Genomic DNA, 288,358 nt, shown 5'->3' with positions numbered 1-288,358 from the left:
AACCGAGATGTACAGGAGACAGAATGAAGTGCGAAAATTCTACCAAAGAGTGAAACATGAAACTGATGGCTTTGGAACTGGCACATCCTCCTGTAGAGACCAGCAAGGTAATCTGGTAACTGATACAGATAGTGTGCTAAGGCTATGGAAATATCATTTTTCCAAACAGTTGGTATCCAATAGTAGCGAAGTCGACGAAGATACCACAGATCCAATCCCAGAAGATGGTATTGAATGTATACCACCCGGCCAAGGTAAAGACAGCAATAAACCGGCTGAAGAATAATAAGGCAGCAGGAGCTTTTGGCCTACCAGCCGAGCTGTTTAAAACCGGCGGCGACACGCTGATAAGGTATATGCATCAGCTAGTTAGCTCCATCTGGCAGGAAGAACGCGTACCCGACGATTGGAACCTGAGTATCCTGTGTCCCGTCCATAAGAAAGGAGATAAGACTTTATGCTCCAACTATAGTTTCAGGCAAGGAGACAGCCTTCATGGGACGATCAGTAAAATAAGTAACCGATACCTTTATGAAGGTCGAAGGAGAATCTGCTAAAGTGGGTCTGGCAGTAAACGGCGAGAAGACCAAGCTGATGGTGTCGAAGCGCAATGCGTCCATTGAGATCGGACCAACTGTTGAAGTTGATTCCTATAATTTTGAGGCAGTAAAAGACTTCGTATACTTCTGCACCGCCGTAAACACAACAAACGAAATCAGTTGTGAAATAAGAAGAATTGTATTGGCCAACAGATGCTACTTTGGCTTAAGTAAGCTCTTTAAAAACAAAGCCACAACTCGTCAAACAAAAATAATGCTTTACAAAACACTGATACTAACCGTGCTGATATATGGTTCCGAAGCCTGGGTACTTGCGCAAGCAGATAAGGCAGTGCTTGGCGTGTTTGAGAGAAAAATTCTTCTAAAGATCTACGGACCGATCTGCGTTGACGGTGAATATCGACGTCGTATGAACCACGAGCTGTATCTGTTATACAATGACATCAATATAGTTAAACTTATCGAGATGCAGCGATTGCGTTGGCTAGGCCATATAATAAGAATGAGCGATGATGAACCCGCTAAAAAGCCGTATAAATTCGAGCCACATGGCGGTGCACGCAGAATAGGCAGGCCAAAGAATAGATGGCACAAACAAGTGGATGAAGAGATGACAAGGCGCGGTATTCCAAAAAGCGAAGCACGAAACAGAGAGAATTGGAGATATTTTCTTAGTTCGGTCTATGGAACAAATGCTCTGTAATGGGCCAGCTAAGTAAGTAAGTAATGTAAATAGAACCACAAGGTGTAGGATCGGTGTAATTTTCCAACAGATCTTCGAACATATCCTAAACTGCACTTAAACAAAAATGTGGAACTTTTGTGGCGGTGGTACCCTAAGGAGAAGACCGATATGGACCATTGTTCAAGTTAAGCTACGTTTGGACAAAAGTTTGGACCAAATCGGTTGATTCGTTCAACAGATATAGCGCGTCCCATTTTAGTGACATTTTTCAACTTTGGGGGAGGTACCGGAAGGTGTGAACCGATAGTGCCCATCTTCGAACTTGATCTAAGTTTGGACAAAGCGATTCGATAGCAGGTCTTAAACTGAACTTTTCCCAAATTTTGTCTGGTAAAAATTTCACGATGTGCAAAGAATGAACAGATCACTCTTTTCAAGAATTATCGTGCACTCATCTATGTCTGGTAAAAATTTCACGATGTACTCCCTTTAAGAATTTTCATGCGCACAATGTTTCCGAAAAATGTTGAACTTTTGTGGGGGAGGTAACTGAAGGAGTGGACCGATATGGCTTATCTTCGAACTTAAACTAAGTTTGGAAAAAATATTACGAAGACCAAATTTTGGATCAAACCTGTTCATTCGTTCGAGAGTTATCGCGCGCTCCTGCCAGCCAGACAGACAGGCGGACATTGCAAAAGCAACTCCAAATTCTTTGAAACGGATTTCGATGAAATACACTTTGCCTCGTTAGTCTATAGACTGAATCAAAACAATCCTACACATGGCCTCAAATTACATTTGTGCGAAAAATATTTGTTTTTAAATTTTGTTGTGGTTGTTGTTGTAGCAACGCAAATATGTTTGTTCGTATATTTTATTCAGTTATCTGATTCTGGTTTCTCTGTGTCCATTTAAGCCTGCTTTATAGGCACGTTGATCTAGAGGTTCTCGCATGTACATCTCTCCAAATCATGAAGACATCTCTTGACGAGCCCAGGTTGGAGGAAGCTTGTCGACAGATCGTGGCAGGTAACACCCATGCATGTTCATGTATGTAAAATCTTCGTCTCCTCATGAAAATGGCGGCAAATAGCTGTGGCTTGAGCGAAACGCGCTATCGAACATTTCGCCAATTTTGTTAATATGTTCAGTGTGTGCCTCATTTCAGCCGTCCAGGTGATGAACTGTGTGCCACTTCATCCTCAGATGAAAGACCTGCACTAAGTCCGCTATATAGACATTTAACCTATCGCGTATGTTATCGACGGTAGGACCCGACGCCGAAATCGTATAATCATCAGTGTCTTCAGGGTTCGTACGACACGGCTCATCACGCTCATTTGCTGCTATTCGCGTCTCCTCTGCTGGGGCAATTGATCTGATTTCGGGCATTCTACCAGCAGGTATGTAACGTGCGGCTGCAGCTGTGATGATGTCTCGGAAAATTCTCTTAGCTACCAGAGAATCTCAGAACCCGGATCTCTTGGTAAATTCTCTGAACCCTTACCAATCAGTTTTTCCATGGCGTTTTCAGACTATGAAATCGGATGGTCTGTTAACAGAAGCGGTCCAAAACAGCTAGGAGCATTCCGGAAAAATTTGCCGAGTTGCAAAAATATACGAACAGAAACACATTGAATGGAATGTTACCGGAATCCTAATCTCACCTCGTTGTACACATCATATTCATATGTATGACTTCTTGGTGTCTATTCGACCCATCTGCGCAGCTAGAAGAGGTGCACATGAACGCTAAGATTGGATGACCTTACAAGAAACCAACAAACACAAAAATTAGTCAAACTTATAAATGTTCCACAAACATCCTATACGGGACAAGGGAGACTTCTCTCATATCAATGAGTGCACCCCAATTCATATTAGCTTAATGATATGGGACCTACAGTTTATCGCCGAGTCCGAACGGCGTGTCCTAAGACACCACTTGTAGAGAAGTTTTACATGGCTGAAATACTCAGGAAATGTCGCCAATATTACTGAGGGGTATTTTGCCGCCGTTGAATTTTTTTGATGTTGCCTGGCCGGGAAATCGATCCCACGACCTTCAGCGTGCAAGGCGGGTGTGCATACCATTGCACCACGGTGGCATCCAAACATACTACCGTGGAATTGCTCGTTATTAGCTACATTACATTTGCGGAATGTGTGTTATTTACATCTTGAAATAAAATTTCCACTGAAATAGGAAATGCTTCTGCATTTCAAATCGATTCACATTAACGGCTCATTTAAAAAGAAATAATTTATGGACTGTAAATAAACAAATGGGTGTAAATTCCGTTCAATAGTTTTCCTTTGCATTTGTTTAAATGAAAATTACAACAATTTGTTTTTCGATAGCTGGAAACAAATTTTAATTTTAAACAAATTAACCCCTGGACAATGTCAGATGCTCTCCAAAAATCCACTTAATATTACAACAATTTTTGTTTGTCACCTTATAGAGACAGGAACTTCCTGTTTATTTCCTACCAATTTGTAATAGATTTTCAAGAAAAATCCCACCACGGATTAATTCTGTATCTACCTGCAGATTTCTTTGGAAATAACCATTGTAATGGGGTGCAATTTAATATCTAAATGTATGTTTTTTTTAATTTCTTTACAGCAACGTCATGTCTCAGATTCTCAGGTGAATAATCGTAAATCTAAAGCTTTAAGAAATGGTAAATTAGTCGACGAGAAATGGTCCGGTGTACAGGTAAGCAAGGCAAATGTTGTTCTACACAACTCACTGTCTGTCAAATCTCCATCTTCGTGTTTACATTAGAAATTAGACATCACATATTTGTACTAGCACAACAATGCACAATTTGTAATTAATTATTATTTGTGTTTGTTTTCCTTCTTTCTATTCTTTCATTAAAGGTTGGTGATGTGATACGCCTGGAAAACAATCAATTTGTGGCAGCCGATATTCTCCTCCTAAGCACGTCGGAACCAAATGGTTTGTGTTTCATTGAAACGGCCGAATTGGATGGTGAAACGAATCTCAAATGTAAACAATGCCTAACGGAAACCAGTGAACTTGGCGATAACCATGACCAACTGTGGAATTTCAATGCCGACATCATTTGTGAGAAGCCCAACAATCTGTTGAATAAATTCGAGGGAACGTTGCTGTGGCGTAATCAACGTTACCCCTTGGACAATGAAAAGATCCTGTTGCGAGGTTGTATTTTACGCAACACCCAGTGGTGTTATGGTGTTGTTGTCTTTGCCGGCAAAGATACGAAATTAATGCAGAATTCGGGCAAAACACAATTCAAGAGTACCGGTGTTGATCGTTTGCTGAATTTTATCATAATTGGGGTAAGTGTGTGCGTGACATTCGATTGACATTTTGACAAACATAAATAAAGGATTATAACAGTTCCCCAGCAAAATTTATTTGAAGTTGTTCCTTGTGAAGTAATGATTGAATAGCTTTTTTTGAAGCAGTCCACGCAGAGTCATGAAAAATGCAGTCCGTTCTTCACATGTTGACAATGTCCGATTTGAATCCATTTCATAAAATTTTCACATTTTAGAAATTTCAAAATTTTGCAAAAAAACTTAAAAAAAACAAAGAACATAATTTGTTTCTTGTTAATTATAATAACAGCAATATGTTTGCATCCATAAAAAGTAATTTGTATACAAAAAATAATAAAAGTGATTTCTGACTACATCTTTGTTTGTAGCCAAAGAAGTAGTTGAATCATATGTTGTTGTGATTTATTCACTACAAAGAACTAATGCAAAATGAGTGCTTAAGAAGTAAATTAGACACTATCCTCACTGCACCATGCCCTTGTAAAAATCATGACTTCTTTCACGTAAAAAGATGTAGTCCGAAATCACTTGCACTCATGATTTAACTACTTCATTGGCTACAAACATTTTGCTGGGTCTGTGTGTAGCAATGATATATCATCAGGGTAATCTAGGGTGTATACTTAATTTTTCTTTCATGAATCTAACGCGTATACGATCTGTCATACCTTCGAGAACAAATTGATAATTAAATACGCAATATACATACATATTTTTTATCGCCAAGTCTTAACAGTGTATCGTACAAAGCAAACCTCACTTCGGGCGGTGTTATAAATTACAGAGATATGCAGCAAAATAGAGCCAACACTAACTGCGAGCAAAGTGTTTTACACACGCTGAAAATAAAATTTACCTATCCGGAGAATCGAACCAGGGAACTTCTATGGACAATGAACCGCTGTGATGTCCAAATTCATAATTATCGTCTATGTTTTGATACATTTCGTCGGTGTCATGCTTAAATGTTCCATACGTCATTTTTGACTTTTTGAGATACAGGTGGTTTCTAGTATGCTCTTTCTGAATTTTTGGTCGGTTTTCCCCTATCTACCCTAGTTTCCTAGATATCCACTCTTCGAAGCGAAAGCTTAAACTTTTTTCAGTTATAAAATTAATATTTTAAAAACTTACAAGTTTGTAAAAACACATTTTAAAAAATAAAAACTCTAATTTTCGATTTAGAAATTTTTAATTTATTGAGGCAAAGATGGATTTTTTTTTGTCATTTTGTTCCATATGGTGTACAATATTTCACATTTGTGTCGTAAGTGCGGATATGGAACAAATCATAAATATTCAATTTTTAAACAAATTCTCTATAACGTTTATGTTCCAATATAATTATTTACTTAACTGGTCCATTACAGAACATTTGTTCAATAGACCGAACTAAGAAAAGATCTTCAATTCTATCTGTTTAGTGCTTCGCTTTCTGGAATACCGCGCCTTGTCATCTCTTCATCCACTTGTTTGCGCCATCTATTCTTTGGCCTGCTAATCCTGCGTTTACCGCCATGTGGCTCAAATTTATACGCCTTTTTAGCGGGTTCACCATCGCTCATTCTTATTATATGGCCTAGCCAACGCAATCGCTGCATCTCGATACGTTTAACTATATTGATGTCGTTGTATAGCAGATACAGCTTGTGGTTCATACGACGTCGATATTCACCGTCAACGCAGATTGGTCCGTAAGTACCCAGGCTTCGGAACCATACATCAGCACGGGTAGTATCAGTGTTTTGTAAAGCGTTATTTTTGTTTGACGAGTTGTGGCTTTGTTTTTAAATTGCTTACTTAAGCCAAAGTAGCATCTGTTGTTGTGTTTACGGCGGTGACGAGGTATACGAAGTCTTTTAGTACCTCAAAAATATAGGAACCAACTTCAACAGTTGGTCCGATCTCAATGGGCGCATTGCGCGTCGACACCATCAACTTGGCGTTCTCGCCGTTTACCGCCAGGCCCACTTTAGCAGATTCTCCTTCGACCTTCATAAAGGTATCGGTTACTTCTTTTACGGATCGTCCCATGATGTCTATATCATCAGCATAAGCAAGTAACATGTGGCTATTGGTGTAGATTGTGCCACTTCTTTTGACGTTTGTCTACATATAAACTTTTCTAGCAGGATGTTGAAAAGACCACACGAAAGGCTTTCTCCTTGTCTGAAACCTCTTTTGGTACAAAACTCTTCGAAAAGGTTGTTTCCTATTTTAACTGAAGATCTTGTGCCAGTTAGAGTCATTTTACAAAGCCGAATGAGCTTTGCGGGGATACCAAATTCAGACATCGCTTGGAATACCTTTGAACGTAGCGGGCTGTCGAAGACTGCTTTATAATCGACAAAAAGGTGGTAAATGTCGATCTGGGTCTTCTCCAGGATTTGCCGCAGGGTAAATATCTGGTCAATGGTGGACTTGCCAGGTCTAAAGCCGCATTGGTATGGTCCGATTATTTCGTTGACCATGGGCTTTAGTCGTTCGCACAATATCCCTGACACTATCTTGTAGGCGATAGGGAGAAGACTTATGCCCCTAAAGTTGAAGCATAAAGTCTTATCTCCTTTCTTATGGACGGGATACGGGATTCTCAGGTTCCAATCGTCGGGTACGTGTTGTTCTTGCCAGATGGAGCTAACTAGCTGATGCATACACCTTATCAGCGTGTCGCCTCCGGTTAGGTCATCAGCTCCTGCTGCCTTATTATTCTTCAGTCGGTTTATTGCTGTCTTTACCTCATCTTGGCCGGGTGGTATACATTCAATACCATCTTCTGGGATTGGATCTGTGGTATCTTCGTCGACTTCGCTGCTATTGGATACCAACAGTTTGGAAAAATGCTCTTTTCATATCCATAGCACACTATCTGTATCAGTTACCAAATTACCTTGCTATTCAATTAATTCTCTTTCTTGCTATTCTCTAGAGGAGGATGTGCCAGTTCCAAAGCCATCAGTTTGATGTTTCACTCTTTAGTAGAATTTTCGGACTTCATTCTGTCTCCTGTACATCTCGATTTGTTCACACTCTCGATTTTCCATCTCTCTTTTTTTCCTGTGGAAAAGACGTTGCTCCTCTCTCCTTTGCTCCCGATACCTCTCTCATGCGCTACGCGTTTTTCTCTTCGGTAGCAGCACGACACTCCTGGTCATACCATGGATTCCTTGATGGAGGTCTCTGGTATCCAAGTACTGATTTTGCGGCTGTTTGCATGGAGTGGGCAATGTTTTGCCATTGTCCTGATATGTTATCGGGACGAGGAGTGCTTTGATTAAGCAGTTGGGCCAGTTGAGTGGAATATGCTGTGGCTATCTGTTGTGATTGCAGCTTACCGATGTCCAACTTCCGTATTGTGTCTGTTTGCACTTTGTTTGCTACGTTTAATCTGGTACGTACCTTTGCCGCAAGGTAGTGGTCCGAGTCTATGTTTGCATCTCGGAACGATCGTACATCCAACATGCTTGATGCATGTCTTCCATCTATCACAACGTCATCCATTTGATTTCTTGTTTTCTGATCTGGAGACAGCATGGTGCCCTTATGAATATCGAGATGCTTAAATCTGGTACTGCTAACCGTCATGTTTTTTGCAGCTGCAAAGTCTATCAGCCTCATACCATTGTCAGATGTTTCACTGTGGAGACTGAATTTCCCGACTGACAAAGATATTGTCCTTTCCAATTTTGGCATTAAAATCGCCTAGTATAATTTTAATGTCATGGACAGGGCAACGGTCACAAGTTTCTTCTAAGCGCTCGTAAAATATATCTTTGGTCTGTTCGTCCTTGTCTTCAGTGGGAGCATGAGCGCGTCACGGTCTGGATTACAACTCGATCTCCCACCCGTTACGCTCCCGTATTTAAAGCCGCTTGCGTATGCATAGACTGTTCTAGCATCACTCATCTGGGAGGTTCTCCAATGTTCAAACGTGATAGAGATACACATACACACATACTCGTATACAAACAGATGAACCCTCCATTTGGAAGTTAAATATATCCTCTCCCAGCAAATGCGTCTCTTAAAAGTGCCTGAAAAAGCGTAAAAAGGCGACTGTTTTCATTTTACAAAAACAATTTAATTGAACCATGCTCATTATCTCATTCTAGCTTATTTTAACCCTTGTGCAGAATCCCTTGCGTACCTTACTTTAGATCAAAAATACGATTGCTTACATGTATTTATTTTGTAAAACGTTGAACATATAAAGGCCATTACTCTATCAAAGTATTATATGGAACGGTGGTGCAATGGATAGCATGTTCGGCTGGCATTCTGCATACCCGGGTTCTAATCCCGGGCCAGGCGACATCAGTTATTCTGTAACTTTTAGCAACTATCGATATTGTTTAAATTTCTTTTGTTTTTGTAACAAAAAAAAAGCAAACAAATGAAATTGTTGTAAAATAAACAATGAGTAAAGTTGTTAAAAAATTACAGAATAGGTCCCCAGATTTTGAAAATAGTAAAATTATTGTTGACATCAATTCCTGAGTAATTCAACTAAGTATGTAAAGTAGTAATAAAATATAAGTAAAAAAGTAGAAATATGAAAAATTGCAATAATAAGAAAACAATAAAAAATAAAAAGAATAAAATTTCTTTTTTTGTCAATGCAAATTTTATCGCTTTTATAACTTCCAGTTGTGACGGAAGCGACAAACCAGTTAGGGCCGCAAAAGTAGTACAGTCATTTTAGTCATTTTTATTTTTTGGGATAAAAATTCGACTGTTGCAGCAGACACCACAATCGCTTTTAAATGGCCTTTCCGTCAAGCAGGCGAAAGAAAATGTTTGAAGGGAATGAACGCAAACAATACGAGGGAGTAGGAGGCGTTACATTGTTGTGGTGTGTGTTCATCTAAATCAAGGCTGCTCAAAGGGCGCCCTTCTGCTGTCGGTGTCAATTTGCTCACTCACACAATTAAAAAAGAGAGCATTTGTTCAAAGACATAAATACAACTAAGACTTGACAAAATGCATGCAACAAAAAATGTATACGAAACTTTGTATAGAAACATTACCTTTAACAGGTTGCAGTTAATTCAAAATCGCAACCAAGGAGGAACATTTCATGTAATGGTATCAGAAACGAAATTTATGAATTCAAGGATCTATTCTAGAATAATTCTATGTCAATTGGATCGGTAAATTCGGTTAAATACGTAAAAATGTATAAAAGAAAAAAATGTTATATCACCATATCGTGATATAACATTATGTTAAATTCAACAAAGACATAAATACAACTAAGACTAGACAAAATGCATGCAACAAAAAAATGTTTACGAAACTTTGTATAGAAACATTACCCTTAACAGGTTGCAGTTAATTCAAAATCGCAACCAAGGAGGAACATTTCATGTAATGGTATCAGAAACGAAATTTATGAATTCAAGGATCTATTCAAGAATAATTCTATGTCAATTGGATCGGTAAATTCGGTTAAATACGTAAAAATGTAAAAAAGAAAAAAATGTTATATCACCATATCGTGATATAACATTATGTTAAATTCAAAAGCCATTCACTTAAGAATGATAGCAAACAAAATGTTTTATCTTGTTGTATTTATGTCTTTGAATTCAAAAGCCATTCACTGAAGAATGATAGCAAAAAAAATGTCTTATCTTGTTGTATTTATGTCTTTGATTTGTTTTTGAAATGAACATTTTCAATACACATTTTTTTCCATTACACAAGACAACCCAACAAACCAACATTACTCGATAAAACACCATATTTGATTTATAAATTCTTGTGTAGCCACTGTAGAATAAACGAAACTTGTTTTTTGAAAATAATGATTGTTTATGCTAATTATTAGCTTATCCGTGTAATTGAAGGATGTATTTATACGAATTATTTTTGTAAATTTTATAAAATCAGACTGAACGGTATATCGGGAAACTATCAAAATGTTTGTGTTTCAAAATCAACACAATAACAAAATATGTTTGTAGTTGTATGAGCAGCCCTAATCTAAATTAACATAATTGAACCAGGGCATTCAGCGTGCAAGGCGGGTGTGTATACTTGCAGCACGGTGTCACCCGAATGTACGAACTTTAATTTATCCAAGTCTATATATTTCTTGTATATCCAATACTTATAAGTTATTATTATTTTTTTCAGATCGTATTATTTCTGTTATCAATCTGTGCATTCTTTACACTGGCTTGTGCTATATGGGAGGGAGTCATTGGTCAATATTTCCAGGTAAAAAAATAGAAACAAACATATTTATTCAATATATTTACTAAAAACTATTAAATTTCTCTTGCAGGCCTATTTGCCATGGGAAAATATTATACCAAAAAATATTGTTCAAGGATCAACAGTTATAGGATTGTTAGTATTTTTCTCTTATGCCATTGTATTAAATACCGTAGTGCCAATATCACTCTACGTTTCAGTAGAGGTAAGTTGTCGCGCACACACACACACTCACTCACTCACTTTACAAGTTAATGAGTTAAATCTAACCTCAAATTTCTTTAGGTTATACGTTTTGTTCAATCATTTCTAATCAATTGGGATGAACAAATGTATTATGAACCAAGTAAAACCCATGCCAAAGCCCGTACCACCACCTTGAATGAAGAATTGGGCCAAATACAATATATATTCTCCGATAAGACAGGCACCCTAACACAAAATATTATGACCTTCAATAAGTGCAGTATTAATGGTCGGACCTATGGTGATGTCATTGATTTGCGTACCGGTGAAGTGATAGAGGTGACAGATGTAAGTATTTGATTTAAGAAACAAATATAAAATCTCTTTTATTATGTAGACTTTTTGGATATGGTTATATTAATATATATATACTCAATATATAACATTTAAATTAATCAACAAATTTAATAACCTTTGTCAATTTTTTGTAATTATTAAAATTTTATAAACAATTTTTAAACAAAATTCCATTGGCCTTGCACTAAAAATCTAAGTTTTTAAAAATCAAAATTAAAAATAATAGTTAAGCATTTTGCCTTAATTTCCCTCACAGTTATACAAAACTTAGTGTAGAATTTCTCAACTCAACTCTGTGGCCACTTTTAGAGAGACCCGTAACAAAAGACAAGCAAGCGAGAAATGTGTTCATACACGAAAACCAAGCAATGAGTGTGTGCCATTATTAATTGATTTTCCAACTTTTTTTGTAATACAAGAAAAAAATCCTTAACCTGGTTTGCAGAGCCTCATAGCTAGGTTTTAATTGTTTACAGGCAGATCTTTTGTTTTTGTTTTACTTTTAACTTTCTTTCTGGTTTTTGTTTTGTATTTAACCAACATCATGACTAGATTAAGGATGTACAAAATTTCTTTTTTATCATTTTTTAATAACTTTAAGTGTGTCAGTCAGTGTGTTCCTAGTTTTAGTATAAGTTTTTTTTTATTTCATTACTTAACAATTTCCTCTAGTTAGTCTTCCCTTATGTAAAATTGTTTCCTAGCAAAATGTATGTTTCTTCTTCTTCCTCCTTGTACTCCATTGTCATGAGGAGTGAGTCTGTAAATGATTTCCGTCATATTCCTTGGTATGTGTGAACACACAAAAGCACTTTTATGGCAATTTTTACACTTATTTTTTTCTTTTTTTTATTATTATTTTAAAAGAATGATGCTCTTCCACCCCACAGACCTTTCTTCAGCGAATCTACTCTATAAGTTTGTTTTCTTTAACCCGGTTAAAGTAAGCGAATTGTAGAGGAAATACGTTAATTAAATGAGGTTAAAAAGTATGATATAATTCTTGACATTCTTCTATTGACACTTGTGTATGCTGTTCTTGTGTACAGGGTGCCACCAAAAGTGATTCCAAAAATTAAACAATGGAAATAGTACAAAAAAATAAATATATATAAAATAATATGTGTGCTCCCCTTGAAAAACTTGTAAAAATTTCAAAATTTATAAAGAATAAAATAATAAAATATCGAAAATAGTACATGCTTGCTGGTTCTAGAACAGCCAGCATTTGCATTAACTCTGAACTAATGGTCTGATTTCGTATAACGAATTAAAAACCAATAAATATATTATTTTATTATTATTAAACAGCGGAAATTACATATTTGTCAAATGTTCTAATAGAAAAATAAAAAATGTTTATATTGATTTTGAACATATTTTGCCATCATTTTACATATTTTATTATATTACACTGTGTAATTTTTTGAGGCATTGAAAAATAACCATATTCTGACACCGCAGCATGATAGAAGACCAAAAATAAGAAGACACGTGTCCCGGCGTTTTTCCCTATCACTTCGAGTTTTGCGGTTATGGGCCCTCAAAGACCTGTGGCCTTGATGTCATTTTACCAGGCTCATATCTTCTAAACCGCTAAGAATTTGGTTTACACGTCGAAGCAAAGTGGTAGCTCTAGTCTTAAAGAATAATAATTGTGAACACATCAAATCAGTTTAACCTCATCTTATAGGTCAAAATCGTCAAGGTCAAATTTCCGTCATAATTTTTTCTCGGATTTTGGTCTTCAGATATCAAACCGATCAAAATTGAATCAAACAAGCAACTACAAAAATTTACGATTTTGACCTAGAAGATGAGGTTAAATTGATTTGATGTATTCACAATTATTATTCTTTAAGACTAGAACTACAACTTTGCTTCGACGGGTAAACCAAAATTCTTAGCGGTTTAGAAGATATGAGCCTGGTAAAATGAGTCCTATTGACATCAAAACATCAAGTCTTTGAGGGCCCATAACCGCAAAATTCGAAGTGATAGGGAAAAACGACGGGACACGTGTCTTCTTATTTTTTGTCTTCTATCACTCTGTGGTGTCAGAATATGGTTAATTTTTTTGATGTCGCACAGTGTTATGCACAAATAAAAAAAATGTATTCAATTTCATAAAAAATATCAGAATTTTTATATATAAATTTTTAAAAATTTATGCTTAAATTTATAAGATTATATAATATTAATAAGGTTATATAATATTTATATAAATAATAATAATCAAAAAATGTATTTCAAAAGCCGGAGACTGGTGGCAAGTCAATTCAATTGGTTTTCAATTTGTTATAAAAAATCCTACCATTACTCCAGAGTAACAAATGAAAGCAAATGAAATACTTCAGCGTGTTCTATTTTCCGAACCCTGTATTGGTCGCATTTGTCATCAATGTTTTTTTTTCTACAAAAACTTGTCACATTCTTAATGATTTTTCATTACCGTGACTCAATTTTTTACACAATGGGCATAGAATTAGATAAGGCACGTCACTGGTACATGCATACAAAAATCTGTTCGATATATTAACATGTGCAGATAAGCTTGTAAATTAATATAAAATACAATCAGATGACTAATATTGGGTTGATGTAATTTGACATTTTTAAATATTATAATGGCAAACTTTCCACGAAATAAAAATTATTTTTTCTCATATGAGTTGTTATTGAAGCCTTCATCCGATAATAGAATGAGGCTTCACTATTTTCCATTGGCAGCAGTTCCAACACCTCGACATATACAAGGCAACATGGATGTTTCCAAATGGAAAAATCAGATCGAGAGATGTGTGAGAGATGTCCCATCGATTCGAGGAGCGAACATCGATCGGACCATTTCCTTGCATCAGCCAAGGTTCGTACTCGTCACAATTTTAAGGCCGAAGTGCGATATAACACAGGTCGAAAGCTGGATGTCGAGACGCTGCAAACATAGCATATAATACAAAACTGCTCCGCCATCGTGATGCAGTGATAAGCACTTCCGCCTTGTACTCAGAAGATTGCGGTTCAACCCCTGACCAAAGCATCAACATTTTCCATCCCATCACATCAGTGCCATGATAAACTTCTCTGCAAGTGGTGATAATTACACGCCGTTCGGACCATATTAGCGAATACTTTTTCGCAGAATATTATGATATGCAAAGTTTGAACCTAAGCAGTATACGATTCGACAGTTGTCGTGCGCACCTACCACTACATATGCTAGCCGTAGAGGTTTTAACAGCTTTCGTGTTATTTTTTAATAAGAGATATAGGCCGGCCCTTAAAAAAATATTACCTTTGTAATCGGGGCCACGAGTACAACCCGTTGCAAAGAAATCATAACGATTTCAAAGGAGGGAGGTACCCGAAGATGTGGGCCGATATAGTTCACATTCGAACCTAAACTATGCCTCTTAGAAATATTTCGATAAGTAAAGTGTAGAACTAATCGGTTACTCCCTTCGAGAGTTATCATGCGCCCCATTTTAACGAAAAATGTTGAAGTTTTTTGGGGGAGGAAGTGGACCGACAAAATATTACCAATTTTTTACCGAATGGGGGGACCAGTTCGTGAGCTATCGTGCGCACTGTCTTGGACACTGACCGTAGTGTCACCTGGGGAGCTACCTTTAACACAATGTACTGAGCTAACATATGCCGCGCGTTCATCCATAAGAACGTTAAAAACTTGTATTTGGGCGTCGGGTTCGTAACCCTGCCCTAGAAAAAGCAGCTTACTATGAACAAATGAAAGAAAAACAAACCCCTCAAAAATTGTTGTGATAGATGGAAGATATTCATCGAGCGTGTTGGATGTACGATCGTTCCGAGGATCAAGCATAGATTCGGACAACTACCATGTTGCTGCAAAGGTACTTACCCGTCTAAAAGTTGCAAAAAAAGGACGAACAGATACAACGCGGACAGATAGCCACAGCATATTCCACTCAACTAGCCCAATTGCTTAATGAAAGCCCTCCTCGTCCCGATAACATATCAACACAATGGCAAAATATTGCCCACTCCATGCAAACAGCCGCAAGATTCATACTTGGATACCAGAGACCACCAAAGAAAAATGCGGCATATAGGGCTATTCTACAATCAGAAGCAACGCGTAGCGCACGAGAGAGGTATGGGAAGAAAAGGAGAGAAGAGAAACGTCCTTTCCGGAGGAAAAAGAGAGAAATGGAAAGGCGAGTGTGGAATTTGAACAAATCGAGATGTACAGGAGACAGAATGAAGTCCGAAAATTCTACCAAATAGTGAAACATCAAACTGATGGCTTTGGAACTGGCACATCCTCCTGTAGAGACCAGCAAGGTAATCTGGTAACTGATACAGATAGTGTGCTCAGTATATGGAAAGAACATTTTTCCAAACTGTTGATATCCGATAGTAGCGAAGACGGCGAAGATACCACAGATCCAATCCCAGAAGATGGTATTGAATGTACACCGCCCAGCCAAGCCAGCAATAAACCGGCTGAAGAATAATAAGCCAGCTGTTCAAAACCGGAGGCGACACTCAAATAAGGTGTATTTATAAGCTAGTTAGTTCCATCTGGCAGGAAGAACGCGTACCCGACTATTGGAACCTGAGCATCCTGTGCCCTATCCACAAGAACGGATATAAGACTGTATGCCCTAACTATAGGGTCCTTCTCCCTATTGTGCCAGGGATATTGTGCGAACGACTAAAGCCTATGGTCAACGAAATAATTGGGCCATACCAATGCGGCTTTAGACCTTTTTTTATTTGCAAGTTCATACGTCAAATAAGGGTCACACAATTCTGAAATACATAATTTTTGGGGAAAAGAATTTTGGGTGTGTAGCCTGTATTAGATCTGTTCATAGATTATAATTTCAATTCACACAGGCCGACAGATACTTTTTTACTTTTTGGTTTATTAAAGTTTTTTTTGCGATGCCGGCCTTCGATCGGGGTTTAAGACGTTCTCCCTTTAGTGACAGTTTTATTAAACATTTTTATACCCTCAGCATTTACGCTAACGAGGGTATATACACATTCATACGGGCAAAATGTACCTTAGAAATCATGGTTTTAGACCCCAAGTATGTTTGGGCGAAATCCGTTTCAGACAATTTGGATTTGATTTAGCCATGTCCGTCCATCTGTCTGGCTGGCTACAGCGCACGATAACTCTCGAACGGATCAACCGATTCGGTCCAAAATTTAGCTTTCGGAATATTTTGTCCAAACTTAGATTAAGTTCGAAGATGGGTTATATCGGTCCACTCCTTCCGGTACCTCCCCCACATAAGTTCGAAAATGTTCGAAAAATTTGTGCGCATCGTGAAATTTCTACCAGACTTAAATAAAGTTCCAATTTGGGCTCAATCGGTCCATTCATTCGGGAAATTCGGAAAAGTTCAGTTTAGGAGCTGCTCTGCAATCGCTGTGATTTTTGCTGTAACAACTTGTATTCACTGCCCCCCATACGACAGTACAAGTTTCATCAGGTGCAAGTCTATACTTCCTGAGAAAATAGCTTAAAAGGTGCAAAAAGCCCCTGTGACACCGTGTACAGTGTTTGGAGCGCAAGATAACTATCGAACGGATTTACCGATTCGGTCCAAAATTTGGCCTTCGTAATATTTTGTTCACGATAACTCGTGAAGGGAGTTCACTTTAAGACTTGCTCTCGAATCACTTTGATTTTTGTTGAAGTAACTTGAATTTGCTGCCTTAATTACGATGGTAAAATTTTGTTTTCAGAGGCAAGTCCATACTTCTTTAGAAAACAGCCCGAAAGGGGTAATAACCCCTATGGCACCATATGTAGTGGCTGGAGAGCACGATAACTCCCGAACCGATCAACCAATTTGGTCCAAACTTTGGTTCTCTAAATATGTTCTCCAAATTTAGTTTAACTTCTAAAATGGCCCATATAGGGTACATCTCCCACAAAAGTTCAACCTTTCCATTTAAGACGTTTCCGATGGTGTGGTCCTGTTTAGAACGATGTTATGTTTTCATTCGATTCGATGTTATGTTTCCATTCTTTCTGGCATATTGGTCCAAAAATTATACGATGACCCACTGAACTCCAGCGCGATAACTATCGAAAATATATGACTCCCTAAATAAGATCCACTTCCATAATGGACTATGTCGGCCCATTCCTTCAAGTACCTCCTCCGCAACACTTTTTAACTTTAGTCCTAATCAATTTTTTTTTTTTTTTTTTTTTTTTTTTGTCGACAAGTTCAAATGTCGAAAAAGAGCCACAAAATTCTGAAAGGACCCCAGACATAGGCTGAGGGTATATCTCTGTCGACTGATACTTTTTTACTTGTTTTATTTAACAAACTCAATGTCCTGTGGGCTTTATGACCAACTTTGTGACGGTCATGATGCCCAAAATTTAATTAATGGATGGTTATAAATCACTGGGTTTGTCAAGTTGCCTGAGCATTGCCATTTAAAGTCCTTATGGTCTCAACGCTCTTGATAATTTCGCGGTTCGGATTACTTCTGCAACATCGTTCATTGTAAATTGTGATACATCCTCGGCGAAGAGGACTCAACCCAACATTGGATGGAAAGTCTAACCAAGATGACCAGTTTTTTTGTATCTATCATCATCTTCAAAGTTATGTTTAAAACTATTTTAAATTCATAGCCCTTAAAACACTCCCCAAACACACACAATTAAATCATGTCAAGAATTATATCATGCTTCTTAGTCAAAGGTGTCATCGGTTCCCTTAGCTTTCACTGCGTAATACTTGAGGCTCCTCGACCATTATTTAGGTTATCAAAACACCAAAACAAAAATTTTTTCCAACAAACAACCAACCTTCCAACCAAAATAAAATTCGTATTCGTTCTTTTCTGTTGCATTGCATTTTTCAAAATAATTGTAGAATGAAACCGAAACAAGTAAAGGTAACAGCAGGAAGAGTGCAATGAAAAAGAGTGGAAACACTGTTAACGGTGAGGATATGTCTTCGTCAAAGCGGTTGCATAAAGTCGATGTGCATTTTGTAAATGCTTCATCGCCCACAACAAACACCACCAAAAATCTACCCGCCACAACCACAGCCAATTTGTCTTCCAAATGGCAAGAAGAACGAGAAGATGAAGATGTTCTTAATAATACACTGTTCAACGGCACCGTCGGTCCTTCTTCCAGTAGTGTCAGTTATGTCCGAAACAACAGAGTAAGCATTGACAGTGACAACAGCACAACGTCACCAACTCGAACTTCACCTCTGACACCGGCAAGCACTCCGATGGAATATGTCCAGCACTCAAATGGTTTACCCACAACACCACCACCAGCTTCACCCACCTCAGTAAACAATACACCGGATTTCTGTACAGTAGATGGCACAACGTTGGACTCCAGGGCGGCACAAACAAATCGCAAACGAACGGCGAGAGTGCGCATTGAGAGTCCGATGAAACGTATTGGGCGCCAAATATCCACGCTGTCCACGACCAGTGAAAAAGTAATGATATTGGGTGATTTAGCCACAAATGAGGGGGTACTTTATAAGGCCCAAGCCACTACTCCCACTACTACTACTACTTCTACAACTCACCCCAATAATCAAGAACAACAACAGCAACAGTTGCACCACAGTAATACCATAGCCACCTTGTTCAGTAACAGTAACAACAGCGACAGTGCAACAACAACAATCACAATCACCTCACCCACAACCATCACCGCTTCCACACCAACAAATGCCTTAGCTCTTACGAACATAAATGTAATTCCGAACAGAAGGAGAACCACCACCCTTGACTGTACCAAGCCCAGCAATACAGCTGTGGCCATAACCACACTTTCACCCACATCACCATTATCTTTGACAGACCGAACAATTAGTGGTTCCGTGGTTACACAGTTACACAAGACTAGTGCAACGACGACCTCCACCAAGACAGATCACAAAAAGAATGGAAAATGTTTTTGTTTTCCAACATTTGGTAAACGGACCGGAGAACAGCCACCGACATCGACACCTTTAATAACGATTAACGATAATTCGACACCATCAAAAAGCTCTCGCAAACCATTGCCACTGTCACCACCATCACCGCCAACTCAGTGTTGTCCACAATTTTGTGCACCTTTTTGTCGTAGTTGTTCCTTTGCCTATGAAAGTGATGAAAACGAATGCGAAGGCGACGATGATGATCTGCCGAATGGACCGGCCTATGATCAGTCACTTAAAGCAAATGCGAACGATTCAATGTTTTTAAAACCACCGCCAATGCAGCTGCAGCAGCCAAGCGGCCATGCTCAGAACACTTCTAACACTTTTGCCACCACAGATCACAAATGGACTAATTACCAACACAGTCCGCACCACCACAACAATCACCATCCGCACCAGCACGTATGCATGTGTTTCTTGTTTTTGTTGTAACAATTTTTGTGTGCACTTTATGTTAAAAGTTTGTGTTTTTTTGTTTTTATTTTTGTGTTGCAAAAATATTTTCAGTTTTGATGTTTTTATTGGCGAAAAAATGCTTCAATATTTAGATTTAAACGATTTTATTTAAATATTTTGTATATCTATGAAGTATAAACAGTATTTTTTGCAATTTGAAATTAATGTTGTCTAATCGGCAACAAAGTGTGTAAACCAACTAGCCCACCCAATTGCCAAGGGGCATGGTAAAACAGTTTTTAGAAAGTAAGGAGCTGTTCTATCCCAGGAGTTAATGTAAAAACAGTGTTGCATTAGCTATGTTCCAAAACTTGCAAGAATCTAGGAAAAAAAAATCAAAATGTTAAAATTAGTAGACTCTTGCTCTTCAAAACTTGAAGAGATATTTAGTCAGAGTAATGTATTACAAAAAAAAAAAAAACACTTCCTAAGGTAATGGTCTAAACGCTCTAAAAACACTGCCGGCTCTAACTAAAATGTCTGACTAGCATGATAACTTACAAATTGAGTATCCGATTTTGTCCACGTTCCAAGAAAGTCTATAGTTCGATATAGACACATTCAAAAGTTTAACATTTTCGGTCAGGCGCAGCTGCTCAAGAATGTTTTGAAAATTTCTTCGAAGGTGATTTTGATTACAACGGTATACTTTTTTGTGGCAAGTCCATGACTCTTTACTTAAGATCCCAAGAGCTCTTAAAAAGTCTACAGTGACCAACGAAAATGACTGGTTGATAGCTTAACTATCGAAAGGGATTCATTCTTTGTCATTTAAATCAAATCAAATTTATTAGCAAAATGCTAGAATTTATTCGGAATGTAGATATCGCGTCTATGTGCCAAACACGACTGAAATCATCTTTAACTAAAATATTTTTTTCCGTTTTACGGAAAGAAGGTAGACCTCTAAATAACATTTGTCCTATTAGCCGAACTAAGAGTAGATTTCCACTCATCTTTTTTTGTTGCCTTTTTTCCCAATTTTGAAAATCAGGTTTTTATTCTCGACTTTTTTTCAATTTGTTTATTCCATATTCTATGGCCTTTTCGTTCCGCGTGTACCCGCAATGCGGCTCGTTTTTTAACGCCTTTTTAATGGGTTCCTTTTCCGATTCTCATGCCGATATTTTGTATAGCCGATACAGCTTGTGGTTCATAATACGTCGATATTCACTGTCAATACTGATAGACCCATAGATCTTTCCAAGGATTTTTCTCTTAAACACACTAAGTACTGTCCTATCTGCTCTGTACTTTGCAGTGTGATGGACATTACCCGTCGATGCCATCAACTATGTTTAATCGCCGTTTACTACCAGACCCATATTAACAGATTCTCGTTGGACTTTTTTTTAAGTATCAGTTACTTCTTCTACAGAACGACCCATGATGTCTATGTGGTCAGTATAAGTATGTTACATAGATGTATATTGTTTCAAATGAAGAGATCACACGAAATTCTGTCCCTTTGTGTAAAACCTTTTTTATACCCTACACCACTATGTGGGGAGGGTATTTATTATATCGCTCATTTACTCAAAGAGTGGCATAACTCAAAAAATGCATTTTCTGAGTTAGTAATTTCTATTTTTTCTACGACTTCTACTTCATCTTGTGTCAAATTTTCATATCGATATCTCAAAAACTCGACGAGTTACAGCTCATTTACTACGCGTTTCGCATAATTCAACACAAAAGTTTTTTAGTTTATGAAGCACTAGAAAACTTCAAATCATGCTTGATCTTGCACAGAAATTTAGCACCGGTATCTGGCTAGCCATTTGCAAAATGTGGTCCAAGTTGTTATTTTAGTTTTTGTGTATTTTTTTTTAAGTGAAGAAGTAAAATTTCAATCACCAACTTAAAACGCGTTTTTCTCGAAACTGGATTTTTCGAAATGTGTCACTATTTGAGTAAATGAGCGATATGTTGGTTTTGGCCAAAAAGTTTGTAACGCATCGAAATAATGGTCGTAGACCCATACTTATATATACCAAAATTAATGTCTCGACAAGCTGAGTCGATCTGGCTGTGTTTTCCGTCCGTCCGTCTGTCCATCTAAACATTGGAATCACGTTACAGGTCGCAATTTCGATCGGATCGTCATGATCCGGAGGTTCCGGAGGAGAAGAAGCCTATTGATGTTGGTGATGGTCGGATAGTATTTAGGAGTCGGAATGGGCAAACAACTTATGTGGATAAATAGACGTCGTTTTTTCCAGAGCGAATATCTCGGCTTCTATATGGGGTATACCAAAAGCAAAACCAGACAATGAAAGTAGAAAATATCACCTTTCTAATGATATCAAATAAAACCCAACTTTTCATTTTTGCGATTTTAATTATAATGGCGAATATCACAGCTTTGGTTGGGGAATTTCCAAAAGCAAAGCCTGACTATGAAAGTAGAAGATCCCATCTTTACAATGATGCAAACTAGGTCGGCGTAGGTGACCAACTGACGGAGATACATCCCATTTTTCCATTTTTTTGGAAATCACGCTACAGGTCGCAATTTTGATCGGATCGTCATCGGGGGTCTCACAGATGAAGAGACATATTGATTTTTGTGATGGTCGGATAATATCTAGGGGTCGTAATTGGCAAAAAAACTTATTTGGATAAAAAGACAACATTTTTTCCAAAGCGAATAACTCAGCTTCTTATGGGGTAAATACCTGAAATGAAAGTAGAAAATATCACCTTTACAACGATGTAACGTAGGTTGTCGTAGGTGGTAAAACAACGAAGATGGTAGAATTGCCAAGTCTAAAGATGTACTATATTAGTACAGCTTAATTATTTTATTAACCATAGGCAATAGGAAGCAGATTTGTGCCGCTATAATTAGAACACACATTCTCATACCCCTTCTTGTGGACCAGACGTCTACAGCTCACGTTCCCATCGTCGGGACGCGTTCCTCCTGTCATATGGTGTTAACTAGCTGATGCATACGCCTTATCACCGTGTCGAATTCCGTCTTGAACTGCTCGGCTGGTTTAACATCAACTCCTGAGGTATTATTTTCCTTTAGCTGGGTTATTGCTGTCTTTACCCCCATCATAGCCGGACGGTATACACTCAATACCATCTCCTGGTATTGGAACTGTGCTACCTACTTTGTATTCGTTAGTATTGCATACCAATTCGGAAAATGACCTTTTCATGACCTGAGCACGCTATCATTGCCTGTTACCAGATTAACTTGCTCGTCTATGCAGGAAGATACCTGTACCAAAGCCATCACTTTGATGTTTGAGATACAATTCTTCCTTCCCCCATCGTAAAGTTTCAACCAGACATAGATGAGGTTCCAATATGGACTCAATCGGTCCACTCCTTGGTAACTCACACGCAGGTCCTAAACTGAAATTTTGTTTGTGAATCGCTTGGTTTTTGTTGTAACAATTTTTATTCACGACCCTCATACGACGGTACAAGTTTCATCTGGGGCAAGTCTGAGAAAATAGCCTGAAAGATGCAAGATAACTCTCGAAAATTTGGCCTTCGAATTTTTTTGTCCAAACTTAGTTTAAGTTCGAAGACAAGCCATATCGGTCCAATCCTTCACAAAAGTTCAAAAATGTTCGGAAAATTTCGCTGCCCCCATTACGACGTTACAAGTTTTGTTCAAGCCCATGTCCATACTTTCTGAGCAAATTTCCCGAAAACTTTAAAAATACTCAATGGCACTTTATGTAGTATCTGGAACGCACCATAACTTTCGAGCGGATCAGCCAATTCGGTACAAAATTTGGCTTTCGTATGGTACCCACGATATCTCTTGAACTGAGTAACCAATTTGGTCCAAAATTTGGATCACCTAATATTGTGTTCAAATTTAGTTTAACTTCAAAAATGTTCCATATCGGTCTTCCCCATATGGTACCTCCCCCACAAAAGTTCAACATTTTTAAGTGCACTTAGGGTATGTTCGAAGATCCTTTGGAAATGTATACCGATGTATTCTATTGAAAAGAAATGACTCCCAAAATAAGAACCACTTGCAAATTGAACTATGTCGATCCATACCTTCCACAACACTTTTGAGCTTTAATCCTAATCCATATTTTTGTCGGCAGGTAAATACGAGGCACACAATTCTGAAACCCAACTAAATACATATTTTTAGGGGGAAAAAGATTTTCAATGCACACCAGTATATCTCTGTCGGCAAAGCCTTATTCTTGAGCTTCTTGAGGATCTAAATAAAATAGGAGAAGAGTTAAAAAGAGTTACTTAAAAAACGTGTTGTTTTAAAATTTAAAATAACTGTTTCAACTTAAAGGACAAAATGAGAAAACTCACAGTGAGTTTTCATTAATTTTCGCTTATAATTATGACTACTACTCCATACAGTACTGAATATCTAGAAATGGTAATCTTAAGGTCTTGTTCGCAGCGTCATAGCCATGGAGGCTTAGAAATACTGGTTATTTAAGATCAACTTAAGGACTTATTCATGTCTTCTGTACATATTATACCCAGAGGTTTATAATAAAAAATAGATTAACAATCTAATAGTGGACCAGCGATTGAGACATGCTTATTTGTTTTAGTTTAATGCTGCCTTAAATTGCTTATGGTAAATAATTGCTTAGTTAAGAAATTGCTTAGTTATAAATTTAATAAATTATATAAATTATTATGTGCATCAAAATGTTGGTACATGGACTTTACACCAAAGTCTCGAGTATATGAACATACATATGTATATATCGCGAGGATTCTAGAAAATCATCAGCTAAATCCAATATGATCAATGCCTAAGAACAACATTCTAGATACTCAGCAAAACAAAATGCTAGTGATACTTTCACTAGCATTCCAAAGAATGGATAAAAATAACATAAAAAATGCGAATGTTCCATTCCAAAGAATTGGTGTAAGTGTGTGTCACATTATAGTTATAAGTGGTGCTTTCACTCATTCTTTGGAATGTGTTTTAATGAAATCATAAAAATTCATTCTAAAAAATATTTTGAAAATGGCATATCAGAAAAGTGTATGTACAAATAGATGCCATTCCAGATCACTTGCACTAATGATTGCCCATTTTGCTGGGTATTGTCTTAGACATTGATTGCGGCTGCAATTTCGACTCTACAGCGGAAATAATATTGCTAATATCAAATGGTTAATGGGTAAATGCATGATTGGTTGTACATGAAATACATACATACATTATTATTGCTGGACTAATGCATTAAATAATACTTTGCTGTAAAAATAACCACACACATACATACATAGAGCTACAACTTATTTGCTAAATCAAGTGTGCCAAAATAAATTCCCTCTTAAGTGCTTCATAATTCAAAATTGTTAATCAACCATTTTCTTTATCCCATCTCCTCTCATGACAAAAACAAATAGGCAATGACACCTGTAGATTTCTCTGCAAATCCCGAATATGAACCTGAATTTCGTTGGTATGATCGAACATTATTGGATGCCGTGCGTTCTGATGAAGAGCATGCCCACAATTTCTTTCGTTTGTTGGCCCTGTGCCATACAGTGATGCCGGAAACAGTTGATGGTCGTCTCGAATATCAGGCACAAAGTCCTGATGAATCTGCCTTGGTATCAGCTGCCAGAAATTTTGGTTTTGTTTTTCGTTCCAGAACACCGAACAGCATTACCATTGAGGTTATGGGACGCAAAGAGGTAAGCCGCAGCTACATCCCAAAACAGTTCATTTGTTAATGTTTCTTCTTCTTTCACTTCACAGGAATATGAGTTGCTACACATTTTGGATTTTAATAATGTACGCAAACGTATGTCGGTCATTTTGAGGCAGGGTGATCGTATTTTCCTATATTGCAAAGGTGCTGATAGTGTGATCTATGATAGACTGAGTTCCAGCCAACATGAGATAAAAGCGCGTACCCAAGATCATTTGAATGTGAGTTTTGCGTGCGGTAACAAGAGTTCCGAGGTTATGACTATGAATTCTTTTGCATTTCTAGAAATTCGCTGGCGAAGGTTTGCGTACGCTTGTCTTGGCTGAACGACCCTTAACAAGTGAATTTTATGAAAGTTGGAGTAAACGCCACATGGAGGCTTCAATTTCAATGGATCATCGTGAAGACAAGCTAAATCTGGTTTATGAAGAAGTCGAAAGTGAATTGGTACTGGTCGGTGTTACCGCCATAGAAGATAAACTGCAAGATGGTGTACCTGAAACAATAGCTAATTTACAAATGGCTGGTATAAAGATTTGGGTATTAACGGGTGATAAGCAAGGTAAGTAAGTCAGTACTCGTTCAATTTCTACTTATTTTAAATGTGTTTTTTTTACATTAGAAACGGCCATTAACATTGGATATTCCTGTCAATTACTTACCGATGATTTAGCCGATGTATTTATTGTTGATGGCAGCACAATGGAGGAGGTGGAGAAGCAATTGAGGCAGTTCAAAGAGTCCATAAGAATAGTAAATCGTTTTAGACCGCCACGTAAGTTTCATTCTCTAATTGTTAATTAAAGTTGAAAATGAAGTTGAATATACACCCACCCCCACTACTTTCTCACCATATTTGATTTATTTTTTTAATTAATTTTATTTCCTCTCCCTTTTCTATTTTTCCAGCCTTTAATTCCACCATCAATCTCAATTTGAATGGTTCACACGATAATCATGATCGCAGTACTGCAGCAGCAGTCAAGATGTCCCAGATCTCACCACCGCCGCCGCCGCCAGCAATATCAGTGGTCACCTTTAGGTGGGATGATGAAGACATTAATAAGCGTAATAAGGGCGAACCGGACAGGTAGAGGGAAAACATATCATCAACTTCTTCCTCCTCTCGTTTCTTTTATCAAATTTAAATTTGATTTAATATTTCAAATCCAATAGTTTCGAATATTTTTAGTTTACACTTTTGATTTATTTTTTCAAACTTTTTTTGGGACAGTTGTTTTCAATTTTATTTGGATTTTTTGTTATTTTGTAAGACACCTACTTTGAAGTAGTTTTTATTGGTTTTGAATTCACTTTTTTTTAGTTTTTGTGTTTTTGGTCATTACTTTCAAAATTTTAAAGTATCTAACAAATTTTATGTTTATTTATTTGTTATGTGTAAGGTAAGGTCACATTAGGTAAATGTTTGCTCCAGCGGCCGGCAGTCTGCGCCTACCGATAGCAAGTGAGCACAAATAATGCAATGAAATTTATGCTCACTTGCTCTCAGTAAACGCACACTGCCGGTGGCTGGAGCAAATATTTGCTTAATGTGACCTTAGCTTTAGTTATTTAGGGCATAGGATGTTATACAGAAGAAACTTCAATGATCCAGGAAATTTGAATATAAACTCAAGGATCACAGGTTTTGGTCGCGTTTCCACCGCTTAGAAATAGGTGAACATAGCTTAGAAATAGCAATGTATATTTGGCTGACATTACAGTTCAAACTACGAATTAGGATTTTTTTGAAAACTGTTATTTGACATTACTTTTAATACAGAACTCAACAAAAATGTTAAAACTCGATTTAAAATATTTGGACTCTTTTGGCTGTCCCTCATATTAAAACAAAGGGCTAATCTTACATGTTTTAAGATCTGCCAGCGTGGGGAATTTCAGTTTACGCAAAGATGATCTACTATACTTGGCCGTTACCACCGACTGTCATATAATTGATTTCTTCACAGCCGGATGCTGTTCCTGAGAAGAACTCATTCTCTAACAAGCTATGATTGTAACTGAAGTTTTGCCTTAGATATCACAGGCGAGTCATAGTCATAGTCTGAGTCATATATCTAAGTCGAAAGCTTGACGTGAGAGTTGGATGGTGTATTAGAGGACTTTGACACCTGCCAGCCTTGGGTCTATTTTCCAGTGGTGAATGCGCATCCAACGATTTTCACCTCTATATAAGAGGAACAAATTACGCAATCGGATTGGAGATGGCAAAGGTGGTATAATTGCCATCGTACAGATCAGCAACCCTATTTTTTGTATAAGAAGAAATTACAATCCTTCGAAATATGAGTCTACTAACGAATTTTAAAGATAGCTTAGGGTGCCACCGTGGTGCAATGGTATGCACACCCGCCTTGCACACATAAGGTCGTGGGTTCGATTCCCCGCCCAGGCAACATCAAAACACTTTTCAACGGTGGCAAATACCCCTCAGTAATGTTGGCGACATTTCCTGAGTATTTCAGCCATGTAAAATTTCTCTACAAAAGTGGTGTCTTAGACACGCCGTTCGAACTCGGCGATAAACTGTAGGTCCCATATCATTGAGCTAATATGAATCGGGGTGCAGTCATTGATATGAGAGAAGTCTCCCTTGTCCCTTATGGGATGTTTGTGGAACAATTATTATATTATTAGGACTGGAAAACAGGACGTGAAAAAAATCCATGAATTTATTTGAAAATTTTATTTAAAATCGAATTTTTATTGGTAATGTATCTGTCGCCAACATTCCTATGATGAATAGGCAAATAAAGAAGAATGAGACACATTCTGGAATAGAACGTTGTCAACTTTGTGAGGGCTAAAGGAAGTTCTACAGCCGCCACTTTTCCTTCATGCAGATTAATCCGCATGACGCGAAATGGTTGCTGTGGATTGACACCTGATAATTTTCCATGACCTTGATTGGAGGTTGGGATTTTGCCTACCGAGGCCATCTACTATGTTAACAATGAAATTCCTAGGATTCCCTGTACTCGCAGCAGATAACCAGTGGAGTCACTTATGGAGGCAGCGCTAACGAACTGCGTATGTTTTGGGGATCCCCATCGCCCGAGAACACAATATTTCGCCCACTCGTCTAGAACCATTTAGAATTCTTCTTTTCGACTTCTCTATCAATGGACTATATTTCCGGCTCTCAGTCTTTTGATAACAAGCAGAAGAGGTCGAGAGTTTGGAGTTCTGACTCGGGTTGGGCCTCTTGACCTTCGAGTGTGCTTGTTCCATTGACTTAACTCTCTTCTCTTCGTTCTTTAGTGGAGAAATTTTGGTTTCGGTTGAAACCACATGCCCAGTTGTGGCCAGTGCAAAGTCATTTTTCCCAGCCTCTCTTTCCTTGGTTGGTCTTGCCTCTAATTCTTCTTGGACTTCAAATCCTTTAACTGCGTTTGCCGTGAAAGAGTCTCCCTTTGAAAAAAGTGTTGAGACCAAAGAGGATGAATATCTCATGGGAGATGAAGTCAAATCAAAATTGCTGCCCATGGAGTATTGGGATTGATCGGGAGGAAAAAAAATCTAGATGATATCTAGATTACTTTTGTACAAGTGAGGTTATCTCGTTTCGAATTTGCTCACCACCCTGAGATTATGGCGATCAATCTGCAGGCCTTCTAAACGCAGTGGATGGTGGGAACATTCCTTAGTCGAAGTTCCTTCCTCAGCTGTGCCCTAATTCAATCGGAATTGGCCGATGGACAATCCTACTAGATTCGCGACTATCCTGGTTTTTTGACGAACTTGTTGCACTATAAACAGACATTCAACACCATCATCAACCGACTTTGTTTGGTCCACTGGTCAGGTTAACCATGGGACAGCCTCCTTAATGTAGTAAGTTCTTGGCAACTACTGGTACCCTACTGCAATCCTGAGAACACCAGTAGATACGTTGTGGCTTAACTCTATAACACTAGGGGATTTCGATTTGATATATCACTACCTAGAGCTCAATTCTGTTTCTATAGAAAATGTAAAATGAAAAATTTTACAAAGGAAAAAACTGTCAAATGAAATTCGGCAATTAGTTTCCTTTCGTTTATGAAGAAGACTAAATACCAAATTTCAGCAATTTCGGGAAATTCGTGAGGTATCGTTCCATGGGACTATATCAAAACTTCGATCTATACCTACAAATTTCTGGCGGAAAGTTTTTAGACTCAAAGAAGAGTAAGTACCAAATTTTCGATATTTCGGTAAAACCTTCAAAATACCGAAAATCAAGAGGTACGCTTCTATGGGGGATATATGTACGAACCCGCGGACCTATACTCATTATTCTCTTCTGGAATATTGTATAACCCGAGGAAGACTAAATAACGAATTTCAGTCTTTCGGTGCGATATTGACGTTACAACCTTCAGAATTACGACAGGTAAGATCGGCGTTAAGTTCGGCCGGGCCGAACTTGTTATACTCTCCACCACTAGTTGTATTGAAGTAAAATGGAACAATTAGTTTCCCTTTGTTTATGAGGAAGACTAAATAACGAATTTCAGATATTTCGGTAAAACAATGTTTCTAATCTTCAAAATACCGAAATTCGGGAGGTACCGTTCTATGAGGGCTATATGAAGGCGTCTACCTGTACGGACAAATTTCTGGTGGAATGTTTAATACCACCAACGAAGACTAAATGCCAAATTTCAGCCATTTCGGTGGAATGTTGAGACCACAAACTTCAAAATACCGAAAATTGGGATGTACTCTTCTATGGGGGCTATATGAAGGCGAGGACCTATACCGACAAATTTAGAGGGGAAGGTTGAACACCCCCAACGAAGACTAAATACCAAATTTTAGCCATTTCTATGGATTATTGTGTTTATAACCTTTAAAATACCGGAAATCGGGAGTTGCCGTTCTGTGGGGGCTATATTAAGGCGTGGACCTGTACTGACAAATTTCCGGGGGAAAGTTATGTACCCCTCACGAAGACAAAATGCCAAATTTCAGCCATTTCGGAGCAATATTGAAGTCATAACCTTCAAAATACCGAAAATCGGAAGGTACCGTCCTATGGGGGCTATATTAAGGCATGGACCTATGTCAACTAATTTTATATTAAATGTTTAATACCCCAAGTGACGACTAAATACCAACTTTCAGCCATTTCGGTGAAATATTGGGGCCACAACCTTCAAAATACTGGAAATCGGAAGGTACCGTCCTATGGGGGCTATATTAAGGCATGGACCTATACCAACAACGTTTATATGGATTGTTTAATACCCCAAGTGAAGACTAAATACCAACTTTCAGCCATTTCGGTGAAATATTAGGGCCACAACCATCAAAATACTGGAAATAGGGACGTACTGTTCTATGGGAGCTATTTGAAAGCGTGGACCTATACCAACAAAATTCTGGGGAAAACTTGTATACCCCCAACGAAGACTAAGTACCAACTTACACCCATTTCGGTGTCATAATTAAGCTAAAACCTTCAAAATACCGACAATCGGGAGGTACCGTTCTATGGGGGCTATATTAAAACGTGGACCGATATAGCCCATTTGCAATACCAAACATCCTAGGAGTAATAGAAACTCTATACCAAATTACAAAGCTCTATCTTAAAAATTGCGAGCTGTATCTTGATTTCAACAGACGGACGGACAGACGGACATGGTTATATCGACTTAGAATTTCACCCTGATCAAGAATATATATGTGTTACAAACGGAATTACAAATTTAATTAAACCTCCATATTATGGTGGAGGGTATAAAAATCGGGAGGTACTGTCCTATGGGGGCTATATCGAAACGTGGATCTATGCCGACGAATATCGGTCAGAAAGGCTTTTGCCTCCAACAAAGACTAAGTACCAAATTTCAGTCATTTCGGTGTGATAATGAAGCTAAAACCTTCAAAATACCGAAAATCGCGTGGAACCTTTCTATGGAGGCTAATTCAAAACTAGACCGATATAGCCCATTTGCAATACCAAACATCCCAGGACTAATAGAAACTCTATACCAAATTACAAAGCTCTATCTTAAAAATTGCGAGCTGTATCTTGACTTCAATAGACGGACGGACGGATAGACGGACATGGTTATATCGACTTAGAATTTCACCCTGATCAAGAATATATATGTGTTACAAACGGAATGACAAATTTAATTATACCCTCCATATTATGGAAAGACTTTTGCCTCCAGCAAAGACTAAATACCAAATTTCAGCCATTTCGGTGTGATAATGAAGCTAAAACCTTCAAAATACCGAAAATAGGTTGGTACCTTTCTATGGGGGCTATATCAAAACGTAGACTAATATAGCCCATTTACAATCCAAACAACCTAGAAGTAATATAAACTTCTATACCGAATTACAAAGCTCTATCTTAAAAATTGCGAACTGTATCTTGATTTCAACAGACAGGTGGACGGACGGACAGACGCGCATGTTTATATCGACTTAGAATTTTACCCTGATCAAGAATATATATACTTTATATATTTACATTAGGCAATATTCCTTGCGGCAATTGTCAATTGTTGGGTGAGAGAGGGTGTTGAGAGGCAACGGGTTATCATATGGCTCACCTTTCTCTCATTTAAACTGACAATTGCTGCAAGGAAAATTTCAAATTCTTATAGAACAAGAATCCAGCCCCTGGATAGCTTTGAAACTGTATATTCAACCTACACAGATGGGTTCGGCTTTGGCAGTCTTTTGTACAGTACAAAAGCAGTGGCCCTGAGTGGTCTCTGTCTGCCAAGAGGCTGTTTATTTTTCAGCTAATTATTATTTTTGGCACTCTTTCCTCATGTCAAAAGATCCGAAAGTAAAGAATATGTTTTTGTATAGATTCAATACTGCCGTATGTGTTTTCTGCAAAAGTAGCATAATCCAACTTATGCCAATTTTCAGAGCTTTTTATTGGTAAAATCCTTTTTAAGAAAAGAGTGGACCATGCCTGAGAATAGGTTTGTTAAAATTTGCGTTTACAAAAATAGTTTAACTACAAACATTATTTAACTTAAGAAAACTTAATTGCAATCTTCGGACAATAAATGCGACCTGTACTTTGTTTGCAAAAATACATGGACAGACGGACAGACAGACGGACATGCGAAAATCGACTCAAAAATTGATTTTATGTATATCCCTAAAAGGAACTATGGGTCTATCTCGTTTCCTTTTGCATGTTACAAACTAATGCACAAAAACCCCTTACCGCAAGGTGGTGTAGGGTATAAATACAAATTACCCTTTGGGTTGTGTTAAAGACGGGGTTCAGATAAAGATGTGTATCGGCCTCATGTTTCATGAATATTCGTTACAGCAACTTTGGGCCTTCATAATATAAAATATTTTTTTTTTTTTTTTGTAATTTCTTTCTTATATAAAATTTTTCACTGAAATTATCTTTAGTTAAAACAAAAAAGCTTGTTTTTTACTTTAGTATACATTGAAACTAGTATTGAACTTAGTAACTTTTCTTATTAAAATTTGAAGTACATACTATTGTTTTTTTGTTGAGATTGTTTTTTTTTTTTAACAAAAATTCAGTTACATACAAAGGATGATTTCCCCCCTCTATTGGTACCTTGTTTCGCCCGTAACGTAATATTTATATAATATTTAAATACCTATATAAGTTTGTGTTGTTCTTGTTGTTGTTGTTAATGATGTCATAAATGTTACAATTTTAAATATCACACTTAAAAACAAAAAATCATATTTAATAATTTTCCAAAACATACATCATTTCCGCTCATTCAAATTGTTAACAGTTTTTATGTTTTCTATGGCATTTTAGTGTACAACTGTAAATATCATATCTAGCTGCTTAAAACAGAACCGTTATATACTAATAGTCTATGTTTGGCTTTCTCTGTAGTCCTATTACATTACATACACACATATCTTTCTATTCTATGATCTCCCCTATCGCTATGTCCATTAGAGCTTTTTTGTAACACATTTTTCCAATTTCAAAAACCAAATTTCCATAAAATTAATAGTTCTGTGTTTTTGTTGTTATTTGAATTAATTTATAAAAATGAAATTTTTAATATGTGTTTCTTTGTTTTAATTTTATTTATCGCCTCTAGTGCTGAAACCAATGAATTATACGATAACTTAGAAAAAGGTGGAAGTGCAGCACGAAATGCCCTAAGGGAGGATGAAGTGGTGGAGGAAAACACGGGCTTTGCCATTGTTATAAATGGCCATTCATTGGTCCATTGTCTATCACCGGAATTGGAATCAAGGTAAATACTCATAATTGTTTTCAAAGCTAAATATTCATGTTCCAATTTTGCTTTTAGATTCCTTGATATTGCCTCCCAATGCAAAGCTGTAATTTGTTGTCGTGTCACACCATTGCAAAAAGCGTTGGTTGTGGAACTAATTAAACGTGCCAAGAATGCAGTTACCTTAGCAATAGGTGATGGTGCCAATGATGTCTCCATGATAAAGGGTAAGCGAATATTGAAATGGAATTAAATTCGTTTATAAATTGTAATCATATTTTCATGTTCTTATTTCAGCCGCCCACATTGGTGTTGGTATATCTGGACAAGAAGGTTTGCAGGCTGTATTGGCCAGTGATTATTCAATTGCCCAGTTTCGTTATTTACAAAGACTGCTATTGGTGCATGGCCGTTGGTCATATTATCGCATGTGCAAATTCTTGCGTTATTTCTTTTATAAAAATTTTGCATTTACCCTTTGCCATTGTTGGTATTCATTTTTTTGTGGATTCAGTGCACAGGTTAGTTACGAAACCTTTTTGAAATCATAGAATTTGAATTCATTAGTTTTTTTCTTATCTTTATAGACTGTTTTCGATCCCATGTTTATATCAGTGTATAATCTGTTTTATACATCATTGCCGGTATTGGCCTTGGGTGTATTCGAACAGGATGTGTCGGATAGACACAGTTTAGAATATCCAAAACTATATACCCCCGGCTTAAGAAGTCAATTGTTTAATACCAAAGAATTTGTGTATAGCGTTTTACATGGTGCCTTTAGTTCTTTAATATTATTTTTAATACCCTATGGTAAGTAAAGGGCAATCAACTTGTGGTTTTCGGAGAAAGAAGAATAAGTCGGCCTACGAAACTTTTTGGTTAGTATCCGGTCCTTAAACGGTCCGGATTTTTGGAAGAACGACTTATTCAGTTTTCTGCGAAAAGCTCAGAAATATTTTTTAACAACAGTAAAGACTACCAAAATTCTGATGCTCTTTTCTAAAACTTTTTTCCATTCCTTTCCAGGTACTTATCACAAAGGCGTTTCGCCAAATGGTTTAATTTTAAGTGATCACATGACTCTGGGAGCGGTTGTAGCCACTATTTTAATTATTGATAATACAGCACAGGTATGATGGTTTATAAAATTCTGCCACATAAACATTTTAATAAACGTATTAATTTTTTGTTGCTGTTTTTCCTTCCAGATAGCCTTATATACATCGTACTGGACAATTGCCAACCACATAACAATATGGGGCAGTTTAATATGGTACTTTGTACTTGATTACTTTTATAATTATGTGATTGGTGGCCCATATGTGGGTTCACTTACCATGGCAATGGGTGATTTAACTTTTTGGGCCACAATGTTTATAACTGTGGTGCTGATCATGATACCAGTATTAGCGTACAAATTCTATTTAATAGACGTACAACCAAGCTTAGCGGATATGGTGAGTAATAAAAAAAAACAATAACAATTAATCTACTAAGGCAAACACAACACTTTTTGCTGAACATACCACGGACACGACCTTCTTTCATACGGGAAAAATGTGCCTCACCGAAATAATGATTTTAGACCCTTAGTATGTTTAGACGAAATCCGTTTCAGACATTTTTGGAGTTGATAAGCCACATCCGTCCGTCTGTCTGGCTGGCTGGAGCGCACGATAACTCTCTAACGGATCAACCGATACGGTCCAAGATTCGGCTTTCATAATATTCTGTCCAAACTTAGTTTAAGTTCGAATATGGGTCATATCGGTCCACTCCTTCGGGTAGGTTAGCTTAGGTTTAGGATGCGTAACTGCCGTGCTGGCAGCCACTCCACTCATCCTGTCTATTGAAGGTGTTTTGTATTGATGTTGATGCTGCTGTTATGTAATGAGGTTTATGATGGGTTGCTTATTTGTAGTTTAGAGATGTTGAGTGACTGTGGATGATGATGATACAGGCTATTGATGATGATGACTTGTGCTGCGTGGGAGGAGATGGTGGGTTAGGTTGGCAATATGGGAAAAGAAGGAAGTCTAAAGTGATAAGAAAAGAGAGAAAGAATAAGAAGATCGATTAATTGTAGAGGAGAAAAACAGGTTGTTTTAAGAAGAGAGAGATTATTATACTGACCCGCCCCAGAGCCACTTTAGACTCTTGCAGTAAACTACCAGGACAGTAGGATCAATAGTGGAGAAGTAAGAGAGGGAGTATATGTCTTTTGACCATCAGTCTAGGACATCTACATAGAAGGTGCTCGATTGTCTCCGTTTCCTCCTCATCCTCACATAACCTACAGTACTCAATGTTGTTATCATCCCACTTACATTTCATAGATCTTATTCTACAGTGGTCAGTTATGACCCCTGTAGCGATTCTGATTTCCGACTTGCAAAGTGAGAGAAGTGACGCAGTTCTACGCCCTGAGATTTCCGGCCAGATTAACTTCGGTACCTTGCAACCAGGTACGTCTTGCCAAATTCTTACGGTTTTCTCTGCATAGAACTGACAGAGTTTACCGAGGAAGTAGCAGAGCGGTGGCTTGATATAGTCCATGAGCTCAGAGGACTGGGAACCTCGCCTTGCTAATTCATCAACAATCTCATTCCCTTCAACATTGCAGTTCCCTGCAACCCAACAAAGGTTGACGCTTACATTACAAGTTTTTAAGATGGACCTACAATTTTGAACGATCCTAGATTTAATAGTATAAGATCCTAGCGCCTTGAAAGCAGCCTGACTATCTACATAGACTGTGACTGCCCTGCCTGCGTAGTCCGTCATTTCTACTACTAATTCTAAGGCCTTCAATACTGCAAAGACTTCCGCCTGAAAAACACTGCAATTTGTATTAAGCTTGAACAAGCGTTTAATCTTTAGCTCTTCGCAGTACACCCCCGCTCCAGTACCTTCATCCATCTTTGAACCATCAGTAAAGATGGAAAGGCTACCGGGTAGTGGTCTGGCATGCTCCCATTCACTTCTATCAGGGATGATTACCTTCGCTGCATCAAAGTCCAGTGAAGGCGAGATATAATCAGTTACACTCCCCCCGTCTATTAGTCCGATCTGACTGCTTGACTGCTGTAAAATACTAGCATGTCCAGACCCTGAAGAGCGCCACAGGTTAAGCTCCTTGAGCCTCAAGGCACTACGGGATGCTTGGTACTGAACAAGAATATCCAGGGGCTGGATGTTCAGTACTGCATTCAGTGCTGCCTGAGGGGTGCTCCTCACTGCTGCTGTAATAAGAATTGAAGCAGATCTTTGCACATTGGCTAACCTAGACAAATTGGGATTGCTGTCCAGGGCCTGCCACCAAACAAGGCATCCATAGGTCAAAATGGGACAGACCACTGTCATAAACAACCAGTGTATCATATGCGGTCTCAAACCCCAACTCTTCCCTATGGAGTGCTTACAGGAGTAGAGTGCAACTAGACCTCTCTTAGTGCGCTCCTCTGTGTTCCTTTTCCATCTGAGACGATGGTCAAGAACCAGTCCCAAGTACTTCGCCTCAGTAGAGAGATTTAGCTGCACTCCATCCAGTGTTGGCGGTACGAACTCGGCGGTATTTTTTTTCTGGTAAAGAGCACCAGATCTGTCTTTGCCGGATTCACACCAAGGCCGTTGATGTGAGCCCAGCGTGAGAGTTTGGCAAGTGCTCCTTGCATTAAATCGAACAATGTAGACAAAAATGTCCCGCTAATCAGGATAACCACATCATCCGCGTAAGCAACTAGCTTAGTTCCTAGTTTGGCGGGTAGTTCCCACCAAAAGTTCGAAAATGTTCGGAAAAATTGTGTGAACGATAACTTTTAAAGGTAGTAAGCGATTTGGTCCATACTTTACACATAGTAATATTTCTATGAAACATAGATCTGGTTAGAATATGGGCTATATATGTCAAATTCTTCGGGTAACTCTCATACAAAATTTCGGAAAAGTGCAGTTTAGGACCTCCTCCCGAATCGTTTTGATTTTTCTTGCAACATGTTGCACTCAAGGCCCCTATTAAGATGGTACAAGTTTTTTGACTCGAAAGTTGTAAAAAACGCCTACTACCAGCAAGTACCACTTTCGAGTTTCACCACCAGCCAAATCCATATTTTTGTCGGCAAGTTCATACACCTAAAATTCTGAAAACCCTCTAAATACATATATTTTTTTGGAAAAAGTATTTCAATTCACAGAATTCAATTCTGTCGGCAAATTCGACAGATACTTTTTACTTGTTTTTTATACCCTCCACCCATGGTAGAACGAACAAGGTAAAGTAAATACTGCAACAAATACAACTCAAAAACAACCACATAGAAAATGCTTTTTCTGAGTTAGCAATTTCTATTTTTTCTACGACTTCTAATTTATCTTGTGTCAAATTTTCATACTGATATCTCTAAAACTCAACAAGTTACAGCTCATTTACTACGAGTTTCGCATAATTCAACACAAAAGTTTTTTGAGTTTATGAAGCACTGAACCACTTCAAATCATGCTTGATCTTGTCCAGAAATTTAGCACTGATATCTGGCTAGCTGTTTGCGAAATATAGTACAAGTAGTTATTTTAGTTTTTGTGCAACAATTTTTTTTAAGTGGAGAAGTCAAATTTCATTAGCCAACTTAAAACGCGTTTTTTCTCGAAAGTGGATTTTTTGAAATGTGTCACTCTTTGAGTAAATGAGCGATATGTTCTTCATCAGGATAAAGTTCTAGGACGATTTAGCCATGTCCGTCTGTTGTAATCACTCTAGCGTTCGCAATAATTGAACTAGAGCGCTATATTTTTGCACCCGAGTGTCTTTTCCCATAGGCAGGTCAAGTTTGAAGATGGGCTATATCGGATCACTTTTTGGTATAGCCCCCATATAACGGCACCTTCCGATTTACGGTATATTGGGAATTTTAGCTACATTTTTTGACCGAACTACTAATTTCACGTTTGGGGTTCCCAGTGGCCACAAAATGTCTTCACTAAAAACCGCCAACAAAGGTCCATGTTTTGGTGTAGCCCCCATATAACGGTACCTCTCGATTTTTGGTATTTTGAGATTTAAGCTAAAATGTTTGATTGAACTACCTGTAATTTGACAATTAAGGTTCCTAGCAATCACGAAACATCTCCACCAAAAACTGTCAACATAGGCTCATGTGTTGGTATAGCCCCATATAACGGTTCCTCCCGATTTTCTGTATTTTGTAGATTTTAACTACATTTTTTGACGAAACTATCTGCAACTGAACATTTGAGGTTCCCAGTGGTCACAAAACATCTCCACCAAAAACCAAATATAACGGTACCTATCGATTTTCGGTATTTTGAAAGTTTTGGCTACAATTTTCGAAAGAACTATTTGTAACTCGACATTTGAGGTTCCCAGTGATCACACAACATCTCCACCAAAAACTGTCAACATAGGTCCATGAGTTTGTATAGCCCCCTTATATAAATTGTAAAAATAGGTCCATGTTTTGTATTGCCCCATAAAACGTTCCCTCCCCAGTTTTCGGTATTTTTGTCCGAACTATCGGTAATTCGAAAAACTGTGTGTTGAAGGCAGTTCCCCTAGGTGACACCATGAGTTCAGTGAAAATACCCCTACTACCATAAACCAAAACTTTAATGACAGTGACACTTTGGACCCATATATTCTAATGTTCCCTATTAACTTCTACTAATATTTTCAGATACGCATGAAGAGACGCCAAGCTAGCCTTAAATCACGTCACACCAGCAGTGTTACAAGAGCCCCATCATCAAGAAGATCAAGGCGATCATTACGTTCGGGTTATGCCTTTGCGCACCAGGTAAGGTTTTTAAGCTAAACCCTCCATTCTAAAATATATATTAACTACTCGTCCACTTGACACTTGCAGGAGGGCTTTGGTCGTCTTATTACTTCGGGTAAAATTATGCGCAAATTACCCCAAGACTTTGCTTTCCCACTGGGTTTGGGTAGTAAAAAGGTGCAAAATGCCGGTGCTGCTGGTGCTGCCCATCCAGATGCCAAGACTAACAACAATAACAGTGTGCGTGATAACAATAAAAATGCTGCAGATGTAGATTTAGTAGATCCATTAACGGCTACAGCATTAAATGATGCCTTAACCAATCAAGACCATAACAATGATGGAATAAGTCCACGTGCTCCTTGCCAAGATTTAGATACGATAAATCTCTAAAAAAAACATAAATCATAAACACAACTGAAAACCCAAAACAACAAACACGGAACTCAAAAGAATTCACAACATATGCCCTAAGCAGATAAACCAAAACAACAAATCTTCAATTATTTTTCATTGTGGAAAAAGAAAACGCCGTAGGAATATTTGAAAACAACAACAACAACTATTTAGACTTAACAAGAATTTTTTAATTTAATTTATTAAAAATTTAATTTAAGACAAAAGAACTATGTAAATTTATATCAACTTTTTTGATATATAACACACGACGAATTAAATACAAAAACAAAACATTTTTCGAAAAATCAAAAATTACATAACAAACACACATTAGCTTTAAATAATACCAGAGATGATCTGCTACTCTACGACTACAACAACTATTTCTAAATATTAGTTTTAAGGATATTCGTTATATAGAATTACGAATTAATTATTCATACTTAGTACGACGTACTATACATTCATACATACCGACCGACATGCCTCCATTTGTATATTGTGACAAACATTACCAAAAACAAAACAAAAACAAACACAAAACCTCTTCTATATATTTATATTCTTTCTAACAGACAAAAACAAAATTAAAAGAAAAAACGTTGTTGGCTATTTAAAGAAAAATTTACTATGAAACTTGAATCCTAAGTCAAAGTTAAGAAGAAAGAAAAAACAAACAAAACACAAACATTAAATTTTGGTTGTTTTACATAAACATAATACATTATACCACACATTTACATATACATATACAAAATCTATATATCTAACAAACATAAAAACACACTGAAAGAAATACATACATACAAACATATATAGAATGTTATTTAGTTCTTTATTAGCAGGTCTCTAAATCAGGATATCAACTTTTATTTAATATGTGACTTATTGCTTATGTACTGTCATAATATTGTGCTACGTTTAGAGTGTAAACTCAGATAACATAATATATTTCAGATACATATCGCACCTGTTCAACAAAATGGTAGTAACACACAATTTTGAAATTTTCACTTTCTAATAACAAACGATAGATAATGGTCAACTCTATCCACTGTAAAAATCTACCATTATTTTGTCTACACTTTCGTCAAAAAAAACCGTTTTGCCCCTCTTCATGTCCTCGGAGTTACTAGTAAAATGGCTACAGTGCACTATATGTTTTTTACATGTATGACATCAGCTGATGTATGTATATGTTAGTATACCCAAACTGACAACACACATATACATAAAAAAATTAATTTACCAATAATGCATTAACAGGTTACTGTTTCTACTGAAAAGTAAGAATCTTTAAGTTGCTACCCTTTTGTTGAAAAGGTGCGATATATTAAATTTGTATTTTCCAAAGTTGAGGTTATGTTTAAAATATTACTTGTGATTTGGAATTTTTAAAAATATGTGTCAGAATGATTAACTATAACCTTCTAGGGATTTTAAAATCCATTTATACCTTGTCGTTGCGTTAGAAATCCTCATAAATTGAAATTCGTGACTACGACTAGGCGTATTATTGACGAGTAATCACGTTAGAGTTCAGTAATAAGAACGAAGTCCCTTGAAATGAGATAAAATTAAAATCAGGCAACACTCTGGATATAAAGTCACGACCATAAGGATTCGTCGTAGAATTTCTCGTTTTTTTGTTTCATAAAAAATGTTTTGATTAAAACAGCTTTCAAGAAAATTAATAACAAATAACACATTACTTTTTAGACATAACCTCACTTCTTGGTGCAATTCTGTGGCACAGTTTTATGATTGTCCAAAAGAAATCAGAAACAACAAAAAACCGTCAAAGTAGTTTAACGCACTTAGGGGTATTTGCTGTGTTTTTTATACATAAATACATATACATACATATAAGTATATAGTTTTTAGTTGTATTTGTTTGTTATCGTTTGTTTTATTTATTCATTATGTTTTAATTTTTTTGGGTCATAATTTACTATTTTAATTTAATTAAACTTAAAGTAATGTAACATTTTTGATATGTGGATATTGACGAATTCAATCTCAGTTAAATATTTTAGCTTAGTTTTAATCATCAGTGGATGGAAATCTAGTGTTCTATTATTTTTTTGGTGTTTATTTATTATTGTTTTTGTATTCTCATATTATTTACCAATTATTATTATATTTGTATTAAAATCTACGTTATACGTGAAAAAATATGTGATTTAAGTTTTAAGTTGAATTATCAATACGACTACAACAACAAAAAGTAATAAAATAATATATTCAAAGTAATTTGATAAATTGTGTTTAATTTTGCTCCAGTGGGAGTTGGAATTTGCCACAACATTCTGGCAGACTCACGTAATCCTAGACTCTGAAGAAATCTGACAACTGACTTCCCGTGATGCAACCTGAGGAGTTGCCTGGGTTAACCATTTCTCCAAAAAGCAATATACTATGAAAAAAAAAACAAAGAAAAGGAAAAACAAACCCTTCTAAAGTTGACGAACTCCCTAAACGTTTTATGGACCATGATCTGCGAATCTGCACCTGGAATGTTCGCACTCCTTATAGTGAAGGTGCAGTTTACGCCTTGACAGACGTACTTGAAAAATACAATACAAAATACGCACTGTTTAGCTGCCATGATATAAAGCAAGAGTTTGGTTACGAATTTGTAGTTAGTCGAAGGTTAAAACATTCAGTGGATGGAAGACTTGCTACAATTATAATTTCAGTTGATATGAATTTGACTCCAGAATATTTGCACCATTGTTGCTATATATCTGAGCGGAAGGCAGTACTCGTTAAGTTCAACTCAATTCAAATCCGAGATTCCCTTATGTATAAATTTGTGAAAAAGGGGGCGAGTTCTTTTAAATGATGTGATTGACGATTGTCTTATAGAGTCCTGTGACGATCACCTTATCAGATCGACATCAAACCTGATTTATACCTGTAGAGGTTTGCTCAGAAAGAAAGTTTTCAAGAGATTTAGGTTGATTAATAGTGATGAGCCTCACTTTGAGGTTGTACTTCCTGATCGACGAAAGACTACTTTTGAGCAGCACGAATTTTTGCAGTATGCTGATCTCACTGTGATGTAAATGCTTTGTAATGCTTTGCAGTCTGGTGCAGTTAATGCCTAGATCAGTATTTTGTTTATTTATTGGTATTCGTAGGTTTCTATTTTAATCTCATATTTCAATATAATTATTTTTTCTACAAAATTTAATTTAACGAATTTCTGTGTTATTGCGCTTATATATAAAATTTCTTATTACTATTTTGTAATTAATTAATCAAATGCATATCAGTTGTACTATTCTCTTCCCCAGCCTCTTCACCCGTGATGTCAATTTGGGACCCACAATTTTTTAAGCATAAATTCTATACCTGCAGTAGAATTTGAGTTTGCGCCCATCAAGACTCAATTGCAAAATTGATGAACTTAAATGCCTTTTAACTGGTATTGGATTAGATATATTTGGCGTCACTGAATCTTGGCTCAGTTCTTCGGTCTTTTCGAAGGCATTGTTGATACCTGGTTAAAAGTTTTTGCGTAGTGACAGTGTTGGTCGAGTTGTTGGCGTTGTGTCTTTATATATTAACTAGCAAATGCCCGCTACTTCGTATGCGGAAAGGAAACGAAATATATATAAACATTATTTAATACGGAAATGGTGAATACTGGAGATTCTGCTGTACTATGACCTATTTTTATTACCAATATTTTTTTTTTATTGTAGTAAAAAATCTGCCGTATCGCATCCCTACACAGCTACCATATTTTTTATTTCGAATTTCCAAAACTACGTATCATATTGCAAATTTCAGATTTGACTCCTGGTTTTACCCCTTCACTAACACAGCATTCCCTTCCAGTACGAATTTCCAAATACTAAACTTTATCTCACCCCTTCTCAACAACAATCACGCATATTCACAATTCAAGGTTCTAGCTTTAGCGGTTTCGCCCAGAACCCGAATAGGTCCGTTAAATTCATATAGCGGTACCTCTCGACTTAGTGTATTTTAAAAGAAGAACAAATGTATATTGTCCAATTTTCTTTAAATTTGGACCTTGAATACTCAGAGGATATAAAAGTTTAATTTAAAAAATCTCCACTTCAATCCACGTTTATTAGAAGAGATATTTTGAAGATTTAGAGTATTTTGGAAATCTTCTGCACATTTTCCAACCGAAATTCGGAATTTGTGGCTTGAAAGGTTAGAAAACTTATTTACAAAAAATTGTACTTAATGTGCACGGGTATGTCAACCGTATATAACGGAAAATTTTTTGAAGGCATTTCAATATAGGATTAATATCAGGGGGTAAATACCTTCTTACTTACTTACTTACTTAGCTGGCCCATTACAGAACATTTGTTCTATAGGCCGAACTAAGAAGAGATCTCCATTCCTCTCTATTTGTTGCTTTGCACTCTGGAATACCGCGCCTTGTCATCTCATCATCCACTTGTTTGCGCCATCTATTCCTTGGCCTGCCAATTCTGCGTGCACCGCCATGTGGCATGTATTCATACGCCTTTTTAGCGGGTTCATCATCGCTCATTCTTATGATATGGCCTAGCCAACGCAATCGCTGCATCTCGATACGTTTAACAATATTGATGTCGTTGTATAGCAGATACAGCTCGTGGTTCATGCGACGTCGATATTCACCGTCAACGCAGATTGGTCCGTAGATCTTTCGAAGAATTTTTCTCTCAAACACACCAAGCACTGCCATGTCTGCTTGCGCAAGTACCCAGGCTTCGGAGCCATACATCAGCACGGGTAGTATCAGTGTTTTGTAGAGCGTTATTTTTGTTTGACGAGATGTGGCTTTGTTTTTAAACTGCTTACTTAATCCAAAGTAGCATCTGTTGGCCAATACAATTCTTCTTTTTATTTCACAACTGATGTCGTTTGTTGTGTTGACAGAGGTGCCGAGGTAGACGAAGTCTTTTACTACCTCAATATTATAGGAACCAACTTCCACAGTCGGTCCGAGCTCAATGGACGCATTGCGCGTCGACACCATCAACTTGGTCTTCTCACCGTTTACCGCCAGACCCACTTTAGCAGATTCTCCTTCGACCTTTATAAAGGTATCAGTTACTTCTTTTACTGATCGACCCATGATGTCTATATCATCAGCATAAGCAAGTAACATGTGACTATTCGTGTAGATTGTGCCACTTCTTTTGACGTTTGCCTCTCGTATAACCTTTTCTAGCAGGATGTTGAAGAGGTCACACGAAAGGCTGTCTCCTTGTCTGAAACCTCTTTTGGTACCAAACTCTTCGGAGAGGTTCTTTCCTATTTTAACTGAGGACCTCGTGTCAGTTAAAGTCATTTTACAAAGCCGGATGAGCTTTGCGGGAATACCAAATTCAGACATGGCTTGGAATACCTTTGAGCGCAGCGGACTGTCGAAGGCTGCTTTATAATCGACAAAAAGGTGGTAGGTGTCGATCTGCATCTCTTGGGTCTTCTCCAGGATTTGCCGCAGGGTAAATATCTGGTCAATGGTGGACTTGCCAGGTCTAAAGCCGCATTGGTATGGTCCAATAATCTCGTTGACCATTGGCTTTAGTCGTTCGCACAATATCCCTGACACGATCTTGTAGGCAATAGGGAGTAGACTTATGCCCCTATAGTTAGAGCATACAGTCTTATCTCCCTTCTTGTGGACGGGGCACAGGATACTCAGGTTCCAATCGTCGGGTACTCGTTCTTCCTGCCAGATGGTGCTAACTAGCTGATGAATACACCTTATCAGCGTGTCGCCTCCGGTTTTGAACAGCTCGGCTGGTAAGCCATCGGCCCCTGCTGCCTTATTATTCTTCAGCCGATTTATTGCTGTCTTTACCTCATCTTGGCTGGGCGGTATACATTCAATACCATCTTCTGGGATTGGCACTGTGGTATCTTCGTCGTCTTCGCTGCTATTGGATACCAACAGATTTGAAAAATGTTCTTTCCATATCCTGAGTACACTATCTGTATCAGTTACCAAATTACCTTGCTGGTCTCTACAGGAGGATGTGCCTGTACCAAAGCCATCAGTTTGATGCTTGACTCTTTGGTAGAATTTTCGGACTTCATTCTGGCTCCTGTACATCTCGATTTTTTCACACTCCCGCTTTTCCATCTCTCTCTTTTTCCTGTGTACTTTGTTTGCTACGTTTAAGCGGGTGCGTACCTTTGCTGCAACAAGGTAGTGGTCCGAATCAATGTTTGCGCCTCGGAACGATCGTACATCCAACACGCTCGATGAATGTCTTCCATCTATCACAACATGATCAATTTGGTTTCTTGTTTTCTGATCTGGAGACAGCCAGGTGCCCTTATGAATATCGAGATGATTAAATCTGGTACTGCTAACTACCATGTTTTTTGCAGCTGCAAAGTCTATCAGTCTCATACCATTGTCAGATGTTTCACTGTGGAGACTGAATTTCCCGACTGTTGGGCCAAAGATATTCTCCTTTCCAATTTTGGCATTAAAATCGCCTAGAATGATTTTAATGTCATGGGCAGGGCAACGGTCATATGTTTCTTCTAAGCGCTCGTAAAATATATCTTTGGTCTGTTCATCCTTTTCTTCAGTGGGAGCATGAGCGCAAATAAAGCTGATGTTGAAGAATTTAGCTTTTATTCGAATTGCAGCAAGTCTTTCATTCACTGGAGTGAAGCTGGATACAAGATGTTTTAGTCTCCGACTAACTACGAATCCACAACCAAACTCATGCTTTACGTCATGGCAGCTATAATACAGTGCGTCACCTTTAGGTGTTGTTGTGACGCCTTTCCCAATCCATCGTATTTCCTGTATGGCAGTAATATCGGTCTTGTACTTTTCAAGTACGTCTGCCAATGCGAAGACTGCACCTTCTCTATAAAGAGTGCGAACATTCCAGGTGCAGATTCGCAGATCATGGTCCTTAAAACGTTTGCGGGGTTCGTCAACTTTAGAGGGGTTTGTTTTTCTTTTCTTTCGTTTTTTTATAGTAGGCTGTTTTTTCTAGGGGAGGGTTACTAACCCGACGCCCAAACCCAAGTTTTTAACGTTCTTATGGGTGAACGCGCGGCACATGTTAGCTCACTACCTTTAACGGGTGTTAAAGGCAGTTCCCCAGGTGACACCACGGGGAGGTCAGTGTCCACTTGGGATGAAAGAGGGACCAAGATAAATCCTGGGCTTTGCCTTGTTAAAACCGGTCAGGACCGTTCCTTGGTATCTTCCATCCCCTACGTCACCCATAAAATACCTTCTAGTTAACGAAATTGTCCCATTGGACCACATTTTCAAATTTACATACCAAAGCGGTCAGAACAAAAAACATTTTTTGAAAAGATACTTCACGTTGACTACTTAATTTCAGTACATTATTTAGAAACTCCTTGGCGTTAACATCAAATCAAGGGAACAATATTCAGTACAATTTTCAAACTCAGAACTTTGTCTCAAATTTTAGAGCGATCTTCATAACAAATATTTTTCCATTTCGTATTTTTTACAAATAGCATATATCCAAATTATATAATCCCATCTTTGTTCCTACACCCAACACCAAATTTAGTACCTTAACTATTTAAAATGGTTTTGGTACCAACATGTTACCCAACTTTTCGTACACATAGGTAAAATTTTCAAAAATTACTTCCTTATATTCAACATATATCCTAACCCCAATTCACTTTTCCAGTTTTACCAATTTTCCTGAAACCTATTGGTAGTTTTTGTATAAATAAGTACGAATTTTCAAAACCTCCTCCCTACCTCCACTCTAAACACCAATTGCTAATTTAATACCGAATTTCAAAATTCCAGTTCTACCCTTTACAAAATCACAAATTGTACAACATTCTATACCATATAGCAAATACCAAAAGGTACCAAATGTTGTACCATTTAGCACTTTTCGTACACGATTTTCCAAAATGTACTTTCATATCTAAACCCAAATTATAGCCAATGTAGTTCCATTTAGCACTTTTCCATAAGTACTAATTTCCAAAACTACCTCAATCCTACACTCCAACAATAATCTGTTCACGCAAATACAAATTATAGCGAATTTCGTACCATTTAGTACTACTTCGTGCATATTAGTACGATTTTCCAAAGCTACCTCCATATCTTAATTCTATATTCCAACAGTAATCTTAATTCCAAATTTCAAGACTCCAGCTCTTAAAATCCCAATCATACTAAACTTACTACCATTTAGGACTTTTCGACCTTTGGTACATCTTTCTTACTCTTCATCAGTGACCCCCATTCCAAATTTCAGGATTCCGGCTCTATTCGTTAACCCATATCCAAATTGTACTATATTTAGTACCATTAGTATTTTTGTATACTTCTAATTCGAATTTCCAAAAACCTTTCTTTTTTACTCTCCATCAGTGAACTTCATTCCAAATTTCAGGATTTCAGCTCTATTCATTCACCCAAAACCAAATTGTACTATATTTACTACCATTTATTACTTTTTCGTAAACTTATAGTTCGAATTCCAAAAACCTTTCATTTTTACTCTTCATCAATGATTCTCATTCCAAATTTCAGGATTCCAGCTCTATCCGTTCACCCAAATCCAAATTGTACTAAATTTAGTACCATTTAGTACTTTTCGTGCACTTATAGTTCGAATTTCTAAAAACCTTTCTTTGTTACTCTCCATCAGTGACCCTCATTACAAATTTCAGGATTCAAGCTCAATCCGTTCACCCAAGTCCAAATTGTATTAAATTTAGTACCATTTAGTACTTTTCGTACCCTTATAGTTCAAATTTAGAAAAACCTTTCATTGTTACTCTTCATCAGTGACCCTCATTCCAAATGTCTGTATTCCAGCTCAATCCGTTCACGCAAATCAAAACTGTACTAAATTTAGTACCATTTAGTACTTTTCGTACCCTTATAGTTCGAATTTCCAAAAACCTTTCATTGTTACTCTTCATCAGTGACCCTCATTCCAAATGTTTGTATTCCAGCTCTATCCGTTCACCCAAATCTAAATTGTACTATATTTTGTACCATTTAGTACTTTTCCTATACTTTTAATTCGAATTTCCAAAAACCTTTCTTTTTTACTCTCCATCAGTGACCTTAATTCCAAATTTCAGGATTCCAACTCTATTCGTTCACCCAAACCCAAATTGTACTAAATTTAGTACCATTTATTACTTTTCGCACACTTATAGTTCGAATTCCAAAAACCTTTCATTCTTACTCTTCATAAATGATTCTCATCCCAAATTTCAGGATTCCAGCTCTATCCGTTTACCCAAATCCAAATTGTACTAAATTTAGTACCATTTAGTAATTTTCGTGCACTTATATTTCGAATTTCTAAATACCTTTCTTTGTTACTCTCCATCAGTTACCCTCATTACAAATTTCAGGATTCAAGCTCAATCCGTTCACTCAAATCCAAATTGTACTAAATATAGTACCATTTAGAACTTTTCGTGCACTTATAGTTCGAATTTCCAAAAACCTTTCTTTGTTACTCTCCAGCAGTGACCCTAATTCCAAATTTCGGGATTCCAGCTCTATCCGTTCACCCAAATCCAAATTGTACTAAATTTAGTACCATTTAGTACTTTTCCTACCCTTATAGTTCGAATTTAGTTAAACCTTTCATTGTTACTCTTCATCATTGACCCTCATTCCAAATGTTTGTATTCCACCAAATCCAAATTGTACTATATTTAGAACCATTTAGTACTTTTCCTATACTTTTAATTCGAACTTCCAAAAACCTTTCTTTTTTACTCTCCATCAGTGACCATAATTCCAAATTTCAGGATTCCAGCTCTATTCGTACACCAAAACCCAAATTGTACTAAATTTAGTACCACTTATTACTTTTCGTACACTTATAGTTGGAATTTAAAAAACCTTTCTTTTTTACTCTCCATCAGTGACCTTAATTCCAAATTTCAGGATTCCAGCTCTATCCGTTCGCACAAATCCAAATTGTACTAAATTTAGTTCCATTTAGTACTTTTCGTACCCTTGTAGTTCGAATTTCCAAAAACGCTTTGGTACATCTTTCGAAATCTCCATCAGTGACCTTCATTCCAAATTTCAGAGTTCTAGCTCTACGCGTTCGCGTAATACAAAGGGTACCATATTTAGTACCTTTTGGTACTTTTCGTACCCTTCCAGTTCGAATTTCGAAAAATCCAGCCTTATCTCACCTCTACACACCAACAGCAACCCACACTAAAAATTTCAAGTTTCTAGCTTCAGCCATTTCGTCTGAGCGTTGATGAATCAGTCAGTCAGTCACTCACCTCACTACTCTTTTATATACATACTAGCAAAATGCCCGCTACTTCGTATGCGGAAAAGTAATAATATACAAATAAACAATATTTAATATGGTAATAGCGCTACTTGTTCACCCAATGCCAATGGTATTACATGTAGAAACCTTTCATACATTTAAAGACGGATTTTAATAAACATTCTGATCCAATTTCAACTGCGATTCTCATAACCAATTTCATTTATCCATTCACTCAATACCTGTGCTTCCTCTCTATCTCCACTCTAAACGCCAACTGCTATACTAATACCGAATTTCACAATTTCAGCTCTACCCCTTTACACAATAACAATTTGAACCAAATCCTGTGCCATTTAGAAATTTTCGTACACTTATTGTAGGTATATCCACAACCACATCCATATCTTAACCCTACACACCAACAGCGGCTATAATACCAAATTTCGGAATTCCATCTCTATTCACAATACCATTTATACTTTTTGTATGAAATCTCGAATTTCAATAACTATCCCCAACAGTAATTCCGAATTCCAGGATTCCACCTCTATCCGTTCACCCAAATCTAAAATGTACCATTTAGTACTTTTCGTAACAATAAGTACGAACTTCCAAAACTATCTCAGTCCTACACTCCAACTGTAATCTAAATCCCAAATTTCAGGATTCCAGCTTTCTCCGTTCATCCAAATCCAAATTATATCATATTTAGTACCATTTAGTACTTTTCGAACACATAGGTAGGAATTTCCAAAACCACCTCAAACCTACACTTCAACAGCAATCTTCATTTCAAATATCAGGATTCCAGCGCTATCCGTTTACCCAACTCCAAATTGTACTATATTTAGTATTTTCGTACCCATAAGTCAGAATTTCTAACAATTCCTCAATCCTACACTCCAACAGTAACCTTAACTCAAAATTTCAGGATTCCAGCTCTATCCGTTCAACCAAATCCAAGTTGTACTAAATTGAGTACAATTTAGTACTTTTCGTACACATAAGTACGAATTTCCAAACTACCTCCATATCTCAATCCTACACTTCAACAGTAATTCTTATTCCAAATTTCAGATTTCCAGCTCTATCCGTTCACCCATATCCAAATTGTACCAAATTTAGTACCATTTAGTACTTTTCGTACACATAAGTACGATTTTCCAAAACGACCCTCATTTCGTCATTCAACAGTAATCTGAATTCCAAATTTCAGGTTTCCAGCTCTATCCGTTCACCCAAATACAAATTGTACTAAATTTAGTACCATTTAGTACTTTTCGTACGAGTGCGTATTCCCCAAACCATTTCCGTTTTTAAACAACACTTTCCAACCTTGTTTTCCATACCAAATTTCAAGATTCTAGCTATACCCGATCAAAATATACAATTGGTACTAAATTTGGTAACTTTTAGTACACTTAGACGTCGGATTTCCAAAAACCCTTTCGTACATCTTTCTAACTTTCCATCAGTGACCCTCATGCAAAATTTCAGAATTCTAGCTTTAGTACCTTTTAGTATTTTTCGTACCCTTCTAGTTCGAATTTCCAAAAACCCGGACTTATCGCACCCCTACACGCCAAAAGCAACACACACTCAAAATTTCAGGTTTCTAGCTTCACCCAAATCCAAGTTGTACTGAATTTAGTACCATTTAGTACTTTTCGTACACTTAAGTACGAGTTTCCAAAACTACCCCCATATCTCAATCCCATACTCCGTCAGTAATCTTAATTCCAAATTTCAGGTTTCCAGCTATTTCCGTTAACCCAAATCCAAGTTGTACTAAATATAGTACCATTTAGTACTTTTCATACACATACATATGTACGAATTTCCAAACCTATCTCAATCCTATACTCCAACAGTAATCTTAATTCCAAATTTCAGGTTTCGAACTCTATCCGTTAACCCAAATCCAAGTTGTACTAAATTTAGTGCCATTTAGTACTTTTCCTTCATATGAGTACGAATTTCCTAAACCATTTCCTTTTATAAACACAACTTCCCAACCTTCATTTGCATACCAAATTCAAAGTTTCTTGCTAAATCCGTTCAAAATATACAACTGGTACTAAATTTTGCAACTTTTAGTACTTTTCGTACACTTAGAGGTCGAATTTCCAAAAAACTATTTGGTACATCTTTCTAGCTCTCCATCAGTTACCCTCATTCCAAATTTCAGAATTCTAGCTCTTCCCGTTTGCCTAATACAAAGGGTACCATATTTAGTACCTTTTAGTACTTTTCGTACCCTTCTAGGTCGAATTTCCAAAAACCCAGCCTTATCTCACCCCTACACACCAACAGCAACCCACAGTCAAAATTTCAGCTTTCTAGCTTCAGCGGTTTCGTCTGGGCGATGATATGCCAGTCAGTCACTCACTCACTCACTCATCACTAAGCTCTTTTATATATATAGATTATTTATTATTTACTAGCAAAATGCCCGCTACTTCGTATGCGGAAAAGTAATAATATACAAATAAACAATATTTAATATGGTAATAGCGCTACTTGTTCACCCAATGCCAATGGTATTACATGTAGAAACCTTTCATACATTTAAAGACGGATTTTAATAAACATTCTGATCCAATTTCAACTGCGATTCTCATAACCAATTTCATTTATCCATTCACTCAATACCTGTGCTTCCTCTCTATCTCCACTCTAAACGCCAACTGCTATACTAATACCGAATTTCACAATTTCAGCTCTACCCCTTTACACAATAACAATTTGAACCAAATCCTGTGCCATTTAGAAATTTTCGTACACTTATTGTAGGTATATCCACAACCACATCCATATCTTAACCCTACACACCAACAGCGGCTATAATACCAAATTTCGGAATTCCATCTCTATTCACAATACCATTTATACTTTTTGTATGAAATCTCGAATTTCAATAACTATCCCCAACAGTAATTCCGAATTCCAGGATTCCACCTCTATCCGTTCACCCAAATCTAAAATGTACCATTTAGTACTTTTCGTAACAATAAGTACGAACTTCCAAAACTATCTCAGTCCTACACTCCAACTGTAATCTAAATCCCAAATTTCAGGATTCCAGCTTTCTCCGTTCATCCAAATCCAAATTATATCATATTTAGTACCATTTAGTACTTTTCGAACACATAGGTAGGAATTTCCAAAACCACCTCAAACCTACACTTCAACAGCAATCTTCATTTCAAATATCAGGATTCCAGCGCTATCCGTTTACCCAACTCCAAATTGTACTATATTTAGTATTTTCGTACCCATAAGTCAGAATTTCTAACAATTCCTCAATCCTACACTCCAACAGTAACCTTAACTCAAAATTTCAGGATTCCAGCTCTATCCGTTCAACCAAATCCAAGTTGTACTAAATTGAGTACAATTTAGTACTTTTCGTACACATAAGTACGAATTTCCAAACTACCTCCATATCTCAATCCTACACTTCAACAGTAATTCTTATTCCAAATTTCAGATTTCCAGCTCTATCCGTTCACCCATATCCAAATTGTACCAAATTTAGTACCATTTAGTACTTTTCGTACACATAAGTACGATTTTCCAAAACGACCCTCATTTCGTCATTCAACAGTAATCTGAATTCCAAATTTCAGGTTTCCAGCTCTATCCGTTCACCCAAATACAAATTGTACTAAATTTAGTACCATTTAGTACTTTTCGTACGAGTGCGTATTCCCCAAACCATTTCCGTTTTTAAACAACACTTTCCAACCTTGTTTTCCATACCAAATTTCAAGATTCTAGCTATACCCGATCAAAATATACAATTGGTACTAAATTTGGTAACTTTTAGTACACTTAGACGTCGGATTTCCAAAAACCCTTTCGTACATCTTTCTAACTTTCCATCAGTGACCCTCATGCAAAATTTCAGAATTCTAGCTTTAGTACCTTTTAGTATTTTTCGTACCCTTCTAGTTCGAATTTCCAAAAACCCGGACTTATCGCACCCCTACACGCCAAAAGCAACACACACTCAAAATTTCAGGTTTCTAGCTTCACCCAAATCCAAGTTGTACTGAATTTAGTACCATTTAGTACTTTTCGTACACTTAAGTACGAGTTTCCAAAACTACCCCCATATCTCAATCCCATACTCCGTCAGTAATCTTAATTCCAAATTTCAGGTTTCCAGCTATTTCCGTTAACCCAAATCCAAGTTGTACTAAATATAGTACCATTTAGTACTTTTCATACACATACATATGTACGAATTTCCAAACCTATCTCAATCCTATACTCCAACAGTAATCTTAATTCCAAATTTCAGGTTTCGAACTCTATCCGTTAACCCAAATCCAAGTTGTACTAAATTTAGTGCCATTTAGTACTTTTCCTTCATATGAGTACGAATTTCCTAAACCATTTCCTTTTATAAACACAACTTCCCAACCTTCATTTGCATACCAAATTCAAAGTTTCTTGCTAAATCCGTTCAAAATATACAACTGGTACTAAATTTTGCAACTTTTAGTACTTTTCGTACACTTAGAGGTCGAATTTCCAAAAAACTATTTGGTACATCTTTCTAGCTCTCCATCAGTTACCCTCATTCCAAATTTCAGAATTCTAGCTCTTCCCGTTTGCCTAATACAAAGGGTACCATATTTAGTACCTTTTAGTACTTTTCGTACCCTTCTAGGTCGAATTTCCAAAAACCCAGCCTTATCTCACCCCTACACACCAACAGCAACCCACAGTCAAAATTTCAGCTTTCTAGCTTCAGCGGTTTCGTCTGGGCGATGATATGCCAGTCAGTCACTCACTCACTCACTCATCACTAAGCTCTTTTATATATATAGATTATTTATTATTTATTATTTATTATTTATTATTTATTATTTATTATTTATTATTTATTATTTATTATTTATTATTTATTATTTATTATTTATTATTTATTATTTATTATTTATTATTTATTATTTATTATTTATTATTTATTATTTATTATTTATTATTTATTATTTATTATTTATTATTTATTATTTATTATTTATTATTTATTATTTATTATTTATTATTTATTATTTATTATTTATTATTTATTATTTATTATTTATTATTTATTATTTATTATTTATTATTTATTATTTATTATTTATTATTTATAACTTATTATTAATTATTACTTCCTTTTATAAACACCACTTCCCAACCTTCATTTACAACCCAAATCCAAGTTGTACTAAATATAGTACTTTTCGTTCACATAATTTACGAATTTCCAAACCTATCTCAATTCTACACTCCAACAGTAATCTTAATTTCAAATTTCAGGTGTCGAACTTTATCCGTTCACCCAAATCCAAGTTGTACTAAATTTAGTACCATTTAGTACTTTTCGTACACATAAGTTCGAATTTCCAAAACTACCCCCATATCTCAATCCTATACTCCGTCAGTAATCTTAATTCCAAATTTCAGGTTTCCAGCTATTTGCGTTAACCCAAATCCAAGCTGTACTAAATATAGTACCATTTAGTACTTTTCGTTCACATAATTTACGAATTTCCAAATCTATCTCAATTCTACACTCCAACAGTAATCTTAATTCCAAATTTCAGGTTTCGAACTTTATCCTTTCACCCAAATCCAAGTTGTACTGAATTTAGTACCATTTAGTACTTTTCGTACACTTAAGTACGAGTTTCCAAAACTACCCCCATATCTCAATCCTATACTCTGTCAGTAATCTTAATTCCAAATTTCAGGTTTCCAGCCATTTCCGTTAACCCAAATCCAAGTTGTACTAAATATAGTACCATTTAGTACATTTCATACACATACATATCTACGAATTTCCAAACCTATCTCAATCCTAAACTCCAACAGTAATCTTAATTCCAAATTTCAGATTTCGAACTCTATCCGTTAACCCAAATCCAAGTTGTACTAAATTTAGTACTATTTAGTACTTTTCGTACACATAAGTACGAATTTCCAAAACCACCCCCATATCTCAATCCTATACTCCGTCAGTAATCTTAGTTCCAAATTTCAGGTTTCCAGCTCTATCCTTTCACCCAAATCCAAATTGTACTAAATTTAGTACCATTTAGTACTTTTCCTTCACATGAGTACGAATTTCCTAAACCATTTCCTTTTATAAACACAACTTCCCAACCTTCATTTGCATACCAAATTCAAAGTTTCTTGCTAAATCCGTTCAAAATATACAACTGGTACTAAATTTTGCAACTTTTAGTACTTTTCGTACACTTAGAGGTCGAATTTCCAAAAACTATTTGGTACATCTTTCTAGCTCTCCATCAGTTACCCTCATTCCAAATTTCAGAATTCTAGCTCTTCCCGTTTGCCTAATACAAAGGGTACCATATTTAGTACCTTTTAGTACTTTTCGTACGCTTCTAGGTCGAATTTCCAAAAACCCAGCCTTATCTCACCCCTACACACCAACAGCAACCCACAGTCAAAATTTCAGCTTTCTAGCTTCAGCGGTTTCGTCTGGGCGATGATATGCCAGTCAGTCACTCACTCACTCACTCATCACTAAGCTCTTTTATATATATAGATTATTTATTATTTATTATTTATTATTTATTATTTATTATTTATTATTTATTATTTATTATTTATTATTTATTATTTATTATTTATTATTTATTATTTATTATTTATTATTTATTATTTATTATTTATTATTTATTATTTATTATTTATTATTTATTATTTATTATTTATTATTTATTATTTATTATTTATTATTTATTATTTATTATTTATTATTTATTATTTATTATTTATTATTTATTATTTATTATTTATTATTTATTATTTATTATTTATTATTTATAACTTATTATTAATTATTACTTCCTTTTATAAACACCACTTCCCAACCTTCATTTACAACCCAAATCCAAGTTGTACTAAATATAGTACTTTTCGTTCACATAATTTACGAATTTCCAAACCTATCTCAATTCTACACTCCAACAGTAATCTTAATTTCAAATTTCAGGTGTCGAACTTTATCCGTTCACCCAAATCCAAGTTGTACTAAATTTAGTACCATTTAGTACTTTTCGTACACATAAGTTCGAATTTCCAAAACTACCCCCATATCTCAATCCTATACTCCGTCAGTAATCTTAATTCCAAATTTCAGGTTTCCAGCTATTTGCGTTAACCCAAATCCAAGCTGTACTAAATATAGTACCATTTAGTACTTTTCGTTCACATAATTTACGAATTTCCAAATCTATCTCAATTCTACACTCCAACAGTAATCTTAATTCCAAATTTCAGGTTTCGAACTTTATCCTTTCACCCAAATCCAAGTTGTACTGAATTTAGTACCATTTAGTACTTTTCGTACACTTAAGTACGAGTTTCCAAAACTACCCCCATATCTCAATCCTATACTCTGTCAGTAATCTTAATTCCAAATTTCAGGTTTCCAGCCATTTCCGTTAACCCAAATCCAAGTTGTACTAAATATAGTACCATTTAGTACATTTCATACACATACATATCTACGAATTTCCAAACCTATCTCAATCCTAAACTCCAACAGTAATCTTAATTCCAAATTTCAGATTTCGAACTCTATCCGTTAACCCAAATCCAAGTTGTACTAAATTTAGTACTATTTAGTACTTTTCGTACACATAAGTACGAATTTCCAAAACCACCCCCATATCTCAATCCTATACTCCGTCAGTAATCTTAGTTCCAAATTTCAGGTTTCCAGCTCTATCCTTTCACCCAAATCCAAATTGTACTAAATTTAGTACCATTTAGTACTTTTCCTTCACATGAGTACGAATTTCCTAAACCATTTCCTTTTATAAACACAACTTCCCAACCTTCATTTGCATACCAAATTCAAAGTTTCTTGCTAAATCCGTTCAAAATATACAACTGGTACTAAATTTTGCAACTTTTAGTACTTTTCGTACACTTAGAGGTCGAATTTCCAAAAACTATTTGGTACATCTTTCTAGCTCTCCATCAGTTACCCTCATTCCAAATTTCAGAATTCTAGCTCTTCCCGTTTGCCTAATACAAAGGGTACCATATTTAGTACCTTTTAGTACTTTTCGTACCCTTCTAGGTCGAATTTCCAAAAACCCAGCCTTATCTCACCCCTACACACCAACAGCAACCCACAGTCAAAATTTCAGCTTTCTAGCTTCAGCGGTTTCGTCTGGGCGATGATATGCCAGTCAGTCACTCACTCACTCACTCATCACTAAGCTCTTTTATATATATAGATTATTTATTATTTATTATTTATTATTTATTATTTATTATTTATTATTTATTATTTATTATTTATTATTTATTATTTATTATTTATTATTTATTATTTATTATTTATTATTTATTATTTATTATTTATTATTTATTATTTATTATTTATTATTTATTATTTATTATTTATTATTTATTATTTATTATTTATTATTTATTATTTATTATTTATTATTTATTATTTATTATTTATTATTTATTATTTATTATTTATTATTTATTATTTATTATTTATTATTTATTATTTATTATTTATTATTTATTATTTATTATTTATTATTTATTATTTATTATTTATAACTTATTATTAATTATTACTTCCTTTTATAAACACCACTTCCCAACCTTCATTTACAACCCAAATCCAAGTTGTACTAAATATAGTACTTTTCGTTCACATAATTTACGAATTTCCAAACCTATCTCAATTCTACACTCCAACAGTAATCTTAATTTCAAATTTCAGGTGTCGAACTTTATCCGTTCACCCAAATCCAAGTTGTACTAAATTTAGTACCATTTAGTACTTTTCGTACACATAAGTTCGAATTTCCAAAACTACCCCCATATCTCAATCCTATACTCCGTCAGTAATCTTAATTCCAAATTTCAGGTTTCCAGCTATTTGCGTTAACCCAAATCCAAGCTGTACTAAATATAGTACCATTTAGTACTTTTCGTTCACATAATTTACGAATTTCCAAATCTATCTCAATTCTACACTCCAACAGTAATCTTAATTCCAAATTTCAGGTTTCGAACTTTATCCTTTCACCCAAATCCAAGTTGTACTGAATTTAGTACCATTTAGTACTTTTCGTACACTTAAGTACGAGTTTCCAAAACTACCCCCATATCTCAATCCTATACTCTGTCAGTAATCTTAATTCCAAATTTCAGGTTTCCAGCCATTTCCGTTAACCCAAATCCAAGTTGTACTAAATATAGTACCATTTAGTACATTTCATACACATACATATCTACGAATTTCCAAACCTATCTCAATCCTAAACTCCAACAGTAATCTTAATTCCAAATTTCAGATTTCGAACTCTATCCGTTAACCCAAATCCAAGTTGTACTAAATTTAGTACTATTTAGTACTTTTCGTACACATAAGTACGAATTTCCAAAACCACCCCCATATCTCAATCCTATACTCCGTCAGTAATCTTAGTTCCAAATTTCAGGTTTCCAGCTCTATCCTTTCACCCAAATCCAAATTGTACTAAATTTAGTACCATTTAGTACTTTTCCTTCACATGAGTACGAATTTCCTAAACCATTTCCTTTTATAAACACAACTTCCCAACCTTCATTTGCATACCAAATTCAAAGTTTCTTGCTAAATCCGTTCAAAATATACAACTGGTACTAAATTTTGCAACTTTTAGTACTTTTCGTACACTTAGAGGTCGAATTTCCAAAAACTATTTGGTACATCTTTCTAGCTCTCCATCAGTTACCCTCATTCCAAATTTCAGAATTCTAGCTCTTCCCGTTTGCCTAATACAAAGGGTACCATATTTAGTACCTTTTAGTACTTTTCGTACGCTTCTAGGTCGAATTTCCAAAAACCCAGCCTTATCTCACCCCTACACACCAACAGCAACCCACAGTCAAAATTTCAGCTTTCTAGCTTCAGCGGTTTCGTCTGGGCGATGATATGCCAGTCAGTCACTCACTCACTCACTCATCACTAAGCTCTTTTATATATATAGATTATTTATTATTTATTATTTATTATTTATTATTTATTATTTATTATTTATTATTTATTATTTATTATTTATTATTTATTATTTATTATTTATTATTTATTATTTATTATTTATTATTTATTATTTATTATTTATTATTTATTATTTATTATTTATTATTTATTATTTATTATTTATTATTTATTATTTATTATTTATTATTTATTATTTATTATTTATTATTTATTATTTATTATTTATTATTTATTATTTATTATTTATTATTTATAACTTATTATTAATTATTACTTCCTTTTATAAACACCACTTCCCAACCTTCATTTACAACCCAAATCCAAGTTGTACTAAATATAGTACTTTTCGTTCACATAATTTACGAATTTCCAAACCTATCTCAATTCTACACTCCAACAGTAATCTTAATTTCAAATTTCAGGTGTCGAACTTTATCCGTTCACCCAAATCCAAGTTGTACTAAATTTAGTACCATTTAGTACTTTTCGTACACATAAGTTCGAATTTCCAAAACTACCCCCATATCTCAATCCTATACTCCGTCAGTAATCTTAATTCCAAATTTCAGGTTTCCAGCTATTTGCGTTAACCCAAATCCAAGCTGTACTAAATATAGTACCATTTAGTACTTTTCGTTCACATAATTTACGAATTTCCAAATCTATCTCAATTCTACACTCCAACAGTAATCTTAATTCCAAATTTCAGGTTTCGAACTTTATCCTTTCACCCAAATCCAAGTTGTACTGAATTTAGTACCATTTAGTACTTTTCGTACACTTAAGTACGAGTTTCCAAAACTACCCCCATATCTCAATCCTATACTCTGTCAGTAATCTTAATTCCAAATTTCAGGTTTCCAGCCATTTCCGTTAACCCAAATCCAAGTTGTACTAAATATAGTACCATTTAGTACATTTCATACACATACATATCTACGAATTTCCAAACCTATCTCAATCCTAAACTCCAACAGTAATCTTAATTCCAAATTTCAGATTTCGAACTCTATCCGTTAACCCAAATCCAAGTTGTACTAAATTTAGTACTATTTAGTACTTTTCGTACACATAAGTACGAATTTCCAAAACCACCCCCATATCTCAATCCTATACTCCGTCAGTAATCTTAGTTCCAAATTTCAGGTTTCCAGCTCTATCCTTTCACCCAAATCCAAATTGTACTAAATTTAGTACCATTTAGTACTTTTCCTTCACATGAGTACGAATTTCCTAAACCATTTCCTTTTATAAACACAACTTCCCAACCTTCATTTGCATACCAAATTCAAAGTTTCTTGCTAAATCCGTTCAAAATATACAACTGGTACTAAATTTTGCAACTTTTAGTACTTTTCGTACACTTAGAGGTCGAATTTCCAAAAACTATTTGGTACATCTTTCTAGCTCTCCATCAGTTACCCTCATTCCAAATTTCAGAATTCTAGCTCTTCCCGTTTGCCTAATACAAAGGGTACCATATTTAGTACCTTTTAGTACTTTTCGTACCCTTCTAGGTCGAATTTCCAAAAACCCAGCCTTATCTCACCCCTACACACCAACAGCAACCCACAGTCAAAATTTCAGCTTTCTAGCTTCAGCGGTTTCGTCTGGGCGATGATATGCCAGTCAGTCACTCACTCACTCACTCATCACTAAGCTCTTTTATATATATAGATATAGATCACAAGATGTCATATAAGGTTGTTTTTATACCCTCAGCCTTTAGGCTAGAAAGGGTATATACACTTTCATACGGGCAAAATGTGCTTCATCGAAATAATGGTTTTAGACCCCAAGTATGTTTGGACGAAATGTGTTTCAGACAATTTGGAGTCGATTTAGCAATGTCCGTCCGTCTGTCTGGCTGGTGCGCACGATAACTCTCGAACGGATGAGTCGATTTGGTCCAAAATTTCGCTATCGTTTTATCCAATCTTAGTTTAAGTTCGAAGGTGGGCTATATCGGTCCACTCCTTCAGGTACCTCCCCCATCAAAGGTTTAACAATTTTCGAAAATTTTCGCACATCGTGAAATGTGTACCAGACTCAGATAAGGTTTCAATATGGACTCAATCGGTCCACTCCTTCGGGTACATCCCACACAAAAATTCGGAAAAGTTCAGTATAGGGCCTGCTCTCGAACCGCTTTGATTTTTGTTGTAGCAACTTAGTGGTTGGAGCGTAAGATAACTCTCAAACGGATCTGCCGTTTCGGTTCAAAATGTGGCCTTCGTAATATTTTGTGCAAAATTAGTTTAAGTTCGAAGATAAGCCATATCGGTCCACTTCTTCAGATACCTCCCCCACAAAAGTTCAAAAATGTTCGGAAAAATTGTGCGCACGATAACTCTTGATGGAAGTGACCGATTTGGTCCATACTTTAGACATATTAATATATCTACCAGATATAGACCAGGTTTTGAATGTGGACTATATTTGTCCACTCCTTCGGGTATCTCCCCCACAAAATTTTGGATAAATTTACTTTAACATGTGCTCTCGGATCACTTTGATTTTTATTGAAGCAAGTTGCATTCGCTGCCTCAATTAAAAGTAAAAGTTTTTTCAAGGGCAAGTCCATACTTCTTGAGAAAAAAGCCCGAAAGTTGTAACAACCCCCTATGGCACGATATGTAGTGACTGGAGAGCCCGAACCGAATACTGCGTTCGTCCACACTTTGGATATCACAATATTTCTTCGAATATTAGATGAAATTCAAAGATGGAAGGAGTGGACCTTCCGATACCTCCCCCACAAAAGTTCGAAAATGTTCGTCGAAACTCAGTTTAAAAAAGCCCTATCTATCAATATCCCCGCAAATGTTTGCGCTTTAATCCTATCCATATTGTTTTGAAAACCCCCCTAAATGTGTAAGTTTTTTTTAAGTATTTCAATCCGCACAGGCTGAGGGTATATCTCTGTCGGCAATGTCGACTGATACTTTTTACTTCTTCGTTCTGAAAATTATATGTGAGTCTTTGTGTGTCGAGTTTCGTACCGGGACATCTGTTCTCCTTGTACCTGTCGTCTACTTACCTTATGGAGATATTAATTCCTTTCACGATGTACATACATGAGCGTATTTTTGACATGTATTCGAATGTTATGGTCCTGGGTGGTTTTAATTGCAATATGTTTAGACTTGCCACCTCCAATTCGTTTAGGAGTCTGTGTGGGTCACTTGGATTGGCTATTGCCCATAGTTTCCTCCCAACGCATTACGATGTCGCTCATGACTCCACATTATAGATAGACTTCTGCCTTGTTAGTCAGTCGTTACAAACTGATTTTTCTTTACAGGGTCAATGTCCATGTATCTCCCATCATGCATTAATTGTTGGTCAAATTGATATCCCTGTTTATTTGAAAGAAAAACATATTGAGTACAGAGACTATAAGAGAGCAGATTGGTTTGGTATTGGTAATTTTTTATGTAATTCTGATTTTAGTCCTTTTTATCTAACTATATCAGTATCACAGAATGGGTACGACTGTCATAGCCACAATCAGGTACGTAAACATTTAAAGCACTTAAATATTCACTCCAATTTGGCGGACGACGTTGCAGTTCATTACAATATAACACAAAGAAGCAATCAAACACAGTGTGTGATAAGCTGGTAGAGTTAGCCGCAAGTACATAGCAATTACAATTAGTTCGTCGTCTTGAAAAAGCTGCGTCAGCTGATGCAGTCTCATGGGTCGTCCGCTCCTTTGGCGGCTTATATAGTGCCTTCTGAGGTGGTGGCAAAAACACAATTAATCCATTAATTAATTAGGTCCTATTGTATGGCATGGAAACGTGGACCTTAAAATCCGTAGATATGAAAAAACTGGAAGCATTTGACATATGTGGACATATCGTCGCATCTTAAAGATATCATGGACACAATTCATATCAAATAATGAGGTTCTAAGAAGATTACATAAAGAAAAAGAACTGCTGAACAGCATAAAGAGACGGAAAACGGCATACTTGGGCCACATTATGAGAAATCCGAAATACAAATTGCTGCAAAGTATTATCCGTGAAAACATTGAAGGAATGCCTAATAGAGGGAGGAAACAACTACTATGGATCAACAACATCCAAGAATGGACCGGCATACGTGATGTCATAAATCTGCTAAGCGAAGCCAGAAACAGAGAGACTTTTGTCGATATTATAAACAATATTTAATAATTTAAGTATGATAATTTAAAACTATTTTAATAATATTCTTATATTTGCATTTTGGTCGCCAACATTCGAAAATCGAATAGGCAAATAAAGAAGAAGAAGAATTAGGCCCCAGGTAAGAAAAAATATACTTAATACCTATCGTCACAATAACAATTTCTTTGTTCCCCGCCAGTTACAATATGTTAACTAAAGCTTATGTATATTTGGTAAATACTTTGCTCATGATACATCGGATCAGCTGAATCCAATTACTCGTGACTACTCCCGTAATGATACATTTGAAATTGGAAGTTGAGGTATGTGGACTCAACGGAGACTCTATTTTTTACACTTGTCATAACCTTGTATAAAAAGCAATACTGTGCATACTGCATTTGCGAATCGAGCGAATACAAATGTGAAACCAAGCACGGCACGCACTAAAGCAGTGAATCAGGGGCTTCAACACGTAAATTTAAGATTTTTCAAAAGTGGAGTTAGCCGATGTGTGTACTGAACCACTCATTTCACAAATTGAAAATCGATTACAAGATATTCGATTATGCTATTTCGTTTGGTTTAAAGTCGACTTACTTTCCCTAAGCGTCCTGCGGCAAGAAAGTGTTTTTTGTGAAGAGTTATAAAAATTAACCTTTTTTAAATGGATGCAAATGTACTGATAGCTATCCATGAAACTACGAAAAGAACTGCCCTTGGAAGCCCTCGCCCTTACACAAAGGAGGAAACCCGCCTTATTCTTCAAAAATCATTATTGTCAAGAAGTGGGTACTGTATGGAGCAGGAGGTCATGGGTTTCAAGACACCAAGTCTGGAAGAAGTGGAGTTGTGGTGCCCAAGGCGGCAGATGGGCTTCGCCGATTCTACAAAAATAAAATTAATTCCGTTTTTTTTTTGCAAATTTGCCAGAAGATCACAGAAAATGCCACTTGATTTTCGATGCCCTTATGTCCTCGGAACGGAGGCTCCGGAAGTATATTCATGGGAAAGTGTAAATGATATGCTGCAAACAATTTATTTGGAAGTTGCGAGCGTAGGCGCACGCGTAGTTTCGTCGGTTTGCGATTGCAATAGTCCCCACATCGCAATACCAAACAACCGTGAAGGTGTGATGGATTATGAAGGAGGAACACATTTCATATATGATATGTACCACCTAATAGTGAAATTGGTGCAAAATTTGTTAGTGGATACTTACAATGTAATAACTCCGACCTCTTGTTTGATTTGGTGAAAGAGAATTGCACAAAGTTAGAACAACTAGAATGGGACTATAGGTACGACAATTTTTGATGTTGAAACGTACCTCCAGATTTTCAATAACAAAGTTTTTAAGCAACTCCATGAGAAACAGACGGGACCGAAACAATGGAAGTTTAAAAGTTACGTTGAAGTTTGTTTCAGTTATGAAGGACATTTTTAAAGTCCTAATGGAGGAAGTTCCATTTGATGAATAACTTGAAGCAATAAGAAAACTAGAAACATTTCTCTCAATTTGTGAATGCACAACGCCGAGCTATATTTTAGAGAATTTCGTTTGCACATTGCATACCATAAAAACAATATTGAATGCACACGGAAGCCTGATAATGAACAGCACACTACCACCAGCGCTTCAGCATCACTAACACCACCACCATCATTAGCACTAGATCATTAGTGGATCAAGTTTTCTCACCCCAGGAAGATGCAAATGTACCGCTCCAGGAAGCTATAGTCCACCAGACAAAAAGAATGCAACTTACACTCAATAATACAAATAGGAAAAGAACCCGAAATCAATATTCGGATGAGTTAATGCAAAATAAATTGACACCGGGTCAGGCTGAAATATATTACGGTCACCCTCGTCGCACGGTGTCTTCCAAAGTTAAGAAAGCCAGGGAAGAAAAGTTTAAAAATATGCCTCCTTCTTCCTCAGTTTTAGCCTATATCCCTGATGATGATGCCTGATTTATACATAATATATCTGGATTTGTTTGCACGATTTATTTTCAATATTTGTTTTATGTTTTTTAGTTTTATGAATTCGAGAAGCTTTGTAAGTTTACATTATTAAATAGGGGTTTGGAAACGTATTGTGATATAACAATTCTATCTTTCATTTCAGCACTTTAACTTAGAGAAATAGTATTTTTAAACTTGTTTGTGCAATTGTATGAAGACTGGCGAGACAATATGCGTGACTATGCGATAACTTTGCAAGTAAAAAGTTTTTGCAAGTTCTTGCAACTACTTGCAAGACTTCTCAATTTTCTTTTACTGAACAAGTTTGTTATCGAACAGCATTTTGTAAAAGTTTGTGCAAATTTGTACAAACTTTTAGGTTGTCGTACAGACCTAATAATTGAGACACAGGTTCTCAATGATGCACTATTTAAAAGTCCTACCAAAAAGAAGCGGGCTAAATCTTTCTCAAAGTCTAAGAGTTGGAAAAAGAGGTAAGGGAAGGGCGATTTAACAATCAGAAACAAAAACTAACAATCTCACATGTATGTATGTATTTTTAGATTTGTTTCCCCATTGAAATTTGCATGAATTTACCAAATCCTTTTCCTCCATTCTAAAAGTTTATTTTCTTTTTTGCATGTGGAAAAATTTGTTTGACTACACCATTTTCACATGTAATTCGAAACATTTCACTTGTAATTTGAGAATTCCAATTGAATTTCGAATTATTTCATTTGTAATTTGAAAATTTCACTTGTAATTCGAATTATTTCATTTGTAATTTGAGAATTCCATTTGACATTCGAATTGTTTCATTTGTAATTTGATTTTTTTCATTTGTAATTCGAATTATTTTATTTTTGGAGTAGTTGAACATCCCTCCCACTCCTTGCTGGAGTAGTTTCAATTCATGCATTTAAATCAAAAGTTTATATGATTTTTTTTTACCCTTTATTATGATGAGTATTTTGTTTTGATTGGAGTAGTTTAACAGCCTTTCCTTATTACTTTTAAGCTACTATATTAAGTCATTCAATTTGTTATTTTAAACTCAAATGTAGTATACAGCCCTAAGGTTGAAAGATTGGGCATTATAAAGTGGAAATAAATTGAAATTGAAAAAAATTGAAATTAAAAAATCGCGCGATTTTTTTTCACAAATATTTTCGACTTTTTATCTCCTTAAATTGTGAAAATTTTTTGAAAATCGCGCGTTTTTTTATTATTTTTGCTTGCGGCGCTTTTCGTTTTTCAAAAAGTATTTGAATATTTTTACAAAAACTTTTTATCTTCTTAAATTGTGAAAATATTCTTACAAAAATCGCGCGATTTTTTCAAAAATATTTTCGCCTGCGCCGCTTTTCGTTTTTCAGAAAGTATTGGAATATTCATACAAAAACTTTTTATTTTCTTTTAGAAATTATTTATTTAATCAAGCTCGAGGTCAATTTCATGTTTTCATTTTTGTTTTATTTTATTCAATATTTCGCAATTTTCATGAATTGCTTCATCAGGAAATCGATCTACAATAAATTAATAAATACAAATTCATAAATATCACAGTAAGCTTAATCATTATTTTCAATGCAAACATACCAATAATAGGCAATAATCACGTAAAAACAATCAAACATATTTACTTAAAACTAGAGTAGCATCACTACCGTCGTCACTTATTGTAAATATTGCACTGAATGTTTATTTGAATATTGCGATCTTTGTATATGCTTAGCTTTGCCAATTAAACCTCTGTAGCAAAGGGCGCTGTTGTCTACGTCACTTTTAAAATTCATCCTTTTTGTTGTTGGCACATTGAGAATGTGGAGCATCTCCATGGTGTACCGTTTGTTGCGAAATATTGAATAAAATAAAACAAAAATGAAAACATGAAATTGACCTCGAGCTTGATTAAATAAATAATTTCTAAAATAAGTATAAAGGTCGAATAAAACCAAAAAAACTTTTTATTTTCTTAAATTGTGAAAATATTTTTGTAAAAAATCGCGCGATTTTTTTCAAAAATATTTTCGCCTGCGGCGCTTTTCGTTTTTCACAAAGTATTTAAATATTTAAAAAAAAACTTTTTATCTTCTTAAATTGTAAAAATATTTTTGTAAAAAATCACACGATTTGTTAAAAATATTTTCGCCAGCGGCGCTTATCTTTTTTCAGGAAGTATTTGCGAATTTTAACAACAACTTTTTATTTTCCTTTAGACATTTTTCGTTTAGGTTTGAAGGCAAATTTTGAATATACAGGCATGTCACAGATTCCGATCGGAATGGTTTCAATTCCGTAATTCCATTTCGATCGTTCTTGTTTAAGCTTCTTCAGATTCCGATCGATTTTGTGAAACTGGCAAACTTCATTATTCAGTTTAAATATGATATTAAATGTAAATTTGTTAATAAAACAACTTTTTTATTATTTCTAAGTGTTTTAAGAGTGTTTTAAAGTATCAAATTAAAAAAATAATAAAAATACAATTCCGTTTGCAATATCAAAAGTGGTTTCATTCCGAAAAATTCTTCGTTTTTCGTTTTCGAAGAAGCTAAATACGGAATTGATTCCACTTTCGATCGGAATTCGTTTCTGTGACATGCCTGATAGTTCGATTTGAGATGGCTAACACTTATTTTGTACTTAATTTTCTTAAAAATTTTAAATCAATTATAAATTATTTTATGAAATGAAAAATGCATATGAGCTTAAAGTTAATTTTTAATTTTTTTTCTTATGCATTTGAAATAAAAATTGTATTTAAATAAAAATAGCTTTAATTTTAAAAACGGACATAACTCCCATTGGGACTTATGTCCGCTAAGGGGGGTAGGACATAGCTCCCAACAAATTTGGGAGTTATGTCCACAAACCAGGGCGGAAATAACTCCCAAAATCGTTTTGGGAGTTATGTCCGTTGGGAGTTATGTAACGGCACCGCTAACATCATCATGACAACGTCGAGAAGACTACCCTCCGTCCAAGTTAAGTCCCTTTACCGAACTGGCATCACTTTCCACAGCATGTTTTTTTTATAATTTGCCTTCGAGCGGTATTTGAGATTCTTACTAAAAGTGGAACCAAAGAATGCGTGAAATTTGTATGAAATTTACACTGTTAACTACTATGCTCTCTTATTATGATCGTTAGGGTCACTTAAAGCGCAATAAATGTCGGATAATTTTACATTGCTGATTCAATGGATGCTCGAGGATTGTACCAGACCTTATTACAAGGTAGTTCCAAGGCTTCTGCATGTAATTTGCCCCTTGGAATGCTGTGAAACCTATAAACTTTATGAGAAAAGTCGGGAATTCGTACATTTTGCGAAGTTCAGGAGCATATAATGTTTACAAGGACAACTTCAAAGCGCTCTAGGATATCAAAATTATCAGTCCCACTGTATTTTCTGGAGTTTTAAAATTTAGAACTGGCATGCCAAGGCCTCGATGGAGCGGTATTCCAAAAAGAGAAGCAACAAATAGATAGAATTGGAGATATTCCCCCTTATTACGGTTGGCGTAGTCGTATGCATTCAAATGTCGTAGGCGTAGTCGTAGTTTGCATTTTTTATATGATGAAAAATTATATAATACGAACATTTTTGTTATTTTACAGTATCATAGATCCATAAAATATCGAAAGAAACACATTCATCATTCCCTGGACGGATTTCTTAAGCTATAAATAAAATTTATTTTTTTGATACGACAAATCGGTATCACGTATGGCGTTGAAATGCGAGGAAAGATTCGTGACCGATTTTGTTAACGACTGCATATAAAAATAAAAACAAATCAATTTCAAAAAAATTTTTTGGCAATGATTAATGAAATATATTGGAAAATAACTAAAATAAAGAAAAATTGTACTTCTTTAATTCATTTTCGTATGACAACTTTCGTGTTTTTATCAGATGACAAACTTCCTATTGAAAATCTGTTGGAGTCCTCGTATAAAGATTCAAGCAATGCAAATTTCTTAGTTCTTGTCCAAAAGATGATTTCGAACGATATTTTTTTTTTTAATTTTGTATGAGGAAAAAATTGTCGTTGTCGTAAATTTTTCGTGATACCATAAATTAGCCCTACGACAACGACTACGCCAATGACTACAAAAACGTCTACGCCGAACAATTATTTTGATTGTAAAAACTGTAGGGTTGGTTTTTCTTCTGGATTAAAAGCTTAAACATGATCTACTAATAATTCTATTAATTTTTTAACCAAAAGAATTCTTTGAAATGTGATATTTTAACTTTTAAGAACGAATATATTCATAATACCAATCAGTCGTTTCGACACGTCAACTTGCAATTCTGGATACGACTACGCCAACCGTAATAAGGCTGAATGTCTTAGTTCGGCTTATGGAACAAATGTTCTGTAATGGGCCAAGAAAGTATTGGTATCCAATACTAGCAATACTAGCTAAACTATTGGGAGTTGAACTAAGTAACCTATTGCAAAAATCTTGTATATAAAGTTCTCAACAATTCTTTAGAACATTCTGAAACTCTAAAATGCTTACTTCATGTTGTTTCAGCGGCATTTTGCATTATATCTTTTACAACACGTATTTCAAACACAGTTCACACCAACAGTTTATTCTCGCATTTCGGATTTCACTACTTTATTGACATTTTTATTAAATCGTCGTTGAAAAATGTACTGAAAACAACGGGATAGTGGCATTTTACAATAATGACATGTTCTGAAGAGTTGTGTATTACATTCCAGGGGTAATTTTCCAAAAGAAAATATTCAGAAAAAATAAACGGTTTTGGAGAACAAATTTGAATCAAAATGTAAATATAAAGCATTAAAAACTTTCGTAGCTAATTTTTATTACTCGTTTAGGATGAAAAGAAGTATTTTTGGTAGCAAATTTCGAACTTTTAAATTTCAGGAGTAGACCCTATTACATTTTGAAAACCAAATTTTCCAAAATAGTAAAAATACAGCTGATTGTCACTTCTACCTTATATAAATTTGCCTTGAAACATATCAATTAATTGATTGAAACAACTCCATTTTTTTATTGTGAAGGGTTTTAATATGTTTATTTGATAAAATGTTATATAAACTTCAAATGGTTTACAGTACCCAATAAGATAAAAGTAAGTCGAAATAATGTTTTATGAATATGTAGTAATTTTTATATTTAAAAGGTGTATGCAGATTTCTTAGAAGAAAATTAAAAATATCAAACTCAATACTTAGAACGAAAAAAAATCAATAAATGATAACTGCTCGTTAATATTTTTATACAAGTATTTATGAAAATAGTTATTGTGTATTACTTTTATATTATTATCTTAGCTTATGTATTTTAATAATCACCCGAGAGAAAAAACGCGAACGCGACCAAATTCCGCGGCGAATTTGGTGTAGGTACATACGAAATCACGACCGTTTGTGTATTAATTTTATATTATTATCTTAGCTTATGTATTTAAATAATCACCCGAGAAAAAAACGCGAACGCGACCAAATTCCACGGCGAATTTGGTTTAGGTACATACGAAATCACGACCGTTTTTGTTACTATGCTATGTTTTTTTATTTTATATACAAACTACGCGACGATTGAGTTGTATTACACGTTATATTTGGACCCGGGGCGGAAGTCCATATGATAGATTGATACCCGACGCGAAACCGAAATTTTAATTTATATCACACGTATAGACAAATCACATAATCCCCATAATATCAGTAGTTATTTGTTAGAACACAAAAATGTTTATAGTAAATCTTCTAGATTTAATTTGCATCTACATGATGTGTTATATATTTTGGTTGTATGTATTTATGTATGTTTTAATTATAAAAATAAGTCTTTTCTTTACCTTTCGTTACAAAAACAAAATAATAAATATGAGAATAACCTTATAGGTATCGATCATATTTATAAATCTGCCTTTACATCATGTATGTATTTCCTATCATGATATTTTCTTTAAAAAAAATGCCGACACATTCGTAAAATGTTACCACCAATACATATAATAAAAAAGAAAATATAAATACATATAGGTATACATACGTTTTAAAAATGAATTTGTGAGAATTACAAAATAAACATAATACTATTTTTTCATGAACATTTTTAAAGGAAGAGAAATGATTTTTATTCTTTAACGCGAACCCTAACAGAAGTTTTGAACACGAGTGGACGACCGAACGGAGATCGAAGTAGTTAATTGACGAACGAACGAACGACGATAAAAACGCGAACGCGAAACCGATAAAACCCGAAACGCAACGATACCTCGCGAAGATGAAAAACATTTGAAATCACCCACATTGGTTTTAAGAGAAAAAGTATATATTGATTGAAAGTGCATGCGTATGCACAAATTAAAAAAAAATAACTCAATTCTTCTTCGCAGAGATAGATTTTTAAGTTCTTTTTAATTACATCAAATTATCTTGTTTATACGGGACACGACGATTTCCCTTTGTTTTATATTATTATTTTATAATCAATACACATCATCCTGTATTATAAGAAAGCAAAGAATGATAAATAATATTGAACTCATAGAAATGTTAAACAGTAAATTTGAAACTTTGAAATTGGATGAAAATAAACTTGTTATTAATTTAAGTACGAACGATGCAAACTTAAAAGGCCTTTTCTTATGTAGGCAAAAATAAAAATTAATAAAATATAGTACTGCATACACACGAAATTCCATTAAACTGTCTACTTTTCCTATTCCTTTCAGACCCATTGGATCGACAATTAATGCTTCCTTTACCATTTTCAATATTTAATTCAATTATAAAACAGTATTTACGTTAATGAAGCCGAAACTCGGTTCTGTTAGAATTGTTCCAGCTTGAAAAGTACACCAATTCGTTAGTCGAACTTAAAAAGTAAAAAGTATGAACACTGGCAGTTTTCTAAAACATGTCCATTGGCAAATCGTTAGTTTACTAGTTTATTTTACTTATTGAGATTCTCTTTAGGAAAAACTTTACTAGTATGATATCGATTAATATTTGGTTAAAGGAAGCACTAATATCCAAAACACTTGTGTTTGTTTCATTTTATGTTGTATGTTGATAGTATTGTGCTCGATATATTAATGCTTACATGAATCTGATGACAGTTTATATTTTGCAATTTAATGTCCTTTCGTTCTGACAGACTTAGGTTATTATTTATCATAACTGATAGTTTATAATATTTTGTTTACGAATCTATCGCTTTATCCCAGTTTTAAACTCAAATAATCGAATGATGAATCAAATAGTATCGACTACTGCAATATACATATTATTCCCTTACGTTTCGCCCCTGCTACTTTATGAACTGCATACCAAGCGATCAATTTCAATTTATATGTTGTACATGGCTACCAAACGCTCCGACAATGTTGGAGGGAATTGGTCTACAAAGCGGCGCCAGTTTTCTTCCCCAACTTGGGTTTTGAAACCATGTAAAATCTTCTGTATCATTTGGTGTAAATCCTGCGGCGGATTTACCCACGAAGCAATGGCGTCACAAAAGAATATGAAATCCGGAACAACACCAGCAGGATTGACGGTAATCATATGACACATACCACGAAATGCTGAATCCTTTTCGTCGTTATCTCTTATATGGCGCAAGGAAGTGCACCACTGTCTTACAAATTCTGGCAAATAAGGAGCGACTTCAACTGGACATACATAACCTAGGCGACCAATAGTTATAGCTGTATTCTCCAATAGGGTTTTGGGCGTGTTTGGTCGGTTGATAATAACTATTAATTCTTTTAGAACCAGATGTATGAATTGCCTTGTTTCTTCGCCGAGTTTCATACAAATTTCTCCAATTGCCCATGTCGCATTGTTACACACCGAGATGTAGTCTGGATTAAGATTTTGACCCAAAATGGGAAAGAATTCCGACATGAATGGGTGAACATGTTGGAAACAGGCTTTTGTCAAATCACCCAGCAATGCAAAAGAAGATTGCCTAACCTCTGGAAGAGCGTCTTGCATACATTGGTACAACAATTGCATAATAGTACTATTAGCAACTAAGGACTCGATATGGCCATCTAATCCTTCAGCAAGGCCAGAAAGTAAGTCTAAAGCGACAATCATGCGTTCTTTGTCTGGCTGATCGATTCCTGGGTTTTGCTTGCAAGCCATGTCTTGGTTGATTGTTTGTTCAATTAATGATATACATCGTCTATACACTGGATCGCAATACGGCAGAAATCCGGATTGTAAAGCAGTAGCAATGCTCGACAAGCATTCCAGCAAGGGAAACAGATCTTTATCGTCGTCTTTCAATAAATTCCACTTATCTATCAGGGGAGGCATCAAAATATCAATGTACTGTGGTTTATTCAAATGATGTCCTACTGAATCGGCCAAAGTGCCAACAGCGTCATAGAGAATTAGCAAATTTTTGTGTTGATATTTTGAGAATGCGAATACCAATGTTTGCAGTATATATTCCAAATAAGGAACTAGCTCGGTGCAAGCTTCCTCCTCAAGTGTCGCGAATGCTGAACAAGCAGCTTCTTGCACGCGCTTATTGGAATCCAGAATACGTTTTAAAAGTTCTTCCATTAATGGCTTTAAATATTGGTGCTGGGGCTGATTAACCACCCAATTAGCATACCGTGACAACGTCCAACAGGTAATGGAACGTACAAGAGCTTTTTTATCTGACAGGCAGCTAATTAAATACGGTATTAATTCGGGTAAATGAGGAATCATGCCTTGCATACAGCCCTCTGCAATAGCCCCTAGCGCTAGTACTCCACTCTCTTTTATAACCCAATCTTGATGAAATAGGGTGTCCTTCAATATTGGAAGAACAATGGGCAGACAATCCTCACGAAATACATTGGCCAAAACATCCAATGCTGCAGCACTGCATTTCCTCAGGTTCCATTCTGACAATGAGCTGTCATCATCCAAGCCGTCATCGAAATCATCATCGTCATCTTCTACACCAGCCCCTGCTTCATTGGATTTAATTGTATGGGTTCTTGATTTATGGAACCTAGGTCTAATGTCTTCTTCACGATCGGGCACCATGTCGTCCTCTTCAACATTTCCCTTGAGCAGAATAATGTCAATTTCGGAATATCGCATTCCCTTTACTAATATTGGTGCCAACTGCGAAAGATAGGGCGTCAACACTTCTTTACATATGCTTTGTTCTGCAAGGGAGAGCCAAAATTCCGAGGCTTCAAGGGCGACACCTTCATCCGAATCTTGCGTTCTCATCAACATGTACTCTATTATCTGAGGCATATGAGGCAATAAACGATCCATTCGTACTTCAAGTAACATGACAAGGCCATGACAAACATTTTTACGCACCTCGTGGTCGTCGTCCGAAGACAAATTGAAAAGGCTTTCAATAAACGTGTCAATATGCAACATGAGAACTTGAGAGCGTATCATAATGAATTGGTTGATGCATGCAATGGCGTGTGATCGTATTTTCGGACTATTGTGACTGAAATATTGTAAGAATTTAGGGATCATTACGTTTAACGGCCTATTTAGAGCTGCAGAATCCAACACTTCTGCGTGGTCTTCGCATATCTTTTGCAGAGCGCTGAACGCACCCTCACAAACATTGTAGTCTTGTGAGTCCAACATGTCACACAATGAAGGTAGAAGTTGAGGCCAATTATGCAAACCTCCATTGCTGGCAATAGTTGTTATCAAAATGCCTACCGTTGCTCTTATCAAAGGCGATGGATCCCCAATTGCCTGCAAACATTCATGTTTGATGTATTCCACTATTTCTGGTCGTAAATTGTTGCCATGAGTTCTAATATTATTCTTCAGTATTAATCCACTCAGGGAGCGTGTAGGTTCATCTTCGGTTTTTAGTTTGGTTAACACGTAAATCAAGTAATTGTTAAAGTCTGGATACTGATTTAATTCTTCCAATTTCATGTGAACTGCCATTTGCGTAGCTGTATTAGGAGATTGTGATTCCTTAAGAATGGTAATGATTTGTTGTAATCCATCATTACTCGGCTCCCACGACATGATGGTAGTTTTCTTGTCTCTTTATTAACGTTTATTAAATACACGCGTAATTCCGCAAGGTGTTTTCACTGCGATATGTTAAAATATCTGAAAGGCTTTATCGAGTTAAAGAATATATGTATGTATTTTTCTTTTTGCAAATTTTTTGGTTATGACTACGACAGCAGACAACGAAGCGAATCGTTTTTTTTCGGCTGCGGCGGCTCAACACTTGTAAGTCCAAGGCGGCGTCGGCGCGGCCAATTTTGTCGGCGGCGGCTGAATTTCGGCGTATTATTTTTCTTTAATAAGAACACAAAAACCAATAAAATAATTTATAAAAAAATATCTACTGCAAATAAATATTAATTTAATATAAAATATGGGTTTTAAAATTTTACGGAACAACTCTAGTTTAGTAAAAACTCTCCGATTTTTTTGAAATTTTTTTCCAGAGGTAGATATTTGCTCTGTTCCTTTACGTGCCTGAGGTTACCATTTCTTACCATTTTTAACCTGTAAAGTGTTCCCTTACTTTTAATAGCATACAATTTATATGATAGCAGTTTACCACTTTTACCATTTTCTGCCACTGTTACCATTTTTAAAAGTAAAGGAACATACCAATTAGCTTCGTTCCAGTACTTTTATAATGATAAAAGTGTCAAAAGAGCATACTGTCGAAAATGAGTTCCACATACACATTTTTCCAAAATGTACGGGAACGGAAAAAAGGCAGAAACGTCAAAAAAACTGGAACAAATGTTAAAGTCGGCGAATCAACCAATCAGAAGCCGATAGACGCTATTCAGCGCCATTTTTGTTCAAAGAGAAGTGAACATTTTGCAACTTTTTTGGTGTACGGGAACACCTTTTGGGGAAAAATGTGCATAATGTGTTAAATGTGTAAAAACTTTTTAGTTCTGGAACGATGCTATTGTTGCGCTGATCATGGGAATGTATAATTTTCTTGGGGGACGGATCCGGTTACCCGGTTATGGTCATACGATTACGTTGCCTTAATAAAAATAATAATAACTAGTTCGAATTATTCGCCCTTTTAAAAGGAAGAAGTGTCAATAGAAATCTGTTGTGAAAAAAGAAGATATGTCCGTTTAAATTTGAAAATGTAAGAAACCCAGATTTTCACTACTTTTACCGTTATAAAAAATAAAACGAAGTGACCCAAACGAACTAAAGGCATTGTCGCTGTCCATGGATCACAACACGATATAATTTTGGATCAGAACGCTTGAATATTTTTCTGGTCAACTTTTGTAGCACAGTGCCATTTATCGACATTTTTCGAAAAGTTTGCACCTTCTCAAGGCCAAACCTGCCTGAAGGAGCGTTCCAATGCTTTTGCGATGTATTATGGAATTCTTAAGTACTGTCTTGGCTACAATTTATATGCCAAAATGTCCAAAAAAACGTGGATAAAAAACTTAAAGTCAAAATCGGGAGGCTCGATTTTCACCGTAGACCTATGGTCTAGTTGACTTTTTTTGCTCAGTTCAATCCCAGGAATAAGAAACGTGAAGGGCCCATTAAGGTTTTCGATTCGATTTTTAGACGATTTGAGCCGATGTAATCGGCGGCGGCTAAACTCCTAAAAAGAGATCAGCGGCGACGCGCCGCCGACTAATAATCGACTCGCTTCCACCCCAGTGACTATGTCACAGAGCTGGCAAAAAATCGATGGCACTATCGATAATATCGATTTTTTTAAATTCAATATCGATAGATAGTTTTGTCCAACGATGTTATCGGATTAAACACCACTAATGCCATGTTCATACCAGTATTTGAATCACGTTGTTCGCTCTCATAACACGAATTAACCCGTTAATGCGACATGGTACACAATTCATAGCAACATGATTCATATTTTCATACTTTTTATTTACTGATTTTAATGAGAGTTTCAGCCAAAAGACAAGTAAAATTAATTGATATGAACTGAAGAAATATTTGTCCTGTGTTCACATGGTAGAATCATTACAAGGTAGGGCATAGCAAACAGCTGATTACAATTTTTTCTATTGGTTTGCTTATTCTTTCAAATCAGTATGCACAAATTGTGTATGTATGTTTATGGTTTTGAAAAATATGACAAAATATTTTATACATATTAAAATTCAGTCGAAATGAAAATTGTTATTACAACATTTTTTATTTGTATTTATTACAACATTGTGATGAAACAAACTTTTGAACGTATACAGAAGCTGACTCTGTAAAGAAAACTTTTAGCCTCCCATTCATTTTACGCGTTTTTAGTTAATGACCAAAAATATCAAATAAACAGTACAACCTGTTGCATATTCAGTTAGTCCCAATTTACATTAGGGGAGTTTACTTGCGGCAATTGTCAGTTTGTAGGTGAGAGAGGGTGCTGAGAGGCAAAGGGTTACCATATGCCTCACCTCTCTCTCCTACAAAATGACAATTGCCGCAAGTAAACTCGCCCAATGTAAATTGGGACTTATGGTAATTCTGACAGAATAAGCAAATACACCCAGGCCTTGTTTTTCACAATTTGTTCGAACCTGACCTACCTTCCAAATTATTGTACCATGCGGTGTTCATATATCTATTTAATACTAAATTATATTATTTTCATTCATGTTTTCTATTTTTTCCCACAATTTTGGTGTTTTCAGTACATTTTTTCAATTTTTCTATTTTTAAATTTAACGAGAGAAAGAGAGAGACCTGCCAAAGTATATTTTTGGTATACAGACTTTCTGGCAGGCATTTGATTTCTGTTTCTAAATTTGTACGCGAGTTTGAAACGATGGACAATACCCAGCTAAAAAAATTGGAAGTTGTGAAAAATGCACTCCGTTCGATACATTTTATAAGCGGTTTCTTTAAAGATCCCTACAAAACAAAAACAGTTGGTTGATACCTACCCGTCGCTGCCGACATAATTTCTTCAAAAGAGAAACAAGTGTGAATATATTTCGAAGAATTTGTTATGAAATTAAAAATACAAACTAAAGTTGCAACCATTTTTGTGGTAATTTACGAGACGGAAATTTTTAATGGAGTGGAGTTGAACAGCAAAAAATTTTGGAAATTGTGCATGTGGAGTTATGATTTCCTTCGATGCAGTCCACATGGAGTTATGAAAAATGCACTCCGATGAATGCAATTTATAAGCAGTTGCTTTAGAGATCGAGGCGGAAATTTTTAATTGGAGTCCTTGTCGAAAGCTGAACTAGTGATGGGAAGCCAACATAAAAAACCTTTAGGATGGTGAAGCAAAATCAGATGCGTTTGGATTAATTAGAGAACGGAAAAAGTAAACTCAAATGTGATTGAATTTAATGAAAACTTTTTTTAATTTGTCTTTTTATATAATAAAGTTCTTTGTATTATTGTTTTACAAATAATGAATGCATTTTATTTATTCTGGGATATTTCGCAATGGCTTTCATTTTTATTGCATCTTTAGACTGACTAAAAATGCAATCCGAAGAGTGCCTTTAAATTCAATCCAAAACACTACATCAAAAGCTGTGATTTGGATCTAAAATTGAGTGCATCCTAGCTGTGTGCTGTGGAAGCAAAATGGAGTGCTTCCTAGCTGCGCGCTCCCTTGTAAAATTCATAAGTGAATTCATAGGAAAAGATGTACTCCAACGGCAAATATACTGCTGGGATGTATTCCACACTTGTACTGTACACTTGTAGTGATTAAACTGCATCCGCAAGGGTGACACCTAGAGAAAACAAACACACTACAATTTTCTGTCATGCGGGGCATACACTATACTGCCAAACTGCACTGCCAAATGAACCCTTGTGTACGTGTGTGATTGAATAGTGTGTGGCATTCCTTCAATCCATATTGCAAAAAATGATGAATTTTCCTCCAGAACTCGATTTTGTGTTGAAGTTTTCCAAATTTTTAATTTCCTCACAAATAATATTTGTTGTTTTCAAAAATTATTTGTTGGTTACTTAGAAAATAAACAAAATTCATCGGATTGAAAGGGGTTCATTTACAAAATCAAAACTATTTTGATTTCAATCCTGCCAAAACTACTCCCAAATACATTAACAAAAACTTCAAAATTTACTAATACTATTACAAATGCTGTCCTGCATGCCCCTAGTGTATGCCCGGCATCAAACATGTTGGTGCCTTAACTTAACTTGACGGCGTATAAAATTTAAGTTCCTCTGTACTCTGTTCGTGTGTTCGTTTACTCAATAATTTGTACAAATTTGTACAAGTTCAGTAACTTCTTGCAATCGACTAAGTTCTTTTGCATTGTACTGTAGAGTAAACGAACAACATCCAGTAACAATTTTTACAAATTTTGAGCAAACGAACACACTGAATAAGGGCATCTATAATCAAGTGGCATTTTCTGTGATCTTCTGGCAAATTTGCAAATAACGGAATTAATTTTATTTTTGTAGAATCGGCGAAGCCCATCTGCCGCATTGGGCACCACGACTCCACTTCTTCCAGACTTGGTGTCTTGAAACCCATGACCTCCTGCTCCATACAGTACCCACTTCTTGACAAAGGTGATTTCTGAAGAATAAGGCGGGTTTCCTCCTCTGTGTAAGGGCGAGGGCTTCCAAGGGCAATTCTTTTCATAGTTTTATGGATAGCTATCAGCACATTTTCATCAATTTAAAAAAAGGTTAATTTTTATAACTCTTCACAAAAAACACTTTCTTGCCGCGGGACGCTTAGGAAAAGTAAGTCGACTTTAAACAAAACGAAATAGCATAATCGAATATCTTGTAATCGATTTTCAATTTGTGAAATGAGTGGTTCAGTACACACATCGGCGAACTCCACTTTTGAAAAATCTTAAATTTACGTGTTGAAGCCCCTGATTCACTGCTTTAGTGCGTGCCGTGCTTGTTTTCACATTTGTATTCGCTCGATTCGCATATGCAGTATGCACAGTATTGCTTTTTATACAAGGTTATGACAAGTGTAAAAAATAGAGTCTCCGTTGATTTCTCCGTTCCAATTTCAAATGTAAACGAACAGCCCAATAAGACACAGTCTTAAACATTTGAAAAAAACACACATCATGGTACAAATACACAGGTAGCCGCATCGGCAATTGTTGGCAACATTAGATGTCAAAATTTGACATAAATTCAATGCAATTGACACATTAGCCCTGTTCCTTTACGTTCAAGAATCTTCAAGTTTTACAACTTTTTACTCGAAAAGCGTTCCTTTACTTCAGACACAATACAATTCATATGGGAGCAGTTTTCAACTTTTACTACTTTTGCCGGTTTTACCATTTTCAGAAGTAAAGGAACAGACCAATTATGTTACAATCAGCTGCCATGATAATGCTACCTGTATTATTGTACCATGACACACATATTGTTTTCATTATTCTCGTGTTGCTGTGTTCTCATTTTTGTGGAATAAAATTAACGGCATAAGACCATGTATACATACATATATACCACAAATAGTCCTTGTGGCCCTGAGTATAATGATATACGTTTTGTCTTGCACAAGTTCATACTTCCCGAGATATGGGCCTCTGAAATTCCGAGTACTTAGAAAAATTTACAATTAACCCTTAACCTGGTAACCCTTTACCTTTCAACACCCTCTCACCGACGAACTGACATTTGCCGCAAGGAAAATTGGATCACCGGGAAAAAAAAAAACCGCGAAAGACGCCGAACTAAGAGGACGTGAAAATTACTCAAAAATCATATTTGTATTCGTTGAATTCTAAGTGAAAACTATATATAAATATGGTTTGGCCCGTGCCTGATGAAATAACATTGGAAGATGGGTTTAAATACCCACTACCAAGAATTAAAAAATATGTCCATTATAGAAAGGAATACGTCGCAATACTCCAGGGATATTCTAAAAATAAGAGCATTCCCGTGATGAAAATCGCTGATGGATTACATACAAAGTTTAATAATCTGGAAACTCATTTCGTAACCAAGCGCAAAATTAAAATTATTTGCAATGATCGTGACACCATAAACAGGATTGTTGCCGATGAAGAATGCCGCAAAAATTACAACATTTTCATACCAGCTGAATTGTGCGAAATCAAAGCAGTAGTGCAAATTCCGTCTGACCCAGAGTTTTCAGAACAATTTTTATTTGAAAATCTGGTCATTAAACACAAGCCCGAATTTGGACCAATCTATGATGACATAACAATAACGGAAATTAAACGTTTCACTAAACCGGACCTTTCCAAGGAAGGTCAGAGAATTGACTCAGAAGCAGTCCTGCTCTCGTTTAGCGGCGACAAGTTGCCGTCTCATGTCTGTTTTAATAAGGTATTCTTCCAAGTAAAACCTTATATTGAAAGAATCCTTCAATGCAAGAAGTGCTGGAAATACGGACACTCCAAAAATGTATGTAGCCGTTCTCGTGACATCTGCCCCCGTTGCGGTGCTGCACATATGGGCACCTGTTCATTGATACCGAAATGTATCAATTGTGGCGGTCAGCATGATGTCAGATCCAACCTTTGCGAAATACGTATAAGTCTCAGGAATAAGGCAAAGAAAGAAGCTGAGGACAAGACACCAAAAATTATGTCGAATGAAATAGTTACTTCTACTGTACCCCATAATATGTTTGACCTGTCACAGGATGACTTTCCTGAGATCGGTGCTAAAAGACCTAAATTGAAACCTAAGCCCAAATATGGCACTAAGAGAAAAATTACAAACTATTCAAATATGTTTATCGATGACTTACTTGATGAATCCCATCCAATAAACACACAACCTACACCTTTAGCTGCTGAGGGAAAGCTGGCAGATACCGTCACTACCTCAGTTCAGACAAATACTAATACTACCTCATCTGATACAATGGAGAACAATGCATCAGACATTGAATTCGACACGAACTCAATATGCAACTCCACAGAAGTCAACACTAATCAGGATAACAATGAATCCATCAAATTAAAATCTAACTATAAATCTACTAAACCCAATCCCAATATATCTAATACTGCTTTACCAGAAACTTCAAACAATCAAAAAGTAAACAAAACATCCATATCCTCCGATAGCGGCATTAACACAACTCTTGATCTTTTTGAAGCCTTTCAAAAAGAAAATATGAAATCCATTAACAATGAAAATACTACAGATTAATTTAAGAAGTATACGTAATAAAAAACCACAGTTGTCTCAATTCCTAAAAGAATCAGGAATAGACATTGCTTGCATATCGGAAACATATTTGGATAACTTGGATGACTTTAATATACCCGGCTATGACATTTTAAGAAAAGATAGGACCACATATGGCGGAGGGGTAGCCATATTAATAAAAAACACAATAAATTTCACAAACTTTGACATCAACATTATTAACCGTAATATAGAAATAATCGCCTGTTGCATAAGCAGCGAAATTGGCCCTGTCATAATAATATCAACATATATTCCACCGAATGTGTCATTCACTACAGCTGATCTTATGAGCATGATCCCGACTATACCACAAAATGCAAAAATCATTATGTGTGGCGATTTTAATTGCCACCACATAATATGGGGTTGCAACAACACAGACCATCGCGGAGAAAATATGCTTCAATTTATTGAAGACAAAGATCTAGTTCTTCTAAATGATGGATCACAAACTTATTTTGGTGGTAGTCGCCCTTCAACTTTGGACTTATCAATATGTAGCCCAACTATTGCACTGATTTCGACTTGGTATACTTTGAATGAAAGCTTTGGCTCTGACCACTGCGCAGTTATCATTGAAGTTGAACTACATCCAAGATGCCGTAAAACCACATATGGTGTACCAAGACATATAGCACAGGACCGCCTAAATGACTTTATAGATGAAACTCTGAACAGTGGTCAATATGAGGAATGTCCCGATAGCGACAAATTTGAATTACTGTCAAACAACTTTTATAACAAGTTCAAGGTTACCGTTGGCAAGAAACAGTATCCAGACAACAGTTGGTGGAATTTACGATGCAAGAAAGTCAAAGCAGCCTTAATCAAAGCACTTGCCCGTTTCAAGAAAGTTCCCAACAGAGTCAATAATGAAAAGTTAAAACAATGCCAAAAGGATTACTTTTATACACTCAGAGAGGAAAAGCGAAAAGGTTGGCAAAAAATGTGTGAAGACATAGACGCCGACATCACTCCAACTGAACTCTGGAACACTGTCAAGAAATTCAGAGGAAGACACAAGAACAAAAATAAAAACATGCCACAAACGTGCGTAGATAAATTCTATGACATATTGTCTGGACCAATTGGACCTATAAACGCACCTCCCACAGTGGACAACATAACAAGAGATCATGACTTCACAATGGACGAGTTTAACGCTGCTATAGAAGCCTCTAAAGACACATCTGCAGGCCTTGATGGTATTCGTCATGGACACATTAAAGAGTTTACTCACGAGGTAAGAGAAAAAGTTTTATTACTATATAACCACATATGGCGTTCTGGAGAAATACCAAACTCGTGGATGAAATACAAAGTATGCCCTATACATAAAAAAGGCAAACCAGCTGATGATCCTTACTCATATCGATCAATTGCCATGATCTCGTGTTGGAGGAAGATATTCGAGAGAATGGTTTTTCGAAGGATCGACCACCAACTAGAATCTTCTGATAAACTTCACAATGCACAATCCGGATTCCGGAAAACCAGATCAACACGAGATAACCTTACCTGTATTTGGTCAGCGGCCCAATTGGCAAAAAGGGAAGGCAAATACCTAATGGCTGCATTTCTAGACATCAAAAGTGCATTCGATAATGTAAACATTGATATTTTAATAGACAAATATAAACAACTAGGTGTAAGTGAGCGTACCTGTTCTATTTTACATCGTCTTTTTCAATATAAAGAACTCATCATCGAAGCAGAAGATTCTACTACTCGTAGGTCCTTTACTGGAACACCACAAGGCTCCGTTTTAAGTCCACTAAGTTTCAACGTCTATATCAACGACATTTTTAAAGATCTAGGAGTGGAAATTTTAGCTTACGCAGATGACTTGGTAATATTTTGTGCAGAATATGATCAAAATATGGCAAAAATAAAAATGCAGAAAGCACTTGATTGTCTAGTAAAAAGACTAGAAGAAATACAGCTTAATCTTTCCCCACAAAAATCGAAAGGAATGATCTTCAATCCATATAGCAGACGTTCTATTCAAATGCACCATGATCTAGTTATCAATGGCGAACGCATTGAATTTGTAAATACATTTAATTTTTTGGGTTTCGTATTGGACTCAAAACTCAGTTTAATACCACACATTGATCACATACACAAGTCGACTTTTCAATTCATGAACATAATCCGAGCCCTTTGTGGCGTATCTTGGGGAGGCAATCCACAACAGCTTATTCGTTTGTACGTTGGAGTAGTTAGACCTAAAATTGAATACATGGGACATTTATTGCTTGATGCTCCGCTCAGCAAAACTCTGAAAATTCAAAGAATCCAGTTCCGCGCTCTTAGAATTGCCCTCGGAGCGATGATTTCCACCCATACACAGTCTTTAGAAGTGGAGGCCAATGTAATGCCCTTACCGGATAGACTAAAACTGCTTGCCAGCAATTACATTAATAACGTGGTTACAGACTGCAGGAACCCGGCCAATAAATTTTTGTCACAATACAATGAAAAGTTCCAGATTAGACCTACACTTTTCCAAATGTACCAAAATAAGAAAACAGACAACAATCTTATGAAACTTCAGCGGCCTATTCAATATGAATTCCCGCTTCAAGCAAACCTACTTGTACCAAACATAACGTTGCTCGATGTCTGCAAAAATAGTGCGACCTCAGTGAATGTACAAGACCTGTATAAAGCTACAATTACCGCAAATTTCTCTGACTACATAAAAGTATTCACCGACGGTTCAAAAACCCCGGACAAAACCAGCTGTGCCTTATGGATGCCATCGTTGGACATCGAAGCATCCTTTTCCCTGAACAAAGCAAGCTCCATATATTCTGCGGAAGCTCATGCCATACACGAGGCACTTTTATTGATAAGAACCTGCGAACCCGGAAAATACATAATCATCACGGATAGCAAATCCGTCCTTACGGCCATCGGCTCCCGAAACAATAAAAACACCCATCCCTCTATTTTCCGAATAAAGAACGAGGTGTACCATATGTCGAGGGAGGCTTTCATTGTACACTTCCTGTGGGTACCAAGCCATTGTGGTATCGATGGGAATGAGTACGTAGACCTTGTAGCAACAAAACATAACCATACATACCCTTGTCCGAAAATATGTTCATCAGATTTAAGGCAAGAAAATAAATCTTCGGCTATTACATCTTGGCAGGAAAAATGGAACACGAGTATATACGGTAGAAGATTTTACACGTTTTCCCCTAAAGTCAACTGCCAACCTTGGTTTCGAAACATCAAAATGCCCCGAAGCGTCGCAACAACCATTACAAGGCTTAGATTTGGTCATAATCAAATGAAACATCATCTCCACAAGATCAATATTACCAGCACTGACAGATGTGATTGTGGTGATGTACAAACTATGGACCACATCACTTTCAATTGCCCGAACGTCAACCTTAGTACCAGACATTTCCTATTACAAAAATTACAACAACTTGGCATACATCAACCGTCAATCGACAATATTCTTAAAACTGACAACATAAAAGCCTACTTTGCCCTATGGAAATATTATAAAGAAGCAGATATTAAAATCTAAACAAAATAACGTGACGAATACACTATTCTCAAGAAAACTCAACAAATCTTCAAAATTCCCATGAAATAAATATATACCCGTGAAAGTGGCAACATAGACTAAGTGTCTCATGTCACTTTAAATTCCACCCCAAACATGGTGGAATTGGCATATGAAAACATATGTCAGAAGAAGAAGAAGAAGAAGAAGCAAGGAAAATTGCCTAATGTAAATATGGACTTGTGCAAGACAAAAGCTCTGTTCCAGAAATAAAAAGTTTTTACAATTTTTACCACTTTTACACATTTTGCGTTCCCGTACACAAAATTTATATGAAAATCGTTTACGACTTTTACAACTTTTACGACTTTTACCACTTTGTAAAGTACGGGAACAGGCCAAAAATGTATATCATTATACCCAAGGCCACAAGGGCTATATGTAGCATATATATCATCAAGTTCCTGGACCGGGCCCTAAACTCATGTTGTTCCACTTAAGAAAAAATTAAATTCTTCAAGAAAATTTTGTTTGCAACTTGTTCCAAAACTCGGTTTCAAACTTTTTAAAAAAACTAGTTTTAAGTGAATTTTAAGGAATATAATTCACGTTTATTGCGTTTAGCAGCATGAAACCTACGTAGAAGCATAGCTTTGATGCTGGTTTGGCAGTAGCTGGACGAAAAACTATGGGTTCGGGTCAATCTGGTACGTAAGAACCCTCTGCCGTGGGATTGTCCACTTTTATTGTTTTGGTGGTCCTTGAAAGATATTGTTTAAAAATCCATGTTTATTGATCCTTGAAAAACAGACTTTACAAAAATGTACGGTTACAAAACACTATTTTTAAACTTTTCTTTTAATATATTATATATGCTCTGTTCCAGAACCTGCAAGAAGCTACTATTTTGTACTACGATAACATTTTTTCCTTTATGTTATCGAAAAAAATAGTAAAAATTAGTAGATTCTTGCAGTACTGGAACAGACCATTTATGTTATAGGAAAAAATAGTAAATATTAGTAGATTCTTGCAGTTCTGGAACAGACCATTACATTTGCGTTGCTTTTCTTTTTACCTTTAGCCTGCCACCAAACATCAATTCCCATGACACCTGACACAATCACTATGCTAAATTTTCCTTCTGTCATAGACTAATAGGCCGTTTACATATAACCGGGTTAACCCAGTGGGTCTGGGTTTCAAATGTCATTTCCATTGTGTATACTTCAAATAAATCCTCAAAAATAAGGTTAACCCTGCAAAAAACTATAATCTAAACGCCGTATAATGCATATACGACGGATTACTCAATTTTGCCGCGGTCAAATCATTCAAACTCAAAAAAGTTCGACGACGATTTTTGTGGGAAAATTACAATATTTTCTTGGATATTTTTATCTGAGAATATTGTTCCCTTCAAAAATTAACCCCATGTATCCTTTTTGCCAGAACAAAGTATTTGTTAACTTGTATTTTTTTGGCTTTTTATATTGAGTTTCTTGGTCACCACACTCAATTCGAACATACTCGGTGCGAGCATTCCGTCGTCTATAAATGCATTACATACATATGCCGGACATACACTATGGGCATGCAGTATTAGTAAATTTTGAAGTTTTTGTCAATGTATTTGGGAGTAGTTTTGGCAGGATTGAAATCAAAATAGTTTTGATTTTGTAAATGAACCCCTTTCAATCCGATGAATTTAGTTTATTTTCCAAGTAACCAACAAATAATTTTTGAAAACAACAAATATTATTTGTGAGGAAATTAAAAAAATTGTAAAACTTCAACCCAAAATCGAGTTTTGGAGGAAAATTCATCATTTTTGGAATATGGATTGAAGGAATGCCACACACTATTCAATCACACACGTACACAAGGGTTCATTTGGCAGTGCAGTTTGGCAGTATAGTGTATGCCCCGCATTAGTCTATGGTCGAACACTTTTTCGGCATTTTCGAGTATAATACATGTACTTAATTGCTGCAGGGTTAGTTTCGAGACATTTTTGCCCATTTTCTGATAGTATATAAAGGGATCGATTATGGATAGCAACTCAACTGCAGTTGCGTTGCCAGAAAAGAAAATCATGCAATTAAAATAAGTAAAAACACGAAAATGTTTGTCAAATTCAATCAATATCAGTGTTTTGAACCGTCAGCTATTAATTTAAGCTTTGTTCCTTTACTTTTTTAATGGTAAGGGTGGTAAAAGAGAAAAGTGTCAAAATTGCTCTCTCATGAACATTTTTACCAGAGAAGTAGAGGAACGTAAAAATGGTAGATCTGGCAGCAATGCCAAAAAGATACATAAAAAATCAATTTTCGTCTTTTATTTCACAGTTTTAATTTAGTTTTGTAAGCGTTCGACTTTTTCTTGTTTTTCGTCCATTTTCTTTTTCATTAGTTGTGTCTTTTTACTTTTTCAGTAATAATTATTCAGCAACTTCTTTTCAGAGAGTAAGAGAGATTTTACTCTTTGATACGAAAATAGAGAAAAAAGTAAAAAGACAGCATTTAGTAAACTTTAGCAAGATAACAGTTGATAACCAAAACAAAAACATGTTGCGGGGCATCATAAATCTTAAATCCCAATCGCCAAGCAAAAAAAAAATTTTGCGTGGGGGGACCTTAGGGGGTAGCTTTTTACGCCTCCGTGGCAGCCACAAAACCACGATTTTCCTCCAGCTCTCAATAGGTAGTAAAGTTGGGAGAACTGGAGGTAACTAAAATGGGCACTCCCGAAGGCAGACCACGGTAATGCCTTTAATGGTCTGCCGTGCCCACAAAAAAACGCAAAAACAACAATACAAGCATCGAAGGGGGTGGCACTTTCTGCGGGGTAACCTGGTTGCTAGCCATGGTTAGCCATGCCGAAATAGCTATATCGTTGGGGTGTCAGATATAGTTATACACCCGTGATGAACAAAGGGTGTGGGCAACTGGATTGTCATGCCATTAATCCGTTGCCCACATGAAACACTAGCCGCTACATGTGAAATTCAGGAAAAAACCATTCTCCACCCATGATTATGGTCGTAATAACCAAAAGGGGTTTTTCCATTCTATGGAGAAGAGTTTGGATGTGTCCTGCATTTCATCATGGGGGGCTTCAACTGGAGAAAAACGCTGAAAAGAAAAAGAAAGATCAATTAATAAAAAAAGAAACAAAATGAAAATCAGAACGATACCGCCAGCTTGTTGTGCGTGTGTTTTTTTTTATTTTTGTTGAGTTTGACATTTCGATCATATGGAAAATCTACACTCTCCAAATATTGGGAAGTGTTCAGACGACCAACTGATTCTGCGTTGCCAATCAACAGTTAGAGGTACGATGTTATCATTAACAGGAGGGTTCTCTAAGGGCAAGTTTCTCTTAAATAAAGTCTAATGTTAAGGTTCAAATGTTGCAAAGGTTTTTTTTTGCAGGCAAACCGAGAAGGGGATGACTGATGGTAGAAAAAAAAGGACAAATCTAGGGTAATTTCAATATGTCGCGACTTGGAAAGAGGCCATTTTCTCTCACGAACCTATAAAAGAGAGTAAAAATGGGAAAAAAGGTTAGTTTTTCAGTGGTGTTGAGCTAGTAAGCGTTTTTATTCCTTGATAAAGTCAACAGTTTTGAACAGTTTAGCAGTGAAGAAAATATTATATATCTAAAGACTGTTTTATTGAGAATAAAGGTAAAGATTCCAAAATACAAGAATACAAAATGTGACATAAAAGTGATTAATGAGTGTTTAACGTAGGTTACGAGTGTGGGATAATCCCTGTTTTAGAGTGGTGAAAGTCTAAGCGAGCCAGTTTATTAAATATACTTCGACAAACTCAGAAGGTATACAAAAATTATTGTTAATAAAGAGTATTTGGCAGTTTATTTAATTAAACCTTTTTGGGTTTGCCAGGTCGAAGCCAGGTTCGTGGACAGATAGCGATATCTTGTAGGCGATAGTGACACTACAACCACACACCCAAATAATCCAGGGAAAAATAAGGTAAGATACTGCATTACCTATATTTGCCAGTACCATCTATGGGCAAAATCCGGAACGACAAATTGAGTCTCCACTCGTCGCATCCAAGCTCAGCACCAAATAATTTATTGGAGACAGCAAATTCCATTTTCTACAGAAAAGTCTCCACACCGTTTATTACCACCACCGTGTTCTGGAATTGCTTCAAAAAGATAAGAAAATTATGTGCACATATACTAATCCAAAAAAGGTCCCAATTGACGGTGAAAATTGATTGATCGAAGAAGAAACTACTTTTAATTACAAAAACCTGGTGACGGAAATATCCGGCCAGATTTAACTATTGATCTTTGTCCATCATGAGAAAAAGCTATTGGACCTAAATTTTAATCAACTATTAATCAATTTATATTTGACTTTATTAGTATATTTAGTTTATTTTAAATTTTTATCCTATTTCTTTATATATTTTTATAGACATATTTATATTTATTTGTTAATTTTGTTTTTTTTAAATTTGTTAATTGTTTCAACTTTTCAAGCTAAATAGGTACGTCAATTTAATGTTTATTTGATCCTTATTTGGACATTATTTCATAATTTGCTATAGAGCAAGCTTTCGTGAATCTGATTGTTAGACCCCCTTAGTAGTCCCTTGATAGAAAAGAGCTCTTTTTTTGCGACATTAGGGTGGGTTAGGTACTCAGAAACATTGTGCTTGTCTGTTGAGTCTTTTGTTTTAAGTAATCCTTTTTGGATATTGATTTTGATTTGGTCCTAAGGACGATTAAAGACATTAAAGTGATCTGTTAACTGGTCTATAGACCGATCGTTTAATTAATTAAATGTTTTGACAAAAAAATAGGCATAAGGACTTAGAAAAAAAAGAGAGATTGATTTATTTTAATAATACATTTTTATTTATTTTAATTTTTTTTATATTACACTTAGAGATTACTTGATCTGCTAAATATAAAATAAAGAAATTTGTTAGCTTTTAGGATAATATTAATTTTACACTATTAAAAAATAAAATATGACTTGATGTTTTGATGATAGAAAATATGAGGTGTTAAAGCATTATTAAGGAGGTGGTGAAGGAAAGGTAAGTGGTGTGGTGAAATGCGGGAATAGGGGTCATCAGGAAAGGGGATTGGAGCTGATGATCATGGTAGGGTGGGCGGCTAAAGGACCCCGATGTTTGGGGTTTTTGGTGTTGTGATGGGATAGGTTAATGTTAGATGTAGTTTGCAGCAGTTATCCCTGTTTATTTTTGATTGTTTACGTTCCTGGGCTTGAGATGTCGGGATGGAACCTGCCCTCAGAGAGTCGGCAGAGTTAGTCGGCGTTTGTCAGGACATCTCCTAGCCGAGACAAAAAGGGACACGTAACAATATGGCGCCCAAACCAAAGAAGCCCTCGCGGTGAAAGATGTTAGGAAGTGTAGGTCATCAAAACACTTAGAAAATATCCCACTAGAAAAGAAAAAATAGAATAACATTACTATTTTGGAAAATGGAGTGACTTAATCAGTGATCGTTGTAACCCTTCTGGACAGGTGCCAGGAAGTGATGTACAAGGATATCTGATGGTGGATGCTCTAAAGGAAAAATTAGTAATGACCAATACACACTGGTGTAAGATGTGACATACCTGTTTTGTCGTAAACAGCCGTATCCGCACAGATTATGTCAGGTAGGAATCGAAGTTTTAGAATCAGCCTGAGGTTTGATAGTGATCCAGTTTAAACATGAGGGTATCCGCTCTGGATACAGTTTAGAGGTCAGTAGTACCCTTATACATGAACTGATATCTGGTGTCGTTTACGGAAATGGCGAAATCAGTGCACTTATCAGACTGTGTAAAACGTATAGCCTTTGTTTGTGTTCTTGAATGATCCATCACAACCCAAGAAGACGGATAGCCAATGTTAAACCGCACACACCATACCTCTCCAGAAAACACCTCCTGGAAAAATATATAGAAGAACAATTAGTACGATTTTTATAGTTATATAGTGATAGAGTTTTGAATTAGTTAAAAGTTGAAAAAAATAATTAAAAGAACGACCTTTTCACCATTCCAAAAGACGTTTTGTTTTTGCAAATACTTGAACAAGGGGATGAGTAGGGAGACCCGGTCCCAATCTAGAAACAGAAAACGAGATAGACCTAGTATATTCGACCTGAATAGGACTATAAATAGTGTCGAAGAGAAAAGAAAAAAGACGGGTGTTCAAGAAAACATGGCCGAAGAGAATAGAGGGGGTGATAATCCGATAATGGACTTCTCTGAAACCATTAATGTAGGAACCCCGGTATCAAATTCCTTGGGTCCGCTATACTTGCAGAATAATCTGCCTCAGATAAGAGTTTTGGAATCTTCAGTTCATAATGTTCAGTCCGAAATGAGGGACATTAAAAAGACACTAGGGGATTTGAGCTCAGCTATGGAGAAGCTCCTGCGATCTACCACAAACCAGGCCCCAAATACCGCCAGTAACCCAGTAGGTCAGTCGACTGTAGTGCAGAATAGGGAAGTACCCGGGACATCGACGACTTCCGGAATAAACGAGACAGCTAGGGGTTCGGATGTGTCGCAAGGTAGACAGGTGATAGTGGAACCGAGGAAAGAGTACACTATGGTACGAATTAACAAGTTAGGTCTAACTTTTGATGGGAGTTCAAGTGGATTAGGGGTTGAAGAATTTATATACCGATTAGAATATTACCAAAATCAGTATAAATTCCCCTGGTCAGAAATCATCAGAGACTTTCCTCTCCTATTATCGGGAAGGGCAGAATCATGGTACTGGCTATTTCTGAAGACCCACGGAGTCCATGACTGGGAGCAATTGAAATTCAGTATCATGAGCCAATACCAGACTTCTAGGTCAAATGTTGAAATCGTCACCGACCTAGCCCAGAGAAAACAGCAGATGAATGAATCGATAGACAGTTTCTTCCATGCTATGGGTCAAATTCGAGCCAAGTTGATACAACCGATCTCAGATTTTGACATGATCAAGATTTTGAAAAAGAACATGAAAGAAAGTATTGGTAGAATTGTTTACCCGATCCCGGTCTCGTCTGTTGAACAGCTTAGGGTTGAATGTAATGAGGCCGATAGGAACTTTTTGAGGAGGGAAAATCGACAGCCGATTCCAAATTCTCGTCCTATCCGACAGGTTAGTGAGATTGTAGAGGATATATATCATAGGTCTGACTATGAACAGGATGTGGGAGAGATGGAAACGGCCTCTGCAATTCAATATAATAGGCAATCAAAACCCCAACTAACCTGTTGGAACTGCAGGAAGTCAGGACATGGTTTCCGCGACTGTGAGGAGGTTGCCAGATCTTTATTTTGTTACCGATGTGGCAATCCGGGAACTACAACTCCCAGATGTAATATTTGTCAGCAGGGAAATGGGAGCAAGGGCGGGGAACGCGAAGGGGGTCCTCGTCCGAACTAGATACCCCTGGAAGTATGTTAAATAAACAAGAAAACGTTAAAGAGTCAAAATATATGAACGAAAAGACCGTAACCGGTAATAAAAATGTAAATTATGCTAGAATTAGACACTATTTACCTGTCCAAGAACGAGAGGCAAATTATGACATAGTAAGACAGAGAATATTTGGAAGTAATGAGGTCCCACTGTCAACTAAAAAAATTCCCAAAGTCAGACAGAAATTCGCAGAAAAGAGAACCATTTTTAAAGGTGTTATTGAGGCCATAGCCAGAGCCAATCGTCAATACGATCCAAGACCTTTTGCGGAAGTGGATTTAGAAGGACATATACTGAAAGGACTGCTTGACTCTGGGGCGTCAGTAAGCTTGTTGGGGAAAGGTTGCAGGGAAATAGTTGAGAATTTGGGAAAAGATATAAAACCAATTTTCTCGAGTGTGAAAACTGCCTCTGGGAAACAACATAGAGTCATTGGAAAGGTCAGAATTAGAATAAAGTATAATGAAAGTGAGAAGGATATCGATTTATATTTATGTCCCGACCTAGAACAGGAGCTATATTTAGGAATCGACTTCTGGAACCTTTATAATATAGCCCCGAATATATTACCGGTCGAGGAAATAAATGTAGAGCAGATTCAAAACGATATGGTAGACGAAGAAAAGTATAAGTTGAACCCCCATGAACTGTCGAAAGAACAAGAGGAACAATTGAATGACGTCATTAAGAATTTTGATACTTTTGAGGAGAAGGGTTTGGGAAAAACAACATTAGAAAAGCACTCCATTAAGCTCGTTGATGGCGCGGAACCAGTTAAAGACCGCCATTACCCAATATCCCCGGCAGTTCAGACAATCGTCTATGAAGAGGTGGACAATATGCTACGATTAAACGTGATAGAAGAAAGTGATAGTCCATGGAGTAACAGGACTACAATAGTGAGAAAACCAGGCAAGAATCGGTTCTGTTTGGATGCCCGAAAATTAAACAAATTAACCGTAAAGGACGCTTACCCGCTCCAAAACATTGACGGCATTATAAGCAGAATCGATGAAACGCATTATATAAGTAGTGTCGATCTCAAGTACGCCTTTTGGCAAATAGAACTTGATGACGAGAGTAAGTCCTACACAGCGTTTACGGTCCCAGGCCGCCCATTATATCAGTTTAGGGTAATGCCTTTTGGGCTTTGCAATGCGGCCCAACGCTTGTGTAGGCTTATGGATAAGGTTATACCGTCACATCTAAAAGAAAATGTATTCATTTACTTAGACGACCTACTGGTCATATCTAGCGACTTTCAAGATCACCTGAGACTCCTAAATGAAGTAGCGGAATGCCTAAAGAGAGCGAATTTGACGATTGGGTTGAAGAAATCTCAATTTTGTTTTAGGGAATTGAGGTATCTGGGTTTCATTATTGGCGGCGGGAAGTTGAAAACCGACCCCGATAAGATAAGGGCAATACGAAATATCAAAATTCCAAGAAATGCCAGAGAAGTACGAAGCTTCTTGGGGACTGCGGGATGGTATAGGCGTTTTATTAAAGACTTTGCCACCATCTCCGCACCTCTAACCGATACGTTGAAGAAGACAAAGAAATTTGAAATCAGTGAGGCAGCAATAAAAGCATTCGAGAATTTAAAAAAAGCATTAACATCTGCTCCAGTGCTTCGCCATGCCAATTTTGCAAAGCATTTTTACATACAATGCGATGCATCCGAATATGGCATAGGAGCAGTGTTATATCAACTAAATGATAAAGGTGAAGAACATCCAATAGCCTTTTATTCGGCGAAATTGAATGCCTGTCAACGCCATTATAGCGTGACAGAAAAGGAATGTTTGGCGGCTGTGATGGCAATCAAGAAATTCCGACCATATGTCGAATTAATGCCATTCACAGTCATTACAGACCACGCCTCACTGAAATGGCTTATGACTTTAAAAGACTTGACTGGAAGGCTAGCTAGGTGGTCTTTACAGTTACAAGCTTTTAATTTTAATATCGAACATAGAAAGGGGGCAGATAACGTTGTTGCCGACATGTTGTCCAGAGCTCCGACTATCGATGTCAATGAAATTACGAAAGACGAACTTTTAGATTTTGAGACCATTGAGTTTGAGAGTGAAGAGTATCTTGAACTAATTAAAAACATTAAAGAGAACCAAGACAAATTACCCGATCTTAAGATAGAAGATGGGTATGTGTATAAGAAGGTACTACCTGATCAGGATGATGAAGAGATTCGATGGAAACTGTGGATTCCATCTAGTATAACGTGTGAATTAATTAAAAAGGCCCATGACACTAACACATCAGCGCATGGCGGTATAGTTAAGACACTTGAACGTGTTCGGAGATTTTTCTATTGGCCACGTATGACCGTTCAAGTTAGGGAATATGTGCGGAACTGCCAATTGTGTAAAGAATCCAAACCCAGTAATCTGCACATGATGCCTAGCATTGGACAAGAGGTTGTAACTGATAGGCCATTCCAAAAATTATATGTAGACTTCCTTGGGAAGTACCCAAGGTCTAAAAAAGGCAATACATATATTTTTATCGTTGTGGATCACTTCACTAAGTTCACATTTTTGAAAGCCATGAGAGAAGCAACCACCGGAAATGTGGTGAAATTTCTCGTGGATGAAATTTTTCATAAATTTGGTGTTCCCGAGGTGATCCACAGCGATAATGGGGCACAGTTTACTTCCCAATCATTCAAGGATCTGATGGAGGCCTATCAAATTACACACCTGAGGACCGCAGTATATTCACCTCAGTCCAATGCCTCAGAGCGCGTCAACCAATCCGTAATAAATGCCATAAGGACATATCTAGATCAAGATCATAGGGATTGGGATATGTATTTATCCGAAATAGAATGCGCTCTGAGAAATTCGATACATGCCTCAACTGGCGTAACCCCTTTTTTTGCGGTATTTGGTTACCACATGTTCTTAAATGGCTCTGATTATAAGTTAGCCAGGAAATTGATGTCTTTTACCGACCATGAACTCAAATCATTGCATAGGTCTGGCAAGCTTGAGCTGGTCAGAGAAAAGATAAAAAACAACCTTCACCATGCATACATAAGAAGTTCCGAAAAATATAACAAAAGGGCTCGAGTAGTCAAGTTTCGTCCGGGACAGGAAGTCTATCGCCGGAATACCATACTATCCGACTTTTCAAAAAACATTAATTCAAAGTTTTGCAAAAAGTTTGTTAAGTGTCGAATAGTACGGCCGGTAGGGCAAAACATGTATGAATTGGAGAATATGCAAGGAAGGTCCATTGGTATTTACCATGTCAAGGATATAAAGTATTAGTGCAATATAGAATTAAATCCTGTGATAGACAAGTGCAATATTAGAATTAGGTAGCGTTAAGTGTATGTCGTGCTTGTCTCATTCATAGATTTACTTCAATAGGTGCAATAAGATACCTCGTCTGTGATAGATACCAATGTGTCTGATACTTTCCCTAAATTATATTCTACTTAGTATTCATACTTCTCCTATACCTAAATTATACAACCTTTTAATTATACACCTATCTTGATTATACCTTTTTAATTATACACCCCAACTCTTAATTATACTCCTACCCAGTATTAACCCTACCACGAATAAACATAAATTATAGAATACCCTTACCCGATGTCATCGTCCATTTTTTTCGATCCTGGAATCAATAGCTTATGTGGCGTTCACGTTTGCCTCAAAATCCCGGTGAAAGATCTGTAAGAACACACCAAGTAATATCTTATACTTAGGACGGTTAAATAATACTTCCCTAAGGTCAAGAATGGAATCCAGAGCCCGGCTTAATCTCAGGGCGTGAGAATTCCCCACGTTGGGCTTTACCGCGGACATCAAAACTTTCATATCCCCGCACACCAGTCCTGACTACATTCCTTTGCCAGCCCTGGAGTTTTGTTGCGGGGCATCATAAATCTTAAATCCCAATCGCCAAGCAAAAAAAAAATTTTGCGTGGGGGGACCTTAGGGGGTAGCTTTTTACGCCTCCGTGGCAGCCACAAAACCACGATTTTCCTCCAGCTCTCAATAGGTAGTAAAGTTGGGAGAACTGGAGGTAACTAAAATGGGCACTCCCGAAGGCAGACCACGGTAATGCCTTTAATGGTCTGCCGTGCCCACAAAAAAACGCAAAAACAACAATACAAGCATCGAAGGGGGTGGCACTTTCTGCGGGTAACCACGAGAATGGTAGTCGTGGTTAGCCATGCCGTGGCACTTACTGGGGGTAACCTGGTTGCTAGCCATGGTTAGCCATGCCGAAATAGCTATATCGTTGGGGTGTCAGATATAGTTATACACCCGTGATGAACAAAGGGTGTGGGCAACTGGATTGTCATGCCATTAATCCGTTGCCCACATGAAACACTAGCCGCTACATGTGAAATTCAGGAAAAAACCATTCTCCACCCATGATTATGGTCGTAATAACCAAAAGGGGTTTTTCCATTCTATGGAGAAGAGTTTGGATGTGTCCTGCATTTCATCATGGGGGGCTTCAACTGGAGAAAAACGCTGAAAAGAAAAAGAAAGATCAATTAATAAAAAAAGAAACAAAATGAAAATCAGAACGATACCGCCAGCTTGTTGTGCGTGTGTTTTTTTTTATTTTTGTTGAGTTTGACATTTCGATCATATGGAAAATCTACACTCTCCAAATATTGGGAAGTGTTCAGACGACCAACTGATTCTGCGTTGCCAATCAACAGTTAGAGGTACGATGTTATCATTAACAGGAGGGTTCTCTAAGGGCAAGTTTCTCTTAAATAAAGTCTAATGTTAAGGTTCAAATGTTGCAAAGGTTTTTTTTTGCAGGCAAACCGAGAAGGGGATGACTGATGGTAGAAAAAAAAGGACAAATCTAGGGTAATTTCAATATGTCGCGACTTGGAAAGAGGCCATTTTCTCTCACGAACCTATAAAAGAGAGTAAAAATGGGAAAAAAGGTTAGTTTTTCAGTGGTGTTGAGCTAGTAAGCGTTTTTATTCCTTGATAAAGTCAACAGTTTTGAACAGTTTAGCAGTGAAGAAAATATTATATATCTAAAGACTGTTTTATTGAGAATAAAGGTAAAGATTCCAAAATACAAGAATACAAAATGTGACATAAAAGTGATTAATGAGTGTTTAACGTAGGTTACGAGTGTGGGATAATCCCTGTTTTAGAGTGGTGAAAGTCTAAGCGAGCCAGTTTATTAAATATACTTCGACAAACTCAGAAGGTATACAAAAATTATTGTTAATAAAGAGTATTTGGCAGTTTATTTAATTAAACCTTTTTGGGTTTGCCAGGTCGAAGCCAGGTTCGTGGACAGATAGCGATATCTTGTAGGCGATAGTGACACTACAACCACACACCCAAATAATCCAGGGAAAAATAAGGTAAGATACTGCATTACCTATATTTGCCAGTACCATCTATGGGCAAAATCCGGAACGACAAATTGAGTCTCCACTCGTCGCATCCAAGCTCAGCACCAAATAATTTATTGGAGACAGCAAATTCCATTTTCTACAGAAAAGTCTCCACACCGTTTATTACCACCACCGTGTTCTGGAATTGCTTCAAAAAGATAAGAAAATTATGTGCACATATACTAATCCAAAAAAGGTCCCAATTGACGGTGAAAATTGATTGATCGAAGAAGAAACTACTTTTAATTACAAAAACCTGGTGACGGAAATATCCGGCCAGATTTAACTATTGATCTTTGTCCATCATGAGAAAAAGCTATTGGACCTAAATTTTAATCAACTATTAATCAATTTATATTTGACTTTATTAGTATATTTAGTTTATTTTAAATTTTTATCCTATTTCTTTATATATTTTTATAGACATATTTATATTTATTTGTTAATTTTGTTTTTTTTAAATTTGTTAATTGTTTCAACTTTTCAAGCTAAATAGGTACGTCAATTTAATGTTTATTTGATCCTTATTTGGACATTATTTCATAATTTGCTATAGAGCAAGCTTTCGTGAATCTGATTGTTAGACCCCCTTAGTAGTCCCTTGATAGAAAAGAGCTCTTTTTTTGCGACATTAGGGTGGGTTAGGTACTCAGAAACATTGTGCTTGTCTGTTGAGTCTTTTGTTTTAAGTAATCCTTTTTGGATATTGATTTTGATTTGGTCCTAAGGACGATTAAAGACATTAAAGTGATCTGTTAACTGGTCTATAGACCGATCGTTTAATTAATTAAATGTTTTGACAAAAAAATAGGCATAAGGACTTAGAAAAAAAAGAGAGATTGATTTATTTTAATAATACATTTTTATTTATTTTAATTTTTTTTATATTACACTTAGAGATTACTTGATCTGCTAAATATAAAATAAAGAAATTTGTTAGCTTTTAGGATAATATTAATTTTACACTATTAAAAAATAAAATATGACTTGATGTTTTGATGATAGAAAATATGAGGTGTTAAAGCATTATTAAGGAGGTGGTGAAGGAAAGGTAAGTGGTGTGGTGAAATGCGGGAATAGGGGTCATCAGGAAAGGGGATTGGAGCTGATGATCATGGTAGGGTGGGCGGCTAAAGGACCCCGATGTTTGGGGTTTTTGGTGTTGTGATGGGATAGGTTAATGTTAGATGTAGTTTGCAGCAGTTATCCCTGTTTATTTTTGATTGTTTACGTTCCTGGGCTTGAGATGTCGGGATGGAACCTGCCCTCAGAGAGTCGGCAGAGTTAGTCGGCGTTTGTCAGGACATCTCCTAGCCGAGACAAAAAGGGACACGTAACAAACATTGGCGGCAATGCATGAAAGAAAAAATAACTCCAAAGCAATGAAAAAGTTCTTCAATTTTAAGCAAAATAAATAAAAAAATAATTAATATATTAATAAAATAATCAATAAATAAACCTGAGTCGTAATATTTATAGTATTTTTCCACAAAAAATAAGATAAACATTGAGCAGCTGACCATTTCCAAATGATTAAAAAACAGCTGATCGAACTTGCTAAAGGTTGCTGGGAAAAATTCTTTCAGCAACTTTTAGCAATTTCTCAGCAAACAACTGTCAAACTTGTTCTCTCACTTCGCTCTCTTTTACTGAACTTTTGTGTAAAAAGACAGCATTTAGTAACATTTCGTAATAATTATTACAAATTATCACGTAAAAAGACACACCTATTGTGAAATAATCGTCAAACAAAAGTCGAAAAATCAGTTCAGCAATTTTTTACCTGCAGAAATTTTGCTGGTAGCCTGTGGTAGAAGAGAAAGCCATTTTCGCTCTCTCTCTACTCTCACTCTCTTAAAAATTGCTTCCAGTTTTGCCACTTTTCGGGGTTAAGGAACGCTTTGCAGGTTAAAAATGGTAACCTTAGGTAAGTAAAGGAACACAGCTTTATGGGTACTTTACACGATATGTATTTTACATATGGGTTGTCAATTTTTATATACAAAATGTATACGCAAAGTGACAACCCATATGTAAAATACATATCGTGTGAAGTACCCATTAGTTGTACAAAATTATAAATTTTAATGCAGAAATAGAAAATTATATTATTAAATTTGCTGTGGGCAGCGCAACTGGAGTTGGGTTGCTATCTATAATCGACCAATTTCAATTTATTGGTGTTTTTTTTTTTCATTTTATTTTCATTTCATTTATTCATCAATTGTAATATAAAAAAGCCAACATGACCAATAACTTATGTACATTACACTGTGCAATATTTTTAAGGCGATCTTGTGCAAACAATTCGAACTGAGGATTTTTTGAAAGTACAGACCCAAACGACAAGAAACTCTAGTTGGGTTTTGTTGTGTCAGATCCAGCTCGGATTTTATGGCCCATCTAAACATGGTTACATATTCAGTTTTTAATAAAAATTCGGAGCTATATCTCCAAAACCAATGCGAATCTTCTTCTGACCTCTGAAGCAAATTTGTAGATAAGGACAAGAATAAAATATTTGGAGAAATAATGAACTCGAAAAAATACAGTTATTGCCTCAAATATCAAAATATATGCAAAAAATTCACAATTTTTATACATTTCGCACCGTATCTCCAAAACCGTTAATTTTTTCTGACGATTTTCCTTTGGAAAAATATTCCCTGGAATGTAATACACAACTTATCAGAGCATTTCATTGTTGTAAAATGCCTCTATGCCGTTGTTTTCAGTAAAATTTTCAACGACGATTTAATAAAAATGTCAATAATGTAGTGACATCCGAAATGCGAGAATAAACTGTTGTTCTGAACTGTGTTTGAAATACGTGTTGTAAAAGATATGATGCAAAATACCGCTGAAATAACATGAAGAATTTCAGAATGTTCTAAAGAATTGTTGAGAACTTTATTTGGAAGAATTTTGCAAAAAGTTACTTGGTTCAACTCCCAATAGTTTAGCCGATACTGACCAGAATTTCAGCAATTATGTAAAATTTTCTATATTTTATAGATTTTGATGTCCTAGATGGAGTTTTTCTTATGTGGTTTTTTCAAAACATAAGTTCTACAAGTTTAGGGCTACAATATTGCTAAAGACAGCAAGGCTAAATTCCTATTCGTTTCTGAGATAAAAGCCTTATAAATGCAAAAAAGTGTAGATTTAGCCCGGTTTAGATGAGGCCATAAAATCCGAACTAGATCTGACAGGACAAAACCCTATTAGGGTTTTTGTAGTCTAAATATGTACTTTCAAAAAATGCATACTAGAAGTTGTTTGCATTTTCAGTGTTGCATAGTGTTATCGTACTACAATATCCAAACATTCAAGAACTTAGAAGTTAAGAATTAAATTAAAAAAAAAAATACATAAATAAAAATTTATACATAAATACTATGCGTACTATAATTAATGACTATCAAAGGAATTCATGGAAATACAAATATATACTCCCTAATCATAGCCATTAACCACTGTACTTCACTTAACAATTGTTAAGAAAAGTGGAGGGGAGATGAGCCAAGGAGGTCCCTACACGAATAAATGCTTTGTTTCACTCAATCACTAGAGTGAACATAGAAGGTTTTTTTGTTGATTGTATACAACGTTATGTTTGAAAAAAAAACGAAACAATCAGTGTTTAATCACCTAGCTGTTCCAAATATGATAGGAAGATACATAATTCAGTCACTTTTCAAACATCTGCACGACCCTTTTCTGATTAAGCATTTTTTAATCTTCACATGATCAAAATGAAAAATAATAGTCACATTTTAAACGCCTCAATGATTTATTTGTGATTGCTACACATTTGTGGTGCAGTCACTTTCGAGTCCCTTTCTGATCATTAGACAGCGGAATCCTATGCAAATGCATATATGGTTAGGATGGTCGTAAAGAAAATCTGATTAGACAGAAACTCCCTTTACCACAAAATAAAACGAATCAGGCCCAGACATGTTTGCATATTTTGACATACATATTTGCATAAAATGAGCATATGCAAAAATATATACAAGGATTTGTGGTCTAAAATTCCTACCGAAATTGGTGAAATGTGGTATTAATCTTCGTTAGGGATATGAAACTTTACAGCTGAAATTTTTCCGCGTGGGTCCACGTCTTCATATAGCCCCCATAGAACGGTACCTCTCGATTTACGATATTTTGAAGGTTGTGTCCTCAACATCACACTTAAATGGCTGACATTTTGTATAAAGTCTTTGTTGGGTGTATAAAACTTTCCACCTGAAATTTGTCAGTATAGGTCCACGTCTTCATATAGCCCCCATAGATCAGTACCTCCTGATTTTCGGTATTTTTAAAGTTGTAGCCTCAATATCCCACCGAAATGACTAAAATTTGGTATTAAGTCTTCCTTGGGGGTATACAACTTTCCATCTGAAATTTGTCGGTATAGGTCCACGTCTTCATATAGATCCCTCCCGATTTTCGGTATTTTGAAGATTGAGGCTGTGGTTTATTTTATTGACTTGTCTGAAAAGAATTTTAAACAGAAAAATTGTGCATACAAACATTTTTGTACCTATTATTGAAATATTTGTTGCATAAAAACTATGTAAAATGCATAAATTTTGCATATGCAAAAATTTATGCATTTTGGATATGTATATACATATGTTTCGATTGCAATTTAATCAGAAGCCAGTCCCAAAATTTGACATGAATCGGACTAAAAATAGGGGTTGCATAAAATTCCGCTGTCTACTGATCATAAAAAAAGGACCTTAAAAAGACTCCGCAATGTGATTTTTGAAAAAAAAACACAATCTTCCAAATGCCAGCTGGGTTTATTCTGAACCAAGTCCGGGTAAATGTCAAAAACAACATTTTTGTAGGATATTTGAATTTTGAAAAATCTGATCTTGTGGTACTTTTACTACGGTTCAAGAAATAAAGGGCGAAAAGGAAGTGAGTTAGAAGAATCAAATATGAGTAGTTGAATTTTACACAATTTTGAATGAATTTTACACAATGTAAATGAATTTATTAATTAGTAACATTTTTATAATGAAATTTACAGTTAGAGTAGTTGTCATTTACATTTTTAGTTATTCATACTATAAATTGTATTTAAATTTTTGTATTATAAATGTAGTTTGTATTCAATTTAACTTTTTTTATCCATATATGGTCTGTTCCAGAAATGCAAGAATCTACTAATTTTTACAATTTTGTCCGATAACATAAAGGAAAAAATGTTATCGTAGTAAAAACTAGTAGCTTCTTGCAGATTTGGAACAGAGCAAAATTATTATAAGTTATTTAATCTTTTCAAACTATGTATTGATTGTAGTATACTAGCCACATATGGCCATGTGGCTTGGCTTTGAAATGAATAAATTTAAATAAAAAAAAATGTTCTATAAAAATATTCGTCAATCGATTTGACTGAAGACATGCCATCGCTAAACAAAGCTACAACAAAGCCAAACAGACATATAGAGCTATTTTCCCATGTATTATTGGGGAAAAATAAAAAAGTCATCAGCTATGGTGACAATTTCCTTTTAAGTTATTCATATACTCACCAAGGACTTTAATTTCAAAAATGAATTTTCCACCCCCCAGACTTTGAGTTCCATTTTGTGTCACAGTGTAATTAATCGGGTGGTATTAATAACAAATCATTTATTTTCATCATTTTTTTATTTATTTAGAACATTGTAATAAAAACGAAAACGATATTTTAATTCGTTGAAGGAATGGATGATAACATTCTTAGAGAAATGAGCTAACTGAGAAAAAGAAGAAATCAACATTGTTTCAAAAATAAATTGCTTACATTAAAAAATGAGTTTCTTAGGATTTCCCACTCCCTCAATGGCATCCATTATTTTCCGCTTCAAATTAGGTTTCTCATCAGCATTTTGTTTATTCGAACTGGGCAAAGGTAATTTGTGCCCCAGTGTTGGCGCTGGTTTATTTTTAAAATATGGCATTTCCAAAGCCTCAGTACAATTACAACGTTTCTGTGGATCCAAAGCTAGCAATTTTTCTGCTAAATGTATCAAATCATCAGGGGCTGCAGTAAAATATTCAGAGAGCGGCGCACCAGGAAAATGCACAAATTGCATATAATCTGGCAATTTACTTATATTAGGCCATGTCTCTTCTGTCGGAGTACCCAAAGCCTGGAATATTTTCGTCAATTGATTTAAATCAGAATCACCAGCTAAGAAGGGCACTCGCAACAACAATTCAGCTAAGATGCATCCCACAGCCCAAATATCTATACCAGTTCCGTACTGGCGAGCACCAAATAACAATTCAGGAGCACGATACCAACGTGTCACAACTTGATGTGTATAAATGCGTGATGGAGAGCCGAAAAACTTCGCCAAACCAAAATCACCAATTTTTAAAATGCCTTCAGAATTGACTAGTAAATTGTTGGGTTTCAAATCTCGATGTAATATCCAATTCATGTGCAAATATTCTAAACCCTTAAGCGTCATCACCATGTAAGCTTTTATATCGGCTTGGGTAAGAATAATTTTCGGGTCTTTTATGATGATTTCCAAGTCGGTGTCCATAAAATCAAATACCAACGACACATTTGATTTGTGGCCAAAGACATCAAGCAATCCTATACAGTTCTCATGTTGTAACTCATGCAGCAATTTGATTTCTCTCAATGCTGTGCGATTTATGCCATCCTGGGCTTCTTCACGGCTTCCAATCTTAATCTTTTTCACAGCGACAATTTGTTCAGTAATTGTATCACGAGCTTTGTAAACAGTGGCAAACTATGGGAGAACGAAAGGGATGCTTTACTTTTTCGCAAATTCAACAAAACCGGCAGGGAGTACTTACTTGACCCTCACCAAGGAAAGCAATTTTCTCATAGCGTGTTAATTTGTTGTCCATTGCTTGCTGTATTTAAATTATTTATTAATATTGATAAAACGAACAAAATAAGAAGTGACGCTTCGAAACACCCATTCGAATGATGGCATGGGTAACTTATGATGTCGATATGGCATCTCTGAAACGAAAGAAGAACAAACGATAAAGATTCAGAATCAAAACAAAGAGGCCATGGATTGCAAAAACGAAATAAATAGAACCAAGGAAATGAGAGATTCAACGATAAACACGAGAATCAAAACAATAAACCAAATCGAGTGGCCGGTCCACACTAGAAATATTTCAATGAAATAATTTAACGAAATTATACCCTAGACAGACGGCAGCGTTAATTTGCATTAACTGCCTTAATTCAAATTAATTCGTGCATTATCCACATTCTTAATGCACAAAATAGAACTGAATTTAAAGGGCATTGTGGAAATTGAAAAAAATTTTATTGTGGAAATAGCCATAGTATAAGTAAAGAGGTAGATTTAAATGAAAAAAATCTATAGAACCCTTGTTTTTCTTGAATTCCTAAAACTTCAAAATAAAAGCAACAAGTGGGTTTGTTTACAATCCATTTTTTGAGCATTTTATAAAAAACGCGAAAAATGAATGAAGAGTTAAGTTTTCTGCACATAATCGATTTGTGAATATGATAAACTGATTGTTTCAATGCAAATCTCACCAATTTCTTCCATACAAATGGTCTAAAAACAATTTTAAAAATCATTGAATTCGATTGTTTTTAAAATTGTTTGGCATATTATTCAAACAACACACACACATACACAGTTGGTTTTATTGTTTTGAAGTTTTAGGCATACTCGAATGAAAAAATTTAAATTGACAAAAAGCTTTGGCTAACCTTTCTTATTAAACCATGGAAATAGCAAATAATTAATTTTTTTGTGAACAAAGTTGCAAAATGGAAAATTTCTTTTTTTTTGTGATTTTCTTTTTTATTTGGCTTAAGATGAGTTTAACTAGGCGTTTACACACAGACAGTATTGGCAAGACAATAGCAAAGTTACAAACCATTTTCACCAGTACATTCATACTTTTCTCTATACATATTTAAAAATTTGTAAATGTATTTGTGAAAAAGGTTTGTATTTTTGCTATTGTCTTGCCAATACTGGCATTTGTAAACGCAGGGTAAGCATTAAGCTCGGATCGGCCCAAAATAAATAAAATATATTGCTTATTCGTGGTTAGGGATCTATAAGCGAGTGCTTCTAAAATGTATCGAGCGGAGTGCATTTTTCATAACTCCGTGTGGACTGCATCGAAAGATGTATTGAAATCATGACTCTGCACTGCACTACTTCCAACGTTTTTTGCTGTTTTTTTGCAGTTTTCTTGCAAAAGAGAATAAAAACTAATTACTCTCTATGAAAGTTCTTGCTGGGAAAGTAACCATACATAACTTTTATTAAAGCTTGTTAACAACCACGATTAATGCCCGCAATTTCAACACCTAGGTAAACTGGTAGATAGCTAGCAATTAAATGCATTTTACACTTGCACTTACAACAGGTGTTTTGTGAGTTTACGTCATTTATTTAACAGATATTGCATGGAATTGACAACTTAAATGATGCATGTTTTATAAAACATGTTAAATGTAAACTGAGTTTAAGTTATCTTTATCTACGAGTTTGATAATTTTTCGTGCCATTTAGTCCCGGTCCACACTAGAGTGATTACATTGAAAAAATTGCATCAAATTGTTCCTCTAGATCACGCATGACCAAAAAGAGAACGGAGAAAATGTAAATGTATTCAAAATATTGACAACATATAACAGCATGGTAGAATAAGAAAAGGTAGCAGCAATACACAGCTGACTGAACTGGGTTGTAACGTTAGTGTCAAATTTTATATGACATTTTATACATTTATTTCTATTTCGATGTACATTAGGGACATATATTTTTTGAGAAAAAATATGTATATCATTCGGAAAAAAACATTTCCCAGAAAGACTTCTTCATATCAATGATATGTAACCTCCTCCAAGTTCGAACGATAAGCCGCGCAGTAAATCCCCGCTTGTAGAGGCGATACAACGTTTGTTAATATGTGAGGTATTTTATTAAAATTTAAAAAATAAATCCCTAATAAACATGTGCTTCTTTGATTTCTAAAACAAAACATTGAAACAGCTTCCCCTTTTTCTATGAATATCCAGCGACCCCAAACTTGTCTGCAAGAATTCTACTTTCTGCGAGAATTTATGCATTTAGTGGAATGATGTGGAAACATAAAAATTAAAAATGAAACGAATTTTCATTCATGTTTTCCAAAATATTCAACCAAATGTGAAAAATTATTAGTTTTTTAAATTCCAATAATTTATAGACATTTCCTTGTTTTGTTTACAAATACAACTGGCAGTAACGTTACAAACAAAAACAAATTCCTTTGTGGTTGTTGTTCGAGTTGTATTTGTTGTAGTATTAACTTTACCTTGTATTTGTTCTACCATGATATAACAGTGTATAAGAAGTGTAGTAAGTTTGTATTCACGCAAGCTATAAAACAATAACAAATCAAAGCATTTGTTCTTTTTTGCGTGTACATTTTCGAAAATCATCGGCACCGCCGTCCCAAATGTGACCATGCTTGCTCTAGATCGAGTTTCATATGCCCGTAATTTCAACGTCTGGGTAAACGGGTAGGTAGCTACCTATTAGTTATCTTTACCTACGCGTTTGGTAATTTCTACATGCCATTTACCGAGGCGTGTAAATTTTGCAATCATGTGGTAATATTGGTGATTTTCATTCATGATTTCGCAAAATCATTGCCACATAGAAGTGTTTACAACTTTTAACACATTGGCAACGATTAACTAGGTAAAATCCTTGGTGTAAGTAACACGGACGTTTTTGACTCGGTAAAATCCTTGGTGTAATACCCTAGACAAACGCCAACGTAATAGTGTAACCGTACTATTAACCTACTTCATGAGGATTTATTTGACGTTTGCGCTATGGAATTGACACTTGAAACCCAATGGTTAATCCGGTTAATACCCCGGTTACACTTAACCGGATTAACCCAGTGGGTTTGGGTTTAAAATGGATTCGTATTTTGTTATAGAATTGTCTGTTTTTCACTTGTCTTTTATAATTTTCTTTGCTCATAATTTTTGTTATTAAAATTATCGTTAAATACACGATATTTTATTAATTTTTCACAAAAAACATTAAAAGATTAGAAGATGCTTCGTTGGGCTATCAGCTGTAAATATAGACAATGCTTCATCGTATTAAGGTAAAAGGATCAATTGTTGACAATCTGTTGACAATGTATTGACTTTTAGCTCATTTATACTAGCCATAAATCCTCCACTAGATTTAATAAATGAAATTACAAATTTATTGTTTAATACTGAAAATGTTAGCACATTATGCTAAGTTTACATTTACGAAATCCACTCGATTTCAACTGTCAATTCCATAGCTCAAACGTCAAATGAAATCTCATCTGGATTTTAACCTATGGATTTGAAAGTTGAAATCGAGTGGATTTCGTGAATGTAAACCAAGCATTACGCTACTAATGCTAACTTAAGATCAAATAAAGAATTATTTTATAGCAGTTTGCCCATCTAAAATAAATAAACGAATTATTTTATAGTTTAGACATCGTAAATATTACTCTTGGTTGATTAATGCCCGTAATTTCTACGCGTAGTTATCTATGAGTTCATAGATATCCCCCGTGTAAGCAAAATTTCAAAATTTCAATCCATAGGTAACGTTACCGGGTCGAAAACGGCCGTGTTACTTACACCAAGGCTTTTGCCTGGTTGATCGTTGCCAATGTGTTAAAAATTGTAAAACACTTGTATGTGGCAATGTTTTTTGAAATCATGAATGAAAATCATCATTGTTACCACATGTTTTCAAAATTTACACGCCTCGGTAAATGGCACATAGAAATTACCAAACGCATAGGTAAAGATAACTAATAGATAGCTACCTACCCGGTTACCTAGGGCTAGAAATTACGGGCATAAAATCAACTTTGTACATCAAACAAATTTAATTTTTTCGCCTTGTTTACAAATGTTTACATCATGGTAGAATAAGAAAAGGTAGCAGCAATACCCAGCTGACTGAACTGGGTTGTAGTGTTAGTGTCAAATTCCATTCGACATTTTATGTATTTATTTCTATGTTCGATGTATATTAGGGATATATATTTTTCAAGAACAAATTTATTCATCAGAAAAAAAAACTATTTCCCATAAAGACGGCTTTATATCATTGACATGTAACCTCCTCCAGGTCCGAACGACATGCCGCACACTAAAACACCGCTTATAGAGGCGGTACAATATTTGTTAATATGTGTGGTATTTTGTTAAACTTGAAAAGAATAAAGCCCTAATAAACATGTGCTTTTTTGTTTTCAAAAGCAAATGATTGAAACATCTTCTCTTTTTTCAATGAATTACCAGCGACCCGAAACATTTTTGCAAGTATTCTACTTTCTGCGAGAAATTATGCATTTAGTGGAATGATATGGAAACATTCAAATTGAAAATCTAACGAGTTTTCATTTATGTTTTCCAAAATATTCAATCAAATGTGAAAAATTATTAGTTTTTTAAATTCCAATAATTTATAGACATTTCCTTGTTTTGTTTACATTTACGTTGACACTAACGTTTACAAACAAAAACAAATTCCTTTGTGGTTGTTGTTCGAGTTGTATTTGTTGTAGTATTAACTTTACCTTGTATTTGTTCTACCATGTGTTTACATTTTAAATTATATTTGGTGTAGCAATTCACCGATGCATCTACCTTGTTTCTTGTGCCATCTTGCAACTTTTTGTATTTTTTTTTTTTGTATACGAGGATTTATGCCAGATTTAAAAGAAATCCACTTAATAGGAGCATTTATTTTTGTATGGGAAATCTGATAGATTTTGGATGGATTTAGCAAATAAAACCTGATAATGTGTTAAATCCGGCTAATGAAGTCTTATCTAAATGGGCTATTTGTCACCATAATAGTAGGCAAAGTGGTGGCATGTCGACACATTACCCCTTGCTTCCTACAGGGCTTTTAAAACAAGGAACAAATACATCATGGTACAAATACACAGGTAGCCGCATCGACAATTGTTGGCAACATAAGATGTCAAAATTTGACATCAATTCAATGCAATTGACACATTATGTTACCATCAGCTGGCATGATAATGCTACCTGTATTATTGTACCATGAAATACATATTACTTAAACATAAGCCTAAAAGTGTACTCTGAATTTTAATGTCAGTCAGTCCAGATATTTGGTATTTGTAATACGTTATCCTTGTTGTGTGCAATTCTCAAAATTCTTTTTAAATTTGAAGTTACAAAATTAACAAATAATCTAAAAACATATCATAAATAAAATCAGTATTTGTCACATAATCTACCTTCACACAAGAGTGTGAAAATATCTGTCAAACAAATTAGGATACATAGATCATGATAATAAAAGATAGTATAAACGTACGTGGCGTGGCGCTCCGAAAGGGTAGTTTTTTGCATAACTTTGAGTTTTGAGTTGCGCGTTGCCAAAAAAACAACAAAAAGAAAAATGTTAGCAACGCTGAGTTTTGCACATGGCACAATTACCAGGTAGATGCATCAGCCAACAACTACAACGAAAACCAGTTCAGTACTGTGAAACGTCAAAAATGTTTTCCAAAAAAAAAAAAAATAATTTAAAAGAAAAATAATGAATTACTGATGGAATTTTGTAATAATGCATTTATAAATACCTGCCTAACAAAATTTTGTTGAAATAATTGTGTGAAAAATTATTTAAACAACATTTTGTTAGGCAGGTATTTATAAACGCATTATTACAAAAATCCATCAATAATTCATAATTTTTCTTTTATTTTTTTTTTTAATTTTGTGTTTTCAATTACAACTTTTTTGACAGCTTGTAGTACATCAGCTGGGCTGATGCGGGCTCCTGTATGATTAGGTCTGTCTGGTTACTTTCCCAGCAGGAATTTTCCAGCAAGAACTTTCTCAGAGAGTAAGGAGTTTTTATTCTCTTTTGCTTGAAAATTGCAAAAAGTTAACAGACACATTCGCAGCAAAAACCAGCAAGCAATCAGCTGATTTTGCCAAAACAGAACAATTTGTCCGCCAATGAAGGACCCAAAGGAAGCAAAAATGTTGTATTTTATTATAAATAAAAAAAATTACCCAAAAAAGGATTTTTCCCAATTTGCAACTTTGTTCTCCAAAAAACATGGTAGAACAAGAAAAGGTAGCAGCAATACCCAGCTGACTGAACTGGGTTGTAGTGTTAGTGTCAAATTCCATTCGACATTTTATGTATTTATTTCTATGTTCGATGTATATTAGGGATATATATTTTTGAAGAACAAATTTATTCATCGGAAAAAAAAACTATTTCCCATAAAGACGGCTTCATATCATTGACATGTAACCTCCTCCAGGTCCGAACGACATGCCGCACACTAAAACATCGCTTATAGACGCGGTACAATATTTGTTAATATGTGTGGTATTTTGTTAAACTTGAAAAGAATAAAGCCCTAATAAACATGTGCTTTTTTGTTTTCAAAAGCAAATGATTGAAACATCTTCTCTTTTTTCAATGAATTACCAGCGACCCGAAACATTTTTGCAAGTATTCTACTTTCTGCGAGAAATTATGCATTTAGTGGAATGATATGGAAACATTCAAATTGGAAATCTAACGAGTTTTCATTCATGTTTTCCAAAATATTCAATCAAATGTGAAAAAATATTAGTTTTTTAAATTCCAATAATTTATAGACATTTCCTTGTTTTGTTTACATTTACGTTGACACTAAGGTTTACAAACAAAAACAAATTCCTTTGTGGTTGTTGTTCGAGTTGTATTTGTTGTAGTATTAACTTTACCTTGTATTTGTTCTACCATGTCCAAAAAAGCAATACAATTAGGCATGCTATTTCCACAATAAAATTGTTTTTTACTTTTCACAAACATAAATCAACGAGAAAATAAAAACAGATGTTTGCTAGAGAAATTTTTCCAGCAAGAATTTGCAAACTCTCAGTGAAAGAACTGTCAAAATGCCTCTCTCGAATCGCTCTCTTTTGCTGACTTTTTGCGTTAACAGACTTCCAGCAACAATTGAAATTCAACGTTATAAAAACCCTATACTAGAAAAAATATTGTAAATCGGTGTTTTAAAATAAAACAAACATTTTTGGTTTTTAAATATTTTTTCGTTTATTTCAATTATTTTTTAATGAGTTTTGTTTTTGTTGGTTTTTAATTCTTCATTATCTTTTAACACCTTTTTTATAATAATTTCGACATAAAAATGAAATAATTATCTAAGAGTTAAAATGACAAATAGCATTTCTTGTTTAAAAAATAGTTCAATAGTTGGAAAGAATAATTACATAGAATTAGGAAAAAATACAATAGATTAAATTTCAACATTGAAATGTATGTGTGTGTGTTGTTGGTGCGTGTGTGGGTAATGTTGTTGTTTGGTAAATGTTCTTGTTTATTATGTCCTAAAATTAAAAAATAAATAATTACAATAAAAAAGGAAACAAATCGAAAGATTTGCGAATTAACGAAAAAATGTTTGGTATGTGTGTCATGTCTGTCAGTGTTTGTGCGACTGTCCAAGTGTAATTGTTTTAGATTTTTGTTTTTCGTTTTTTTACAAGGAATAAGGCAGCAATATTTAACGTATTACTATCATCTGTCATGCATTCATTCATTCGTTTCATTTTCATGTTTTCGTTTTTTTTGTTGCTTCGCTAAAAAGGATCCATCTATCCACAGAATGAATAAATCCTTAAACTGTATTTGAATTTGGTTTATACTAAAAAGAAACTTTCAGCTAATAAAGTAGAATTTGATTATAACCGTTTGCACATTGCGTCGATTTTTGAGGGGGTGTGGTAGGAAGGCCAAGGAAAGTCCAATACATTGTTATATACAAATAGGGTACGTTTACATTGTAGTGGATTTTGTGAATTTAATAGCCTAGACAGACGGCAGCGTTAATTTGCATTAACTGTCTTATTTCAAATTAATTCGTGTATAATCCACATTCTTAATGCGCAAAATCAAACTGAATTTAAAAGGCATTTAGATATTTTAGTATGACAATACCGTAGAAAAGAGCTCATATTCATATGAGGGAGAGGGCATATTCATGCTCCGTTTGTCTAGGGTATAAATTGTCAATTCCAAAACCATTAAATTATCATTAACGATACATATTTACCTGATATTGGCAATTGAAATCTTTTGGTTGTATCAATGTAAACGTACTGTCAGTAAGCTGTTACACCTTTATTGACCCTCTACCCCACATTTTACCATACTTTTCTTCTTCTAGGTTCTGGACAAGTTTTCTTTTTGTTGTAGGTTGTCAGATCGTTTTTTGTTTATTTTATTTATAACTAGGATGTTTTTATTTATTTAAAAGCGTATATTAGAGTCTAATATTTTTTTACATTAGGGTTGGTTTGTTTGTTTTGTTTGAATGGTTGTTTTAAGCGTTTATAAATAATTTAATTTAAAAGTTGTTTGTTTGTTTTGTCTTATATTCATTATATACTTAATTAAAATCTTACATAAATACCTATTTATTTATTAATATTAAATAATAAGTTATAGTATTTTTATAAATTTTAATCCAATTGGAAATTTTGGCTTACAATTTTATGTTGTTTAGTTTTTTGTCTAATGTTTGTTTGTTTTGCTAGGGGATTTTTTTATATTTATATTTTATTATATTAAAGGTGCAACAGAAATCTTAAAAAATACATCGAAAGCAACAAATACCCCGTTTAGACTATGCTTAGTTTAGCAAATCCAGTCGATTGTAATTGTCAAATTCATACAATATATTTCAAATAAGTCGAGATAATGTATTTACCCCCAGTTTTTGTAACTTATTTTTGTTCGTTCGTCTATATTCGTAATAATTTAGGCATTCATAGCTCAGCCCCCAGATGACATACACATCTAATTTTTCGTATACCCGTTCCATATATCATTAATGATTCCTCTTTTAAAAATCAGCGCTCTACATTTGCGCTAAAGCGAGTAAATCGATCTACAAAATTTGACAATTCGTGTGAGAAGAATAAAAATTATTACAAAAACTGGGGGTTAATCATTGCATAACTACATAGTCTCAGCCAAGATAAAGGTTCCGAAGTGAAGTGGAATTAACCTTGAAATTAGTGTTTTCTCTAAAAGAGAGGTTAAGTTTATCAAAGGGAAAAAATTTAATTTTTAAAAATATGTGAAACGTTTACACACTTTAGATCACAATCGGGGGTCTTATATGTATATTGCCGTGAGTCACTTCGGATGTATTTTTTGTGTAACTGTTGCATCGTGTTTCGTCGTTCGTTTGTTTTACTTAATTGTAGGGATATTATTTAGCATATACATATGTATTCATATTGTAATAAATTTATGTATAGTTGTGTATGTATATAATTTACATGAAAAAGAACTAACTACAGGCGACTTAGGTTTAAAGAGATTATATATGTATAGTGAGTGGGTAGGTTGGTAGTGGGTCTTCTTAGTTAGTTTTTGTTTCGTTCTTTAAGTATATTATGAATATATGCATACTCGACAATTACATGAACATGCTTAAACATTCATATATGATGGCGATGTTGACGATTAAGAGGAGGAGGAGGGCGACAACGATGAGGACACTGAAGACGGCTTTAAAAAGTATGTACTTGTACATATTAGGTAACATATCATACGTGTGTATGTATGTACTATATGCAATGTAATTACAATGCAGTTGGTGTTAAGTATCGTTGTGATTTAGGGTGGGCATTAGCTTTGTTCCTTTACCTGGTAAACTCTTTACATTTTATTATTTTTTGCTTGAAAAGCGTTCCCTTGCACTAAGCAGCACCACAGTATAAGTAAAAACAATTTTGACAGATCAATACTTTTTTTTCAAATTTTACTATTTATAGATGTAAATGAACAAAGCTATTGTGTTCTCAAAATATTTGAAAATTACAGAGTGTCTCTACAGTAACCGAAGATGTGATAGACGGCCTGTTCCTTTACTATTGAAAGTGGTAAAACCGGCAAAAGTAGGAAAAGTTGTAAACTGCTCTCATATGAATTGTATGGTGTCTGAAGTAAAGGAACGCTTTTCGAGTAAAAAGTAGTAAAACTTGAAGATTCTTGCACGTAAAGGAACAGAGCTAGAAATGTATAAAACTTTATTTAAATGTTTGTGACATTGAAATTGATTTCTTAAACTGCATTTACACTAAAGTTTATTAACCTGACACACATCCTTATGTTGATCTATATTAAAAACCGTTACCGTGGAGCGTAAAGACTGTCACGGAAGTGACAAATTTTAAGAGACACCCGGTATAGTTGAAAGATGATTTCATGGCACAATAATAAGGTACAGCGCCAAAAACAGCTGATTTTCAGATTAGTTGTCAAAATGTATTATTGTGAATAAAATCACATACAAAATGTAAACAAGCAATTCACAGTAATGCATTATTGTGATCAAATTTGACGTTTGGTGTGATAAATGACAGAATTATTGTTATTGATGTAACACCTTCTTATTCCATCATGGATGATTTGAATCATGACACAATAATACAGGTACATCGGCAAAACACATACAAAACGTAAACTGGAAATTCACAGTAGTGCGTTATTGTGAACAAATTTTGACGTCTGTAGTGGGATTCTGTAACTCATTTTTGCTGTTATCGATAATTGTCAGTAAAATTAAAATGCTTATAATTTCGATAATTAACGGAATTTTTCGGTAAGTTAACAATGAATAAAAAGTAGCCTCTACCGACACAAACAGTGATGGCAACTTTTTTTGTTTTTAGTCATAATTTTGCGATTTAATTTTATCGATTTTTGTCGGTAACAGCAAAAATGAGTTACAGAATCCCAGTACTGGTCTGATTTCGAGCAACTGATGTGAAGGCCTCGTCGCATAAGAGGATATCTGGCTTAATTCATTAAGTTACATGTTCTTCCGGCTTTAGGTCAAAAGTCAAAGCAAACAAAAATCGTGTTTCAGCACACATTCAGGCGCGTAGAAGTGCAGCAACTCTACGCGGCTGTATGTGTGCTGAAACACGATTTTCGTATGCTTTGACTTTTGACTTAAAGCCGGAAGAACATGCAAGTTAATGAATTAAGCCAGAAATCCTCTTATGTGACAAGCCCTTAACACCTACTTGTTCCGCCATGATTTGAATGTTAAGTCCCGGTCCACACTTGAGTGATTTCAATGAAATTATTTTATGAAATTAGGTATTCTTAGAGGTAGTTTACACTATCTATCAATGTCATATGACACGAAATAAAAACATTCCATATATACCCACGGAGACAATGTGGAGACGTAATTTTATTATATTTTTGTTGGGGTGGACGCACAGAATAAATGAAGCATGGAAAATCTCCAATATTCCACATATTAGTGAATATTTAACGATGGAAAATTTCATCTCATATGACATTTACATATAGTGTAAACTACCCCTTAGATCGACTACCATACTAAAGTAATTTTATGAAATTGTTGTAGTGGGGAACTCTATCTCTATCCCGGTCCACACTAGATCGATTTAATTGAAAAAATTTCTTGAAATAAGGGGTTCTTAGATAGAGTTCCCCACTGCATAAATTTCATGATTTTACTCTACTATGGAACTCGATCTAAAAAGGCACAATTTCATGCAATTTTTTCAATGAAATCACTCTAGTGTGGACCGGTACTAACACGCATATGAACGTGAATAACCAACTCTTTTATGGAAATATCTACAAACATTAGTTTTTGTCGTCTTGCACAGTATCTTCTTGCTCCTGTCTCTCTCCTTCTCTTTTTACTAATAATAATGATTCTAATAAAAATGCAAATACCTACAACCACACAGTTGCTTTTGACATGCTTCTCCTCAACAGAACACACACAGCCACTTGTCTGTATCACCCTGTAGTGGTGTGTTTCGTGTATGAGAAGAATATGCAACACCCTGTCTGGCTATTGGCATTTTGTATGTTTTTTTTTCTTGCGCTTAGAGTTGCCATTAGGTAAATAATTAACACTAAAAATCACAATATGTTATTTTCTTTTTCTTCTCTCTCTCGCTTTCATTCTGTCTTATTCGATGAACATTGCCGTTATGTTTTGTTAAGTTTTCCACCTAACACCTGGGCATAACGGTAATTCGTTTATGTTTTGAATTCGTTCGTTCGTTTTGTTGTGCGCTTAATTTAAACATGGGTTGCCAGGGCTCCTTTCTTGGTAACATTACCATTTGAGGGTAAAATAAATTGTCCCGAAGGACTTTGTGCTGTTGTGGAGGATGCTGTATTAGGGCCTGCCGTCACCACACCCGATGGTGTACCCACAGATCCCACTTGGGCCGTTAGTGGGGTAGCTGCTAGTGTGTTACTGCTGGCTGTTAGATTTGAGCTACTACCACTAACACTGGCCGGACCATTGTGACCACTGATGATACTGCTGGGTGTGCCAAAATTCTTCAGACTGCCCATCACACCACCGTTGGCCATGGTGTTCATGTGATTGCGGGGTGCATGATAAGGCGGTGGTGCAGGTGTTGCCGCTGGATTAGCTGTGCTGGGTGGCGGCAGAGGTGGGAGTATGGAGGAATTGGTACGCAGATAGGGGTTACCATAGATGGCACTAAAACGGCTATCGATGCCGTTCTGTAATAATGGCTGACCTGTAACAAAGATGAAGTAGATTTTAATGCCAAATACTTTACATTTTATAATTTATCTTGATTTGTCAAAAATTGTATTCCAACTGTTATTTTATTGAACTTACCTAAGAATCCATTATTTAGCTGTTGTTGTTGCTGCTGTTGTTGCATATCACTGCGATTTCTGGGCAAACTCATATTCCCCGTTGTGGTGGCTGGATTTGAGTAATGTGGCAAGGTGGCCGAACTAATGGTGGTCGAATTACTCTTGGACACTGAACCAACTGAGCTCTTATTATCATTAGGAGGGCTATAGTCCAAGGCATACTCGAAATAGGGATAGCCATTGGCTGTATCTTTGTAGTCTTGATTATTTTTGATATTCTTGATGTTGCGGCTATAACGATCACCAAAGTCCCCGGAAAATCTAAAAGGGAATACAAAACTTTAGCAATATTCTAACAACTGAAGTAACTAACGACTTACCTTTCATCTAATTTAACCGGTCCCGCCAAGGGTACACCCAAAGTGGCACCCTTCATTTGTACATCGGGCATTGGTGAATGCGTTAGATTAATGGCCAAACCATCAGAGCTGGATTCCGTATATTCAGCAGCTTCATAGGCTTTGGCACGCATCTCATTTTTGAGATCACTTAACTTATCTCCACCGCGAGAAGCTTCAGGTATGACATCAGCCGGCATGGGCTTCTTTTTGTTACGTTTCATATAAACAATCACTAGCATCACAACCATTAGGATAATGGCCACAGAGGACATGGAGCCCATGACCACCAAAAGGACGGGTACAGAACCAGCTGCTTTGGTATGAAAGAAAACCCAAAAATATATTGTTAGAACATCTGGAAAGTTGGAAACTTCAAAAGTGCTATACTTACGTTCGGGTATTAATGTGATTAACAACGAATCGCTGCCATATGAATTAACAACTGTACAGTTATATTTGCCAAAATGATTGGAACGACTTTCCTTAATAATCAAAGCCGCCCTAACACCCTCGGGCAAATGATGTTCCTCGAATATGTACAAATCTGGATCAGCTGTGGACATATTGATAATTTTTCCTTCGTAGGACCATAAGATCTTATCAGCCTTGGGTATGCTAAAGGCCAAACAATCAATTTTGGCACGATTGCCCACAGCTCCAAATTGAACTTTGTGGGAAGTGATGACAGGGGCCCGTTTTACATAAATAGTGGCCTCAGCTCCAATTTCGGGGAAGCCATCCACCACCGCTTTGCAGTAATAACGTCCAGCAGTTTCGCTAGAGACTTTCAAAGTAAGATTGGCTGACGTGCCCACAACACGTTCGGAATTTTCATTAATCCACTCAATTTCTGGTGGTGGATTACCATCGACATCACATTTCATGGTAACAGTGGCGCCCAAATCAGCCTCAACAGAGTTGGGTCTTTGGCGGAAAGCCGGACCATCTATAAGAAAAGCAAGATAATTTTTTTTATACCATGTCACAACCCAATTTCGTTCTTCAATACTTACAACTTATATCCAAGGTTTCACTTTCCTCACTTTTGCCCACAGCATTTACCACCTCACATTTGACAATGGCATCATGATATTGTCTGGAAACATTGTGTATAACCATGCGTGTGGTGTAGTCTCCGGTTACCAATTCATCATTGATGAACCAGCGATACGATTGTACGGGAGGATTGGCATCTGCTTGGCAGGAGAGTATTACTTCAGCACCTTCGGGTATGCGGCCACCAGCCAAAGCTCCTCCCACAACAGACACTGTAACCTTGGGAGCATATTTCACCTCCAACAGGATTTTTGCTGAGCGATAGGTACGATCAGCGGTATTTTGAGCTTGGCATGTAAATGTGGTGTTGTGATGTTCCTTTTTGGGTGTCAACTTCAAAATGGATTTGGCGGTGACACGTCGAGCATCGGCCAGGGGTTCCTTGACATCTTCAATGCCCTTGGTTAGGACATTACCTAAGCCATCAATCCAGGTAATCTATTGGAGAGAAATATAGATTTGTAAATGGATTTTTTTGTAAGTGGGAGAAAATACTTACCTCTGCAGCCGGTTTGCCACCCACTGAAACACATTCCAGTTCTATCTCACGATCCTCCGTGGCAATCAAGTGATCACCTTGAAGAATTTTTGGAGCCTCTGGTGGCACTAATATGGTAATTTTGGCAAACCGTGATCTAATGCCAGCCTCACCATTTGGACCCGGTCCCACCTGACACTGATAACGGGCATCATCGTCCAACATAACGGGGAAAATATCCAAAGAAAAATCACCCTCTTCATCACTGCCAACCATGGAGTAACGTTCAAAGCCGCTGAGATTACGATGTTGGCCCAAACCAAAATCATCTTTGGTCCATTGTAAGGCGCCCACCTTATCCATTACCCTACAGGGCAGTGTGACCCTGGAACCCACCACCGCTGTTTGATCTTGTGGTTCCATGGCAAAATGTTGACCCTCCGTTGGCGATTTCAAATTATCCTCATTGCTATAATGAATATTGGAATTCTTTTTCGTCTTGACCTTAGCCACAACATCCGTAACTTGAAGGCTCATAATAAGGAACATTATCAGTAGTTGACCATAGTGGAATGGAATGTTGCGTTGTTGACGACGGTTACCGGCCAGTGGTAGCCTGTGTTGAGGTGATGTTGTTCGTTCGTTAGATTGCATATTCTCGGTTGGTTTTTGGGATGTTATCGAAAAATGTCAGGATGTAAACGCCTGTAAGGAGAGAAAGAGGAATTAAAATTTAGTTATTGTAAGATGTAGGGGTAATGGTTCTTGTCTAGAATATGTCTACTTATTAGAATGTTTGAATCGCCATGTCCATATTTATATTTGGCAATTTTCTTTGCGGGAATTGTCAGTTTGATGGAGAAGGAGGTGAGGTATATGGTAACCCTTTGCCTCTCAACATCCTCTCTGACAATTGCCGCAAGGAATGTATGATTGTAACTCTTGTGCCAGACATTGAAAATATAACATGAAAATGTTTTAACTTTTAGGTTCTCCCTTCTTACCCATAAACTCAAATCATTTTCATGAAAATTTTCATAGTCTGGCAGAAGATTAAATATGGAACATGAAACGGAACACACATTGAAAAATAATTCAGTTAAAGAAAAATCGTTGAGTGTTGACCACCCTGTTATTCAGCTGTTAGTCTTAGTTAGTCCCGGTCATGGCACAATAATACAGGTACAACGGCAAAAACAGCTGGTTATCACACTAGTTGTCAAAATTCATTATTGCTATTAAAATCACATACAAAATGTAAACAAGCATATCACAATATAGTATATTATCTCGATTTATTTGACATATATTAGGTGTGTTCGTTTACTCGATGATTTGTACAAATTTGTACAACTCCAGTAACTTCTTGTAAACGACTATGGTCTTTTGCATTATACTGTAGAGTAAACGAACAACATCCAGTAACAATTTGTACAAATTTTGAGTAAACGAACACACATATCGTTAGAAAACGGCAACTTAAATCCTCAGGATTTGCTAAATCCAGCATAGTCTAAATGTACTGTAAGGTGGTGTAATAAGAGCAGGTGATTTCTCCTAAGCCATGGCCAAGTTGTCAAATTTATAGTAACGTATGAAAAGCGTTCAGACTATAGGATGATAAAGAACATTATTTTGATTTATTTGAAGTAAAATGTCAAACAAATGGAGCTACTATGCTTATGATTGGCGTAAAACGGCCTGGTAGTTGGTTTCAATCTGTCCACACGCAAAAAAAAATCGGCCTCTCTAACATATGTCCCAAACATATTTTGCAGCAAACATATATATGTTTGCAACAGTCCCAAACATAATATATGTTTGGGTGGAAACAAATATATGTTTGGGTGCAAACATATATATGTTTCGGTGCAAACATATATATGTTTGGGTGCAAAGATATTTATGTTTGGGTGAAAACAATTTTATGTTTGGGGGGAAACAATTTTATGTTTGGGTGGAAACAATTTTATGTTTGGGTGCAAACATTTTATATGTTTGGGTGCAAAAAAATACAAACCCAAAAGGCACAAAAAAAAAAACAAACACATGCACCAGTGAGCGCTTACTAAGAGCAAGGGAGCGTAAAATTCAATGTAAAACACTTTAAAATGTGTGCTCACTTGCTCTCAGTAAGAACTCACTGGCTATCTCCATAGTATACACACAAATGTTGAGGTTGTTTATTGGAAGGCAAAAGAACAACAAACACATAGGTACATACAAAATTCCAAAGAAATACATAACACAATTTAATAAAAGAAAAACTGATTGAAATAATTTGTAAATAGTCACACTTTTAAAAAGAAAAAATATATAGAAACGTAGTTGAATGCTTCTCCTTTGTTGTGAAATAAAACAAATTGTCCTCATAGTTGAAATCATCAGCGGGGAATCGGCATCTAGAATCAAATGATTATGTAATGTAATAAATAAATATGGATATGCCATATTTCAGATATACACAAGTATGTATGTAATTACCAATATTAAATGCGATTTCTTCCTTGTCCAATAAAATAATTCCATTCAACTTTCCGATTCAATTATAAAATGTATTGGGCATTTAATTTACTAAAAAGCACAATTTCTTTAAGAAAACACAAAACACTGATTTATTCACTCACTTTACCGTCTTGACTCTACAAAGGCATCTAAAACACTGAACAAAGAAATAAAATATAATTCATATCATTTCTTCTTTTCTTATTCTCCTCCTAAGTTGGTTAACAACAACAAAACAAGAAACACACGAGTTTGTCGCATACACGCCACCAAAGCCCCCTTCTTCGCTTCTACGTCTTCTATTATACAATACACACAACTCTTCATTATAAAACAGCAATCCACAGCCGCGAGAGCACTGTTATTACTCTCGTTGACAAACATCCTCTCTCCACCCATGAAAAAAATGTTCTAACATAAAAAATATGTTGGTACCCAAACATATCAAATTGGGATATGTTACATAATGTTGCAAACACATATTTGTTTGGACCCAAACATATTATGTTTGGATCCAAACATTAATTTGTTTGCAACCGGTCCCAAACATATATTTGTTTGGATCCAAACATATTTCTAACATAAATTTTTCTGCGTGCAGATTTGTGCTATTCTGAATCAATTGTATGAAAACGTAAAAAAACATTTGTCAGCTTGAATTATTGGTCAAAATGGAGCTGTTGTTGTGCTAGTCACATGACCTGTAAATATGTCTCGATTGAGAGTGAATTACCCTGTTATTCACATCTTGCGTAGATCAGCTGATTAGCACAAGTATTTTAAAGAATTCTTAAATCTAATTTGCACTAGTACTTAAAATAGAACGTTTATATATAATCGGATTTAGCAAACCCACTGGGTCTCAAATGTCAATTCCTTTGCGTATACGTCAAATAAATCCTCATTAAGAAGGTTAACCCTGCATAAGGCTATAATATAAACATAGCCTTATATAAATGCGCTCTTATTGTAGGACCACATCCAGAACAACTGATCTTCAGAGTAGTTATAGCATATGGAATATCTGTATTTGACAGGTCATATTAACTCCAACCAATGTTATCTATGTATATGTATAAATAAATGCACCTACCGAACGAAATCTTCTACATGTAGATGCTCTGTAAAAAGTTGTCTGTAGACAGCAAACCTGTAAAATACCTTATAAAGGTCTATGGAAGGCCCGTACAACCTTATCTTCTTGTAGTTGTTCTTTTGTAGATACAAATCTACTTTTCTCTTTTTCAATTTTAAACGAACTTTTCGTCATGGCCTTGACACCATAACCTTTATTCTTTGCTCAAATCATTGCTAACCTAAACAAATATGAACATCTGTAGAGGCAGCCTCATTAGTTCAAAAAATGTGTTTCTTTGGTTCCTTAAAAGTCATCTTTAGAAATCCATGCAAACTGACAAAGATTATGAAATTTATTTTTCTAAGAGCACAAAGAAACTTGTGTAGGTTGCAGACTTCACAAACCCAAACAAATATTCGTATATTGAATAAGGTAAGTGTTTATCATGCATACCTATGTACATTCACTTATGTATAGAAATACGTACATACGATTTATGTACATATATACGAGCACTCACACTCTACTGGGACCCCCAACTTTTACCATTCAAAGATTTTCAAGGTCGTCGAAGAATACTTGCTTTACTCGTGTCGTTGATTGTAAACGGGTTGTTTTTCCCGTTGCCCACATATCCGTAATAACAACAACAACGAATGGCAGGGGTCAAGTTTATTTGAATTCATATTTGTGTTTCTTACGAAGTTGATTTTATTGTTGCTGTTATTAGAGAGAAGCTTTTCAACAGCTTATTCACACATAACCTCTACCTTCCTGTGATCCTTCTTACCTTTCGTTTGAAACTGTTTGACTGGATTTTAAAATCTTTTTTTGTGTGGAGAGGTAACAAAGGAACAATAACAATAACAAAATTTGCATATTGAGAGTAGTTCAAGCACCTTCTCCTCTCCTCCATTAAGCCACTCATACAGATCCTAGTTGAATGAAAGTTAACCCACCCATCAAACCAACAAATCAAATGCTTTTGATATGAATTTCCTAGAATTTCTAGGTGGGATAAAAGGCCAAAAGCCAAACCACTCAATGAGTAGTACAGAGAGTATTGTGTAGATGTGGGCAGAGGCAGCATGTACGAGTCCTTAAACAAATGAATAAATTAAAAACGAAAAAACAAAAAACACGGAACAGACTGAACCTAACCCTTGTTAAAATTTTACGTTTTGTTTAAAAGGTCGTTTTTGTTATGCCCACGCTTTGACTTTTTCCCCAAAACAACCAGCAAATTGAAGTGAAATAAATGTCTGATGTGGGTGGGTGGTAGGGTACAACTGGAGGAATGGTTACGTGAGGGCAGTTTGAAATATTCACAAAAATCCTAATTAGAGAAAAATACCGGCTGACATACTGACTGGTTGTTGTTTGCTTTGGGAGTATAGGAAAAACAAATACACAATGTACACAAAGTGTAATGTGTGTGTATGCGTGTGTGCTTTATTTGTACACATGAGTGTAAAGCATCATTTAAAGGACCTCACTTCTGTCATAAGTTATGCGATAAATTTTGCACAAAAAAATTCCATAACAAAGGCAAATTTTTCATTGTTTACATACATACATACATACTTATGTGAATGTGCGTGTGTATGTGTGTACGCTTCACATGGGTGTGTTGTATGCTTGAAGGTTGAGGTAGAAAAAGGCTACTGACTTTTTTCGAAGTAATAACTAAAGAATGTAGGGTATGTAACAATGGGCGCGTTTAATGTTGGCAACAGTTGGGTAAGTCACCGTCATTCATTGTCGAATTGATGTCGCCGCTGGCGTGTGTGTGTACCAGCCAGTTGGGTCATATTCTACTGTCTCGCTAATGTGTTAATGGCTTCTATATAAACTTTACATTGCTCGTAATAGCATTTTCGAGAAGTGGAAGATGAACAGTGAACAAGAAAAAAAATATAGAACTCAACACGCATTCAGACAATTACTTAACAAACTCATGACACGCATTTTGAGCTCAAATGTTTTTGTTGTTTTGTTTTCACGAGGTTGGTGCAAATAATTCAGAGGAACCATGATAGCGTATAAGTAATATTGATATGAAATCATCATGTTGTATGATTAATGAAATGCTATTTGGAACGTATACGCCTCAGGACCTTTATTTAAAAATTTCTAGGCTAGGTAATGGAAAGCAATAAACATTTTTTTGGACTTTCCGATTTTGGTCTAAAATGCAATTTTTCGCTCTGGCGAAATGAGCACAACATTTGCACATCGTCCTTTTTTTTCCAAGCGTACATTAAGTTCCAAGAAGGTCTACATCTATCTTAGGGTATCTCCAACACAGAAGTTCCAAACGTTATGTGCAGTTTGATGATGATTTTAATTTTTTTTTTGGCGACATATTTTTTTCGTGGACAAGTTCATATCTTCTGACTTAGTGGTCCAAAAACCTTTACAAAAATCCTGATGCGACCAACAAAATGGTTCATGGGCGCGATAAGGCTTAAGTTCGAAGAAATATTATATCGGATAACTTCTTCCAGTACCACTCGTACAAAAGTTTTAAAATTTTTTTTGGACTATTAGGAGATTGTTTCGAAATATTAAACGAAGGTAGTCCTTGTGATTGTGATTACCACGAGATATTTTTTTGTCGTTGGCAATTCTATGCTTCCTGACATACTGACCCTGACATACTGACTTTGTGCAACCAAAATGGATGGTTGACACGGTAAGTATCGAAAGGAATGATTCCCACAACAAGAAAGAAAGTATAAGTCAGATGTGCCGACAGAGATATACCCTCAGCCTGGATCAAAAGAAAAGAAACCAACACAATACTTCTGACTTCTATAGGCCAATTTCACAGGAAATATGGATATGCCAAGAAAAACTTGAGCCGCCTTAACTAGGGTTGCATACCCAACATGCTCACAAAAAAAAAAAAAAAAAAAAAATTAAAACGATCCCAGACGAGTCTTCAAACTACACTCTTTCTAAACTTTTTGTATATGTAGTTAATATTCGGACATAATTCGCGACTGTAGAGGGTTATATCACGTACTACCCAGTTTAGGAGGTCCTGGCAGGGTTTTTTTTTAAAGATTTTGGGTAATTATCACAGGAAGCACGGACTTGTCCCCCCAAAAAAAATTATGCCTTCTTAACAGGGTCCGCAAGAAGAACTTTTCGAAAAAAAATGAAAAGGTCCGAGACGAGCTGTTAAAATGCAGTGTTCCCAAATTTTGTGTTTGAGGTACCCGAAGGAAGGGGCCGATATAGTCCATTTTTAAGTGATACATGAATAGATGGAATAATCCGATGTGCAAAGTTTGTACCAATTAGGGACTCCCAGCGAGAGTTATCTTGTGGATTTGCCATTTTAGTTGTCCAAAAGTTCAGTACTGTCGTAAAGGGAGCCGCAAGGACAAGCAAGAAAATTTCACAACGATCCAAGAGGTGCTCCAAACCTTCACATTTTCTGAATTTTGTGTGGGAAGTACCCGAAGCAGTGGACCGATGTAGTCTATATTCGAACACGATCAGTGCCTGGAAGTAATATTATCATATACAAAGTTATGACCAATTCGAGAGTTATCGTGCACACAATTTTAGCGACAAATTTTGAACTTTTGTGGGGGGAGATACCCGAAGGAGTGGACCGATATGACCTATCTTCAAACTTAAACTAAGCTTGGATAAAATATTAGGAAAGCCAAATTTGTACCAACTCGGTTAATCTGTTCGAGAGTTATCGTGCGTTCCAGCCTATATCGACTCCAAATTGTCTGAAATGTATTTCGTCCAAACGTACTAGACCCCAAGTACCAACCATTATTTCAATGAGGCACATTTTGCCCGTATGAAAGTGTATATACCCTCGTTAGCATAAATGCTGAAGGTATAATTACATCCACTTCTAAACTGGACTATGTCGATCCATTCCTTCGCAAAAGTTCAGCAAATAGGTGTTCTATTCATAGAAGAAAGGAGTTCCTCTATCGATAGAACACCTTTAGTAGGTATTTTGTATATTCATAGAAGATGCTTAGGAGTTCTTCTATATATAGAGGGGTTTAGGAAGACTTTTTACAACAGAATACCTTCAGGTGGTATTCTATCTATAGAACCCATTTTGTCGGCAAGCTCACACTTTCCAAAAAAAAAAGGTCAAACAATTCTAAAAGGAACATAAATACACAATTTTTGGGCAAATAATTTCGGTTGTGTAGCTAATATTCGATCTATCAAAAGTAGATGAAAGTTTCAATTCATATAGGCGGAGGGTATATCTCAAAGCCGACAGATACACTTTTACTTCTTTTTTAATGTCGCACTATTTTTTCCTGATCAATTTGCTAATTTCTATATGGGTTTCGATACTAATCATATTGAAACTAATGCTCTGTCCCAGAACCTGGTAGAAGCTACTATGTTTGAACTTCTTGACAAATTTATAAAGGGATACATTTTCAAAATTTGACATATTTATAAAGGACATTTTTCAAAATTCGAAAAAAAGTAGACCCTTGCCTGTACCGTTCAAAAGTTACAGAATTTTGACCACAAAAAGCGATTCTGAACCACCGTGCGTCGGCCAACAATGTGCCAAAAACAAAGTTCGCCTGGTCGTATAAGTTATTTTAATAAAAAAAAATACCATAGGGCGTATGAAGAATAACAGTGATTCATACGTAACATAGTTGAAAACAAAGAAAGCATCCTTTTAGGATTAGTTCCCAGTACTAAAATTTCACTTAACTCAAACTGCCTTAACCACACTCCTATTTCTTGCAAGCCAGTAAGTACCATATTCAATTTAACATTAGTACATTTAAGTATGTAAAAAACGCAAATAAAAATAAAAATTTTCGCCAACAACTCATACAATAATTCACAAGAGACTCACCGAAAAAAAAAAAAAACAATACACGACAACTACACACACACAACAAGGGGGAAAATAATAAAAGAATTTACCAACCAACTAAAAAAAACTAACACGAAACGGAAAAACACACAACGAAAACGTTAAAAGCCCATAATGTACGCATACAATGAGTAATTCTAATGAATCGCCAAAACGAATTGTATTTTTTTTCGGTGAACACGCACATACAGAAAATACTCAGCAACAACAAAAAAACAAACAAGCGTTTAAATACTATGTGTATGTGGCCCAGAAGTTACGTGGGCTTGTTTTGTTTTCTATTTTATATGGGGCAAGGGTACTGGGGTGTAATGTAGCCAAAATGTGAAGGGGTCAACCACTAACTACCCACACACACACGCACACAGTCATTGGTACACAGTAGTTACTTGTTTTCCTTGTTGCGCTGTCGCATACACTTGACTCTGTAGGACATTTAAGGACGACATGTAGTGGCTGTATATCCTTGTATGGCCGAGAGTCTACAAGAGTGAGTGGTTTTAACAGTACTAGACCATAGTATGTAGCAGTAGTAGTAGTGGCAGTGGCCATCAGCGACAAACTAACCAAAAAATGCAAAAAAAAAAACTCTCTATCTCCTTCTCTCTACGATGGTACTCAAAATCCACACATACATTCATTAATACATACAAATGTATATATGTATGTACCGTACAATAAACATAAGTCATTTGGCACTAACCTTACTTGGCTTTGGGCTGAATTATTATTTTGAAAGAGGTCTCTTGCAAGTTGTGTCTAGCCAAAGCAACCAACACTGACCATCAGCCAACAGCCAACATTGTGGGGCGGTCGCACTTCCCCTTCTCCTTCTTCCTTTAATTCGCTTGAAACGCGGTTTTATATAGTCTTTTTTTTTCGTATATTTTAAAAAGAATGATCTTCAAAATAGTTAAAATAAATGTAAACGGAACAACAGCATACGCAAACAGAGTAAAAATACTAGGATAACCAACAATTGCATCCAAACATGAGTGTACCAAACAAAGTTGAGGTTTATGTTTTTTCGTTACTGCTGTTTTTGCTGTTCGGTAAGCCATGGATGGCCCGGTTTGTCTGTCGTTAAACTCACACCCAAATACATATAAAGTCATGTCATATACTATGTCCATGTGTGTACGTGCATTGCTGAATTGACCACACACATGTACATTTATTGGTTTCCTTTCAATGTTGTATGATGGCGAGAAACCATACAACTTGCCGTGTTGTATGGCATATGGCCAAGGATCAGACAGCGAAAATGTTCACCTTCCCCCTCCACTTGCTCCCTTGCTGTTTACTGCAAATAATGTTTATGAGTTTGCAAGATAGAGATTGAAAAATATATATATTAAGAAATTCGTTGAAAATGGGAAATCATAAAATAGACAAATAAGAAATATTGAAAAAGTTTTTTGGGGGTTTCTTTAGAAGTTGTTGGTCTTTAATGGAGTCAATTAATTCGTGGGATTTGTTGTAGAGAATTAAAGTTGAATTTGAAGAAAAAGTTTCATGTGGGGACAAAAAATAAGAACAAAAATTATATTTTAGATCAATTATATGGACCCATTTTTTATTACCAACGTCGAAAGTGGCATTGAACCTAGTGCTACACCATTTATAGAGAAGTTTTTTCATAAACGAAACATTAAAAATAGAAATTGTTGCACACTACAAGAACTCGAAATGGACACTTCTGTGAGGAGATGGAATAATACTGGGTGTATTAAAGAAATGGAAATTCTAAGGACACAATGATTTCGTATTTTAACGTAGTTTAACGTAGGAGATGTAAGATACCAAGTAAGAACCTGACTGGCTTTAACATGGGTTAACTTTTTCATCTCATGTGGTTACTGACCTGCCCCGGCAACCCAGTTCGAAATTTTCTCGGCCTTCTTTATTCTTTTATTTTTATTATGTTAGAAATGAAGCAGGAAAGCAAAGCAAGCAGGCGAGGCTGCTTATGTACTCAGGCCTTAACAAATATAATTTTTACAAGTGTTTAGAAAAACATATAACCTGTGATATTTAAGTTATTTTATACGATTTTAATGCAGAAATTGGAAAGGAGCCAACCGTTCGAAAATTCAGTCTCCACAGTGAAACATCTGACAACGGGATATGTATTTAGGGGGTTTTCAGAATTTTGTGACCGTATTTGGACGTATTACGATATGCAAAATTTCGACCAAATCGGATAACCAATTCGTATATTATGGTGCTCATCATTATTTTAGTTGGTTGCCTCAGGAAGCATGGACATGGCCTCAAAAAAAAAAAAAAAAAAAAAAAAAATCGTCGCAACATGGATCGTACGTACGCGAAAAAAATTCAAAACGATCCGAGACATGTTCTTAAACTGTACCTTGTGACAAATATTGAAATTTTGTGTGATCTATGTCTGCAAGAAATATTGTGCAAATAATTGCAAAATTTTGAACCAAGGCAGTATCCTTTTCGAAAGTTGTCGTGGTCAATAGCCACTACACAAGGTGACCGTAACGGTTTTTTATATTTTTCGGCCTTTTTTCCCTGGAATTATGGACATGCCTATGAAAAAACTTGTGCCATCATAAAAGAAAATTTGAAAAAAGTAAAAGTCGTTAAGTTCGGCCGGGCAGAAACTCCACCATAAAAACATTCTTAACTAAAATTGAATGATTAGTTTCCTTTCCTGTCTTTAATTTTAGGTGTAAAAATTTTTAGACCACAGATAGTCTAAATGCCTAAATACCCTAAAGCAATCACACGGCAGCAGCTTCTTACGTACCGTAGTAACCATAGCCATAGTGCTTCGGTCAGCGGCTGCCAACCCAGTATCAAACCTATCCTTCTACGTAGGTTTCTTGCTGCTACAACAACAAATGCTAGTCTAAATCCCTTAATATATCGAAAATACGGAGGTACCGTTATAGGAGGGCTATACTAAATCATGGACCTATGTTGACGATTTTTGGTGGACAACTTTCGTGACCATTGACCTGTCAAATTACAGCTACTTCGATTCAAAATTATAGCTAAAACCCCCAAAATAACAAAAAAACGGAGGTATTATTATATGGGGGCTATACCAAGATGTCGACGATTTTGGGTGGAGAACTTTCTGGACGACTGAGAACCTCACCTGTCAAATTACAGCTAGTTCCGTTAAAAATTGCATCTAAAATCCTCAAAATACAGAAAATCGGGAGGTATCGTTATTTGGGGGCTATATCAGAACATGGATCTATAAGTTTTATGGTCACTCGGAACCATAAATGTCAAATTATAGCTAATTCGGTCTGAAAATGTGACTAAACACAATAAAATACCTGAAATCGGGTGGTACCGTTATATGGGGGGTATACCAAAACGTGGACCGATATAGCACATCATTGAACTTGACTTGCCTGCAAACAAATTTCGCATCTTCCCAAAATTTCAGCGTGAAACTTCCATGAACTACGAGGTAGCTGTCAGTGTAGGATCAGTTAAATGAATAAAGGAGACTGTGGGCAAGGGCCTCTGGGAGTGTGTGTGTGTAAAACTACAACCAGAGCACTAAAAAAACAAAACTTTACATCCACACCGAAAACAACAACAAACCAAGACCCAAAAAAAACAACAAACCAATGTGACTAAACACAATAAAATACCTGAAATCGGGCGGTTCCATTACATGGGGAGTATACCAAAACGTGGACCGATATAGCCCATCATCGAACTTGACTTGTCTGCAAACAAATTACGCATCTTGCCAAAATTTCAGCGTCATATCTCAATTTTTATGGATGCTACAGTTATTACAGCAGACGGACGTGCATAGATCGACTCAGAATTTTACCCTGATCAAGAATATGTTACAAACGGAAAAACAAACTTAATATACCCTCCATACTATGGATGGGGGCTATAAAAATTGAAGCGATTCAAGAGCTGCAATTTTTAGAAAAATTTTAAAATTTTGTGTCGGATGTACCCGAAAGACTGTATGTACTGATATAATTCATGTTCGAACGTGATCTATGTCTGGTAGAAATATTACGATGATCAAAGTATAGATGGACTCGGTTACTCCCTTCGAAAATTATCGTGCGTACCATTTTAGCGAAATATTTTGAACTTTTGTGTAGGATTTCCGGAAGAAATTGACCGAACTTGATCTAAGTTTGGACAAAATATTACGAGAGTGAAATTTTGAACCAAATCGTTTGATCCGTTCGAGAGTTATCGTGCGTTCCAAGCAGACGGACGGACAGGTAAAAATCGACTCTTAATTGTCTAAAACGGATTTCATCTGAACATATATGGAGTCTAAAACCATTATTTGGATATGGCACATTTTTAGCGTATCAAAATCGATATACCCTCATTAGCCTAAAAACTGAGGGTATAAAAAGAGAGGGTATAAAGAGAGAGAGAGTTAATGTGGGAGTTTGAAAAAAATCAAGATAAACAGCAGCCACTACGAAAAATTTACCAAAGAGAGAAAGGTAAAACGATGACTTTGGTAGAGACCAACAAGACAATTTGTTAACTGATATATATAGTGTGCTCAGGATGTGGAAAAATCATTTTTTCCAAATTGTTGGTATCCAATACTAGAGAGACTACAAAGGCACCACAGATCTAATCACAGAATATGGTATTGGGTGAGGTAAAGACAACAATAAACCGGCTGAAGAATAATACGAACGTAGGAGTTGATAGTTTACTATCCTAGCTGTTCAAGATCGCAGTCGACAAGCGCCATCTGGTTTTTTTATATTTACCACAAATGTTTTTAGAGCTGTTTAAATTGAACGCACAACATCTTCTCTATGAAATTATAACGAAAAACCATCAATAAGATATTTATATTCTTCAATCACAACGACAATCTGTATGAAAATTGGAAAATATGGACCTAAAACCTATATCAAAAACAAGTGCTGCTAAGAACATATAACAGTTATGGTTACAGATTTCTTTTATTCAGAGACTCATAATGAAATTTCATTTGGAACATTTCTCTCTTTAGCAATATTCCAAAAAAGTAAAGGATTTTGCTAGATTTTGATCCAGTATGGAATTATGTAAAATTAACAGTTCAAAATTAAAACATATAATTTCATCCTAATGTATATAAATTTGTAATCTAATTTTTTTAAGGAAATAGTGTACATAGATTTATGGTTTATTTTGAAACTCATAGTGAAATTTTGTGTAGAATTTTTCATCCTTTGACACTTTTCATCTATAACCAAGTTTTATATTACTTCCATGTATCAACTAGAAAAAAGAAGGCAAAAATTTTCATCAAAAAAATTGGGAAATATTTCCATGTTTTTTCAACAAAATTGATACTGATATTTTCATGCTATAGAATGTAAATAGACATTTCATTTCTTTGGTGACCTATGGTGAAATTTGACGACGAATACTTTTGTCTCTGACATCATCTCTCTAAAATTATGTTTTGTTGGACAATTTTGAATAAACTCAGATGAAGTCCGACTTTAACCCTAAAACGTGTTTTTCATTTTTAGAGATTCCTGGCGATTAGACAAGAGTTACAGATCTGGTGTATTCAGAGACCTATAGTAAAATTTGATGGCGAACAATTTTGTGGAACATTCGGATTTGATACGATCACATTTTTAATGAGTTTTTGAAAGATTTTCGAAAAAAGGACAAAAAAGACCCCTTTGATGAACCGCATGAGGGTTAAAATTTTTAACAAAAATATTTCCCACACCCTCCTAAGTGAAGTTGCCAAAGACACTATATACCTTAAAGGCAAGGATTCCAAGATATCTAAACTCGAATATTTCGAAAAATTTTAAAATGGGCGGAACTTGCCCCTCCTATTTTGGTTACTTTCCGACGTAAACTTTAAAAACGCCGATACACGTGTCTCATATTTTTAGCTCTACTTTCATAATCTACTCGATTTTTGTTAAGCTTATATTACTTTGTATGCACCCTTGAAACGTAGGTGAAACAATTTCACTGCAACTTTTTCGCCATTACTTATTTATTCATAACCAACACATTTAAAACCATTTGCTCATTTTCTCATACCTGAGATTTTTCGCTCACCCTGCTTTACTCTTTTTAACTCTTTTACATATTTCACATTATTGCAAGTCATCTAAATTACAAAATACGCGAAGTTATTTATTTATACAATATACATGAGAGCAAAGGAGTATGAGTAACTCATACACATACGCCAAGAGTGTTCAGCATATGAAAGTAAAATGAAAATAGTTTTTGAGGATTATGCATGAATTTTTCTATGTACAACTCGTTTTGGTTTATTGTCTAACTGGACACAAACAACAAATGAAAATGCAATGAGCAAAAGTTATGAAGCCATAAATACACAACAGACTCATGCCTAGCGGTAGTTGTTTTTTTTTTTTTTTTTTGTGAAACATACAAACTATCCGAACATCATCATCTTCCATTCATTCTAAGCTCTGGCAGCAGCAACAGCATGTAGAAAACCACCGTTAACAAGAGTATTTCATGAGTATTCAATTTACTTTCAACACCTTCAACTCATAAACAGGTAACAAGCTAGCGAAACTTCCATGAACTACGAGGTAGCTGTCAGTGTAGGATCTGTTAAATGAATAAAGGAGACTGTGGGCAAGGGTGTTTGGGAGTGTGTGTGTAAAACTACAACCAGAGAGCAATAAAAAAAAACAGAAATTCTAAAACAAAACTTTACATCCACACCGAAAAAACAACAAACCTAGAGGAACAAGTAAAAAAAGCAGAAAACACAACAAGCGTTGTTGAGCAAATTTTGGCACAGGCGACAGCCAAATACGCTATTTTTTTACATATTTTGTTTGTTTGATAGATCTTTTAATATGATGATCGACTGACTCATTAATCGATTATCAACGACCAGCAGTCGCTTAATTTGTATCCTTAATATACAGCGAAATCGGAATTGATGTGCATACTTTTAGGAGCAATATATTAATAAACTAGCATTAAACAATAAAGTCTATTATTTAACGCCATCTGTACTTCAAATTCAAGAATATTATGGTGTGACTCATGTGATAAACATATAAAGGCGTGCATACTTTTGGGAGGAATAGTTAAATATCAACAAATTTGAAAACACTTATTACTAAGAAATCGATTTTGCATATTTTGGGTAAATCAAGACATGAACCCATATTACTTAATTTTCAAAACAAAAGTCCTGTATACATTGTTTATTTACCCGCTTCCCATCACCAGAAACCACTGATTTCCTCAGTGATGCTGTTATTCTTTTGCAAAAATCATCTCTGCCTACAACCTCTGCTGTAGGGTCATCAAAATATATGTTTTGAACCGCAACAACATTGTGGCAAACATGGATGCATCATCAAACATAGTTACTCGAAAATATGTATGAGTATGTCTTTAGTTGATGGTGAGTGAGTTTGTTCACTGTTTTTTAGTTTGTTTCAAAATGTTTGTTGTTGTTGATGACGCCCATAATTTATTATAACAAAAATACCAACGACTATGACTTTACTTTGCTGACTGGCGTCGTCACAGACACACAGTTTGCAGTTGTCTGTGGCCAAGTATTTGACTGGGTGAGAGTATGTGTGTGTGTGCGGTTGTCTAATAGTATTATGTCTGTTAGTGTGTGTGTGTGAGTGCTCGGGCGTATTATATGTTTGTAAAATTGTTACAATTGTTTACACTTTGTTTGCACAGCTTAAATAGAATTTTGAGAAAATCCACACTTGCCACGCTAAATCTTTTTGTGTTACAGTCGTCGTCGTCGTCGACGACTACTCACTGTTGTCCTTGTCAGCGGCGACAGCAGCATCATCACCATCACCATCGTCGTCTCTGCTGCTTTTTGCTTTTCTAACGTTTTTTTTCATCTTCTTCTACATTTAGTCAAGGTGGTATCTTGCTCGAAAAGCACACAATTTAATAAATATAAGTGTGCGCCGTGGCGGTAGCTTTGCTTGTGTTTGTGGCTTTGCCTTCAAATAAAAAACCATACTACAAGTGTTCAACGATTGTTTTCCTGCAAAGTGTAGGTGTTCGTGTGTGCCTTGTTTGTTTCTTGCTTTTAAAGGAATGTAAGTGAAAAGTAGGATATGGTTGAGGATATAAAGAAGCTTCCGTTTGTCAATTTTTCCAAACATATGTTTTAATTTATGGCTTTCCTTTTGCCTTCAAACAAATACTGACAGATAACAACAGCTATGAACGAACGACAACAGCTTGGATAGTAAAGACAATAACAATAGCAACAACAGCAATGACAATGCCAGGATGATAATATTTGTTCTTATTTGTCAATGCCATCATGGCGTGTATTGAACGTTTAGCAAGAAGGTCGATCTTTTTGTGGAGCAAGTTACTTTGAAGTAATACCCACAATTTGTAAACATTTATTTTTTGAAATATTTACACCTAATGATATATGAAGGAAGTGATGAGAGGGCTGGGGGAGTTAGAACAGTTTTATATGGTGTTTGATGAAGTTTAATTGATATTTAAGTAAAATTAAAGATCCTGCTTGGCATGAAAAATAAAAGTATATCTTTGTAAGTGGGAGAGGAGCATGGGTGAGTGGCCCTATATTTTGGCATATTTCGGGGCCCATATCTCTGGAAGCATTGGCTTCCACTAGAAAATATATTATAGTAGTCAAGATCACAACTGCTACCGTTTTTAAAATTTCAACATTATCCGAGAAGTGGTCTTATTCAGTATTTAAACGTAAAAGTGTTGAACAAAGGTGAAAATTGATATAATTTTGTGATCTAATTTTCGTGCCACACAGCCAGTTTAGTTGCTTACCGTTGGATGTTTTATAGCTTTTTGATGAAAATTTTTGAAAAATATTTTTTAGAACTTTTTTTTGTTTTGCCTTATTAAGGCGAAGGTCATTTTTAGAGTGATATTTGAATTAATTCTCTTTCGAGTTGAGCTATTTAGACCTAATAGGTACATTGAAAAATTAGGAATCCACCGAAGTCCCACACATTCAACCACTATGCTACGTTTCACGGGTGGTTAGACCGATCATCAGGCATATTGAATGGTGTTTTTTAGTGGGTGGACGAAGGCTAAGCTTGGAGACTAGCATTTATATCACAAATCATTCGAAATTTGTATATTCGAATTATTTATTTATTTTAATGTTAGTCATTTAATTCCAAACCTTTCCTATAGTCCGACTTGGCTGGTAACCCTATTTTTCAATGCTTTATTACAAATACTAAGGCAGTTTTTTCCACCTTTATTTTATTTGTTCTTCTGTATCAGAAGATTTTGATCATAAATATTTGTCATCGGAATCTTTGACAAGTTGATGGTGGCTTAGAACGCTAAGACGCCTGCAACCGTGTCACTTGGTTGTTGGGGTCCCAGGTTCGAATCCCAGCCTGGCTCATGCTGAAATCATTTTTTTTTTGTTTTGCCTTATTAAGGCGAAGGTCATTTTTAGAGTGAGATTTTTTTAGAGATTTTTTTAGAACTTTTGGGTCATTATCCCAGTAAATAAATGTACGAATACGGCCCATCTTTGAACTTAAACAAAGTTTGGACCAAATTTTAAGAAAGTCTCTCACTTAAGTACTAGCTTTTTATGTGTACAATGATCCCACAAAAACATATGAAGATTGGATCATCCGTTTTCGAGTTACAGTGGGCACAGCATTAAAAAATGCCATGTCTAGAAACACGTATTTAAAACTTCGATATTACACACAAATCACTATGAATTTTTACTCATATGTCAGCTAATTTTTGTGCGACCAACTAGAAATATTATTTCAACATATTCTTTTCTACCTGTTTTAAAAAGAGCCAATAAAACATTTTTCGATTTTTTAAAATTTGTAAGTGGCTAACCCCTTAAAGAAATCTACGTGGTTTTTGTTCTCGATTGGTTCTGGAAATCTTTAAAAAAACACGTTAAACAAATCCATGTGGTTGTTGTCTTTGGTTGCTCCGAGAAATAGTTAAAAGTCGACGTTAAACAAATCTTTGCTTGCTACTAAAATTCTTAGAAGAATTCACTGGGATGTTGTCTTTGCTTGTCCACACCGAAAAAAACAACAAAACTAAAGGAACAAGTAAAAAATGCAGAAAACACAACAAGCGTTGATAAGCAAATTTTGGAACAGGCGACAACCAAATACGCAATTTTTTTGATAGATCTTTTGTTTGTTTGATAGATCTTTGAATATGATGATCAACAGACTCACTAATCGATTATCAAGGACCAGCAGTCTCTTAATTTTTATTCTTAATATACAGCGAAAGCGGAAAGTATGCACATCAATTACTTTTAGGAGCAACATATTAATAAATTAGCATGAACAATACATTCTATTATTTAATGCCATCTGTACTTCAAATTCAAGAATATTATTGTGTGAGTCCTGTGATAAACATATAAAGTCTTGCATACTTTTGGGCGGAATAGTTAAATATCGACAAATTTGCAATAAGTGTTTTTACTAAGAAATCGATTTTGCATATTTTGGGTAAATCAAAACTTGAACCTATATTACTTAATTTTCAAAATAAAAGTCCTGTATACATTTATTGTTTATTTACCCACATCCCTTGTCTTTGGTTGATCTTAAAACCCGTTCCATGTCCACGTTAAACAAGTCCATGTGGTTGTTGTGTTTATTTGCTTCTAAAAATCCTTACAAAAAAACCACATGGTTCTTGTCTTGTCCTAGAAATCGTTAAAAAATTCAAGAGGTTGTTGCATGTGATTGGTCCTAAAAATCGTAAAAAATCCACGAGATGGCTGACTTTCGTTGATTTTAAAAATTCTTTTAAAAACCAAAAATAGTTTAAAAAATTTACGCGGTTGTTATCTTTGGTTGCTTCTAAAAATCGTTAAAAAATACACGTTTTGTTACTCCTAAAAATCCACTGGGTTATTGTCTTTGGTTAATCCTAAAAATTATTTCTGTCTGGTTTCGCTAAAACTTGTAAGTTCCGAGTCCACACTAGAGTGAATTTCATTAAAAATTTTCATGAAGTTAGGTGTTCTTAAGTTGAATTCCCCACTACAGCAATTTTATGATTTTACTCTTCTATGGAACTCGATCTGTAGACCCATAATTTCATGTCAAAATTTCAATAAAATTACTCTAGTGTGGCCCGGGACTAAGAATTTGTACCAATTGTTGCTGGAAATCGTCTGTTAACACAAAAAACCAGCAAAAGAGAGCGAATCGAGAGAGACATTTTGACAGTTCTTTTAGTGAGAGTTTGCAAGCACTTGCAAACTCTTCTTCTTCTTCTTCCAGAAAACAATCAGCTGTTTTTAATTGTTCGGTGATTTATGTTTGTGAAAATAAAAACAATTTTATTGTGGAAATAGCAAGCTTAATTGTACTGTTCTTTTCGGAACAAAGTTGCAAAGTGGAAAAATTCCTTTTTTGGGCCATTTTCTTAAATAAAATAAAAAATTTTTGCTTCCTTTGGTTCCTTTATTGGCGTACAAATTGTTCTGTTTTGGCAAGCCAGCTAATTGCTTGCTGGTTTCTGATGGGAAGGTGTCTGTTTACTTTTTACAATTTTCTTGCAAAAGAGAATAAAAACTCCTTACTCTATGAGAAAGTTCTTGCTGGACAATTCTTACTACTTTCCCAGTAAGAATTGTCCAGACAGATCTATTGTTAGAAGCTTGCTCCTAAAAATCGTTAGAAAAGTCCACAGTTGTCTTTGGTTTTTGGTTGATCCTAAACATTAGCTTTAAACAAACCCGTGTGATTGTTGTCTCTGATTGTCCTAAAAATGGTTAAAAAATCTACGTGTTTGTTGTCATCGGTTACTCCTAAAAATCGTTAAAAAAAATCCGTGTTAAACGAATCCATGTGATATCTTATAAAAATGTTTACAAAAATTCACGGGGTTGTTGTCTTTGGTTGATCCTAGAAATCGTTACAGACAATCCTCGCGGTTGTTGTTTTCGGTTGATCGTTTCCTTAAAAAAAATCTTTAAACATTTTGAAGTGGTTATTGTCTTCGTTTCAACGATTTAAGGAACAATCGTTAAAAAAAACATCGCGTTTATGATGATGTTTGCTGGTGTGGTTGCTCCTTGACATCTGTGAACAAATCTAGCGCCTGTGTTTGTTCCTAAAGATCACAAAAACCAACTGTTACTAATTCCTTTGGTTTCTCCTTAAATTTTTTGAAAAATTCTAAAAATGCTAAAAGTATTTAGAAGCAGTTATGTTTAGATTTATTTTATGAAATTCGGCCAGGGATGTAATTTTATTTTTTAAGTAAATTTAGAATAATTTTTTGGTGATGATTTAGGGGGGATTATTCGAGCTCAAAATGGTTTGAATTTTGTAAGGACTTTTGACCCATAATTTTGATATTTTTTAATTTATTGTGGTGTGAAACTTACCGCTTAAAATTCTTATCTTTTTTCTATTTCCTTCTTTGGAGCTAAATATAAATCGAATAAAGGCACCTACGCTGCACCTTAGTAAGGAAGACAAACACACGCCCATACTTATCCGTACGACAAACACCTACGCACAATTATCTCCCACACAAATGTTGCCGTTTTTTACACACTCTGACTCAGTCATTGCAGCTAATGCAGGGAAAAGATGCATTGCCGCCAACCACAACAACAAAATAAAAACGTTTTTGTTGTACTTGTCACTGGTGTTAATGCCACGCGTCAAAGAGGAGCAAGCAACAAAAAACACGGCTGTTAAAAAATTTCCATTTAAAAATGCTATTTTTATTATTTGTTTTTTTTTTATTGTTGAGATGTATGTTTATTTCCCTTTTTTCAATGTGATATTATTATGCATTGTTTTGTACAATAAAACAAGAACAACGACAAGAATAACTATAGACCCCCAATGGAATGTTGTCTTAAACGCCAAGAAATTCCCCATTGAATGGCAGGCAGCAGCAAAGCAACTCCTTTTTTTATTATTTCTGGTTGATGGTTTCCGCGAACATATGTTTTAAAATAAATTGTTGTCGTCTTTGTTGTTGTTGTTGCTCCTACCGCCGCTTTCATTTTAATGTCAACATTGGAGTAAAACTGCCTTAAGATTGTTGTTGATATGTATGTGTGTGGGTGCGTTTGTGAAAAACGATCATTTATTCATTGCTGGGGGTGTCAAAATGTTCTCTCCACAATTCCAAAGACATTCCAATATTTAGATTGTTGTTTGTTTATTATCCTTTAGCAGCGGAAGTTTATAACATAATCATCATCCTCATCTTCATCATGGTTGTTTCTTGTTGTCGACAACGACTTCAACTCCTCCGACAAACTGGCAACATTATGCTAAGAATAACATTTGGAACAATGCCTTAAACGTTAAACAACAAAGGCAATAACAACAACAATGGTATGCCACTAGTTTAAACACATTTTGTATTGGCATAGGTTCCCCTTTAGCTATCTTCCGCTGTTGTAGAATGAACGGGGGTTTCGAAAACCATAAACTGAACAACAACCGCAAACGCAACCACATTTCATTGAACCTAAACAATGTTAGGCAGCATCCGAACACATATTCACACATACACACGAGCCATCAAATGCAAATCGAAATGTACCAGAAAGAATTTTTACCTCAAGGTTTTTCAATTAAAATGTGTTGGCGTACTTATTTCAAATGAGTCTGAGGGGGGAGGGGAGATGGAGAGGATGTAGATGTCTCATTCAGAAAAAAATGTTGGATGTCAGTAATGACAGTGACGATATTGAAAGCGAAAAAATGGGGTTTGAGGAGACAGTGCTCTAATTTCGAATCCTAAAAGTAGGCAATACAATATAAGTAATGTCGGTGTCAAATGCCTGGAAGAAGACTTGTGGTAAAATCCAAATATCGTATATTTTGAATATGGGTTTAAATGATTTTTTTTTATGATTATTATTTGTGTCTGGGTTTGTTCTTAAAAATATTTTAAAAACTAATTAAAATAAAATTAAGAAATTTTATAATAATTTTTCATTTTTTGAGGGACTATAACAGCTGGAATTAGGAATAAGTCTGTCTGGTTACTTTCCCAGCAAGAATTGTCCAGCAAGAACTTTCTCAGAGAGTAAGGGGTTTTTATTCTCTTTTGCTAGAAAATTGTAAAAAGTAAACAGACACCTTCCCAGCAAAAACCAGCAAGAAATCAGCTGACTTGCAAAACAGAACAATTTGTCCGCCAACAAACGAAGCAAACGCGTTGTATTTTATTAAAAATTAAAAGGAAAATGAAACAAAAAAGTATTTTTCCACTTTACAAATTTGTTCTCCATAAAACAATACAATTAGACTATGTTATTTCCACAATAAAACTGTTTTTAATGTTCACAAACATAAATCAACAAAAAACTAAAAACAGCTGTTTGATTGTTTTCAGGAAGAAGAAGAGCTTGCAAGTGCTTGCTAGAAGAAATTTGTCCAGCAAGAATTTGCAAGCTCTCAGTGAAATAACTGTCAAAATGTCTCTCTCGAATCGCTCTCTTTTGCTGGTTTTTTGTGTTAACAGACGACTTCCAGCAACAATTGGTACAAATTGTTACAAATTTTAGGGTAACCAGACACAGCTAATGTCGGTAATGTCAGTGACAACAAACAAATGGTGTTATAATCGGGTTTGACGAGACAATGCTCTAATTTCCTAAAAGTAGGCAATACAATAAAATTAATTGTGTCGAATGCCTGAAAGAAGATTTGTGGAAAAATCCAAATTTCGTATGTTTTGAATGTGATTTTGAAGGATTTTTTAAGAATGCTAATGGTGTCTTATTTTGTTCTTAAAACTATTTAGAAAATAATCTTTAGTATAATTTTAAAATCTTTACAATTGGCGACTCTTTTTCAATAAAGTCAGTGACGATATTGAAAGCGAAAAAATGGGGTTTAAAACTATGATTTGAGAAGAAAATGCTCTTATTTCAAATCCTAAAAGTAGGCAGGCAATAAAAGAAAGAACTGTGTCAAATGTCTCGAAGAAGATTTGTGGCAAAATCCAGAAATCGAATGATTTAAGAAATTTTTGGAAAGGTAAATTGGATTTGTAATCATAGACAGCGTTTGGAATATTTATAAATGAGAATCTCAGTTTTAAGCCTGCACTTTTAAAGGCATATGCTCGGGGGACTTCTTCGATTAGGATATCCTTCAGTAAGAATAATTTTGAATACAAAATACCTATAATAATTGACTACTTGGATCACAAATATCGCTTAAACTAAAAAAATAATTATTTCCTTAAAAAAATGAGGTGTTTTGTTAGTTTTTTTACTTTCAATTGATGTACCGCAAATATTTCATTTGAAATTGTATGTTTTTCCTTTTAAATTAAATTTAGTTTTCTTGATTTCATCCTTAACACAAAAAAATCCTCCATGAAAGACTTGAAAAGAAGTCATTATCACAACTCGTGGTGTAGGTAAAGTTACTTAAATTACCTTAAACGCTCCCCAATCGTCGTAATTCCATCAGTTTTCCCAATGCCTGTCAAACAAAGAAAAGCCATTAAACTAAAAATTTACATTTGAATAAACAGCGACAAGTAATGTTCGACACTGAGGTCGCGCACTTGAACATTACTTTTAAGTAAAATAAATGAATCTATTGATTTTTTGTTTGCCTCCCTTTTACGTTCGAGCACAGCAGATTCAAATAAATAAAAGGAAACAAAATATAAAGAGATAAAAAACAAGAAAAACCACATTAAAGAAAAGGAAACATAAGTACAAACAATGAATGAAGGAAGTATTTTCTTCAACCAGATTCTACTTTCATTCATCTTTTCTTTTCGCAGAAGAAAAGAAAAGAAGAAAAAACAAACAAGAAAACCCAATATTTGAAGTGTATATCCTTTTTACAGGGAAACTTGTTTAACACCTCCAATTAAAATGGATTTTTTATGTTCTCGTTCTTCTTCTTCTTCTTTCTCTACATACTCTTACAAAGGTATGAACTGAAATTGTATTACATTTGAAGGTTACACAAATACAAGCTCAACTTCATGCGTATGGAATGACAGCAGCAAATTCCTAAAAGATGTTGTTTTGTGGTTTTTTTGGTACATTGTATTTGTTGGAAATAAGTATTTCAATTTCAATTCAACTTTTGGTAAATTTATTTAATTTGTGTGTGTGTGTTCCAAGTTGAACAATTGTATGTCGTCGACCTTGTTGCCAAACAACGACATTTACTCTCTAAGGAATGTGGAGAATGTTTATAGGTAGCAGACATTCTCTAAGACAGCCAGGCATGCAGCCATCCATTCAGCCAGCCAGACTACCATATGTTTGCCGCTGTCGTTAAAAGCATATGTCTGGAATGTCAATTATATATAAATTGTATTTTTTTGGTGAGATGTTTAACGGAATGATCGGAAAAAGTTTGTACATAAGGATAAACGAATTAAAGAAAGAAATGCAAAAAAAAAAACTTGAAAAAGCTTTTATGTTAATGAAGACTCTAAGGAAATTCTTCTGTTAAAAATTAGAGCTTACTGAAGCTAATAGAAAAATAGAAGAACATACTAAAGATTTTCTATTATATAGAAGATCATATTGAATCTCTTCTATTGAATAGAAGACCTTACTGAAGTTATTTTATAAAATAGAAGAACTTGCTGATGTTCCATTAAAAGAAAACCTCACTGAAGCTCTTACATTGAGTATAAGACCATACTGAAGCTCTTCTATTAAACAGAAGACCTTACTAAAGGCCTGCGTACATAAGCTGCTCTGCCTGATTGCCTTGATTTCATGCTTCATTTTTGACATAATAAAAATAAAAGAATAAAGAAGGCCGAGGAAATTTCGAACTGGGTTGCCCTTTTCTTTTTTATTCTTTTATCAGAAGTAAGCAAGGTAAGCAGGCAAGGCAGCTTATGTACGCAGGCCATAAGCTCCTCTATTAAATTACTGAAGCTCTTCTATTAAATAAAGAACACCTTACTGATGCTTTTCTATTAAGTAGAATACCATACTGAAGCTCTTTTATTAAATTGAACACCATACTGAAGTTCTTTTATCAAATAGATGACCTTACTGAAGCTCTTCCATTAAATATAACCTTATGAAATTATGCTATTAATTGGAAGGCCTTATAGAAACTCTTCTATTAAATCGAAGACCTTACTGAACTTCTTTTGTTAAATAGAAGAGCTTACTGAAGCTTCACTATTTAATAGAAGACCTTATTGAAGCTCTTATATTAAAGAGATGAACTTACTGAAGCTCTTCTATTAAATATGAGACATCCCTGACATCCCTTTTCTATTAAATCGAAGACCTTTCTGAAGAACTTCTATTAAATATAATACCTTACTGAAACTTTTATATTAAAAAGATGAACTTACTGAAGTTCTTATTAAATATGAGACATAACTGAAGCTCTTCTGTTGAATAGAAGACTTTACTGAAGCTCTTCTATTGAATAGGAAACCTTACTGAAGTTCTTCAATTAAATTGAAGACCATACTGAAGTTATCTTACTAAATAGATGACCTTACTGAAGCTCATCTATTAAATATAAGACCTTGCTGAAGCTCTTCAATTAATTCAACATCATACTGAAGTTCTTCTATTAAATAGAGGGCCTTACTGAAGCTCTTCTATTAAAAAGAAAACCTTACCTAAACTCTTATATTAAAAATAATACCTTACTGAAGCTCGTCTATTATATAGAAGACCTTACTGAAACTTTTCTATTAAATTGAAGACCGTACTGAAGTTCTTCTGTTAAATAGAAGAGCTTACTGAAGCTCTTCAATTAAATAGAAGACCTTACCGCAGCTCTTCTATTAAACAAAAGAAGTTGCTGAAGCTTTTCTATTAAAGAGAAGAACTTACTGAAGCTTTTCTATTATATAGAAGAACTTTCTGAAACTCTTCTATTAAATAGAAGACCTTATTGAAGCTCTTCTATTAAATAGAAGACTTTATTGAAGGTATTCTAATAAGTGGAAGACCTTACTGAAGCTCTTATGTAAAGTAGAAGACTTTAATTAAGCTCTTCTATTAAATAGATGACCTTACTGGAGCTCTTCTATTAAATAGAAGACCTTATTGAAGCTCTTCTATTTTATAGACGACCCTACTGAAACTATTCCATATAGAATAGAAGACCAGAGAATGAAGCTCTTCCATTCAATAGAAGCACTGACTGAAGCTCTTTTATTAAATATAAGCCCTTACTGAAGCTCTTCAATAAAGAAGAAGGACTTACAGAAGCTCTTCTGTTAAACAGATGCGCTTACTGAAGGTTTTCTATTAAATAGAAATACTTATTGATATTTCTTTTACTAAATAGCGAGCTTACAGAAGCTTTTCTATTATATACAAAAACTCACAAAGCTTTTCTAGTTTTCTAAAAAAGCTCTCATTGAAGAACTTATCGCAAACATTACTGAATCTCTTTATTTTTTTATTTTTAAACTTTACTGAATCTCTGGAAGCTCTCCTTATTGCTTTTAATTTTTTTTTTTCGAAATTCCCAATTTAATTCATATTTTATTACTTTAATCAATTTCCATTTTTATTAATGAATATTTCAATTAAATTTTCAACAATTCTCCACAACACGTTGAAGTCCTTCAAAACAAGGTTGCTGCTGATTGTCGATTGTCTACAAAATATCATTAATTATTACATGACATTAAATTGCCAAACACATAAAAGAGGTAAGCAAAGAAGGTAGAAAGTAGAAACCCTTAAGCAAACTTCAACATCACCATCCGCACCCTTGATGTCGTCACTTCAGTGCAATCGATAGGAAATCCAATGACATCAATTTCATCCGATACTTCCGCCAACACTTGACATTTATACAAAGTTATAAGTTCAGTTCAATTAATTTACCAGCTAGCTATGGCTGTGCATTACAGGGAGAGGATAATGCATTAGCGTTGGCGTCATCATCATCACAGCACAACCGACAATTCTTCTCATACCGGTAAACTTTCCCCACCACCACCCTTTGTTTCGGGTTGTTGTTTGTTTGCCACAGCTACCCAATAAATAGAAATTAATTACACGTTTAATTAACGCTCATTAGCACAACATCAAACGTATTAATAACCGAATCGAAAAAGGATTCATCTTCAAGTATTTTGTGTGGAGAACAATGGTATTGCCTCGTTTCCATCCATCATGAAAACAAGTTATGCCACCAACAACAACAACAATAAGAAAAAGGACCTTGTGGATCCAAAAAAAATGAAAAATATCATTGCTATTAAAACAAAATTTGCAAATAACACTCCAATATACCTTCCCCCTCCTCACCTTAAAGATTTTAAATAAAGATACCATAGCAAAAAAAAAAAAAAAAAAAACAATAAACAACAATAAAACACAACAAATAAGAAACACAATTTTCAGAGGCTTTCTTTTAACATCAGCTGCTGAGCCTAGTGGAGGTGTTTGTGACAAGGCCAGCGAAACAAAAAAGGTCAGCAGATAGGTATAAAAATTAAACTGATTACGTTTAAACTCATTAAGAGGCAACAATTTTCTCTTAGCACACAAAAAGAACAGCAAAACATGACATGAAATATTTACACCTACCGAAACCAAAACGGCCACCTTAAAATACAAATATATTTTTTTTTGTTTTCTTGTTTTCTCTTTCGATGGCTAAAGTATGTTCTTCTCTGTTACCGGTATCCTTTCACCCCCAGGCTATAGAAAAAGGGAGAAAACACAACAAAAAAATTTGTGAGCAAATTTGTTGTTGTACAAATATATAAAAACAAACCGAAGTGAACGAACAAAGCTAATGGCTATTGAACTCTTTCGCCCCCACCTCCCCACTTTACCAATGCAACAAAAAAGGCACCATACGCCCCCCTGGCAACCAAGAATTAACTGACCACCACCATCCTTGGCCATTTCCATTCATTTCCATTACCGTGGAAAGCAACCAACGAAAAGAAAATACAAAAAATGACCAACGTGCAAGGAAATTTCTATGAAAAAATATTGTGTAAAGATAAATATATAACAAGGATAACGAAAGGATAACAGTGGTGTTGAAAAGTGTTATCATAAAAATATATATTTTAAATTGAGAACGAAAATATAAGGAACTTTTGAAAGTAAAATCGGTGATTTGATTGTGTTTAACATATCAAATTTCACGATTTTGTAGGTCCCTTATCAATCCGAGTGAGCACAATCCTCTCCGTGATATCCGCTAGGGAGTTACCAGCAACATTCGTTACGGAAAAAGGAGCCGCAACAAGTTCATCCCAAAGCTTTTAACTTTCCTACACACAATTTAAATGAAATCTTCTTTCCAACGATTTGTAAGGCCACATAAGAAGCATCGCATTGTTGCTTAAGTCATATCTGTTAAATGACTAAAGACCAAGTTCGACCTAATTCAAATGTGATTCTGAAATATTTTTATTAGGTCGAACTTGGTCTTTAGTCATTTACCAGATATGACTTAAGCAAGAATGTCATGCTTATGTGTCGAGGCCTTTAGGGTGACACAAAATGAATTTTGCTGCTTGCTTCACGCTCAATTTCATGTAAATGAACAAAGGCCAGGCTCCCTAATTCAAATGCGATGTTGGATTTCTTTATTCTTTTACACAAATTCAGGCTTGGATAAGCATGAATTTCTTATTGTGCTCTCACCTTTACACGTAAAGTGCAAAAGCTCAGAAGCCCTTCTGAACTTCTGCAATTAAATATGCAACTTTACTAAAGCTCTTTTAATAAATAAAAGCGCTTATTGAAGTTCTTCTATTTAATACAATACCTTACCGAAGCTATTCTGTGGAATAGAAAAAACTCACTTAAGCTCGTCTCTTTGGCAGAAAGCTAAACTGAAGCTGTTCTATTGAATGGGAATGTCAAAGCTCCAATATCGAATTTAGAACTTTACTGAAAGCTTTATTAAAATTTTGTGTGATCTAATATGCTTTATGAATCTTGATAATGTTCTTCTATTAATTAGAACGTCTTTCTCTCTTCTTTTGAATAGAAATCCCACGAAAGTTCTTCATTTCGTTATAAGGTAATATTGAGACTCTTAAGGCCTGCGTACATAAGCTGCCTTGCCTGCTTACCTTGCTTACTTCTGATAAAAGAATAAAAAAGAAAAGGGCAACCCAGTTCGAAATTTCCTCGGCCTTCTTTATTCTTTTATATTTATTATGTCAGAAATGAAGCAGGAAAGCAAGGAAATCAGGCAAGGCTGCTTATGTACGCAGGCCTTTAAGGCTTTAAGTCCTGGGTACATAAGCTGCTTCGCCTGATTGCCTTGCTTTTCTGCTTCAGTTTTGACATAACAAAAATAAAAGAATAAAGAAGAAAAGGGCAACCTAATTCGAAATTGGCTCGGCCTTCTTTATTCTTATATGTTATGTTATGTCAGAAATGAAGCAAGAAAGCAAGGTAACTCGGCGAGGCAGCTTATGTACCCAGGCCTTTATACCGAATAGATGTTCTCGTTGAAGGATTTCCATTACTGACGAATCTCTGGTCGCGTGTGTACCAAGCTCAGTGCATTTTAGGGCCTGGGGGATGCAACTGCAAAGTACAGGGCAGATATTACCCCTCTAGTGGATGTAAGATTCTAACTACGCCGTAACTGATCCCAATCGTGGTTGAGAAAGGAGGAGTGAGCAACTCCATCCTCGGCCCCAGGGCACGTCTGCGCAAGCAGCCACTACGTAAGATGGTCCATTCCCTTACGGCAAACTCGTGGGAGAAAAATACAAATTAAACGATCAAACCCGAAGTATACCTCTTAGCATCTAGCCAGTAACTGTTCAATTAAGTGTAGTCAGCACTGGAAACAGTTCCATCACACTTCATCAGCAGAACACTAAAAAGAAATGTCCAACGTTCGGAGAAGGCTGTCCCAAAGACGAATTTCATTCTCCACAAAATCGCTAAGAATGCTGTCAACGGTTCAGTGAAAGAACAGGATGAAGTGGACCAGCTTACGTGAGCTAAAATTGTTGAGGATTATGAGAAAGCCAAAGTATCTTAAATCGATGAAATTTCAGCTACATACCTCCAAGCGAGAACGGCCCTTCAACGAAATCATTAAGGATAATCTGATGATTACATTGGCCAACGACAAGAAGGGAAAGCTATTAAAGCCTGTCACATTAAAGAAATCCCACGGCGGCGGGTTCTTTCGTACCGGATTGGCCCGAAACTATAGTGTTTCGGCCAGCGGCTGCCAGCCCAGGCCTTCTACAAAAACAACATCAACGTTTGGGAAATAATTTAAAGAAGATCTTTCTACGTTAGGGCGTCGGACAAGAGTCACATGGATTTGTCATAAAGGTCATTTAGGGGGCTTGTTGGTAATGACAAAGCAGACGAACTACCCTGCAAACCAAATGTCGGATGTCCGACACGTCTGAACAATTTCGGAAGCAAGGTCTTTAGATTTCGTTCCGATTTCTAAACGATTTTTCGGAGGCGAAATAGTTCAAATAGTTTAGATTTCGGAGCGAATGTCGGAAATAAATTTCCCCTCCGAATTTTCCAAGGATTTTCTTCAAATTTCGTTCCGAAATCGATCCGATTTCGCTCCGACATTTCGTTCCGAAGTTATGTCAACCACTTCATACAACTTTCGTTAAGATATCGTTACGATTTCGGATCCGACATCGGACGTAGCGTCCGAATTTTGTTCCGATTTAGATACGATGTCGGTACGATTGGTTTGCTGGGTAGACAGAACATCATTCGCCTCTAACGAAATCCTAAAGGGGTCAGTCGCAACATCAATGGGAGTATTTAAATCGGATATCTTCAAGTATTATCTGTCACATGCAGAGACCAGATGGGACAAGACTGAAAAAGTCAAATATCTACATAGTCGGTTGCCACCGTGGTGCAATGTTAAAAACTCATAAGGGCTGCGGTTCGATTCCCATGCATCATACATTCCAACGGTGAGTTTGGCTCCGAACGAAAAAACTATTTACACAAAAATTTTTGAAAATCGGATCGGATTTTGATATAGTTATATAGGGCCCAAAATCGGCCAATTATGAATGTTGGAGCTATATCAAAATCCGATTCGATTTTCAAATTTTTTTGTAGATTTTTTTTTTGGCACAATAATGATCTGGGTGCCACCGTGGTGCAATGGTATGTACACCCGCCTTGCACGCTGAAGGTCGTGGGTTCGATTCCCCGGCCAGTCAACATCAATCACTTTTCAACGGTGGCAAAATACCCCTCAGTAATGTTGGCGACATTTTCTGAGTATTTCAGCCTTGTACAACTTCTCTACAAGTGGTGTCTTAAGACACGCCGTTCGGACTCGGCGATAAACAGTAGGTTCCATATCATTGAGCTAATAAGAATCGGGGTGCACTCATTGATATGAGAGAAGTCTCCCCTGTCCCGCCTGGGATGTTTGTGGAACAATTATTATTATTTTAATGATCTGATAAAAATTTTTCATCGATCGGGCCATAGTTGTGGCTTTTAGAGAATTTTGGTAAAAATTCAATACAAGTTACAAATTACTATGGAAACAAAGATCGCTAGGTTAGCATGGGTTAACGTTAACCGATCGGCATAAAATGTCATATATATGGGCTAAGTTCCAACATGAAATGCGCGAAGGTATTGATTAGCAAACATCGACGGAACCTGACAAGGCTCATTGCGGTGTTTACCGGTCACTGGGCTATTGGTAACCATGTCAAGCGCCTAAATCTGCCACATAGTGGCAATGGTCCCAGCTATGGGAACGAAGAAGAGGAGGATACGGTCCAATGTTCCCACCCTGCACAAATGTAACGAATATTTAAAGCTCCAAGATGGCCTTCCTTTACGATCTCGCTGAGACAACTAATCTAGGTCTGGGAGAAAAGAAATATTTCGGAACTTTGTGTAATTTAGAATAGCTAAGAATATCAACAAGCTTGATATCCTGAACTTGGTGAAGTGATTATTTCGTTATATGGACGTTTAAGAATCGAAGTAAATTCTGACAAGAACTCGTTTCCTCTTATGGTGTGAAATTTTTGCAACATTGCTGAAATAGAAAAAAGACAACACTGTAAACCTTAAACCGCTTTTACCACAACCGACACACTGACTGACTGACTGCCTGGCTGACTACAAAGAGCACTTAGTCATTTACCTGAACTCACCATCATCACCACCACTACCACTATGAGAGAGCACAAGGTACCAGCGGCTAAACCAAAGCTAACAGAAAAAAGGCAAAACAACGAATTGGAGTTCGACTACGAACAAAAAGCCAAGGCAAAGAAGTAACATAAAAAATTCAACACTCTTCATTGCTTATCGATCGAAAGGATTGTTATGCCACACACAAACACACACACACCGAGAGAGGGGGAGGGAGGCGGTAAAAAATGCACTATAAAATGCATACAATAACTACGTATTGCCTTGATGGTCACACACAAACATGTATTACTATATATGGCAATATATAGGTACGTGAATGTTATTTACTATGTCTAAAGGATAAAAAGGATAAAAATAAAAAAATGTAAATCACTTATGCACACCAATACATTCACACACACACACGTATGTAGTTATGTATTCCTTCATACGGCGACTTTTGACCAGTAAAGTCTGGCAAAAAAATCTACAACTGGACGTTTGTTTATATACCATCATACATAAATATATTTATGTATGAGAAAAAATGCAGTCATACATATTTATGGGAAAAATTCACATATTCATGAATGTATCTATGTATGTGTGGCCTTTGAGATACCTTGTTTATTTTTTTAGTTTTATTTATTTTTATTTTTGCAATAGCAGAAATCCATATTTTTCTTTTGCAATGGAAACCAACAATTTTCCAAAAAATCTGAAAAAAGAGAATAAGTAGACAAAATTGTGATGTTACTTCCGGTTTCTCGGTATTTGGTCAAAAGTAATGGACAACAAGATGAAAAAATTGGGTATGAGATAATCCATGAAATCCACAACCAAAATATACCAATAAAACAAGTTACTTCAATAAAATATTAAAACAACAACCCGGGGATTAAGTCTGAATATTTAAAAAAAAATATTCACAGTTAAGGAAAAGCACCAACACTCTCTAGTAATCCGTTAAGTTATGAAGGGTGCCTCCAATGTTGAATTGTTGGCATGCCCGCTTGCACACATGAGTTGGTAGTGAGTTTGAGCCATCCAACAATTCAACAACATGGTTTTCAACAGTGTCTAAACTCCCCACTTTTCTACAAGATGTGTCGCACTATATTTCACGTTCGGGTTTTGGTGCCTCCTTCATATCATTGCGCGATGTCTATCTACCTTTATATCTACCTTTATATGAGAGAAAATTTCCCCTTGGGATGTTTTTTCAATTAATGACCATATTTTCATTGGTGTGTAAATTATCGGGTTAATGAAGAATTCGGAATAAGCCCAAGGAAGAGAGTGGATACTGAATACCTTGCAAACAAATATATACAACAATATTACAATTTATATTCATTATTTAGAAAACTTTCTTTCCTCTATTGTCTCACATATTTATATGTTTTATAATAAATATGTATATAACAAATAAATTTGTTCAAATATTCACCACACTCACACAAACCACATGATTATATCTTCATTCTTTGTTCGGTAAATATTGTTATATCGTAACTTATTTCTGTTTCTCAATTCAATTTGTTAGTATACAGCAGTTGTATTTTCCAGAGTTTTTTCTGTTCTATTTTTCTGCTATTTTTCTTTCCCAACAAATGAATTGCATTGTGATTGTTGACTGTTTACACACATAAATAAAATATACATATATACATACATATGGATGAATGTTCAACAATAATGGCAGCTAGCAAGCCAATGGGAAAAACATAATAATAAATTGAATTCAATAAATGATAGAAACATTAATTATATTTGAATTGAAACAAATCCAATGCTAAGAGATTTTATCCTTTAATTGTTAAAAGTGGTTTTTGTTGTTAAAAGAAGAATACAATGAATAAATAAAACATAACAGAACGATTATTTTATGGGTAGGAAAGAACATTCTTGCAGGGACTGCCTTATTTTATTCCTCCTTCATTTTAAGTAGACACTGACATAGCGACATCTGTGGAGCTACATTGAACTAAAAACTGTTTTCCTCAAACATCCCGAAGGAATAAAAAGAGGATTTGTCAGAAGTCCCATTAAACTTTGCCTAGTCTGAAGAGCGCTCAGTAAACTACTTCCTATTTGGGTCGAAACTGTATTTATATAAAAACTTCAATCGAGTGGAACCGTTATATTGGGGCTATTTCAAAACGTTGTACTTAGTCCAGTGGTCAACAAACTTCTTCAAGAGAAATTGTGGACTACGTACAACATTGATCTGAAAATGTAGCTTTAAAATAGAAATTCCCACTCGATACTGTTATAAGGGACTATACTTAAAAGTGGACCTATATATCCCATCTTTGACTTGCCTGCAAACAAAAGATACATCCGGGACAAGTTGTAGCGTCCCTTTTAAATTTGTTTGGATGCTGAACATATCCATATCGACTCAGAATTTGTATCCTGATCAAGATTATATTTACTTTATAGGGTCGCAATTAATTATTTCATTGCGTTACAAACGAAAATAGAAACTTTATATGTCCTTTAACCTTGCAAAAGCAAGCGCGGTTGAGAAAGTACACCTATGGGCGAGTGACATTTACACTTTTGAAATCAAGGCTGTAAAGGAGTTGTGCCGAGGATCTGAATGGCTGACAATTGTCTAAGGAAATCTGGTCGTCAGCAACTCCTCTTCGAAGCCAGGGTACGGGTTGGCGGTACGTATAATTAGCTTAGATGTACCAGAACACTTCATGGAGAAAATACAACTAAAACAAGCAGACTCAAAACGGAACTCTTCGGCAATTCTACCAAAGTTGAACTCTTAGCCTCCAGCCAGGAGCCAATTAGGTGCATTCAGCACTAGAAACAATTTTGGCCCACTTCATCAGCAAAATACAAAAACAAGGACTCTGTTCGTCCCGAAAGATGGACAATTTATAAATACAATCAAAAATAAAAGTCCGTTAGACGTTCGGAAGACCCTGCAATATATGGCAAAGTTCATTTTCGTCAAGATTGTTCAGTGCGCGAACGAGATGAGGAAGTCATGCTCCAACAAGGACTCCGTTCGTCCCGAAAGGTGGACAGCCATAAAGGCCAAAAAAAAATAAATAAATAAATAAATAAAGGTCCGTTCGACCTTCGGAATGCCCCGTACCTTTAGTTCAGTCTCGGTTAACCGTACATAGCCGAATGAGATGAGTCAGCCAGGCTGATATTAACAAAAAAATTTTGGAAATTATGAGAAAGCTAAAATCTCAAAAATCTACTTCCAAGATCGAGAATGTTGACGAAGGAAGGTCACAAAGCCCGCAAAGCGAAATAAGTTAAAACACGCAGTTTCATCTACAACAAAACTACCCTTCAACGATGTTGTTTGAGACAAACTGATGGTTGGCATGGCCAATGACAAGGAGGGTATGTCGTCCTCTATCACCACTGCGGAATGGGGTAAAAAAGAAACCATGTTGTCTGAACGCGTTTTTACAAAGGATGATTTTCCTGTGCAACATTTCGACTCTGGCGTGATAAATCGTGGTATCAGGTTGATTCCTCATAAGCTTAGCGTTACTTTGGATGACATGGGCATGAGATCTGGTGCCAGAGTTTGGAAGCCTAAGTAGATTGCGACGAATAGAACTACTGAAATGGCGAAAATTAACATCCCTAAACGAATCCTAAAAAATTGTGAAAACCGTATCGGATTTTGACATAACTCCGAATGGCTGTTTTTAGGTTTTTTGTGCCCTATATAGCTATATGGAAATCTGATCAAATTTTCACAATTTTTTGTAGGATTCGCATTTTAGCCACAAGGTAACTTTTCTTCGATTGGACCATAATTGCTGATTTTAGAGAATTTTCGTGAAAATGAACCTTTACTATAGAAACAAAAATCGTCCGGGTGCATATATCCTACCTATACGGTTTTTGGATCAAAGAGAACAAAATACGGGGTTGGTGTTCAAATTTTTTGTTTTTGTAAGTCTAATATAAACCTTTGGGTTAAATCGTAATTTTTTCGTGCTCTTCAGTCATTTTAGTTGATGTCGACAACGATTTTTAAAGATTTTGGTCCATTATCTCAGAAAGAATCGACTTGCCCCAGAAAAAAAGCTCTTCAGTCATTATAGTTGATTCCGATAGAGATTTTTAATGCTTTTGGTCCATTATCTCAGAAAATATCGATTTGCCCCCTAAAAATTTGTAGCGCTGCAATAGGGCAGGGTGGACAACTCACTGCAAAAAAATCAAAACGATCTGTCCTTAAATTACACATAAAGGAAACATTTAGACATTTTGTGTCGGACCTACCAAAGGCAGTGGACCAATTAGGGATTGGTATATAGACATTTGTTTAATCAAGTTTTTGTGTTCAAAATCTTAAAATCGAGATCGGCGTTGGTCATTTTATTTTATTTTATTTTATTTTATATTATTTTATTTTATTTTATTTTATTTTATTTTTTTATTTTATTTTATTTTATTTTATTTTATTTTATTTTATTTTATTTTATTTTATTTTATTTTATTTTATTTTATTTTATTTTATTTTATTTTATTTTATTTTATTTTATTTTATTTTATTTTATTTTATTTTATTTTATTTTATTTTATTTTATTTTATTTTATTTTATTTTATTTTATTTTATTTTATTTTATTTTATTTTATTTTATTTTATTTTATTTTATTTTATTTTATTTTATTTTATTTTATTTTATTTTATTTTATTTTATTTTATTTTATTTTATTTTATTTTATTTTATTTTATTTTATTTTATTTTATTTTATTTTATTTTATTTTATTTTATTTTATTTTATTTTATTTTATTTTATTTTATTTTATTTTATTTTATTTTATTTTATTTTATTTTATTTTATTTTATTTTATTTTATTTTATTTTATTTTATTTTATTTTATTTTATTTTATTTTATTTTATTTTATTTTATTTTATTTTATTTTATTTTATTTTATTTTATTTTATTTTATTTTATTTTATTTTATTTTATTTTATTTTATTTTATTTTATTTTATTTTATTTTATTTTATTTTATTTTATTTTATTTTATTTTATTTTATTTTATTTTATTTTATTTTATTTTATTTTATTTTATTTTATTTTATTTTATTTTATTTTATTTTATTTTATTTTATTTTATTTTATTTTATTTTATTTTATTTTATTTTATTTTATTTTATTTTATTTTATTTTATTTTATTTTATTTTATTTTATTTTATTTTATTTTATTTTATTTTATTTTATTTTATTTTATTTTATTTTATTTTATTTTATTTTATTTTATTTTATTTTATTTTATTTTATTTTATTTTATTTTATTTTATTTTATTTTATTTTATTTTATTTTATTTTATTTTATTTTATTTTATTTTATTTTATTTTATTTTATTTTATTTTATTTTATTTTATTTTATTTTATTTTATAAGGTACTTTTAGGTGTAGGTATAAATAAAACTGATTACGACGTCTATTTGAGTCGATCGAAAGTCGATTTTTAACCGATTTGTCAAAGTCGAAAAAAGTCGATTTAATTAAAGGAAAATATCGAGAAGTCTTAAAGTCGACGTTTGCTTTTGATTGCGTTATCCTTAGCATTGGTTATCGCAATTGAACCTTTATATCTGGAAAATATATTACGATGTGTAATGTATAGACCATATTGGTTATTCCCTTCTAGAATTGTCGTGGGCCTCATTTAAGCGACAAATATTCAACTTTTGTGGGGAGGCACCCGATAAGCGCATCTTCGAACTATATATAAATTTTGACAAAATATTGGGAGGGGCTAAGTTTGGACCAAATCTTGATCCATTTGAGAGCTATCGCGCTACCGTAGCTAACATGACAGACAAACGGACGGACCTGCCTAAATATACTCTAAGTTGCCCTAAACGGATTTAAGGTTTAAGCACTGATTCGAAATATTGGCTTCAAACTCCAAATGGTGAGATTAGATTTACATCATGAAATTGTCCTTGATTTAATTGTCAGTTTTTTGTTGAGAGAGGGTATTGACAGAACAAAACTGTTCCTATGTCTCACCTCCATCTCTCCATCAAACTGACAATAACAAAAAAAAAACATTGTTCCACAACATCCCATACGGGACAAGGGAGACTTCTCTCATATCAATGAATGCACCCCGATTCATATTTAGCTCAATGATATGGGACCTACTGTTTATCGCCGAGTCCGAACGGCGTGTCTTAAGACACCACTTGTGGAGAAGTTTTTCAAGGCTGAAATACTCAGGGAATGTCGCCAACATTACTGAGGGGTATTTTGCCACCGTTGAAAAATGTTTGGTGTTGCCTGGCCGGGGAATCGAACCACCGACCTTCTGCGTGCAAGGCGGGCGTGCATACCATTGCACCACGGTGGCAAACTGACAATGCCTAATGTAAAATATGAACCAATCATTTCGGGTCTATAACCAATATTTCTATTATGTAGATCTCCCTCATTGCTTAAACCTTAAATCCACATAACTTTTATTCCCCACCTGAAAATGTAGTTTATTAGGATGAGTAATGACTCTAAATGTTTCTATGATTAGACAAAAAAGGATACATTTCACCTTTTATGTATTAATAATAGTAAATCCTACAAAGGCCTTGGAAGTACTTTTGATTGATTGGTTTTCCTCTTTCTTTGTTTTACATTCACACTTCCTTTCACCTTTTTCACCGTTGTCCCTGGGGGCAAGGACATAAAAAAGAACTTCCTTTTACTTTTACTTCAAAGTAGCCCGAAAGAGAATAATTTGTTTACATACATTTGTACATATATTTCACGTTGACTTATAAATCAATTACATTTAAACATTTACCCCCATTATTCAGTTACAACATTGTAAAATCACAACAACATCAACAACAAACATACAAAATCTAAACATAAACAAAAGGAAACCAAAACAAAAGAGAACAAAACACCCGAACAAAAATAACAAAAGGTTGACTTGCATGCACAGCCCAACACATGCATATGCATGCAACAATAACGAATTTCAAAACAGAATAACATAAACAAATGCCAACTACAACAAAAACAACAATAACACCAGCAAAACATTAAACCCGCTTTTTGGTATTTCATTGTTTTAAAATGGTGAGCTGGGTGGCGTTAGAAGAGGAAAGGTTTGGTTTTTGGTATCTAAAGGATACACCTGCCACTGCATATTCGTGTGTAGGCTTATATGCGTGTTTACGTGTGTGTGGGCGTGTGTTTGCATATTTGTTTTGTTGTAGTCAAAAGCTATCTCAACCATCTTTCGCTTTCTATTTCAAAAACATTAGAAGTGTTACGACAACAAAAACAAAACAAAAATGGTGGTAAATATAACTAACGAGCGTTTTGTTTAGAGTAGCACAGCATAGTTTACATGATCAGGCAGACAGACGGGCAGGCTGGCGGACAGATAGAATGCTAAGCTCGTTGGTTCGGTGCTTGCCTTGGTTGGCAATTGTTACAAATTTTGCACCCACATATTTGCTTGTTGTTGTTTATGTTGTTTTCCAAAACACCAATCGCCCCATTTTAAACTTGCACCCTCAATTAAGGGCTCAAAACCAATTTCAATCGATTGCCATGATGGGTAACCATTATTCACATCATCAAATCGAATACATGCAGAAGTGGAGCAGTGTTCGTCTTTGGTATGTAAAAGCAGTGGCGTTGGATTGGTGTAAGAGAGAGAGAGAGAGAGTGTCTAGGGAAATACTACTTGGAAAATTATACTCTGTGTGCATATTTGGAAGTACGATTTGCCTCCCAGCAGGTAGTCATTACGTAACCCTTTACAAAGTAATGTAAACAAGTTTCTTTTCGCATTACAGATAATCTGAAAAGTAATGGGTTACTTCTTAAAAAATGTACAAGGTAAACCTACTTACTTACTTAGTAATGACGACGGTGGCACAGTGAGTGTGTGTCTGACTATAAATCGCGAGTTTTTTTTAATTAAAAAATAACAGTTCGTGGTGCACATGTGCACTGCACATTTAAGTTCATAAGCAACCCTTAATATTCGTGAGCGTGGCATAGTGTGTAGTGTCTTTGGCTAGAAATCAGAGGGTTCGTGGGTTCAATTCGGGCAGACAGCGAAATAAAATATTAAAATAAAATATTGATGAAATTAAAAACAAATTCTCTACATCAACTGTCTAAAAATATAATTTTTTTCACCTTACTTTTCAATTTCTAGTGGCCACAGAATAACTAGTTATTCTAGTGGTCATAAAATAACTACAAACTGAGTGCGACATGCCCTTGTAAAAATAATGGGGAAGAAAGGGTTTGAGAGTAGTTACGGCTGCCAAAAATCCCTTACGAAAGCCATGATTCTGGGAGGACTTTTTTGCTGGGCTGGTATGGTTTCTTTAACATTTTTGTACAATGGCACCAAAAATAGGCGTTTTGGATAAATACGTCATTTATTTGACAGATATTCAATGGAATTGACCACTTAAATAAGGCTTAATATTTTAGGTCGTCTATTTTATATTGTATAGAAGTTAACTGGCGGGAAATGTGCTTAACCTTGGACCAATAAACGTGGGAACTGGGACGTAAGCTTTGAGCCGCCGCGGAAGCTTGTATTTTCATTTATTTTGCGCAAATCTCGTGTACAAGGTATTGCAAACTGATTGCGAATTTCTTCAATTTTTGTAAATTACTCACCCCGAGTTAACAAGGGAAAATGAACATACCTGCAAATAGAAAAAAGAAAAAGATTTGTTAATAAGATATTCTATAATTGAAGCAAAAACCAAATTTAGATATGACAACCCTACTCCCTATTTATATCACTATTTGCCCATGTGTCCGCTCTACCAACTGCACCCCACCCCCTTTTGCAATTGAACACAAATTGTATTCCAATAACGAACGGCTTTTGTGTTGTTTAGAATTTCATTTAGTTAATGCATGTGGTGATGTGTTATTGTTGTTGTTGCTGTTGGTGTTTTGTTGGCTGCTTGCAATTGTTATTGTTGTGGTGGTTCTGCGCTGCTTGCCGTGATTTTGTTCCTCGTGTTTCCTTTGCTGCTTTTGTCTGTTATTGTAGTGTTGTAAACAGGTTCGTGTCATCCGTAATTAGACAATCTACTACTCGCATAATATCCTGGTAATTGTTTGAAAAAAAAAACGAAAACGCAACAAAGTTCACTTTTTTCCTGCTATTCTTAAAGATGAAGTAAGGGAATCACAAAACAATACCAGGATACATTAACCTATTTTCCACACAAATGCAGCAGTTCGTGTTGCAGACAAAAAGTTGCACTTGAATCAAAAAAACCTATATTCACATTTTCAACATATGTTATTTCATAGAAGAGGTGCCCAAAGGGCCATAAAACAAATACGTCCCCAATGTGTTTTATTTTCATTCGTTTGTAGCTTTGTTTTGTCGTTGTTGTTATTGTTGTTTAGTTGGTCCTTTTTGATTTCACTCAGTTTTCAATAGTTTTAATGCACCGATTTATTGAATACATTTACGTTGTCCTTGTTTTGTTTTATCTGTGTGGCTCTTATGATTGTCAGTGTGTGTGTATGTGTTTGTGTGCGGGTTGAAATTGTATAATATGTAGTATATCAAATGTATGTGTGGCCATGTGTAAATGTAACCCTTTGTTTAAGTGAAACTGAATGGCTACACTGGGAAAAAGGATACAAAAAGAGGAATAACAAGGACTATAACTGAGAGTAATTTGTTTATAACTATCAGAGCTAAAAGGCGGACCTTTGGTGATGATTGACACAAAGTAATGACTGCTTTATTTTAATGTGGTTAGATCCAGGACATTATTGGTTCCACATTCAGTGCGATGTGAGAAGAGAAGGGAAATCTTGTACAGCAGCACCTAAAATTGATTAATTGAATACATTGAGCTAGAATGGGTTCATTTTTTTAAATATATTTTTTAAGTCGCAAAAATCGTGGACTTTTACTTATTTTTTAAAAATCGTGGATTTTTAAATATTTTTTTAAAAATTGTGAATTTTTTAATATTTTTTAAAATCGTGATTTTTAATTATTTTTTAAAAATCGTGGATTTTTTAATATTTTTTTTAATTCGTGATTTTCAATTAGTTTTTTAAAAATCGTGGATTTTTTAATATTTTTTCAAAAATCGTGGATTATATATTTTTTAAATTGTGTATTTTTAATTATTTTTTAAATTGTGGATTTTTAAATATTTTTTAAATTATGGACTTTTACATCTTTGTGTTTATTTCAGCTCGAGTACATATTTTGTTGTATTCAAATATTTGAATAACAACAAATTGTTTTACAGTGGATATGAAATTGATTAGTTGCGGGCGGAGGTTGGGAAGACTATAATTTCAGTTGTCACCAAACAAATTCATCAGTTCCCTTTTGCCTCCGACTCTGTATCGATAAACAGGTCAATAAGCCCATCCAGCAAATTAAACAAAATGAGAAATTTCCTGTATGGCCCTAAAGCTGATTACCCTACAAATTGAGTCGAACTAAAGAATTTCATATCCACCACTGTTTTTATATCGTCTTTGCTTTGCAAAGAATACGAACATAGGAATGTTGCTTCAAAAAGCGGGGGTAAAACAACGAGAAAGTGGACTTTTAAATATTTTTAAACATTTTTGAATTTTAAATATTTTTTTTTAATTGTGGATTTGTAGATACATATATTTTAAAAAATCGTGGATTTTTAAATATATTTGTTTAAAAATCGTGGACTTTTAAACTTTTTTTAAAATCGTGGATTTTTAAATATTTTTTAAATACGTGGATTTTTAAATATTTTTTCAGAAATCGTGGATTTTTAAATATTTTTTTTTTTTGAAAATTGGGGATTTTTAAATTTTTTTTTTAAAAATCGTGGATTTTTAAATATTTTATTAAAAATCGTGGATTTTTAAATATTTTTTAAATATCGTGGATTTTTAAATATTTTTTTAAAAATCGTGGATTTTTAAATATTTTTTTAAAAATCGTGGATTTTTAAATATTTTTTTAAAAATCGTGGATTTTTAAATATTTTTTATACGTGGATTTAAATAATTTTTTAAATCGTGCATTTTTTTTAATTTTTTTTCAGAAATCGTGGAGATTGGAGATTGGAGATTTTTAAATATTTTTTAAAAAATTGGGGATTTTTAAATATTTTTTTAAAAATTGGGGATTTTTAAATATTTTTTTAAAAAACGTGGATTTTTTTTTTAATCGTGCATTTTTCAGAAATCGTGGATTTTTAAATATTTTTTTTAAAAATTGGGGATTTTTAAATATTTTTTTAAAAATTGGGGATTTTTATATATTTTTTAAAAATTGGGGATTTTTAAATATTTTTTAAAAATGGTTGATTTTTAATAATTTTTTTTAAAATCGTGGATTTTTAAATATTTTTTAAAAATCGTTGGTTTTTAATAAATTTTTTTAAAATCGTGGATTTTTAAAAATTTTTTAAAAATCGTGGATTTTTAAGTATTTTTAAAAATCGTGGATTTTTAAATTTTTTTTAAAATCGTGCATTTTTTAATTTTTGTTCACAAATCGTAAATTTTTAAATATTTTTTTAAAAATCGTGGATTTTTAAGTATTTTTAAAAATCGTGGATTTTTAAATATTGTTTTTTTATATTGTGGATTTTTAGATATATTTTAAAAATCGTGAATGTTTAAATATTTTTTAAAACTCGTGGATATTTAAATATATTTTTTTAAACTCGTGGATATTTAAATATATTTTTTTTAAAAATCGTGGACTTTTAAATATTGTTTAAAAATCGTAGATTTTTAAATATTTTTTAAATATCGTAGATTTTTAAATATTTTTTAAAAATCGTGGATTTTTAAATATGTTTTAATAATCGTGGATTTTTAAATATCGTAGATTTTTAAATATCGTAGATTTTTAAATATTTTTTAAATATCGTAGATTTTTAAATATTTTTTAAATATCGTAGATTTTTAAATATTTTTTAAATGTCGTAGATTTTTAAATATTTTTTAAATATCGTAGATTTTTAAATATTTTTTAAATATCGTAGATTTTTAAATATTTTTTAAATATCGTAGATTTTTAAATAATTTTTTAAAAATCGTGGAATTTTGAAGGGAGTAACCGATTTGGTCCATACTTTGCAAATCGTGAAATGTCTATCAGATTTAGATGAGTTTCCAATATGGACTTAATCGGTACACATCTTCGGGTACCTCCCACACAAAATTTGGGATAAGTTCAGTTTAGGACCGGCTCTCGAATCGCTTTCATTTTTGTTTTAGCAACTTGTATTCACTGCCCCCATACGACGGTACAAGTTTCATCAGGGGCAAGTCCACACTTCCTGAGAAAATAGCCCCAAAGTTGCAAAATAATGACACCGTGTTAGGTGGTTGGATCGCATGATAACTCACGAACGGATCTGCTGGTTCGGCCCAAAATTTAGCCTTAGTAATATTTTGTCCAAACCTAGTTTAAGTTCGAAGATAGGGCATATCGGTCCACTCTTTCAGGTACCTCCCCCACAAAAGTTCAAAAATGTTCAGAAAAAATGTTCGTACGGTAACTCTTGAAGGGAGTGGCCGAATTGGTCCATTCGTTACACATCCTAATGTATCTACCAGTTATAGATCAGGTTCAAATATGGACTATATTTGTCCACTCCACCCGGTACCTCCCACACAAAATTTCGGATAAGTTCATTTTAAGACCTGCAATCGAATCACGTTGATTTTTGTTGAAGCAACTTGCATTCGCTGCCTCAATTACGATGGTAAAATTTTTTTCAGGGGCAAGTCCATATTTCTTGAGCAAACAGCCCGAAGGGTGTAAAAACCCCCTATGGCACCATATGTAATGGCTGGAGATCCACTTGCGTAATGGTCAATGTCGATCCATTCCTTTAAGTATCTCCTCCGCAAAACTTTTGATCTTTAATCCTAATCAACATTTTTGTCGGTTTATACATCCAAAATTTTTAAAACCCCTTAAATACATAAGTTTTTTGGGAAAAAATTGTTTCAATATACACAGGCTGAGGGTGTATCTCTGTCAGCTAAGCTGACTGATACTTTTCTACTTGTTCATTATAAAATCTCCGCTATTCCTTTCTCTCAGTGTGTGTGTCTGACTATTGATTTTTATTTATATTTACATTTGGTATTTTTAGTTCATTGATTTGGCTTGTTATTGGTTGTGTATTCTGGGATTTTTGAAATCCTCTACGTCGCTCTGTATTATATTGCCGTATGCCTCCAAAGAATACAATATACAATACAATAAAAAACGAAAATGACAACAAATGAATACAACAATAAAAATATCAATGAGTAAATAAAACTTTATTCGATCATGGGCTTGTTTTTTGGTTGTTGTTCTTTACTTTTGCATTCAATCAAAATGGAAAAAAATTATTCAACAACAACTATCATCATTAGCATGAAGCTATTTTGTTGGTACATATTTATGAAATACATATTAATTCAATTTTGGGTAAACAAAACAAATATTAAATTTAGGTTAAAGGCAGAAAAGGAAAGGGAAAAACACCTGGTAGCCAAAAAGGGTAAGAAGCCACCAAAAAGTAAAAATAGAACCTTAAGACAAAAAATATTGTTTCACCAAGATGAATATCAAAATATTGTTATTTTATGGGAGTATATTAACTTGCAATTGAAATGAAATTCTGTAGAATATTTTAAAAGTCAATTATGTATGAATAAGATAGCAAACAAGGAAGCAACAATTCTGGCTGTTCGCCTGCATGCGTACGAAATTGAATATTAATAGGCAATGTCTTCTTGTTTTTCATATTGCATAAATATAACATTTAAAGAAAATTGAGATTTGCTCAGAAACAAATAAAGAAGAGGATAACATATACAGTCCATCATGTTTACAATGTAAGAAGGCAACACATGATGATTTCTTCCAAAGAATTTCAACAAAACCACACCCCATATGTGATAAGATGCATATCAATATTATATTTACCATTTATTTAATTTGGTATTGTAATTCAAATATTCCTAAGAAATATGTTGGGATATTCATATCTTCTATGATTGGCATATATACATAAATATTGTATATTTGTCAATTAAAACTTAAATTTACCACAGAAATATACCAAAACAAAATGTTGTTCAAGGGCTTTTTAAATATCAAACACAAAAAATGCAGAAGATGTTACCTTACCCATGGAAATACTCCTTCGATAGCAAAAAAAAAAATATTTTCATTTTTTAATAAGAAGTCCCTTTGCCTACATTGCTTAATTTATATAAAAGATCCTCCTCTTCCAAGTTGTTTTTTAATTATAAAAATTGTTTCATATTTCTAAACATTAAAAATAAAAAACCAAAATTCACATATACACAAATAGAATCATATGTATGTAATTTATATAAAAGCAAATCAATGTCTTACATTTTTGGGTTTATTTATTTAAAATCCATTTCATTATTTTTGCATTTTTTGGGTTCTGCCCAAATGAAAAAGAATACATCTCAATTCTCAAGATAATCACTAAAAGATGTCTTTCAATAGTTCATGGATGGATTTTTCATTTGTTTTATTTGCTACATTGTTATATTGTTGCCTTTGTTGTTGTTGTTTGTAATTTATTGTGATTACAAATGACAGTCTTTAAGGTGCTCCAAATGTTTAGATATCAAGTCAAGCACCAGCGCCCAGGCAAATTTTCAATATGTAATATGTGGGTTATAATGACAAAGATAGCTTTTGTTTGACTTTTGACATTTCGATGCCAACAAGATGAATGCAAACGGGGCGAGATACACAGACAAACACGCTATTACAATTGTAAAAACTATGTACATATGTATGTATTGCAACTATACCTTGAACTTTTACTGCAGCACACTAGTATTCATTTCATCCATACATTGCGACAGCCACAGCTTGTCCCACAAAAACCAACATTTATTGTATGTATAAATTTTTTCCATTAAGCAAATAATAAAAATGCTCTCAAGTCATATCTAGGAAGAGATGGAGATACATATACATATATTGAATTCAAATCATCCTTGTACAATTGCCATCACTATCATCATCTGAAACAAGATCCATTCCACCACCTACATATTTTGTGTCCATATGTGTATGTGACTTTTTTTTTGCAATATATCTTAGCCCATCTCCTCCTGACAGTGTCACCACCACTGGCGATGTGCTTTATAAGGTTTCTTCTTTCATTTTGCATTTGCTTTCTTTGTATAGAACGTACGAAGAAGCAAACAGATGAATGAACATGCAACCGACTCACCTCTTGACTTGTCCTTCAGTGGAACAGTAAATAAGGTTTTCATAGGAAATAAGATTGAAAGATGAACAAAATAGTTGTGTTCAATGTTTCTACAATCAAAATTATTTCTGAGATATTCCATACATGTCTGAAGTATTGATCAAGAATTGACTTTTTATATACAAAAGGGTTCGATAAGTGGAAGACATTAGGAAAATCGTACAACGTCTAGTCTACTTGTACTTGGTGTGTTTGAGAGCATAATTATTCGAAAGATCTACGAGCCAATCTGCGAATGAACCACCAACTGTACCGTATCAAAGGTATTGCGATTATAGACCCATTAAAATGGCGAATAAATACGGACCGCATGGCGGTACACGCATAAAGGGAAGGCGGGAAAATTGGGAAAGACACGCAACAAATAGAGAGGAGCGAAATACAAATATTCTCAGTTCGGATTATGTACAAATGTTCGGTAGAGGGTCATCTCAGTAAGTAAGTTAAACGATTTATTATATATGATTTTCGATTTAAAGATGACCAATCTGATATCTATAGAAGATCTATAGAGGCCTGGTATTCGGAGAAGACATATAGAAGATCATTTTATTATAGAAGAAATATATAAAACTTCTAAATATTTACAGAAGAATAAAAACAATAAAAATATTTATCTTTAAAAAAGGCCCATAGCAGGTCCTTTATTTGGCAAAGGCTATAAAGCCAATATAAGTTCTAATGTGTAGTCTCTATGTGAGACCACAAGATATAAGGTCCTTCATTTTTAGAAGACCAAGAGCAGTTTTTCCGTTTATAGAATATCTTTAGAAAGTTTTACAAAAAGCCCAGAGAAAGTCTATCAACAGATACCTTTAAAAAGGAAAACATTTATTAGGATAGATAAGACTTTATAAGATTCTTGTTTCTATAGGAGACCTGTGGACGATCTCCCTTTTCAAATCTGCAATATCTATAAAGGTACAGAGCTGTAAAAGTTGTATCTATAGAAATCTTTAACAAGTAAAATGTCGTTTATTTCAGCCGAGCCGAACTTTTTATATCCCCCACCATTAACATTTAATTTTAACTAAAATGGAATAATTAGTTACAGGGAACCTAAAATGTCAAATTACGAGTAGTTCCGTCAAACAATGTAGCTAAAACCCTCAAAATATCGAAAATCGGGAGGTTCCGTTAATGGAGTCTATACCAAAACATGGAACCATGTCGACGATTCTTAGTGGAGTAGTTTCGTCCCCACTGAGAAACTCAAATGTCAAAGTATAACTAGTTCCGTTCAAAATTGTAGCTAAAATTCTCGAAATACCGAAAATCGGGAAGTACCGTTATATGGGGGCTATACAAAAACATGGACCTACATATGTTAAAGATTTTTGGTGGAGAAGATTAGTGGCGATTAAAAAGCTCAAATGTCAAATTACAGCTAGTTCGGTTCAAAATTGTAGCTAAAATCCTCATAATACCGAAAATCGGGAGGTACGTTATATGGGGGCTATATCAAAACATGGACCTATGTTGATTGTCCAGTTACAACTAGTTCGGTTAAAAATTGCGGCTAAAATCCTCAAAATACCGAAAATCGGGAGGTACCGTTAATGGAGTCTATACCAAATCATGGACCCATGTCGATGTTTCTTAGTGGAGTAGTTTCGTCACCACTGAGAAACTTAAATGTCAAAGTACAGCTAGTTTGGTTCAAAATTGTACCTAAAATACCGAAAATCGGGAGGTACCGTTATATGGGGGGCTATAGCAAACCATGGACCTATGTTGACGATTTTTGGTGAAAAGGTTTCGTGACCATTGAGAATCTCAAATGTCAATCTACAGCTAGTTCGGTTAAAAATTGTGGCTAAAATCCTCAAAATATCGAAAATCTGGAGGTACCTTTATATGGGAGCTATACCGAAACATGGTCCTATATTGATTATTTTTTGTGGTTAATTTTCGTGAACAACTAGTTCAGTTAAAAACTGTAGCTAAAATCCTCAAAATACCGAAAATCGGGAGGTGCCGTTATATGGGAGCTATATCAAACCATGGACCTATGTTGAAGATTATTGGTGAAGAAGTTTCGTCAGCACTGACAACCTCAAATGTCAAATTACAGCTAGTTCGGTTAAAAATTTTAGCTAAACTCTTCAAAATACCGATAATCGGGAAGTACCGTTATATGGACACTATTGGAGTTATCATGAAGGGCAATTCCCCCTTGATTTTTTTCACTTTCTCCCTTAAGTTGCAACCGCGGAAAGACGAAACTCACGGGGAAATTTCATTCATGATAACCCCCTATACCTCAACATGGACCTATGTCCATAATTTTTGGAATATAAGATTGTTGGTCACTAGGAACCCTAAATGTAGCTAATTCTGTCTGGAAATTTAACTCAAAACGTCAAAATATCTGAAATCGGGTGGTACCGTTATATTGAGGCTATACCAAAACGTGGATTGACATAGCCCATCATCTTGAACTTGAACTGGCCGCAAACAAAAACGCATCTTCCCAAAATTTCAGCGTTCTTTCTCCATTTTTGTGGATGCTAGAGTGATTATAACAGACGGACGGACGGACGGACAGACGAACATTGCTAGATCGACAAAGAATTTTACCCAAATCAAGAATATATATGGGGATTTCAGAGTGCAATAGGACACTTTTTCAAAATTAGTTTTTTGATTTCCTTTATTTTTTTGCTGTGGTGATGCTGCTGATCAGCAAAACATTTCAGTTAATTTTCAGATTTTTTACTAAGGTTTCCAGAAATATCACTCCCTAAAAAAAGTCTAATTCTGTAATAACTATATGTAAAGAAATACTCATAACTTCTTTAATATTGGTCCAATTTGAAAACATTTTGTTGTATGTTTTGTTGTTTTATCAGCTATTTAATAAAAAAATAGAAACAAATTCACAATGGGCTTGGATGCAATTTTCGAAATTTTTAAACTACGATCAATTGAAAAAAAATTGTTTTATTTAGGAATTTATCTTAAACATCTTTAAAACTGCGCAATTTTTCTATTTTGAAAATGGATTACCAATTACTGTACTCGCCGAATAATAAACTAAATAAATTGATGATAAAGCAAATACAGCTCAGGAATCCGAGCCGAAAACTGTACCAAATATTAAACTGATTTTTTTCAGAAGATGGTTATTTAACTAGGAAAGAAGATTTGAATTTGAAATATTCAGTGGAAGACCTTTAAAAGAATAAATAAGACCTTTTACAGAAGAGCAATAGGATATTTCTTATTAAAAACTTACAAATTGTCTACAAATAACTTATCTGTCCATTGAACAATAGTAGTCTTATAGTCTATTCATAGACTACACCGGAATAAATTGCTAGTCTTCCGGTCACATGGGATTGCAACTGGAAATAACTCGATAACGGGATCCAACCATAGGTCACTTTTCTGCTACCGCAGGTGGTGTAGATAATTGGAAAATCCCAACTCTCCACATCATCAGAAATTTTTACGATCTTGTCCGCTTAAACAACACCTGCTTGTATTCTTCCTCCTAGGAATTTTGGTCACATTGTCTCCGGCTTAATTATTCTGTAGAGGGTCAACTAAGTAATTCTGGTATAATAACGTAAAGCGCAATGTTTTTCCAGCTTTTGACTTAATATAATCTAGGCCTTCCATAAACGAAAGTCGATTGTCTATCATGCTATCATTGCAAGCTAATCGGCTAAGGCCAAATTATCTGAACAACTGAATTTCTTTTAGCATCTTCGGTGGTTTGTGCTGCTACAACAACCGCAATGACATCTGCGAAACCAATAATATTTGCTTTGATCCTTGTGGACAGGTCCTCATGTCATTCGTTATTCTTTTTAACTGAAGAAGATCTGAATGTGAAAAAATGTGTAATTATCTCTTTGTCAGCTTATCAAGAACATGCTCAACAACCATTTATAGTCTCTGCTGTCGTTAGCTTAAATTACAACAAATAAAAGTTTTAACAATTTTTTTCCATTTAATATTCACATTTGTCCTTCCTTCATGACTGAAGTAGATTTTGCTATGATTTTTGTTGTTTTTTGTTCCCTTAGTCCCTGTTTTTTCGGGTATTCTTCCAATGCTCATCACATTGGTTGGCATTACTGTGTAGTGCTTTTCGTAGCATCACAGTGGATTTGTTGTAAATGCATGTCTCTGTTGTTGTCTATGAAGTATTTGACTTCATTTCGATTGCGGATAAATGCACCATTTCTCAAATACTTGAAATTTTGTTTTTGCAACGCGGCGCATACCAACATTGCCATTGATTAATGGTTTGGGCAATATTTTGGTCCCATTCCCGTTTCGAAATGGAAATATACACACGTACGTGACAATCGAAACACATTTGGAGGAATTGTGTGACTGCAGAACACAACCAAACACAAAAAAAAAACAACAACAAAATGTTGTTTCCGAAAATGCTTACTCTTTGACTAGTAGCTGTGGATGGCTGGTGGTGACTGGTCTGGTCGCCTGCCTTCTGCTCATGAGCATTTCCCTTTTTATGTCCACTGGTTTTGGTTTTTGTTTTCTGCTCCTGATTTTGGTTAATACGGCTTTCACCTTCTCTTCTTTGCTGGCAGTCGTCGTCAATGCAATTTTCTGTTTTACAATGTTCCATTAGAGTTTTTCTGGTTGTAGTTGTTGGTTTTTGTTGGCTGGCAATGTTGTCGTGTATGCGACACATTATTCCAGACATTCGTGACAGGAACCTCTGAAAATTGCATTCACTGCATTTATAACAATTTTTGCCAAGGAGTAATATGTATTTATGTAAGTGTGTGTGTCTCAGCGCGTAAGTCAAGTGTAGCTGCAGATAAGTTGCTTTATGCAATTCACATTAAGTCTGTCCATTTGAAATTAGTTTTTTCTCTCTCTCGTTTTTAGCCCCAAAACACATTCGAAGCCATCCAAAGTTCATAACATTGCTGCTGCCTGCTGCTGTTGTTGCTTCTTCTGTTGCTGATGCCAACAATTTTTAAATAGTTTGACACTCGCGTTAAATTTGCCTACAAAACACTTGCCAAAAGTTGTGCTTCACTCTTTTTTTGTGCTGGCTTCTTCTTATTTGGTTGTCTGTTATTCTTGGAGTAGACAATTTAAATCTTGCCTAGAGTTGTTTTGGCAGATCCCCATATAGATTTTTGTGTTCAGTTACATTCACAAGATTTCCCAAGTGGGGCTCGTTTGTTTTATTTTTGGCTTCTGGGGGGCTTGCTTGCTGCTCCTGCTTCGGCTTTGTTCTTGTTTCCAACTTCAATTTTAAGTGGAAATGCATTTTACAATCGATACTTGGTAACAAAAGTGTATTTTTGGCACAAACACAAATAGAAAAAATGAATATGGTCCTAGTGTGATGTGCACATCTTTTGGAATATTTTGGTGTACATTTACAGAATTAATTTGCCTTTAATGTACCCTGCATTAATACATGACCATAAATAGGGGAAGGCAATTCATTTGGTAAAGTATTTTTGGGTGTTACTAAAATTAGTTTACAGACAGACATTTAAGGGGAATGTACAGAAGTTTTTATGGGGAAAATGTATTACGGATGAGTCGTAAATCTTAATGCATTGTAGGATGGCGGCACATCGACGTTAAGAGGTTATCAGGCTGTTATTATGTAACAAAGCAGGGAGCATGGATCAAATCCCTACCCAAAAAATTTTATTAATTATTATTCCTAATATTTGATATTAATCATATATCTTAATCAGTATTCTAATGCAGCTGGAATGAATTTATACTTGCGCGCCCAAAAATATGCAACACACATTAAAAACATTTTAAAATGTCTCCCAAACCTTAGTAGCATGATTTTAACTTGTGTTACAAAATATTAACACAAGTTGAAGGTATTTTTAGTTCTGCGCCTAAAAGTACACCCAACACTTGAATAAGAAGAAAACGTTTAACTAAAGGCTATAGAGGTCACATGTCACACAAAATTTTAACACCTGTTCCATAATTAAAATTTAATACATTTTAATTATGGAACAGGTGTTAAACATTTTTTTAAATTATAAATTTTTCACACTCAATTAATTCTCATGCCATTGTTTTGTTCTAAAGACAAAAAAAAAACACACCACATTTTTGTCTACCTTCCAAGAACCCACCAAAAATTACATCAAATTAAACAAAATTAGAAAGCAATTATTGCCGTCGTTGTTTGTTTTTTCCTCGGGCCACCTCTATTACTTGGACATTTAATTTTTGGCAAATAAAATATGAATGAACAAATAAAAAAAAACCAAGCGACAATTACATTTTTCTGCTGATATACAATTGGCAATTATATCTATTTCTATTTTTGGGTCAAATAGTTAGTTTAGTTTTTATTAATTGAATAATTTTTATGGACAAAATAATTTTCTTTGTGAATAATTTTTATTTGGCAAACGAAATTTCAATTGTAATTAAAGAATACATTGTTTGAACAGAACGAATGAAATATGATGGCAAATTTTTAATTGTTAGCTAAATGTTTTTTTTTGACAATTAAAATTAAACAAAATTAAATTACTTTAAAAATAATTAATTAAAAAAATATATTTAGCAGATGATCATTTCATTACTAAAATTAAACAGAAATTAAAATTAATTGCTTTACAAATAATTAATTTAGAAATTTATATTTAGCAGGCCTTAATGACATGTGTCAGCCCTAAATGTCATGCCTACAGATTGCTTCTTTATGAATAATAAAATGCAATCAAAATATTATCTACGGTTCCGTACCAATTTAATGCCTAAAAGTATGCATGGTACATTAATAAATATGAGGAGTTCTGAGTAAAATCGGACACTTTTGAAAAATGTGATTTTTGATTTCCTTTATTTTTTGCTGCGTTAAAAACATTTCAAATGTTTTTAATAACTAAAATTAAGCAAAATTAATTAAATACTTTACCAATAATTAATTAAAAAAATATATATTTATCAGAAGATACTATCATGCTTCAATAACTATAATAGCTAAAATTAAACAAAATACGAGTAAAATTAATTGCTTTACGAATATTTAATTTAATTTAAAAATATATATTTAGCAGACGATAATGCCACGTACAGCCTTAAAAGGCATTCCTACAGATTGGTTCTTTATGAAGGATAAAAAAATTAAATCAAAATTATCCACATTTACTGATCCGTGCCAATTTAATATCTAAAACTTTTAGGCATCGTACATTAATTAATATTGGGAGTTCTGAGTGAAATCGGACACTTTTGAAAAAATGTGGTTTTTGAGTTCCTTTATTTGATGCTGGTCCTCTGCTAACGGTTGCGGAGATATCGCACTTTGAAAAAACCAAATTCTATAAAAACTATTTGCAAAGAAATACTCATAACTTTTTTTAATATTGGTCAAAATTTGATCAGCCTTTTGAAGTCAAATTTCCAGGCTGGAAAGAATGGAATAATGGATCACCACTTACAGGTTATGACATCAAGTTGTACACAGATGGCTCCAATATGAAATGTGTATTCGGCTCTGGTGTCTTCTGAGATGAAACAAACATATCTACATCCGCAAAGCTACCTGACGACTGCAGTGTTTTTCAGGCGGAAATACTGGCCATAAACGAAGCTTGTATTGTTCTCTTATAACTCCACACACCAAACTCAATATGAATTTTTGTCGACAGTCAAGAGGCACTCCTTGCGCTAAAATCAAACTCTGCCACATCAAAGCTAGTGAAAGATTGTAAAGAAGAACTTGCTAAACAAGGGCGTCTGTCAAGAGTAACTCTCACCTGGAGCCCAGGCCATAAGGGACTTGTTGGGAACTAAAAAGCGGACGAACTAGTTAGAGCAGGATCCGTCTCTAACGAACTCCCAAAGGCATCAGTCGCAACACCACTGGGAGTAGTTAAAGGGGATATCTTCAAATACTATCTATCATTGGCCGAGAGTAGATGGGACAAAACGAAAACATGCCGAATATCAAAATCTACATGGCCTCAATACAACAACAAACGCACAAAGTTCCTAATCAGCCAAAATCGCCGGAACCTGGCAAGACTTATTGCAGTGCTAACTGGGTCACTGGGCTATTGGTAACCACGCAAAGCGCTTAAATCTACCACACAATGACCACTGTCGCAGCTGCGGAAATGAAGAATAGGAAGAAACTGTTGAGCACCTCCTCTGTTCCTGCCCTGCACTAATGCAGCGACGACTTAAGGCTATACGACGACCGTTCCTTCATAACATCGCCGAGATAGCCGAAGTATATCTAGGAGACCTTCTGCGATTTCTCAACTCATCAGGTTGGGTTTGATTGCTAATTTAACACAACGAAATAACAATCCTTGAACAAGTGGTGTGGTTTTCAAAAGGGTATTCCTTACATACTAATTGAGGCTATAAAGTATAGCAACCACGTAAACCAACCAACCACCGCGGACATATCGGCTGTGAAGTGGTTTTTCTGTCATCGAATTTGTCTTCTTTCAAATGCAAGTTGTTTTTTTACTGAGATGGATATTTGTCCATTCAATCTGCATGGCTTCTATGACAAACGCTTAGCGCAGTCTTTGGAAATTATGGGTTTGGCTCCGAACACTAACACGTTATTTGAAAATTATGCCTATTAGGGCGAAGATCAGTTTTAATATTAATTTTAATTAATTTCTCGTTCGAGTCGAGCTTAATGAACGATCATTTTTTGCAAGATCGACTGTAACGAGAAATTAATTAAAACAAGTAAGAACGGCATTAAGTTCGGACGGGCCGAACTTGTTATACCCTCTACCACAAGTTGTATTGAAGTAAAATGGCATAATTAGTTTCCTTTCGTATATGAAGAAGACTTAATACTAAATTTCAGCAATTTCGGTAAAACAGTGTGAGGCACCATTCTATGGGGGCTATTTCAAAACGTCGATCTATACCGACAAATTTCTGACGGAAAGTTTTTAGACTCAAAGAAGACTAAGTACCAAATTTCCTACATTTCGGTAAGAGAATGTGGCTTTAACTTAAAAAGTACCGAAAATCAAGAAGTACGCTTCTATGGGGATATAGGAAGACTTGGACCTATACTGATAATATGGAATATTTTATAACTCTTGGAAGACTAAATAACGAATTTCAGCCATTTCGGTGGGAGGCATGGACCAATACCGACAAAGTTCTGGGGAAATGTTTTATATAGTCTACGTAGGTAGACTAAGTACCAAATTTCAACCATTTCGGTGTTATAATGAAGGTGAAACCTTCAAAATACCGAAAATCGGGAGGTACCGTTGTTTTATGGGAGCTATATCAAAACATGGACCGATATATCCCATTTTCAATACCAACCATCCTGCAAGTAATAAAAACTTCTGTACTAAATATTGACTCACTATCTTTAAAATTGCGAGGTGTATCTTGATTTCAACAGACAGACAGACGGACGGACGGACGTGCAAACGGGTATGGGTAAATCGACATAGAATTTTATACTGATAAATAATATATATACTTTATAGGGTCTCCGACGAATATTTCGATGGGTTACAAACGGAATGACAAATTTAATTATACCCTCCATAGGGTCGAGGGTATAATAAATATTAATGATCTTCGCAATAATAGGCAACATTTTCAAATGAAAAAATTGTATTTTTTTATCAGCCATCTATAAAAAAATATAAAAAAATGTACACTGTGGGCTTGAATGCAATTTTCGCGATTTTATATTTAAAATCAATTTTTAGCAATGTTTGTACTCTTCGATTTTCTTAATTTTTTTTTGAATTTAACTATGTTCAATTACAAAAATTGGTAGTAGGATTTGAATAATTTAAATTTTTCCTTAATTTTTTAAAAGTTATGAATAAAATTTGTTATTTTACCCAAAAAATAAACAATTACATTTATTAACATCTGTTTTGTTGCTTTTTTATTTATCTCAAACATCTTAAAAACTTTTTGAACATTTTGGAATTTTTGAAATTATTTTTTTATTTTTAAATTAAACTGCAGTCAATTACAAAAATTGTAAGACCCACTTGGCAGTGGGAATAGAGTAATTACTATTTTTTCTTAGATTTTTAATCAATAAAGTTGATACTTAATATTTTATGCAAAAAATAAAAAAAATATATTTATAAACATTTGTTTTTTGATTTATTTAGGAATTTATCATTTTCATTTTCTGATTTTAAAAATGGTTTAGCAATAATTGTTGTATTGTGTAGGAAACGTTCCCCTCTCCGCACTCACAGTTCAATTGATTGAAAAACCATGCGCTCAAAAATGTCTGTTCCCTAAAGTATGCAAGGGAAAATATGGTACCGATACCTATAATAAACTCAACAACGACAATCGATACTACTTCCAACTTAATTTAAACATTTCCTCAGGTGAATTTTATTTAAAATTGTTTTCACAGTTTGTACCCCACACACATTCTTCTCAAGTTAGTCATAAATTAAATTTTATTACTATTTTTAAATACCTCTACTGGTTTACCTTACCAACCAACGCCATAAATTATAACTCAAATTTTAGGGCTTTTTCTAATAATAATTTTGAAACTCCTTTTATAATCCTCAATTGAAAAACAACAAGAAAACAACAGCATTTTTCAATAAAAAAAAAAAAACATTACGCTGTACCATAATGACCGTTATATTTTGGGACATTAGCTGGCTAAATTGTGGTAATTTATAAAGATGGCAGCTTTCGGTGTTTAGTCAACAACAATGATCCTACACACACACATACACGCAAAATGAAAGAAATAATGGAATATTATATAAGCAAATTGCTTTTCTTATTATAATTGGTCATATTTCAAATGTCCCAAAGTAAAGAGATGGAGGAGTCCACATCTACCTTCCTTGGCCACATAACATGGGCTAAGAACAAAGTAATTTAACTTCTAAATGCTTAAGTAATAATCAATTTCAATTCAATGTTCGTAGATTCATGCTAATATTTTTATTATTATTTGTTTCTCCTTCTTCTGCTCTAAGCAGTATAGTGTCTTCATTTGGTTTAGTGGACACCAATGGCAAATGTAGACGACCAATTGCCATATCCTCCTCAACTTCAATTCATCACTTCTAACACCCCATGGTAATTTGGTGCTTAAGCACGTCATATCAATTCATTTTGTCTCCAATGAAAATCATCATGCTTTCTTAAGCAGATAAAAAGAGAGACAGACAAATACCAGCAGCCAAGCCAGCCATCGAGCTAGCTAGCTATCCTGGGCCATATCTGGCAAACCATCATTAATGTCTAATGGGAATTGCCAGAAAAATGTTAAGGTTTCCTTTTTAAATATTCTGCATAAGGAAGAGGAAATTAAACATGAAAATACTAATACATATACCTTTATGAATGTACATAAAAACCTATAACGTCACAATATGTATGTGGTGGTTTGGTCAAAAAATAAAACGTTGTATAGATTTTCATAAGGTTTTTAATGTTTACCTAGCCTGGCGAAATAGCTGGCCAATGTAAAGTAAAAAAATTATTAAATATTCAAAATATAAATAACCACCTTAACAATGTGCCAACCAAACCGCACGCCACACAAAAGCTTCCTCCTCAACCTTACTGCCCTTAACGAAATCAACATTTTGGCGCCCTGTCCAACAATTTCATTAAAGCTTAAATTCATTTTCTCGACAAGAACAAAAACAAACAACAAGCCTAACAGAATCAAAATATGACAAAAATTATGTTATTTGGAAGAGAGCAAAGAACCAGCCAGCATTTAACAAAAAAATCTGGCGCCATTATCTAGGAGCTGCTGCTATCCATATCCCACATCCTTGCTGGTGTTGCTTCATACATTTAGCCAATTCCATGCCACCCTCTTTATTTTTGGCAAAAATTTAAACGCACATCAAAGCATAGTTAATTGGCCAATAAAACCATCAAAAAATTTAAAGTATGCCAGGCAGGCCAACAAAGTGTGGGGTTTTGGTCGTATAGATGAATGCCATCCCATATATGGGCATTTGAGTGTGTGTTTGTGTGCAACTATGCCATGAATTCTTTGAGTTATTTGTGAATGTTCGTGCTGTTGTTGTTGCCATTAATTTAACAGGTAGTGCGGATGGATATACACTAGCGGTCATCTGAATAGGTTTGAATTTTTTTCTTTTTATATGTTAAGGTATCTTCTGATGTGTTCGTATTGCAGATCCATACTATTTAGTTTTTGAGAGTCCTATACTATGCCAACATTCCCAAGAAAAAACTTGACGGTGTTGCCATATTTTCGGAAAATATCCTAATTATAATAAAAAATGTACAAAAAGTGACCAATTTTTGCGATCATCAGAATAGGTTTGAATCAAATAAAATTGAAAAATTGTACTATAGAAGCAAATATTGCGCAGTTTTTTGGTTTAGTTTAGTAAAATGGAACATTCTGATAAATCCTACAACAAATTTGACCCGCTTTATTTGGAACGTGGGTTCAATTCTCAACATTGAAAAGTTACCAAGAACTTTCAGATAAAATCAAGAAATACTCAAACCAAAACGTTTTATAAATTTGCTTTAAATGACTTTTTGATTTCGTTAGATCTATTCTGAGCTTCGAAAATTGTCTGAAAGCAAATACCAAGTGTAGCCATATTATTAGGATCGATAAAATAGAAAGGTCATTGAAAATAGATGGTATTTTAGTTCAAGTTTCATTTTTTAACTATCCTTGCAGTACAAATTTATGTGTTATCATGCTCATAAATCCACCATAGTTGACCACATGTATCATAAATGTTCGAAAATTGGTCTGGAAGAATGTTTAATCGACGACAATAAAGTAGAAAATTGTAATTCAAATTTAAGACAAAAGGGCATGATATCACCGACTGTTATAGTGCTGTAATATCTATATAGTCAGTTCAAAAGGTTTTTTTCTGTTCACAAGTCATAAAACAAACACGAATAAGTACAAAAGAATGGACTACTGAGGTTATACAGCACTATAAAAGTCGGCGATATCATGCCCCTTTGACTTAAATCTGAATTACAATTTTCTACTTTATTGTCGTCGAAGAAACATTCTTCCATACCAATTTTCGAACATTAATGATACATGTGGTCAACTATGGTGGATTTATGAGCATGATAACACACAAATTTGTACTGCAAGGATAGTTAAAAAATGAAACTTGAACTAAAATACCATCTATTTTCAATGACCTTTCTATTTTATCGATCCTAATAATATGGCTACACTTGGTATTTGCTTTCAGACAATTTTCGAAGCTCAGAATAGATCTAACGAAATCAAAAAGTCATTTAAAGCAAATTTATAAAACGTTTTGGTTTGAGTATTTCTTGATTTTATCTGAAAGTTCTTGGTAACTTTTCAATGTTGAGAATTGAACCCACGTTCCAAATAAAGCGGGTCAAATTTGTTGTAGGATTTATCAGAATGTTCCATTTTACTAAACTAAACCAAAAAACTGCGCAATATTTGCTTCTATAGTACAATTTTTCAATTTTATTTGATTCAAACCTATTCTGATGATCGCAAAAATTGGTCACTTTTTGTACATTTTTTATTATAATTAGGATATTTTCCGAAAATATGGCAACACCGTCAAGTTTTTTCTTGGGAATGTTGGCATAGTATAGGACTCTCAAAAACTAAATAGTATGGATCTGCAATACAAACACATCAGAAGATACCTTAACATATAAAAAGAAAAAAATTCAAACCTATTCAGATGACCGCTAGTGTATAAGGCCACAAGGATCCTACCGCACATACACATATTGAAGCTCTGCTCACACGTAATGCCAACAAAAAATATAATGGAAGGAAATGGCAAAAACCACATAATTTGTCCATGCCTGGTTCCTCCCCCCTACCAACAAAATATCATCACAGAGTTCCTGAACACACACAGGGAAAAACATAAGGAAAAGAAAAAACAAAACAAACAAAAAAAAAAAACGTATGCGAATAGTAAACTAATGAATAAAATACAGTCATTAGCCAAACACCTGCATTGTAAAAATTCAAATAATGAATTTGTTTTTTATTTTTTCACAACAGATTTTTTTTTGTCGCTTCTTGCCATTTCCCACTTGTGGTGCTTCTAATTTTGCTTCTTCATTAACTTAAAGGAATGACTAATGCCAATAACACTGATGATGATGCTGCTGCTGATAATGGTGCTAGTAGCTGGTGCTCTGAATGACGTTGCTCATATTAAGCCGCTTAGTTTGAATATTTGTTGTTATATTGTACCTCTTAAATTTATTAAATCCTGTAAAAGATTCCCCCCGACCAAGTGAGAAGGCGAAAATTAAGTGCTTAATGTAAGGAAATTTGTTAAGAAGCATGGAGGGGAAAATAACAAAAAAAAAAAAACAAGAGATGAATAAAGTTATTGTTAAAATATATACCAGCAGCACATCGATTGGGAGATTATAGAGGTTTTTTCATTTCATTGGTATAGAAGGGAAGGGGAAATGGGCACATTTGAAGTATGACAAAGCAAAAAACGGGAATATTTTTATTCCGGCTTCCTTGACATACGGTAATGTGTTCATTAATAATGTACACACACTGGTACGGTTTAGTACGTGAGAACATCTTGTGAATACAGCTTGAATATTGATTTGTTGGTAGGTTGTTTCATTCATTCAAATTGAAACTTCATGTCTTTGTGGAGAGTGTTTTTTTTTGTTTGTTTTCATTTAAAATTCATTAAAAGAAGTCATAATAATTAATTCAAACAATTTCATGAAGGTGCCTGAAAGTATGCATCATACATGGTTACACAAAATGGGTTGAGGAGCCTTTCAACAATCAGTTGTTTTGGGAATTTAACATATCACATCTATATGTAGATGACGAGCACAGTATTCTTTAAACTTTTCTTGATATGATATCAGAATTTTTTGTTACATATATGTAAGCATTGAAGTCATTGCAAATTTGCTGACTAGTTTGCAAATATCTCTATCTCAATAAATATAAATTGAAACTTAACTTATCTCCGCGAATTATAATATATATAATAATGTATTAATAATGTAGTAGAAATGAGTTTTGCGGTTTCAGAAGAAGGGGAGCACCAATTTTTTAAAGAATATTTTGAAATAGACTGACTAATCTTTGATTTTAAAGCACATTTTTAAGAGGCCCAGCTGATTCATTATCATGGATTTTTAGAGCATATTTTTGAGGTGGAGCAACTGATGCATTACAACCGATTTTGTAGCATATTTTTATGTGATGGACCAGTTGACCCATTAGCATGGATTTTAAAACATATTTTTAGATGGATCTGTGAATCGTGAATTAATTGTGGAATTTTAAATCGCATTTTTAATTTCACTTTGTGACCCATAATCGTGTACTTTTAAAGCATATTTTTGAGATGGACCACGTGACCCAATATCTTGGATTTTTAAAGCATATTTTTGAGATGGATCGTGGATAAAGCATATTTTTGAGATGGATCGTGGATAAAGTATATTTTTGAGATGGATCGGGTCACCCATAATCGTGGATTTTTAAAGCATATTTTTGAGATGGATCAGGTGACCCATAATCGTGGATTTTTAAAGCATATTTTAGAGATGGACCACATGACCATGGTGGATTTTTAAAGCATATTTTTTAGATGGTTCAGGTAACGCATAATCATGGATTTTTAAAGCATAGTTTTTAGATGGATCGTGGATTGTTAAAGCCTATTTGTGAGAGGGATCGTGGATATTTAAAGCATATTATTGAGATGGATTTTTGAGATGGATAGTGGATTTTAAAGCATATTTTTGAGATGGATCGTGGATGTTTAGAGTATATTTTTGAGATGGATCGTAGATTTTAGAGCATACTTTTCAGATGGAACGTGGATTTTAAAGGATATTTTTGAGATGGATCGCGGATGTTTAAAGCATACTTTTGAGATGGATCGTGAATTTGAAGCCAATCCAATATCGTGGATTTTCGACGCACTTAAAGCCACTGGTCGTTTAAACGCCACCAAAAATGGTTGCACAAATTGACGTAAAACTCGGGCATTATCGCATATTTTTGTGTTTTTTTGCATTTTGTTATAGTATTGCCTCTTATCTGTCATTTCACTCCTATAAAGTTATATTTGCCCTACGTATTCCCATGCATTTGGCCTAAAACTCAAGCAATTAAAAAATCGACTTTTTTGTAATTTTCGACTTTTGATAAAAAATTTAAATATGCCATAAAAATTTAATCAAAAATGTTACATTCATATAACTTCAGGGATTTGTTAGGCATGTAGTAAGACTATTTTCTCAATCAAAAACCAAGGGTTTGTCATGCAAGAATACACCTATATTAACCTTCAAAGTTTTCAGCACTTTCTAAAGAAGACCCGATTGCAGGAAAACTATTCGTTTAAGAGAAAAAAGTTATGTGTTAAGAAATGCTTAAAAAGTCTCAAAAATATAATTTTCATACAAAATTTAAAGTTTTCTCGCAAAAAAATTTCTCGGCGCTAAGTGGGTTAAAGACATATGTTTAAACCGACCCAATATCGTGGATTTCTAAAAACTATTTTAAAGCCGACCCAATGTCGTGGATTTTAAAAATATTTTGAAGCCGACCCAATATCGTGGATTTTAAAAAAATATTTTGAAGTCGACCCAATATCGTGGATTTTTAAAACAATATTTTTAAGTCGACCCAATATCGTGGATTTTTAAAACAATATTTTTAAGTCGACCCAATATGTGGATTTTTAAAACAATATTTTTAAGTCGACCCAATATCGTGGATTTTTAAAACAATATTTTTAAGTCGACCCAATATGTGGATTTTTAAAACAATATTTTGTGGATTTTTAAACAATATTTTGTGGTTTTTTGAAACAATATTTTGTGAATTTTTAAAACAATATTTTGTAGATTGTTTAAACAATATTTTGAAGCCGACCCATTATCGTAGAATTTTAAAACCATATTATGCAGTCGATAAACTCTCGTAGATTTAAAAAAAAGTATTTTGAAGCCAACCCACTATCGGGGCTTTTAAAACAATATTTTTTAGCCGACGCACTATCGTGGATTCTTAAAATATGATTTTGAATCCCTTTCATTTAAAATTCATCTTAAGAAGTGATAATAATAATGAAACTTAAAAAAATGTATATAAATTTATATAAAAAGGGAAAGGCCAGACTGAAAATGGGAAACCTTTCCAATTGATAAAGTCGGAAGATTAATTTTATTTTTGCTTCTAAAAGTGTGACTTGAATACGCAGAACTTGTATAAGACAGAACATGGCGTGTTTGGCAGAGAAATTGCTGAAAGATATACTTTAGAATCTCTGGCAAATATCAAGGTCGTAATAATAGCAATCACATTAAAAAATCGTCTATACTCCTAAAAGTATGCATAAAGCAAGATTAAACATAGACTGCCAATAATATGTTACATGTTACACATATCGCATATGGAGAACAAAGAAAGTCTTGCCTACAAATAGGAATCCTTTCCCTTTAATAAAGCCGGAAGATTAAATCTATTTTTGTCCTAAAGGTATGCATCAGACATTAATGAACAGATAAGACAGAACATGGCGTCTGAGGGAGAGAAATTCCTGAAAGACTTTTCTCTTTTGGTGTTAAATATCAACGATGTATGGATCATGAGCTCTACCAGCTAAATACCGACATTTATATAATACCGATGCAGCCAAAAATAATTAGGGGCCAAAGCTACGATGGACTGGACATAGGGCTTAAGATGTCGGCAAATGTGGTATATAAGTTGGAAGTAAATTGTAGAAGGGAATTGAAGTCTGACATTCTGAAAAACGGGAAACCTTTTCTCTTAATAGCTAAACATGGGCAACCTGAGGCAGCTTCGCCACTGATGCGCTTTCGCCAGCGCAGTTCTCATTGATGCTACCTAAAGATGGTCCAAAGGAAAGTTAGAAGTTTATCGAAGATCTACAACTTTCCTCTTAACGATCTTTGTAGCACTGGTGAAGGCACACCAGTGGTGAAGTTAGCCCATGTAGGGCTAACTTCACCGGGCGGGCCTTCACCAGTGCTACACAAAGATCGGGCCCCTTTTCATTGACAATGCCGACCAATGAAGAAAATTTCACTTATATGTTTATATTTTGTCTTTTTAACCCAATTCTCCCTACTTTACTTGATTTGCATAATTTGTCCCAAATAGATTGCAATTATCCTAATTGCAGCTTAAGTTACTGCTCCTGTTGATCATTAATTTGAATATGGGCCAATGTCGGTGCTATACAAATTCATTATTGATGTTTAGAAGCTTAACTTGATACTTCCTTTCCCTTAATGGATTATCTTTGAAATTACAGAGCAAAGTACATTGTGGTGGCCTAAAAGTATGCAACACATATTGTAATATGCCTGTCTGCTGTATTACAAGTCGATTTTTGTAGATTGCTGAATTGTGGATTGAATGATATATATCCCACGTTCAATTAAGGGCAAACATATGATACTCAGTATTATATCGATTTTATTTTTAATTTAATTAAAAACAACTTTCAATCAAAAAATACATTAATTTATTAAAGAATTTAAATCTCTTTCTCCATCTACTACTGTTTCCAGTTGAATAGCCTGGAGTAACATCTATAATGCAATAATGAAAATCGATGCCAAACACGCAAAGTCTGCAGGAGAAGAAATCTTCCCTACCTCCGCCCCAAAAAAATATGTAAAACAACATAAATGCTCAAATCGTATGCGAAAAAGCATTAAGTGGTACTCACTAGAGGTACGTATGTATATCCTTATCGTCATCATCGTTATTTTCAACATCATCATCATCATTATTATTTTCAGCAGTGGCAGGCATCATCTGCCAAAAAGCATAGCAAAGTAGATGCGTGTATGTGTCTGGGTTCTTGTCGATCTGTCATGGCAAGTCAATGAATTTTTTATTTTTAAAAGGCTGCGTGAGGTAACGTCATCTGTTACAAACATTTACGGATATTTTTGGTGTGTGTGTGAGAGTTTGTGCATGTTTGTGTGAATGTTGAGAAAATTACCAAAATTGTAGAGCAGTCAACAGGAGGGCCAATTTATTTTTTTGTGATTTTTGTAAAAAGGACGTGGTACCTGCCAAAGGCAAAATGAAGTGGAAAGGCAAAAAGTATGCCAGCAAAAAAAGCAACAGTGTCAGAGAGATGAAATCCCAGTCCATAAGCTAAGCAAGTGGATTTATCGTTTTTATTCTTGTTTTTGCATACTTTACAAACACATTAGCAAGCAGCTATGCATATGTGTGGCTTAACACACAAATACCAACAAAGTGTAGAGATCCTGGAGTGTGAGTGTGTGTGTTAGAGTAAATATTTTTTCACAAACACATTTACATTGTATTTAAGGATAATTTTCGTTTAAAAAGTAATGCCCAAGAGCCGTTCAAACATCGTGACCTGACTGACACTTGCGAAACGAAATAAAAAATGAACTCCCTCTCTCTCCCTCCATCACTCTTTGTCCAACCAAAATTAAACCAATATCCAGTCATTGACTCCAAAACTGTTTTTGACTGGTTTTATTTCGCGTTTCAAAAAATCTTTAGGGATTCAGGATTCTACAATTTTTTAACAGCCTGGCAGTGCTATTTTGTTGTTACTGTTTTTTTTTTGGCCATAATGTTTGTTGAACTATGAATAAGGAAAGCCAGCCTTTCTTTGGTATTTCATTTATTTTTATTTTTGTAATTTAAGGCGACATTAAAAAACCCAACTTTAAAATCACCGTAATACACGCAACAGTAACAACGTAACTACAATGTTCATGACAGGCAGTGAAAGATGAGTGAGATAGAGGGAGAGAGTAAGAGCTAAGGTATTAAATGTCAACATACGTCATCTACATACGAGTACGTACAAATGTATGTTTATGAAGTCTAGTGGCGTCTAGGTAAATTTTTGCTCACCTTCAAGGGTACAAGAAGCGAAGAAGAAAATTTGTATGCAAAAGCAGCCACTGAACAAATTAACCTTTAAAATATAAAAGAAGAACTTTGCATATGTTTAAAAACGCGCCTAAAAGTAGACAGCACACATGTCAGTGCTCTCGCAGGTTCAATGACCAAAGTAAGGCGGTTTCAAATATAAACTAAGTCCAAATGTTTTTTTGCGTTCGTATTCTTTGAAAATGCAAGCAATTTGAGACCAAAAATCTTGAATTTTTTATAATTTTGAATGGAGAGGAGGATTTGTAAAAATATTTTTAAGAGGATTTTTGTGAATTTGAAAAAGAATCCAGCAAAAATTCGGATCCGTTAGCCATTATGTAACCCATTACAAAGTAATGTAAACATAAATAACTACTTATATTACTCCTTACTAAGTTATGAATATGGTTGCACAGACCGTGTGTGTCCCACTACAAACCCGAGGGTTGTGTGTTCAACGCTCAACGAAAGGTCGGGTGATTTTTATTAAAAAAAAAAAACAAAGAACAGTTGGTGTAAGCGTTTAAACAACCCTTAATATTCGTTCGCATGGCCTAGTGTGTAGGGTGTTCGGCTACAAATCAGAAGTTCGTATGATCAAATCCCGTAGAAAGCAAAATAAAACAAAAGTACGAAGTGTGTAGAAATTAAAAAAAAAAAATCCACCTCAACAGTTCTAAAAATAGAAAAACATACATATGCTTTTTAGCTTACTTTTCTACTTCCTGTGGGCATTACATAACTAGTTATTTTAGTGATCGAAGAATAACTAGTTATTCAGTGCAATATGCCCTTGTTAAAATAATGGGTTGGTAGGAGGTTTTGTAAGTAGTTATGACTACCAATAAGAACTATAAAAACCCGTTATTTAGTAAATTTTTTTTTGCTGGGAAAAAATTTTTAATTGGAATAGGTGTAACAGTGGGTTTCTGAAAAAAATTTGAAAGGACTATTTAAAGAATATTTTCAGAGGGACTATCTGGAAAAACCTTGATTTGTTAAAGGATTTCATAGTGTATTTTTCACACTCTGGATTTTTTTAATATTTTTCATATTCGGGGATTTTTTTAAACAATTTTTTTCAAACACGTATACTTTTTCGGGAACCTTTTCATACTTGCGGATTTTTAAAAGTATTTTTCATATTTAAGGATTTTTAAAAAAAATATTTTCATACTTGTGGATGTCAAGAATATTTTTCATAGTCGTGGATTTTTTTAAGAATATTTTTCATACTCGTGGATTTATTTAAGAATATTTTTCATACTCGTGGATTTTTTAAGAATATTTTTCATACTCGTGGATTTTTTAAGAATATTTTTCATAACAGTGGGGTTTTAAGAATATTTGTCACACTCGTGGATTTTTTAGGAATATTTTTGAAGAATATTTTTCATAACAGTGGGGTTTTAAGAATATTTGTCACACTCGTGGATTTTTTAGGAATATTTTTTAAGAATATTTTTCATACTCGTGGTTTTTTAAGAATATTTTTCATAACCGTGGGGTTTTAAGAATATTTTTCACACTCGTGGATTTTTTAGGATTATTTTTTAAGAATATTTTTCACACTCGTGGATTTTTTAGGAATATATTTTAAGAATATTTGTCGCACTCGTGGATTTTTGAGGAATATTTTTTAAGCATATTTTTCACACTCGTGGATTTTTTAGGAATATTTTTTAAGAATATTTTTAACACTCGTCGAATTTTTATGAATATTTTTTACTCGGGGATATTTTAGGAATGTTTTCCATACTCGTGGATTTTTTAAGAACACTTTTCATACCCGTGGATTTTTTAAAAATTTGTTTTAAACTCGTGGATTTTTTAAGAATTTTTTTATATTCGTGAATATTTTGAAAATATTTTTCATTCCTGCATTTTTTAAAAAAAATATATTTCGTAATCAGGATTCTTTTAAAAATATTTGTCATACTCGTAGATTTATGAAAAATATTTTATGTAATCGTGGATTTTTTCTAAAAATATTTTTCATAAACATGGATTTTTAAGAAATATTTTTCGTAATCTTGAATTTTTTAAAAAATATTTGAATTTTTTAAAAAATATTTTATATACCCGTGTATTTAAAAAATAAATATTTTTCATTTTCGTGGATTTTGTTAAAAAATATTTTTCATACTCGTGGATTTTTTAAAAAAATATTTTTCATTCTCGTGGATTTAAAAAAATATATTTCATACTCGTGGAGTTAAAAAAAATATTTTTCATTCTCGCGGATTTAAAAAAAAAAATATTTTTCATACTTGCGGATTTTTTTTTTTAAATTTTTCATACACGTGGATTTTATAAAAAAATATTTTTCATACCTGTGTTTTTTTAATTATTTTTCATAAACGTGGCAAAATATTTTTTGCAATCGTGGATTTTAAAAAAAATATTTTTTATATTCGTGGATTTTAAAAAAAAAAAAAAAAATATGTTTCATATTCCAGGATTTAAAAAAAAATATTTTTCATATTCAAGGATTTTTAAAAAAAAAAAATATTTTTCATATTCGTGGATTTTTTAAAAAAATATTTTTGGTACTCGTGGGATTTAAAAAAAATATATTTTTCATATTTGTGGATTTTTTAAAAAAATATTTTTGGTACTCGTGAGATTTAAAAAAAAAAAAAATATTTTTCATATTCTTGGATTTGTTAAAAAAATATTTTTCATATTCGTGGATTTTTTAAAAAAATATTTTTGGTACTCGTAGGATTTAAAAAAAAATATTTAACAAAATGTTTTTCTTACTCCTAGATTTTTTAAAAAATATTTTGTAAAACACTTTTGGATTTTTAAAAAATTATTTTTTTTTTTCAAAAATATTTTTTATGCTCGTCGACTTTTTAAAAAATATTTGTTAGAAGGACTACTGGCCCGTACTGATGTATTTGTTAAGAATATTTTGGAGTAAACTAGTTGGCCAATAAACCAATTTGGAATCTGAATTGTAAAGGCAATATTTGATAGAAAGAAATTAATGTTGGCCCATTATGGTTTACTTTTAAAGGATACATTTCGGATACAGATATATTCTATTCTACGTTATAATAGTTTTGTTTAATATAATTTTAAAATAATTATTAGACTATTTGTGCAAGCATTATAAGAGTATAAGAGGCTTTTAAGATCTAAAACTTATTACTTTCTTTTACAGCAAATAACAACTGCAAATCTTAGGTGCCTAAAATTATGCAATGCACATTTGCCTCCTCATTTGTTTGCATAAATATTTATTTCTTCATCGTTTGTTTTCCCTAATATATGGTACCAAAAACATTTATGTCAATCTTTGGGATAAAACGCCCCATTTTACACATTTCTTGAGTGCCTGCCTGAAAGTATGCACCACACATTTATATGTTAAAGTGTTTTAAACAGACATATACCTACATTTTTATCGAGCCATATAAATGTTAGTCAATTGGCAATGCCTTAAAACAAGCATACTCAAACTCTTCAGCTCCTTCGTAACTTAATTAAAACTCCAAGCACATTGGCCACTTTCATTCCCTTAATGACTGTTTTCATTCATTAAATCATCATCATCAAATCAAATTAAATTTTGTCCATTTGGGGTGCAGGGTAGACAGAACGAGTTACTAACACTGCTCAAATGGACACTGGATTGTGGTGATTTCCTATTTCCGGTAATGGTTTCTTTTCTATTCGTACATACGTGAGGACAAGTGGTTACCCCAAACATGTATGTATGTAAATTCATATGACGACTAAGGTCTCAATTAATTCACACAGCCAAGGATATATACAATATTTATAACACAGACATTCTCACATATTTATAAAATACATGCATGGGCTGGCGTTTTTGTGTGAATGTATTAGATTAAATGGTTGGAGAAAGCTTTTAGTCCATTGTGGCCCAGATACTGTTTTGTTTTTATTAGCTCCCCAGGGAGTATAGGTCCACAATGGATGAGGTCGGTTGGGTTATGTTGGTTGGCTGGTTGGTCGGTTGTTCGTTCGACACGGTTAATGTTAATGTCATCGTATAAAGAAACAAAGCACACACACACGCTACCATCTACTGACAATTTTTTGTGTATGTGTGTTGGCAAGTGATAAAGTACTCATAGGGACTTGAGCTGATTGTAGGGAATATAGCAGCACCATAGCATGGAAGGGGTCTTACCGGCAAGCTAAATTGCATTTTGTTTTTCAAACAAAAAAAAGAAGCAATGAAAGAAAAACAACAAAACCCCAACAAAAAGAGAATAACAAATAACGAAAATTTACTGTCGCTTGTGAATGTTTTAGTATTTTTTATTGTGCACGCAAGGCACGCTTACCCAAGTACACGTTCACATTAAACGTGTCATGTAACAGCCAGCCAGGCAGCCATCCAAGCAAGCCATGTGGAGGATTCTTGAAAAACATGGCGAGGACAACTACCAAGGATTTGGAAAATATTGGGGAGAATGGTCGGTCGGTTGTTTAAACGGCTCCAATGCTATTGCCGTGGCATTGTTGTATGGATGGAATATTCAGACGTGAACCAACAACAACACGATGAGGAGTACACATAAATGTACACATGAGCAGTGGATCCTTTAAGCCATCCTTGAAACCAAACAAAACAAGGCAAGGCAAACACCACACCACACCACATGAAAATGGAAGACTTGCTTTGAATTTTGAATGGACAAAATTGTTGAAAATCAACTGAAAATTTTCGTTTGTTCGTTTCAAAGCTTGGCACTGATAAGCGAGTAAAAGATTTGAACGACAAGAGTTGAGTTGAGCTGCCACGGTAGGTAGAGCATCTAAGAACCAAAATAGAAAAGAACATTCCAGCTGAATCAGTCTACAATCGCCAAAGTGAAATGAAGTTGAGAGCAAAATGTTTGAAGTTGTTGTTATTTTCTGTTTTAAGCCATATCCAAGGACCTGAGTTATATGAAATGAAAGGTATGTATAGTATAAATGAAATGTTGAGAAAAGTGGGTATACAATTGACATAGAAGAACAGAAAAATTTATGCACTGAACAAAAAACTTGGTGGCATTTTTTGGAATTAGCAGGATTTTTGTTTCATAAGAAATCAATCCATTGCTATGCTGATGATGGGGCTGTCATATTCAGCTCAGCAGAATATTGTTTGCCATTTGCTAAAAAATTAAAGTTTTGTTAATTCAGCTCCGCTGAATAAAAGTTTCATTTGAAATCCGACTTCAGCTGAGCAATATTTAAAGTTTCTTATTAAAATTATATTCAGCTGAGCTGAATACAAAATTTTTCTAATGAAAACTCTAGTTTCCTCGGTTATTATGAGTTTTCTCATTTTGCATCCGAATTCAGCTGAGCTAAATTTAAATTGTCTTATTCAAATGTTATTCATATGAGCCGAAAAGAACATTTTTTCAGCTGAGGTTAATATATCATGTTTCTAATGCAACTTCTAGTATCCTCGGTTATTATGGGTTTTGGAATTTTAAGTCCAAATTAAGCTGAGCTAAATTTTCTTACAAAAAATTATATTCAGCTGAGCTGAAAAAACATGTTTGTGTTGAAAACTCTAATACCATCGGTTATTAATGGTTTTGTCATGTGAAATCCTAGTTAAATTCTAGTAACCTCGATTATTATGATTTGATATCGCAATTCAGCTGGGCTAAAGTTAAATTTTCCTACAAAAATTGTATTCAGCTGAGCTGAAAACAACATGTTTGTAATGTTAAATCTAATACTCTTGTTTATAAATGGTTTTGACATTTAAATCCGAATTCAGCTGCGCTAAATTGAACTGTTCTTAAAAAAATTATATTCATTATATTATATTCAGCTGAATTCGACATATCTCGAATGAAAAATCTAGTAAGGTTGTTCATTATTTGTTTCGTCATTTGATATCTTAATTCAGCTGGGCTAATTTAAATTTTCTTATAAAAATTATATTCAGCTCAGATAAATACAAAATTTTTCTAATGAAAACTCTACTACCCTCGGATATAAAAGGTTTTATCATTTGAAATATGACTTCAGCTGAGCAAAATTTCAATTTTCTTATTAGAATTATATTCAGCTGAGCTGAATACAACATTTTGTAATGAAAACTCTAGTGTCCTCGGTTATTATGAGTTTTCTCATTTCGAATCCGAATTCAGCTGAGATAAAATTGTGTTATTTAAATGTTATTCATCTGAGCCGAAAACAAAATTTTTAAATAATATGGGTATTGTCATTTTAAGCTAAATTTAAATTTACGTATAAAAACTTCTAGTATCCTCGGTTATTATGGGTTTTGCAATTTTAAATCCAAATTCAGCTGAGCTAAATTTTCCTATAAAAATTATATTCAACAAAAACAATATATATAAAATATATTAAAATTATATTCATGTTTCTAATGAGAAATGCTAACCTCGGGTATTAAGTGTTTTGCCACTTGATATCCGAATTCAGCTGAGCTAAATTTAATTTTTTCATTCGAATTATATTCAGCTGAGCTGAATACTAATGTTTCCCACGAAAAGGAGTAACAAATATCAGAAGTAGATTAAAAGTTTAAATTCAGCTTTATTGAATAACCTTTAAATTAGGCAAAGTATGTGGTTAATGTGAGGCATCTGAACATCGTTTGTATAACCAAATAATATTTAAAAATAATTACTGAAATTAAGAAATTATTTAAATAAATGTTTTCCAACTAAATTCTTAAAGTTTGAATATTCCAAAAATATATTTTACTCAATAAAATGTTCGTTGGAAAAACATACAATTTTTTTTCTTCTGGTGTACCAAATTGTAAAATTCTCCGTTTGATGTACTCGTGTGTGTACGATAGTGAATGATAAAAAGGAGTGAGCTTGTAAATGCTATTGGCTTTGACAAATGCTTGTCGTTTTACAAGGATATGAAGAGAAACGGCATAGATTCGCGTTGCGAATACAAAATATTGAAAATTTTTCACAAGGACACCAGGACAAGATACACAGTTACACACAAACGCGCGCCCAACACCATTATCTATTAGCTACCACATATAAAGAAAGAAAGACATTCACAATAAAAAATTTACAATAATTCAAATTCATGGAGAATGAAGGAGTTACAGAATTTGACAACAAATGTGGGTGGATGCGAAAAGAAGAGTGACTGACTGAGTAACTGTGTTTGGAATACATAAAACAAGCTAAAGGAGAAATTGGGGCTTCAACCAAACGTCGTGATGATTTTATGTGTCGCATTTATTGTAAGTATGTATGTAGCAGCAGCAGCGGGGAACGTGTGAAATATTCCAAAATAACATAAAATCAAATAAAACGAAACAAGACAAAAATTATGCCAATGGGCGTTTTTTTCCAACTTCCAAACAGCAGCAGCGATATGACAACAATGACAATGCCAGGCAGAGCGCTGTTAATGTGGCTGATGCTTTGATAGCTGCTGTCTGTCATGGGATTGTTAGTGCCGTGTCTGTATGTGTGTGGTTATAAAACATTTTATACTTTATTTGAAATTTATTGATATGGATTTCAAAATTGTTTGCTATGAGGCAATTTTGCGTTTTTTCAGAACATTTATTCATATAAAATTTATGCGCTTCAACATTGAATTTGGTGAAATATTTATGGCCGCCGCATCAAATGTAGGCACACGCCCCCCTCACCGTCCAACATTTTTGCGCCCCTTAAATGATGGAACCCATTCAACAAATATGGGTGTAGTGTTTATTGTTTAATGTCGATGATGCTTGAATTGTTAGAGTTTGTTGTTGTTGTTGGCTGTTAGACCTCTGCTGTCCATCATTGACAACTAGCTAATAGCCACAAAATTGCAATCATTTCGAAACATTTTAAATATGCATTCATATTTACTCATACACACCCACCCACACATACATACATAGTATACACATGGGCATAACATCCGTCATTCTGTGTCGAACGCATAAAAATGCGTACTAAAACGTAACAAAATGTGCATGCGAACGTGCGTTTGTTTGTCTGCCGCATATTCCCCAATGCACTTTAGAGTGTCTCCGTTTAAGTTTGTTTGAGAATAATTGCTTGTCATTTAAAATTTGCGGTTAAGGGTCCTTTTTAGTACCACGCGACACAGCATCAATTTAGCCATTGCCTTTTTTGAACAGTGAAAAGGCATAGGCATTTTGAAATAAGGCAAAATTTGATGGAAACATTTCCTTTTTTTCGCAAAAATGTTGAACAGATAAACCCGCGCGGGATCAGTTACTTCCTTTGTGATTTAATTAGCGAAAAATATGCAACTCTCTTAGGGGGTACCAAAAGGAGATATTTGGTCTAAACTTTGCACATCATACAAATTTCTTTTAGCTTCAAATATGGACTACATAGGTCCACTTCTTCAGATACCTCCCACACAACATTTCAATATTTTCCGCAAAAGGGCAGTTTAAGGACATAACTCGAATGGTTTTCATTTTTTTTGTGGCAGGTTGTACTCTCGCCATGTCCAATTGAAGATAATGCCTCAAAAGCTATAAAAACGCCGTGAATGTTTTCTATAGAATAAAAGAACACCGTTGACTTCTTCTATAGAATAGTAGGTGTCTTCTTTAGAATAGAAAACACCGTAGATGTCTTCTATAGAACAGGAGACCACCGTAGGTGTCTTCTATAGAATAGAAAGCCACCGTAGGTGTCTTCTATAGAATAGTAGACCACCGTAGGTGTTTTCAATAGAATAGAAAGCCACCGTAGGTGTCTTCTATAGAATAGTAGACCACGGTAGGTGTCTTCTATAGAATAGTATACCACCGTAGATGTCTTCTATAGAATAGAAGACCACAGTAGGTGTCTTCTATAGAATAGTAGACCACCGTAGATGTCTTCTATAGAATAGTAGACCACCGTAGGTGTCTTCTATAGAATAGTAGACCACCGTAGGTGTCTGCTATAGAATAGAAGACCACCGTAGTTGTCTGCTATAGAATAGAAGACCACCGTAGATGTCTTCTATAGAACAGACGACCACGACCTAAGAATAGAAGGCCACCGTAGTGTCTGCTATAGAATAGAAGACAGTGTTTTCCTTAAAATAGAAGACCACAGTAGGTGTCTTCTATAGACCAGAAGACCACCGTAGGTGTCTTCTATAGACCAGAAGACCACCGTAGGTGTCTTCTATAGATTAGTAGACCACCGTAGGTGTCTTCTATAGAATAGAAGACCACCGTAAGTGGCTTTTATAGAATAGAAGGCCACCGTAGTCGTCTTCTATAGAATAAAAGACTACCCTAGTTGCATTCTATAGAAGAGAAAACCACCGTAAGTGTCTCCCATAGAACAGAAGACCACCGTAGGTGTCTTCTAAAGACCAGAAGACCATCGTAGGTGTCTTCTATAGAACAGAAGACCACCGTAAGTGTCTTCTATAGAACAGAAGACCACCGTAGGTGTCTTCTACAGACCACAAGACTTTATATAGACCACAAGACCACCGTAGTTGTCTTCTATAGAATAGAAGAGCACGGTAGGTGTCTTCTATAGAATAGATGAGCACGGTAGGTGTCTTCTATAGAATAGAAGAGCACGGTAGGTGTCTTCTATACAATAGCAGACCACCGTAAGTGGCTTTTATAGAATAGAAGACCACCGTAAGTGGCTTTTATAGAATAGAAGACCACCGTAGTCGTCTTCTGTAGAATAAAATACCACCTTAGTTGTATTCTATAGACCACAAGACCACCGAAGGTGTCTTCTATAGAATAGAAGACCACCGAGGTGTTTTCTATAGATTAGAAGACCACCGTAGGTGTCTTCTATAGATTAGAAGACCACCGTAAGTGGATTTTATAGAATAGAAGACCACTTTAGTCGTCTTCTATAGAACAGAAGACCAACGTAGTTGTCTTCTACAGAATAGAAGACCACTTTAGTCGTCTTCTATAGAACAGAAGACCAACGTAGTTGTCTTCTACAGAATAGAAGACCAACGTAGTTGTCTTCTACAGAATAGAAGACCGCCTTAGTTGTCTTCTATAGAACAGAAGACCACCTTAGGTGTTTTCTATAGATAAGAAGGCCACCGTAGGTGTCTTCTACAGAACAGAAGACCACCGTAGGTGTCTTCTATAGAATAGGAGACCACCATATATCTTCTATAGGTAGGTGTCTTCTCTAGAATAGTAGGTTATTTCTATAGAATAGAAGACCACCGTAGGTGTCTTCTATAGAATAGAAGACCACCGTAAGTGGCTTTTATAGAATAGAAGGCCACCGTAGTCGTCTTCTATAGAATAAAAGACTACCCTAGTTGCATTCTATAGAAGAGAAAACCACCGTAAGAGTCTCCCATAGAACAGAAGACCACCGTAGGTGTCTTCTAAAGACACGAAGACCACCGTAGGTGTCTTCTAAAGACCAGAAGACCATCGTAGGTGTCTTCTATAGAATAGCAGACCACCGTAAGTGGCTTTTATAGAATAGAAGACCACCGTAGTTGTCTTCTGTAGAATAAAATACCACCTTAGTTGTATTCTATAGAACAGAAGACCACCGTAAGTGTCTTCTATAGAACAGAAGACCACCGTAGGTGTCTTCTACAGACCACAAGACCTTCTATAGACCACAAGACCACCGTATTTGTCTTCTATAGAATAGAAGAGCACGGTAGGTGTCTTCTATAGAATAGATGAGCACGGTAGGTGTCTTCTATAGAATAGAAGAGCACGGTAGGTGTCTTCTACATAATAGAAGACCGAAGTAATGCCGACTGACATCTTTTTACATCTTCTTATGTTTCCAAAGGAAACTGTAAATTTCAACACCACTGTGCAAGGTTCAAAGTCCAGCCATTACCTATCGTAATAAAAATGCAATGCAACCACCAATGCTATCATCCATAGCGTCGATGTGTCATTTAACAGTTACAGTTTTGAAACATAAAACAACGTCATCAAAAATGCACTCTTGTCTGGGTCTCTAGTGAGTATAAATGCGAATGTATGTGGGTCGTTATTTAAAAGAGTAACCGACTATGCATAACGCAATAGTAGAGTATGTCAACAATCAGTTCAATGCAATGCATATACATATGTGTCTGGCCTCTGTGAATTTCTGATGTTTGGCTGGTATTGGTATTCAAATTCATGTATGTATGTGTGTGAGTATGAGTATTTTGCGTATTGCACATATTTGTGGTATCCCGTATGTTTTGTGGTCAATAATTAATGATCTATTGCAGCAAAAATAATTTATTTCAATTTACGACTAGCATACTTTTGGGCTTGCACATGTTAGCCAAAAAATAAAGTTAACATGTATGTAAGTAGAAGAGGAGATAGATGGATGGATGGAGACTTCCATAACATTTATTGGCCATGTAAAATGTAAGCAGGCCCAACCATTCCATATGTATGTTTATGAGGTGTATGAGTATTTGCATAAAAACTTCAAAACTTGTAGAGAAATGTTAATTTTTTTTTATTATTTTCCATTCCCCTAACTATTTAAAACTAAACAAATATCTACAGTCAAATGTGAATGAGTGTACGTACACATTTCCAAATACAGGGACGTGTTAAAGCCTTTATTCAGCACTGAACTTCCTTTTTGGGGTTCAACGCTTCGAGCTCAATTTGTTGGGGCTGGCAATTGTTGCTGGGCCGTTGTTGTATTTATAGCTGTTGGGGCTACAACAATTGGTTGTTGTTATTGTTGTTGCTGTATATAATGTTCATGTCCATGGCTGAGTTGGTTAGCTTTCAGTTGTTGCCGTTGTTGTTGACCATAATGTGTTGCCATTCTTTAATTTCGAATTGTGCTGTCAATGTCTGCATGTGTGTGTGTGTGTGTGAGCAGGCAATCATTGTGGGTTTCCCGATTGTTGTCGATTTTTCATAAGCATTTTTCAATATCCCACCGCATAAAATGCGTATGAAATATTTGTGGTGATTGTAATGAAAGGTGGCCAACAACAAAAAATTGCAAAAAAAAAACTCCAAACTCTGTACAACTTTCATATACAACTGCCACATCAAACTTTACTCACACTCGTAGCAAGAAGGACATATACATTGAAGTGTGTACGTGAACGTGTTTGTATTTGAGTTTTCATAGAGTATTGGTATGTGTGTCAACAACTCTCTTCTTTTCGCAGTGCGGCAAGTAATTAATAAAAGTTGCATTCGAAATAAATTAAGTTGTACGTTTTGTTTCGTTGTGGTGTTGAGTTTTTTTTTTGTGTTTTTGTTTTGTTTTTGTGTTCAACTGTTGTTGTTTAAAGTTTTCTTCGTGGCTATGTATGAGCGAATGAATGAATGAATAACGGAATGTATAACGAATGCCAATCGAATGACTTTTAAACCAACCAATAATGGGTAGCCATATGGCTGACTATAGTTTGTTTTATTTTTATTGTTATGTTGCCGTTGTTGTTATGTGCTCAAGGAAGTATGGCATAAAAGGGAATTAGTTTTGCCAGTATTAAAGGATTATAAACTTGTTCATATTTTCTTTCGGTCTTTTGAATCAATGAATGAGTGAATGTGTCTTTAAATTATTAGTGTATATGTATGGGTGTGTTTCATAGACATCCCTATTGATATGTAGAAATAAAATTTCCATATTGTTTTGCTTGAAAACTATAATTCAGCTAAGCTGAATTGAAATTTATGTGTGAAAATTTTTATTCAGCATTGCAAAAATTTATTTTTATATGAATTCAGCTAAGCTGAATTTGTGTTTTAAAATAAAATTTAGTCAGCTGAATTATATATCATAAGGGTAATTTTGCATTTATATAGGAAATTTAGGAAATTTTGAAACCGATTTGTTTATAAGAGAATCGAGTTTTTGTATTAAATAACTTTAGTATAAAATAATTTAGTATTTTTTAAATTACCTTCACCATACTTTTAAATTGTTAACTGCAAATTCAGCTCAGCTGAATTGAAAGTTCCCATTCAAAAATAAAATTATATAATTTTCTTGGTGCCTATGGTGGTATAACATTGAATTCAGCTTAGCTAAAATCGATTTGTTTATCAGAGAATAGAGTTTTTGTATTAAATAAATTTAGTATAAAATAATTTAGTCTGTTTTAATAATCTTCCCCATAGTTTTATACAAATTCAGCTCAGCTAAATTGAAAGTTTTCACTCAAAAATAAAATATTATAATTTTATTGGTTCCTATGGAGGTAAAACATTGAATTCAGCTGAGCTGAAATAAGAGAATTGAGTTTTTGTATTAAATAAATTTAGTATAAAATAGTTGAGTATGTTTTAATTATCTTCCACATAGTTTTATACTGTAAACTGCAAATTCAGCTCAGCTGAATTGAAAGTTTCCATTCAAAAATAAAATTATATAATATTCTAGGTGCCTAGGGTGGTAAAACATTGAATTCAGCTCAGCTGAATTGTAATTTTGTAATGACAATTTCCGTTTTGAATAGAATAAATAAACGATATATGATTTCTGAGAAACAAATAATAAACGGCCAACATAATTTTGACTCAGCTGAATTATACAAAAACTTGGGTTTATGGCACAATGTTTCGTTTATACAATTTTTGATCAAAAGAGAGGGTACTCCTTTCCCAAATTGTTTCACATATCTTCATTGAATGTATTTTCTATTATGAAATATTAATTCAAGCGGACTAAATATTTTTTATTATAGTGAAACGCATATTCAGCAAAGCTGAATAGATTTCTAAGGTCTATGTCACATTTTGGTGACATTGCTAAAGGATTATTTTAAAAAATCTATAATTCATTTTTAATGATATATTTTATATTTAGCTTAGATTTATAACGTATTGCTTAGTAAACCTGCAATTCAGCTAAGCTGAATAACTTTTTAGTTATATTTTTATATATTTCGCGTATTTTGTTCAAGGATTATATAAATAATGTGTAGTTCAGCTCAGCTGAATAAAGTTTATTCACAGCAATAATTCATTTAGCGTAGATTAGATAAAATTATATAAAGGGGGTATATTTTAACCAGCTGATTTTTTTTTATATAAATACTTCAAGTTGGGTACTGTTATGTTTGTTTTTGTTTGGACATCCATAACTTATCTTCAATTGGTTGGGGTATATTCCGATCAACTGAATGACTTATTTTTATGCGACAATTTCCCTTTAAGCAATCTCCTTTAATTTTAGACTAATTTTATGTCATTCTTTGTTTTATAGATTTCCATAAATTGTCTACAATTGCCCAATACGAAACATTTCACTTTCACCCCACCCACTTTTTTGTTCAAACTTTAAATTTAAGTTTATTTAACAAAATTTAACAATCAATTCTTGTATTTATTTGAACAAAGCCAGCAGCAATAAAATGTCTAAATCCAAAAGGATTTCATTCGAAAAAAAACAATCACATTAAATACTAAAAATAGGTGGACATAAAGTATGTGTAGAAGCAGTGACAAGAACAACAACAACGATACGTGAAATCAAAATGTCTATTTTTGAAAAAGACACATTTGAATATTTAAAATCTTCACTCCCACTGAAAAATGAGCAACCATGTTGCTCTTTGTAAATAAAATAGGGGGCGTTTAATATACAAATAAATGAATAGACAGCAATGTTAGAGCGACAGACAGACAGACAGCCAAACAAACCAACCATCTTGCATATCAAATTATAATAAGGATGACAATTGTATTCTGACATTAACATGCTAATCACTTAAAAATGTACATACATACATACTTACACACAGATTTATACAATTTAATATTGTAATTAGAATGGGGCTTGTATTTCAATCACAAAGGAATTTCCATAATCCTTGCAATTCACTACAACTCTTTCCATTCTCCTTCTTCTTCTCATCCATCCTCCTCCATCTTCAAACATTTCAAATTTGAAACTAATTATCTTGTAGAGATGTGTGGTGTGAGTTCAAAGCAGATCAAAAGCCAGGTATGGGGTCAATTAAAATCTATTTTGGCCAAGTTTAATCGTTACAAAACGTTTACAATTGCCTTTTAGTTTTCGATGTTCAGTTCGCAGTGTTTGTGTGGAATATTATCGCACTAATTACCCGAAAAGCATATCTCTGCAAAAGGAGGATAAATGACCCTATGTTTTTCCAACTTTCCCAAAAGCCCCAAGAATTTCTTAGAAACAAAAAAAACTTAGTTATTTAATTAGTGTTGTTGCTGTTGTTTCTGCTGCTGGGTGGTCCTGAAGTTTTTGCTAAATCTTGGAAAGCAAAATTTGAAGAAGAAAGAAAGCAAACGAAGTAGTTGTTGCTAGCTGTTAGCTTTTAAGCTTAAGCAGAGGGTTTCTTCTTCGTGATATCTTCTAAAGTAAAATATCTGCTTGTTTACTGATTGCATTATAAAATCAAAGGCAAGTTCTGATAAAGTTTTGTTCTTTTTGTGTTTCTTCTTCTAACTGTTGCCTGAAGTGCGTGCAAGAATGTGTTGCTGCTGCTGCCGTTTTCTATGTCTTCGATAAAAAGGGTTCACCAAAAAGGGAAAATCTCTTTTTAATACTTTTTGTTAAATTAACACATACAACGACAAAGTTAGCACCATCCCGGTAGTCAGGCAGCTTGGCAAGAGGGTGTAAGACATTATAAAACACATCCACAAGAGACCATGTCTTTTTTTGGCCGTAGACAAAATTTCCATTAGTTTTTGCGCCTGAACTATATATGTATAAGTAGTGATAATGTCATTACCATATACAAATTTGTCCGTAATGTTGTTGGCATTTCCTTGTTTTTTTGTTGCTAAGAAATAGAGCAAAGTACCCCAATATCTATACGCACAACAAGAAAACAACAACAGTTTTCCCCCGTTCGATTTTTTGCCTAAGGCCAAAAAATTAAATTTAAGCTAAAATTGATGGGACAGATACAGGGATAAATAGGCAGCTACTGTCAGTTAGTAGTGATGGTAATATGCAAAGATTCTGGGGTGTGATAAACCGTTTTTTTAAATGCCAGCCTAAGAGGGTAACAATTTGCCTTGGCTTTTTTGTAAGTAATGAAAACCAAAAGAGGAGAATAGGTAGAAAAAATATTAAATTTTAAAGAGTTCAATTGCCTGGCAGATTTAAGTTTTTTTAAGTGATGCATACTTTTAGGGGACATATTGACATTTTAAACAATTTGTGGAAAATTACAACCAATCGTAGATTTTTCTTTGATTTAAAAGGGAACTGGTTAATTGTGTTGGAAATAAGTGGAAAGTATTAAGTTTTAAACAGTTTAGTTTTTTAAGAAAAACATTTGCCTACTTTTGGGCGACGCATTGTTAGTTGTGATTCGAACACTGCTTCCACCAATTGATATTTTGCGATTGGGAAATAAATAGAAGAGGGAAAAGAAAACAAAAACGAGTTTCCAATATTTGTCGTAAACTAAAAAGAAAACAAGTATCAGACTTGCAAATAGAATATACCCTTAGCCAGGGGCATAAAGAAAAGAATCAAATCCAAATATTTTAAATCAAGGACTCTACTCTTTATGCCAACTTGCAAATAATTCCGTGGGAAAATTTGCCTAAAATCCGTTAATAACTAAAAACGAAACAATTATTTATACATATAATTGTGGACCAATAGGAAATGTATTTTAAGAAGGCATCTCCCGTCCATAGAGTAATTTAAAACTGAACTACAAAACACTCAAAAACCCACAAAAACCAAAATTATCTCCGGCCTAACGGGAAAAATTCAGCTGAGACCGGCTGGGGTTTGAACCCACATCCTTGAAAACATTTGAAGATGTTATCAAGAGATGTTAGCGTTCAAAACCAAACTCATAGCTGCGTTAAAAAGCGTTTGTCATGGAAACCATGCAGATTGAACGGACAAACATATGTCGCTGTAAACACATTTGAGAAATTAAAGTTCGATGACAGAGAAGGCGATATTTCCGAAGAACTGCGTTACTAATAGCGAAATCTGTCACATAATTTGACGGTTGTGTGGGTTCGAATCTTCGGCTTTCCTATTTCACTCTTAAAAAATCATAAAGCTCAACTCCAACGAGAAAAATTAATAAATTGTTTGATCTTTCAACGAACGGTTTTCATTGAGTTTAAATAAAATTCAAATAAATTGTTTCATTAATGTAATGCAGCTGTTTCGTTGCACTAATGTAACCTTTTCATAACAATAATGAAACAGTTCCTTTACTTTAATAAGAGTATTTCTTGATATTTATGAAACTCAATAAAGAAGGTTAACACGTTCGCGGACGTGAATGCTATAGCATTCATTTGCAAAGTCAATTTTTTGTCATTTACTTCTATACAATCGTACGTTTTTGCGATTAAAGTACATAGTAATATTAATTTTATCAATATCCATAATATAATAAATCAAAAATTGTAATAGGACTAATAATTATTTAATAAATACAAAAAAACTAACTTCTGAAAAAATTGTGTGTCCGCGAACGTGTTAATTGCAGAAATGAAAAGATTTAATTGGATTAATAAAAAAGTTTCATTGTATTAATGAACAAATTCATTAGTTTTACTTTAATGAAATTCAAACTACTTAATTAAAGTCTACATTGGTTCAAAAGCAATCCTTTTAAGAATAATCCTGCACATTAGCCATTAAGGCCGTGGGTTTTATACAGCTTTAGGATAAATTCCTCAGAAAGTATGAGCTTCTCAAAAAAACACACATCCGTGAAAAAATTTGCAATTTTTTAAGGAGATAGTCGAATGAACTTGACTTAATGGCCTGTTTTTCTAAGACGATTCGAATACAAATTCGTTCGAACTACTACCAAACTTCTGTTTTTTGAAAAATAATTGAATTGGTTTTATTTTCAATAACTACTAACTAACATTTCCTACAACAATAGGAGTTTGGCAGTAATTCGAACGAATTTGAATTCGAATCGCCTTAGAGAAACAGGCCATAAGTTTTGAGAGAAACATCTCGATGTGCAAAGGACGAATGTCAGTCACTCCTTTCAATAATTATCGTGCCCTCAGCCTTTTTAGTTAGAGTTTTTTGACCATTATGTGACGAAGAATGGTACAAGGAGTATCTGCAATAAAATTATCCCAACCATTCTTGGACAGTCCTGATTTTTTTACTTTTGTGAGGATGCTACCCGAAGATGTTGTTAAATTAGTTGGTGCCGACAGGGGTTTTTTTAAATGTTTAGGGCCATTATATCAGGAAAATATGTGTTTTGAGTGTACCGTTATAATATAGGCTTCGAGGACAACCTGCGAAAAACCTTTTTGGGAAAAATATCGATGAGGCAGTTATAGATCATATCAAAACGGCAAACTGAAATAATTTTGGCCGTTTTGACGGTTCAGGCGACGACCATATGGAACCTTTTTTACGTTGGTTGCTGCGATGAGCATAAAGTCAACATTTTTGGTTTATAAAATAAAGCTTTCTCGGCGTTGCGGGCCATTGGTCCGGAATTTAGCCGTCACCCTTGTACAGATTATTGACCATATAATCAATTTCATATTAAAATTTTCTGTAAGTTACCGGCCTTCAACCGGGATTTAAGACTTTTAACCTTGGATAGACTTAAAGTGGTCTACGGCATCACATTTCTCCTTACCATTGTAGGAATTTTATTAAAAACGGGCTTAACGATCAAGCCTATTGGGCTATTGACGGTCATGGCAGCGACGTAGCCAAAATAAAATATCATTTCTAATTCTAGACATTCATTTTAATTGATTTTAAATCCATCATTTACGGCTTTTGTTTATGGGAAGAATCAAAAACTTTGAGTTCTGCTTATATTTTGTCAATCTTTCTGGGCAGTTGTGGCTTCCATAATCCCAAGAAAATCAGGAATCGCCACAAACAGCTCCCTAAAGTATGCAAAAGAAAATATTTGCATACTGTAGGGCAGGTATCGGCCCAAATACACATGAAGTACTCGTATGTGCGGTCACACGCATACGACATCGAGAGCGTAAATTTCGTGGGTTAATGCATTGCTAAAATTAATAAAAATCACTGAAAAAAGCTCCGACACAAACTTCTTCATTGACTTCTGAGTGAAGACTAAATGGTGGTTGTTTTGTTGTTACTCTCATCAAGGGCACGTGTTCTCCTTTTTGCCGGATGCTGCTGTAGGGAGTTGTTATTGTGTGAGAGGATGGTTTTTAGTTAGTTGAAGCCACCTTCTCTGAAGGCACATGTGCCTTTTTTGCCGATAGATGATCTATATTTACTCGTCCTAATAAGATGGTCGTCTTTATATTTTAGCTTGATTGTTGTGCATACTTTAAGGAGTTCCTGCTTTATACAATTATGTTCCATATCTCTATAAATAATTTTAGCAATGCAGTGATCATCATTATCCCCTTACCCATAGTCAGTACATAATTGCATACTCCGCTTCCCTCAACAACATTCTAGCCACGTTTTCTGAGTATTCTATAAAAATGACCTACCTATATCCCACGAACATCCTGGAAGGGACTTTTGTTGACTTTTCTCATATCAATCAATATCGATTCTTATTATTTCAATAATATGGGACATACTTTATATCGCTTAGTTCGAAGGACAGGTCTTAGGACACCAAATTTAGATATGTTTAGCATGGCTAAAATACGCCCGAAATGTCGCCAAGATCACGCTGAGAGGTATTTTTTTGGCACCGTTTAGTGTCAAACTTTATATCGCCTAGTCCGAAAGACATGTCTTAGGACCCTAAATTTAGATATGTCAAGCGTGGCTAGAATACGCCCGAAATGTCGCCAACATTACGCTGAGAGATATTTTTTGGCACCGTTTAGTGTCAAATCCGGGTATTAAGTATGCCAGATGGTTGTGCTCTGTTTCAAGAATTATAATGGGAAACACCTTTTTCTTTTATTTTGAAAATGAGAACAACTTTCTAGGAAAATATCTGAATCGGAAATGTATTTATAGAAAAATTGTCTTCCCAAGATCCCATAGAATAGATTACGAGAACCTTAAATCACCTAGAGCAAATCGATATATATGTGTATTAATCTATTTAATTTTGCAGCAGGCAATAAAAAATGAAAGCAAACTGTATATTTGTGTAATTATTTATTATATCTCCATTATTTATGAAAATAAAAATAAAAACTGCTTTTTGCTACAACCCTAAAACTATGAACCACACACAGGAGAAGAAAAGCTCCTTTATTCCCTTGTGGGAAAAATATTCGATAAATATTCTGATGCGACAAAATATCGTTAAATATAATAATTTCTAAAACAAAACAAAATAGAGAAATGTGAGAGGCAGACAACCTTGTTTACCCAACATAGATAACATCCTATGATGAAAATCGATTTCCATATTTAAAATGCAAACTCTTTTTGTTTTCTATTCCATTGACACAGAGTGGAAACAGTGGTCTACAGCATAATAATAATGTGATGTCCTTTGTGATGCTAAATGCAATCTATTTCCCCACTGGAGACTTGTTACATAAAAAATTCTCTATACGTTCAAAGTTTGATTTGATTCGATTACTTATACGAGCAATTTGTAGTGTATGTGTCTGTATGGATGTGGAGGTGTCCTACCACTCCCGCACTCCCCAACAACCTCAGCAACATCAACTGAATCCCAATTTGTACACTTTATCTACAGTTCACTTTTGAACCTTGGTAAACTTTCCACTTTGATAGGTAAATGGGCAACTCGTGTACAAAAACAACAACACCAACAAAAGGCTGCTGTAAAAAATAAAACGACAACTGATTAAAATCAACATTATCTACCCAGAAACATACTATGTACCGATAAATGTGTGTATGTAGGTGTGTGTGTAGTATCCAGCCCTAGCTACGTGAACAATACCACTTTGGGGATGTACACCATAAAAATCAAGAGGAAATAATTCAATTTTGATGATGATACAAAACGGAAAACAATAAAAATCATTGGATGACTGAATATAAAATAAAAACCAAACCAAAATGGTCCGGCAACGGCAGCAGACAGGTCGCTCGTTCGTTGCCTTCCCTTTCCTTACCTCTCTCTATGGCTTTGGGTTTTAGTCTGGCAGTGTTTGGGAATTTGTGTAAAGAATATAGGTTGAAATGGTCCAGTAATCAATATGGCAAATATGTATATACATATACACACATACATACACATATACTTGTTGTACAGAGTTTAAATTTTGCAAATTGAGATATTAGGATGTAAATAAATGAGAATAAGTAAAAGTTCTTTTGAAAGAGGGTTAACGCAGCAACCGTAAAATGTGTTGTTAGGTGTACAAAAGTAATTAGGGAAAAAGTGGAAAACTTTACGACATTAACAAAATTTGAGTTCTAAAATAATAATAATGGAAGAACAGGAGATTGAACGTTACAGCCTGAGTTAAAAATCATGGTCATATTGGTTGTATGGACGTTGTAGCGGAACTGATAATTTTTGGGTATTGTGTTTTTTGGCAAATGTTCCCAAAACTACGAAGTAGTAGTAGTAGGCACCCATTTTAAATTATGTTATATAATACTGCCTAAAAGTAGGCAGCTATTTTTACTGAAGTTTTTATAAATATCAACTCTCATCTGATGTAAGAGCTATTTAATTGTTTCGATTCCACGTTTCATCTGTATATATGAGATACCAATATTATCATTCAGTTACATTCTAATATTTCCGCGTGTCTGCGGTATCCTCATATGGATATGTATAAATGTTCAATGACTCTATATGTGTGTATGTGTGGGCATGTGGCTATGATTCTGTGCCATGCACGCTTGATTGTGCATTTTAAATATGTAGACGAGAGAGATATGTTAATGTTATGTAAATGATATTTCCACAGTTTGGTTGATTTCATTCGCCCGAGTCTCTTCCATGTGGAATGAGGGCGTATAACGAACATCATAACAATTTCCAACAACATGAAGATGATAGTAAAAATAACAGTTTAGTGATTTAGCAAAAGAAACAACAAACAACAATCCGTTGGCAAATGGTCAACCAAGCAATGAACCCAGAAGAATATCCCGGATCCATTACCATGAAAATTTTATGGAAAATTGCGACATTTTTAGTTTATAATATTGCACAAGCTTGGCCTCTACCCAACCACCACCATACTCTCCACATTGGTTGGGTCCAGTAATTTATACATTTTGCACCTTTTTTCGCATTATGGTCTTTTGTGTTACTCTTGCTGATGTTTGTGTTGTTTTCGTTTTGTATTATAGATACCATTATCCTGTGATGTCCTTAAACAGACGTTTGTATTTTAATATTGAATAATGTTTTGGGACCAGGAATAACAAAAGCGAGAGAAAAAAAAAACAGCAAAACAGGAAATAAGCAAAACTTTTCAACAACTTTGTTGTTCCTTAAAGTGGGTATGCGTGCGTGTGTTTGTGTGTGGGTGTGCGAATATATATTGTTGAACCTCCTGCTTGATTCTATTGTCCATTTATTGCAAAAACTTGCTCATCACTCACTAAGCCAGCCGGAAAAAAACGCATAAAAAGTCAAACTTGTCTCCAGAGATTTAAGTCATGGCCTTGTTGGAAAAAATATATAGAATACGAAATCTCTTCTTTATTTTTGGCCAGTTATAAATATCTGGGTATTAAAAGTTCATACCGTAAGCGTTTTACTTGTTGGTCATTTCGTAACAATGTTTATGTGTACAAGTGTGGGCGGGAGGAACAAAACGGATTTTTTTTTGTGAGAAATTGAATTTTTTTCTGAGAATGTTTATTATGTAAAAGTGCCACTAAAATGGGGAAGTTGTTGCAAACATACAAATTTAGAATAGTTCACCAACTTATAAAGAGTTTTAGGAGATGTATACCAGTTATATGTTATATATTGGTGCATATTTTATGGGGTATTGAAATATATTGCATACTTTCAGGAATGTTGCAGACTCAAACCAATTTAAATAGTTTTAAGAAAATGTCTATTTCACGTAAAGTTTTGTTAAAATACATATATGTATTTCCCATGAACATTCCCGAAGGAACCAGGGCGACTTCTCTCATGTCAATGAGTGCACCTTGATTCATGTTCGTCCTTTGGTATGGCCGAGTCCGAACCATGTGCCTAACGACACCCCTTGTACAGAAAATTTTCCCGGCCGAGGTTTTTTGTTCCGCCGCTGTGAAATGTAATGTTAGCTGGGCTAAATTAAACTACATAGGTCATTCATTAGAACACTGAATTGCCAAATTGTTGTGTAATTAATTTAAAATTTTCAAGATTAAGGTGCAAAATTGACGAGAGCGCCATCGAGAAGTACATTTTTGAGGCTCAGTCGGTTTGCCTCCAAAAGCATGCAATCACACAGAAACAACAATGCGAGCTCCTAGAAGTACGCTTTTGTGCTTGTCCCTGGCATACTTTTAGGAGCAAATGGTGTAATTTGCAAATAGAACAAATGATTTTAATGCTGGAAAACATAAAGGGATTCTAGCAGAAGTCATCGATTGTCTTGACACGTTAAAGAATAAGTGAGTGTCATGGACAAGCTTTCATATTATTTAACATGTGTTCATAACAGAGATGGAAGTTTCCAAAACACTTAACTTTTTTCTGTTTATACCGCGCTTTTTGTGCTTGGCTAAGAAGTTTCCGAACTGCCCTCGTAATCTAATCATTTATTTACAACATCGCAAAATCAGGTTCACGTGAATATTGGACAGATTTTTTTGTTCTGCGAGTAACAAAAATTTTAATTCGTATTATGCAGAAGGTTAGCGAAGGAGCCTCTAACTTTTTGAAAAATGTACATGATCCATAAAGATCTCTCTAAATGTACTAACTTTAGTTAAGCTGGTTATTCTATTTAGGTTGCTCTCAGATTGTACTGACAGTTTTAATTCGCTCCCGTATTCATACTCGCTGGCTGATGCATAGACTGTTCCAGCATTCATTTGTAGAATGTTCTACAATGATTTCGCGACATGCTAGTCTATTCACATACAAACAGACGGATGTATGTAAACAAAAAATGGACCAGAGGTAATAAATTAGAGAGAGTAGAAGGGATTGGGAAGGGAAAGATTACACGGTGCCGAACTAAGAATTTTATGAAAGTACAGACCCAAACGACAAGAAACCCTAGTTGGGTTTTGTTGTATCAGATCCAGCTCGGATTTTATGGCGCCATCTAAACATGATTAAATATTGAGTTTTTAAGGACATTTAGGGCTATATCTCTGAACCCAATGCGAATATTCTTCTGACCTCTGAAGCAAATTTGTAGATAAGGACAAGACTAAAATATTTGGAGAAATAATGAACTCGAAAAACTAAATTTATTGCATCAAATATCAAAATATATATTTTAGAGTTTCACACCGTTAATTTTTTCTGAATATTTTCTTTTGGAAAAATATTCCCTGGAATGTAATACACAACTCTTCAGAACATGTTATTGTTGTAAAATGCCTCTATGCTGTTGTTTTCAGTAAATTTTTTAACGACAATTTAATAAAAATATCAATAATGTAGTGAAATCCGAAATGCGAGAATAAACTGTTGGTGTGAACTGTATTTGAAATACGTGTTGCAAAAGATATTATGCTTACAACATGAAATAAGCATTTTAGAGTTTCAGAATGTTCTAAAGAATTGTTGAGAACTTTATTTGAAAGATTTTCGCAAAAGGTTACTTGGTTCAACTCCCAATAGTTTAGCCGATACTGACCAGAATTTCAGCAATTATGTAAAATCTTCTATATTTTATAGATTTTGATGCCCTAGATGGAGTTTTTCCTATGTGGGTTTTTCAAAAGATTAGTTCTACTGGTTTAGGGCTACAATGTTGCTAAAGACAGCAAGGCCAAAGGTCTATTCGTTTCTGAGATAAAGGCCTCATAAATGCACTGCACTTTTTTTAGATTTAATCCGGTTAGGATGATGCCATAAAATCCGAACTGGATCTCACAGGACAAAACCCTACTAGGGTTTTTGTAGTCTAAATATGTACTTTCAAAAAACTGCATGCTAGAATTTGTTTGCATTTTCAGTGTTGCAAAGTGTTATTAGACTAAAAAACTAAATGATGAAAACAAATATTAAACAGAGAGAGAGAGAGAGAGAGAATTCAATAAAAACAATAAGGAAATAAACATGGGAAATAGTAAGTGCAATTCTATGCAGTAGTTGTTGTTGTAAATTTGATGTAAATTAAGAAAATGTTTAGTAAAAATTAAAAAAAAACTAATAATCGTTCAAATTAACACCAAGTTCATGATTTCCTATTTGTTTGATTGGAAATAAAAGCAATACAAATATTTTTCAAAGAACATAAGTTTGGTCGTAGTTCGGACGAACTTGTATTCGAATCGTCTTAGTGAAACAGGCCATTAATTTTACAATTAAAAATTTTTAAATAAATTAACTTAAATACACCGGTTGCTTTCGTAGAAATAACACATTACATGACTGTCCAGACGGGGAATAGGTAAGTGGACTTTAGAATTATCGTTTTTTTTAGTAGAATAGTCGAAATAGACTTTAAATGACGATGTGCGATTTTTTGACCAACGACTTTTTATAAGACACGTTTTAGATTGACAACAATATTTATAAAACTTTGAGTTGGCGAGAAAAAAGTGATTTTTTTCGTTCGATCCTGGGTTAATAGCGAAAAAATCGAATTTTTAGTTTAAGGCTAAAATCGAAAAGTCGAGTTTTGCTTTCGATTAGGTATCCCTGTTACTTTTTTCTGTTTTTCTTCTAAAAAGCAAATTATATTTCTTATACTAAAATAGAATGATTTTTGCGGAGTTGCGGACTAGGAACTTCAATAAGTCTCACAATCGTCCATACAATATTTCAACAGTGTTGCCACCTATAAATTTAATGGAGTTTTCAATGTTTTGCTCATGTTGTCTAGTCTCTTGGTTGGTCTTGTAAGTATCTTTACACGGTCCACACTTACTAGTTGCTAAAACTAGAGCTAAAAAATTAACAGTCTACTGATTACTATTTATACCTAAAAACAAATTAACTACCAGGATTGTCATAAGACTAGTTTTAAATTTTAACAATTTCTCAGCAATATTTTTCACAAAAGTATAGCCAAATCCCGGCTATAGGGCAGTCAAAGTAAAAAATCAACAGAAATTTACTTCATTCTTTTCCAAAAACCAGATTTCTCTCAGGATCTCTTGCTCTCAAATACTCTTCTTGGGATCTCTGGACCCATAAAATTATGCAATCCCTCTTAATGCAAATAAATTTATTTTCACAAGTGACCCAATAGATCTTTTCAGCCTGCCTTTATGTAAGCATGCCTCATTTTCAATAATTTTTGTTATGACAACATGTTGCCTAAAAGTATGCCCCTACATTTCCAATTTAAATGAAATTATTTCCTTTTTATATGTTTGTCGTAAAGGCATTAACTTCATGTCTGACTAACGACTAGCTAGCAGCTAGCTGATGATGTTATACACTTTATGGAAAATAGTTACTGTTATATTTTGTTGTTGTTATTCATTTGCGGAGGTGTAGGTGTGTATGTCGCCTGTAAGTTTATTACATTTCTTGTAAATAATAAAACAACTAAATAAAGCTGTTTCATGCCTTTTATGTACTTAAGCAAAGCACTATAAAAAGGCACAACGACGAAGGCGAAATAACCAACAACGTAAATAAATGGTCAACATTATTTTAAGAAAGTAACAAAAGTTTGTTGCTATACGTTTTTATTTTATTTAGTTTCGTTTTTTTTTTCTTTTTTGGTTTTTTATTTACAGGTTAATATATCAGTCTGTAAGTCATTCCTTTTAGTTTAACTAAATAACTTAAAAAAAAACAACAAATCTGATACAGAAAAGAAGTTATATACTTTTTAGTGGTGGGGTGTTAAAAAAATGGTTATTTTCCAAAAAAGAAAGGTTTTGGGGTGGTACAGGTTTTCCTTTGAACCCAACTTGACTATTTGTGATCATTTCAGTTAGTTCGTTCTCTGTGTTTGTGTGTGTTTGAACCTTGTAATTGGCATGAATATTTTATGATTTTCGGGATATAAAATACAGTGATGGCCAACAATAGGAAAACTCATTCTCCTGCTGTTGCTGCCTTTCGGGTCTTTGTGTTGCAACTTTGTGCGAGTGAAATGTTTAAAAATGTAAAGTTACGACTTTGTGTAAAATGCAATGCAAAGAAAGAAAAGGTTTTGTTACCCGTTGTTCAAAGTCCATTGTTTGCAGTTTTATGATGAGCCAGAGAGTGAACGAATGGATGAAGGAATAAAGGATGTAAGGAGGAATGGGAGCAACACGAAACTATCATCCACAATTGGGTGGTATGGCATGAGCTGCCCAGCAATTGTATTGCTGCTACATGATGTTTTGTTAGACTTTTTCCAACTAGTCCTGTTAACCCATGTTCTATACTGTGTGTGAGTGTGTGTTCGTTCTCATAGTTTTGTGATAATTTCAATTTGAGTAAGTTTAGTTTTTACTAGTTTAGTATAACTCGATTTCTGGCACAAGTGAAAACGCGTAATTTTACAACTTTTTTTCGCGGCATATCAATTCTCCCCCTCCCGCTCTGCCCGCCCTGTGTCAACATTTACGACATCTTGGTTAGCTTTATCCAGCAAGATTTGCTGTCGCTGTCGTTAAAATAAGTTCAAAAAAGTTGTTTCTCTTCTTTTCTATATTTAAGGACATAAATATTTCAAAAAGAAAACTACAAGTGAATAGCAAAAATGTTGAACAAAGTTTTGTTTTTCAGCTTTTTGGTCTTTGGTAAGGTACGCGAATGAGAATATCCTGCTGGCCACGTTAAGTGGACACATTTTAGTGTACTTCTTTCTACTCCTGGGTAGATGGTTGATGAACTTGTTTTGCTTTTCTTTTCCACTTTCAAAGACACTATGATTGCCCAGTGATAAATATAAATGAACATGAAGAAGAATAAGAAAAAAAAACGAAATGTTGTTGTCTCTTAAAGTAGAACAGCAGCAGCAGCTTTTGGAGAGTGAATGACCACAGAAGTTATGCCCTTAGGAGCAGTATAAGAAGCATAAAAAAGCAATACTTGGCACTCATTTGATCTTGTTGCTGTGGTTTTTTTTTGTACTTTTTGACTGATTTCAAGTAATTAAGTTAGTTTGTCCCTACAACAACAACAAAAATGTGTATGGAAACTATTTTGAATTTTTCAATATCCAATTAGCCTGTTAAACTTTGAAGGTAAAAACAACTTTATTTCAAAATTACAAATCTATTTAAAACTTGATGAAAAGTAGAGTTTTATTTATTTTTTCAATGTAGGCATGAGTATATCAGAGATAATTTGATTGAGTTGGCAAGTGTATGGAAGAAAGGGATAATGTAATTAGGTTAAAAGTCAAATAATTTAACGGTAGCAGACATCCCAGTTAAAATTTTTATAGAAATTTGCCGATTTCTCCAAATTTCTCTAAGAAATCGGACCGATTTTCTGAAAGTTTTTTTACGAACCTCTGCACATTTTCTAAAGAATCTTAAGAATCCTCGTTCCGAATTCGTTCCAATTTCTAATCGATTTTCTAAGGGATTTTTTGTTCGGTTGTTTTTGAAAATATAAATGCAACATATAATAATTCAAGCATTGATAGTTTCACAAAATAATAACAACAGGGAAAATCATTGGAACCTTTGAAATCTTCCATAAATAGCGCATTAGAAGAAAGTTGTCTCTCAGTGGGGTTTGTTCTGTTTTGTGTCAATGTCAAAGGCGTCAGCGCCCAAGAATTTTTTCAGAAAATCTAAACTTTTCTTCGAATTTTTCCAAAATTTCTTTCCTAATTCGGACCAATTTTCTTCACCGATTTCCCAGATTTTTTTTCCGAATTCGGACCGATTTCTTTCAGAAATTCTAAATTTTTCTTTGAAATGTCACAGAATTTTCTTCTGAATTCGTCGCAGAACTCTAATATTTTTTTAGAATTTCTTTAGAAAAACTTTCAGAATTCGGTGACCTCGTCCATACAACTTTTGTGCTGAATTAGGCATTAGAATCGAACATTTGTTCAAAGATTCTGACCGAATTCGGAAAAAATTTTAGCTGGGAAAGTGTAGTGGAAACATTAAAAGTGATAACATCAGGCGAAATAAAGAAAATTCTGATTAAGATTCTACAATGCTTTATTGATATTATTCTCTTATAGACGCAAGACTTTATTTCTCTACCAAGCACACAAATTTGCTCTATTCAGATTACTCTCTACTTATACTTTACTTCACTGATGGTTTTAATTCGCGGTCTGAATTACAACACAACTCGCCCACCAGCTACTCTCCCGTATTTATTTATAATCGCTCACTGTCTGTTCTAGCATCCTCAATGTAGAATGTTCCACAATGATGACGCGTCATGTTAGTCGATTCGCAACAACAACAACAAATAGGTCAGAGGTAATAAAATAGAGAGAGTGGTGGAGAAGGGGTTACAATGAATGACGTCACAATGTATAAGCATACCTTAATAATCGAAATAAATATGAGAGAGAGCACAACAAAACAATAGCAAAATAAACACGGAAAATACTGAGTTAAATTTTATACAGTAGTTGCGTTTTTAAATTTAAATAAGATAAATGCTTAATACAAATTACGGTGCAATTTAATATTCTTAAATCAATGGAAATGTCTTAAATACGTCCCAGTTGCTTTCGTAACTATTTTAAGATAGGCAGCTTTCAATCCGCATAATAAGAACTAACCGGACTTCAAACATATGTGCGTTCTAAAACCATTATTTCGATCATGCTCTCCTCGTTAGCATAAAGGCGGGGGGTATAAAAAAGAAGTAACAAATCGTTAAGTTTGGTCGGGCCGAACTTTTTCCTTCCACCACAAAATATTCTTAACGAAAATGTAATAATGAGTTTTCTTTTCTGTCCACAATTTCAGGTGCAAAAAAATTTTCGACCACGTATACCCAAAATGCCTAAATTACCTAATCTAAAAAATTTATTTAATCAGGTGGTACCTTATAATGGAGGCTATATCAAGGTGTGGACCTATCTTGCGGGATAGTTTTATAACTGCAGGGAACCTCAAATGGGGGCTATACCACAACATGGACCTTTTTTGCGGAGAAGTGTTGAGAAGACTAAGAATGTCAAATGTCAAATTAGAGATAGTTCGCTGAAAGTTTTTAGCTAAAATACCGAAAATCGGGATGTAACGTTATATGGAGGCTATATGAGAGTGCTGACCAATACTAACAATTTTTGGTGGAAAAGTTTTAAAACTGCAGGGAACCTCAAATGTCAAATTACGGGTAGTTCTGTCAAACAATGTAGCTAAGACCCTCGAAATACCGAAACTCGGGAGGTACCGTTATATGGGGCTACGCCGAAACATGGAATTATGTTGACAATTTTTGGTGCAGACGTTTCGTGACCACTGAGAACCTCAAATGTCAAATTACAGCTAGTTCGGTTAAAATTTGTAGATAAAACGCCCAAAAATACCGAAAATCGGGAGGTACCGTTATATAGAGGCTATATCAAAATATGAACCAATCTTAACAATTTTTGGAGAAAAGTTTTATAACCTCAAGTATAATATTACAGCTAGTTCGGTTAAAAGTTGTAGCTAAAACCCTCAAAACACCGAAAATCGGGATTACTGTTATATGGTGGCTATACCAAAACATGGACCTATGCTGACGATTTTTAGTGAAGAACTTTCGTGACCACTGAGAACCTCAAATGTCAAATTACAGCTAGTTCGGTTAAAAATTGTAGTTTAAACCCTCAAAGTAAAGAAAATCGAGAGGTACCCTTATATATGGACTATACCAAAACGTGGGCCTATATAACCCATTTTCGAACTTGACCTGCCTATCGAAAAATACACTCTGGTGATAAAATATAGCGTTCTAGCTTAATTATGGTGGACTCTAGAGTGCTTACAACAGACGGACATGGCTATATAGACTCAAAATTGTATCCTGATCAAGATTGCAAATTATTACTTCAATGCGTTACGAACGGAAAAACAAACGTATCTAACCTCTATACTATGGTGGAGGTTATAAATATATATATGGGGCTTTCTGAGTGAAATCGGACTCTTTTCAAGAAGTAGTTTTTGATTTCCTTTGATTTTTTGCTGTATTGACATTTCAGAATATTTTGAGAGATTTCCAGAGATATAGCACCTTGAAGAAGTCGAAGAAATACTCATAACTTCTTTAATATTGGTCCAAATAGAAGAAATGTTTTTTCTTTCTATTTTTTAGCAGCTATCTAATAACAAAAAACTAGAAAAAACTGAACAGTGATAGCTATTCGAATCCCACTATATGTTTTAAAATTTTTGTAAGTACTCGTAGATGAATACAGACAAGTTTAAAAAAAAATCGAAGAGCACAATCATTGATAAAAGTTGATTTTTAATATTAAATCGTGAAAATTCGACACAAGGCTACTGTGAATATTCTTCTCTTTTTTATTAGATAGCTAAAAAAAAAAACAAAACAAAAATTTTCTATTTGGATCAATATTAAATAAGTTATGATGCATATAGTTTCTACAGAATTCGCCTTTTTGAGGCGCGAAATCTCTGGAAAAAATCTGAAAATATACTGAAATATTTTGCTGATGAGCAGTATCTCCAAAGCACAAGAAATAAAGGAAATCAAACCCCACGTTTTGAAAAAGTGTCCAATTTCACTCAGAAATCCCCATTTATAATTATATTTTCCATAATTTTCAATTGACTTAAACAGGCAATTAAAACACGTGTCTCATTTTATATCGAACATTGTTAAATCCCTCAGTAACACAGACAATTTACCATAATTATCATTTCTTTTGTTTTGTTTTTGCCAATTATTGGCTTTCAATACGATCATAAATTCAATTATTCAATTCTTAAGAAATATTCCAAAAATACATAAAAACAAACAACAGAATTCAAAAAGAACTAAGAAAACGAAAATCCCTTTACAATTTATCTTCCTTTTTCTTCTTCTTCTTCTTCTTTTGGACTCGGTAAGCTTTGAACAACACAAGAAAAAAAGAAAAAAAAAAACGTTGTGATTCTTGTTTGTGTTGTTACTTGGCTATGTAATTAAAATTTAATTCCAAAACAAAATTCAACCCAAACCAACCAAGAAGCAGGATAGCATGAAGTTGCAACTTATTGGGCTATTTCCTTAAGGGAAAGACACAAAAAAGGAGAATAAAAACAACACACACCAAGAAGAAAAAAAAAATAATGAAAAACAACAAAAATTGCAATTAATTCTGGTCTTTTGTTCTAGTGGCGGCAACAGAGTCCTTGTGTTTTTCTTCGTTTGGAATATGTTTTATGTTTCTTTTATTTTTACATTACGTTTCCTTATCCGGCTTTCTTGGTATTGCAAATGCTTTTTTACTGTTCCATTTCCATTTTTCTACTGTGTGTGTGTGTTTTCTTAAGCCCCATTAGAACCTGATTCCATGCAAATAATACATTGTGTGTGGGCAAATTGAAGAGCGAGCATATGCCAAGGAAATTCCCAGTACCAAAAAAGGAATCAACTTAAAAAAGAAGCTTTATTCATATGTATTCATAGAATCGCACACAATACAACAACAATTCAAATAATTGACTTTGATATAATTTGCAGTCATTGTTATGCGTTCCAATAGCAAACATGATTAGTACCACACAGCTCCGCCACCACCTCCATCAAACAAGTAACTACTTCAGTAGTTTATTTAACCGAAAAGCAGAGAATTAGGACTTTCCTTGTTTTGAAAAAAGGAAATAACAACAACAACTTGAGGAAATACTATTGGCAAAATGCGATTGCCATTACTCTGCTACTTTTTGGCTTGAAGTGTTTTTACCATGTAATCGTTATGAGTTGGTAGGTACTATACATTCACCACTATGCTCGAGAATTCCTCCTATACAGGGGCCCCGAGGGTATGTCAAGAACAGAAGAAGAGTTCTTGATTGTACGTGAATTTGCTGTTAATTTGATTAGAAAAGTTTTGCTACTGCTACTACTAGTGGTGCTGTTTGTTGTTTTGTGAGTAAGGAAAGGAAGAAAACAACAACTACACAATAACAATGTTTTTTTGTGATGATAAAGTATTGGAAATGGGGTACATAAGTGGAAGATAGTGGGGGGATATAATTCAAGTGTGATATTATAGATTATTGTGTGATTTTTATACCCTCCACCATAGGATGGGGGTATATTAAGTTTGTCCAACTCTAGTTTTCATATGTTTCATAAATCTAAAGTGAACAGTTTTTCATTACTAGACATCGGACTTTGTATATTTTTCAAAAATTCAATTCTTAAGTGATTTTGGAACCTTATGTGATCCGGATCGTTCAATTGAACGAGATTGCCCAACTCTAATGAAAACATCAGGCAAAGAACCAATTTATAGTCATTATCATGAAAAATTCGTATTCCAAATAAACCCAATAAAACCACGTCCTTTCCATAATCGTTAAAGATTTATCAAATTGTTTACTCATCTTCTTTTTTCCCCCAACATTCTCCCCCATTCGTTCCACCCCAATACAGCAATTATGTTTCTTGTTAGTTGGCATTACTTACAAAACAACATTTGTTGAGATTTATCGAGGTCAAATGGAAAAATTGGCGACAAAATCATCATCAACATCATTTGTGCCTGCCTACAAACATATTTGTGCATTGCACTGGCACAAGCCAAGTGACCTGATGGTTTTCTCCAACATCGTCTCATCATCACTTCAAGGTAAAACTGATTGGAAAAAAGTGCGCGTGCCAGCATATTAACGAGGCGGGGAAGATGGGCAATATTCAATATCCGATGAGAAAACTTTTAAGTGCCTTAAACTCTCTGACAAACATATTGCGGTGATGTACAGCAGCAACAAGGACGACAACAGTTGTTGTTGTTGTCTCCAACAAAAGTTAGGTGCTTTTGAAGAAAATATTCACTTTTTAATGGAATGAAGAATTATTGCAAAGCAAAAAAAAAATGTTAAGTTATTCGGGTTCAGAGTGGAAGACTGTGTGGAGGCTAAAGAACTCTTGTGCCATGCCAATGAGAAATGAAAACTTTAATAATGGAAACAATGTTCAAATGGAAATTTTTATAGAGGAAATATAATCATTATTTAATTGTTCTACAAACATACCAGATGGGACAAGGGAGACTTCTCTAATATAATCATATAATCATTATATTGTCCCAAAAGTAATCCAAAGTTTATATTGGTATGCATACCCTCCACAATGCTTTCCAATTCATCTAAACATCTTAAATGTGACATTTTATGGTGATCGGTTATTTCCATAGTAATTTGCCCGAATATACATAATTATGTTCCCACGAACATTTATTTATTTATTTATTCAGTCTATGGAAATTACAATCTTACAGACTAGCTTATATTATTAGCAAAATATAAATCTAAAATTTCTTTGAATATTCTCGAAGGAAGAAGACAGACTTTTCTTATATTAATGAGTGTTTATTAGCTCAATGATACAACCTATCTACAGAACGGTTTGTCTTAAGACATCACTTGTAGAGACTACATTACCCTGATGGGGAATATTGCGTTTTAAGGGGTTATGGCCACTTACAAATTTTAAAAATCGAATTTTTTATTTTTTATTTTTATTTTTATTTAAATTTATTGTCTCATTTTAAATTACACATAGAATAGAATAGAATTTTGAGTCGATCGGTCATAAATTAGCTGAGATATGAGCGTTAGAGAGAGAAAAATCATTGTGATTTGCATCGAAGTTTTAAACGGGGTTTTCTCGAAATGACATTTTTGAATGCGGTGCCCACTGTAGCTCGAAAACGGATGATCCGATCTTAATATCTTTTGGGGGATTATTATACATATAACAACCTTGTACTTACGCGAGAGAATTAAAAGAATGAACAACTTTTTTTGACTGATTTAACACATAAGAAAAACTCCACACGGTGTGCCTTAACAAATTTAAATGGAAGGTGCTTACACCTCGGAAGTTTTTGCTGATTCTGAAATTACAATGCTCGTAGATGAGAAATATCAAGAAACAAAAAAAAAAAAAATCGCCGGAGGGATTTTAAAATAAATCGCGATTTAAGTTCACATTTTTAGGGGTTCTTAAGGTTTTCACGATTTTGCTTGGAAACCGCGAGTTCTATGTAAATGTAAATGTTGTAGCAGAGAAAATTCTCCACAAGATTGGCCTTTATGATATTTACGTAGGTTTTACCGTTTTTGAGATATGGAAGTTCAAATTGGGACAATGCACTGACTGTATTGTCCCCTTATAAAACAATGTAATTACTAAATTATAGATAAGAAATGTGTTAATTTGAGTTTCATATTTTCACATATTTTGAATCAAAGGGGCGTATACGTTCAGTATACACTGTCGCTTGGGATATGAGATATGAATTTTGCTGTCCACAACGAGGAAAACTTCAATCTGAAAATATGTAGCTACGGCAGAGCAGAATAAATTTGAGTGGGTGGCATACAAAATCAGTTTAGCTTGTAATTAAAAAATAAATCATTGTTGCATAATATTATATTAATAATATTATATTAGGTTAACTGCCAACAGTGATCTCTAAAAGTTGAATTACAAACCCTCAAAATCGGTTGCAGAACGCGGCCTAAGCCTTCAATATATCATTGGGATCAATACATTGATCTATGTCAGCAATTTTTGTTGAGGCCCCCAAGAAAAAAACAAGTACGTTTGGAATTAATCCGTTTTAGCCAATTAGGAGTCGATTTAACTCTGTCTGTTTGCTGGTGAACACCAAAACTCTTGAAATAATCAACCGATTTGGTTCAAAACTAGGTCACCGTTATATCTCTTTCAGACATAGTTCATATGGACAATATCGGTCGATTCATTCGGGTATCTTTCACACAAAATTCCAAAATTTTTCGCAGAAGTGCAGACTCCGATAATTTTGATTTATTGTGCAACTGGTTGTCCCCACGACACCTATTTTAACGATAAAGTGCTGTGATAATTTTAGATTGAATTTGTTATCGAAGGTAGTCATTGTGATTCTGATTAATACAATATAATTTTTTCGTGGGCAAGTCTATGCTTCCGCTCGAAAAATCTTATTAACTAAATTGAAAGGTTGGCACGATAACGATCTAAAGCAATGACTCCGAAAATTCAGATGCAGTTCAGCCAGCGAGTCGGCGCATTCCTTCAAATACCTTTTCCGCAAAATTACAACACTTTTTATACCCTCCACCATACCATGGAGGGTATAATTAAATTTGCCATTTCGTTTGTAACGTATCGAAACATTCTGCGGAGATCGCATAAAGTATATAAAATTCTAAGTCGAAATAGCCATGTCCGTCTGTCCGTAAGTCCATCCATCCGTCTGTCCGTTGAAATCATGAAATTTTGCATAGAAGTTTCTACTATTCTTAGGATGTTTGGTATTAAAAATTTGCTATATCGGTCCACATTTTGATATAGCCCCCATAGATCGGTACCTCCCGATTTTCGGTATTTTGAAGGTTTTAGCCTCCTTATAACACCGATATGGCTGAAATTGGTAATTTAGTAAATAGCTGAAAGTGGTGTTTAGTCTTCGTTGGTGCTATAAAACTTTCCATATGAAATTTGTCGGTATAGGCCCTCGTCTTTATATGGCCCCCATAGATCGGTACATTCAGATTTTCGGTATTTCGAAGGTTGTGGCCTCAATATCCCATCGAAATAGCTTAAATTTTGTAGTTAGTCTTCGTTGGGGCATTAAAATTTTCCACTTAAAATGTGTCGATATAGGCCCACGTCTGTATTTTGAAGGTTGCGGCCTCAATATCCCGCGGAAATGACTGAAATTAGGTACTTAGTCTTCGTTTACGGTATAAAACTATCAACCTGAAATTTTTCAATATATATGTCCAGATCTTCGTATATCCTTCATAGGTACCTCCCGATATTTTCAAGGTTTTAGCCTCGATATCCCACCGAAATGGGTGAAATTTGGTATTTAATCTTCATTGGTGGTATAAAACTTTTCACCTGAAATTTGTCGGTATAGGGCCACGTCTTTATATAGCCCCATAGAACGGTACATTTAGATTTTCCGTATTTTGAAGGTTGTGGCCTCAATATCGTACCAAAATAGCTTAAATTTGTAGTTAGTCTTCGTTGGGGCGTTAAAACTTTCCACTTGAAATTTGTCGATATATTCCCACGTCTTTATATGGCCCCCATAGAACGATATCTTCCGATTTTCTGTATTTTGAAGGTTGTGATATTGAGGCCACGGAAATGGCTGAGATTTGGTATTTAATCTTCGTTGGGGGTATAAAACTATCAACCTGAAATTGTTCGGTATAGGTCCAGATCGTCGTATAGCCTTCATAGAACGGTACCTCCCGATTTTAGATATTTTCATGGTTTTAGCGTCAGTATCCCACCGAAATGGCTGAGATTTGGTATTAATATCTTCGTTGGGGGTATACAATTTTTCACCTGAAATCTGTTTGGGTAGATCTACGTCTTCATATAGCCCCCAAACAACGGTACCTCCCGATTTCCGGTATTTTGAAGGTTGTAGCCTCAATATCCCAACGAAATGTCTAAAATTTTGTGTTTAGTCTTCGTTGGTGGTATACAGCTTTCCATTAGAAATTTGTGGGTATAGGTCTTCATATAGCCTCCATAGAACTGCACTTACGGTAGGTAGAAAACGTCCACACAGAGAATTGTCAGTTTAAAGTGTTTATCATCAGTTAAAATATTATTCTCCTCCAAGGAATTACATTTACTGTAGATGAAGAGCTTAGTAGTTACTAATTGTTCATATTTGCTTCAATACAGTTCGTGGTTGAGGGTATAAAAAGTTCGACGGGGTCAGACTTAACGCCGTTCTTACTTCTTTGCTTTATTCTAGTTTAAGGCCACGTCTCCGATTCTTTGGTTAGGCTAACATCCTCAGACATATTAGATGTTGTTGTTGCTAGACAATTTTCGCAATTTGGAGCCCCTATTTATACATCCAAGATTGCAAATTTGCATTTGTGAATTTCAAGTTGAAGCTTTTTATTTCCAAAGACGACTCATTTGTCCCCCTTCTATTCCACAAATCAATTTTTCAATATTACATTCATATTACAGCCAATGGCTTTTTTTAAATCTCATAAAATCAAGTTTGCAACATTGTTCTTTCGTTAAATTTTGGTTAAAATCTAGTTATCGGCTGACTTCCGTATCGTCAGTTGCTTTTCAAATGACTGAAAATCTGCGAAGTATTATGCTTCTTAACGCCGTTCTACTCAACAACTGCGAAGCTACGTGCTTCAAAACGTCAAAAATACGCATTTTTAATGCAGGTAAACAGCAAACATGTATCATTTTTTATTTCTGATGCATTTAGTTGCATTTTCGAGGAACAATGTATGATTGTGCAACTGAAATATTTTGACGAAGTTTAAACAACACAAAACAATTGACGATACGGAAGTCAGCCATCCTGTTTTTATTATGCAATTGTTGTTAACGTGAAAAATCGTCATTTCAAATCATCAAATCGTCATTTTCCAATTTTGAGTCAAAAAATCGTCAAATTCGGCAACACGGGGCTGAATACACTTAAGAGCTAATAGTGCGGTTACACTAGAGTTTTTTGCCGGGTTAACCCACTTCGAGAGGATTTATTTGACGTTTGCGCTATGGAATTGACATTTGAAATCCAAACCCACTGGGTTAATCCAGTTAAGTGTAACCGGGGTATAATTCTCTGGCCTCTTTTTGACAGCTAAAAATACTAAAGATAAGTGCAAAAATTGATTTGCTGTCACACAATGCGTAAAAACTAGTTTTGGCAGCTAAGACCAAACCGACCAAACTTTAAAAATACAGCTCAATTTTAATATGCTCAATCGGCGGCACAGTTTTTTTTTTGGCAAAAACGAACCGTTTTTATGTTTATTTTAATGTCAAATGTTTCCATAAATATATGTACATTAGGGTTATAACTTTTTTGATCCTTTTGCATGTAGAGCATGTAATTTTTTCTCTATCGCCAGAGAAAATGAATTGAAGTTCAGTAGTGCGAAAGTTACAGACTGTTTTTAATGACTTTGCCTGTGAGAATCGTATTTGTTTTCTATAAATATATATTCAAACAAAGCAAATTTAAATTTTTTAAATAGAAAAAAATATCAAAATAACACCTAATCGAACTAAAACACGCGTTTTCGTTATCAAGTCAATATTCCGCACATGGTACTGGCGTGGTATTTTTTTTGGTGATAGCCCTAACATACATGGTATGGGGTCAATGATATGTGGCCTCTGTTTCGTCAAGTAAGAAAAGCTGAAATGAACCCTCAGAAACACAGTAGTTCATAGCGCATTGCAAAACGTGGAGGGACAGTTTGAAAAATATATTGCTTTCTCTTGACCATTTTGCCAGCCTTGCCCTGAAAAAATTGATGCTTATTTTCATTCTGCAACATATTTGCATTTCAGCAGAAAGCAAAAAAATTCCCATGATCCCCATAGGTTTTCAAAGGATACAGCTTTAATTCTCAATCAAAATGTGTCAATCATCCATGTCCTATAAACCATAATGGAACTTAAGCTCTTAATATGAAAAACAGTTTTTTTTTTTGCAGCTTTAGCCTAGCATTTTCCTAACTGTAGCATTTCATATATCATAGATTAGTTGTGAATTCCGGGAACGTATAACAAAAACGTAATACCCCCTGGTGATTGCAAGCAAAAACCAAACTATTCAAATGTCATGTCATTCCGCACTTTGTTTTTTTTGTGCAGTGTGTGTGCAGCTTATCCCCAATAGAAATCTCATTAGGAGGAGAATTGGAACTTACCATAAATTTTTGAAGTAGAAAAAAATCCAATTTTAATTAGAAGCCGGAGTTTCGATGCCTGCTGCTGATGCCTTTGTGTAAGCGTAACTTCCTTTTGTAGATATGGTGATGTTTTTCAATTTGATGAACTGGTTTTGGCGATGCTGATGCTGCTGATGATGCAAATGTTGTCGAAGAAACAAAAATAAAAACTCTTTATCCAATCAAGTTTATGCGTTGTGTTGTTGTTTTTTTGCGCTTAGAATAACATGTTATTACAGAATGGCGACTGGTGTTTGGTTTGGTCTCCTTTAGGCCATTAACTTTTGCATAAATGTTGCACCCAATCAAGTTAACAACCTCTGGAGCAAACTAAACGCTTAACAAAGATTTAAGATGCACAAAACAGGTGCATTTGCTTGCCTGGCTGGCCAGGCTATTCACTGATTTATTTGGATTGAATGAAGAAGGGGGAACTTGTTATTTGTTGGCTGCCAATGTAACCGGTTCCAAAGGAAACGCGGTTTAGCTACTCAGATGCTTTGGCGTTTGTTTAGATGCTATGGTTTGTTTGTTATTTTCTTGGCTTCTTCTTCTTTGTCGTTGTCTTTACAAATCTTTTACACTTGTGGCAGCTTGTCTTTTGCGGTTACTTTTAACTTGTTTGTATTTTTTGCTGTTTTATTTTCTGGTTTTGTTTTGAGATTTTTTTTCGAGAGAGAGGGAATAATTCTGTTTTGTTGTTGTTTTTAGCTTTAAGCTGTTTTGTAAACGATTTTATGCGGATGATATGTTTTGGGATTTTTCTTTAGTTTTGTGTTTTATATTTTTATTTATCTTGAGGCGAATTTGTATTGATGTTTTGTTTTGTTTTTTTTTTGTTAATTGACTTTGTTTTCAAATTACATTTACAAAATATTTATTAATTGTTGTTGTTGTGATATGTTTTGTTTAAAATTTTTTCTAAATAGGTTTATTTGGTTTTTATTGGGCCAATTTCTATTTCTTTTTGCTTATTTTGTTTTTCTTTTCTGATATGTTTTCACCTTTTCTACACAATTTTCACCACTTTTCAGATTCAGCCAAGTTTCGCATGAGAGTCCTCTTGGCCACACTCACACATTGACCATGGCAGAAAAACGGAAACACGAACTCACTAAACGATGAACAGACCTTTGTTTTATATAGGACTATAATATATATGTATGTATGTAGCAGTGTGTGTGTGCGTGTGTGTTTTGGCACTGGACAATATTCAACTGGCAAAAACGTGTGTTGGAAATGCCAATAAACTTTGAGAACTTAAACACTTTTCACTTAACTTTTAAACAATTTTCATTTTTCTTTAAATTTCTTGGCTTGGTTTTTTTCAGATTCTCCTTCGTTTTCTGGTTCTCCTTCGACCACTTCAAGTGACTTCAAGGGACTGTTGATATGCACAGGGATTTTGTTTTTGTTTTTGTAAAAAAAACTTAGACATGAATCACTTTTGGAAACTTATCCATTAATTTCCTTCACTTTTCACTTTGTTTTCATCACTTTTCCACGTTTTGTTTTTCATTAAGACTTTTAAATTTAATATTTCCTTAAGGAATTTTCCTTTGACAAGGATATGTATTGCATTTCTCTTTAAAGTATTAATTTTCTTATTTGTATGTATTGGCGTGTGTGTGTGCGCTTTTATTCGCGTATAGGTATGTTAAAGTTGTCGCTTTTATTGAGGTGAATGATTATATGAATGTATGCGTTTGTTTGTATGTATGTGTGTATAAGTGTAATTGTGCGTGCTTTTTTTCTTGTATGTGTATGCGTGTGTGTGTCTGTGTCGTTTTTTCCTTTTGTCTTACTGTCTGTCTTGCTTTGGATTTTCATCAGTTGTGATATGTTGGTGTGACAATTGAAAAACGGAACGGAAATTCACGCGCTCTGTCAAGGAATTCGAACTGTTTTCAGACACGGAGGAACACGTACTAAAACTTGCTTTGTCTACAATGGCTGGATGGCTGGCTGGCTGGTTGGTTGTTTGGTTGGCTGTCTGTTTGCCTTTGCTGCTCGCTCATATTTTCCTACGTTCGTGTTCGTGATGCGCGTCTACGCGGCTGTGTGAGTGTGTCTTATTTGCCTGGCTGGCTGGCTGACTGGATGGATGGCTAGCCAAGGCAACGACATCGGAATTCCATAGCACTGGGCTCCTCTGCTTGCAGTGTGGTTAGAACAGAGTGCCACAGTCGCAGCAGCAGCGTTGGCCCCACTGCAGCAAACAGGCGATGAACAAAAATCAAAACAATGCTGCAACATAAACAATGTCGCACATTGCTGCACATCGTCAACAAAAACAAACGACAAGAGATCTATGCACGGTTCTCCTGTCTGTACCAGGCACAATAATAAACAGATAATTCCTTCACACTCTCTTGCCACCTTCCCCATAAAATCCAATTGGCTCCATTTCTTTCTCTCGCCCCCAAAAAATTCGAAACAATCTCCCCGAACGAAAATATTTCTAAGTGAGTAAATACTGTGCGGAGCGTGTTCGTGTGGATTTATGTGCAAAAACCGTATGGCACACAAATGCTGTAAGCAGTACTAAATAAACAACAGCAACAACAATAAAATTACGCACTCGTACTTAATCCTACACAGCCAAACTCACTACGTTAGATGGCCAATTCTACCTTGGAGATTTAGGGAATTCATTCACAATTCTGTTTATGAAGCACAGAAATACATTGGGGCTCTCTATTTTCTGTCCAGCTTATAAGCAGAGATTCCTGTTGTAATATAAACAGACGTGTCCATAAGCACACGTTTATGTGTCAAACAAAACACAAGTTTAAACTGCTTCTTTATATCCTTCGTTGTTTGGCAATGGGAAAAGTCTTTCACACTTATTTCTTGAGCATGCCTGAGCATAAGGCGCGTGCCTGAGCAAATGAGAGTTGTAGGTTCTCTCTTCTCAATGCTCCACAATAACAGCACCACATGGGATTAAGGATTTTTTTCAGATACCCATTCTCATAGAAAATAGAATAATTTCTACATTTCTCATTTGGAAAAACATCTGCAGACCGGCAATTTCCCAGTGTTGAAGTGAGTGCAAATTTTACACTCACCTTATCTATAAGATTGTCTGTATTTTTCACAGCCACATTTCCAATTAGAAAGAGCAATCTATTTGATGTTACAGAGAAAACTGTTTGTAAGGAAAATTAAAAGGAAATTCACCACGCCAAGAAAGTGAGAGTTCCGGTAGACCAACGACCATAGCCACCGGCAATTTGTTCATTGCTGTTCACCTTTATTTTGTATAGTTTTACTCTTTATTTCTTCCATCAAACATTCAGTTGTTGTCGTGCTTTTTTTTTGTTAGTCTGTCCAATGTATAATTAGATCATGAGTGGGACAATGAGCCTAAAATAAATCGTCTATATTGTTGTTGGTATAGCTGCAATTTGACCTTATTTTTTCGTTGCTGCGATGCGGCATATAATAAATGCACTTGGTTTTAAAGGTCATATTGTAGACTTATGTGTTTTCAAATAATGCTAGAAAAGTATATATTTTTATTCCAAGACAGACAACCAACAATAGATTTGAAAGCATTTTGATGAACGTCTCAAAGTCAGCTATACAATTTAAAGGATATTAATGAAGCAAATTCGCCACAAATGCCGCCATATATTTGGTGGACAATTTAAAAAATGGGTTCGTCCATTATAGAATAATCTATAGATGAGAAAACAATTTGTTATTCATTGACCGTGTCATGTTACGAGAGTATGCCATGTTCATGAATTTGATCAGCAAATTATCATATACCAAGGGCGGGAAACTCAGTTTCTTCATCTTTTGTTTTAATAAATTTTCTGGAAATATCATATTATCAATATATACAGATTTTTTGTCGAATTGTGTAAAAACTATAGGCAAATAGAAAATAATAATAAACAAGTAGGAAAGCGTTAAGTTCGGTCGGGCCGAACCTTTTATACCCTCCACCACCAATTTCAGCCATTTCGGTGGATTATTGTGGCCACAACCTTCAAAATACCGAAAATAGGAAGGTACCGTTCTATGGGGCCTATATGATGACGTGGACCTTTACCTACAAATTTCTGGAGGAAAGTTTTATACCCCCAACGAAGACTAAATACCAAATTTCAGCCATCTCGGCGTGATAATGAGGCCAAAACCTTCAAAATACCGAAAATCGGGAGATATCGTCCTATGGGGGCTATATCAAAACGTGGACCTATATAAACCAACTTTGATAGGAATGTTTTTTGGCCTCTGGAGATACAAAATACCAAATTACAACCAATTCGGTGGTAAAATGGCGCAAATATCTAAAAATTCCTTAAAAACGACGACGCGTCATTTTGTATGGGGGCTATACGAAAGTGCCCGCTTTCAATACATAGCCCGCTTTCAATACCAAAAGTCCTACGTACACATAATAGATTTTCCCAAAATTTCATCTACCTACGTCAATCCGTTCGGACGCTAGAGTGATTTCCACAGACGGACAGACGGATGGACATCGCTATATCGATGTAGAATTGCACGCTGATCATGAATATATATAGTTTGTGGGGTCTACAATGATTATTTCGAGTAGTTACAAACGGAATGACAAACTTAATATACCCCCATCCTATGGTGGAGGGTATAAAAATTGAAAAAAACCCACTGTGCAGGCTAGGGTAACATTTTTCGCGATTTAATATTAAAAATCAATTTTTATCAGTGATTGTACTCTTCGATTTCCTTGAAATTTTTCTGTTCAAAACTACGATTAATTACAAAATTGTTTAGGTTTCCGTTATTTTTGCAGTATTGGATGCTTGCTTTTTTACCTTCTCTGGATCATTGGTGGCACGTAAAATTAAATCCTTAACAAAATAACCCCGACTCGGTACGTTAAGCATCAGCCGTGATGTGTTGCGTATTCTTTGCAAGACATTTTGCGATTGATGTATGTTGTGATGATGTGCCAATAGACCCGGTTGTGAGGAGTTAATTAAATGTTTGCCATTTTGTTTGGAATGTTCATGAAGATTACAAAGAACCCATTGTAAAGGTAATGAAGATCTGAAATGGATTATGAGATTAGGAACAGTCTCTAACACAGTGTTATTTCATCAGGGGTACAATATAAGGTAATCTTCAACTTACGTTAAATGCAATTCAATGGTATGCTCCTTGAAGAATCGTGACAACGGTATAACATAGGTATTAGGTTTAGGTATTGTAAATAATTTTCTATCAGTGTGAAAAATTTGTTATTTTACAAAAATAAATAAATAAAATTTTCTAACATTTGCTTTGTTGTTTTATTTAAGAATTTATCTTAAGTATCCTTAACTGCTTCATTTTTCGTTTTTGAATATGGTTCTTCAATTATTGTACCAGCTCGCTATAGGTTAAGCCATTGCATTTTTCAAATTCAAATCCTCTTTCTAATTTAAATAATCATCTTCAGAACTAAATATCACTTTAATATTTGGTAGGTTAGGTTAGGTTAGGTTGAAAAGAGGGACGAGTAATCGCCACATGTCCTGGTGGACATACACATAAGCCATGAAGTAGGCCTGTTGTGCGCTCTAGTGTAAGTTTTTTGAAGAAGGGGACTCTACTATAATTTATTTAAGGAACTACATATGTTCCCTTAACAAAATCCCGTAATTGTTTTAGGTCGTCTACAATTACCTGATTAAGATCTGGTATTGTGTCGTTTCCAAAAAACTGGGATCTGATGTTTGCGAAAGCGGGGCATTGGCAGAGAAAATGCTTCAATGTTTCATCATCCTCTCCACATGCCCTGCTTACGCTGTTGTCTGCACAGTTAATTTTTTGCAGATGAGCTTGTAAACCCAGGTGACCTGTAAGAACACCTGTAAGTCTACTCAACTCTGCTATACCTAGCAGTAATAAGTTTTTAGTTTTTTCCTCATTTGGGTCTCCCCATAGGATTTTTGTGGTTTTCCCTAATTCCTCTCTATTCCATAGGGCTAAGTGGGCATTTTTTGCCCAAGCTTTTAACTCTAGCCGAGACGCGTTTAGTGGCTTTGCGTTCGCTAAGTTTACGGTTGCCAATTCCCTTCCCTTTTTTTGCCAGAGAATTTCATTACCTCTATTCCCCGCATGTCCCGGTACCCATATTATACGCACCGTGCCATGCAGAGTATAGCTGTTGATCGAATTTACACAATCCAAGACTGTTTGTGATTTTACGGTCTTGGATGTTATTGCTTTGATTGCAGTTTTACTGTCTGTAAGGACGTTTATTGTTGGCATTAAGCAAGTTCAGACACTCTGTGATCGCTCGAATCTCCACTTGATGGACCGTATAGTGATCCGGCAATCTGGTTCTTCAATAAAGAGACCCAGTCCCGTTCTCCCACCTATCATGGAGCCGTCTGTATAACAACAGTTTCCAGTCGGCATTTGTGCTAGATTTCCGCCGATCCACGAGTCTCTGTCTGGAATTAATGCCTCGCATGAGGCAGCTACAATTGTTTCAGGTATACGGTCCGATACAATGTTATCCATCGACTCTCCCGTTGTTACCTGTAGAATGTTTTGGTGGTATGTTACGTGGTCCTGACTGATCCACTCGTCCATCGCTTTAAGTCGAATAGCTGCGACAGCCGCTTCATACCTTATCTGGATTTCTATTGGGTGTATATATAGAATAGTTTCTAATGCCCTCGTTGATGCTGTCCTCATTGCCCCGCTTACACTTAGACAGCACATTCGTTGGACTTTCTGTAGTATTTTAATATTACACTTTTTATCCATAGCTGCCCACCAGACTACTGAAGCGTATGTTAGAATAGGTCTAACTACGCTTTTGTATAGCCAGTGTGTCATCTTAGGATTAAGACCCCACTTGGCGCCTATAGCCCTTCTACAGGTTGACCAACATCTATGAGCTTTATTGACTCTCTCTTGGTCTTTTCATTTAAGTTTCCTATCCAGAATTACTCCCACATATTTTACTTTGTTGGAAATATTGATCGTCTTGTTTAGGAAAACTGGTTCTTCAAAGTGTCCCAGTTTTGTTTTCCTAGTAAACAGACATATTTCCGTTTTTTCGGGTTTACATTAAGACCTCTTGGTCTAGCCCAGTTGTACGCTAGTTTTAGGGCTGATTCAGCTCTTCTGATTCTTACCCCTCAGAAGTATTATAACGTCGTCTGCATAACAAACTGGGTCAAATCCCTCATCGGTTAAAGTCCTTAATAGGCTATTTATGGTAGTGACCCATAGGAGTGGGGATAAAATCCCCCCTGTGGCGTACCCTGACCAACTTCGTCCTTTATTTTTACGTCAAGTAGCCCGCAACTTATCCATCTATTACTTAGCATGTGGCTTATCCAGTCCCTAAGGGCCCGGTTCACCTGAAACTTATCTAAGGATTGGATAAGGGTGTCAGTGCTGACGTTGTTGAAAGCACCCTCGATAGCAATGCATACCGCTAGTGTATACATCTTCCTGTCGAAGGTTCTCTCGATGTGGTGTACAACCTCATGTAATGCGGTTTCCACTGATGTACCTTTAACGTATGTATGTTGTTTGTATTTAAGCATATTGTTTGGAATCTTGCTCTTAATCATGGTGTCGACTATTCGTTCCATGGTTTTAAGCATGAAGGATGTTAGGCTTATCGGACGATAAGACTTAGGAATTGCGTAACTTGCCTTCCCAGGTTTTGGGATAAATACTACCCTCGCCTCCTGCCAGGCTTTAGGAGTATACGCAAATTTTAAGCATGCGTTAAAAATTCCACATAGTTTGGGCGCAATGTAGTCCATCTCTTTCTGGAGTAAGGCCGGAAATATCTCATCCGGCCCCGCTGCTTTGAAGGGTTTGAAGCTCTTGATGGCATCCTTTACCATCGCTTCATCAATTGTTGGTGCTTCCTGTGTAACACATTCCCTAACTACCGGCACCCCTGCGTGCGTCGCAGTGTTCGGCGGGAAATGTGTATTCATCAAAAGCCCCAGCGTGTCCTCGATTGTTTCCTTCTTATTTCCCATATCATTCACCATGATCTCGGTTTGTGTATGGGTTTTCGATAGAAACTTTTTTATTTTGTATACATCATTTACGCTGTCTACCTGTTCACAGAAAAGTTTCCAGGAATTTCGCTTTGCTGTTCTAGTCAGTTTGTTTTATTCTTTAAGTTTTGTGTGATAGTTGTCCCAGAATACAGCTAAATTCTTACGTCGAGCTCTGTTGTAAAGCCTTCGGACCTCTTTGCCTTTGTTACGAATTTCTCCTGTCATCCAGGGTTTTTCGTAGGCAGATTTCCTATCTCGAAGGGGACAACTTTCTTCGAATGACTTTACTAAGACCTCCGTTATAATGTTGACATTTCTGTCTATATCTTCCGTGCTTAGGCATTCATATCTATCGTGCCCTTGCCTATCTTTTATTAGTTTTCCAAATTTTATCCAATTGGCTTTGGATTTATTTCGGAAACTTATAGGTTTCGGCGGTGTCCGTGTTAGTTCAAATCTTATATACCGATGATCCGAGAAGGAATGCTCTTCCGAGGCCCTCCAATTCTGCTCCCTGTTTATAAGATTTTCGGAACATATTGTTATATCTAATACCTCTTCCCTAATCTAGTTACAAAGGTGGCTTTATTTCCTATGTTAAGGGTTATTAGGTCGTTAGTATTCAAGAAATCTACAAGGGCTTGGCCCCTTTTGTTAGTATTAGTACTACCCCACGCAATGTGGTGTGAGTTAGCATCGGTACCTACTAGTACTTCGTTATCTGTTTGTTTTGCTTTCCTCACCAACCGCTGCAGCTCCGACGTAGGTGGTAGTGTCGGCGAGTCGAACGGTAAATATACTGACGCAAGGTATATATTGCCATTCCCCAGCTTCAGCACAGTTGCGTCGGATGTTGACAACTCTGGAGAGAAAAGAAAACATAAGTTTTTGTGATATTTGGTAACTGCCTATTCATATAATTCCCGAGCTCTAGTTTTTTGTGGCCCCACTCCATTTGTTGTTTTACTGTCCAATTTTGAATATCGTGATATAGACTTTTACGTGCTTATGCATTCAGGACCTTGGCCTTCCGTTCTGAGTGTACCTTCATGTGGCCCGTATTTAGTGGATTTAACATTGTTCCACAACATCCCATACGGGACAAGGGAGACTTCTCTCATATCAATGAGTGCACCCCAATTCATATTTAGCTCAATGATATGGGACCTACTATTTATCGCCGAGTCCGAACGGCGTGTCTTAAGACACCACTTATGGAGAAGTTTTTCAAGGCTGAAATACTCAGGAAATGTCGCCAACATTACTGAGGGGTATTTTGCCACCGTTGAAAAATGTTTGATGTTGCTTGGCCGGGGAATCGAACCCCCGACCTTCTGCGTGCAAGGCGGGCGTGCATACCATTGCACCACGGTGGCATTAGTGGATTTATTATAGCTTATTCTCATGACATTGCCTAACCAAAACGATCCTTGTAACTGACCCGTAGATCTTTCGTAGGATATTCCCTCAAATACATCAAGTTCTGTTTTATCTGCTTGCCCAGAAACCCATGGATAAAAATCGAAAAATCTGCTGTAAATATAAAATTGTAGAACAATAAGTTGACATCAACTAGACATGGGCAAACTACCGTAATCAAGAATAAAAAAATTTGATTAAAAAAAATATAAAGTCTTAATATTTCTTTTAATTGCCACCTATTGCCACCTTCTCTCTTGGTTTCCGTTAATTGGACATCTCTTCCGAAGCGAAATGTGTAAAAACCTTCTGAGATATATCAATATTTTAATGAATTGTCAATTTTATATTAATTTAACATAGTGGACCTAGGTTGATGAATTTTTGCACAAGTACTTGTGATTGGTCGATATCGGTTCAGATTTTGATATAGCCCCCACACATATCTTTCCCTGAGTTTGCTGTAACTCGCTCACTTTTAACCGAATAGCCTTGCAATTTAATATGTGATATTTTCTTAGACCCCTTAGCAGTTTTACCGATCTTCACAAAAATCGGTTCAGATTTGGATATAGCCACCATTTATATCTTTCACCGATTTTGCTATAACCCGGTCAATTTTAATAGAATAGCCTTCAAATTGAATATGTAATATTTTCTTATTCCTCTGATCAGTTTTATCGATCTTCACAAAAATCGGTTCGGATTTGAATATTTTTTTATTGGCATATTCAATTTGATTTAGCCTACTCACAAGAAAATACATATTTTAAGTTATTTATCAATCGGATTTGAATATAGCCCCCATATATATCTTTTACCGATTTTGCTAAAAATCGGTCAATTTTTGATGAAGAGCCTTCATATTTAACACGGGATATTTTTCTAGGCCCCTGTTCAGTTTTACGGATTTTGAAAAAAATCGGTTCAGGTTTGGATATAGCTTCCATATATAATTTCACCCGATGCCGCTTAAAATCAGTATTGTAGTTTTACTGATTTTGAGCGGCATCGAGTGAAATTAAGTGCATAAGAAAACATCCCATGTTAAATTTGAAGGCAATTTATCAAAAATTGGCCGATTTATAGCAGAAATCGGTGAAAAATATATATGGGGGCTATATCCAATTCTGATCCGATATAAACAAAAGTTGATATTTTTCATTCCTATGCCATCATAAGTACGTGTGCAAAAATTCATCAACTCCTCCTATTTTTGTCCCCTTTTTTGTGGGAGCGGCAACACTGTGAACTGATTTTACGCAATCTGGTATAAGGTTGTGGCCTCAATATCGCACCGAAATTGTGGAAATTTGGTACTTAGTTTTCCGATTCCGGTATTTTGAAGGTTTCAGCGTTATTATTAAAGCCAAATGGATGAAATGTGGTATTTTCGATGTGGGTATAAACAAGTAAGAAAGTACCAGTCAGCTGTGCTGACGGAAATATACCCACAGCCTACGACCAAAACAGAACCAAACACAATAAAAATTATATTAATTTTGCATCACGATTTTGCTTAAAAATACGTGGAATCTGTAGGTATGGTAATGTGAAGCTATACCAAATCATTGACATTTGCCAAACATTTTAGTGGGCAAACTTCTAATTTAGAGATAACACGAAATACTAACAACCGGTTTCTGTATGTCAAAGGAAGAATGTGTGCGAATGAAACACGTCCAAACTCTTGTGTGTTTTCCAAATTTGTTTTTGTTTTGAAACAAAATCAAAGGTAAAATTATTTCGAAAACTAAAGTTTGGGCGTGTTTCATTCGGACACATTCTTCTTTCGACATACAGAAACAGGCTGTAAATTACGTTAAACTAAGTTTAGAAGAAATTTTTGACAGTGTTGAGAGTTATCTTGCACACTATTCATTTTAATATGTACAGGCAGGGCTTTTGGGCCATTATCTCGGGAAGTGTGGACTTAATCCAAAAAAAAAAAAAAAAAAAATTACAGTAGTAATAGGGACCGTGAAAACAACCTACTGCAAAAAAATTCAAATATATCCGATACGAGTCTTCAAACTGCACTTTACCCAAATTTTGTGTGGGAGGTACATTAAGAACGGGGCCGATATAGTCCATATTCCAACCTGATACATGACTAGATGAAGTAATACGAGGTGCAAAGGTTTTCGCTATTTTGAAGGTTTTAGGGTCATCATCAAATCAGAATGGCTAAAATTTAGTTTATTTCGATGGGGGTATATACAACTTTTTAGAAGCGTATTGTTGTTTTGGCATTTTAAGGTTGTGGCATCAATTTCGCAACCTACGTTGGGGGTATACAACTTTTAACCTGAAATATGTCGGTTTCATATAGACCCTACAGAACAATACCCCCGATTTTGGGTACTTTAAAAATTTTAGCCACATTAATTCACGGAAAAGTTGGAAAAGTTGGAAAGAACATTTTTCAAATCTGTTGGTATCCAATAGCAGCGAAGACGACGAAGATACCACAGTCCCAATCCCAGAAGATGGTATTGAATGTATACCGCCCAGCCAAGATGAGGTAAAGACAGCAATAAATCGGCTGAAGAATAATAAGGCAGCAGGGGCCGATGGCTTACCAGCCGAGCTGTTCAAAACCGGAGGCGACACGCTGATAAGGTGTATTCATCAGCTAGTTAGCACCATCTGGCAGGAAGAACGAGTACCCGACGATTGGAACCTGAGTATCCTGTGCCCCGTCCACAAGAAGGGAGATAAGACTGTATGCTCTAACTATAGGGGCATAAGTCTACTCCCTATTGCCTACAAGATCGTGTCAGGGATATTGTGCGAACGACTAAAGCCAATGGTCAACGAGATTATTGGACCATACCAATGCGGCTTTAGACCTGGCAAGTCCACCATTGACCAGATATTTACCCTGCGGCAAATCCTGGAGAAGACCCAAGAGATGCAGATCGACACCTACCACCTTTTTGTCGATTATAAAGCAGCCTTCGACAGTCCGCTGCGCTCAAAGGTATTCCAAGCCATGTCTGAATTTGGTATTCCCGCAAAGCTCATCCGGCTTTGTAAAATGACTTTAACTGACACGAGGTCCTCAGTTAAAATAGGAAAGAACCTCTCCGAAGAGTTTGGTACCAAAAGAGGTTTCAGACAAGGAGACAGCCTTTCGTGTGATCTCTTCAACATTCTGCTGGAAAAGGTTATACGAGAGGCAAACGTCAAAAGAAGTGGCACAATCTACACCAATAGCCACATGTTACTTGCTTATGCTGATGATATAGACATCATGGGTCGATCAGTAAAAGAAGTAACTGATACCTTTATAAAGGTCGAAGGAGAATCTGCTAAAGTGGGTCTGGCGGTAAACGGTGAGAAGACCAAGTTGATGGTGTCGACGCGCAATGCGTCCATTGAGCTCGGACCGACTGTGGAAGTTGGTTCCTATAATATTGAGGTAGTAAAAGACTTCGTCTACCTCGGCACCTCCGTCAACACAACAAACGACATCAGTTGTGAAATAAAAAGAAGAATTGTATTGGCCAACAGATGCTACTTTGGATTAAGTAAGCAGTTTAAAAACAAAGCCACATCTCGTCAAACAAAAATAACGCTCTACAAAACACTGATACTACCCGTGCTGATGTATGGCTCCGAAGCCTGGGTACTTGCGCAAGCAGACATGGCAGTGCTTGGTGTGTTTGAGAGAAAAATTATTTTAAAGATCTACGGACCAATCTGCGTTGACGGTGAATATCGACGTCGCATGAACCACGAGCTGTATCTGCTATACAGCGACATCAATATTGTTAAACGTATCGAGATGCAGCGATTGCGTTGGCTAGGCCATATCATAAGAATGAGCGATGATGAACCCGCTAAAAAGGCGTATGAATACATGCCACATGGCGGTGCACGCAGAATTGGCAGGCCAAGGAATAGATGGCGCAAACAAGTGGATGATGAGATGACAAGGCGCGGTATTCCAGTGTGCAAAGCAACAAATAGAGAGGAATGGAGATCTCTTCTTAGTTCGGCCTATAGAACAAATGTTCTGTAATGGGCCAGCTAAGTAAGTAAGTAATTCACGGAAATAACTTAAATTTGACATTTAGCCTTCGCTAGGGGTACAAAAAATTATGATAGGTGCAAAACATCCTTTGCAAAAAATAAGGCAGTTTCGGCAGTTTTCTACTGAATTTGTTGTTAATTGGAATGGTGTGTTCTCAGAAGAAGCATAAAATGATCCATGCATGTATATCCAGATTGTAGTCCAGGCCCCATGAACTTGTATTGCCCAATTTTATGTCTTTCTAGGGTTTTTTGTTAATTTTCGAACTGAGATTGATGTAAGTTGGTATTGCGTATAGATTTAACTTGGTATTTTGGACTCTTAATGTGTAGAAAATCTCCACCCATAAAAAGTATCAATACGAGGGCAGTTCGGAAACTTCTTAGCCTAGCACAAAAAGCGCGGTATAAACAGGAAAAAGTTAAGTGTTTTGGAAACTTCCATCTCTGTTATGAACACATGTTAAATTTTGTTTCGATCTGACAAATCCTTCATATAGAAACAGGTGTTCAAAAAAGACGCATCCGCAATTTTTTTACAATGGAAAAATTAGAAATGCGTGCTGTCATTAAATATTTACATAAAAAAGGTTTATCCGGACAAGAAATTCATAATGATATGGTGAATGTGTTAGGTGAAAGTGCTCCCTCATATGCAACAGTAAAAAATTGGGTTGCAGAATTTAAACGTGGTCGTACAAGCATTGAAGATGAACCACGTAGTGTACGTCCTAAAACAGCAACAACAACAGATATTGTAGCCAAAGTGCATGATATGGTATTAAATGATCGACGAATAAAAGTGCGTGAAATTGCTAATATCATGGGCATCTCAAATGATCAAATCCATTTAATTTTGCATGAAGAACTACAGATGAAAAAGCTTTCTGCAAGATGGGTGCCGCATTTGTTAACAGTCGATCAAAAACGCATAAGAATGAACATTTCTCAAGCTTGTTTGGATCGTTTTAAGCAAAATAAAATGGATTTTAAGCGTCGTTTCATAACTGTTGATGAGACATGGATCCACCACTATACTCCAGAGACAAAAGAACAATCCAAACAATGGACTGAAGCTGGAGGAAGTGCCCCAAAGAAGGCAAAAACAATTCAATCGGCTGGTAAGGTTATGGCAACGGTTTTTTTGGACTTCAAAGATATTTTATTGATTGACTATCTGCAAAAGGGTAAAACAATAAATTCAGAGTACTATTGCAACCTTTTGGATCAATTAAATGTACAAATTCGAGAAAAACGTCCTGGCTTACAACACAAAAAAATAATTTTTCATCAAGACAAAGCACCAGCGCACAAGAGTGTTTTAACAATGGCTAAAAACAACGAATTAAAGTACGAGTTGCTTGACCACCCACCTTATTCTCCTGATTTAGCTCCCAATGACTTTTACTTGTTCCCAAATCTAAAAAAATTCCTATCTGGCAAGCGTTTTACCTCAAATGAAGATGCAATTACAGTTGTAAACCACTATTTTGAAGACCTTGAGGAAAACTATTTTAATCAAGGGATAGAATTGCTAGAAAAGCGACTAAGTGTATTGAAGTTTCAGGAGATTATATTGAAAAATAAAAATATTTTTGAAAAACTAACTATTCTCTTTCATTGATAGGCTAAGAAGTTTCCGAACCGCCCTCGTATAAAATGATTTCCTTCAGTTATGGTATTCTACACCTCCAAGGAATAAGTCTTAATATGGAAGAAGAGCTTAGTAATTGTTTCTATTTACTTCAACGTAGTTCGTGGTGAAGGGTATAAACAATTCGCCTGATCGAACTTAACGCCGTTCTTACTTGTTTTCTTACTATTTAACTACAGAATTAAATAATCGTCTATTATAGGAAAATGTTTTCGCTTATTATTTCGATAGCACTGTGGAACATTTTTAAGGTGATCCTGTGCAAACAATTCGAACTGAGGATTTTTTGAATGTACAGACCCAAACGACAAGAAACCCTAGTTAGGTTCTGTTGTGTCAGATCCAGCTCGGATTTTATGGCCCCATCTAAACATTGTTAAATATTGAGTTTTTAAAGAAATTTAGGGCCATATCTCTGAAATCAATGCGAATCTTCTTCTGACCTCTGAAGCAAATTTGTAGATAAGGTCAAGAATAAAATATTTGGATAAATAATGAACTCGAAAAACTACATTTATTGCCTCAAATTTCAAAATATATGCAAAAATTCTACAATTTTTATACATTTCGCACCGTATCTCCAAAACCGTTAACTTTTTCTTAATATTTTCTTTTGGAAAAATATTCCCCGGAATGTAGTACACAACTCTTCAGAACATGTCATTGTTGTAAAATGCCTCTATGCCATTGTTTTCAGTAAATGTTTTAACAACGATTTAATAAAAATGTCAATAATGCACAGTGGATCCACTTGTATGGAGAAAGTGGCCAAAAATATTTCCCGTGTAAATATCAAGCTAATGCGCTGGTTACAGCTTTGTGATGCTGCGAAGATTGTTTTAAGATACCACGAGCGTAACTTTCTCCCCCCTTTCCCCTCTGGAGGGGGTATACGGTAAGAATTGTTTTATGGTATTAATACAAAATGATATGAACAAAGGTCCCGATTATCGTATGATGCAAAAATAGGCTTGGGGAAACAAAACAATCTCCAAAACAACATAAAATCTAACCAATTTAGCGGATTAAAAAAATCAAAATTTTTGTCTGAAAATTGGTAAAATTTTTAATATTGATCTTATAGCGTTCTTCCTGGAAGGCAAGTACCGCCAACGTAAGACAAATCTGAAAGAAGATTTCTTCATCTTGCCACTGATACCAATTATGTTAATGTACGTGGTCAGATAACAGAGTTATACGCCAATATATCCATAGAAACCCTACTCTAGGGCAGCTTTAGACAGCGGTCCACCATTTATAGTCTGGCACTAGATGGCAGCTGATTTTAATACTGAATAATCTTAAACCCCTGAACTACTTTGGAAAATTATTCCCGAGGTGGGCACTGGTGGGCATCATGACTAAAATCTTAGGTCAAATTTAAGTATATGATCGAATTGGCATTACAAAATACACTAAGAAAATATGCAGCTAACTAGAATTCCACAACACGCTAAGACACTATTTTTTAATGAAAATATAGGTATTACCTCCCCCTTCAAAATCCACTATAACATTTTGCGCTACGTATTAGTTTCGCGATATTTTGAATATATTTACTTGCACTTAAAATATAGGTTGTACTCACAACAAAAAATATTAGTCAAATATTCCGACTTTTGAAGCTATTCTTAAGAAGATCGCGTTCGAATGAAACAAAAATTAATATATTTTTAAAAAGGTCCATGTCATAGCTGTCAGAGTTACCAGATGTTGTTCCAAAATTTTGACATTAATTTTTTTATTTTTGGCCAATGGGTGGATCCACTGTGTAATGTAGTGAAATCCGAAATGCGAGAATAAACTGTTGGTGTGAAATGTGTTTGAAATACGTGTTGTAAAAGATATGAGACAAAATACCGTTGAAACAACATGAAGTAAGCCTTTTAGAGTTTCAGAATGTTCTAAAGAATTGTTGAGAACTTTATTTGGAAGATTTTTGCAAAAGGTTACTTGGTTTAACTCCCAATAGTTTAGCCGATTCTGACCAGAATTTCAGCAATTATGTAAAATTTTCTATATTTTATAGATTTTGATGCCCTAGATGGAGTTTTTCTTATGTGGTTTTTTCAAAAGATAAGTTATACCAATTTAGAGATACAATATTGCCAAAGACAGCAAGGCTAAATTCATATTCGTTTCTGAGATAAAGGCCTGATAAATTCAAAAAAGTGTAGATTTAACCCGGTTTAGATGAGGCCATAAAATCCGAAGTGGATCTGACAGGACAAAACCCTACTAGGGGTTTTGTAGTCTAAATATGTACTTTCAAAAAATGCATACTAGCAGTTGTTTGCATTTTCAGCGTTGCATAGTGTAGTTAACGAAATTCGTCCGTAAGTAAGTGACCAAAAAGTTATCGCTAAGAACTACCGAAACCGTAAGTATTTTGAACATTTATTTTTACATTTCCTTCACAATTTTGCTTTTAAAATTTACCAATACTGGTGTTATTCGTATTGTTTTTCTCTAAGCGAAACATTAAAAAAAAAACGCATCCTCTAATTGAATACCTCGGTTATTTTTCTCTTAAATAACATCCATGTGTGCCCATGGTTATCGTATGGTTTATTAAATTCTATATCTTCCCTTCAACTAAATGTTTCCTTCCATTCATCGAAATTTTAATTTATGGAATTTCACACCAACAACTTTTCTATTTTTAATAAAAACCACGGAAGAGAAGAATCCTATCCATGCGCTGTAACCTTATCTAGCAATCAGCAATTAATTTTATACTCCACTTCATTTTGACAGGATATTGAGGATACAAAATAATAATAAAAAACACGAAACTAGAGTGCAAGCATATCCCACCTTCTGGCTGGCTACATGATTTCCCCATAAAGATGCATTAAATGATGCGTTGCAACAGATATGGGAAATTATCAATGTGAACTCGTGAATTACAACACGGAAGTTGAGCTGAACACACAAACACGCACACATACACATAGGTGGTGTTAATGTACATGTGGGTGATATGCCAAGGATTTGTGTGCCACCACTTGAACAACATTCAACGTGCATTGAGGAGGACACACATTCCTGTTCACATCCATCCAAAGCACTTAACCGGAGACATGCACACATCTAATCTTCCAGAAGATGAGAAAATCTTAGATCCTAATTTATTAACACATCCATTACGTCAAGGATTTGGGTAAGGTAGGTAAGGAGGCAGTTGTGGTGTACTCGTACAGGAAGACAAAACCAGACACTATTACATCTAAAATATGAAAACTTTAAGAACAAGAAAATGATGTGCTCCTTCATATTTTCAAATTAAATCTCAAATCATTTTTCATTCAAAGAAATAAATACAACTCTCAAAATTCATAACTCTCATCATTCATGTGACGTTCTCAACGTTCTTGAGACATCATTGCTTTTCATTTCCCAAGTAGAAGATAGGGAGATAGGGAGTATAAAAAAACTCACCTGACATGCATAATGAAAAATGAAAAAAAGCAAACTACAAAAGGTAACAACAACTATTTATCTTTTATTGAATCGTTTTGCTTCAAGTTATGCATGATGCACCATCATCATATGATGCAACTTCAAACGATCCATTATTTCTTCCTTCATTGGTTCGAAACACATCCGAACGACAACTTTGTCTCTGCCACAGTTATTGATGTCAGCTATCCATCTAAGTAACATTTTATTGATTCTAAACGTTACTTTACAGTGATTCCTTTTCGCTCGAAGATGCAATGGGGGACAATGTAAATAAATTATGTCCTTATTGTGGTGTACGTATCAAAAGGAAGAATTTTAGAGTGTAGTTGAAGTAGCATGGTTCGATTGCTTACAACCAACCATATTTATAAGTCGTTGGATCTTCAAGTATAATGATCAGGATATTGGTTAAAATGAATATCGGAGACTCCGAGGTCATCTTTTATCTACAAAATGCATTCAGTAGCTTCTTAATACACTTAGAGACTTAAAGGACGTTTTACTCAGATTTCCCAGGCTTCCATATTTGGTTCAGTATATATTTGGTCCGAACTTTGCACTTCGTAATATTTTGTACAAACTTACGTGAAGTTCGAAGATTACCCATTATGGTGACCCAAAAAAATTGTTTTTTTTTGATTTCCTACCACCTAAATTTTTCCATTTGATCCAAAAACCTTCCCCTCAAAATTTCACCATCAGGACCTCCAACACAAAATTTCAAGATTTTTCGCAGAAGAGCAGTTTGGATGGTTTTTATCCTTGTGGCCTTTATTACGACACCAACCAAAATGACTGATTAAGCCTGTTCGAGGACCGTTTTGAAAATTTTACCGAATGTATTTTTCGTATGTGTAAACTTTTGTCCCTAACTGTATCTCCATGATCTAGAGAAGTCTAAAGGTACAAACGAGAAAATCTTGACCAGACAAGTTGGATAGCATGCACACTGATTCAGTTGCACAGACAATTCAAAGGAATACAAAGGACTGAAAATCACTCTATATACAGAGTTTCAGAAAATGTTCTGCTATAACCTGAAGAGGCATTGGGGTTCACCCTTAATAAAATAGAGTATGAGTCTGCCAGACCCATGTCTGGGAAGGACGTATAATAGAGTCGGAGTTGGTGTTTCCATATTAAAGATAAAGAATTTATCACACGGATTCGACTTACTATCTCCATTTGAGAGAAGTTCCCTTTGTTCCTTTTGTCAAAGTCCTGGATACTAGTTTAAATAACCTTCGTTGAATTGACATTCTTGAACTTTAAACCACTGTCCATATGATCGAAAAAAACAGAAAACTAAATAATTACAACAAACAATAACATCAACTTATCCCATACGCGCAACTAAAAACAATTACTCGGCTCCCCCCTTTTGTTTGTTTTTGGTCTCTCCTTCTAACTGTGGCAATGTCACGCACACCCTCCCTCAAAATAAACAAGCAACTATTTGAAACTGTAATCCAATTTATTCGTTTTCGATTTCGCCGGGGATTCACTAGAAATGGACGCTGCAATGAAAGCAACTAAAAACAACAGCAAAAGGTATTACACACACGTCCCGTGGGGAGGTGGAGTGATGCAACAACACACGGTGGCTATGAGCACTTCTCGATGTCACTTAATCTTAAAATGTTTAGAGGAATTGGTGTCTGTGTGCGCTGCTGCCACATCGGTTTTATAACCATGTGCGTCATGCAGCAGCGAAATATTCGAACATCATCTTAACATACATCCATCCATCTATCTATCCATCTCAACATCCGCAGCATCATTGCATGGTATGGAAGGAACACTCATTGTCACCCAAGGTAAGCGGATGGGCAGACAACTTTTCATCGTAATGTTTTGAAATGCAAGCAATGATGGAAGGAATCATAATTTTTTTTATGAAATGTGAGGCAACCACCCTCACTACCACCAGGAGTCTCTGAAAGACAGCGACAATAGCGGATACAACAGCAAGAGCAGCGGCAGCAGCAACAAATTAGTTGTGTTTTTGTACTGCTTCTAATTTTATTTACCTTTTGGTTCGGTTCCGTCCACAACCATAAACTATGAGTGCTTGTTGATGCATCTGCTGCCACCAATCACATATTTACTAATGGTTCCCTCCAGTCTAATGAGCATCAGCCAGCTATCTAGCTAGCTGAGGAACAGTGTTCGCGTTAACCAACCGTTGAAAACAACAATGACAATGGGGGTGTCTCCAAGAACAGAAACGAATGCCAAATGGAAACAAAAACATTTTTGAAAAAGTTTTTTAATTTATGTTACACGTATGTATGTATGTTGTTGGGAGAAAATGCAATTCAAGAGGGGTCGAAAAATCACACCACGTATGTTGCTCACGTGTAATCATGGATTTCTTTAAGCATGTGTTGGCATTTATGCATTGGTGCCATCTTCAAGTGAAGCAGGGTGTGTTGGAGTACTAGAGGTTGAAGACCTTCGTACAAAGTTTTAAGTGACAACATTTAAGGTGGGCTTCAATATTGTTTTGAAACATCCCCCCAAAAATTGGGGTTGATGTCACGTTGATTGAAGTTCGGCGTATTGTTCGTTTCAGGGATAATCTTGATGATTGTCATTCATCGGGCTACTTTAACGACATGGAGAATCAATTCTGATTGAGGATAATTGCTGTTTGACGTCGTATGACGACTGATTTGGGGCCAACATCTGGCGTATTCATACACACGTGTCTTCTGTGGTTTTTAGATCGTAAAATGTCGAATGTCGAAAATAACACATAATCTGATGGAAAATGGACCCCCTCATCTTTCATTAGATCCTGTATTATTTTCGTCTCACGCCAAAGGATCAAGATTTTATATAGAACATTATTAAATAATGGGATTGGCTTACATTCAAAATTCTTCCAGTGTTCGTCTCATCACTACTGAAATGACCGGAAACCAAGCCAAATTAAACTCAAGAAAACGCGAAACTAATGATATTCCACGGAATCAGTGATATTTGACTTAAAAGAATGGTATTCTATTCATATTCCCGAGTCCCTAATTTCACACATAGTAAAGATGTTTATCGAGAACAAAGCTGCCTGGAAGGCTCTATATTTAATTCTTTTCCAAGAGTTGGCGAAAGCGTGCGTCACTCTAGATTTGCAGGTGGTGCTTTCACTCATTGACTAAAAAGTCCATAGCTTCCAGCACAATGGCAAAGTATTGCCTACTCCATAGAAACAGGCCAAAGTCCGTACTTGGGTATCAGAGCTACCCTACAATCAGCAACCACACGTACCATACGAGAGAGGTATCGAGAAAAAGGGAGGAGAAAGTTTTTTTCCTTAATGAACAAATACATGAAAAATCGTGAAAATTAACAAGTCCAGGTGTAAAGGAAACAAATAGGATTTAAAATTTGTGCATAGCACAGTGGTCCCACTTGTATGGAAAAGAGTGCCAAAAATAGTTCTAATTGAGCTACCGCCTCCAAATTTTAAACGTAGGTTTATAACAAGCCAAAAAGATAGAAAACCATTTTTAGTGGATGTAGGTCCATATATGGGTATAGCTCCCATAGAATGGTACCGCCCGATTTGTGGTGATTTTGGCCAAACTAACCAACCGATTTGGATGTTATTTTGCATTTTGAGTTCTGAGTGAATAAACTACCTCCTTGCAAAAAATATTCAATATAGGTCCACGTTTAGTTATAGCCGCCATATAAATGTACCCTTAGATTTTCGGTATTTTGACAATTTTAGCGAAATTTTCCAACCGATTTGACTGTAATTTGGCATTTTGACTTCTGAGTGAACCAAATACCTCAATGCAAAAAATGGTCAATATCGGTCTACGTTTAGGTATAGCTCCCATATAAACGTACCTCCCGATTTTCGGAATGTTGACGATTTTACGGGCGTGGTGTAAGAGGAATAACTTAGCGGGTGGCAGATGGGGGCAGCTGGACTTTTTTTAATCGTAAACAAGAGATCTTCCCCTGCATTCTAAAAAAAATTTCGAGACTTACAAATGCTCACAACATTAGTAAAACTCAACATAAATTAATAGTAATTATATTAAAAATAGCAGAAAAAGTCATTTATTAAGAATTTATTTTTAATGAAGTTAGGAAACGAATTATGAATTTGTTTTTTTCGTAAAAACATTGCCAATGCCATCACCTATAAGTTTCATTTTGAAAATTTCACTTTTACCTCTCCATTTTTTTTATAATTTTACTCATAACCTACGAATGCTTTGCGCATGTATTTTTCGTTTTTAAGGCCTCACATACAAATCATAACTTCTTCGACATATCTTGGCGTATAACCGCTGTAAATTTACAAAAATTAGGCTGGATGTTAAAAATTTGATATGTTTAGAGAATATTTATTTCAATCGCAATAACATTTGTCGCCATCAATTTTTCGATTTTTGTCCACGGGCGGAACCACTGTGCATAGCAGTGAGGCAAAAAGCTGGCAAAAACTGAAAATAGCGCTTCTGTTATAGAATTTTAAGCATCCAGACTTAATGAATGGTCTGTATATATAACCCTACCCTCCATTTCTTATAAAATTCCAGTATAATGTGTGGAAAACTACAGACCAAGGCCAATGAGATTATAGTGAATATCGATGCGGCTTTAGACGTGGATAGACAGAAAATCCTGGCGAAGACTCAAGATATGCAGATCGGTACTATGAAGTTGATTTAAAGAGCCTATACGTTCAACGATTTTTCCCAACCCTGTTTGAGTTCGTTATACCAGGAAAGCGCATTCGACTTTGTACGTTGACGTTAACTGTCACGCGATCTTCAGTCAAAATAGGAAAGAACTTCTGCGACCAGATCAGTATCAGACGACTTTTCTAACAACGGGACATTCTTTCAAGTGATATGACCTCACGTCTGTCTACAAGATTGTGAAGATTATCCACATGATCATAAGAAGGCAACCTGATGCAATCATCAAGCCGGCATTCTGGCAGGTGTGAATATTCTTCCAGCACTGCGTAATTTAAAATAGACCAGACTACAGCATTATAAGAGGTCAACAGAGTTTCCTTATACCTTTAACAAAGGTTTCTTCCATGTTTGGACGAAATCTGTTTCAGACAATTTGGTGTCGATAGATCAATGTCCGTCCGTTTGTCAGTCTGTCTAGCTGGCTGGTGCGCACGATACAAGGGCTGAACGATAACTATCTGGCCTAACAATAAAATCGCGAATATTTACCATAAAAACCGCTTTATTGTTTTCTTAAGTAGTCTCCAGCATGATGTATAAACTTTTTCCTGCGCTCAAACCTATTGGCGAAACACTTTTTCCACTCCGATTTAGACATCTCCAAAACATCGTTTTTGAACGCCTGAAGATGCTGTAACTTCAGGCAACAAAAATAGTTGACCACGCCTTTTTTCTGGATGTGCTGGAATCAAATGAAGGCATTGGATCCCCAGTCAGGGCTGTACAGCGGATGACTCATTAATTCCTCGATTTGCTCGGTCAAACAGGCCCTGGTTTGAATCGATGTATGCGAGTCCACATTGTCATGATGCAGAATGATTTGCCTTCTCTTGTTGGTTTTTTGAATTTCTTAGGAGACTTCAGGCAAACAAATTGTAGTGTACCACTCAGAATTAACCGTCCTATATTTCTCAAACCGTATAGTCGCCACACGGTCAGTTTTTCTGAAGAAACAGGCAACCTTTTGCTTCGAAGTGCTTCTTACATGAAAACATTTCGTTTGATTTGGTTCGCTTTCGAAGACCCAAACGGCCGATTCCTGCTTTGTTTCAGGCTCATAAGCATAGATCGAAGATTCGTCGTCTGTGACGATCTTATAAACGTCGTTTGAAGCACCGCAATCAATTTTATGCACAATTTCTTTGAACCAATTCACAGGAGCGATTGTCCAATATTGCTGGATCTAACGAGAAAAATCATTTTTTTCTAGCACAACCACCGATTTTGGGCCACGCTCACGACCTTCGTTTTTTTGGCCGGCGGCGACCACGGTTGAACTCATTAAACCAGTTTTTCATAGTCCCATAGGATGGTCCTTTATCGACATACAAGGATTTTATCGATACACTCTTGCGGTGATTATCCACGTCGAAAGTTGTGAAAAATATTTGGACGAAAATGTTCACAGGTAAATTAATTTTTTTTGCAAACATAGTCTTACGACAAGCTGTCCTGAGTAAGTCTAGGCTTAAAACTGTGAAACTGTAAAAAAATCAAATGGTGCCTGGCAATACGCGGTGTTGCCTAGCCCAGGTATTTTTCGTGCATCCCTCGTAGCTCTAGAACGGAGCAACCGATCGGGTCCAAAATTTGGCATTCGTAATACTTTGCCCAAACTTAGTGCTCCAAGAAATAACTCTCCCAGAGAGCTTCTAATTGGACAAAATTTTGCACATCGTATTATTGCATCTAGTCATGTATCAGGTTGGTATGTGTACCTCCCACACAACATTTGGGAAAAGTACAGGTTAGCAGCTCGTCTCGGATTGTTCAGAATTTGTTTTCCAAAAAGTTCTTCTTGCGCAATTTTCTTTCTCCAAAATCTCCAAAAAAGTATGTAAGGTAATCCTCAAATGGATAAAACCTATTTCGTCCAAACATTTTGTTCGAATATCGACTACTATCGGACCACTCTTGTACCTACCGCACAAAGTTTAAGCAGTCTAAGGACTCGTCTGGGATTGTTTTGAAGTTTTTGGCAACATGCGGCCCTGGTTAAAAAGTACTATTTTTTCCTAAGAAATTGACCCAAAAACTCAAAAAACCCCTGTATACATCAGAACTATTGTATTTGCTTATTATCTTTAGGTCCGGGACTGAGAGTATATATATCTGTCGGCACAGCTGCCTGATACTTTCTTATTTGTTGTTAGCACCCTAAGTACTGACGGCCAGCGACTTGAGGGCCTTGTTTCTACCTCCGATCTTGTCGCAAATGGCTGTGGCTTGTGCGGACGGTTTAAATATAGTATCGAACGTTACACCAAATATCTAAGCATAGTTAGTGGTCAGAGTCGGGACACCACCGAACAGTACGTTCAGGGGAGCCCAATTTCGGCCGTTTAGGTGGTGAATAGTGCGACAGTACATTTAGCGGCGGCTATTTTTATAATCTTCAGATAGAAGAATTGTATTAAGTCAGCTATGTATGTAGACATAGAAATTGAACGTATCACGTATTTCATTGACAATAGAACCTGGCGACAAGATCCTACAACCACACACTTATATTAATATATTTATGGATGTTGAATTTCAGAAAGGTAGAGGTTAAACAGTTCCGGAAATATCACTTTGCTTTGGGCGACTTTCTGGTTTAATCGACGGGTCTTCGACTTCATATTTGGTATAATTCTATATGTAGCTACCGGTTGCAGCTGTAATAATGTCCTACACGATCTGAAGGAAGGGGCAGCTTTTTAGAGCGATGATTGCTATGCGGTCATCTATTGCCAATCGCCTTTCTCTTCGTATAGAAAAGTATGTCGGTCAGAGTTTATGAAGTCGAGTGGTCTGTTAGCGGAAACGGTAATAGAAAGGTGATCGGAGAAAAGTGAAATTACGGTTTGCAGGGACATGTCATTTATCAGATCCAGTGTTGACGTGGGCGAGCTCCTCCAAAGCGTATGTTGGGTATTGAAGTCCCCTAGCACTAGACGCTTATTGGCCTCCAAAAGAGCAATAATATTAGACATTCAAGCCACGGCCACAAGAATTCATCGGTGGTATCTACACATGCTGCAGGTGACGGTGAGCCTTGTTTCTTGGATAATGGTGACCATGATGTTTCTCCGACTCATAAAGCCTACAATTTTGCCGATTTTGTTCAGAAGATGTATTATCGGGTAGCATTTGTTGCTGCTGGGTTGAATACGGGATTGTCTAGTATTTTGACGACGATGAATCCGAAGACGAAGTTCGGGACAGGATGGAGGATATTCCGGCGCGGCCGGCAGCACTATAACTCCAATAATAGTAGTCCCTGACTGCACCCATTCCCTACATCCTTTGCATCTCACCGATCTTGACATGCGAATCTGACAAAGATCCACGACCCGGGGTTTTTCTCTATCCCGACAAGAACTAAAAGAGCTCGAAACAAATAACACGGTGCGCCTTAACTAAATTTAAATGAAAGGTGCTTACAGCTGGGAAGTTTTTGTGGTTTCTGAAACTACAATGTTCACAGATGAGAATAATCTAAAAACCAAAAAATCGCAGGAGGGATTTTCAAATAAATCACATTTATAGGGCTTTTTTAGGTTTTCACGATTTTGCTTGGAAACCGCAAGCCCCATCGAAATAGGGTTAAAGAAAAAGTTGTAGCAGTGAAAATGCTCTACAAGATTGGCCTCAATGGTATTTTCGTAGGTTTTACCATTTTTGAGATATAGAAGTTCAAATTGGGACAATGTACTGACCGTATGGGCCCCTATAAAACAATGTCATGCAGGGTGCACCTTAACTAACTTTGAATGAAAACCGCTAACACCTGGGAATTTTTAGCGGATTCTGAAACATCAATGTTCATAGATGAGAAAAATGCAAAAAGAATAAAAAATCGCTGAAGGGATTTCTAAATAAATCACGGTCAAAGTTCACATTTTTAGCTTTATTTTAGGTTTTCGTGATTTTGCTTGGAAACCGCAAGTCCTATCGAAATAGGGCTAAATAAAATTCCTGGATTTTACCACCTGGATTTTACCATTTTTGAGATATAGAAGGTCACATTTTAAGTTCTTTTTGTTAGGTTTTCACCATTTGCTTGAAAACGGCAAGTCTTATCGAAATGTGACTAGAGAAAATCTAATAGCTGTGAAAATTCTCTATAAGATTGGTTTTCGTAATTTTTTCCTAGGTTTTACCATTTTTGAAATATATAAGTTTAAGTTGGGAAATTGCAGTCACGACCTTGTTTTATAAGGAGACAGTACAGTCAGTAAATTATCAAAATTTGAACTTCTATATCTTAAAAATGACAATACCTACGAAAACATCATAAAAGACATTCTTGTAGAGAACTTTAACTGCTTCAGCACTTTCTTTAATCCCATATCGATAGGGCTTGCGGTTTCTAAACAAAATCGTGAAAACGTAAAAAAGCCCTAAAAATGTGAACTTTGGCCGCGATTTATTTGAAAATCCCTCCGGCGATTTTTTTTTTATTTTTCTCATCTATGAACAGCATAGTTTCTGAAACCGCAAAAATTTCCCAGATGTAAGTACCTTTCATTTAAATTTAGTTAAGGCGCACCGTGATAAATAAATAAAATTCAAAACATTCAAATTCAAATGGGTTGGAGTGAACTGCGTTTCGCTTTATGAGAGATAAAAGGATATCCTTTAGTAGGCAATCTAAACACAAGTGATAATACATATGTAAACCATTTATGCGTCTCATTCTTCTTATACAGTTTTTTGCAGACAAATATTTAACAAATGTTTTGCCCAATACAAAAATAACAACACCCACGATGTCCAGCAGCACCACCATCCTCAACGTCATTTATCACCATTCATAAACGATGTTGATGGCACTTTGGTAATCCATCCATCATTGTTTTAAACAAAATATGCGGTGGCCTGCCTCTCACTGTGTGTTCGTTCATAATACTGCACATGCAAATGAAAGTGCGGTTAAGAGTAAGTAGTTGTTGTATAGTAGTGGCCACTTGAACCCACACTCTGCCGCTGCTATATTTAAAACAAAACATTGGACAATAAATAGCCGACCGCACAGCAACACCAATATATGCAGTGGCTATAAAAAAAAAACAACAAAATTTGCAAGAAAACGCGACACAAATATTGGGTTTAAGCAAACAACAAATACACGTCGAAGCGTCGAAGGACATCCACTCGGAAGCGACACCTACATTCGTGGCATGTGCGTACGTGAGAATACATAGCCGGGATAATATTGGCAAATAAGAAATGCGACAATAAATGGAAAAGGAAACAACAAAAGTCCGAATAATGTTTAACTTCGGTTACTACACACATTGACGACTTTCAGCGCAAGGATGTGGGTATGAGTGGTTGTTTTGTTTTTTCCTTTCTTTCCCGTCCACAGGGTTGAGTTTGCAAGCAATTCTAGCTCAACAGCATCACTTTGGATGAAAGTGTTCTTTAGATCCAACAGTACTTCCACACATCCATATGAACTCACACTTTTTTGTTCTTGTTTCATGGAAGTCCTTGATGTATTCCGAGAATGTTCGGCGTTTTATTTGCAATAACCATTGTCATGTTCCAACACGAGACGACGACGAAATTCCGCATAAAAAAGTTTGTTTACACTTTAACTTCCTGTTTTACTCGACAATGGGTGAATTCACGAAATATTAAACAAGAATAGCAATAACAAGAAAAAAAAACCAGCAAACTGAAATTACGAAAGTCCAAAAAAAACATGCAGATGTCGAATTCGCACAATAGCAATTCCAAACAATGGAAAACTTAAAAACACAGAAAAAATTAAACATTGTGGAAGAGTAATTGTCGACCAAACTATAGTGGTTTCTCCAATACGACAGAGATCCCGTTGAAATTGATGTTTGTACATTAATAAGACGAGAAGATATAATTCTTTCTTTTTACAAATTATTGGTCGTGGCCCGAAACATAACAATTGTCCATAAGTCGAACATACATTAAATTTCCAAACTTTCTTTTCAAAACGTTAACTTTCTCCCTTAAATTTAGATGGCAGAATAATAATCATTGTGTTGAGGGCTTAGGAATTGGATCTTTGATTTGTCTGTATTGTTTATATCCTCAGCATTTATGCTAACGAGGGTATATACTCGTACACTTTCATACGGGCAAAATGAGCCTCATCGAAAGTGTGTTTGGACGAAATGTGTTTCTGACAATTTGGAGTTGATTTAGCCATGTCCGCCCGTTTGTCTGTCTGTCTGGCTGGAGCGCACGATAGCTCTCGAACGGATCAACATATTCGGTCCAAAATTTGGCTTTCGTAAAATTTTGTCCAAACTTAGTTTAAGTTCGAAGATCGGTCCACTCCTTCCGGAAATGTTCGGAAAATTTGTGCGCACGATAACTCTTGAAGGAAATAACCGATTTGGTTCATATTTTGCACATCGTGAAATTTTTACCAGACTTCGATGAAGTTCCAACATGCACTCAATCGGTCCTCTCCTTCGGGTACCTCCCACACAAAATTTCGGAAAAGTTCAGTTTAGGATCTGTTTGTTGTAGCAACTTGTATTCACTGCCCCTCATATAACGGTATAAGTTTCATCAGGAGCAAGTCCATACTTCCTGAGAAAATAGCCTGAAAGTTACAAAAAAGCCCTATGACACCGTGTGTAGTGGTTGGAGCGCAAGATAACTCTCGAACGGATCTGCCGATCCGGTCCAAAATTTGGCATTCGTTATATTTGGTCCAAACTTAGTTAAAGTTCAAAGCTGAGCCATATCGGTCCACTCCTTCACTGCGTTCGTCCACACTTTGGATATTGTAATAATTCTTCGAATATTAGATGAAATTCAAAGGTGGTGCTTAAAGGTCCACTCTTTCCGGTACCTCCCCAATAAAAGTTCAAGAATATTCGCTAAAATGGTACGCGCGATCTCTCATAGACCTAGCAACCGTTTTGGTCCAAACTTTGGATCTCTAAATATTTTCGAAACTCAGTTTATGTTCAAATTTGGGCCATATCTGTCCATTCCTTGTGGTACCACCTACACAAATGTTAAACATTTTTGTGTGGTTCGAGGATCCTTTGGACATTTTTACCGAAGGTTTTCCTAGTGGCCCTGTTTACAGCGATATTATGTTTTTCGTAGACTAGTGTGATAAAAAAGCCCTATCTATCGCTATCCCCGCAAATTGTTGAGCTTTAATCACATCCATACTTTTGTCGGTGCATACGCCCAGAATTTTGAATATAATAATATGTTTTTTTGGGAAAAAAGTATTTTAATCCACACAGGCTAAGGGTATATCTCTGATACTTTTTTACTTGTTTCTTTCTTATTTTTGCCACCACCTACACTCTTTTCAGATGTAATTCGAATTATTTTAATTGTAATTCGAGAATTATATATGTAATTCGTAACATTTTGTTTGTAATTCGAGAATTCCATTTGTAATTCGAATTATTCCATTTGTTATTCGAATTATTTGTTATTCGAATTAGTTTAGATCCAGGAATTAATGGCAGTTCCGATTTCTATTGGTCTGTGTCGGGATAAAGAACAACATTTACAACATTTTGCGTAAATGTCGTGCGAGAAGAGGAGGAGGACTGGCTTCCCATCTACACCAGTCTGTCCAGTGAAAACCGCACATTTAAAGTGCTCTTAACCTCTCGAAGGCTTCCAATACCGTCAACCATGTCAAGCCGTGTTTGAAACGTTCTATAACACTGTGCAACAACAAAAACAATAAATTGCAAGGAAAACTGGGTAGATTATGAAAGTAGACCTAAAAATATGAGACACGTGTATCGATAGTTTTAAAGCTTACATCGGAAAGTAACCAAAGTAGGCGAGGCAAGTTGCGCCAATTTCTAGTTTTTTTTTTTCGAAATATTCGAGTTAAGATATCTTGGAAACCTTGCATTTTAGGTATACAGTGTATTTGGCAACTTTACTGAGAAGGATCTGGGGAAATCTTTAAACCTCAGGCGCTTCATCAAAGGGGTCTTTTTGGTCCTTTTTCCAAAATCGTTCAAAACCCTTTTAAAATATGGTCATATCAAATCCATAATTGCCAGCAATCTTAAAAAATAAAAAAAAAGTTTTTGGGTTAAAATCGGACTTCATCACACAAAACACAATTTCAGAGAGATGACGCCAAAGAAAAAAACATTCTTCATCAAATTTCATTATGGGTCTCCAAAGAAATGAAATGTCTTTTTACATCATATATCATGAAAATATCAGTATTATTTTTACTGAAAAAAAAACATGAACATATTTCCCAATTTTTTAGATGAAATTTTACGCAAAACTTCACTATGGGCCATTATTATATGTGTTCGTTTACTATCTGATGAATTTCAAAACGCAAAATAAACCAATTTAAAGGCATTAAAAATATAATTTTTATATTGAAAGTTAATGGTTAGAAGCTCCTTCTTGAAATTCAATCATCACTTTTAACTTTAAGTTAACCGGAACTCCATAAATCTGTTCGGTAAATCCAAACTATAACAAAAGAAGACTAATAATAATGGGGGTATGAGTTTCAGAATAAACCATCTTGGTATACTATTTTCCTAAGATTAGAATACCCCAATTTATATATTTATACCCTACAGCACACTGTGGTAAGGGGTATTATTTATTTGTGCATTTGTATGTAACATACAAAAGAAAACGAGATAGACGCATAGTAACTGGATTCTGTCTACAAATAAATGTGCCAAATTATATCGAAATCGGTTCAGATTTGGAAATAGCTCCCATATATATTTTCGGCCGATTTCACGTATTTGCTGCACCAAACACGATATATATGTTTGATTTCGATGAAATATAGAATGAGTGATTGAATTCGGTCTAAAAATAAATGTGCCAAATTATATCGATATCGGTTCAGATTTGGATATAGCTCCCATATATATTTTCGGCCGATTTCACGTATTTGCTGCACCAAATACGCTATACGCCGAATTCAGTCTAAATAATCATAATTGTGCCAAATTATATAGAAATCTGTTCAGATTTGGATATAGCTTCCATATATATTTTCGCACCAAACATCAAGTTTAATGAAATTTGAAATGTGTGACGGAATTTGGTCTGGTAATAAGTTTATATCGAAATCAGTTCAGATTTATATTGGGGGTTATCATGAACGGCAATCCCCGTGATTTTTTTTACTTTCTCTCTTAAGTTGCAACGGCGGAAAAACACAACTCACGGGGAAGTTTCACTCATGATAATGGGGGTATGATAATGATAATGGGGGTATATTTATTTTTTTAACATATTTACAGTGGAGTATGGTAAAATGTTCGATACCAAAGATGCCATTCAATCATGGATGCAAGTGATCTGGCATGTCATCTTTTTAGCATCTTCGTCGATTAATTTTATATGAGCGTGGACCCCAAAAGATGCTATTCATTTTTGGATCCAAAGCATGTCATTTACACCAATGCTTTGACATGTCATTTTCACCAACCCTTTGGCATGTCATTTCAACCAATGCTTTGATATGTCATTTTCACCAAACCTTTGCAATGATATTATCAGTACGACAAGAGTTTTAACAACGTTGGTTGTGATTTCGAGTCTCCGACTACATCAAGCCTATTGTAAATAATTATTCTTATATATTTAGAAAAATGTGTATAAATAAAAACACAAAATTCATCTCTATTGGTTCGATGGAAAGGGGTCAAAATGCTGTTGAAAATATCGGATCTGTAACTACTTCCTTTGCGTGGGTTCAAATGCTGATGAAAATATCGAATATTTCACGACTTCATTTGCTTCAAATGCTAATGAAAAGATCGGATCTTTCACGACTTCGTTTGAACCAATGCAAAAGATGCCATGAAATCACATCATCGCGTGGAACCCCTTCCTTCAAACTTTGCTGGTATATAGTCGGCCCCGACCGACTTTGATCTTTTCCTTACTAGTTTAGAATGAACTTATTTGTTTTAATTTTGGACTCTTAACTTTACATTAATCCATATTGGATCAAATCTAACAAAATTCTTCACTTTTTGGGGATTTTGTTAAAAAATAGAAATGTTTCAAATCAAATTTCAATCAGCCATTGTCAGCTAACATGGACTTGCCCACCGTAAACAATATTTCAACAGCCCTTGAACTGCATATAGGCGAAAATATTGATATTTTATGAATGAGATACCGCAAGGAGTTTTCCGAGAGGAGATCGTCTTGGAACTTGATGTAAGTTTGGAAGAAATTTCACGGTGTGTACTGTTCGGCCAAAACATATACTTAATTCGTAAGTTATTTTTACTTGGTCCCGGTAGGAGTTTTCTTAGATAATGACCCATCTCAGTGCTTCAAAAATGTATGTCTAGAAAATGTGCAAAGTTGTCACCAAATCGGTTAGTCCCTTTGATAGTTATCGTGCGCACCATTACGCAAATTGTTTGATCTTTTGTGTCGCAGGTGTTAACCGTTCCTGTTCTTCGAACTGCGTCTAAGTTTCGAGGTACAAAGTTTGGATCAAATCGGTTGATCCTTTCGAGAGTTATTGTGCGCATCAGCCAGAGAGATGGACCAAGAGAAGATTGCAAAGTATCCCACACAATGTGTCCGACACTTGGCCTGAAGACTTCAAGTGTAAAAATAACTTCTTATGGATCTTTATAAATATCTATTGGTCTTCGTCATCTTAATTTGCATAATTTACAAACAAATTCACGTCCCGCACCACAAAGTAATATAACGAATAATTACACAAAAATTTGTTGTTATCATCATGGCAACAATACTGATGATGATGGTGATCAGCAACAACATTGTTTCCACATTCCATCTCCAATTTGAATATTACAAAATTACACAAAAGAAGCACGACAACGGCAACGTAACCATGGCAGCAGAAATGACAAATCCGACAATAAGCCGAATGGGAAATGTTTAACGTTAAACGACATTCATTGGTGGGTGCGTAAATCCTTCCTTTGCATGTTTTCATCTGTCAGACTGTCTGCCCAAATGTGTCTGTTGGCCAAAAAATGTGTGTGTAAGTATGTGCGCATTTGAATATGTAGCCAGCCCTCTCGTCCTCTTCCCCGAAAAAAAAGACGGGACTGGGAACTGTAAAACATAAAACGTTTTTGTTTTAGAAATTCTAAATGAATCACAATCGTGCACTTCTTTTGCCGAGTTTTTCACAGTCAGGAAGACAAACACACCACAGATACCAGCTAACAATTGTTGTTCGCCATTGTTTGGCGTTTTGCAATGAATTCTAATTAGCATTGTTGTCGTTCGTTGTGGTGGTATCTGGATGTTGGCAGCAACAGTGGCATCAGTTGGAGCAGGAGCAGCAGGATATGAATGCAACAAAAATTGTTTCCCTGTCAGAAAAATCCTGTAACTGGAAGTTGTTTGACAATCAAAATAGGCTACCGAAATTTGTAATGTTTAAACAATGATCCTTTGGTTGATGACAGAATGGAGCGTTAGCGCTTTAGAAATTCGAAACTTCTATGCAAAACAATTGGTAACACAGTACGCATAATGTAATGACGTAGTGAACCTGGTTATAATGTGGCACTTACATTACATATAGAGCTGCATTCATTTCAATTTGTTGCAATTTTATTTGCATGATATTTTGCAGTTGACGCTTAACGTTGTTATAGTTCTTATGGACGAGCGTTTCGCGTGTGGGATGTTGGTTTTATGAAACTAATGTGATCATTGACGTTATCAAGTTGAAGCCGAGACGACGTGATTTTTCCAATTACGGAAATCTCCTAAAATGTGTCTCCTTCCAAACATAATAATCTCTAGAACGCTTAACCCATTTCGCACTTGGTGTTCGGTTTGTCGAACAGTAAAATCACTTTTTTTGTTGTCAAAGAACCATTTATGAATGAAAAAGGTAAAATTTTAAACAAGTCTCCGTATATGGTAAAAACCAAAATTCCTTTACAATTCCATTTGAAAAAATTAAAAAAAAAAAATGCGAGCACATCTATCATTTTTGGTATACAGGTTAGGGAAAAAATTTGGTTTCAGATCTGTTCGCGTTTACAAAATTAGCCGATGTGCCAAAAGTTATTGCGGTTTTTATTCTCTTATAAAGAAGAAATATTTTAAAATTTCTTATTTGTTGTATTGAGAAAATGTATGCATATATCAGTAACAGCATTTGATTTCTATCCGTAGATGCACCATAATGTCTATCATTTGCTTCTATTTTCGCGGAAAATTTAAAAAAAAAAATCTGGGAGCAAGTCTAAAATTAAATTAAAAATACGTACAGAATTAAGACAATGCCTAATCAAATATGAAACCAAAATTTTAAATATTGGCTTTATAAATTGCATATTATAGCAACAACAAAAGAGAAAAAACTTATTGTTAAAATAGTATTCCAAATTTATTTTTTGGTTCGAAATTAGAAAAAACAAGTAAAAAAAGAGTCAGTCGGCTTTGCCGACAGATATATACCCTCAGCCAATGTGAAGTGAAACTTTCACCTACGGACAGATCGGATGTATTTAAGGTCTCTTCAGAATTTTGCGCCCCTTTTGCGACATTTGAACTTACCGACAAAAATGTGGATTAGTAGTTAAGTGCATTAAGACAAAAATTTTGAACCTTTGTGGGGGAGGTACCTTTAGGGAGGACCGATATGGGCCATTTTAGAAGTTAAATTAAATTTTGGCAAAATATTAGGAGATCCAAATTTTAGACCAAATTGCCCCATTCAAGTGATATCGTCCTAGAAGTTGTGGACCCCATGAAACTAAGTTTGGATATAATATGACGAAGACCAAATGTTGGACCAAATCGGTTGATCAGTTCGAGAGTTATAGCGATTTTGGTAACCTTTCGCGCTGTTTTCCTAAGAAATATGGACATGCCCCTGAAAAAACTTTTACCGTCGTAATGGAGGAAGCATATGCAAATCGCTTCAACAAAAATGAAAGTGAACTTATCCGAAATTGTGTGTGAGAGGTACCAAAAGGAGTAGACAAATATAGTCCATATTCGAACCTGATCTATATCTGGTAGATATATTAGGATGTGCAAAGTATGGATCACATCGGTCACTCCCTTAAGAGTTATCGTGCGCACAATTTTTCCGAACATTTTTGAACTTTTGTGGGGGAGGTACCTGAAGGAGTGGACCGATATGGCTTATCTTCGAACTTAAACTATGTTTGGACACAATATTACGGAGGCTAAAATTTGGACCGAATCGGCACATCCGTTCGAGAGTTATCTTGCGCTCCATCCACTACACACGGTGTTATAGGGGCTTTTTGCATCTTTCAGGCTATTTTCTCAGGAAGAACGGAATTGCCCCTGATGAAACTTGTACCGCCGTAGGTGGGCAACGAATACAAGTTGTTGCAACAAAAATCAAAGCGATTTGAGAGCTGGTCCTAATCTGAACTTATCTGAAATTTTGTGTAGGAGGTACCCGAAGGAGTGGACCGATTGAGTCCATTTTGGAATTTTATCTAAGTTTAGTAGAAATTTCACGATGTGCAAAGTATGGATCAAATCGGTTTCTTCCTTCAAGAGTTATCGTGCGCTCAAATTTTCCGAACATTTTCGAACTTTTGTGGGGGAGGTACCGGAAGGAGTGGACCGATATAGCCCATCTTCGAACTTAAACTAAGTTTGGACAAAATATTACGAAAGCCAAATTTTGGACCGAATCGGCAGATCCGTTCGAGAGTTATCTTACGCTCCAACCACTAACACGGTGTCATAGGGTTTTTTGTAATTTTCAGGCCCATTTTCTTAGGAAGTATGGACTTGCCCCTAATGAAACTTACAACGTCGTATAGAGGACAGCGAATACAACTTTCGTAAACAAAAATCAAAGCGATTCGAGACCAGGTCCTAAACTGAACATTTCCGAAATTTTGTGTGGGAGGTACCCGAAGGAGTGGACCGATTGAGTCCATATTAGAACCTTATCTAAATTTGGTAGAAATTACACGATGTGCAAAGTATGAACCAAATCGGTTATTCCCTACAAGAGTTATCGTGCGCACAAGTTTTGCGACCATTTTTGAACATTTGTGGGGGAGGTACCTGAAGGAGTGGACCTATATGGCCCACCTCCGAACTTAAATCGAATCTGGACAAAATATTTTGATACCCAAAATTTGAACCGAATCGATTGATCCGTTCGAGAGTTATCGTGCGCACCAGCCAGCCAGACAGACAGACAGACGGACAGACAGACAGACAGACGGACGGACATTGCTAGATCTACTCAAAATTGTCTGAAACGGATATCGTACAAACATACTTGGGGTCTAAAACCATTATTTCGATGAGGCACATTTTTGGTCGTATCAAAGTGTAAATACCCTCTTTAGCCTAAAGGCTGAGGGTATAAAAATATTTTAAACTTCATCAAGGAATATGGTTTACCATCGCGAAACCTTAATTGCTTACTGTGTTAACTTATAAGGGTAGGAAATTAAGAGTAATATTAAAATTACAATCATTCAAAAAATATGAAAATTAAAAAGCCTGTTATTCACGAATTAGTAAAATTTTCTATACAGCGAATCAATCTCTTTCAATACCTACTCATATTTCGATGTTTCACACAGCGGTCATTGTTGCATCACACAATGCCAAAAACCTTAAAGTGGGTGAGCGCATCCGGTTTCATTAGCGCCGATCAAAAAATACGTCAATATATACTTATTTCAAATAGATGCTTCAAGAACCGCGGATGTGCCTCCACGTTCTGTTTTGAGTAAAAGACCCATATTACTCGCGTATCTGTGGCTGTAAAACGTCGTTTTCGCAAATATTATAACATATGTTTTTGCTGATTTTCCTATTTCCAAGGTATCTATATCCTCGGTTTTAGTCGATGGATTCGATCGCGGTAGGTCTCATTAGATCCGTCGCGTAAAAAACTAAATTCACGCGGGGTTCAAAGGAAATTGAGTGACACTTGTAAATTATAAACGCAAAATATAGGTTTTTTAAGAAAATTCACGCATCAAATTTTGCCCTTTAGACTCCAATTAAGGGAAACTGTAAGAAGGAGCACACTCATGAGATATATATTAAACAATGTAAAATCACGAATTCTATAATCCTATTATGAGTTTGGAATATCATCTGTTTACGCGTTCGCATCATTAAAAGATATTTAAAAAAAAAAAAACAAAATTCCGGCTTCAAAATGTCAGCATTAATTTTAGGTGGATGTAGTGGATATATCGAAAAATCATACTCTAGTATCATGTTGTCCATGGAGTATTCTGTCATTCTTTCTTTGGGCATAGCACAGTGGATGCGCCGCCCAACGACAAAAATCAAAAAATTCATGTCATCGTTTTAAAAATGTACAGGTGCAAATCGCTTCAAAACATTCCAACTTTTTTGAAACTCAACTCATTTTTTCCATTTTTCGCGGTTCTTAAGGAGAAAAAAGCTTCACAAACATGACTAATTTTGAGGAAAAAAAAATGAGAGAAAATAGTTATATTCTAAGCGAATTTATGAACAAAGGACTATTACACTGTGCTACATTTTTAAGGTAATATTGTGCAAACAATTTGAGATGAGTATTTTTTGACGTAGGGGATGGAAGATACCAAGCAACGGTCCTGACCGGTTTTAACATGGCAAAGCCCAGGATTTATCTTGGTTCCTCTTTCATCTCAAGTGGACACTGACCTCCCCGTGGTGTCACCTGGGGAACTGCCTTTAACACCCGTTAAAGGTAGTGAGCTAACATGTGCCGCGCGTTCTCCCATAAGAACGTTAAAAACTTGGGTTTGGGCGTCGGGTTAGTAACCCTCCCCTAGAAAAAACAGCATACTATGAAAAAACGAAAGAAAAGAAAAACAACCCCCTCTAAAGTTGACGAACCCCGCAAACGTTTTAAGGACCATGATCTGCGAATCTGCACCTGGAATGTTCGCGCTCTTTATAGAGAAGGTGCAGTCTTCGCATTGGCTGACGTACTTGAAAAGTACAAGGTCGATATTACTGCCATACAGGAAATACGTTGGATTGGGAAAGGCGTCACAACAACACCTAAAGGTGACGCACTGTATTATAGCTGCCATGACGTAAAGCATGAGTTTGGTTGCGGATTTGTAGTTAGTCGGAGACTAAAACATCTGGTATCCAGCTTCACTCCAGTGAATGAAAGACTTGCTGCAATTCGAATAAAAGCTAAATTCTTCAACATCAGCTTTATTTGCGCTCATGGTCCCACTGAAGAAAAGGACGAACAGACCAAAGATATATTTTACGAGCGCTTAGAAGAAACATATGACAGTTGCCCTGCCCATGACATTAAAATCATTCTAGGCGATTTTAATGCCAAAATTGGAAAGGAGAATATCTTTGGCCCAACAGTCGGGAAATTCAGCCTCCACAGTGAAACATCTGACAATGGTATGAGGCTGATAGACTTTGCAGATGCAAAAAACATGGTAGTTAGCAGTACCAGATTTAATCATCTCGATATTTATAAGGGCACCTGGCTGTCTCCAGATCAGAAAACAAGAAATCAAATTGATCTTGTTGTGATAGATGGAAGACATTCATCGAGCGTGTTGGATGTACGATCGTTCCGAGGCGCAAACATTGATTCGGACCACTACCTTGTTGCAGCAAAGGTACGCACCCGCTTAAACGTAGCAAACAAAGTACGAACAGACACAACACGAAAGTTAGACATCGGTAAGCTGCAATCACAACAGATAGCCACAGCATATTCCACTCAACTAGCCCAATTGCTTAATCAAAGCACTCCTCATCCCGATAACATATCAGCGCAATGGCAAAGCATTGCCCACTCCATGCAAACAGCCGCAAAATCCATACTTGGATACCAGAGGCCTCCACCAAGGAATCCATGGTATGATCAGGAGTGTCGTGCTGCCACCGAAGAGAAAAATGCGGCATATAGGGCTACTTTACAATCCGTAGCAACGCGTAGCGCACGAGAGAGATACAGGGAGAAAAGGAGAGAGGAGAAACGTCTTTTCCGCAGGAAAAAGAGAGAGATGGAAAAGCGGGAGGGTGAAAAAATCGAGATGTACAGGAGCCAGAATGAAGTCCGAAAATTGTACCAAAGAGTCAAGCACCAAACTGATGGCTTTGGTACAGGCACATCCTCCTGTAGAGACCAGCAACGTAATTTGGTAACTGATACAGATAGTTTACTCAGGATATGGAAAGAACATTTTTCAAAACTGTTGGTATCCAATAGCAGCGAAGACGATGATACCACAGTCCCAATCCCAGAAGATGGTATTGAATGTATACCGCCCAGCCAAGATGAGGTAAATACAGCAATAAATCGGCTGAAGAATAATAAGGCAGCAGGAGCCGATGGCTTACCAGCTGAGCTGTTCAAAACCGGAGGCGACACGCTGATAAGGCGTATTCATCAGCTAGTTAGCACCATCTGGCAGGAAGAACGAGTACCCGACGATTGGAACCTGAGTATCCTGTGCCCCGTCCACAAGAAGGGAGATAAGACTGTATGCTCTAACTATAGGGGCATAAGTCTACTCCCTATTGCCTACAAGATCGTGTCAGGGATATAGGGCGAACGACTAAAGCCTATGGTCAACGATATAATTGGACCATACCAATGCGGCTTTAGACCTGGCAAGTCTACCATTGACCAGATATTTACCCTGCGGCAAATCGTGGAGAAGACCCAAGAGATGCAGATCGACACCTACCACCTTTTTGTCGATTATAAAGCAGCCTTCGACAGTCCGCTGCGCTCAAAGGTATTCCAAGCCATGTCTGAATTTGGTATCCCCGCAAAGCTCATCCGTCTTTGCAAAATGACTTTAACTGACACAAGGTCCTCAGTTAAAATAGGAAAGAGCCTCTCCGAAGAGTTTGGTACCAAAAGAGGTTTCAGACAAGGGGACAGCCTTTCGTGTGATCTCTTTAACATCCTGCTGGAAAAGGTTATACGAGAGGCAAACGTCAAAAGAAGTGACACAATCTACACCAATAGTCACATGTTACTTGCTTATGCTGATGATATAGACATCATAGGCCGATCAGTAAAAGAAGTAACTGATACCTTTATGAAGGTCGAAGGAGAATCTGCTAAAGTGGGTCTAGCGGTAAACGGTGAGAAGACCAAGTTGATGGTGTCGACGCGCAATGCGTCCATTGAGCTCGGACCGACTGTGGAAGTTGGTTCCTATAATATTGAGGTAGTAAAAGACTTCGTCTACCTCGGCACCTCCGTAAACACAACAAACGACATCAGTTGTGAAATAAAAAGAAGAATTATATTGGCCAACAGATGCTACTTTGGTTTAAGTAAGCAGTTCATAAACAAAGCCACATCTCGTCAAACAAAAATAACGCTCTACAAAACACTGATACTACCCGTGCTGATGTATGGCTCCGAAGCCTGGGTACTTGCGCAAGCAGACATGGCAGTGCTTGGTGTGTTTGAGAGAAAAATTCTTCGAAAGATCTACGGACCAATTTGCGTTGACGGTGAATATCGACGTCGCATGAACCACGAGCTGTATCTGCTGTACAACGACATCAATATTGTTAAACGTATCGAGATGCAGCGATTGCGTTGGCTAGGCCATATCATAAGAATGAGCGATGATGACCCCGCTAAAAAGGTGTATAAACACGGACCGCTTGGCGGTGCACGCAAAATTGGCAGGCCAAGGAATAGATGGCGCAAACAAGTGGATGATGAGATGAAAAGGCGCGGTATTCCAGAAAGCGAAGCAACAAATAGAGTGAATTGGAGATCTTTTCTTAGTTCGGCCTATAGAACAAATGTTCTGTAATGGGCCAGCTAAGTAAGTAAGTAAGTATTTTTTGAAAGTACAGATCCTAACGACAGAAACCCTAGTTGGGTTTTGTTGTGTCAAGTCCAGCTTGGATTTTATGGCCCCATCTAAAAATGCTTAAATATTGACATTTTAAAGAAGTTCTGGGCTATATCTCTGAAACTTATTTAAATCTTTATATGACCCCTAAAGCAAATTTGTAGATAAGGGCAAGATTAAAATATTTGGAGAAATAATGAACTCGAAAAACTAAATTTATTGCATCAAATTTTATAAAATATCGAAAATTACCATAATTTGTATACATATCGCGCCATATCTCCAAACCGTTAATTTTTTCATAATTATTTCTTTGGAAAAATATTCGCTGGAATGTAATACACAACTCTTCAGAATATGTCATTGTTGTAAAATGCCTCTATCATGTTGCGTTCAGTATATTTGTTAACGACGATTTTATAAACATGTCAATAAAGTGGTGAAATCGGAAATGTGAGAATAAACTGTTGGCGTGAACTGTGGAAACAACATGAAGGAAGCATTTTAGAGTTTCAGAATGTTCTGAAGAATTGCTGAGAACTTTATTTGAAGGATTTTTGCAAAAGGTTACTTGGTTCAACTCCCACTAGTTTAGCGGATACTGACCAAAATTTCAACAAAAAAGATACGTTCCACTAGCTTATGGCTACAGTATTGCCAAAGACAGCAAGGCCAAATTCCTAATCGTTTCTGAGATAAAGGCCCGATAATTGCAAAAAACTGTAGTTTTAGCCCGGTTTTGATGAGGCCATAAAATCCAAACTGGGTCTGACAGGACAAAACCCTACTAGGGTTTTTATAGTCTCAATATGTGCTTTCAAAAAATGCATATTAGAAGTTGTTTGCAGTTTCAGTGTTGCACAGTGTTATTAACGCATTAACTTAAGTTGAATCATTTAGTAAATTGTCTAAGATTAATTTTTCTAGTTATGAAAATTTCTCTAAATTACAAGGGTTGCCAAATATTTTGGTTATAATACTGGGCAAAATGAAAATATTTAATATAGATGTATGGATTTCTTTAAAGTTTTAGTTACTTTCGCAAGAATGGTCACTAGTACCAAATTGTAGCCTAGCGTCTGCAGATTTCAAAACTGTATAGACTTTTTGCGGAAATTTGCGCTTTTGGTTTTTGGTCATGACCAAAAGTTTAACTAACTTTTCAAAGTTGTTGAATTTATATTTTTAAAAATTTTTAAATTATTTTTATTATCTTTTCTTACATTTATGTTCAATATAATGTTTTTGTACTATTAGAATTTTCTATTGTCATGGTAACTTAGAGCCGCATTGAAAACTCGTGAAAGAAAAATACAAATTTTTGGGCGTATTTACTTTAACAAATAATTTTCTTTTTTTGGGACACCCTAACGTTGGGCCACGCCTAAACGTGGAGATTTTCCCTGCACTGAGAACTAAAAATACATTATTACAGGTAATTCTGTCGGAAAAGGGATGGTAACCCTATATGGAGACTGTAGTTCTGTTCTGTGTTCTGATCTCTGAGTTCATTATTAAAACCTATTCGTTTAGAATATTTGGTTGACATCTGTCCAAATAAATCGATACATAAATCAATTTTTGTGGGGATGCTTACTATGCAATAATAACTCCTGGTACTGGATTACAGCAAATTTGGTTGAACAATGTCTTGGTAACATTAAAATACTTAAATTCAAGATGAGTTACATGAGAACCACGCGAAATCTTGGACTTGTTTGGAGTGTTTTTATGCCACGAGGACCCATTGATAAAAATTTCAGTTCGATATATTATTTAGAAGTATTTTTGTCACACCTTCCCATGTAAGTGCCACCACTGTGCATAGGTCTATAAAATGTAAGGTTAAGCCAGAAATCGGAAGGGAACATAAATAAACTTGTTGGCTTTAACCCATTTTTCTACTTTGAATTTTAAAGGTCGACATTATGGGATCCGACGTAAAACACTTCATTTCAGAATTTCAGTCATACTATATAGAATATGTTAACAGTTCGCGAATTCTGAAGTGGTGAAATTCGGATTTATCGATTGTAGAACATTTTTGGTTTTTACCATATACATATATATTAATGGGTACTTTACACGATATGTTTTTTACATATGAGCTGTCACTTTGCATATATATTTTGTATAGGAGAAGTGACAACTCATATGTAAAAAACACATCATGTAAAGTACCCATAAGTCTCATCTTCCAGCAAATAAAACAAATTATTCCCTTGAAAACTCCCCCACCCCCTCGATGGTAGGGGTACATTTGTGAAACCTATATTTTAGGATGCTTTTTAAATTAATTTTTAAAAATTATAAAAAAAAATTAAATTTAAAAAGTAATCATTTGGAATTGTTGCCATTATATGTAATCGTTTCAAAAAATATAAAGAACATGAGTTACATGCGCAAGAGCGACTTTTCATATGTGCAAAGTTGACTTTTCGAAATTGTGAACCCTGCACAGTGGTGCCGCTTCTTTGTAAACGTGGACAAAAATAGAGGGAGTTGATCTAGATTGATGAATTTTTGTACAATTACTTTTGACGGCATAGGAATGAAAAATTCCAACTTTGGTCCATATCGGTTCAGATTTGGATATAGCCCCCATATATATCTTTTTCCGATTTTGCTGTAACTCGGTCAATTTTTATTGAATGGCCTTCAAATTTAATATGCGATATTTTCTTAGACCACTAATTAGTTTTACCGATTCTAACAAAAATCGGTTCAAATTTGGATATAGCTGCCATATATATCTTTCCCCGATTTTGCTATAACTCTAAGTTTTTATTGAATAGCCTTATAATTTAGTATGCGATATTTTCATAGACCACTGATCAATTTTACCTATTTAAGCAAAAATAATTTTGCATTTTGACTTCCCAGTGCACCAACTACCTCCTTGCAAAAAATGTTCAATATAGATCCACGTTTAGCTATAGACCCCATATAAAGGTACCGTCCGATTTTCGGCATTTTCAACTATTTAATGCAAATTTTCGAACCGATTTGGCTGTAATTCTGTATTTTTACTTCTTAGTGAACAAAATACCTCCTTGCAAAAAATGTTCGATATAGATCCACACTTTGTTATAGTCCCCCTCTCTATAATGGTACATCCACGTTTTAGTCGTTTTGTCGATTAAAGAAAAATATTCATATAAAAAAAAATACGGGCTTGCCCTTACGGGGCCTTCATTAGTAAAACTCAACATAAATTTATAGTAATGATATTAAAAATAGCACAAAAAGTGATTTACAAAGAATTTATTTCTAAGGAAGTTAGAAAACGAATTATGAATTTGTTTCTTCGTAAGAATATTGTCAATGCCATCAAATATAAGTGTGATTTAGAAAATTGTACATTTACCTCTCCAATTTTTTATAATTTCGCTTATAAGCTTCGAATGCTTTGCAGATCTATTTTACGTTTTTAAGGCAACACATACAAATCTCAACTTCTTCGACCTAACTTTGCATATTACTGCTGTAAATTGGGAAAAATAATACTGGATTCTAACAATTCAATGTGTTTAGAGAATATTTATTTCAATTACAATCAAATTTGACGCCATACATTTTTCGATTTTTGTCCACGGGCGGAACCACAGTGCACTGGTTCTTTTCCTATATGTCAGTTTCTGTATCAAAAGGTGGAAATGTACTGAAACATTAGGAGAAACAGTTTTTATATCCCCATAGAATACTAAATACTAAATTTCAGCCATTTCTATAGGTATTATCCTATAGAATGACTTCTTTATTGCTTATTCGATTTTCGAATGTTAGCGATCATATTACAATTGTCAAAAAAATTACATATTTATGTTTTTATAAATTATTAACAAAATAGGAAAATATATCTCTATTTCTCGCTATGCTTATTAAATTTTCGGCGTTCTGGAATTCTGTCCATTGTTGGATGTTTTGAATCCATGACATCTCTTTTCTTCCTCTGGTACGTCTTTCTTCTATGTTTGCTTGCAGTATTTCCTGGAGAATGATGTATTTACGGTTTCGCATAATGTGCCCTAGATATGCCGTTTTCCGTGGCCATATATACGCTTTTATTAAACGAGATTTTGTTGCAACATTTATATCATGGCTTATTAGAACACCATTTTCCGGCAAAACGAAAAATCGAAATCTTTTGAGTACATTTTTGACATCAAAATAAATAAAAAATGTGTCTCGGGACGATATGGGTTAAAGGATCTCATAGCTTGTTCTTAAGCCACAGTATATATGGTAACATGGGGCGCCTTCGCCACTGGGGCGGCTACGCCACACAGTGGAAAAATACCGATCTAGCGCGCCAAAAGTAAAAAAAATCACATACGCCAATTTAAAAATGATTGTTGCAGTATTAATCTAAGGTGTCCACAGAATGCAACTGCATTTAAAATAATTTGTTTTGCATCAGTCTAAGCGGAATAACGGTCCCTTTTTGGTTGACATTTTTTGAACTAGTTTTCATAATATAGTTTATTAGTAAATTTGTGATCGTTGCATGCACTCTTCCTACAAAGTAATTTTAAAGCTTTATTGAATTTAACATTTCGTGAAGCAGGTGATTTAAAAAATGTTGAATATAAAATGATTTTTTTCCAAATTGAGCACTTTGTTAAAGCTATTACTAAGGAGTGTCGCGGGATGGGCGTAGATTTTTTATTTTATTTTTAGTACACATAGTTCTTAACTAATTTGTAAAATTTTAGCTGCAACAAACTGCAACATTTTATTTTATTACTATTTGTATTAATATCATTTTTTATGTAAAAATGCTGAAATTAGAGCGGTACCTTTCTATGGGGGCCATATCAATGCATGTACCTGTGCCGAAAATTGTCAGTCGGAATATTTTATACCACCAACGAAGACTAAATGCCAACTTCCAGCTATATCGATTGGATATATGGCTAAAACCTCCAAAATTACCGAAATCGGTGGTACCGGTCTATGGGGGCTATATGAAAACATGGTCCTAAAACGAAAATGTTTATAGGAGTGTATGCATAACCCCCACGGAAACTAAATACCAAATCCCAGCCGTTTCGGTTGGATAATGTGGCAGAAATCTTTAAAATACCGAAAATCGGTAGGTACCATTCTACGGTAAAAATACAAATTTACCAAATATATTAATGAACACGGTGCTCTTGAAACAATTTTAAATGGAAGGTGCTTACACCTCGGAAGTTTTTGCGGATTCTGAAACTACAATGTTTATAGATGAGCACAATCAAAAAACAAAAAAAATCGCCGGAGCGCTTTCTGAATAAATCGCGATTTAAGTTGACATTTTTAGGGGTTGTTTAGGTTTTCGCGATTTTGCTTAGAAACCGCATCTCCTATCAAAATGGGACTAAAACAAATGTTGTAGCTATGAAAATTCTCTACAAGACCGACCTTTATGGTATTTTCGTAGTTTTTACCATTTTTGAGATACAGAAGTTCAACTTGGGACAATGCACTGACTGTATCGCCCCCTTATAAAACAATGTCATGTAGGGTGCGCCTTAACTAACTTTTGATGACAACCGCTTACACAGGGAAAGTTTTTGTGAATTCTGAATCAGCAGTGTTCATAGATGAGAAAAATCCAAAAACAAGAAAAAATCGCTGTAGGGATTTTTAAATAAATCGCGTTAAAAATTCACATTTTTATGTGTTTTTTAGGTTTTTACGATTTTGCTTGGAAACCGCAAGTCCAATCGAAATGGAGCTAAAGAAAATGTTATAGCTGTCAAAATTCTCTAGAGGATTGACGTTTATCATTTGTTCCCAGCATGTACCATTTTTGAGATAAAGAAGCTCAGTTTACATGTTTAGGTTATTTTGTTAGGTTTTCGCGATTTTGCTTGAATACGGTAAGTCGTATCGACATGTGACCTGAGAAAATCTTAAAGCTGTTAAAATTCTCTACAAGACTGGCTTAAGTAACTTATTCTAACTTGTAACATTTTTTTAGATATATAAGTTTAAGTTGGGAATTTGCAGTCATGACATTGTTTTATAAGGGGGCGATACAGAATTGAATTGAATTTGAATTGTCCTAATTTGAACTTCTATATCTCCAAAACGGTAAAACCGACGAGAAAATCATAAAGGTCAATCTTGTAGAGAATTTTCATAGCTACAACATTTGTTCTAGTCCCATTTTGATAGGAAATGTGGTTTCTAAGCAAAATCGCGAAAACCTAAACAACCCCTAAAAATGTCAACTTAAATCGCGATTTATGTAAAAAGCGCTCCGGCGATTTTTTTTGTTTTTTGATTGTTTTCATCTATAAACATTGTAGTTTCTGAATCCGCAAAAATTTCCGAGGTGTAAGCACCTTCCATTTAAAATTGTTTCAAGAGCACCGTGTGAATGAAGTAAAATTGTCAATTTATAGCTGTTCATATCGAATTTATGGACAAACATACAATAAAACATAGACTTTTACTTTTGGCGGGCTAAATCGGTAGTTTTTTCCACTGTGCGCCAGCGCCGATTTTCTCGCAAAATATAAGTGCTAGGAAAAATCAGTCAAAGGCAAAATTGTTAGTTTAATAAAGATCTATCATCTCCCAAAAGTTGGCAGTTTTGTCATAGGTATGATAGCGGTCGCACGCGGTTTTGTGTTTTCAGGGTATTGGGAAAAATATTTATGTTAGGTATTTTTTGTGATATCTTCTTTACCTTTTGTGATATCAAAAACACATTTTATACTGTTAGAAGACAACTACTGAAGAATATAAATCCCAATAATTCGCATGGAAAAATCAATTGCAAATGTCAATATATTAATATTATGAAATATGTAAGGGGTGGGGCGCCTACGCCATGATAGGGCCGTGGTGGATTAATGTTAGAAAATTGTCATGTTTAACTTAAATTCTTTACACCATAGATATACCGCACTATAATGTGAAGTTAAAATCAAATATTATCCTAAACGTTTGTTTAGTTATATTATGATTTTTGTACCTAAATTTAAGGTACCTACTTTAATTAACCGCTAGATTCGGTTACTTTTTGTGAATTCTAAAATCATTTTTGATTATTCAATAGAAAACATGTTCTTTTTTTGCATAATGTTGATATTTAAGGAAGAAGTGTGGTAAATTACAGTTTTACAGGCCGTTGGAGATTGTTCAATATGGATGGCGAAGCTGCCCCATGGCTGGGAAGGCTTCGCCATTTTTGAGACATTTTGTAAATTCTCAAAAATAATATTTTAAAAACAAAATTATAACCATTTAGATATCAAAACATTCAGTCAAGATATGCTAATATTTGGACCAAAAATAATATTTGAAAAAACTTTAACGGTGTCGATCTGAGAACATTTTGAACAAAAACGTGGCGAAGGCGTCCCATGTTACCATACAGTATAAACTCGATAATCCGGACACCACATGTTTTGGCGAATTGCTCGGATTACCGAGTAGTAACAAAAACATATAACTTTGTAAGATTAAATCATTATAACGGACGTTTACTAGTTAATAATTTGACATCTAAGGTAAACGAATTCTTATTAAGCAAATGTAACGGGTTGCGCCCATTTTTAGACTGGGAGCAGCTTTCCTAGCTACCAAATTGTTTCGTATATTCCTCCAGCGTAATTTAGGTGACCTATGCTGATGATTACGATAATGTTCGTATGTTTTACAAAGTTGCTTATTGTAACCCTAAGTACATTTTGATAGTTGACTGTATCTTTAAATTTTGGATGGTTTGGCATATATGGACCAGAATCGGAAGGAAACGTATAAAAATCTAACATTTTCTAAAGTGATTTTGGAAATAGTCAGGCTTAATCCCATAGTCGTCGTTTTAATATTTTATTAAAACAAGTTAAATTTATTAGTGGGAAAATTGGTGATGTTTACCAAGTGGAAGACTATAGTTTCACATTTCGTCACAGATCCTCATCAGTTCCTTTGTTTTTTTGTTCTTCAACAAAAAAAAAAAAAAAACGAAATCCGAAACCATAGTCTTCCCTGCCACACCCATTGGTAAACGTCACCAATTTTTTTTACTAATAAACTCCAACTCTCCTAATTTTCTGAAGTGTTTAGCTATTTTGACCTTTAAGGATCTTTCACAGACAGTATGTTCCGGAAAGATGTTTACCGATATCTATGCTACATTATTACAGTTGATTGTTCACTCGAATTTTTAACGGTTTAGTATCTATGGACTGGAGCCAGAGAGCTAAGGTACATTATAAAAAAATTGGACCTTGCCGATTTTGAACTTGAAGATGAGGGTATTTTCATTATGATAACAGCTTCAAGAATAAATAAAATTTCTTAACTGTTCGAAAGATATGATCCTCACAAAATGGTCCCTTTTGACATCAAAGCCTCAAATTTTTGGAAACATATAACTGCGAAATTTTATGAGATAGGGGAAAATGGCGAGACACGTGCCTTCTATTTTTTGGTCTTCTATCACGCTGCGGTGTCAGAATATGGTTAATAAACAATAAATCATGACCCAAAAATTACACACCGTATACAAGGTCTTTACTTGTTTCCTCGTTCAGCTCAATAAAAACTAATCTATGAATTCAAACTTTTAAACATTCTAGGTAAAATATCCTTGGAGTACAATACATGCTCCTGAGCGAGTTTCTCACTAATCGAAGGGCTAATGAACTAGTTCCTTTAGAGGAAACGAAAAAGCAAGACCGATTTTTCAGGGAACTATTCTACACAACACTATGTTGTGGAAATACGTAGGTCAAATGAATCTTTATAAGCGTGAAATGACAGATAACAGACAATACTATAACAAAATGCAAAAAACCCCACAAAAATATTCGAAAAAGCCAGAGTTTTACGTCAATTTTTGCAACCATTTTTGGTGGCGTTTAAACGACCAGTGGCTTTATCTGGGTTAAATTATCTTGCTTTATTGGAAAGTTTCAGGTAGTTCCATATCGCATCTTCCTGGCTGTATAACAGAGTCAACTGCGGCTAGCCTGAAAGCCGATTTTTGGAAATAAAACTCTGAAAAACTTAATTTTTCTTATTTATACACCAATTGCTATAGCAAAGAGTGAGTCAATGAAATAAATAAGAATATAATGTTCAAAATAGGAAAAAAAATATTGATGTCCGGATTATGGAGGTCAAAAAATATGTGATGTCCGGATTACAGAGTCTACAATGTAAAAAAATATAGTGTCCGGATTACCGCGTTGTCCGGATTATCGAGGCTATACTGTATTAAAACAATTTTATAAATTTAATAATATCCTTTTTAAGTTGCCCAAAATGAACATGAAGCAAATTCCTTCTGATTGACATTTTCCTTGTCAGTTATAATATTTTTCGAAATTCTTCTCGTTATCATTGGCATAGATTTAAATGGATTGGTATTTAAATTGCACTTGCTTTTATTATTATTACAATTTTCCTCATAAGAATGGACCAAATTTCACCAGAAACCAATTTGTTAGCAATTTCATGAGAAAAAAACACATCAATAACCAGAAAACACTTTTAATTAAATGAGAAATCTATTAATTTTTGTGTTGTTCTTTATTTTTTTTCCTTCATTATTTTTTGCCAATGGAACTGGGGAAACATTTCACTGTGGTTGCTGTTCACAGTAGTTCTATGTTTTTACTTCCTTCCTCTCTTCCGAATTGAAGGAACTATTACCACAAAAATTCATTTTTGCCTTATTTTGTTGGCTTTTTGGCATCCGGAAGTACTCGTCATACCACAAAAGGAGAATATGGGGTAACAATGCGTTCACGGCTCTTTTGCGCTCTCGTGGCAAGTGAAATGTTAAAAGATAAACAAAGCAATTGTGACGATGATGATGACAGAACGAAACGCCACACTTTAAAATGTCTTCGAACGTCAACGACAAGAAGTATTAACGCTTTGCAACAATTGTTCTTCAACAGCTACACACATTTATAACAACAACAACAAGAAAAGAATAACACCACTAGCAACCACAAAACCACAGAAAATTAATATTAAAAACAACAACAACAACAATAAACAATGGAGAGAAAAAATGCGAAGAATTTTCAAAATAAAATGCTAAATAAACAATAGAAAAAAACGCGGCCATTAAAAGCGGAAGTGATACATTTTCGTATTTTTTGTGACTTTTTCGATTGTGTTTGTGTGTTCAATATTTGCTCCTGTTCTAATTCTTATTGTAAACTTCTTGTTGGTGTTACAGTAAAACTGCTTAACGCAGGGTTGCCATATACATACATATATTTGTAATATTGATTAAGATCCCTTTGAAATCATTCAGCATCTTTTGAAATCAATAAATGTTATGACCACTTATTGAGCACGAAAAAAATCCATTTTCCATGCATTTTTTACAAGAAATCTACCAAATTTTTAGAGATTTAGAAGATTTTGTTTCTATCTGAGGTCACACCTGGAGCTACTTTCAGAATTTGTTGTTGAAAAATATTGCACAGTCTTCTGACAAATGGCCGCCTACGAAACACTGCTTTTACTAAAGCCGTTTTCGGTGCACACATATTTTTTGAGAACATAAGGGATTTAAAAATCTTATCGTTTAGCGAAACGGAATTTCAACATTTCAATTTTTGCCATAAATCCGTAATTTTTTTGAGTCTATCTATGCGGATAGTAATACCACAAATTGTGTCGCAATAGACCCTGGTAGCCAAAATAAATATTTTTAGCCCTATTCCAGATGAAGTTGATATACTTCCCCTGAGTAAGCTTCCAGTAACTTGACCTTTTTTCAAAATTGATTTCGTGTAGCAGGAATAAATTAACTTTTGCCTATTAATTACAAAAATAACGTTTACGCACAAAACACTTTTTCACGTACAAACCACTTTGAAACAAAATGTTAAAGCTGAATTAAACCACTTCGCTAGAATTCACTTTTTCAGTACAAACTCCTTAGGTCGTGTTAGCTCGATTAATTCAAATAATTAACAAGTAAAACAGTATCAGTCAGCTTTGCCGACAGAGATATACCCTCAGTCTGTGTACGTTGAAATGTTTTTTCCCAAAAAATTTATGTATTTAGGGGGTTTTAAAAATTGTGGATGTATGAACCGACAAAAATGTTGATTAAGATTAAATATCAAAAGTTTTGCGGAGGAGATACTTAAAGTAATGGATCGACATTGACCAGTATGGAAGTGGATCTCCAGCCATTACGTATGGTGCCATAGGAGTTTTTACACCCTTCGGGGTGTTTGCTCAAGAAGTATGGACTTGCCCCTAAAAATTTTACCATCGTAATTGAGGCAGCGAGTGCAATTTGCTTCAACAAAACTCAAAGTGATTCGATTGCAGGTCTTGAAGTGAACTTATCCGAAAATCTGTGTGGGAGGTACCGGATGGAGTTTACAAATATAGTCCATATTTGACCTGATCTATATCTGGTAGATATATTAGGATGTGTAAAGTATGGACCAATTCGGCCACTCCCTTCAAGAGTTACCGTACGAGCAATTTTTCCAAACATGTTTGAACTATTGTGGGGGAGGTACCTGAAGGAGTGGACCGATATGACTTATCTTCGAACTTGAACTATGTTTAGACAAAATATTACTAAGGCCAAATTTTGAACCGAATCGGCAGATCCGTTCGAGAGTTATCTTGCGCTCCAACCACTACACACGGTGTCGTAGGGGCTTTTTGCATCTTTCAGGCTATTTTCTCAGGAAGTTTGGACTTGCCCCTGATGAAACTTGTACCGTCGTATGGGGGCAGTGAATACAAGTTGTTGCAACAAAAATCAAAGCGATTCGAGAGCAGGTCCTAATCTGAACTTGTCCAAAATTTTGTGGACCGATTGAGTCCATATTGGAACCTCATCTAAGTCTGGTAGAAATTTCACGATGTGCAAACTATGGATCAAATCGTTAGCATAAATGCTGAGGGTATAAAAAAACCTTAAACTTTACATGTTCCAAATTTTGTGTGGGAGATACCCTAAAGAGTGGACCTATGTACGTTCCATATTTCGACGTAATCCAAGTATGTACGTGAGTGTTATGTTAGGGCCATTATCTCAAAAAGTATGGAGTTGTCCCCGAAAAATAATACACCGTCAAGAAAAAGAATACAAAGTCAAAATTTCGATTTTTAACAAAAATGTGCCGTTTATTGGCCGTAAATCGGTCAAAAAATTTAGGGAAAAATCTCTTATTTGAGGAAAAAATTTTGATGTATTCAATAAACTCACAAAAATATATGAATACTGAAAACAAAATTTCTGTAATTTTGGGTGGATAATATGGCTAAAACGTTAAAAACCCGAAAATTGGGCGGTACCGTTCCACGGGGGTTATATCAAAACGTGAACCAATACCAACAATGCTCTGTAAAAATATTTCGCAAGACCTGGCGAAGACTAAATACCAAATATCAGCTACATTGGTTGTTTAATGCGGCTAAAACTTTGAGAATACCGAAAATCGGGCGATACCGTTCTATTGCAGCTATATCAAAACGTGGACCTATGTACATCATTTTTATGAAAAAAGTTGTTTGGTCCATTGGGAACCCTCAATGCAAAATTTCGGCGTATTTGGGCGTGAAACATATTTAAAATCTTCAAAATTCCAAAAATCGGGAGATACCGTTATATGGGGTCTATTTCAGAACGTGGACCTATGTCCATAATTTTTATCGGAAAAGTTTTTTGTAAAGTGGGAACCCCACATCTCAAAATTCTACCAATTTGGTTGATAAGTTTAGCTAAAATATTCAAAATTAAGAAGTACCGTTGCATGGGGACTATCCCAAAACGTGGACCGACCTTCCCAATTTTTTGCTCTCGACATTGTCAGTGAACTATAAGTATTTATACCAAAATTCATATGCCAACGCCAACTCCTTTTATATTTGGCCACCGTTTATTTGAACTCTCGACGTAGTGCAGCGTTTTTTGAGGTTATGCGCCATTATCTCGGGAACTATGGACTTGGCCGAAAAAAATTACAATGACGTAACGAGGGCCGCTCGAACATCCTTTTACAAAAAATTTCATAACGATTCTTAAGGTGTCACTTAACTGCACTTATTTCTAATTTTATGTGGGAGGTACCTGAAGGAGTGGACCGATATAATCCATATTCGAACCTGATGTATGCCTAGAGGTAGTACTACCATATGCAAAGTTTGGTTCAATTCGGTTACTCCCTTCGAAAGTTATTGTGCGCACAAGTTTTGCGACAATTTTTGAACATTTGTGGGGGAGGTACTTGACGGAGTGGACCTATATTGCCCATCTTCGAACTTAAATCAAATCTGGATAAAATATTTCGATACCCAAAATTTGAACCGAATCGATTGATCCGTTCGAGAGTTATTGTGCGCACCAGCCAGCCAGCCAGACAGACGGACGGACATTGCTAGATCGACTCAATATTGTCTGAAACGGATATCGTACAAACATACTTGGTGTCTAAAACCATTATTTCGATGAGGCACATTTTTGGTCGTATCAAAGTCTTTAGCCTAAAGGCTAAGGGTATAAAAACGTTCATAAATAATGACTTGTGTCCTAATAGGACGACATATTTGGTCAAGATTCTTTATATCAGCTCTTAGAATAGGGACTCCGGAGGGGTCAGGTGCCTTTCTCATTGTTCTAAAAATTCTTACGACCAAAAATGTTTTAGGACTGATGCGCCCACATCAGTCTTAAAGACTGTTTCCACACCAGTGACATTCCTGTCCACGGGAAGGCTAATGTTCATAAGCCCTTTCCCAATTCTTCCTCTAAATCGTTTTAGGTTGGTTTTCTCAAAGTTCTGGAAGTTTCTTACGTAATAATTTGATAATACAGCCATGGCAGGTACCACTTCCATGGACTTCTGGTTAGACTCGGTGGTGGTGTCCGCAGAACCATTGCGCTTAGTTGGGATATTATATGCAAATATCTCAATGTTAGTATTTTACCCACCCCAGGATGTATGGTTCGCATTGATGTCTTCTATAATCTAAACCTACCCTACTGATAGCAGGTTGAACAAGGGATCGGGATCAGGCTGCCGGATATCAGCTGCCGTACTAGGATAGAGTGCCAAAAAAAAAAAAAAAAACTTAGAAGAACCATCAGACCTCCAGAATCGAACTACACATGACTCGATCCCTCGAGTGGGGATGGAAATGCGATTGCAATTCTGCAAATTTAGCGAACTCTTTAAAATACCGGAGCTATACCAAAATAAGGAGTTATGTTAAAAATTTTTGCTGGAGAAGTTTCATGACTATAGGGACAACTGGTATTCTCAAATGCCAAAGTACAGGTGGGTCGGTTAAAAAAAGTAGTTGAATTTTTACAATGTATACAATCGGGAGGTACTGCTATTTGGGACCTATACCAAAACATCCCAGCAAAAATTCGGATCCGTTATTCGGATAATTTCTGCATTACCAGTAAGCTGAAAAATAATGAGTTATTTCTTAAAAAATACTAGGGAAATCTACTTACTGTACTCCTTACTAAGTAATGAGTTCGGTGACACAGAGCGTGTGTGTCCGACTACAAATCCTAGGGTTGTGTGTTCAATGCTCACCGTTGGCACGCGATTTTTTTAAAAAAATAAAGAATAGTTTATAAAAAACGCTAATTATTTTAATGATCACAAATGCCTCTAAAAAGTTATCAGGAAGGGTCGTCAGTGAGTAGATTTCATAATATTTTATTTTAAATCCACATTTTTTTTTAAATTACAAAAAATTAGTTTTAAATCAAAATGAAACCAAAAATATCATTGCGATAAAAGTTTGGATGTTATATAAATACTGGGGTTTTACCCCGAGCAGCAGCATCAAAGGACGCATCTGTGCGTACAGTCTCCAGATTTTGAGACCGAGCTTCAATTCTGACCTGAATAACAGCCTTAACTTTGACTTTCTTATTAATATGGACAGTCACGATCATGGGTGGCATCTGATTTGGTATACATCCTAAAAATTATACTTTCTCTTTGGTTTAAGAAGAGAAAAGGAGTACTTCAATCTTTGGCAAAAACAATTAATTTTTCAGTGTAGTCCAATGGTAAAACTGGTAATGTTTCCGATATTCTGCTTATATGAAAAAGGCATCCTCTTAGCCTTTTCGGATGTTCAATTCCATTTAACTGTGGCAACTCTACTATTTTTATATTTTCCGTTTAATTTTTGTTGGCCATATCGATGACTAGCATCTAACAGTTTTTCACCTCCAGCTAAGATCCCTAAAAAGTACCTAAACACACACATACATATGTTGTAGATTACAATTGTTGTTGTTCTATGTATGCGGGAGGAGACACAGCAGATAATATCACATCACAAATGTAAATATTGTTGTTATGGATCTTTAATAATTTCTCATCGTTAGTTTTCATTGAAGCGTTTTATTTCGTTCAATAATATAGAAATGGAAGAAAATAAGTACATACATATGCATATACATTTGTGTATGTATGTGTTTCCGTATGCATTAGTTTATTTATTTATGCGGATGTGTGTTTGTTGTAAACAGTTTGTCTGTTGCTTGTCATTCCTTAGCGTGCAAGTAGAAAATCTGATTCTCTGTACCAGAATAGAGATGATACTAAGGTTGAGTACTTCATTCGTATCACATGCATAGGTACATGTGTGACAATTACATTAACTTGAACATCTGATACACATGTGCGAGAATATACACACAAATATCGTCGGTGTCATGCTTAAGTGTTCCATACGCCATTTTCCTGTTTTGAGATAATCACATTTTAATGTTTTGCGTCACAACTGTGTGGAGCTGGTTAAAGCAAATATTTATATTTTTGACTTGAAATATTAATAATAGTGTATAGAAAATATTTGAAAAAATTTAGAGGAATATGTATTGGAATATAAAATTTACAGAGATTTTTTTTAAAAAACAATAATTTTTGTCGGTTTGTTCCATATCCGCACTTATGACACAAATGTGAAATATTGTAAATCACATGGAACAAAGTGACAAAAAGATTTTCCATCTTTGCCTCAATAAATTAAATACTTCTAAATTGAAAATTGAAACTCTGATTTTTGAAATGTGTTTTTAAACTTGCAAGTTTTTAAAATATTAATTTCATAACTGAAAAAAGTTTATGCTTTCCCGTCGAGGCGTGGATATCTCGGAAACTAGAGCAGATAGGAGAAAGCCGACTAGAAATTCAGAAAGAGCATACCGGAAAACCCTAGAAACCACCTGTTTCTCAAAAAGTCAAAAATGGCGTATGGAACACTTAAGCATGACACCGACGATATGTAGGTAAAAATAGGGATGACCATCAGAGAATCGTGCCAAGTTCGAGGTTTTCCGTATTTATCCTTAGTTTTCAATATTTATTTTTAAGAATTAAAACTAATGGAAACAACTTTAAATGGAAGGTGCTTACACCTGGAAAGTTTTTGCGGTTTCTGAAACTACAATATTCATAGATGAGAAAAATCAAAAAAAAAAAAAAAAAAAAAAAAAAAAAAATCGCCTGAGATTGTTTTCGTATTCTACTTGATTTATCTACTGCCGAATTGAATTCGGCTCGAATAATTTATGTAAATAGATAAATTATTTGTTAATCCTTACGTTGATTTTAAAAAATATTTTCTGATATTTAATGGCTTTATTTATTCCCTTATGACTTCTAGTCGTGTGTTAGTTGAATGACCATTTTGTAGCGATATGGTCACCAGACTCGTTAGAAGGAAGCCCCCTTATTTGGCCTAAAAAATTGTCCATAAACTCCTCTTAATTGTTCCAGAGTAGAGCATTTGATTAAATTAAGTTAAAAACAAGTAAAAACAAGTGAGCCAAGGCTATAGTCGGGTCGGGGCCGACTATGTGATACCCTCACCACTTCCCCTGTGCATAAGCTTTTGACTGGTAAAATTCAAAATATTAAAATTGGGATAGCTTAGCGCCTTTGCTCTGAATGTCTTCATTAATACAGGTCAATTTTATTGAAACGCGTTTAAGTGCATCGTC

General features: G+C 35.2%; 4 protein-coding genes and 4 long non-coding RNA genes across 15 annotated transcripts in view; 4 read left to right on the top strand and 4 right to left on the bottom strand.

Moving 5' to 3' along the window:
* ATP8B (ATPase phospholipid transporting 8B) overlaps positions 1–42,143 on the top strand; it is a 127,278-nt gene extending 85,135 nt beyond the window's left edge. For 2 of the 3 annotated variants that reach the window (XM_073978064.1, XM_073978065.1), the window contains exons 10-22: positions 25,158–25,448; positions 25,513–25,686; positions 25,751–26,027; positions 26,088–26,240; positions 26,375–26,555; positions 33,556–33,714; positions 33,772–33,923; positions 33,994–34,217; positions 34,284–34,509; positions 34,726–34,829; positions 34,908–35,156; positions 39,390–39,509; positions 39,579–42,143. In XM_073978064.1, the coding sequence (XP_073834165.1) occupies positions 25,158–25,448; positions 25,513–25,686; positions 25,751–26,027; positions 26,088–26,240; positions 26,375–26,555; positions 33,556–33,714; positions 33,772–33,923; positions 33,994–34,217; positions 34,284–34,509; positions 34,726–34,829; positions 34,908–35,156; positions 39,390–39,509; positions 39,579–39,884 (2,616 nt within the window). In that variant the 3' untranslated portion in view covers positions 39,885–42,143. The remainder of the gene's footprint in view (positions 1–25,157; positions 25,449–25,512; positions 25,687–25,750; positions 26,028–26,087; positions 26,241–26,374; positions 26,556–33,555; positions 33,715–33,771; positions 33,924–33,993; positions 34,218–34,283; positions 34,510–34,725; positions 34,830–34,907; positions 35,157–39,389; positions 39,510–39,578) is intronic. The other variant, XM_073978066.1, reaches the window with a different exon arrangement.
* A 29,244-nt stretch (positions 42,144–71,387) lies between these two features.
* LOC141399394 (transportin-1-like) lies at positions 71,388–76,714 on the bottom strand. The gene has a single exon (XM_073978063.1). The coding sequence runs from the start codon at positions 76,375–76,377 to the stop codon at positions 73,705–73,707; it is 2,673 nt and encodes an 890-aa protein (XP_073834164.1). The 5' UTR covers positions 76,378–76,714; the 3' UTR covers positions 71,388–73,704.
* A 13,942-nt stretch (positions 76,715–90,656) lies between these two features.
* LOC141397420 (uncharacterized) lies at positions 90,657–91,331 on the top strand. Its single transcript, XR_012411397.1, has 3 exons — positions 90,657–90,758; positions 90,825–90,910; positions 90,981–91,331. It is a non-coding gene; the product is annotated as an uncharacterized lncRNA (long non-coding RNA).
* A 615-nt stretch (positions 91,332–91,946) lies between these two features.
* On the bottom strand, positions 91,947–99,189 carry LOC141399393 (uncharacterized). The gene is made up of 3 exons (XR_012411836.1): positions 98,181–99,189; positions 92,703–93,017; positions 91,947–92,524 (listed from the first exon to the last, which is right to left on the bottom strand). It is a non-coding gene; the product is annotated as an uncharacterized lncRNA (long non-coding RNA).
* Positions 99,190–99,529: 340 nt separating this feature from the next.
* Positions 99,530–101,314, top strand: LOC141399391 (uncharacterized). Its single transcript, XR_012411834.1, has 3 exons — positions 99,530–99,631; positions 99,698–99,783; positions 99,854–101,314. It is a non-coding gene; the product is annotated as an uncharacterized lncRNA (long non-coding RNA).
* A 577-nt stretch (positions 101,315–101,891) lies between these two features.
* Positions 101,892–234,266, top strand: LOC141399392 (uncharacterized). The gene is made up of 3 exons (XR_012411835.1): positions 101,892–101,903; positions 188,112–188,277; positions 234,024–234,266. It is a non-coding gene; the product is annotated as an uncharacterized lncRNA (long non-coding RNA).
* On the bottom strand, positions 105,631–106,994 carry Cdk7 (Cyclin-dependent kinase 7). The gene is made up of 2 exons (XM_073973571.1): positions 106,817–106,994; positions 105,631–106,749 (listed from the first exon to the last, which is right to left on the bottom strand). Exons 1-2 carry the CDS (start codon positions 106,868–106,870, stop codon positions 105,787–105,789), a joined length of 1,017 nt encoding a protein of 338 aa, XP_073829672.1. The 5' UTR covers positions 106,871–106,994; the 3' UTR covers positions 105,631–105,786.
* Positions 119,033–231,649, bottom strand: kirre (kin of irre). 6 transcript variants are annotated; one of them, XM_073978060.1, is made up of 9 exons: positions 231,056–231,648; positions 230,255–230,835; positions 229,230–230,097; positions 121,696–122,379; positions 121,154–121,634; positions 120,532–121,086; positions 120,120–120,453; positions 119,759–120,060; positions 119,033–119,654 (listed from the first exon to the last, which is right to left on the bottom strand). In XM_073978060.1, the coding sequence occupies exons 4-9, from the start codon at positions 122,326–122,328 to the stop codon at positions 119,182–119,184; spliced, it is 2,778 nt and encodes a 925-aa protein (XP_073834161.1). In that variant the 5' UTR covers positions 122,329–122,379; positions 229,230–230,097; positions 230,255–230,835; positions 231,056–231,648; the 3' UTR covers positions 119,033–119,181. The 6 variants fall into 6 exon arrangements, with proteins under 6 accessions (XP_073834161.1, XP_073834163.1, XP_073834159.1 ...); XM_073978062.1 differs by having other exon boundaries at positions 120,120–120,450; positions 229,230–230,835; positions 231,056–231,649; XM_073978058.1 differs by having other exon boundaries at positions 229,230–230,835.
* Positions 234,267–288,358: the final 54,092 nt, after the last annotated feature.

The sequence above is a fragment of the Musca autumnalis genome, unplaced genomic scaffold, assembly GCF_047663935.1.
Source record: "Musca autumnalis isolate F117 unplaced genomic scaffold, ASM4766393v1 scaffold_3, whole genome shotgun sequence".
Lineage (NCBI taxonomy): Eukaryota > Metazoa > Arthropoda > Insecta > Diptera > Muscidae > Musca > Musca autumnalis.
This window is presented reverse-complemented; position numbering and strand designations above follow the sequence as displayed.

What these genes read in the sequence shown, in the direction of transcription:
- LOC141399394 (XM_073978063.1), bottom strand. Translation starts at nt 76,377, where the DNA reads ATGTCGTGGGAGCCGAGTAATGATGGATTACAACAAATCATTACCATT.
- Cdk7 (XM_073973571.1), bottom strand. Translation starts at nt 106,870, where the DNA reads ATGGACAACAAATTAACACGCTATGAGAAAATTGCTTTCCTTGGTGAG. An exon ending in CTTTCCTTGGTGAGGGTCAA is followed by an intron (nt 106,750 to 106,816) that starts GTAAGTACTCCC and finishes GTTCTCCCATAG; the next exon opens with TTTGCCACTGTTTACAAAGC.
- kirre (XM_073978057.1), bottom strand. Translation starts at nt 122,328, where the DNA reads ATGCAATCTAACGAACGAACAACATCACCTCAACACAGGCTACCACTG. An exon ending in GTGGCAAACCGGCTGCAGAG is followed by an intron (nt 121,635 to 121,695) that starts GTAAGTATTTTC and finishes TCTCTCCAATAG; the next exon opens with ATTACCTGGATTGATGGCTT. An exon ending in AATCACATTAATACCCGAAC is followed by an intron (nt 120,454 to 120,531) that starts GTAAGTATAGCA and finishes TTCATACCAAAG; the next exon opens with CAGCTGGTTCTGTACCCGTC.